Here is a 288,358-nt window from a genome sequence, read left to right on the forward strand (position 1 = left end):
CTTTAGAATGGAGTCACTGATAGTCATTGCATATTGGGATATTTCAAACGAAGAAACTGCTTACCAGGTTAGCAGTTTACTACTAAAAAGGCAGTTCTGCATTGTTAAATTTCTCCCACTGGTATGTAGAGCTTGATGCCAGCAAGAATGCCAAGTGGGGCCTTCATTCTGATTGGACCCCGTCCATGACATCTATTCAAGGAGAGGGTTAAGCGGGTGAAAGAGTCATTTAAACCCTGTCCACATTGGCAGGGGTCAGGCAGTTCTGTGTGCACTGCAGGGATCGTTTCACGCTGACATGCAGTGTACAACTCCCATGTGGCCTGTGTGTGCCCCAGGCTGCTGCCTGCAGGGTGCTCTAGCCCTGCTATGCAAGTTTCAAGTTTCTGACACCTGGCATCAAACTCACCTCTGAGTGTATCTCCCCTAACCAATTGACAATTGGAATAACCACAGTATTTGAAAAGTAGAAGCAAGAATTCTATGTTGTCCCTCAAATCTTCTTGTGTTCTGAGACAATGGGATGTTTTGGAAGGTCATGAGCTTTTTGAGTATGAAACACTCACGTATGAGAAGGGCTGTCTTTGCTTCAATTTTGGATGTAACTTATGAGTTGAGGCATGAAGAATGAGCAGGAGACCACTGAAGAGCCAGGGGAAGGGCTTCCCAGGCAAAGACAAGAAGAGCAAAGGGCCTTTGCTGACATAGGGCAGCCTCTGACTAGCAGAAAGCAGTCCCGTGAGGGAAGAGCAGAACAGAATGGGGTCAGGAGAGGGGCATGGGCCAGATCACGCAGCCTTGAAGGGCATTATAAAAAGGTTAAACTTATTTTTAGCTCTGTGCGACACTACTGAAGGGTTTTAAGAAGTAATATGATCTAATTTTTGTCTTTTAAAAAATTCATTTGTGGCTGCAATATGGTGACTAGGCTATAGAAGGTAAGTTGAGAAATAGAAAGGCCAGTTAACAGACTGTTGGAGAAGTCTGCTTGAAAGATAATGCTTGCAGAGGCATCGCAGAATACCTGGTACCAAGTAAGTGCTTAATAAATGGCAGCCATCTATATTAATAAAAGGGTAATATGCTAATTAGACCGGACATCTTTCGGACAAAACCACAGTGGCGGGGGCCAAGGCAGAGGTGGTTAGGGCGATCAGGCCAGCAGGGGAGAGTGGTTATGGATGATCAAGCAGGCAGGCAGAGTGGTTAGGGGCGATCAGGCAAGAAGGCAGGTGAGTGGTTAGGAACCAGTGGTCCTGGATTGTGAGAGGGCTGTCCAACTGCTAGTTTAGGCCCGATCCTGGGATTGGGCCTAAACCAGCAGTCAGGCATCCCTCAAGTGGTCTCAGATTAGAGGAGTGCAGGCTGGGTGGTCCCGGATTGTGAGAGGGCTGTCCCAGGATTGGGCCTAAACCAGCAGTCAGGCATCCCTCAAGTGGTCTCAGATTAGGGGAGTGCAGGCTGGGTGGAGGGACCCCCCCCCCATACACAAATTTCATGCACTGGGCCTCTAGTTACTATCATAACAATCCAAGGAAGATCCCTATCGTCCCTCTAAAATGTTCTTCTCGGGACATTGTTAGGGACCACAGCCACTGCCTTACCCAACTCGCTTGTTTTGGTCCTTACTTTCCCAAATAGCAGGAAGCATTTCTCTAACACTGGATTGTCCAGAACTGTAGTGTTTTGTTTTGTTTTCTGAAAAAGCATTTAGACAGTGCATTTCTGAATCTCATTATTTGATACTAACCATAGCATTTAAAATTGTCTGATATTAACAAAAATTGTAAAGTGTTTGGAGTTGGGAACCCTTTCACAATTAATGTGAACAATGAAGGGGATAGTTTCTCTTTTTTTTCCCCTGAAAAATTGTTATAAAATTGGCAGCATACCTTTCAATTAATGCATTCTTGAAATTATGAAAAAAGACTATTTTAAAATAATAAGTACATAATAAGAAGAACTAAAGCAAAACATAGTTCCCACACATTATTAATAAATGACACAGCCTTCCCAACAACAGTGAGCAATATTGAGCATGACTTATGCCTTTGCAGCAGGTAAATAACAGATACAAGTTGTGTGTTATAGAAATTCACAATATTGAAACAAATAACTCTAATGAAACTTTGCTAGCAGTATATAAATTTACTTTTCACATAATTTAGGAAGAAAGCTTCAGTTTTTTAAACTATGGTCTCAATAAAGACATCACAGAAGCAGAATATTGTTCAAATTTGGTAAGAGAATTAGCGTAACAGAATGTTGAAATAGTGTACTTAACCTCTGGTTTAGAAAGAGACTCTCACAAGGACTGTATCGCTGCCCAGATTTCTGTTAGTGTAAGGCTCATGAACAGGCACTTCATCTAAAGTGTTATAATATCCTTTAGGGATTAAAAGCTAAGCTAGGGGGTAGAGAAAATTAGATAGTACATTTTATTCTGTCTTAAGCAAAGAAGTAGAGTATGGGTATAATGAAGCTATAGGAAGGAACATAGGTGAACTTTGGCCCTGTTTTTAATAAAATCTAAATGGAAGAGGACTGTCAACACATAATGACTACAAAAAAATACCGAACAACTTTTATAAAGGAACAAGTGCATTATGTTTTGCCCATTAAATGTTCTAAATACTGACCTGTAAATCAGTCATTGGAAAAGGTGGACATTCTTACACTGACTTCCATGATACCAGACACAGGCTTTTCCCCATTCCTTTAGTTATACCTTCTGTCACTTTAGCTTAGTTTCTTTGCTGTCTAGTCGCTTTTAAACAATTAAGTGTATAAAACTCTTTCCCTTAAATACTTACCACAAATTCTTTTTAATACAAATAGGTACCACTCATTGAATTTTTTGAGTCACTTCTAACATTCAAAGTCACTCTTAAATTAGCTAGCTAATATATGTGCTATCTGGACGCAGGGAGCCTCCTTTAACAAAATTATTTAAAATGTATGTGGCAAATGAGAGCATTTCTTGCTCCACATAGTCAATGTTCTAGCCATAAGCAGAAATCACAAAAATTACCCCATTAGTGTCAAAGATTGAAAAATAATGTTACCTCTACATATTTGTAGGAAGTACTGAATGTTGTTCAGAAACCTTGTCTAACTGTAAACTCATTATTTTCACCTGAGAGATATTGCACATGATTGCTCCTTATTTCCCTCCCCAATTCTACAGTTTAATATAAATGATCAATTCATTACATGGTATATTTCATAAAACATATACACCTTTTACATTTTCCATTATGTCCATAATGTGTTTTGGAATTCACCATAGGGAGCAAAAATGAATGACCTTTTCTGCGATTCTCTTTATTCTAGGTTTGAATGTTTTCCTTTTACTTCCCCTAGACTCTAGGGCCTAGAGAAATTCAGGAAATATACATTAGAATGCTGATTCCTAGGATAATGACCTTCCTGCTTTAATTCCATCAATAAATCTGTGTTTTCCCTGTAAAACAGTGTGTTTTCTTAGAGAAGATAGATGGGCTCATTCCCTATGGAGAGCTAGGTAGGGCCATAGAGAATCTTTGACATGGTGCATGGCTGCTGGTTGAAATGCCAACAGGAGCTTTCCGGAGTGGAGAACAGAAAGTAAAAGGGAATAAGTGAATAGATGAAGTGAACAAAGTTACAAGCTATAGTAGAAACAGCTACTGCAGATAGAATAGAAAACTATATAGTTCAAGTACAACTTAGCTTTCTTTTCTTCCTCTTAACCTTACTGCACTCATTAAATCAATTAGAAAGACCAAGGCTTGTACTCATCTCCAAATCATATCCCAAATCCCACTCTTATTTTTATTTTTTTCTAGACGACCTGTGGGTAAATCACCATCTTCTCCTAGCTGGTCATCGTTTCTCCACTCTGGCCCTGAAATGGCCCCCACAAAACACTATCCCCAACCTCAAACACGGAAGCCAATTATCTTCACGTAGATAGATCTTTTTATTCCCCTGGCATTAAATCATTTTATGGCTACCAATGTAGTTAGAATAACATCTACATTCTTTACCAATGTTTCAATCCCAGTATAATCAGTGCCCATTTTCCTCTGTTTTCATCTCACACACTCCTTCCCTTGCCTCTTAAATTCCAGCCATGCCTGGCCTTTCTTCTCTTAAAAGCTTGTTCCTACCCCGGGTTTTTTCACTGGCTGTTTCTTCCCTTAGATCCTCTTCCTGATTTTTGCATCCTCTGAACACTCCTCCTTCAACTTCGTCCTATCATTGGAGTTTAACTTAATTTTCACCTTCCGGTAAAGAACTCACCTTATCCCCTGATCTTAAGTAGCCATCTTTTTCAATCCAGTATAATACCTTATTTTATTTATCTAATATTCATCAATAAAACATATTCTTCTTTACTACTCATTTTTTGTTTAATTATCACCTGACTCCCTTCTTCCATTAACTGTATTATAGGTTCCATGAGTGCAAGAACCTTGACCATTTTGCACACTGCTCTACCTCTAGGCCTAGAATAATGTATATAAAGTGTTCGTTCAACGACTATTTCCTGAATAAATGAAAAATGCATTCTAAATTCTGGTATCTACCCCATTAAATTAGTGTTGTCTGTGATCAGAATTTCCCTTAGTCAACTCCTTTGGAACTTCATTATTTCATCATTTCTGAATAGGAATGCTGGGTAGGCTTCCTAGAGTATTTATGATTTCAATTTGGTCATTGTTATTTGTATTAATTTATGGCAATTAGAATTTACTAAATATAAAAATATTGAACATATAATATGATAAAAAAACAACCTTGAGCTCATATGTAGCTTGGAAAAATCTAAACAAATTGAATAAATATTTAGTCCATGTTCTTGAGAATCATATTGATGTTGGCTAAATAACCCTCTTCTTTGTGAATTTCTCACTATAGCTTGTCTTAGTTCTATATATTTCTGTATATTTGTTATCTATTAATAAAACCTGAAATACTTTGTATTTTACTTATGTGCATTCTTAGTGTTATAACTAAATACTACCAAAATACGTTTCCTTTTATTTACTTCTCTTGTATAGATACTAGTAGCCCATTGCGCGGTACTGCACGCAGTAGGCCGCCCACTGCTTCTGCGGGAGCCGGCGGGAACCACAGTGCGCTGCTGGGAGCCACGTTACTTCCACAGGAGCCGTGCGGCTTCCACATTAGGTGGACGCAGCTGCAGGTGCCCACAGGAGCCGGGAGGGACCCGCGCCAATTCCGCGGGAGGCCGGAGGCAGGCCCGCCGTCTCCTCTCCGGGCCTTTGCTGGGCCACTGAGGCTGCAGGCTGGCCCCCCTGTCCCTGTCCCAGTCTGCTCCAGCTCTAGGGGGCCAGCCCAAGCCGGGGCACGGCGCCTCACCAGCCCCCCTGTCTCTGTCTCTGTCTCCGCTCCAGGCCTCACCTGCGCGCGCAACCTCCTCCTATCCAGTCATGACCCATTACAGCATCCCGGCCTAATTTGCATATTTCCTCTTTATATATATAGATTGCAGACTGGTTCATTTTGGATAAGAGTGCATGTTTGGAGTTCTTGTTTTAAAAACTTATTGGAGAACATTGGTTATTAACAATATGCATGTTGTTAGAAACATTGATGAGAGAGAAACATCTATCAGCTGCCTCCTGCACACCCCCTACTGGGGACGAGCCCGCAACCAAGGTACATGCCCTTGACTGGAATTGAACCTGGGACCCTTCAGTCCGAAGGCCGATGCTCTATCCACTGAGCCAAACCGGTTAGTGCTAATTTAACTATCTTATCATATAGTTTAAGAACCAAAAAACCAAAAAGAAAAAAATATATATTTGAGAAAAGTAATAGAATAGTACCCCAAAACTAAATCACTTGATGTCAATTCCCCAAACCCAGGAACTATTCAATGGCTTAGCATATAGTATATACTCAATAAATACTTGTTGAGTTATTGGGAAAGAAATATCTTCTTGCTTTTCTATGTTAAAAAAATCACAAGTGTATATCAGATAAAGAAATCCTTGAATGTTTATAATACTGCCTTATAACATTGACATTTATTTTAAAAATATTTCTGAGTTAAGCATGCCTGGGTTTTCTAATCCTGATCTGCCAATGTCACATCTTGAGCACGCCAAGACTCTGTAATTTTAGGTTAGGTCCCCTGTATTAGCACTTAACAATTCCCTTTTCAAGGGATCATAGGTGTGCTTGAGACTTGGCTGAACTAACCAAAAGGGTATATTTTATCCTTGAGTTCAGAGCTATAGCTGCTCTCTGCAGAACCTGGCATAGTTTGCATCCCTGCCTTTTTGAATCATGGTCAATGCCTTTGCTCATAAAGAACCACCCCCTTTCTGGTTGCTCAATGCCAGATTGTTCCTGCTGCTATTGTCTCTCAGCAGGCCAAAGCAATGGAGCATTCTTTAACACAGAGGGGTTTGTCGACATTGTCAGTCCTCCATATTTATGAAGCATTGCATTTGTGGGGATAAAACATAGCCAAGTCTATGCCGTTTCCAGACTGCCTTTTCCTTAGCTGTCATTTCTTTGGCTTCAAGTGGGTAATGCTTCCTTTCCAGGGAGCATATTTAGCTTCTTTCAGAGTAGCGTCTGGGAGTGATTTACATTCTCACACTAAAACAGACTTCTTATTTTAAGAGTATAAAAAAATCAGCATAATTACAAGAAAAAAAAAAGGAGAGAGAAGATGCTAAAATGTCCAGAAACATATTTGAGTCTTTCAAAACACAGTGGATTGACAGCTTTTAGACATTAACACATATATATGACATTTGCTATATTTGATATCAATTAAAAATGATACTTGCTTTAGTACATAAATATGTCATCAGTTCAGCTCTGCAAATGTTATAACATTTAGAAACATACATGGTTTGGCAAAACATGGAATTCAAGAACTACCTGCAGTGTGATAGAGGGACTGCACAAATTATAAGAAATATAATCCAAAAATGTAAATTCAGCAGCCTATAGCAGGAGCATTGCATATCTTAAAACTTTTACCCATTATTAATTTCGGACAGTATATTCTATATAACTAACTCTCGCAGAGAAAATCTGTATCTTAAGATAAAATTTCAACTGCTAAATTACAATAAAGCCATGTTCAAGGACAAAACACACAGTTGATAGTTTTCTGTTTGAGGTTAATCAGAAGTAAAAAAAAAGTAACATAACGCTAACAATCATAGCTTTATGAATCAAACTCTATTTGCATTGCTTAAAAATATTCCTTTTTATTTTAATAATAAAACACTATTAAGGAGGGATAATTAGCTCTTTATTAGGGATGCAGTGTTATTAATACTTAATGGACTATTTCTTTGGCTTCATAAGAAAATAAAGTATTGCAGGTTGACTTTGAAATAAGTCCAGTTATGTAGTAAGAGAAAACATGGAGTTTCTGTTATTTCAAAGAAAGAAATTCCAGTAATTCAAACAGTGTGTTTAAACTTTAAGTTAGAAATAAAATATGTTTTTAGAGTGAACTGCTTGTTATATAGGCAATACTCGGCTGTTGTTTTATTGTTCTAGAGCAATTTTTCTTTGAGGTGTTCTACTTTTCATTTTACAACATCAAGGTTGTTTTATTCACACACACATACACAAAGCTAAAAACATACAAATGATGTACGGCAATAAGAATGCAAACATTATAAGAGCATTAATCATGTAAACAGTTCAGCAAATATCCATACCGTCACAGTCCATTTGCTCCTTTTTGTTGTGTTTTATATCACTGTATTATGATGAACTGTGGTTTCACATAATTCGTCAGCAATTGGATTATAGCTGTATTGCAATTTGCTTAATTGGTATCAAAGCAAAAATTATGCTGTACTGGACAGGTTGTTAACAGAATGTAACAAAGGGAGAAAAATGTCATCTCCAGCAAATCTGAACATCACAATATAATGCTATTCCTATCAAGGCAAGTGGATTGGTTTTAAATGTCATGATGAATAATTAGGAACTGTGAGCATGATCTGTGATCATTCAGAGTGTATGCTATTAAAATACTGTACATTTCTGGCTAGGAACTTTGAATTTTTAAATCATATGTTAAGAAAAAATACTAAAGAAAAGAGGTAATATTGTGCCATCAAAAGTAGAAATTTAAGTTTTCCTGCCTTGGGAGCAAAAATGCAGTTGTGTTTTTTTTAAAAGACTGAAGCACTCAAAATGAATATACTTACTCATTCAGGATGAATAAGAGTTGCATTTTTCATTATTAGAATTCAAATTTCTATCCATTCTAAAATGTAAGTTGAAAAGCTAGTAGCTGACTTGGTCATATTCTAGTTGGAGTCTTGACCCCTTTATGCATCAAATAATTGTGAAAAGAATTCTTAACATCTATTTATTGGACAAAGTCAGAGACTTCCAAAAGTCTATTTTATTTACACACACACACACACACACACACACACACACACACATCTCTCTCTACTCATGTTCATGTAAACATAGAGCCCAAAGCCAACTTTCTAAAATCTACTTGAAAATGGAATATCAGACTTGAAAATAAAATAATAGATTTCTCATGCATAAATATAATTGTTTATAATAAGTTTTACTTGCTGGATTATATTTTCAAACCCTTATTTTAAAAGCTAATGCATTCCTTCATCATATACTGATAGCAGAGAAAGAAGATACAGCAATCAACTTAGTGACAACTGAAAATCAACTTGCATTTAAAAAAGAAAAGGTAATTTGTAAAACTATATTTCTCATGTAAAATCAATATAATTGTGAGGTGTATCATATGCCTCATTACATATGTTTTTACATACCCACTCTGCATTAGCATCTATCTGTGTACAAGTAGACAAATATAAGTATGTGGAAACAAGACTAACCATCCTTATTCCTTTCGATAAGCAATAGTTGAGTATTACTAACATGGTTCTATGCTATTCCATCTGACAAGTTCAAAGAGGACATCATAGATTCATTAAACACCATGGCCAAAAGGGAATTCTGAGTTCTTTTAGTATAAAATCATCATGCAGTTTAAAATGTCAATCAAAATATATTTAAATACATTATGGATGAATATTTTCATCAGGCAGTTCTTATGATAATGTGCATACACATTAAGACAGATATTAGTCATTCTCAATCTTCACTGCATATTGCAATCATCTGTGAATTTTTAACAAGTATCCATACCTGGGCTCCCTATCCCCAGAGAGTTTATTTAATTTGGTAAAGTCCGGTCATCAGTGTGTTCTAAACCTCACCATCAGTATATTTCTAAAGCACAGACTAATGTGCAGCCAGGGTTCAAAACCATTGACCCACATGAATCATATAAGAAGTCACTGTTAGAAGGAGATAACAAATGCAAATACAAAATGTCAGAAATAAGCAAAGTCTGTTTCCAAGTTAAAACAAATTGTTAATATTGCAAACCAGATTCATACATGTAAATTCATAGAAACAGTCTTTCCGGGTTTATTAAATAAATCATTATGCATACATATTTTTAAATTTTAAATTAAGGCTATTTTACATTTCCATGACATTGAAGTCGTTAAAAAGCACTTTACAAACATTAATTGTGCTTCACAATATTTCTATAAGCTACATATTATTATTTCGGTTTTACAAATGGGAAAACACAGGCATGAAGAGGCTAAACTAATTGCCCACAGTGATGCAAATAATGAATGTTACAGCTGGGAAAGTAAGGGGGGGTGTTGTAATACTTAATTTCCTCATCTAATAAAGTTTTCCATAGGGGTGGAGAAAGGATGAAACCCTACAAAACATGTTTTCAATTTAGTGCTTTTACTTTTAGAAGATACTCTGTTGTTATCTACAAACATTTCTTGTGTAGTTTCAATGGCTAGGGTGCCATGCCAGACACAGTGAAGGTCAAACAGCACAGGACCAAGAATCTGCATTTCAGGTACTGAATCAAGAACCTTCATTCTGTAAACATGCAGAAACTTCATTTCTTTAATATGACCTTTTCTCCTTTCTTTTCTTTTGATTCAAACTGGCCTCATCCAGCACCAGGATTCACCTACCTCCTTCTCCCTTGCACTTTCACCCCTTTCAGCCCCCAGGACAATGAGGTTCTGGTCAGCACCAATAATCACCTTAGGAACAAAGCCTTGGGTCTGTTTGACCACAGAGACAGAGTTTCAGTCAAACTAGAGATAACATTTAGGCCTCAGTTGTGTTTCAGCTCCAGACCCCAAAAAGCCAAACAACTCCACCAAGCATACCCTTTGGAAACAAGACAGAGAGAGGCCATGGCTGATATTAGGACTGCATGCAATGATCAACTACCCCCCACCCTAGTGCCAACCAATAAATGGAGACCATGACCCTATTCCTGACCCTAACACCTTAGTCCCTTAGAAGCCATTGGGGGGCCAGGTTTTAGAACACTGGTTCACCTGGGCTCCAGGTTTGTCACTGTTTCCTAAAAGTAAATTTTACTTTCTTTGCTGCAAACACCTGTTGCCATCTTATGGGGGTTTTACTGGTATATGCTCAGACAAATGAACTCCTCTAGTTTAGTAACAATTTCAAGACCAAGAGCCTCCTTTCTAAATATAGAACCAAGAAATTCCATCTGAGGTGAGCACCTATGAAGTAAATAACCATACAAACATCATTTATGCTAACAGCCAAATTTTTAGTGAAGAAAAAACTATATGTATTCAGAGGCAGTTTTTAGAAAAGTTTGAAATCAAAGTGGTATCTATAATCATAAAAGCATAATATGCTAATTAGACCAGACAGCCAAACGTCATTCTGGACGTCCTTCTGGACAAAGCCGCCATGGCGGGGGCCGAGACAGAGGTGGTTAGGGGCAATTAGGCAGAAAGGTGAGCAGTTAGGGGTGATCAGGCAGGCAGGCAGAGTGGTTAGGGGCGATCAGGCAGGCAGGCAAAGTGGTTAGGGGCGATCAGACAAGCAGGCAGGCAAGTGGTTAAGAGCCAGTGGTCCCAGATTGCAAGAGGGATGTCCGACTGCCAGTTTACGCTCGATCCCACAGGGATTCCCCTACCCCATGCACGAATTTCATGCACCAGGCCTCTAGTAAAGACATGCAATAATTCAAGGCAAAAGTACTAGTATGTACAAAATGTTTGTTAACAATGAGTTCCTCATTTCCTTTGATGTCAGTATCCTAGAAAGAGAGTGCAGATGATAAAGTTGGGAAATATTGTCAGGGCCAAGGGTGAAAAGACTTGAATAGCAGTCTAAGACAGGCAAAAGACAAAACTATTGATAATTTCTACTAGAGGGGTATCAAAGACAAAGTACTACATAGGAACATTATTCTAAAACATAATTTGTAGGAAAGATTCAAATGGGAGAAACTAGAGATGAAGAGACTAATTATTGGGTGAGGTGGAGAAAGGCCTGGTCATTGAAAGCAGGTGTGGGAATAGAAAAAAATCACATGAATTAGCAAGGTCTTGGGAGGAAATAAATCAAAACAAACAAACAAAAAAATTAAAAATACTTGGTAAATAACTGAGGATAAGAAGAAATGAATTTAAAAGGTGAAAAGATCTGTCACTATATGAATATTCTACATATCATCTATCTGGGTCTCAAATGCATTATGTGATATAAAACTATTTTACAAGTGGCAGCCCCTTCCATATTAGGATGGGTATAATTACTAGAAAGCTTGTTTATTTGGCCGAATTTTACCTAATGTGACTTTTCTCCATTGGTTCTAAGTTTATACTTACATCACCCTAGCTCAGAAACACAAATTATTATTTTTTTCTCTAAAGGGTCAGATAGTAAATATTTTAGGCCATGGAGGACATATGGTCCCTGTCACAATTACTCAGCTCTGCTGTTGTAAGACAAAAAGTTAGCCATCAACAATATACAACGTGAATGAATGTGGCTTCTTTCCAATAAAACTTTGTTTACACAAACAGATGGCAGTCCAGTTTTGGCCCAAGGGCCATAGCTTGCTGACCCCTGTTGTAGCTCATAACTATATTTAACATATTTTAAGGCACATTTTATCCTTCAAAGTTTTTGCAAAATCCTCTTCTCCACCCCAAACACAACCAGGTCCTTTTCCTATTTCTGATATGACAGGGTTTTGAATCACACTTCTATGATTTTCAGTAACACAGCCATATATTTGTTAGACTGTGGCACTCACAATTTAATAAATCTTTCTCAAAATGGTCAGACAAACAATAGAGCAGGGTTATTGACTCCTTTTTGTGTGTGTGTGGATACTGTAGTCTACTAATGAATTCTATGGCTGAATAAACTATTCATGACAGCTATATTTTTTTGTTGATTCATGCATCAGATTAAGACTCCTTTCTACACTTTGAGGAAATGGGCTACTGTTGAGGCTGCTACCCCTGCTGTCTAAGACTCTAACTTTGCTAATTGTGCACTGAAGGGGCAAGATTAATATGGGCTGATGTGTGCTTGAAATTCTAGAAAAGTAGATACAACCACTCATGAACTGGCTCCTTTCCTCCAAAAACTAGACCAAGCTATGCCTTCTCTGTTTCAGATTTTAGATAATTCCCAGTCTGGTGATTTCTTCATTGTTGTGAGCTGGAAAGGATCCATGGAGTAATGATCATGTAGCCTGAGCTCAGATTAATCCACACTGGACTGTATTTAAACTGGCCATAGGTAGAGGAGATATTTGCTGAGTCCGGAGTACTATCTCCATTCCCTGGAGATCATGAACTTCCTGGAGATTTAGCTCAATGATGTCTGTTATTGGATCTGCATTCTTTGATCCAAGAGCACAATTAAAAACTGGCAATGACCCTTTGGTATACATGCTTTTTAAAAAACTAGAGCTTCAGCGAAGACCATCTGAAAAACTGGTGTTGTTACTAACTACCTCCCGTCACTTTATCAAATCAACCTTTGTAACTGCCTTAATAGCACTGATTAGATGAAACTATCTTTCTTTCCTTCCTTTCTTCTTCACTCCCTCCTTCCCTCTCTTCCTCCCTCCCTTCTCTCTCTCTCTCTCTCTCTCTCTCTCTCTCTCTCTCTCTCTTCTGCCTCTCTCTATTTCTTGCTTCCTTCCTTTATATTCTTTATCAGTAGTGTGTAAGCTCCTAAAAGCAAAGACTTTTTTGATCTAGTAGCTACAATGTTCCAGGAACTGGTTGGTGCTACAGTCTCAGTAGTGAATAAGACACAGGCTTTGCCCTCAAGAATAAGACTCAGAGAAGGCAAGAAAATGATTAATAAAATTATAAAATATAATTATCCCTAACATGTTTGGTCCTAATATAATGCCCCTATGTTGCTTTTTTTTATAAGTAAATAAACTTAACTTTTTAAAAAAATAAATAAACTTAACTCTTCATGACTATTCTAGTTACCTAATGCTGTTACAAACATCCCAAAACTTGAATTGAAACAGCATGTATTTTGCTCCTGAATCTGTAATTTGGACAAGCCTCTGCCTCTGCTCCTTTGGTTGGACCTAGGTTGGGGCTGTTGGCCAAAATACCTCAATGTGGCCTCTATGTGGCCTCACTTGCCTTATGACACGTGACACAAAGACTGATTTCAAGGAGGAGTATCCTTAGAGAGAACTTAGCAAGAACTGTGGTACCTTTTCTAATCTAGCCTCTAAGTCATGCAGTTTCAATAGTGCCATCTTCCATTTATCAACAGAAAGTCATTAAGGCCAGCCACTACTTCAGGGGAGAGGTAGCAGTCTCCTTTTCATTTTTTTTTTTTAATGGGAAGAGTGTGGACATGTTTTAAAGCCACCATGGTCCTTACTCTGTGTGTCACAAGCTACTTACACTTCTTCAGCAAGAAAAATACCTCATCTCTTAATAAGGCCTCCCAAAAGGCCCTATAGCACTAGATTTAAGCTTGAGTTACCAGATGGCATCACCTATCTTAGGTCAAGGTGACTTGAGGCTCTTGTGGTGTAGTCACTTGATTACAGTTCTTCAAGTAGTTTCTCTTCATCTGGAGAGCCTGAACTAACTAAAAGTTATTTGACACCCTATACACCTAACAAACAATGGTGGAACAGGCATAGGATAATTACTATAGACACACCTGTTTGGGAAAAAAAATAGAATGGGAGGTATATGTGAGTCACTGGCCCATGGCAATGTCAAATTCCAACCAGGCACACATGTTGCTAGTCCTAATTTCTGGAAATAGTTCTCAAAATGTTTTAGTACTCTTGGCCCCACCCTTTGAGTCATCCTTTCTTTCACATGAAATCTGACTAGTGTTTGTAGCAGATTATTTTCTTTAGTCTTCTTACTGCCCATAATAGTTCCAGAGCCCAAAAGGCTCTTTTCATTTTATAATGTCTCTGCCTCTTTTAGTTCAAGCTGATACAATTTTTAAAAAAGAATTCTTAGATAAAGCCACCAAACCTTTCAAAAAATATCCTCAAGATTAGTCTGCTCTACTTTAGGTTCCCTGGAATGCTACTGTGGAGACAGTTCTCTCAGGATTCTTATAGGGCCTTTTGCCTGTTTGAAAGGGTCTATATGGTACCACTTTAAAACTTTCTGAGGTCTTAAGAAAGGTTTTTAGTTACATCCTTGGTTTTATCTTTAGACCATCTTTTTCTGAGAGTGCCCTAGATTTTACCTTTGCCTGGAAGCTGTTATTTAATTATAGCACCTTTTGCAATCAGGAGAGTCTAGGAATAAAAAACCATTTTATTTTTGAACACAGAGAGCCCAGTATCCTTTCTATTTAACTATCTTCCTTCCTTTCTTCCATCTTTCTCTCTTCCCTCACATTTTACTATGAAGCAACTTGAAGAATCTGGGTGGTACTTTAAGCATTTCTACCTGGAAATCTCCTCAGCTAGATCTTCCAATTCCTTGGGTAATATTTTCCACTTTTCACCTTTTGATTAGAGGAGTTTTAAATAAGCTATAGACATCTGTTAAAATCACCACAGTATGCAAGTGCATGACAAATTATGTTAAGGAAAGATTACTGAGTCAGGAGTCTAAACAGATTTTAACTCCAACCTTATCATTAATTAGTAATATCTTATTCATGTTAAAATTTAGAAAAGAGCTTGTAATAAGCAAAGGCATTTATGATTATATTCAGAAAAAATTAGGTATCTCTATCAGGCAAATAACTTTAATAAATGGGAAACAGAATGATGTGTAGTCTGACATACTTTTTATGTTGAAGCCATGATGACTTTTGCCAATATTCCTATTTTATAAAATATTCCCCAAACATCCAATTATGAGTATACCAGAGATTAATATAAAATTCCCTTTTAAAAAATTATGATCAATTGACCATTTCTGGTTTCCCAATAACTCTCCAGATTTCCAATGTCCCTCATATGATAGAGATAATAATCTTAATGTTCTCAACAGCTAAATTGGAACCTTCCATATATAGTAAGGTTAAAGTTATATAAAGTAGCTAAAACTTCAATGATCATGTCACCATCAATCCTGATCCTCAATTCTATTCAGAGAGATGAAATTATATCATTTTAGCACTAGAAAAACAAACATTGTGCTCATATGGACCAATAATATGTCAGTACCCAAAACACATAAACTATGAAGTAAGACAATAAAATCATGAAGACCTGTGAAACGAAAGGAGATTTTCAGGCATTAGCATTGGACAATGAAAAAATCATGAGAGAATTTCAAAATAGAAGTATTGAGGATAAAATAAGTGAGCAATATATGAGCATTAAATTATAGAAGTGACAATGTTGTGTTTGTTAAATATTTAATAGCTTTAAAGTAAATATAAAATCAGCTTTATATAATTTAAAATATTGTCAAAGATGAGCCTATGATAATGGTACCAATATAGTTGGTTTAAAAACAATGTAAGAATCTTAGGTTTCGTTGAAAATCCTTAAGGATTCTTTATGTCATGTATGGCCTGAACTGTGCCAAAAAGATAAAATACTTTAGAAGATTTTTCAGGATCTGCTAAAAGATGAGGAATTTTGCTAAAATACAAACTAAATTTAACCTGATAATCACTCCTGGTGAATCGATTAGAAAGGCTAACCAAATGCTATTAAAGCTGTTGGGTGTAGTGCACCAGCAATGAGAAAGACTAAGAGACTAAAGAACAGAAGATCCTTCTAAGAGAGCCAATCAAGGTCTTTAAGAGAAAAGGAAATGGATTCTGAATTTATGCTAATTGGCTAGAGTTTGGGGTATGATCTGCTGCTTGCTATTAGCAGTGTTAACAAAGATGAAGAGAGGTAAGAGTGACTATTTCACTTTTAAAGGATTTTTAAAAAGGATATTGTTTTTCTAAATTAAAACAAAGTATATGTGAACTACACAAAGTGACATTCTAAAAACAAAACAAAACACAACAGCATATATGGCTATTAGGATCAGAAAATAAAATCATTTTCATGACTATAGAGAAAAAGATTCATAAGCAAGTTAAGTCCAAAATTAATATTTTTGAAGTACTATTTTCTGTCCATTATTGATAGGGTATAATTTTTTCTAAAGGGATATTTGAACCAATTAGACATTATTAAACCAATATAAACCACTAATTTTGGTGTTCTTTATAATATCTAAGCATTAAAACATTTTTTAAATTAAGGAATGACATGTAGCTAGATACTGTAAAAAAAAGTGGTGAACATCATGCTGTATGTGACCACAATGTGTGTATAGTAATATTTTCTGTGTTAAAAATTTTAACACAATATGTAAAATTCATGGTTCATTTCTGAATTTCAGTTGCTATAACATCAGCTGATTGAAGTTGCTTCCAATTCGATTTAAGAAAAAATACTAAAAACTTACACGAAAGCTAGTGTAATTTGATGCTACCAATAATCAAGAACAAATTATATTAAATGTCTTATTATAACAACAAATAACTTGAATAGAATAAATATATACCAAATTATTAAGTTTATATATGTTTGTTATACTGTTAATTGTTGAACCTTCATACCCAGACAAGCACAATAATAATGAAATTCAGTCATTTTGGATATTTTGTCAACTGTCATTTATTTTGATATTTTTGCCAAGTTTCACTAATTCAAAAATTGTGGCTCTACACACATTTACATTTTGTTATTATGAAGGTATATTTGTCAAAATAGTAGGAAAAACATATTCTATTTAACAATACCTTAGTTTGATTTGCACATACACACACAGACACACACACACAGAGTATGTGAGCCTCCACTCTTCCCTCTGGCTTTGCAAATTTTCCAGGTAGGCCATTTTAATTTTTCCATTCTGGATTCTTTTTTGCAGCTCCAGACCTCTGTCATCTGTTCTTGACTGTTTCACATATACTTCAAACTTAACATATCAAATATAAAACTCTTTATATCCTCCCAGGTTGTTAGTGTACCCCTTAATCATATCTCAGTATAAAGCACATCTAGTCACCTGGTTATCAGTGTCATTGGGAGGTCAACATCAATACACCCAATCCTTCATTTATATGGATTCTACATTCAATATATATTTAAAAACTCTATTTCTGCTACCAATTCTTAATCCAAGCCATGATCTTATTTTGCCTGCGCCACTGGGTGGCCCTGCTGGGAGGAGACAGGGACGCCAGACTGCGCTGAGACCCAGTTCCAACTACACTGAAACCCAGTTCCAGGCGAGAATCTGGGAGTCCAGATTCATTAGGGGACTGGACTGTTTGGCAGTGGGCGAAACTCCAGGGCGCGTTTCTCTCAGAGGTGTTTGCAGGAATACAGAGGGACACAGACACAGGAGCCTCATAGGGCGGGGCTGACAGGAAGCCAAGGTTGTAGGCTCCACCCTGTAGCTCCGCCCCAGCCAAGCTGAGCAGAAGCTTTTTCCTGCTGAGTGCCTCAGGTAGTGGCTGACCCACACTACATTGGAGACCCTGAAACGAGGGCATCTAGTGGTTGGTGGGAGATGACACCAGATTTCAATCACTTGCATAAGGGAGGCATTCTAGAGGCAGACTCAGTGAGCGCCAAGGCATTGCTGCATCAAGACCCGGCCCACAAACATGTCTCCTGCACAGCAACTCTTCCTATATAGACAAAGAGGGTCCTCACGGCCAATTGGCCTGGAGGACAATTCCTCCCAGTGACACCAACAACAATCAAGACTTAACTGTACAAAGGAGGACCAAGATGGAGACATAGGGCGGCAGCCTGATCGTTGCCTACCACAACAATATTGAGACTACGACGGGAGAGCAGAGCAGACACCAGCCAGAAAGACCGGGGGGCTGGCTGAGCAGATGCTCTACAACTAGAATAAAAGAGAGGGGTACGCAGGATGATGCTGATGCCGGTGACCCAAAGTCCACACTTTAAGAACTATGGCTCAGGCGACACAATGGTGGCCTGGAACGTGCTCGGCGCAGTTCCCCCGGCGGTCTCCGGCTGAGGGGACGGCTCCACTCGCTGCCGAGCACGGACAGAAGAGCCCCTGGGAGACATGGGGAGGGAGACTCCGTGCTTGCTGACCTCCGAGTCCTTCAAGAATCTCAATGCCCCAAAGTGGCCAGGTGCGCACGCTCAGCGACTGGCCACCGTTGCAGACCCAAGGGCCGACGCAGCGACACCGGACCAGCCCACCGCCGGGCACCGGGCACACCAGAGCCTTGCCGAGCCCGCCGCCCAACGAGTTCTGCGGCAGCCGCCCTGGAGCTCTGAGAAAATGACCGAAGGAATTGCTGAGAGGGAATTGACCAACAGGAATTGGGATCAAGAAGACGAAACCCCGCTGAGACCCGAGTCCAGCCGAGCCTGCGAGCCTCTGGGCTCAGATGTGGTCACACGCCTCTGGGTCTAGGTGAGGCCTCACGCCCCTGGGTTTGGGTGAGGCCACGCGCCCCTGGGTCCAGGTGAAGCTGGATTCCGGGTTCGGGTGAGGCCATGTGCCCCTGGGTCCGGGCGAATCTGAACCCTGGGTCCGGGTGAGGCCGTGGGCCCCTGGATCCGGGTAAGGCTGGGTCCCGAGTACGGGTGAGGCCGTGAGCCCCTGGATCCGGGTGAGACCACGTGACCAGGGGTCTGAGAGAGGTAACGCGCCCCTGGGTCTGGGTGGCTTCGTGCACCTAGGTCCAGGTGAGGCCACGTGCCCCTGGGTCTGAGAGAGGCCACGCACCCCTAGGTCCGGGCGAGACCATGTGTCCCTGGATCCGGGTGGGGCCTCGTGCACCTAGGCCCGGGTGGGGCCGCGTGCCCCTGGGTCAGGGGGAGGCCAGGCGTCCCTGGGTCCGGGTGAGACCGTGAGTCCCTGGATCCGGGTGAGGCCTCGTGCACCTAGGCCCGGGTGAGCCCAAGTGGCCCTGGGTCTGGGAGAGGCCAAGCGTCCCTGGATCCGGGTGAGACCATGTGTCCCTGGATCCGGGTGAGGCCTCGTGCACCTAGGCCCGGGTGAGCCCAAGTGGCCCTGGGTCTGGGAGAGGCCAAGCGTCCCTGGATCCGGGTGAGACCATGTGTCCCTGGATCCGGGTGAGGCCTCGTGCACCTAGGCCCGGGTGAGCCCAAGTGGCCCTGGGTGTGGGAGAGGCCAAGCGTCCCTGGATCCGGGTGAGACCATGTGTCCCTGGATCCGGGTGAGGCCTCGTGCACCTAGGCCCGGGTGAGCCCAAGTGGCCCTGGGTCTGGGAGAGGCCAAGCGTCCCTGGGTCCGGGTGAGACCATGTGTCCCTGGATCCGGGTGAGGCCTCGTGCACCTAGGCCCGGGTGAGCCCAAGTGGCCCTGGGTGTGGGAGAGGCCAAGCGTCCCTGGATCCGGGTGAGACCATGTGTCCCTGGATCCGGGTGAGGCCTCGTGCACCTAGGCCCGGGTGAGCCCAAGTGGCCCTGGGTCTGGGAGAGGCCAAGCGTCCCTGGGTCCGGGTGAGACCATGTGTCCCTGGATCCGGGTGAGGCCTCGTGCACCTAGGCCCGGGTGAGCCCAAGTGGCCCTGGGTCTGGGAGAGGCCAAGCGTCCCTGGGTCCGGGTGCGACCATGTGTCCCTGGATCCGGATGAGGCCTTGTGCACCTAGGCCCGGGTGAGCCCAAGTGGCCCTGGGTCTGGGAGAGGCCAAGCGTCCCTGGGTCCGGGAGAGACCATGTGTCCCTGGATCCAGGTGAGGCCTTGTGCAACTAAGCCCGGGTGAGGCCACGTGCCCCTGGGTCTGGGAGAGGCCAAGCGTCCCTGGGTACGGGTGAAGCCAGATTCTGGGTCCGGGTGAGGCCGTGCGCCCCTGGATCCATCCGGGTGAGGCTGGGTCCCAGGCCCGGGTGAGACCACGCGCCCCTTGGGTATAGGTGAGGCCACGTGCCCCTAGTCCGGGTGACGCCGTGCCCCTGGGTTCGGCCGAGACCAAACCAGAGGGAGTCGGACCTCCATTACCACCATTTGTCCACATCCAGAGCTGAGGGGTCAGTGCTGACATGTACACATAAGGAACTACTGGACATTGAAATTGGGTCTCAAAAGAACTGTTGGTCCAGGGGGAAGCTCGCTACAGATTGATTCATTGCCTGTCAGCATAACTATTATTGCTCGTCTCACATTCATTTAAATTTTTGTAAATATTGATATGGGTAACATGCATAACAAAAGCTCAATATTTAAAACCAAAACATTTAAATGCCTACACTGGACTGTGTGTTCTCTAATAGTGACATCATTCGTTTTCCTCACCCCCGTATACCCACACTTAGCACAGTGTCTGGCATCAGGTATTTGTTGAATGAATAAGTGCACAGTTGATGACTTTGGGATGAGAGCCAGCTTGCTAGAAGTGAGCTAAGGAGTTGCTAAATAGGAAACATCAGCATGGGTAAAGAACTTCTTCCAGCGGTTCCTCGGCAAATCAAGAGATAAACAGGAAGGGTGTTAATGAAGGTGGGAAGGCCAAGGGATTATTTCAAGATGGGGGACTTGGACCTGTTTAATTTGCATGTCCTCATAATTATGTGTGCAAGATTGTGCTCTTTGTGAATTCTGTTTAGTTCATGTGTCACAATGGGTGTACGCTGTGTTTGAGATCCTTTGTCCTTTTCCAGATGCCTCCCCTTCTACACTTCTGATATAAGTTCATAACATGTGGGTTAAAGCATTTTGTAAGTCTGATTGCCTTTGGGATGTCTTCAAGGCACAGAATGTGCTTCTGGCTGCCTGTTTATCATGGCTACAAAGAAAAGATGTACAAGCTGAAATGTCAACCACCATTGTAAGATAGTCATAAATGAAAGAAAAAGTTTTGCCTCCAATTTGCAATGGGAAAGTAATAGCAATTACTTGTATCACTGCCCTAGAAAACACCAATGAGGAATGGAGCACCAGTGAGATGCAAATTCTGCCAAGTGACTATATGTAAAGCTGAAAAGGGAGTAATCTAGGTGAGCAGTTTCAAGGGTGCAGCACCATTCCCTCAAGAATAATCCTGTGTGTTTACACATGTGTTTTTCCCTAGGTATTTTTTATCTGAGTCTCTCTGTCTCTGTCTCTCTTTCTCTCTTTTAAACTCTGATTTATTTTATTTTTGCATATAAGTTCTTTGGGTAGAGTGAACTAAACTCTGATTTTGAACTGCCAGCTCCTATATTTTTATGTGGCGTTGCTGCTGCCTTAGTTCACTTTAAGGTCAGTCCTGCCTGGCCATTTAGAACACATGGGGCAACCTCTCTGATGGCACCCACTTGCCAGCTTAGAATTAGGAATGTTCCTTTTGAATCAGAGAAGAAAGAAAAAAGATTTAAAGATGAAAAGTACAATCCATGGTATAAATTTAGTAAGGACACTGAATGTAAGATAAATGATGCCCATAAAAAATGACTGTGTGGAAATTATTTAGTGTGATAAGGACTGCAATTTTCAGCCTGAAAAAAAATGTAGGCCCTTTTCATCGGTACAATTAACTTACTAAGAAGTTGTGGGCCAAATGGTGGCCCCTAGAAAGATATGTCCATGTTTAATCCCACCTGTGAATATTACTGTATATGACAAGAGTAAATATTACCTTATATAATGACACTAGAGGTCCAGTGCATGATTAAATCATGCACGTGTAGGCTGTCTGTCCACTGGTCGGGACCTGGTGTGGCCGGCAGCTCCGAAGTCCCTGGGCCCCTAGGGCGAGGCAGGGTGGGGGCGTGGTCCTCCAGCGGCCGGAGCCCAGGCCAGGGTCTTGCCTTCGCCTCCCGCCCAGGAAGGCTGGGGCCGCCGCTGCCTCCTCTGCCTTCTGGCTCCCTCATGAGCCCTCCCTCGGCCGGCCAGGCTGCGGAAACCCGCGTCCTCTGCGGACACCGCAGAGATCCTGCGGCCCAACTGCCACCAGACTCCTCCCCCGGGAGCCGAGCCTCCCGCCCGCCCGCGCTGCCTCATCAGCCAGGGCCTCCAAATGCCTTGCTGGCTGCCCCAGAGGCCCCTTCTGTGCCACAGCACAGCCACTGAGCTCGTGCCGCCACTGGCGACTGGAGCTCAGCGTCCTGCCGGCCCAATCACCACCCTGGCCACCCCGAGTCCCTCCCCCTGCGCCTCCCGCTGGCCCAATCATGGGCGTAGCGGAGTGATGGTAATTTACATATTACCTTTTTATTATGTAGGATGATTATGTGAGGAGGAGCTTATCCTGGATTATCCTATTGGGCTCAAAATGCAATTACATGCATTCTCATAAAGGGGGTTTTGAGACCGACACACAGGAGAAGAGACAAGCAGAAACAGCAATGTGACCACAGAGGCAGAGATTGGAGTGACTTAACTACAAGCCAAGGAATGCTGCAAGCCATGAAAAGCTGTAGAGGCAAGGAACAAATTCTCTCCCAGAGCCCTATGAGGGAACATTGCCCTGCTGACACCTTGATATTAGACTTCTGACATCCAAAACTGCCAGAGAATAGATTTCTTCTTTTTTAAGTCTCCCAATTTGTGATAATTTGTAATGGTAGCCATCAGAAAATAATACAGAATTTAAACATTAGAGTTAGGTCGCTTTTGTTTTCTTCAGGTTCAATTTATATATATATATAAATATAAGTATAAATATAAGTATAAATATAAATATAAATATAAATATAAATATAAATATAAATATAAATATAAATATAAATATAATGATACATGTAATGACTGCTGCTCTCTCATTAGGCTAATAGAAAATTAAATTGGAAAAAATGCATAACCCAAATTATTTTACACCTAAGAGTAAGGACTGAGCAGTGAATATGTGCTACATCTCTCTCCTCTAAACACACACATTTGTAGTATGAAACGCTGAAATTGGCAACTAGTGAGTGTTTCTAATGTTGAGGGAACTGTTGATTACACTCATGTAGACATTAAAACTCCTTTCAGAAACTAAATATCCCTTTGCAGCAGAAGGCACCAGCACTGTATGAATGTATAAGTAGAATGTGATCACAATCATTGTACTGTAAACATCTGTTTGCATTTCCCAGGATCTTGTCATGATTCCTACATTTTGCCTAATTTGTCACTACACCATCTGTTTGAAGATAGATTGATCACTGGTGGTTGTATTATTGGGTAAGTAGTGCTTATGTTTATTACCACGTGCATAACAATACCTTAAAATTCTATTTAATGTAAATTAATTTTTAGGTGACAGTGGATGTCCCAGAGGCCCTATTTGTTTACAAGCAGTGGGAACCATTGTAGAACAGGGACACAATTGTATAATCAGCTATTTATGAACATCTTAAGAAATGAGATTTCTGATTTGATCCTAAGCCTTTTTGGATATAAAAGACTTCATTTGATACCTTTGATGGAGCACACCACACAAGCCTTGCAACCTTTATATCTGGCAATGACAGAGTAAATAAGTTGCTGGCTGAGAAAGTATCCCTCTGAACCATGGCAAAACCCTGGGAAAACTCAAGGCTCAGGTTTTTCAAGTCCTGAGTTTGCTGATGAGTTACATTGTCAATAAGAACCAGTCTTGGACCTATAGAGTCCAGATATGATGGACAAAAATCATGAATGCTACCTCAATTTGAGCAATCTTTCAGCCTTTGGAAGTATATTTTCCCCCAAAAATTTTAAATATAACATTAAAAATAAAACATAATTTTATTCCTATGCTAAAATTTCAAGTTATTTTAATTCATTATGAAATTTTATTTAATGACCAAATTAGTTTTAATGAGACTAATACTCCTATGCTATTGTATAACTTGCTGTCACAATCTGCTTAAAGTCTTAAGAGTCTGTGCATCCTTTAATCCCATAGTCTAAAAGGCTGTATGTCTTCATGGATTTAATAAAAAATTTATCCTATCTAATAAAAGAGTAATATGCAAATTGACCATCACTCCAAGACACAAGATGGCCCCCATGTGGTTAAAGATGGCTGCCCCCATGTGGACACAAGATGGCCGCCACAAGGTGGCCTGCAGGGGAGGGCAGTTGTGGGCAGTTAGGGGTGACCAGGTCGGCAGAGAAGGGCAGTTGGGGGAGACCAGGCCTGCAGGGGAGGACAGTTGTGGGTGATCAGGCCAAGAGGGAGAGCAGTTAGGGGTGACTGGGCCAGCAGAGGAGGGCAGTTGGGAGAGACCAGGCCAGCAGGGGAGGGCAGTTGGGGGAGACCAGGTCTGCAGGGGAGCGCAGTTGTGGGCAATCAGGTCAGCAGAGGAGGGCAGTTGAAGGGGACCAGGCCTGCAGGGGAGGGCAGTTAAGGGTGACCAGGTCAGCAGGGGAGGGCAGTTAGGGGCAATCAGGCTGGCCGGGGAGCAGTTAGGCGTCGATCAGGCTGGCAAGGGAGTGGTTAGGGGTGATCAGGTTGGTAGGCAGAAGCGGTTAGAGGCAATCAGGCAGAGGCAGGCAAGGGGTTGGGAGGCAGCAGTCCTGGATTGTGAGAAGGATGTCCAACTGCCCGGTGGGATCGGGCCTAAATGTGTGGTCAGACATCCCTCAAGGGGTCCCAGATTGGAGAGGGTGCAGGCTGGGCTGAGGGACACCCCCCTCCCCATGCACAGATTTCATGCACCAGGCCTCTAGTTTAAAATAAATTAATTTTGAACAATATCTATTTCAGTATGTCAACATGACAACATTTGAAGCTTCTGCGACACATAATTTATTTAAGTAGAGATGTTGTTAAAACTGACACATATTAAAAATGAATCAAAGGTATACACACACATATTTGAACATTATACCAAATGATTATACTTAGCTATTGATTTGCTTAAGGTTACAATACCTTCTTGCAATCAGCATTAAATTCTACACCCCTAAATATTCCCCAGACTGTCAAGGGACATAAATACTTTTCAAATTCTATATAATAAAAGGCTAATATGCAAATAGACCGGTGGAGTGACCAGTCGCTGTGACACACACTGACCACCAGGGGGCAGACACTCAACACAGAAGCTGCCCCCTGATGATTAGTGTGCTCCCACAGGAGGAGCACTGCTCAGTCAGAAGCTGGGCTCACGGCTGGCGAGTGCAGTGGCAGTGGCGGGAGCCTCTCCTGTCTCTGCAGCAGCACTAAGGATGTCCAACTGATGTCTTAGGCCCGCTCCCCATGTGGAGTGTTCTAAGCCATCAGTTGGACAACTCCCAAGGACACCCCGACTGTGAGAGGGTGCAGGCTGGGCTGATGGGCCCCCCTCCAACTGCATGAATTTCATGCACTGGGCCTCTAGTCTATATATATATAAAACCTTAATATGCAAATAGACCAAATGGCAGAACAACCGAACAACCAAACAACCAGTTGCTTTGACGTGTGCTGACCACCAGAGGGCATGCACGGAACATGGTGGGCCTTGGCAGCAGGTGGCAGAGCATGGAACATGGTGGGCATCAGCTGTGGCAGGATGGTGGAGCAGGTGAGTGGGGGCGCTACACCAAGGCAGGGCACCGGTCCCTGTCATTGAGGTGACCCTCTGGTGGTTACTGAAAATTCTTTGCTCCCACGTGCCGCAGTCCCGCCCAGCGCTTGCACCTGCTGCCGGTGCCGGAGCTACCGTTTGCACCTGCTGCTGGTGCCTGGCACCAGTCCTGATCGCTCAGTGCTGTCAGCGGGTGCAAGCAGTGGCTGCCAGCCCTGATTGCCTCTGAGGGCTTCTCCACCTCCCGCTGCTCTGAGGGACAATCGGGGGCAGCAGCTGCCGCTGCTTGCACCCACTGACGGCACTGGGCCCGCTCACTTCCACTGCTGGTGCCAGCCACAATTGCTCTGTGCTGTCAGTGGATGAAAGTGGGGCCAGTGCCATCAGCGCATGAGAGCGGCAGCGGCGGGAGTGGAGCTGCCCACAGACAGAGGACCGGGGGCCATGGCGAGAGAGGCTGGGCAGGGGTGCAGAGGATGGGCCGAGACCTGCCCCTGTGCCCACCACAGCCTCGTGGCCCATAGTTTTTTTAAGGTGCACAAATTCGTGCACAGGGCCCCTAGTATAATTATAAAGCAAAAGAAATGGTTATGACTAAACATAGAACACATTCATTTAAAACACTGTTGAACTAAGTAATGGTAAGTGATTTTTTAGCTCATCACATAATTTATAACCAGGCCTTATTTCCTATTCTGCACTCTTTTTCATTAGTAACAATATCAAAATGATATTTTCCTTGAAAATGCTATGACTGAACTCTATGATTTTGAATGCCTTTCTCCACCACTACCCAACCATTGCCAACACAGCCCTATGGATTCAGTAAGGGTTTGTTCTGATGGCCAGTATTACAGTATTCTCATATTCCCATGACCTCCCAGAACTATGGCCAAACTCACCCCATCCAACTCTTCTCATTAACCCAGCCAAATATACCACTCTTCTTCTCTGCCCCAAAGAGGTGTGTGTGTGTGTGTGTGTGTGTGTGTGTGTGTGTTTAATCTCCAGGCCTAAAATTTAGCTAATCATGATATAAAGGCATTTTTGTTGGGAAAAGTGAAATTAGGCCTCTCAGAAATAATAAAAGAAAATCTGTTCACTCTCCCCAACCCCGCCCCATCCCAGAGTAAGAGAGTCTGACACAGACTTGGCTCTGTGTGAACACCTGGTGAGGCTAAATCTTCATGGGCCTTTTCTCACTAGGGATTAGGAGACAAGGATTAGATGTTTGAGATCATATTGCTATTCCTGGACTAAATCATTCTCATTTGATGGAGAGGACTATCAATTAATTCCTTTCTAGGTAAAGAAGAAGGCATGTATCTTAAAAGGAGAGGAAGGATGGCATGTCCAAGATTTTTGTAGAGGATACTAGTCCCTAAGAAAGAACCCATCAAGTCCATCACAGCATGGTGATACCCAGATGATACAAGTTGGGACAGAGAGGGATTTTTATTTTTATTTTTATTTTTTGCATCTAAAAGTCACAAGTAGTGACTTTAAAGCCACTTTATGAAGGAAAAAAAGAGAAATGTTTCTTAGGGATACTTCATGGATTCTCTGGGAAGAGACAAACCCTAAAGAATTAGTCTTCCAGGGCACCCTGGATATTGTCACTTGATGAGAGTCACTGTAATGTCAAATATGAGAGTAGGAGAAAAGTTTAGGAGTGAGGTGTCACTACAGTTAAGAGATTCAGGAGGCAGTATGTCCAGATATTCATCCCAGTGCCTAGAATAGTCTGCTGGATGGCTGTGGATAAGTCCTTTCTCTTATTGTTTCAGTATCCTCATTAGTAAGTCTGGGGTTGGGTGATAGTGTCAGATTTTACCTTCTACAGGGGTTATATAGGTTTGTTGAGATTATATATGTGCCAAATATTTAGCACAGTGCCTGACACATGTGAAGAACTCAATAATTGCTAAATAATAATTTTTATTTTAATTATTGTATTATATTTAATCCAGAAAAATAAGTTGGGAGATATTACAGGTTAGTGGTTGGATTAAGGCTCCTCAAGGTGTCACATGGAATTATTCTATCCCCCCAATAGTTGCCATAAACTTTGAAGTTAGACCAAGTTTTCTGTCAGTACTTTTGTTTATCTGGGACTCATTACTGAACTATTTTGAGAGTAAATTAACTCTTTTTTTAATAGGTATGTTGTGTAAGTACCAAACATATAGTAGGGACTCAATAGAGTTAAATTTCCTGTGTTCTTTCTCTCAAATTTGTACTTACACTAAAGAGAGAGAGAGAGAGAGAGAGAGAGAGAAAGTAACAGCAAGTGACAACAATAGACTCTAGAAAATAGAAAATGTGTGTGCTACATGCTAAATAGCTGCAACTTAGCCTCTGAGTAAATTGTAGGTCCTGGGGGATCAGCCTAGGCTACTTAGGGTTAATCACTGGTGCTTAAAGTTAATTGTTATCAATCCCTCTGTCAGAGGTTGTTCAGTTAGAGTTTTCCATACACTCAGTTCCAACAATAGCTCTAGGTCTGAGAGGATTTCTTATTACAGTCTTCCCCATAATCAATTATCTAAATACGTATATCCAACAGTAAACATGAACCTCATGTCACCACAGTTGCCATCTAGGTACATATAGTAGTTTTTCATTGAATTTATTGGGGTGACATTGGCCTGGGGTGGGGGGTAGCGATGGGCTGGAAGGGGTCAGTGGGGAAAAAAGGGGACATATGTAATACTTTCAGCAATAAAGATTTTTTCAAATTAAAAATATTAAATTATATAAGTTTTAGGTGTACAGTTCTATAATACATCAACTGTATATTATATTGTGTGTTTACCATCCCAAGTCAAGTCTCCTTCCATCACCATTTATCCTCCCTTAGCCTTCTTCTCCCTCCCCCCATCACCTTTTCCCTCTGGTAATCACCTTAATGTTGCCTGTGTCTATGATTTTTTTTTTTTTTTTTTGCTTAATCCCTTCACCTTTTTCACCCAGCCCCATAAGCCACCTCCCCTTTCACAGCTGTCTGTCTATTCTCTCTTTCAGTGTGTTTCTATTTTGTTATTAGTTTATTTTTTTCATAGATTCCACATAGGAGTGAAATCATACGGTACTTGCTGTCTCGAAGGGTAAGATTTTCTTTTTCTTCCTTTTTTTTTCCAGCTGAGTAGTATTCCATTGTGTAAATGCACCACCGCTTTTTTATCCACTCATCCACTGATGGCTATTGTAAATAACGCTGCAATGGAGTTTTTCAAATCTGAGAGTGCATCGAAGCCACTTGGAGAGCTTGTTAAACACAGATTGCTGGGCCTCCACCTCAAAGTTTCTGATTCCTCAAGTCCAGGGTGGAGCCAGAGAACATGCATTTCTCACAAGGGTCAGGGTGCTGCTGATGCTGCTGGTTCTAGAAAAGCAAACTAAGTGTTTACTCTTTGGGACATTTGTAGGGAAGAAAGGCTGATAAGCAAATTTATTCTGAGGGACTCTAACTTGACTACAATCAACACCCCCCCATCCTTGCCAAGCCTTTGCTGGCCCTGCACAGTCCTACCCACACAGCCCAGTCTCACCTATAGCCCTTTCAGCCCTTTCTCCCTTTTCCACACCACCTATGAGGATGCTTATTTACTCAGCAAAGAATATGGAGAATATGAAACCAAAATCATCTCCAAAGCAGAGAGATCTCCAGCTCATTGTCAGAAAGTTTTGTAAGGATGGAAAAATGTTCCACCCTTGTAGGTTCTGTTGAGGGGCCTTATAATTAAATTGGCATTAAGACAGATTAACAGGAGAAAACAAAACACATTTAATTACATTTGTACGAGAACCCTACAAAGACATGAGTCTCAAAGGCAGTCAGGCAATTCAGGCTAAAATACATACCATCCAGAGCTAAGAAGGAGGAGGTGGAGGCCTGGGGCTCCACAGGGAAGGAAGGTGCTTCACAGGAAGATAAGAAGAGCAAATGTTTGGCAGACAAATGTTCACCCTGCCATGCAGATGTCTTCCTGATATCCAGTTTTCTCTGCCAATAGCTCTCTTCCTGGTACAAGCCCCCATCTAAATTCTTTTAGGCAGTTAAGGGAAGGTAAAAAGCTCTCTGAGTTGGCTGGGTCTTGATGGGCTTTAGCTCAAAATAATGCATATGCCAAAGTGGCACATTTTGGAATGGTACCTTCTGCTCCCCTTCAGTTTTATGAGCCCTACCGCCTCTCCCAGCACAATTAAATGGTGACCACAGGGAATCTTCCCCTCTGGTCCTATAACTTTAATGGGGGATGCATTTATTCAGAGAGTGGGGAGTGACTGAAATGACTTTAAGTTTTCCTTAGCTCAGCTAAACTTTGGACAGGTTTCTTCCTGACTATAGGCTTTTAACCTCCCTTTTCTTAGAATATTTACTTTAGAAAATGTAAACTCTCTGCTCCTTTGAGATGTAAATCTCATATAAACCAAAAACGTTGTCCTCAAGTAAGTAGGAGCCACTGAAATGTAATTATTAAGAAAGATTGTTCCCCAATCCCTCAGCCATGATGGCAAGGTAGAAGCCTAACTTTGATAAGGGACAATTGGCAAACAGATGCCTAATTGAGGAGACAGAAGGAAGCTAGGTAGATAGGGCTGGGACCACAGGAAGGGAAAATAAAACCTAGGAACCCAGTTAGGCAGAGTTACTAAGGCACCCCAACTGGGCGGGGAAAGAAGGGCACTTGAGAGGCATGGATTTTAAAATGTATGGATATTGCTAAGACAGGCACCTTGCAAATAACCAATCACAAGATAGTAAGGCATAAAAACCAACCCCAAGAATGGTATTAAGGCAGAATTCTTTGAAAAGGCCAATTGGGAGCTAGCAAGACTGTGCTCACCCCCTAAATAAAAAGGCACGCACTTCCTCTCGCCCTCCCCCTTCTCCCTGGTGCACCATGGATTCCTGGCGTTCCTGTGGGAGCACATCCCTGGTGCCCACAGGGCTCATGGCTATGTGGGACTCTACACATGGAGTAACAGACTTTAATTCGCATAGACACTCTCAATAAACTTGGGTCCCATTAACCGTTTTTGTCTTCAACGTCATTCTTTTATTTCATGAAACAATGAACTTGGACTCAAGACCCAGGTTTTGGTTTCATAATCACACTGACCATGCTTCCTCCTAAAGACCCCCAGGTACTTCTTCCATTAGATCACCCCAGAGTTTAACACCTTCCACCTTTTGTTTCAGTGGAGTTGAGTTCAATTCCTTTCTACTACAGCAATAGCCTTGAATAAAGTCTTCCTTGCCTGTTAATTCCATTGGGGCAATTTTCCTTTGACAAAAAGAAGACTCTCACTGCTTGACTCTTATAAGCTCATCTCCTGAGGTGTTTAAGGTGCATGTTTCCTGCTCTCAATCCTCTACCACCTTCCTATCCGGTTGTTTCTAGACTTGCACTCAAGATCCTCATGTTTCTATCGCTGGTAGTGAACAAGGAGGCAGGTTCAATGGCACTTCATGACATTTGGGGACACAGCACTCATCTCCTGATGGCATAAGAAAAGCAAGGCATTTCCCATAAATATAATATACTTTCCTGGCATCTAGTGCTTGGCTCTTGTGACATAAAGACAAATAATGTATGGCCCCTGTGCTGGACTGTCAAACATAGTTCCCTGAGCAGCAGAGATGAATGCCATACCCAAATGCCATATCCAGGTACACTAGCTATGTGTAAGACAGGTAACTACTCAGATTTCTGTGATAAACAGCAGGCAAAGGGCACCCTGGGAATACCCTTAGGACACTAGCTCAATGCCATTTACCCAGAAAGGGAGAGTGACTGAAGATTAAGTAAGAGTCAGACTTCAATAACAGCCAGTCATTGATTCCACAAGGAGCTTTATACATTATTCCTTAATATTAAAGTGACCTTTTAATTTATTAAGCAATCCTGACACCTTTGAATGATAGGCATGCTATTAAACACACTGGGACAACATGTATAACCAGGACCATTTTTGGCAAACTTGGATTTCAGGTCAACCTGTGTAATACCAATCATGGAGATATTTGCAGTAATTGGAGATCAGAGGGCAAAAGTTTAGTTTCTATCTTCACCAGTGAACCTAACACACACACACACACACACACACACATACACACACACACACACGGCCATGAAGAATATAAAATCAGGTCTCATTTCAGAATCAAGCTGGCATCAGGAGGACACCTTTTATCTGTACCACTAGGAGACACACAGCCTCAATCCCTCATGGACTTTCTTCTCATTCAATTACAGCCCATATGACTTATGGTTCTTTTCTTTTCTTTTCCTTTTTTTTACTGCTGGAGGAGGAGTGGAGCCAAGGTAGGAAAAGCAGTCTAGTACCATAGAAAAATATGTAAAATATACTGTATAAAAGAATTAAAAGAAAACCTAACAGAATGGCCATCTCTTATTCCCAGGTTGTATTTGCTGGTAGCTTAGGTAGCATATCTGTATTACTTAAATGTAGTCTCTTTTTCCTGAACCTGTGTCAGTTACCAAAAAATTTTTTTTTCTTCTATTACTTCAGCCTAGAAGGACCCTAACCTGGAGGAGGAAAAAGGTGTTATGACCACCCCGTCTTTCCACTTTGGTCTGGAATCTCCCTTGACTCTCCAAAAGAGTCAAGTCATCATGGTCCCAGCTTCTTCTTCTCCCAGGGTATGCACAAATACCAGTTCATTAATTCTATCCTCACCCATGCTGAATTGTGAAAGTGACTGCTATTGTGCCCTTCCTTATTCAATACCATCTTGCCTCACACAGATCACTAGAAGTGGAGGACACTTCATCCATTTCCCCAGCTCTGATATTTGGCAAAAGGCTCTGAGGACCAGGACCTCTGTATAAAAGGTTGCTGTTCTTTCCTAAAAAGCTAATGGGATCCCCCTCAGTCAGTCATGGTTTCATAAGCCACAGAAGCTACTGAGCACAAGTGCTAATGTCACTAAACCGTGAAATGGTGCCTGAGTTTAGAGGTGAGCTGGAAGCAGCTCTCAATACTCGAAGCACCAAGCCAGGTAATCTCAAGGCCACAGAATTATAAACATGTGTTTAGTAGGCAAGCCAGCAGTTCAGAACAAATGCCGGAGGCCCAGATGTTCTGCGTAGTTAACTATATAGGGGCCTGTGTCCAAACCGTGCAGATGACCTGCTGCTTTTAAATGACCAGAGGTAGAGCAAAAAGCATTGTCTATTAAAATCATTGAGTACTTCCCACTTCTTTCCTTCAGTAGAAAGTCCACACCTTACCCCAGCACTCAAGTTCAGAGTGTCCTTACACCAAACTGTCTAGACTCTGGCCTTTCACATGCATTCAGTCAGTACTCTGGGAATGTTGATCTATTCATTCGTTTTGAAAATACTCTATATTTTTTTATTGCTCATGGTCTGCCTATATAAAGCCATAGTTGACTTCCACTGATCTGAAAGCTTGCAATAGCTAATGCACTATTCTATTTCAAAACCCCAAATCTGTTTGGGTTTGACATATAGACAGTGCTTGATAAAATTAACTAACTGAATTGAAGAATGTTATAGTTTCTTCCTGTGTATACTCGATATCTCCTTCCTGAGGCTTGAATGGGCAAGTCCATGCACACTTCTTTGATCAGGTCCTCTGTTATGGATTCCATCCCATAACACCATGATCACTGTTTCCATGGTTATCTGCTCTCCTGGACCTGGGAGATGTTGGATGGTAGGGACAGTGGTTACTCGGTAACCCAGGCACAAAGCACATTACTGATACTTAGAAGATGTTTCATCAATATTCACACACAATACTAATGAGTCCATATTGCCTTAAAAATGAAAATATAGCCCTAACTGGTTTGGCTCAGTGGATAGAGCGTCGCCCTGCAGACTAAAGGGTCCAAGGTCCGATTCTGGTCAAGGGCATGTATCTTGGTTGCGGGCACATCCCCAGTAGGGGGTGTGCAGGAGGCAGCTGATAGATGTTTCTCTCTCATCGATGTTTCTAACTCTCTATCCCTCTCCCTTCCTCTCTGTAAAAAATCAATAAAATATATTTTTAAATAAAAATATAAACTAAATATATAATACAAAATGGAAGGTACAAATATGTTTTAAAAATTCAAAATATAGCCCTAACTGGTTTGGCTCAGTGGACAGAGAGTCGGCCTGTGGACTGAGGGGTCCCAGGTTTAATTCCAGTCAAGGGCACATGCTGGGGTTGCAGGCTCGATCCCCAGTAGGGGTTGTGCAGGAGGCAGCTGGTCAATTATTCTCTCTCATCATTGATGTTTCCATCTCTCTTTCCCTCTTCCTTCCTCTCTGAAAAAAATAAAAATATATTTTTAAAAATTCAAAGTATAAACTTTAACCCTTTGCACTCGCTTGCTTTTTTCTCGATTCCTTTATTCTACTCTGGATTTAATTTTTTAAATACCCCAGATTTTACAAAGCACGGCAGTAGAAAAAAAAACTGGAGTTTCTTTTCATACAAACTTATTTATTTGGATTTTTTTATATTTTAAATTATTGATACATTCAATAATCGTCACACTCGACATCCGAGTGCAAAAGGTTAAAACTTTTAAATATAAAATATATAAAGAAAATATATATTAAAAATTAATATATATAAACAAAATTTATTAGAATAATAATATTCTAAATAAGAGAGTCATAAATTATAAAAGTATCATTTAGTTATTTTCAAATGATTACTCACTATAAAGAGAATTCTTCTTAGAAAATAAATTCTAGGATTTTATGGATTCTAAGAATGTCTATAGAAATAAAGAAACATAAATGTAGAGTCAAGGTAAAAATAAGCAATAATTTAACATAAAAATTTTGAGAGAACATCTGTTGTATTGAGAATTGTTAAATTAAGTAGATCCAGGTTCAAATTCTATCTCCAAAATGAATTAGCTCTATTTAGATACAATTTATGTGTATCCTCTGAACTTCACTATCTATTGCCTATAAAATATAATTAATACTATTTGCACTGATGGATTATTGTGAAAATAAGAAAATATAAGGAGTCTATAGAATATGATATACAGGTGCCCAACAAATTTTAGACCTTGTTCATATTTCTGATACTGAAACATATATGAAAACATATAAACATGACATTTTTAATAAAAAACATTAAATTATAGTGATGAACAGATAGAACTAACATTAACCACCCAATGCAGAAAATTACCATAGTTTAATTAAATAACAGTTTTTGTCCCTAAACTGGATTCTAAGTAGTTGGTTTCTAATAATAATTCACAGATTTATTCTGCTTTTAAAACAAAACATATAACTTCCTTCTCTTCATTTTTATCTTTTGGAGAATAATAATAATATCTACAAAAAAAAACTCTAAGTTTTAAATTTACCAACACATTATATATCACAGCAAAAGAGCAGTGTTTTAATTTCAACTATTACATAATTAAAAAGTCTTACCATGAGACTGGTAAGAAAAGCAGACCAAGAGCCCTAAATGTTTGGACATGTAGCTCTGTTATTTTGGGACAAGCTTTCTCAAAAGCCATTTCGTCCTCCTTGAAAACAATCTACATTGATTGCAGCTTTTTTTTTGCATCCCTGCCTTTCTGCTATGCATATCCACCCCAAAGAAGTGAATATTAGATGCAACATCTCATCAAGAAAAGGCTGCAAACGTATCACAGATAATTATCTTTCCTTTAGAGAGATGAATTCTGATCCTTCTTCTAGGTCACATGTAAATATGGCATTTGAGATTTTTATAAATAGAAGCGACGATTCCGAAACAATGCAAAAATAAAGCACAATACGGAGAAGCTGGTGGTGAGAAAGCAAAAGGGGATTATTATTGTGATTATTTAGTAAACTGAATTTAGACTGGGAGTGACACTCAAGATACATCCATTACCATATTTTCCATTAGCTACATGCCATCCTAAGCAACATTACACTGCTATTCCATTGCTAATTTTAGCTTGAATAATATGAATTATTTTATGTGCAATTTACTTATTTGATATGACAATTTAAAAGACAAGTCTGCCTCTGAACTGAGTGTGAAAAGTGGCATACAATATGCCTGTTACTGGCAAAAGCGAAGGTCTGCTTCAATCCTCCCTGTCACCTTGGTGGTAGCTGTAACAGTTATTGGTTTCCCAGCTTTTGCATTTTGTTTCTTGTTTAAATCAGTGCTGCTTTAAAAATATTTTTTTTCAATTTATTGTGCACATTTTTTAAACTAGTGCAAATCAGGGTTCCTGTTAAGAAAAATTGTTTTGAAAAATGCTAACATTACAAAATATAGTAAATACCAGCTATAATTGAGCTGCTTATCTTCTGGTAGATAATTTTAGTACTCTGGTGAATACTTTTTATTTCAGAGTCAAAAGAAATGTCCACTTTTTAGATAGGTATTAAAGTCTAAAACAATGAATTATTGAGATATCAATTTAAATATTTTGTGAGTAATTTGGGTAAAGATTATATTTATTAGAAGCATAACTTTGAAAAAGATATCACCATTTTTAATATGTGAACTGAAGCATAACTCAACAACCTTGAATATAGCCAAACGTCCTTAGTAAATATGAAAGGGGGTACATTTTGCAGGATCACATTTATCCTGTGATGTTATAAATATGGTCCTAATAATGTTGTCACTTTATTTTAAAATCTCAATTTTCAAAAGATTGTATAAAAAATGATTTTCCACATGAATTAACATTTAGGTTCAGCTTACAGAGGTGGCATATTCCTTTAACATCAGCTCAAAACCAAAATTATTTGTTTGGGGGAAGTTCACAAAGTCATAGGAGTTTATATTGAAAACCATATTCAATTATAGTCGGTTTTATAAACACATTAAAACAGCTGTTTGAAAAAATGTTGTTGAACTTTATGTCTTATAAAAGTCCCAAGATCTTAAGTTTTACCTTATATTTTATAACATTTAATTGCATTTCCCATTCTTTGAACCCCAAAGGTTGAAAGTCCTTTATTCAAGAAGAAAGCACTATGTATTAGAGATGCCCTGATACATAAACAAAGATCTTTAAAACAAACACTTAAGAACAAGCTGTTCAATGAAAATAAACTTGTCTTATAACTGAAAGTCTGTATACAGCTACATGAAATAGAACTTTAAATTACTTTATTTAAAACTTTTAAATAAAGGAAAAATGTTTTCAACATTCTCTCTAGATGTAACACAACTGAACATATTAAAAGAAAATGGGCATTTAAATATTAATAACAATTATGTTCATAGTCTAATTAGGAGAATATTAAGTACAGTAGGTAAATTCTAAAGATGTGTCTTGTATTTTCTATAGCCATTTTTTTTATTATCAGAATAGTGATACATATTGCCCATTGACTAAGACTAGATGCTATTTATAGAGCAAGGCTAGATTCTGAGCATATTCTCCTAGGGAGCTCACACTACATTTTAACACTTTTTAAATTATAAATAGTAAAAGCAGTGTCTACCGCATCTCTCCAAAGAGAAGGCCAGTGTGACATATTGATCAAACAAAGCCTAGTTTCTCACTTACCACAGCAAGGAGAACACCATCTTAATTGAGGCTCAGTGGTTGGTATCTTGGAAAAGGAGTTTAGGCTTATATTTTAAAGGTTTGGGACCATCTTGCCAATGGTTTAAGGCAAATCTTTCAATGTGGAGTTGTATTAGAGATACTGGTCAAATTCTTAATTGAATAGTTTAGGATTGGAAGACAGAGGGAAGCTAGGAGTGTATCTTGGTGAATAAATAGTTACCTGATAGGCAAGTGGTTTTGACCAGTTGAGTGATATATTGTCCTGAGAAGGGAGTTGGTTGAGCACTTCATTGGTTAGATAATATTTTTTTCTGAAATTATAGAAGAAAACATATATTGTTTTACAGCCTTGTCTTCCTTGTAAGAATTTTCTGGAGCAAAGTTTGAAATCTTGTATGTAAGCTTAGATCTGCAAGCTAAGTTCTGGGACCCCATGGTATCAATTCTCAGTACTGAATGATAAAGCAAAACAAACAAAGAAGAAACATGAAACCATTACTGGATTCACACACTAGAAGCAGAACAAGGGGGAAAAGAGATGCTCTCATCTATATTATAAAAGGCCTGTGGCCGTAACGCTGTAACGCCGTAATGACCAACGACTGGACTCACCAGGAGGTGCATTGATGGGTCCCATGGCAGCCATGGTGGGCGGGACTTCTGGGTTCCATGGTGGCTGCGGTGGGCAGGACTCTGGGTCTCACACAATTTCGCGCACTGGGCCTTTAGTGTAAATATAAAAATAACCTTTTTTTCTGAAGCTATAAAAGTATAATAAAGTCAGAACAGTAGCTAGGTAAGCACATTCAGACACAACCCCAGAAGCATTCCACCTGGAAAAAAGTATCATATGAACCACTTGAATAATCTTCATCAAATGTATACCTCACAGTATTTTTCCTTTCTGAATTCTTGAAGGGAGGCACTTTTATGATGAATAATGATATTTATATTGGGCATTATATATCTGGTACTCACCTTGTTAAACTTTATAGTAGATAAAAGTGAAATATACACCTATGAGCTCTTAAGTTATTTCCAAGTATTCAAATACATTCCAATGTTACATCTTAGCATTAGTGCAACTGTCAGGTCACCTGAGTCTGCATTGAAGAATCAGCTGAGTGTTAGGATAGGTTATTTTTAGAATCCATTTTCTGTACATAAGCAATATAGATTCATGAAGTAAAATGTCATTTGGCCTCCTAACACTGTGTTTCAAGTTATTTTCTTTAGAGTATTCTTTAAATTTCAGAAACATGTTGACTATATGAATATATTCTCTCCTTCTTTCTGTCCTTCCTTTCTCTTAGCTTTCTTCTTTTTTCTCTTCATTTCCTAATTTTCCTTCCTGCCCTTCCAGTTATGTCTCTAGTTCTCACTAGCCACTGTATGAGGGCTGTGGAGGGATAGGAAGATGAATATGAACTATGTATTTACAACTGTTTTTTAAATAATGTATCTAGAGATATTACATTTTATTAAATGTAGTACTGAATATAACACCTGTACTCATCAAATATTATACCTTTTAGGTGAATTTTTATGATATCTCTCCAATGGGACCACATACATTTACTTAGGAAATATTGCAAACAGTTTTTTCTATGATTTCTCCTATTTCAAGAGATCCTTGGAATTATTTTAAACCTATCTATCTATGTATGTAAATTATACTTCTTGTCATTATAAGGTTCTTTTTGATAAGTTATACTAACCTATATAATAAAATAATATAATATGCAAATAGACCTGTCACTATGATGGGTACTGACCACCAGGAGGCAGACACTCAATGCAGGAGCTGCCCCCTGGTGGTCAATGTGTTTCCACAGGGGGAGTGCCGCTCAGCCAGAAGCCGGGCTGATGGCTGGCAAGTGCAGGGGCACACCTCTGCAGTAGCGCTAAGGATGTCCAACTGCGGCTTTGGTCCATTCCCCATGGGGAGCGGGCCTAAGCCATCAGTCGGACATCCTCCAAGAGCTCCCGAACTGCAAAAGGGCACAGGCCAGGTTGAGGGACCACCTCTCCAGTGCACAAATGTCATTCACCGGGCCTCTAGTCAAATGATAAAGTAAAATTCTCCCCAAAACCTTCAGAAATAAGGGCAATCTAATATATAAATATGTACTTTACATCTCTTGAATAAAGTGGTAGCATTATGTTAGTGCTTTTCATTTGGGCTTTGTTTTATTTATGGGTAGAGATAAAAATTAATCAAAAATGAATACAAAAGGCATATAGAGAAGGGAAAGTTAAAATGTGCAACTGATTTGAGGCCATTTTCTAATCATGACTTTGTGTATCAGCTATTATTCATATGAAACATCTTAATTATTGGTCTACTTTTCTTGTTTATTTTAGTGCTATTACTACTGTTACCAAATTAGAGATTAGCTCTTGTCATCTAAACTGATGTTTGCTAGTGACTTGGGGGAGGAGGATTCTAATAGTTCACTAGATGCTAAATGCTAAATTCTGTATGATTCAAACAGAGTAAAAATCACACTTCATATATAAACAATAATTAAAATTTATTTACTAATGTATATTATTCTGGAAAATTCTATATACCTTCGTGAAGAGAAGAACTTCACTGTAATGAATTAATGTGTTTACATGTCATTTTTTTTTAATTTCAAAGATAAATGCATTAAAGACATTAAATTGTTCAAATAAATATCTCTATATCAGTATTACTATTTTTAAATGAGGAATTCTAGCCATTTACAATACAACCACCCAAACATTTTGATGTTTTATATATGTTAAGCATATATATATGGTGTCCCCCAAAAATGTATGTATACACACACTTTGAATAATTACAAAGGCAGTGCTTATTAAAACACATTTCATTTCAAAACTGAGCTATCAGCTGCTGTTAAAGTATGTATACATTTTTGGGACACCCTATATATATTTGTGTGTATGTGTGCTGTCTATGTGTTTATATAGATAAGATGTGTGGATTTAATTTTACAAATTAGGGTCAGGTACTTTTCCTCTTCCTTCCTTCCTTCTTTTCTTTTCTTTCTTTTCTTTCTTTCTTTCTTTCTTTCTTTCTTTCTTTCTTTCTTTCTTTCTTTCTTTCTTTCTTTCTTCTATTTCGTATTATTTTTAGCCCTGCTCTTGTCTGTCCATAATTTTGTTTTTCTTCATTTGCCCTGCTCTTTGTCTCTGCCCAAACCCTGCATCTACTTTAGGAAATTAGCTTTTAGTAAATAGGTAATTTAGTTATATAGCAAATTGCCTTCTCTCAAGTATGCTTTTTGGCAGACTTACTTTTTTTGTGTTCCTAAATTTGCTCATATCTCTGGTTCTTAGATAAGGCAATTGGTTTACTATCATCCTAGGATGATGCTTTGACAATCCATGTGGTGTCCTGATATATGGTACGTATCAACAGCACAGTGTCTGATGCAACCAAATGATATTGGAACATAAAATTGTTTAAAAGAGTATACTAAAAAAGTGCAAGGCACATTGGAGTTTTATGGTCATGTCAGCTTGGACAAATTGCAATCAGTTTTGGGTAAAAATAAAGCTAATAGCATATTCCCTTCCTTTCCACTTCACAGATGCCTGGAAATAAAAAATAAGTGCCTTGGAAAAATACACTTTATAAAACACAGGCTATCATTATGTTTTAAAATAAATAAAAATCATATTTTCAAAAATAGAGTAAATTTCTAAATATATATAATCATATTCAAACTTCAAACATCTGTGGTCTACCTATATAATCAAGGAAAGCAATCAGGAAATCAGGAAAATGAATATTCCTAGAGGTTCAAGGATATCACTCTCAAATATGCTACACTTACCAGTATGACATGAAATACAGGTCAAGATTAAAGAACCATGGGGAGACTTACATTTCTGTCAGATGGTCATGAATATTACAGAAATATAATAGTTTTGAAAGAAGTAAGAATTACTAGTATTGAATAAAGTTTCCATTTCACGTTCTTGAAATTCACACCATTTGGCTGTTTTTTAAAAGAAAAGTAGCATCACATTTTTATCTACAAGGCAATGAATTTAAATATAATAGTATAAAATTATGTTTGAAAACTCTAATGAATTTTAGCAGCTTACTAAAAGTATTCAATTTTGAAATAGAAAAACATATATAATGGGATTTGAAAACTGTTTACATGAGCAAGAAAAAAAATAAGTATCAAGTTAGCAGGCATTCACCACCTGAAGTGAAACATCTGTAGCTGTGGAATTTTAGGCATGTTGAGAATTGTCAGAAAAATATTCCAGGGTCGAAATGTTTGCTAGTATCCTCTTCACACCTTATAGGTGATAATCTTATCTATTTATATACATGTGATGGTTTGGTCAAAGGCCCCAGGTCTTATTTTGTTTTTACAAAGTACGGTCTACTTTTGTTGCAGCCAACAAAACCAATAAAAAATATTCTGATGGGGAGCTGTTCACCTTTGGTTGGAGAAAGACCAACATATTCCAGTATTCCAGAAGTATCACTCTTATCTTCTGTGACCAGGTTAGCTAACATTTCTCTTTGGGGTATTTTAGTTATGTCAGATGGAGCCAGAATTATCAATATTTCTATGATTTATATTCATTTACCTAATAGCCTGATTCTCAACTAGGTTCCATGATATAAATTCAGGATATACCAGACAATGAAATTATCATTAAATCAATGAACCCATAACCAGATGATCTGAGCAACGACACGAATACTTACTGGGTTCCTGCAATAATCCACATTATGTATGTATCTTAGCAACTAGGAATACATTAACAAAGACATCAGTCCCTGTGTTCCCATTGTTCCCAACTGGTAAACACTCTGTTCTATCAGCTAGATTTGTCTTCCTACCCTAGTGATTAGTGATCTGGCCACGAGTGGTGAGACCTCTGATCCTAACCTCTTCTAAGGTAGAAGCAGGCCTAAGGAAGAATCCCATTTGTTCTAACTTGCTCCTCTGGTTTTATAATTCCATCATAAGAATAAAGAGTCAAAAAAGAAACATTTTTCCTAAAAACCTAAAACAAAGAGAGTTTACACCGCCTCCTACCTCGACATTATTTTATGCTCCTAATGTTGGGAGCGGGGGTGGGAGGGAGTGTCTCCCAAACAAGAAGCAGCTTTATTCCCATCATGCCCCTTCATCTTCATAAGCTAGAAACCTGCAGAGGGAAAGCAGCTGACCATAAAAAAACACACAGTTTGTACACCCCATATTTGTATTATTGTTTTTGCATACTTTGTTTCTTCCACCAAACTCTGACCACTATCGTCAATGTCTCCAGTTTGCCCCTGGTGCACGTCAGGTCCCCGCAGAGGAGAGAGGAGAGCAGGAGAAGGGCAGGGGCTGCGAGACAGTGGCCAGGCACAGGAACCAGGAGCCCCCCCTCGGGCTAAAGGCCACTCCATGTGGACCACAGTATGTAGCATGCTCTGGAGGCAGCCTGAAAACCCACGTAGTCAGCTTAAGAAAAGACTACAGGAAAGTGATGAAAATAATTTCCTTAGGTTGTATTCTAGACAGCATATTATTCATGCTGTCGCTGGCACCAAATGATGAGTTAGACTGTCTGAATATTCTGTACAGAAGTGATAATAGCAAACTGAGTTATCCAACATTCCGAATGAAATGCAATAAGGCGTGTAATAGGCCAAATCAACTCCAAAGTTAAGCTTCAGAAAGAGCCCTCTGCTCTCAGTTGTGTGTTTGCATGGTGTAACCCTTTTTCCTATTCTGGAATAAGTCAAAGTGAGAGCAGCTATGACATTACTAATCACCTGTACCTCAGTGAGCTTCATCATGCAGACAATTTGTGTTGAATAATATGGTTTAAGGGAGGATTAAATAAATTAAAAAGGTGGCTAGCTGATGAATTAATTCATAATGATCACTGCTTTCTTAATTAATATTTGTTGAACAAAGAAATAATTATATTATTGAGATACTTTAAGTGTCAACTAAATGGTCTACAGCTATGGATCAATAGTCATTTAGATAAATAAATATAGTTTTTATGTTGAGATTCTCAGTTTTCTTTACTCTAAAACAAAATATAGCTAATATAAAAATTGATCAAGATATGCTCATTAATTTTAAGTAGTTGTCTACATTTTGGTTATTACATTAATTCAAATTCTAGTTGCTATGTTATAAAAAGCGTTTGTTATGCTTATGTATGTTTGTGTGTTTATGAAAACTACTAAACCCTCTTTAAAGCTAGAACTTCAATTCATTTTACACATAGACAGTATTCTGTGCTTTATAGTACTGTCAGCCTCAAAATTCTTAACAGTTATTCTTAGGAAACAAAATAACAGAAAAACCCAAAGCAAAGTGAAAAGCCATATTTTGTGGGCATCAACTTCTGATCATTTAAACTTGCTTTCATCGTTAATGGGAACACACTGACAGGATGGAGAAGATGGTTTTGTGTAGCTGCTTGGTGTAGCTGGTTATAAAAACTCAGGATCTTCAGAAGTCAGAAGAAAAGGAAAAATAAGGACAGAAAAGTTGATTATTAAATATATTTTTAAAACAATTTATTGATCCCAGCTGGCATGGCTCAGCAGTTGAGCATCGACCTTTGAACCAGGAGGTCAAGGTTCAATTTCTGGTCAGGTCACATGCCCTCTTGCTGGCTTGATCCCCAATGTGGGGCCTGTAGGAGGCAGCTGATCAATGATTCTCTCTCATCATTGATGTTTCTATCTCTCTCCCTCTACCTTCCTCTCTCTGAAATCAATAAAAATATCCTAAAAAAAACATTTTATTGAATTTATTGGGATGCCATCTACACTAATAAAAGAGAAACATGCAAATTGACCATACCTCTGCTACACCCACAAGCCATACCCACCAGCCAATCAGGAGTGAGTATGCAAATTAACCCAACCAAGATGGCTGCTGCCACCAAGCAAGCAGGAGGCTTGGGTTTCCCCAGCGATGGAGGAAGCCAAGCTTCCTGCCCACTCTGGCTGGCCCTGGCCTCTACTCAAGGCTACAAAGTTTCAATTATAGAAGATAAATAAATCCCAACAAAAATGGTGCAGCCACGGAGCTGGAGAGAGCAGGAGGCTTGAGTTGCTCCCAGCAATGGAGGAAGCCAAGCTTCCCACAGCCCTGGTCTGCCCTGGCCTCCGCTCAAGGCTACAAAGTTTCAACTATAGAAGATAAATAAATCCCAGATACCAGGGGCCGTGGCTGGCCTGCAACCCACCACAGCAGTGGTTCTCAACCTTTCTAATGCTGTGACCCTTTAATACAGTTCTTCATGTTGTGGTGACCCCCAACCATAAAATTATTTTCGTTGCTACTTCATAACTGTAATTTTGCTACTGTTAATGAATCATAATGTAAATATCTGTGTTTTCCGATGGTCTTAGGCTCTACAGCAACAGTTTTCAACCTGTGGCAGGGTTAGGGTATGTTGATCCGCTGCTGTAGAGCCTAAGACTATCGGAAAACACAGATATTTACATTACAATTCATTAAAAGTAGCAAAATTACAGTTATGAAGTAGCAATGAAAATAATTTTATGGTTGGGGGTCACCACAACATGAGGAACTGTACTAAAGGGTCGCGGCATTAGAAAGGTTGAGAACCACTGCACTATAGGCTCCTCTCCCAGGCTGCCCCACACCCCAAGGGAACCCCCACCCTGATCTGGGACATCCTTCAGGGCAAACCAGCCAGCTCCCACCCATGCACCAGGCCTCTATCCTATCTAATATAAGAGTAATATGCAAATTGACTGTCACTCCAACACACAAGATGGCTGCCCCCATGTGGACACAAGATGGCCACCACAAGATGGCCAGCAGGGGAGGGCATTTGGGAGGGACCAGGTCTGCAAGGGAGGGCAGTTGGAGGCAATCAAGCCTGCAGGGGAGGGCAGTTAGGGGCAATCAGGCTGGCAGGGGAGCAGTTAGGCATCAATCAGGCTGGCAGGGGAGTGGTTAGGGGGTGATTGGGCTGGCAGGCAGAAGCAGTTAGGGGCAATCAGGAAGGCAGGCAGGCGAGCAGTTGGGAGCCAGCAGTACTAGATTGTGAGAGGGATGTTCGACTTCCCATTTAGGCCCGATCCTACCGGGATCAGGCCTAAATGGGCAGTCGGACATCCCTCGAGGGGTCCCATATTGGAGAGGGTTCAGACTGGGCTGAGGGACACACACCCCATGCATGAATTTCGTGCACTGGGCCTCTAGTCTATATATATAAAAGCCCAGTGACCAGAATGGCAGAACAACCAGAACAACCAGAATGACTGGTGGCTATGGCATGCACTGAGGCTGGCCAACTGCCCACAGACCCTCCCCCTGGCCAGTCTGCCCCTCGATTGGCCCCCACACCCTAATAAGGAGTGGGGCTGACGGGGGCGGGGGGAATGTGTCCCCATCGGGTGGGCTGGCCGGACCCCACCCATGCACAAATTTGTGCACTGGGCCTCTAATTGGTTAATAAAATTATATATGTTTCAGGTATACAATTTTATAATACATCATCTGTATATTGTATTGTAAGTTCACCACCCAAAGTCAAGTCTCCTGTCACCTTTTATCCTCTTCTACTTCCCCCACATTTTTTTCCCTCTGGTAATTACCATATTGTTGTCTGTGTCTATGAGTCTTCTATGTTGTTTATTTTTGTTTTATGGCTTAATTCCTTCACCATTCCACCTAGCTCCCCCACATTTTTAACCTCTGACAGCTGTCAGTCTGTTCTCTGTATCTATAAGTCTGTATCTATTTGCTTATTAGTTCATTTTGTTCTTTAGATTCCACATGTGAGCAAAATCATACGGTACTTGTCTTTCTCTCAGAGGCTTCATTTAGCATAATACTCTCCAGGCCTATCCATACTGTTGCAAAAGGTGATATTTTCTTCTTTTTTTTAAAGGCGGAGTAGTAATCCAGTATGTAAATGTACCACAGCTTTTTTATCACCTCATCTACTGGTGGGCACTTGGGCTATTTCCAGATCTTGGCTACTGTAAATAATGCTTTGATGAAATAAGGGTGCATATATTCTTACAGATTAGTGTTTAGAATTTCTTAGGGTATGTTCCCTTGGTTTTATTTTCAATGAACATTTCACTGTTCTGCCTCTCCCTACCCCCATTTCCCTCTGGCAATCACCATACTGTTACTGTGTCCATGAGTCTTATAGGTTTTCCTTTGCTTATTCCCTTCACCTTTCTCACTCAACCCCACAACCCCTTCCCTCTGACAGCTGTCAATCCATGTCCATTAGTCTGTCTCAACTTTGTTAGTTTATTTTGTTCATTAGATTGTACACATGAGCAAAATCATATGGTACTTGTCTTTCTTAATGGCTATTCCATTTAGCATAATACTCTCCAGGTCCATCCATGCTGTTGCAAAAGGTGATATTTCCTTCTTTTTTAAAGGCTGAGTAGTAGTCCATTTTGTAAATATACCACAGCATCTGTATCCACTCATCTACTGATAGACACTTGGGCTGCATCAAAAATCAACAAGCAAGTGTTTCCAAGGATGTGGAGAATGGGACCCCTCATGTTCTGTTGGTGAGAATGCATATTGGTGCGACCACTATGAAAGCAGTATGGAATTACCTCAAAAAATTAAAAATGGAACTGCCTTATGGACCAGCAATTCCACTTCTGGGAATCCTATATGATAAAAGGGTAATATGCAAATTGACCCTAACAGCGGAATGAGCAGAACAACCTCTCGACCAGTCACTATGAGGCGCACTAACCACCTCTTTGTCCCCTTCCCCGGCTGGCAGGCTCTGATCGCCTGGTAGCAAACAGGGAACCAGGGGTGGGTGGTGGAGGGGGGGGCCATCTGCCAGCAGCTGGGGAAGATGGCCCTGATCGCAAGCCTAGGGACCATACCCACGCATGAATTTCGTGCTCCGGGTCTCTAGCATAGTCAAAGAAACCCAAGACACTAATTTGAAAGAATATATTCACCCCTATGTTTATTGCAACGTTATTTACAATAGCCAACATTTGGAAACTCAGCACTCTTTGGCTGAATTAAAACCCTCCTACTAGATCCTTCTTAACAAAGGCATACCTTCATCCCTCAACACCCTTATACTCTCACTGCAAGGCATCCACACTGCTAGGATTCCAGGTCTTTAAATGTACTATGAGACAATTGACAGGACTTATCCTGTACCTCCACTATGTTTAACAGTTTGTCATTTTAAAAACTCTAGATTTATACTCTGGTTAAATTGAAAGAACCTGATGTAGGTGTGCTGAGAAAACTCTTTTCTATAATTGGGCCACTTTGCTTAAACTCTACATGTAATTTACATATGAGCCTGTAGCCTCACTATGAAATTATTAAATTCAAAGAAGCACAGAGTATGAGTCAAAAAAATAAAAGTAATTCCATTGTTGCTTTCTTCTCCCAGAGGACACTTACAGGAGATTCAATTTATGACCACTAATTCTACCCAGTTTGTTCCTCCCATCACCAAAAACCTACAAGTGCAACACTTAATATTTCCTGGCTTCCGCACTATGTCAGTAAGCCTGGCCTCTCTGGGCTCTTTCTAGTTTCAATTTATCCCGATTCTTTAAAAATGCATGGCCCAGGATTTGATGGAGCAAGCAGTTAGGGCGTGACTAGGGACAAACTGACGACCCACGCATTACGGACTTTTCTCCACTGCACATTTATAGTTTAGCCTCTATTACATAAGCACCACAACATTTCAGCGGTGCAATCACAGTGATTCCCAGGAGAATTCATGAGGAAGCAGTCTAAAATTTCAATGGAGCAGAAGGGGAACTGATTGAAACTTCACCTTACTAAAAAAAATGTGAACCGCAAAATGGAAGAAGGAGTTGACAAATACAGAACAGTGGCGCCCAATTGAAAGGAGGTTATAAAGGCGATGCAATCTCTGAATGAGTTGAAGCCTGCCTTAATGCTAAGGGGAATAGCAAGCATTTCTATTATAAAATGTTTCCCCTTCTCTCAGCTTAAAAATATGCTTGCCTATTGCATTGTAGCAGATATGATAGATAGACTAACTCCATATCTGTTCCATCTTCCTCTCGTGGGTCTTCCTGTGCTGCAGGAGCTGGGAAGCTAAAATCCACATTTCCTCCATGCTGCTGCAGCTAAGTTTCAGGACGTGATTTAGCTTCAGCCAATCAGACACTTTCATGTGAAGCTTGAATGTGGAAGAGAGGACAAGTATACGTGTCATAGTATTATTTTTTAAAGCCTAATCTCGTTGTATTTTATGTTCCCAGTCCTAATTATATTTATTCCTTTGCTCTTATTCTTATTTATACTATTTTATGTGTGTATTTTGGAAGCCATCTTAAAAAACTTTCTAGAATGACCAATATGTTTTTAATCCATTTATAGATCTTTATTAGAAAATTGCAGTTCATGTCCTTTGCTCATTTATAATTCAGAACTTTGTTTATTTTTTAAAAGTATATTGTCATCATTTGGAGGATATTACCTATTCGTTTATTTATTGCATCTATCTCTCCAACTTATTTTTCAATTTTTAATAGTGTCTGTTTTTTAAACTAGTATTCAAAGGATTTATTGCTAGAGGAATAGGAGATGGCATATTGTTAAATGCCACAATGAAAACGCGTAAAGCAAAACTGCTCAACACTTAGTACGTTATTTAGAATAGTTCTTCACTGAAACATAGAATGAACACTGAAAAGGATAAATTGAAGCCTAAAAATAAGGAAGAAAGCTTGTAACAACACAGCTAGCTATTTTATTTTTATTTTTTGCCCTGATAGTACTTATTTTTTTTGTTTTGTTTTTTGTTTTTAATTTCTTTATTGATTAAGGTATCACATGTGTGTCCTTATTCCCCCCTTACCCCCCCCCCACTCATGCCCTCACCCCCTTGTCTGTGTCCATTGATTAGGCGTATATGCATGCATATAAGTCCTTTGGTTGATCTCTCCTCCTTACCCCCACCGTCCCCTACCTTCCCTGAAGTTTGACGTTCTGACGCAGCTAGCCATTTTAAATGAATACAATTTAAATTTACCAAAGGTTAGAAGTTTTAAATCAGGTATTAGGATGTTTTAAGGAATATAAAGAAAAAAGAGAAACAACAAAAATATAAAAATGAGAAAATACTACTCCCAGTTGAGAGAAGTTTGTGTGTGAAAACTATATGGTGAACTTGATATTATGTCCTGGAAAAATCCAAGCCTTGATAACTAAATAGATGATTTATAAATATTTAAGAAGAGTGATCTGTAAGAACCATGATGGTTCTAAATTAGCATATTTTCTTTTACACTCAGATAACAAACTAGCATTCAGGAAATTCCACCTTGTTGGGATTTAGCTGAGTATTTGGCAAGTCTCTCAAATATCACTGTTGTCACGAAAATAAATATGGATTTCTGGGAAAATGCATATCTGACTGAACAATATTTTGCATAGTACTTCAATCATTTAGGTGAGAGAAGTTTATTACACTGGTGTTCATCAAGCATTTTTGGTTGGAATATAAAAAATAATGTAGAAAACAAATTTGAGTATATATGTCTATATTTATTCACATATAAATTCTTTAAGTATTTCTATGCTAAAATTTTGTCGATTACAAAACCCACACAAAAGGTCAAATTTACAAGGATGAGATAAAGACTGACTGGGCAAATGACATTTGATTCATGAACATTAAAAAATTGCTCTAAGAAAATATTAATAACATTTTGAATGTTTTTTTAAAATGTCTTGCTATTAGTGATACTTCCATTTAATTATTAAGTAATATCCTAAGGCACAAAGTACATTTATTGCTGTTTATCCCCAACAGTTGAGTATATTTAAAATTACCTTCTTAAAAATTACAAAATTTGGGGGCTGACATTGCCAAGTATGCTTAGATTCTCATATGTGTAGTGTGCCTGATTATGAGGTTATACTGGAAAGTGAACATCTGTTCTGTCTGCCATTTTCTTCTTCTTTGCTTACGTTTGAAAAAATATTATTTTATTTTTGTGGTAATTATTTTATTTTTAAAATTGAATTTATTGGGTGACATTGGCTAATAAAATTATATAGGTTTCAGGTGTACAATTATATAATATATCATCTGTATATGGTATTGTGTGTTCACCACCCAAGTCAAGTTTCCTTCCATCATCAATTACCTCTCCTTTACCCTCTCAGACCACTCCCCACCCCACCCCCATTTCTCTCTGATAATCACCATACTGTTGTTTTCTGTCTATGAGTTTTTGTGGGTTTTTTTTGTTTAATCCTTTCACCTTTTTCACACTGCCTTTCTCCTCCCGCCCCCAATACCTGTCACTCTGTTCTCTATGAGTCTGTTTCTATTTTGTTAAAACATTTTTGTTTTCTTTCGCAGTTTCTTAACTGAAATATTTAAGCTACTTATACATTTAAACTAGAGGCCCGGTGCACGAATTCGTGCACCAGTGGGGTCCCTCGACCTGGCCTGTGAGATCAGGCCGAAACCGGCTCTCTGACATCTCCCAAGGTGTCCCAGATTGTAAGAAGGCACAGGCCAAGCCGAGGCACCCCACCTGTGCACGATCTGGGCCGGGGAAGGATGGGGGAGGTTGACCAGCCAGGGAGGGACTGAGGGAGGGCTCCAGGGCATGTTCGGCCCATCTCACTCAGTCCTGATCAGCCGGACCCCAGCAGCAAGCTAACCTACTGGTTAGAGTGTCTGCCCCCTGGTGGTCAGTGCATGTCATAGTGAGCGGTTGAGCAGCCTTAGCATATCATTAGCATATTATGCTTTGATTGATTGAATGGCCCACCAGTCGACCAGACACTTAGCATATTAGGCTTTTATTATATAAGATAACCAGGAAATTCACATAAAACACACAAAGGGCAACATGTAGTAATATGTAAAATATGAACAAACTCTTTAGTTTGTCATCATCAAGCCCTCTGTCTTACATCAAAATCTAGTTCGAATGTGAGTCAATTAATATTAGAAATGTTAGCAAAATTAATATAGTCTAATCATATAGATAAAAAATACATAAAAGTCATCTAATATTCTCCATCTCAATGGCTCAAATCATCTTGTGAAATCCCAGGGATGAGAACACCTCACTTTATAGACCATCATTTTTTATATTAATGACTTAGCTGAGACATATGAAACATGATAATTAAATTTTCAACTGACACAAAATAGGAGGGATAATTAACATGCTAGATGAGGTCTTAATTAAATCCAAGCACAATATCTCTCAAGAATGGGAATGAAAATGAAAATGGAAATGCAAGGGTACAAGTAGAATCTGCCAGTGATCGGTGGTTCAGTCTTCATGATGTTGAAAATGGTTAAAGAAAAGATACCGTAAATCTCAGAAAGGAATTTATTGGGGATGTAGGGTGACAGGTCAAATTGGTAACAATCTATAATGATGGACATTTTTACTGATGTTGAGATATTGAGGAAGTGGGTATTAAGGTAATGTGGACTAAGGGAGGTCTAGTTCATTTCACTATGAATAGGAGCTCTTCACAAAGTCTTTGTATATCTAAGCATATTTATGAAATGATTATTTTAGCCTTATAATGCAATCAAATTGCTTGACATAATCAGGTCTTACTCTTGTATATGAAGCTCCTTTCTCCAGATACAACTTTTCCTGATTCCTTCTAAAGACCTATATTGAAATAAAAAGAGCTGAGGCTATGTTTGCTGGGAAAAAAATGTAAGGAAATACAAAATAGTCATAAAATATATAAAATACTGTTGAACAGAAAAGGCATTATGCATAATTTAGAAGTGTCCAGAGGGTAGAACTAAAATCTATGAGTGGATATTATTTTTTAAGTAAATATGAGAGGGAAAAAAGGTTTTCATACATTTTTCAAGCTACACAAAAAAGTAGTGCTCTGTCCTATGAGGTAGAGATAAGTGTTTAAGCAGAAAAAAATGGTCACTCGATCATAAAGTTTATATAATAATTTACTTGGTAGTGTTTGGAAAGAATTTACTCATCTTTAAAATATTTTCCTCCTGTAAGATTCTGTGATTTTACAAATCATTTTACACTATAGAACAATGTTTAGACCTTGTTTGGCCTTCTGAAAGTTCTCATTAACTTTTACATGTTTATTAAACACACAATTTTTCAAATACATTAATAAAATATTTTACTTTATTACCATATACATTAATAAAATATTTTACTTAATACCATATACACAATTCAAAGCAAAATTTTTATTTTGCTGGTTCAAAAACTACATTTTGCTGGTTCTCCCTGCCACCTGAATCTATTTTATCCTTTTTTTTTTAGAAAGGAGAACAAAGTTGGAGTGATCACAATACCAGATTTTAAACTATACTACAAAACCACTGTAATCAAAGCAGTCTGGTACTGACACAAGAAAAGACATTTGGATCAATGGAACAGAACAGAGAACCCAGAAATCAACCCATGCCTTTATGGTCAATTAATATTTGACAAAGGAGGCAAGAGCATACAATGAAGTAAAAAGACAGTCTCTTCAATAATGGTGTTGGGAAATTGGACAGGTACATGCAAAAAATGAAATTAGACCACAAATTTACACCATACAAAAGAAAAAATTCAAAATCTATAAAAAACTTAATGTAAGTAGCAAAACCATAAAATTCCTATAAGAAAACATAGGCAGTAAAATATTAGACATCTCTCAGAGCAATATTCTTGTCAATATGTCTTCAACGTCAAGGGAAAAAAATTAACAAATGGGACTACATCAAACTAAAAATCTTCTGCACAGCAAAACAAACCATCAAAAAACAAAAAGGGGCCCTGACCGGTTTGGCTCAGTGGATAGAGTGTCGGTCTGCAGACTGAAGGGTCCCAGGTTCGATTCCAGTCAAGGGCATGTACCTTGGTTGCGGGCACATCTCCAGTAAGGGGTGTGCAAGAGGCAGCTGATCTATGTTTCTCTCTCATCGATATTTCTGGCTCTCTGTCCCTCCTCCTTCCTCTATATGAAAAAATCAATAAAGTATATTTAAAAAAAAGGGAACCCACTGTATGGGAGAACATATTCCCCAACAATTCATCTGATAAGAGTTTAATATCCAAAATTTAAAAAGAACTCATACAACTCAACACCAGAAAGACAATCTAATTTAAAAATGGGCAAAGGACCTGAATAGACACTTCTCCAAAGAGGACATACAGATGGCCAGTAGATGAATGAAAAAAAATCCTTAGTCACTAATCATCAGGGAGATGATTAAAACTATAATGAGGTATCACTTCACACCTGCCAGAAGAGTAGATACCATCAATAAATCAACAAATTACAAGTGCTGGTGAGGATATGGAGAAAAGAGAACCATAGTGTACTGTTGATGGGAATTGAGACTGGTGCAGCCATTACAGAAAACAGTATGGAGTTTCCTAAAAAAATTAAAATTGGAACTGTCTTTTGACCCAGTGTTCCCACTTCTGGGAATATATTCTAAGAATCATGAAACACCAATCAGAATGAATATATGCACCCCTGTCTTCATAGCAGCATTATTTATAATATTATTTACAATAACCAACATTTGGAAACAGCCCAAGTGCCCATCAGTAGATGAGAAGAGAAAAAGCTGTGGTACATTTACACCATGGAATACTACGAGGCTATAAAAAAGAAGGAACTCTTACCCTTGCAACAGCATGGATGAGCTTGGAGATTATTATGCTAAGCAGAATAAGATAGTCAGAGAAAGACAAATGCCATATGATCTCACTAATATGTGGAATATAATGAACAAAATAAACTGATGAACAAAATAGAACCAGAGGCATGGATATATGGAACAGACTGACAGCTGTCAGAGGGGAGGTAGGGGAGGTGGGGTCGGGGACTGGGTAAAGGAAGGTGAAGGGATTAGTTAAAGAACATATATGCATAGCCCAGGGACACAGACAATAATGTGGGGAGGGCCAAGAGAGGAGGGGTGGAGGTGTGGGCTGGGTTGGAGTGAGCAAAGGGAGAGGGAAATAGAAGACATCTACAATAGTGTCAACAATAAAATTAAAAAAAAAAAAGGTTTCTTTAAAACAAAACAAAAACAAACAAAAAATAAGCTTCTTTCAAAAAAATATCCTGAACAATAAAAGATCACATGACTATGTATAAACTTGCTATTTCAGTGAAAATCTATATAGTGTACATTAAATTTATAACTGTTAGAGAAGAGATTTAACATTTGTGTTTTTGTCAAACTTCTTTCCTTCTCAGAGTTAATCACTGGAGAATCTAAAGACTTTACCTTGCCCAAATTGTTCAGAATCTGCTTTCTTCCATTCATGAAATGACCTTTAAAAAGTAATTTATTAAGTGTATATAGTTCATTGCCCTCCAGTGAATTCTATTTTCTGCTAAATATAGGAGTGTAGCCTAATCCCTCAAGATATCATCATTAGAATAAACTAATAATGATAGCATTGAAAATATTAAAGCTTTTGGTATATTTCTTTAATTCACTCTGTAAACAGGACGCGAGCACTGTTCTCATGTTAAGGAGTTGCTCTGGGTGTTGTTTGCGCGGTTATTCACAGGTTTCTTTCTCCTACTGAAATAACTATATTGAATGTTAACCCAAAGCTTTGTTGTTTTGTCAATTTTTTTTAATTTGCAAGATTAAAACTCAGTAATTAAATTTGACGGATTCACGTTGGGAATTTTTAATTTAATCATAGTAACACCTTTTGTCTTTACTTTTTTTTCATGTCATGAAAAATAAAGTTTCATGATCAAATTCATTATTATATCATGGCAGTCGTTGATTTGCCAGTCCATAGTACTTTGCTATATAACTTGCTTTATTATTAATAAGTTTTATCTTAAATAAAAAATCTATTTGACTTTAATAATAAGTTGCTCATTCTTCGGGAAAATAAAGTAAACTTTGAAAGAAATCACCCAGTCGGTGTGGCTCAGTGGTTGAGTGTTGGCCCATCAAGGTTTGATTCCTGGTCAGTGTACATGCCTGTGTCGTGGGCTCGATCCCCAGTAGGGGGCATGCAGGAGGCAGCCGATCGATGATTCTCTCCCCCTTTCCCTCTCTCTGAAATCAATAAAAACATATTTTAAAAAAAGAGAAATAGGTACAGGAAATCGGACCAAAACAAAACAAAAAACAGCAACCTCCACCCTCTGCAAAAAAACAAAAAACTGACATCAGATTAAAATTTTAAAAACTTGAACCAAATTTCACAATAACACTTTAAGTTCTGATTGGTATTTTGGAAACTTTTTAAAATGGAAAAGATAAAGTGAAATTATATATTGTGTCTATAAAAAGTATGAATAAATGAAAGGTTAAAAATTGCAGCCAGTTCATGCAGTGCTTTTGCTAGAGACAGTAAGAATGACCTCTTTCCTCAAGGTGAGAGAAAAGAATGTCAAGAATTGAAGTGCTAGGCTATTACATATACAGGGGAATTGTTGCCTTTAAAGGTGCACTGACACTGGAAATTTTAGTAAGCCCTAATCAATCATATCTCTTGAAAGCTGCAATTATAATATGATATGAAAGCCATACTGTGTGGCATGAACTTTCCAAAAACTAGTACTGACAGCAGCTCTCTCTAAGGGCACTCATTTTATTCCCTTTTGCTGGAAAAAGAAGAGCAAGAATGTGAACTATTAAAAAAAATGATATTTTTACATATTAAATAATCTAAATGTGTATGAGCAGTATTTTACAAATAAGAATATTTGCAAACTGATTTGATGCACTTAAAAAAGACACAAGATAAATGCAAACAAACATTTACAGATCAAAAATTGTTAGGATGGCCCTTTCTTTTAAAGAAATCCACCTAGACTAATATTAGCCTTGAATGTATGTTAATAAGTGAAGTTTTAAGAATCAAGTAGAGTTCACTGATATAGGATCAATTTAAAGGTAATTGGTATTAGGATGGGTGTACAGGATGCTTTTTGCATTTTCTATTTCTCTTTTTTTGAAGGAAGATGATCGTACTGCTTACATAAAATTTGGAGAATGGCGGTGGTTGGGAGATGGTTACGTGACAGTCAACAACCAGCTGGAAAGGCAGGAAAACAGCATTTTAGCAGGCCATCCTTAGAAACAAGCAAGTGGCTCAGTAAAAGTATCCACAACTAGTAAACTTCAGAAACAGGAGATCCTTTTCCTTTGACAGTTGTATTAAGGGAACTAATGGCTTGTTTCCTGAATTCCACTCTTTTTTTTTCTCCACCCCCCCTTTGTTCTACCTGTTCACACACTTAAGTGGGCAGGAGGCAGGTGAAACATATATGCACGTTGGCAAAAGGGTTGTTTTGAGCTGAAGGCAATTGAGACACAGCCACCAAGGAGGGACTCTTTGTCTTCCCCTTTCTGGCTAACTATTGCATGCTAGAAGCATGGTGTCCATTTCCCTCTGTAAAGGTGTCCCCTTCTCCTATACCAGGAAGGAGAAAACAACTCTGGAGAGGACTCTTATTGCCTGTGAAATCCAAGGGCTAAGAGTCTCTCTAGCTCTAATATGTCCATGATTAATTCACTGAAAGGGTCCATGACTGATTCACTAAAATCAATCAACATTACTCAAATCGTGAAGGTTAGGAAGTGCGACTCCAGTTTTTTTGTATTGTGGGGCAACCAATCTACTGGGGCATCTTTTCTGCTTTTTCTTTTTTCTGAAACACAATTGTTGTCTCTCATTTACCAAATAAGAGTTTTCATTACACTCACCAAAACTCATTATTAAAGAGATAAATTCTTCACATTCCACAAAATGTAGTTGACTATTTTAAGTGAGACTCACAGATGGTCAACATGATTTTCAAAACATCTTATAGTGGCAAACCAAATGATTTTTCTCCAAATGCTGATGGGATTAAACTAAATTTTGTGCTAAATGAGAATTATAGAAACAAGCATTTTATTTCTAGAAATGTCTTCTACTTTTTAAAAAATCTGTAAGCAAGTGTCCAAGAGCTGTTGCTTATTTGGAGTAAATTATTGTAAAGATTTTTTTTTTCAAGTAGATACTAGGCAAAAACTACAAGGTCTTGCCTATTTTATGTGACTATATTTTTCCAACAATTATAAATGTTTTTATATAGATGTCTTCTTTGATTCTGGTAATAATAATACTAGAGCTTAGTTACTTTTTTTTTCTTTTATTAGTAAAAACTTACACAGTTACATAGGGATAGTTTGCCCTAGATATACTAAAATTTGACAAAATAGGATCCAAATGGGTTTTTCCTATTTGAACAGAGAAATCCTTACAACCAAAGAAACAGCAACATAATAGGGTTTCTTCAGCAAAGATCAACTCAGTTCACATAATCATACCAATATGTTACAAATTGAGTACTCTTCCTGCTCCAGTGAAACAAACCACAAAATATATAAAGGCCTCAACGCTGATGACATTTTGGTTTAAATTATTTTCTTTTGTAGACCATGTGTGTTCCTTCTCTTGACAGACTACAGATCCCATGAAGGCAATTATGTCTTTAGATTTGTCTTCTTTGGGGTCAGTGGTATAATTGTGAGTTTGCACAGTTAAGTTGGTAAATGGTATATTTATTTAATTGTTTACCACTTGAATTTGAGCCAGCTTTAGCAGAACAAAAGCCTGAGATGAGTGTTCAGTCAAATCCATCATAATTTATGGTTGGCTGGATTTGCTGCAGCCAAATCGTCTGGCAGAGCCCTGCCTGCCACAGTGACCCAGGAATGCCCAGCTCTTGGAATATGCCTCGGTCATACTACCCAGTCCTTACAAACAAAGCTTACCATTTCATGGACCTCTCATTTTCCCGCATGCACAACTGAATTATTCTAGTCACCATATTTTGTATAAATCAAAAATCCAGTACATGTAATGCTATTTCTGAATTAAGTAATACTTAGAGTATATACATGAATAAGGACTTCCTTTTAAAACAGCATTTCAGACTGTAGCAAGCATCATACAATGTTGATTTAGTTTTCTTTTTCTATTTGTTTTATTTTTTCTTCTTTGGTTGATTTATTCATAAAACTTGTTAGATTCTCCTTTCTTCCTCAGACTCTTTAAATATATTAACATCTATTGAGCTTCTGTTTGGGGCACAGATCCAAGGTAGGTGTTAAAAGTGCTATAATAATAAACCAACAGATGATTATGCTGTCATTGTGCCAAGGACAAAACTGTGTCAGAGCCTCAGTCCCTATTACATAGAAGGTGCTCACTAAATATCTTCTATTATCTATCTATCTATCTATCTATCTATCTATCTATCTATCTATCTATCTATCTATCTACTATCTATCTACTATCTATCATCATCTATCTATCTATCTATCATCTATCCATCTATCATCTATAGCACATAAATAAATCATTGCTGAATGAGTGAATTCCCTTAGTACAGATTAGCAGTTTACATGGCCATAAACAGAATAATTTTCTCTTGGGATATAGCTCAACTTTAAGAATAAATTAAGCACCATAAGCAGCTACAATGACAGTTAACAACAAGAGTACTTAAATTAGATTATTTTGATTGCTTGATAAAATTCAATTCTTTAAAATGAGTCAAAAGGGTTCACAAATAAAGAGGCAGGTGGAATCTTTAGGTTAATGTAAAATATCATTAAATTTTAAGAAGCTTTTGTTTGTTTTGTTTTTTTAGTCTGATTAGGATTTGAAAACAGGAGGTTTGGGGAGATGATTTTGCAGGTCCATGCAAATTTCAGGCCTATAAAAAATTGTATATTGTTTTTAATGGAGGATTTGGATTATTGCCTTGGGGTTTGTAGAAATTGTCTTATTAATGAAGTATAGTAATGACTGGTTTCCATTAAGAATTAAAAAAAAAAAACAACAACTATCAACACTTTTGAAAAACTGCCACCTTGGTCATTTGGCTAGCTCATTTGTGTATTCAGTTTATACAGAAACTTGCAGCCTTATTTTCTTAACTAATGAGAGCAAACATGTGCCAAAGAAACCTACATCAGTAGTGGAGGCCTACATCATTTTAGAAAAAGAAAATTGAACATAGTCAAATATTGTTCCTTTCCTGCCATTGCCTGTTTATTTTTTTGAACCTCATTCTGAAAGCATGTGAAAAGCATAAGCATGCCTGACTGGTGTAACTCAGTGGTTGAGCATTGACCTGTTAACCAGGAGGTCACGGTTCAATTCCTGATCAGGGCACATGCCTGGGTTGCAGGCTCAGTCTTCAGTGGGGGGTGTGCAGGAGGCAGCCAATCAATGATTCTCTCTCATCATTGATGTTTTTATCTCTGTCTTCCTCTTCTTCCCTCTCTGAAATCAATAGAAATATATTAAACAAACAGCAAGAAAAAAAGCATAAGCCCCTGGCAGTGACATTCTGGAAATGAGAATCCATTGGAAATGACAACCTAAGCAGGAAGTTGAAATGCTCATCTTTCCTCTATTAAATTGTTCTTTTTCCTTCTTGAAATGTATTAAATGTATTGTGCCACACAGCATCTCGCCCACAGTGAGCAGTCCTGAGATTCTGCATTCCTTACATATACTCTGTGGATATTTCTGGTTATGATTTCCTGCAGGGCACTCCCACTTCTGTCTTTTTCTCACCATCTGTAATCTAGGCCAGATCCTCTTTCAGCATAATAACTGGAATTTCATGAACCTTTTTCTCATAGACACAAATTACCTATAATCAACTTTAAATCTCAGCTAGAGCCATGCTCTCTACTTCTCACTTATAACTTTTTCCTAAAATGTTTATTGATGTATAACATATACATAAAGTACACTAATAAGAACTATGATCCTATCTAATAAAGAGGGGATATGCTAATTGACCATCACGCCCTCACAAAGATGGTGGCACCCACAGCCAATAAGGAGGGAATATGCTAATTGACTGCCACACCCTCAAAGATGGTGGCACCCACAGACACAAGATGGCGGCGCCCAGTCCCCTCAGCCCCCCAGCCGCTCAGGGCAGGCCCAAGGCTTGCCTGTGCCTCAGATGGCAGCTGCCAAGCCGACGCCCAAGGCACAGGCAAGCCTTGGATGGCAGCTGCCCAGCCGCCCAGGGCCAGCCCAAGGCACAGGTAATCAGGGCCAGGCCAAGGCTTGCGCTGCCGGCAGTGGCAGCAGCAGAGGTGTGATGGGGGTGTCGCCTTCCCCTGATTGCCGGGTTGCCACCCAGACTGTGAGAGGGGGCAGACTGGGCTGAGGGACCCCCCTCTCCAGTGCATGAATTTTCTTGCACTGGGCCTCTAGTTCTATATATTTTACAAAGTGAAAATATATTCATATATAGAAATAGAACATTAGTAGCTATTCTATTATCAGTCTCCCCACATTTAGCCATTCAGGTGCATTGGTATCCAGTTGTCCTGGTTTTAATTTATCTTCTCCTGATGGCTACTGAGACCATGGTCCTTTTCTTATGTTTAGTACCCCATTCCTCTAAGTATCTCTAACTCTCTTTCTTGCCTAGTTCTTCTTGAGTGGTCTAACTTAAGCCAACAATAAAAATTTTAAAGTCATTTTATATATTCTGTTCCTTTATTTTTGATTCATTTAATGATATTATTTGAGGAACAGAAGTTCTTAATTTAGTGATCTCTTTTTCTTTTCCTGTCTGGTTCATGCTTTTTGTTCTCTGTTAAGGAAAATTTTACATACTCAAAAATTTAAAGATAAACAATATATTCTTTTCTATTTTTTACATTACCAATAATGTCATCCAAATATAATGACTGTTTTATTCTTCGTTTTTTCACTGTCCTCCAGTACTACTAGTGGATATGCTTGCCTCAGAGTAAAATTTTTCAATATTTTACCATTAAGTGTGAAGTTTGCTAAGTCTTTGTTAAAACTTTTTATCATGTAAAGGAAGTCTCTTTAATTACTTGTATGCTAAGACTTTTTAAAAATAAATGGGTGTTAATTTTATCACATTAATACACATATATTAAAATAAACATGATTTTTCTCCTTTTTTAGTGAATGACATTGATTTATTTGTAAATCTTAATCCAATCTTGAATTCCTAAATTGAAGCCCACTGATTTTTTCCCAATGTGTTTTTTTTTTTTTAGAATAATTGGCTTATGAGAATTATAGAGCCACTTCCCTTATTCATTCAGAATTATCTTGATTATACCTAAATACAATTAACAACATAGTCAAGTCAAGTATGGGTTTGAGTTTTTATATGACTTGGCTTATTTTGGAAGGTCTTCTCTCCCAAGATGCTGTTCTGTAATTTTGTAAAGCAAACTTCCCCAACAATAGCTCCAGGAAAGTGACAAGTCCCAGAGGAGAAAGAAAAATAGCTGTGTTCAGACAACCTCTCAAACGATTCACATGGTAAAATGTGGCATTAAAATGGCAGAGAATGTGGGGACCGAAGGATGTCTTTTCTCATTAATAATTGTTTTAAAGAATATTGCTGTTTTAGAAAGTGAAATCTCTTCAAGTTTGCAATGACAGGGTCACCCTATGATTTCCTGTAGTAAGTGGTAGTAGGAAAACCTTCAAAAATTGGGAGATGCTTCATATGCAGGAGGTTTGGGGAAACAGGAATGCGAAGGTGAGATGAAAGGTTTTCTCCCTTCAGCCTGTCAGATCCCTGGGGCATATATATGTTCATCAGGGGCCTAGGATTTGCCCCCAGGAAGAGAAAAGGTCTGACCTGAGCTCAGAAAGAACCTGGGACTCCACCGTCCTCCAGATTTGGGATTTGTTCTCATAACACAGTGCTCCCCGAAGAAGCTGCACATTCAAAATGGAGGCTTACATAAATATCCCCTGAGAGTTTTGTAACAACTTTCTTCTGCCAAACTAGGTGTAAGCAAGATAATTCTGAATGTAATACATTTTGTTAATTGAGTAGGAAGGCAACTCTATCTAGGTATCGTATTATATATAATATAAATTTATTTTTATTTGTTAGTATCAACCTAGCATAGCATATACATGTAGATGCCTAATAAATGGATTGACATATTTTTGAGACTTTTGTTCTTACCATAATATGTTCTTATTTTATAGTCAATCTCTGTTTTTATGGGCTAATTCAGCAGGTTATGAAATCTTCAAAGCTATTTTTCTTTTATTTGTGATACCTACTACTTTAGGACTCTTGCTAGTGGGATCATCGCAGAAAGTAGAAAAAGTAAAACTTCAGACTAGGTATTTTGGTAAAGAAGTACAGTATCACCTTGCTGGGGCTTTATTAATTAAGGTATGACATTTATTGATTGATTGATTGTTGATTTCAGAGAGGAAGGGAGGAGAGATAGAAACATCAATGATGAGAGAGAATCATTGATGGGATCGAGTAGATCAAGCGGATCAAGCCCACAACCCCCAGGCATGGGCCCTTGACTGAAATTGAACCTGGGACCCTTCAGTCCACAGGCCAACACTCTATCCACTGAGCCAAACCAGTTAGGGCTGTAAGTAATTCTTTTAAATGCCATCTATGACTTTACTTTCTACCTGACTACTTCTAGGTAGTTTCCTGCAAGGAGATGTCACCTATTAAATGCATCTGCTCCCCCAGGAATCTCCCATTTTTCCTGACTGATGCTTTCAATATCTTCGCACCTTTGCTCTGAGGGCAGTCTCATATAACTAAATGACAACCAGGTGCCCTTTTTCAGAAATTATGCAAATATCTCCAAGTTCAAATTTCTGAATGAAAATTTATTCATGCCCTAAATTTATGTATCTTTATCAATCTTCTATCTACCTTCTATCCTTGTACCTGCACATGTACATATGTGGGTATATATCACCTACCCATCTACAATCTGTCATATCTCTTTTCTCTCCTTCCTAATTGTTAGGCAAGTTTAAAACTTATTTATTATCTGTCAAGTGGGTTATTCTTGTAGTTTTCCCAACTGTTTCTTTCTGCTTTTAGCCTGATCCATCTACAGTTCATCCTCCAAGCTGCTCCCAGAGTGACCTTTTTAAACATGCAAATCTTTTAAAATCCTGTGGTGACTCCCTGCAGCTTTCAGGACAATATTAAAATGCCTTTGCTTAACACAGAGTGTTATTTGTTATTTGGAAATTTCTTATTTTATGCTACTTATTAATTTTTGGAAGCTTATAAAAGTCCTCTCTTCTCCACTCTTACTTCATTAAATAATACCTACTTAATATCCCAAAACTCAATATAGGCTTTCCATGGTCACCTATTTGAATTTAGAAGTCTTTCCTCAATGTAGTTTATATAAAACTCAATTAGAGAAATTACCACACTTGGTTAAAAGGGTGTTTCTTTTTCTTACTCTCAAATTAAGCTTTGTTTATTTTGAGGGCATTCTTCAACATTTGTAGCCCAGAGAAATAGCTTAATACCTAGCATATAATTGATGACCAATACACTTGTGCTGTAATCATGGATAAACAAATTGATGTTTGAATCTTACATATTTTTAAATGCAAAAATAATCAACTTATAATTCAAAAATATTGATATAGACAGGAGAAAATACTTTCAATACCTAGAATACTAGCAACTACAGTCTTCCTTTGGTGTCCAGGGGGATTGGTTCTAGCCCCGCCCCATACCAAAACCTTCAGATACTCAATTCCCTTATATAAAATGTCTTAGTGTTTGCACATAAACTATACACTTTCCCCTGTATACTTTAAATCATCCCTAGATTACTTATAATGTCAAATACAATGTAAATGCTATGTAAATAATGTTACCCTGTATTGTTTAGGGAATAATGACAAGAAAAATTACATGTTCAATAAAGACACAATCATGGTAAGTCTAACTACATAGTAAATGTCAGCAACAACATAATACTTTCCTGTTTGTGGAATATTTTCCATCAGCAGTTGGTTGAATCCGTGGATGCAGAACCCACGGACATGGAGGGCTGACTGTATAAACTGTAAAGAGTTGAGAAATCAAAAGGAACTGTTTACCTAATGTGACCACAATATGATGAGTGATGAAGAAAGAATATTTTCTTTGAAATGCTATATTTAATTGTACAATAAAAATGCATAGGGTTATATAATTTAATGTAAGCTTTCTTATTTTAATAACAAATGCCAACTTTTTAAACAGGGATTTGGTAGAGTTGCTTTATACGGTTCCTTTAAATTTGCCTCTTCTGTTGAGTCTGTTAATTGATTCAATAAGTTTTGCAAATCAAAAAATGGCCAATGAGAAGTTGAGTTGTCAATTGCCTCTTAATTAGAGTGATTTGGAGAAGTCTGGAAGACGACCCTGAGGGCACTTGGAAGCACAGATTTTCTTCACTGCCTTGCTGCGGTTTTGTTAATGTGGCTTGTGGTTATTTAGATAATTAGGAAGAATAGTTCATATAAACAACAGGCTTTCTAAATAAAATGTTTCTTGTAATTCTAAAAGCAAGGATTTATTGTCTTTGTTTTTAAAATAAGAACTGTGTATGATAATTAACTTCTTGCTAATAGTGTCCTGAAATTCCGGTAGTAGGGATAAAAGAATCTTGTATTTAGTCAAACCCAGACAGAAAATAGGAAACCCTGATGTCTTGTTTTAAAATGATTTTCAGAGGATATACTTGTGTGTATATGTGTGTGTACATTCATATGTAAAGGATAGGAAGCATCTATATATTTAATGACAATATATGCAATATTGCCTTGTCTTTGTTTTGTTATAACCTGACTCTATAAGGCTTATTATTGAAAACAAGATTTGTTCTCTTGTTCTCCACTTAAGTGTATTTAATATGCATAGTAAACATCTACATAAAAATGCCATAATTGACTATATATAACTTTCCTTCTTCCCAGTTGGCCTGCTTTAAAATATCAGAAATTAAAGTATATTCATTTAACACCCCCCTCCCCCCAGAGGACATGCTAAAATGTATGTGTACATTTCTCATAGCAGCACTTGCTCTGCAAGTGGCTTCAAATTTAAATATGTCAAAGTTATAATTATAGGAAAATGAAAGCGAATTCAAGAATGGCTGTGAGAGTTCTATCCTTTTAAACTGCAAATTTCGCTCTTTTACATAGGCAGGCTTAATCTCAAAGATTTTCACAGTGTAGGAACTAATTAATTAGTTAATAATGCATGAAGCCAGTAGAGCATTATCAGTGCCGTATCCCAGATGGAAATCTAGAACAAATGAGGAAACTTACATTTAATTTGATCCTTTTAAACGTGGAAACTTTAGGCTTTCTTTGTTGTCTTATCACATTTCCATGATTTTGTCCTACATTTTGTGGTTGTCCCCAACCACAGAATTTTTAGATTCTTGGAGTGGAAAAGGGAGGAGACAACAATTTGACAACAACAAATAATTTAATGGGCTTGATAAAGCTGATTTTAAAAACATTTTTCACTGTGATAGCCCATTATCTTATATGGGCTGCTAGTGTCCAGTGGTTCAATTGCCTCCATTATAAAAGAATCCTAGTCATCTGAGGGAGGTGCTCTCATCCTCCGTCCTCCCCTTTCTGACTAAATGCTACAATGCCAAAAGCAGGAAACACACATACTAAAAAACCAAACTTCTGAACTCTTTGTCCTTCTAGGTCACACTTATTATTCCAAGTGTTATATAATTAAAAGCTAAATAACAATGTAATCTTAATCATCAAATACATTCCTTTCTTTTACATCTATTCTTGTTGAGCCATGATGCTAATTGGACAGATGAAATTTACTTAATGCTGTGAAGTGTTATCTCTGTTGTACCACTTGTGTTTTTGTGATCTCTTTTATAGACAGAGGGAGTGAAAAAATGTCTACAAATTAAACTCTGTGTTAGTTAATAGATTTCTTCTTTAAGTTTAGAGGGAAATTTCAAGTCTCTTCCACCCTGTGTCTTGTTTACCAGTGGCAAATAAGGAAACGTGTTACAATGGAAGTATCAACTCTATATTTAAGAAGTATTTTTTTTTCTCTGAAAGATCTAAAACGGAGAAAGCATAAACTTCCATTCTTAGGAATGGAAGGTGAATTTATAAATTCTTGAGTGTCTCACTCCAAATAATAGAAATATAAACATAATCATAGGTGTTCTTTCTTAAAGGTGCTCATGTCTTGTCCTATCAGGTGAGTGCTTAGAATTATGGACTCACAATTTGAAAACACTATTAAAATAATATAATTAAAGTACTTACTTATTACAATAAGAAAAGTAGCTAAATTCCTTCCCTAAATGAAGGAAACTAGTTCAGAGGAGGTATTGGCCCACTGGTTCTACAGGCCCATGCTTGGTTATGGGGGGTGGAGCAGATAATGACTGCTGGCAGAAGAGCCTCCATCTGAAAGTATGAGTTCCAAATATGGCGCCAAGGGAAATGTATACCCAAGGTATAATATCTTAAAATAAGGACAAGTATAAAGTGGGGCAATCCTCATTAAGGATTCAGGAAGTCAAAAGGAGAGAAAGAGAAGAGCACGCTAATGAAAAGCATTCTGAAAAATTATAGCGTTCTTACATTTTCCTTAACAAAAAAAGAAAAAAGAAGAGAGAGAGAGAGAGAGAGAGAATTGATGGGAAGGTCATGATGTTACTTATGGATCTGTAGAGCACAGGACAAACCCAAATTTCAGGTTGTTTTGTAATAACAGTCCAGAAAAGTCTTAGTTTTGCTTATAGTTTAATGGAATTGGTGAACAATTCACTCTAGGAGGTCACAGTTCAATTCCTGGTCAGAGCATATACCCAAGTTGTGAGCTTGATCCCCAGTGGGGATCCCCAGTGCAGGAGGCAGCCTATCAATGATTCTCTCTCATCATTGATGTTTCTCTCTCTCTCTCTCTCTCTCTCTCTCTCTCTCTCTCTCTCTCTCTCTCTCTCTCTCCCCCTTCTTCTCTGAAATCAGTAAAAATATTTTTTAAAAATACTATTTTAGGATAGCCATGCTTAGACTTTACCAGCTTGTTGTATAAAATTTTCTGTTTTTACTTAAGGCAAGTTGAGTAGGTGTTTTTTGTTTTTGTTTTTTGTTTTGTTACTTGTAACTAAAAAAGCCCTAATATGCCAGTATCATTATGATGAAGTTGATCAGAAACTCCCCAGAAAAAACTGCTTTCTGCCAAATAAACTGAATAAGTCTCTCAGGAGTAGTTCTAGAAGTTAAGATTACAATACTGCATATTTTTATGAAAATTATGAGAAGCACTGCTTGAGAATATAATTTCAACAGTGTGTAAGTTATACCTTGTTTTCCTTTGTATTCCAATTACCTTAGAATTGATCTAACATACAATTAACACTCAAATATTATTGAATAAAGTGTCTATAAAGTTCCATACGTTGGTTGGGCAATAGAAGTACAAAAGTGTAAAAACAAACAAACAAAACAAATTACTTTGAGGAGAACAGAAATCATATTTTGAATAATCCACATTTTGCTCTTGTCTTTAAAAAAAATGTTCTCAAGAATTAAAAAGTGTAATAGCACCTGAAATAAATTTGAGAAATCACCTATTGTCATTTTAATTTAAGCAATCTCCAAATACATTCATACACTGAGGACTCCTACCTGTCCTGCAATTTCAGGAGTCAGGTCCAGTCTGCCAAACTTGCAAATGGAAACTTTTAAAAAATGAAACACCTATTACTATCTCACAAGAGCATCCCATTAGAAAAGCTGCAGTGCAGCGTGATGAGAGCAATACAATGGGATTGGGTGAAATGACTGGGGTGAGGCTGTAAGAAAAGGATATCTGACATGGCTGTTGAGGCATTATGGAGAGTGTATCAAGAAGAGGAGGTATTTCAATATAGTAGAGACTGAAGGAAAAGTGTGTGCAAAGCCATGTACTTCTGCCAGCACTAAGTACAGAGAAGGGCAACGATTCTTGACACTCATTCTCAATATAGACTATCCCTGACAATGGTAATTGCTAACAATTCCTCTTTTTGTTATATGTTATTGTATTCAGTTCTTACATGTCTGTGAACACTTTGATCCTTCCTTTCTTCTCTCCTCCCTCCCTTCCTTCCTTCTCTCCTTCCTTCCTTCTCTCCTTCCTTCCTTTCTTCCTTCCTTCTTTCCTTCCTTCCTTCCTTCCTTCCTTCCTTCCTTCCTTCCTTCCTTCCTTCCTTCCTTCCTTCTTTATTAAGTATTATCAGCTCCACCACCAATAATAATAGTAATAATAATAACAGCAACAATGAAAGTAATACATGCCAGGAAGGTGTCTACAGGATTTGTGTGTTTAAATCCTTAACTTTCACAACAATCTTGCAAGATAGAAACTGTTATCCTCATTTCTTACCATAGTATTAATGAGATACTCAGTGCCTCACTGTACTGAGACAGAGAGATGTTACCTAGACACCCAAGATCACAAAATGGCAGAGCCAGAACCAACTCAGGACATCTGGCTTCAGCACCTGCAACTTTTAATGTTATTCTTTTCCACATGCAGCACTAGCCTGGGTATGTGCATATGTTGGTGGAGGTGGAGACAAGTTCCTTACCCTGGTCAACTTACAATCTGTGAAGACTATTGATCAAGACAAAACAAGCAAACAAAACACTAATCGCAAAATAGAACTCCACCTCTCCCACCCAGTACTGACATTTTTAAATCAATGAAGCAAGTTGAGCACAGGGAAGAGAGGTGATAGGTGATAACCGGCAAAACAAGATCAATTGTGTTTTACTTTGTGTGAAGAACAACTTTCATTTCTAACATCCAAATTTATGTTTATGAGTTTTGAAACACTTTACCTTAATGGGTTATGATAACTGATTCTCTGTGGTTAATGTGATGAAGATGTAAAAGTGGGACAAAGAAGTTGGGAAAAGAATTAAGAAGTAACCTCAGCAAGTGCTTACATTTTGCTTGGTAAAGTCCCTTCCCAATGCTTTCATCTTTGGTCCAGGGCGAGTAAGTTCAGGAGTGAAGCCCAGATGGCTAGAGTTGAATAACCGCTTAAATTGGTCTCCAGATACTTTCCAGCCTTCCAGACTATGGTACATAGTTTTGCCTACTTCCTCTCTCATCTTTTTTTCTTTAAGGTTCTGAAATAACTTTTCTCCTCCCATCCTCAACAAAACTCCCATCCTTTTAGACTGATTAATATATGTTACCCTCAAAAGTGAATATTTTTCTAGCTTCCAGTTCCGGTGCTTTGGGATCTAACGAAGTCTCCAGTGACTTGGTCATCTTTGCTGTTTCCCTTATTGGAGGGGATCCTTAACCCTCACCTCGACTCCTAATTATTCCAAGAGTTTGCTCCATCTATTTTCTTTGTTTCCAGGGACCAAAATCACGATAATGATTACTTAATCTCTTTTCCTTCTAAGCATTGCTGAGGATAACAAAAACTATTGTCAGTAAGTGGTCTAACTACTGCAGCATTAAAGCAAGACGATTGTGATGCACAAAACCTTGGGAATTACTGTTTGGAAGCTCCAAATTTGAGTCAAATCCACAATAATTTAAGTTTAATATTGAAAAACAAGTACTTAATGCTGTCCATGTATGGCCCACTTTTATAGTCAGATATAAAGTATAGTCAATAAAATAAAGATCTAAGACAATAACATCCACAATGCTTTAAGAAATATACAGGACCAAAGGCCTTCACCAAGAAAGTCGAATTCCTTGAGCAGAACCCCTCATTCACTTTCAAAAACCTATAAAACAGACTATGTGCCAGGCCTGAGAATACATGAAATATAATGTTTCTCTGTTTAATTGAGGCTATTCAATCAACTCTAAATTTGCCATCACATTCTCTGCCCCAGAGAGCACACCCTCAACATGTATAAAAGAAACCTAAACTTTAAAGAAGTCCAAAGGAAAAATGAATATGGCACTTACTTAAAAAGAAACTTACTAGTAAAGCCTACTTCTAGCTCGGCCAGTGTTGCTCAGTGGATTGTGCGCCATCCTATGCACCAAGAGGTCTCTGGCTCTACTCCTGGTCAGGGAACATGTCCAGTTGCAGTTGCAGGCTCCATACCCAGTAGGACACATGAAGGAGGCAGATGATTGATGTTTCTCTCTCTCTCTCTTCCTTCCTCTCTTTCTAAAATATCAATAAAAACATATTTTTAAAAAGCCTACTTCAAGAGAATAATTAATAACTTAGAAAGAAAATTTGCCCAATAAAAGATTACTCTTTCCTCCCAAAAAGCACTGGAAAATACCTCCTGACTTACATCAAATAGATTCACAAGGAATTAGAAGGAATTAAGAGTAGAGTACCCACGTAAGAAAAGCTTATATTGACTATTTCTTTATAACGCAATGAGCAATCTAAGATTAAAATTGGATTGATAGTATGGGAGTACTGAAATCTGATGATTGCTTTCATCTTTACTGAACAGTTTAATTTCTTCTAATATCAGTCATTCTCCAAATTTTGGTACTGGTACAAAAATGAACTTATTAAAAAGAAGTTTTAAGGGTTGTAGGAAATACACTTTTATTTCTTTTTTATATTTTTAAATTTTCATTTATTTTATTTTATTTTATTTATTTTATTTTATTTTATTTATTTTGGTTCTAAAGTAAAAATTCAGTTTATTCATCTGTTTATGACACAGTACACAAGAGGCAAAAGTGTTTCACATCATAGATTTCACTTCGAACTCTTGGAATGTTCAGTTCTTCGGCTAAAAGGAGAGACCAGACGGGAAATGCTTAGGCAGCTGAGATAAGGTGAGGCAGAAGCCATGCGGACGGCCTCCTCACAGGGACGGGCACAGGGCTGGGCCCTAGTCCCAAGCGGGTTTCCTAGAACTGTTAGCGGGAGGCATCGCAGCTCCACTCCTGGGGCCGCTGCGGGCTCAGTCTTCCCCGCCGCACACGTACAGCAGCGCCTTCTGGCGGTCACCCTCGGTGTCCTGCGGGATGGAATGGTACCGGGACTTACCCTACCTTCTCTTGAATGCAGGCCTGATCTTCAACGTGCCCACTTCACTGCGGGAGATCACCATTCTGATCGGGGCCTTGCCGCGTGTCCCCTTGCCCTCCATGGAGTCGTCCAGTCGCTCAGCAAAATATCGGGGCTTGTTCTGGACACAGCGGACCAGGTTCAGGAAAGCATGCTCCAGGTCTCCCCTGACCTCCTCCTTGATGCTCTGCAACATGCCATGAGGGCTGGCGCTCTTGTACTTGTCACATACTTTCTGGACGTGGGACACGCTGGCTCGGTCCTGATGCTGATCCACTTGGGGACGTCAGTTCCCGTCTCTTCCCTCCAGCGTCACAGCGATCCCGGGCGTCTGGGTCCGTCAGCTCCGAACCAGTGACAGAGCGGTCCTCCGCTCTTCTACCCTTGGCGAGGGCAACCGTCAGCTGCGGAAGTCGCCAGATGTGTCGGAAACCCTGTCCTTCTCCAGATGAGTCTTGCACTTTTCCTTGTGGACTCTGTTCGTTTCCTGCAGCTCCTGGCTGGCCCTGGGGCAGGGGACCTCCGGGAGAGCGCCCGGCCCCTTCAGGGAGGCCTGCAGCTCGGAAGCATCGTGCGAGCAGGCGTGTCCCAGAGGCCCGGCATCTCGGCCTCCAGGTGGCCGCACAGGGCTGACTCGGTGCTGATGCAAGTTCCTTGGCGGTGCTTCCCTGGTCGGCGAAGGCAGTGTCCTGCCTCTGGTCATTGCTGCGGAGGGTCAAAACGGTGACAACGGTGACCTCATCCACCCCTTTGGTCTTGATGGCCGTTTCAATGTTCAAAGCGTCCCGGTGGGCATCGAAGTCGGGGTGGGCTTTGACTGACCCACGCGCACTTACGGGTGGAGTGATCATCCTCCAAGCACAGAATTTCGTCAACAGCAGACATTTTGAAAGGAGCTGGGCCTGGTGCCGAGGGCTGTGCGTGTCCCCAGATGCCGAGCAGGAAATACTCTTTTGAAAACTGGGTGCCCTGGTCGCTGTGGCTCAGTTGGTTGGAGCATCGGCCTATACACCAAAAGGTGGTGGGTTCCATTCCCAGTCAGGGCACATGCCCAGGGTCAGCCCCTGGTCAGGGCATGGGTGGGAGGCAACCAATCAATGTTTCTTTCTCGTATTGATGTTTCTCTCTCTCTTTCCTTCCGTTTCTCTCTCTCTTTCTCCCCCTTCTTCTCTCTAAAGTCAATAATAATGTTTTAAAAACTGAGTAAGAACAAGTTCAATATTTATTCCCCAGGAAAATACACAGAATCCAACAATAAACTTTGGTTAATCTTCAGAATGATGTCAATAGAGTATGTAAACCAACTGAGTTTGGCACATCATACTGGACGCATTTTTTCATAGTATATATATTCAAGGCCACCTTGTATAATTAATACCCATTACTCAAAGGACAAAAAAAAAATATGTCCAACTGTGTAGGTGTTTAACTACTCTTCAGCATAAGACATTTTACAAAAATAGAGAATGAATATCCATGCACAGTCACTAAACCATTGAGTACTTTAGGTCAAGAAGTACATAAATAATTTATATTTTCCACTGAAGTACTTTGCAATGTTATCCAATTTACAGAGCACATACCATCACACATAAATGTTTGGAATTTCATTAAAATATAATACTGATATATCAGCCAGATTCTGAATTCTAGAAAATCTCTCCAATTTTGAACTATAAAAATAGGCATTAATATTATAAGGAAAGCTTTAATGATATATCTGCTCACCTGCTTCTCTTGGCCCATGAGTTTATACTGTTTACAGGGTCTTTCTACCAATAAGATAAAATGAAATAGAATCTCAAGGGATTTTTTTTCTCTAGAGCCTATTGTGGTTTAAATTTCATGTATAGCTCCTATGCACAGTGTGAGAAAAATGCATTTTGGAACAACAACAAAAAAAAAACACCTTAGAAATAATTCAATTCAAGGATGTCATTTTAAAGATGAATAAATTTCAGCACCGGACAACGCTCCAGCAGAAATTCTTAGAAACATTATGATCTTACTTTCTATGTGCCATTAATAAACGGGTTTGTAACGCATGAGATCTTGTCACTTGGTATCATAAAATTTACATCATCTTGGGATATTCTCTAAAAATTCTAGTTCCTCATAGATTAATATTCTGGCTCTAGTGACCACCTTGTTTTATGATATACTACGGGGATATGCTGTATTCCACTGTCCTTATGTTAATTAGGGCAAAACTGAAATTCTAAGAAAAAAAGTGTCAGGTAATAGATAGAATACGCCAAAGAGCCTCAGTCATATGTCTGGGAGACACTTGGTTTCTTACCAAAAACACAGTCTAGGACTCTAATTGTAGTTATTTTCTTTTGAGAAATGGATAGTAAATGACAAGATGATACCGAATCCTCATAACACAAAGTCATGAAATTTATTGATCCACCTCAAAACTGCTGCAGTTTCCATATATCAGGGCTTTCAAGTAGTAGTGCACTCTCTGTAGATCATGCACATTAAGGTTTTATTAAAAATTCAATGAAATATTTATATCTCAGTTACAAATCCCTGATGGGTAGATGAATGCAATCAAGACATAGTGACTTTCCAATGTGAGTTTATACATAGAACATTTTGTCATGGCAATGAATATCCTTCAGTGTTACAAAGAAAACAGTTGTTTAAGTGCCCTGCTTGTTACGTGGGAATGACTATTTGACCACTGTTTTAATTCTTCCCCTACTTCACCCCTGTCCTAGCCCCATTCCTATCTGAAGGCTAAAATTGATTTACAATAAAATTCCCATAGGGACTATTTCAAATCTCCCTGGGCAATTTTGAAAAAGTTTTAAATTTCCCCAGGTGATTCCGAAATAATTTTATAATAACGCATAATAAATTTTATGCAGATTTTAAAGCTATAATTCTTTCTATTAAAATTCCCAAGATAACATGTCTTACAGTAATTCCATTGTGTAAGTACAAAGGCAATTGTCAGTAATTCCAAATGATGTCGATTTTGGAGACAAAAATATCTGTCTGTCCTGAGTTCCACCGCAGGGCTGCCATCATGCTCTCCTCAAGGGGCAGCGTTCACAGACACCCAGGCCAGGGGGCTCTCCTGCTGAAAGTCACATCTGGATGGTTCCGTTATAAGTTTAAAATTATTTAAATGACTGCAGCTTTCTAGAAAGCATGTTCAGAATTTAAGAGTTGTTTGTGTTTGCCTTGAATACCAATAAAATATTAAATAAAACTGGTTTCCAAACCAATGATCTCTTTTATAATATAGTTTCATTTTTCAAGTGCATTGCAGTAAACATTTAAAAAATATTTTGCAAAACATTCACCATATTCCCATATTATTAACCTGCCTTCCTACTTTTATAAGGTCGAAACTTGGTAACTCTTAAAGAAGAACTAAGTGCCATATTAATTTTTTCTTCAGACTTCTTTAAAGTTTAGGTTTCTTTTACACATGATGAGGATGTCCTCTCTGGAGGTAGAGAATAACGAGGAGGGAGCTTATATCGTATAACTGTCATCAGTATGGATACGCATAGTAAGCACATTTGAAGTGGGGTGTGTTCAACATACTGGGAAAGAAAAATCAAATAAGATCATTGTTAAATCACAGTTTTTAAAAAAAGAAATAGAGGAAGAAATAGGGGATGATAAGGGCAAAATAGAAAAGAAATATTTTATTGAGACAGTAAAGCTCACCCCTCTCAATAGTTTTACCATCTTTTATGCTTTAAACTTGCAAAAATTGAAACCTGTTAGAAGCATGGCCAAATGTTGTGCATTAGCCTGTCTCCATGACAACAATGTCCTCATAGAACAGCTAAGGCCTGGCGTTGGTTTTTTTCAGGAGCCATGCTTACCCTCCATAAATGTTGATGTAACCGTCCTTCCTTGTACTTCTCCCATTTCCCCTTCAACCTGAATTATAAATTAAACTGATTTCATCTCAAGTCTCGCCTTTCCAAGCAGTCTCCTCACAGATTAATTCTAGACACAACAGACTACTAGCTGAGACCTTGAAATAAAATGAGAGCAATGAGTGAAATGTATAGGGATACTAGGTTTTGCATTTTTCTTTGTTTTTCTCTTTTTGTCTAAAAAACGTAATTCTCAAACTTGCTTTATCCTATGCCAGAATTGAACAAGTATTAAAATTTCTCTGAAACCACAAAATCACAACTTCTAGAATAACTCAGATGAGCGTTTCTTAAATCTGATTATTTTTGACGCATTTATTATTTTATGGTTGCATTGCTAGATATCTCTACTACTCTACTAATTATCTCAAGTCTAGCAGAACCTTTTAATCTAAAGAAATGCATAGTTGCTGTCTCATGGATGATTTTGTGGAGGTCAGTACAAGGAAAGTATATTTGCTGGAAGTATGCTTGATTGTCATTTGTTTGCTTAAAGGATAATGAAGCTTTAGAATATAAAAGCAATCCCTGCCTTCATTTCTCAGCATTCACTGCTGGCTAAAAATTGGTGGGAAACTTGGCTGTTAGGGCAGCCTGTATTTTCCTGGACAATTTCCAAAATTTAGATGACTTGTTATTAAAAGTAAAGTCAGCCTGGTTTTCACAGACATATAAGTTCTGATTATACACTTAGGACAGAAATTGTATGACCTTTCTGAATATCTTGGCTACAAATTAGGTACAAGCTAAATACAATAACTTTTTTTTTCTGAAAGTTTCCTTTATCTAACATGTATCATAAAATATATACATGTTTAAATGTAAATGAAGAAAAAAAGATAAACTCATGACAGTCAGTAGTATTAGCTAGGTAAAGGAAAATAGCTTTCCATAAATTAAAACATTTTTCTGTGTTCTATGTATTTTTTATGCCTTCACTATATATTTTCAAACTCCTTTAACATGATAATTCTAAAGCACAGTGACAGACTTTGCAAAGATGTGAAAAATACAATGCCTGGCCTCAAGTCTTCACATTTTGTTAAAAGGTAACATGGATTATATATTAAAAAAAAAATGTTGTAGGTTGCAATTTATACCACCCGCACAGTAAAAAACAAACAAAACAAAAACTATTATTCAAGGAGGGACAATGATGTTCAGCTAGGAGAGCTAGGGTCATCAAGGCGTGTTTTGTGACTGAGCCTTAAAGAACACAAAGACGTATAATAGGGAGAAATCTCAGTGGGTAGCATTCCAGGTGAAGAAAGGAGCAGGAACAAAGGCAAGAAAAAGAGCAAGAGATGCACATAAAATAGTGAGTAGTCAGTTCAAACTCCAAAGCCTGACCTATGACCTTGTTCAGGTTAGCTATTTGCTGTGTCCTATGTAACAAGTTACCCCAAACTCAGTAGCTTAACACACAAATCATTTCATTGTCTATGAAGGTTCTGTGGGTCAGGAATTGGGGAAGGCCTTAGCTTGCAGGGCAGGCTCCCCGGTTCCCATGAAGTTGCAGTCAGACAGTAGCTGGAGCGGGGAAGCTGTGGGGCCGAAGCAGCTGAGAGCCGACTGAGCATCTGCTTCTCCTTAGTGGCAGGGCCTCTCCATGTAGTCCCTCTGTGTGGGTTACAGTGGGCTTCCTCACAGTATGGTGGTCCCTGGGCAGTCAGATGGCTGACAGTGTGGCTGAAGGCTCCATGAGCAGTCATGCCAGGAGATTGGGTGGAAGTTGGTTCACCTTTTATAATGTAGTTTGGGAAATCCCACAGAAACCCTGCCACATTCCATTGCTTACAAGCAGATCACGAACCTTCCTAAATTGGAAGGGAGAGGAATAAGAGGCCCTTTTATGGTGGAGAAGTGGCAAGGCCTTAAAGACTATGTGACACAGGAAATAGGGTTATTGTCCTAGGAAAATACAAACTGCCACCAACATGATTCAAGACCCGATCCCAGCTAATCATTTCCAGGTTTAATTCTTTCCATTGCTTCCTGTACAGCCACGTATCTTCCGTTACAGGGAGCTGCTTGGAATTATAAGATATTACTATGCTTTTTGCATATCTCCCTGCCATGGAGACTGGTTTCTCTGCATGAATTGCCCTTTCCCCTTCTGTCTACCCAGCAACACCCTACCCAGCTTCACACCCGGGCTGTCCTACATGCAGCCTACCCTGACTCTTGCAGAAGGTCTGTGAGCTCCTCTATGGCCCAGAGGAATTAATTTTTTTTAACTTTTAAAATTTATTGTGGTATAATATAGATAAGATAAATTTTACTATTTTAAGCATTAAAATGTGTACAATTCAATGGCATTAAGTACATTCACATTATTTATTGTGCAACCATAACCACCGTCCAACTTCAGAACTTTTTCATCCCAAACAGAAACTTGGTATCCATTAAACAATAACCCCCTTCTGCCCACCCCATCACCACCGCCCCTGGTAGCCACTATTTTACTTCCCATCTTTATGAATTTGACTATTGTAGGTATTTCATAAGTGTAATCTGGCTTATTTCACTTAGCATAATGTTTTCAGGGTTCATCCATACTGCAGCATGTGACAATATTTTGTTCTTTTCAGGCTGAATAGTATTTCATTGGATGTATACACTGCATTTTATTTATCCATTTATGCATTGATGTACATTTGGGTTGTTTCCACCTTTTGCCTGTTGTGAATAATATTGCTATGAGCATTGGTGTACTCCAGAGATGTTCCACATTATTCCTCTGAGGAAATTTATCACACTGTGTTGTAAGCATTTTCTTACATGCCTGTTGAGCATTGTTTAAACCACCCCAAACACCTTATATATTAAGTTTACATACTTTGAATTATTAATTTCTACATCTCTGTAACCTACAACACAATAGGTGTTCCATAAATATTGTAGATTACACAGTAAATAATTGAGAGAGTGTATATAACATAAGACCCGTTTGTGAATTTCAATCATTTTTTGCCAAAGGCTTTCTTGCTTATTTTATCTAAATTTAAAATCTTCATTTTATAGAGAGATCAGAATGCATTAGATGGTATAATAAACACAGCTAAATGAAGGCCTGATTTTCAGGAGCTCATATTTTTACATTGAGGTTTTAATTTCTTGATATATTTTTTTGGGGGGAAAAGATCTTCACAGAAAGCAAGAGTAGATATTTTTCCTGATAGCTTTAAAATACTACGGCTTTCTGGAAATTAGATTATGATGCACTAAATTCTTAAGCTATGTGAATGTAATTTGTCTTTTTCCTCCATAAACATAGTAATTTGTATGCTTAACTAGGCCATTTATTACTCTTTAGGCTTTAAGCATAGGTACTTACTGAATTTAAAAGTTGTAGGATAATTGAATTCCAATATTAATACCTATACCTTATATAAAAATAAAGAGGCAAATATTAGGTTCTTAAAATCTGAGAGAAAATTATTGTGGTGTCTGTAAGATAATCTGTGTAACATAATAGGTCCCTAATTGATAACAACTGCAAAGCACTATTTTGTAGGGTTATTAGATTCATGGAGTCCAGAGCTCAACAAATTCAACATTTTATTCATATATAAAATACACACATAGTGAGAAAGGAAGGAAGTATATGCTTTCTAATGGATTTGCTGAATGGGAAGGAGAAAATATCTTCAAGTGAGGTTTCATGATATTATTTGTTCTTGGAGTTCCTGAGCTCTATTGATCAAAATATTCTGGTAATCCATTATATAGAAAATATAACAATTAAGAGTGGTGTCACATTAAAAACTTTCAGATCCTCACATTAGTTTTCAAAGCATTTCTATGTATGTTTATTTGTCTCCACACTTGAGTTCTCAGCCCCTAATAAACTGCTTGCCTGACAAATCAAAGACCTTTAATCAATGTATAAATTACATATATGAATGCACAAATCTCAAATATGGCTTTTAAAAATACACATTTTATTATTTACAGAAGTAAAAAACCCAAAAATTATTTAAATGTCCAACAATAAAGAGTGGACAAATAAATTATGGTACATGCATAAGCCAAAATATTATGAAATCATTAAAATTACATTCTTGAAAACTTTTAACAATGTACAAAATTGTTCAAAAGGTAATAATAACTGAAAAGTAAATATAGTAGTTCTAACTTTGTTTTAAAATACTATATACACATGCACATATATACATACAGAAATGCTTTAAATATATGTTGATATATAATATTTTCCATAGTTGTGTATATGTATAAACATATTTTCCATGTATATTTCAACATATTTTACCTGTATAATTACAAAATTAAAGTTTTATGTCTTGTAATAGCATTCCATGTAATCAGTTCTCAGATTTAAGAACAATGCATTGTTATCATTATTTTATCTCCCATTAGTAAAAGGAATAGCAATGTGTTTATGTCAGAAATATAAATCCTCTAAATGAGATATTTGTGCAAGAGCATCTTTTCAATGACATTCTTAAAGTGGACAGAGCCTGGAATAAAATTGTAGGTAGAATTTCCTCTTAATTACTTGAAAAAACTTAAATCACTTAAAAAGGGTATCAGTTTATGAGGGGGGGGGGGGACGGAAGCAATTTGCTATATTGAAAAGAAAATGACTTGAAATTTAAAAATAAACCAAAGTTACCTGATTTCCAGCAGACCATCAGCATAAAGTGCATCCGAATTACTGTTAAACATGTGTTTTTACAATGGAAGTTACGATGTTTCTTATTATAAGAGAATTTTCTGTCAGGCTTGAATCTTTTAAATATTCTATTTATGGGTTTCTCATTTAGGCTAATCATGAACCTAAAAAAAAATTACAACTCCTATTTTCTTATAGGAGAAATATACATAGAAACCCAGCATAATTTATGGAATGGAGCAGTGTAACAGTAAATATGAAATAAACCAATATTTTACATGACAAAACTGATGTGGGCCAAAGAAATCTTCTGGCAAGCCATATCTATAAATAAAAACAAATAAAATACAAATAATATGGCACTATGCTTTCATTGAATTGCAGACCACTCATTTTATTAGAAAATGTGGTCCTTGTGTTTGTGATAGTCTGATGGGCTACTATGCATGGATTGACTTGTGCCCCTGGAAACAATTATACATCTATGAAATCTAGGTTAAATTTATATTTACACTTGTAAACATAAATATAAAATTAAAAAGACAGACTGTAATTTTTCTAATTAAAAATGTGAATGATGAAAAATAAAACATCACTAATGCTTATAAATACCTTTGAAAAATTAGAATAGAGATAGCAATAGTAAACTTAAGAGTCAATACAGGGATCCACATTTGTTGTTTAAAAGTAATGCAACTATAGAATTACTAGTGGCCCAGTGCACAAAATCCGTGCACAGAGGGGGGGTTCCCTCAGCTCAGCCTGTACACTCTCCAAACGGGGACCCCTTGAGGGATGTTCGACTGCCAGTTTAGGCCCAATCCCTGTGGGATCACTGGCTCCTAACTGCTCACCTGTGCACAAAATCCGTGCACAGAGGGGGGGTTCCCTCAGCTCAGCCTGTACACTCTCCAAACGGGGACCCCTTGAGGGATGTTCGACTGACAGTTTAGGCCCAATCCCTGTGGGATCACTGGCTCCTAACTGCTCACCTGCCTGCCTGCCTGATCGCCCCTAACTGCTCTCCCTTGCCAGCCTAATCTTGCCCTCAACTGCCTCTGCCTGCCTGATCACCCCTAACTCTCCTCCCTTGCTGGTCTGATCTTGCCCTCAACTGCCCTCCCCTGCAGGCCTGATCTCATTCCCAACTGCCCTCCCCTGCCAGTCAATTTGGTTCTGATTGGTCGGTTTCTATGCCAGTCAGCATCTCTGAACCTATCTCCAGGCCTGATCAGAGAGGCAGGGCTGATTAGCAGCCCCTGTGGAGGCCTGGAGAAAAACAGAGGTGTGGCTGCTGGTGAAGCCTTGAGAGAAAGAGAGAGGCAATGACTGATCAACAGTTGCCACGGAGGCTGTGGATCAGACCCTGCCTCTCTCTCTAGGCCTCTCTCAGGGCCTGATCCGTAGCCCCCTTGGCAGTCAGTGCTGGGTTGCTGCGCCCTCACCTGCAGCAGTCAGTGCTGGGTTGCCATGGCTGGGTTACCACTGACTGTAACATTATTATTTCCAATAATGTTACAGTAATTTCTTCATTTCACCCATCCATTGATATAAAGACTTTTAATGCTTTTTAAATAAGAGATGCTTTTTAAAATAAAATGAAAACATAGACAATAATTATATTCTTTATATGTATACTTTCATTATACTGACAGGCATAAACTTTGGGGGATTTATCAAAAGACCACAAATAGATCTCTACATTTTGATGTATAAGATTATGAAGGTACTCAGTGTTTATCTTCATATTTTTCATAAACATCCATCAAAGAACTATTTTAATTTTATTTCACAAATACCTCCTGGATCATTAGAATCTACCCCCAAATTTAAGTCATTCTATAGAAAAGCTTACATACAGATCTTTGGATGATAATACACACCAACTGTTGAATGGGCTGGATGGACAATGGCAAATGAAATCAATACCAGCCAAAGTACAAAGTTCACAAAAAAACTTAAAAAGAGTAACACTGCTAAGCTAGTCGTCATCTAAGTTTTACCATTTTATATGAAAGGGGGGAGGCGGGGCAGGGCGGGGAGCAGGGATGTTGATGAACCAGGCTCCTCAGGCTTCTAGCTTTCCACAGCATCACCACCAACAATACTGAAATATGTCAAAGTCTGTGTGAAAAATGAAAACCAGTGACAATGAAAGCATTCAGCTTGAAAGATATATTACCTCTGCCCCATGTTACACTTCAGAAACAATACAAAACATGATTACTAGTCCCAGAGGAAGGAAGGACTCTTTACAAGTGATATTACCATTTCAAAATATCTTCGTATAAAAGAAGAGCTAAATAAAGACTCTGAAACATCAGAACTTCTGAGACAGAGGCTGGAATTTCTGTGAAGAGGTATATTCCTGGATAGAAGGATGGCAGATGAGAGTGGAAAGGAGTCACATTTTGCACTGCTGGGTCATGCTAAGTTGGGAAATTATCAAGGGGATAAAAAAAATTATGAATATAGCCCTAGCTGGTTTGGCTCAATGGATAGAGCATTGATCAGCCCTCAGACTGAACGGTATCAGGTTCGATTCCAGTCAAGGGCATCTACCTCAGTTGCAGGCTCAATGCCTGGGCCCCAGTCAGGGCATGTGTGGGAAGCAACCAATTGATGTGTCTCTCTCACATCCATGTTTCTCTCCCCCCGCCCTTCCCTCCCACTCTCTCTAAAAATCATTGAGTGGGGAGGGAAATATCCTTGGATGAGGATTAATAACAACAAAAGTTGTGAATATAAAGACCATAGATGTATTATTACTGTGAGTAGTGTGGGATTTATTAAGCATAAAATAGGAATCAAATGTTTGTATGTCACGGCCAGAGGAATCCGGTCCCCCAGAGGAAGTGCTCATTCAGAGCCCAAAGTGCTAAACGTCTGCATGTCAGTTGAAAATACACACAATTGACTTGGTGACTCATTTCTAAGACCTGTAGGAAGCTAAATGGGGAAAGGTAGTATTACATTTCAAGGGCCACTTTCCTTTACTTTTTTTCTCCAGACACCATGCATGCAGCATGAACTCACTTCTCTAAAAGTGAGCACTTTCTTATGACCTAAGGAAAAAAAGTTCAGCTTTTTAATGGACTGTTTTAGTGTGCTCAGGCTGCCCTAACAAAATACCACAGACTGAATGGCATTGTTTTATTTCCTCGGAGTTCTGGAGGCCCTCAGAATAAAGGGTCTCAGGTTTGATTCCAGTCAAGGGCACATACCTTGGTTGCAGGCTCTGTCTCCGGTGAGAGCTACGGGGCTGTTGGGATGCTACAGGCTGCTTTCTTGCTTTGTCCTCACATGACAGACGGGAAGGGAGGGAAGAAAGAGATTGCTTTCTAGTGTTTGTTCTAAGAACCCTAATGCTATCAGATCAAGGCTCACTCCTTAGGACCTCATTTAACCTAAATTACTTCCTGAAGACCCTGTGTCCAAATGCACTCACATTGGGGGGTTAAGACTTCGACACATGAATTTTGAATTTTTAAGCTTTATTAGGTTAGGTTATATAAGATTTTTGCTGCAAAAGTCTTACATAACCTAACCTAGTAAAGCTAAAATAAGATGATGAAAATCATCACTGCAAAATCATTTAAACTAATTTAATTGTTTCAAAAAAACGTTACTGCATTAGTTTTAGTTGAGTGATTTCTGCCCTTACTCTCTCCATTACTAGACATGAAAACTTTTCCAGTTTGAGTAGTCACTATGGGAAGATCATTCATGTACAGGCATGCACACATGTGTGTTTTAAACTAAATTTGATTGTTATCATCTTTTTGAAGTCTTAAAAATGACAATTTATTTTTATTTTTATGTATGTTACATCCTAAACAATTTTATTTTAAATATATACTGAAGAAAGAAAACCTGTGATATATTCCGTAGCTAAGATATTGGACTAAGCTTTGCTGAGAGTCCTCTAGTACCCACTTTCAGCAAGATGTCCAAACAATGACCCCACCCATGAAATATTTTATTGTGTCTTTTACTCATCCCAATAGGACTAAGAGAAATTATTTCTGTAAGAGCTCAGTAAATACACCTTAAATTATTTTCTAGAGTAGCACAACAGAGGGTGTGACTAGGATTATACAATAGCTTAGTAAGGAAATCACCATTTAAAAATTATTATTTTAAGAAAATTGGTGATATCAGGATGCGATATAACTACTTTTAAATTTTCAGAGAGGCACCATTTTTCCTTTAAAAATATATTTTGTGTACGTAATCCTTCTTATAATTTCCCCATTTCAACTGTAAAGATAACATGCATACAGCTAACTTTATTGTTTGCTGAAAAAATATTTCTACTAATTTACCCACTTGGCATAGGTTACAAGGAAATGCACATGATTTGATATGACTTTTTTTTCCTGTCATGCCAACAGGCAGGTTTTGACATAGAGGCACTTCCAAACATTTAGACAGTCTCAATGGCCCTCCTTCAGACATGCTAGTACCATGTGGCTGTCAGAAGAGTAATGTCTGTTGTCCATACCTTCTTCCTCAGGAGATGGGCCTTTTGACAGAAAACATGGTAGGACAACAACAGGAGGGATCATTCAAAGAAGGATGTCTCATTAATTCCATCACACAATTTTGTCTGTAGTCTACAAATTCAGCCATTAGACTTCTACTGAGCAGTGCTGACTTAATTGTATTCAAAACACAAGCTTTACATTTACTTTTTAAAACCCTTTGGCAGTATCTACTAAAGCTGAACCTGTACTAACCTATGACCCTGAAAACAAGTACTAGCATGTCCATCCATAGCAGCATAGTGCCCAATAGGCTCAAACTAGTAGCTTCCAAAATGTTCTTTGGCCCTGGCCAGGTAGCTCAGTGGGTTAGAGCCTCCTTCCAATATGCCAAGGTTGGGGGTTCGATCCCTAGTCAGGGCACATACAAGAACCAACCTATGAACACATGCATAAGTGGAACAACAAGTCAATGTTTCTCTCACTTCCTCTCTCTCTCTAAAATCAATTTTAAAAAAAATGTTCTTCATTTTTGCCCGTCAGCAATAGAATGGATAATTACACTGTGTCATATCCACAGAATAGAATACTGTAAAATGAGAATGAAGAATTACAAATACGATTTTAAAATAGGAAGAAATTTCACAGACAGAAAACAGAAGCCTGAACCAAAAGTTCAAACTGCATAATCCCATTTATGTGGCATTCAAAAAATGGCAAGACTAATCTATCGGGGTTAGAAGCCAGGAGAGTGGGATGAAGTTAGAGACAAAAAGGAACATTAGGGGGGATTCTGAGTGCTGATAATGCTTTGTGCTAAAGTTACCTTCAACTTGTGAAAATTCAGTGTGCTGCAGACATATGATTTGTGCACTTTTTTACATATGTGCTATATAATTCAATAAAATGTAAAATCAAAACAATTTAAATGTACAATCCCCTCAAGGGTGAGTATGAGTAAGGGTAGTTAAGGTAGTTTGAAATGATCAAAACTCAGTTTAAAGTGTGTGAACAGTGAAGTTTTTAAACATCTGGCTTATGTGTTTTTATAGATGCAAACTTTTAAGATCTGAAATTTTTAGAACCAGTGATTGGGCCTCCGATATAGATTTAGCATTACATAACTAAATCATGCCTTCTCGGTTGATCGTTTTATCTGTCAGTCTTTTATCTTTCCAAGAGTACTGCAGCAACTTTCTCCATGAAATGCCTAATTTTCTCTTCTTCTTGATTTCTGCCTTATGTTTATCCACCCTCCCACTTCTGTTTCTTTCATTATAGCTTTAGATTTCAGAAATTGATTTTCTTGATTTTGGCTTCTTTAAAATTACTCTAAAATAAACTCCTAGATAGAAAACAAAATATATAGCATATGGCACAAATTCAAAAAATCTAAACAAACATCAAAATCAATGCTCACCAGCTTACCCATTTGCACAATCTAGACAACAGATGCCCTCATCCATCTTCTTTTATCCACATTCTATCAAATTTATATCTCTAAACCTCAACACAATGCATAAACATTCTAAAAATGACGGTGATATATAAACAATCTTCAAATTAAATTAGGGCATTATAAACAGAAGGAGCCAGCGTTGTCTGTCAAGTAATTCAGGGTGAAAACTTTGGCTAAGATAAGCTCCATATGAAACAATTTCAGAGGAGCCCATCTGGCTTCTCTGAGGCTCAATGATCAAGGACTAAAGTAGTGGATATGGATGCAAGTCCTAGAACATGCCACTTGGAGAATTTTAGTTAATTCTTTTGTTATGGTGCAGTGAAAATTCATGGCAGTGCTCGATAGAGAATGAAAGAGTCATTCAATAGGCCTACAAGATATTTCCTGGATACATTTTGGATGAGTTTTCTGTTTCATAGACAATAGAAACTGGATTTAGGCCCGTCTTTAAGTCTGAATTATTTTCTCTTTCTTTACCTCTATATTCCTACAGCCCGGCATAGTGCATATAGCATAAAGTAGGCAACACAAGCATGCATAACTTGAAGAATGAATGGAGCCAAAGGGATTCAAAAGTGAATAATTCTCTCTGGGCCTAATGAACAGAACTGTGAATGGCCTATAAGAGTTAGAGACATGTGGGTGTGCATTAACAGATACTTAATGAGCACTTTAATTACCATGCTTTTGAGTCTGGCCTATATTACAATGCATTATTGTGAGGCTATAAATTATTTATATGGCTTAAACATATGCATCTGCTTTCATCCTCTCTCATTTTCCTAAGTATTAACTAGCATCTTGACAAAAAAAGAACAAAAAAACACAATTATGTGTATTTCCTCAAGATAAGGGAGAAAATATAACTCAAATGGAAAAATCAATTTGTTAAATCTATATTTTTCATGTTATAAAGTATTTTCACTTTGAGAATTACCAGGATTAATTGCCCTCATTTGTTCTCCATGTGGCAGTATCTGGGCCTTCAATAGATGTATTCCCCCTGCTCCCAATGAGAATGCAATAATTTCTTAAAGCTCCTTTTGGAAACATTCCCAGATGTAAGTAAATATGTTGAAAATAATAGAACAGAGAAAATAATGTTTTTCAAAGGGAAATTTCATAAAGGTAACTTTTAGATGGAAACTAATTTTTGTTGAATTAAAGAGGAATGTGTTACCAGGGACCTGTGAAATACCAGCACAATAGGAAGTAGTGAATGAGTACATGGCTCATCAAGACTGCAGCAGGAACTTCAAACAGTACTTTGAAGGTGGAAGTGGGTATAATTCCACAAAGTTCTTAAAAATAAACACACTTGGGTTCTTTGTATGTGCCTGAGCAGCATTACCCTTAGTAAAAACATAGGTGAACTGGGATCCATCAACTTATAGCCACAATTGAAAGAAAACCAATTTTGTTAATGGATACCGGTTCCCAGAAAGATTGCATGAGATTGTAATTAACTACTTAAGAAAGACAGGCAGGATGTTAGTAACTGTGGTGGGTTCAATTCTAAAGCTGTGACAGAAGCAATAAGCAGTCAACATAGCAAATGACTCTGATATTTTTTTTTTAAATTTGGGGGTAATGGTTTTCCTGATTGCGGAAAGTCAAAGAAAAACATGAAGATAAAGTCTACATTTGTTACAGCAAACTCTTTGTGTGTGAAGCATAGAAAAAAAAGGGGGGGGGTCAAAATGTATCCAGGAAATTTCTTTTATGCATACTTATTGGCTACTGCACTTCCTAGTGTTTGAATGTACTATGCTGAGACCAAAAAAGCAATCGCAGTTTGAGCCACTTAGCTTCAGTTTGTTCCACAGTCATGAATTAAACACTCCTAAATACCCAGTAATTGTGACAAGAGATGATGAATGAACCCGATTAGGAAAACAACTAAGAGTATATGGCCACTCAGAGTTTTCCAACCATGACAGGTATATGTGCACAAAAATGTATAAACCTAGTCAGTCCCTCATCCAACATCCATCTGTTGAGCACCCACTATATAAGGCACTATGGAAAGTTGCTAAAGTTATAATAAAAAGGTTGATTGACTCTGCACTCAGTGATCTCAGTATATAACACTACACGAGAGCCATAGAGCAGGAAATCAAATATATATTTGAATATCAAACAAAACTACGAGCCTTTTTAAAGAGAAAAAACACACACATTTGCATAGATTTTCCATATAATTCCACAGGTAATTTTGGGGGTTCACATGTCTCTAAAGCCTGCACATATACCCAGGGATTCATGCATCACAGATTTCGACTGCTGCCTGGATGGTCCCCTCAAAGCGAATTAAGGACTATGATTCCTCATTTCATAGCTGCATGACATACTGAAGAAAATGTGACTATCACGCTGTACTAGTTATATTGCTACATAAACCTTAACTATTGTATGTCACAGCTAAAAACACAAAAATTTTAATATGTCACATAGTTTCTAAGGGTCAAGAATCTTGGCGTGGCTGAGCTCAGTGGTTCTGGCACAGGAGCCCTCATGAGTTGCAGATCAGATGTTGGCTGGGGCTGCAGTACTCTTGTTGTTTGACTGGGTCAGAAATATCTTCTTCTGAGCTCACTCACAGGGCTGATGGAAAGAGGGTTCCGTTTCCAGCTGACTGGTGGCTGCCATCCTCAGTTCCTCATCACATGGACCCCTTTATAAGACTTCTCAGATATGGTGGCCATCTTCTCCCAAGATAAGCAAAACCAAAGTGAAGAGGAAGCCATGGTAACATTTGTGACCTAGCCTCAAAAATGAAATAATCTGTGTGTGTCTATTTGTCACCTACCACCAACCCTGATACAATGTGGTAGGAGATTTTACAATGATATGAATACCAGGAGGTGAGGATCATGGAGGGCCATGTTGGAAATTGGCTACCACAACATTCAAACTAGAATAATGAAAACAATAGTGAGGTGATCAAGGTACTTGAAGCATGGCCCAGTTTCTGAAATTAGTTAAGAGAAAGATATTGACCAAGTCAACTAACTTTCATATGTAAAATCTTGAATATTCTCAGATCTCTTCTTGCTTGAGTATTGTGGGATTAGATAAACTTTTCATTTTAATTTAGATGTCTAGTCATTATATAGTTATTAGGAAGACAATCCTAATATTCAGTCAAACCCAGTGTTGATCAATACATGTTCCAAATTTATGCACTCAGAAAGACACATTCATTTTACAATATTATGAAAATTAATAATTATTGATGATACTGTTAGCCACAAATATGTGTTTTTACTCTGAATTTTCTTATCTCATCTACCTGGTGATTATTAGTAAAACTGCAAAGAAAGAAATTGTCAACAATGTCTTTCAAAAAGTTTACTATTATTGAGGTGTTGTAGAATTTTGTTAGTAAAACATGGCATGTATTATGTCATCTTCAACCAACAGACAACTCTTAACACAAGCCCCACACAGTTTTCTGAAATCCATTTCATGTTGGGTATGTTGTCATCATGAAGCAATAGTTCATGAACAACTGCCTCAAGGACTTTTGAGGAGGATTGCAAGTTATTGAAGTGGAAAACCCTTTTAGGAGATCAAAATATATCCTAGTATCAACCCTGAGGTCCCTTGTTGCATAGTCAAGCATGGCTGCATAAAATAGATTGAATAAAACTGGAACCATCAGATTGTCCTGCTTCCCAGGATTAGTGATGGATGGCTCTGGCCAGATGCCATCAACACTAACTTGACCAGTTATTCCATCATGAAACTTTCAAGCTGTTGGTAAACTTCTCTGACAAACCAACTTATATTATAGCTGTCAGAACAGATTCTCTGCTGTTAGCAAAAGTTGTAGTAGATTAATAATTACAATGTTGACAGGTGAAAGGATGCAACATTCTTGTCCATGGTAAGATGGCACCACAGAAACTAAGAGACAGCCTTAAGAATCATAATGTCAGCTATTCTTGATTTTTCAAAAATCAGTAAAATATGCTTATCATTCAATGTAAGTCAACAAATATTTAATGAGGAGACTTTAGTAGATAAAATCAGCAGGATCTTTGCCCTCAGGTAGCTTCCCATTTAACCTATGAATGGAACTAGAATGTAAACATGTATAAGGTTGATAAATAGTAACTACCATAATTAGTTTTCCCTATCCTATATAATAAAAGCCTAATATGCAAATCAACAGAATGGCAGAACAACCAGGGGAATGACTGGTCGCTATGACACGCACTGACCATCAGGGGGCAGACACTCAATGCAGGAGCTGCCCCAGCCCGCAGGCCCCAGGCCAGCCAAGGTGGGTGCCAGTGGGGGCCCCCACCTGATTGCCCCCCGACCACCCCACAGATCGGGCCTGATCGCCAGCCAGGCCTAGGGACCCTACCCATGTACGATTTTCATGCATCTGGCCCGTAGTTCTTATAATAAAAGCCTCATAATTAAAATTTTGATAACCAGCTACAAGCTCATGCATTTATTCTCATCTCCTATTACTCCTTCTCTCCCTTTTCCTCCTCTTCCTCCATCTCCTTTCTCACTCCCACCCACCACTTCTTGCTCTTTTCTTCCTGGACCATATACCTTCTCTGCATTTCTGGAACCTGTCTCTGCCCTTCTCTACCTTGTTCTTGGCTTAGAAGACTGACCCTGAATAGACCAATAGACTTACCTGCCCTCTATTTTCCATATGGGTTTGGCCAACAGGAAGCCAAACCAGGAATGGAAAGCAGGAAATAGATTAAACTCAGGGCATTTTGAGCTCAGTTTCTTCCTTTATCCCTTTATGCCTAGCATGGTAACAGTCCCTGAGCAGAGTTAGACTATGCCTTTGGACACAGTTATTTAATGTCAGACTCCTCTTGCATTGTCCTCATTTGAATGCTCTGTTTTCTGCAGGGAAACAGAAAATTCCAGCTTCAGCTATGAAAAATCCTCACCACTTGGTCCTCTCTTCCCCTTGTATTAGCTTTACCTCTGGGTCTTTTGTCTTTTCTTTAGGGCAAACCGTATCAAATTTTGGAAATAAAAAAAAAAAGCAAACAAAAAACTAGCTCTGCAAGTAAGCATTTCCCTGCGACTCCTCATGTGACTCACTGGCTGGTGGTTCCTTGGAATTTTTGCTTGTACCTCTGTGTTTTGCTTTGGCGAGGACTGGCAGAAGGTACTGGCTTTGGCGTGCCAGCGAGAGGGAAGAGGCAGAGGTAAACACAGAGAAAACACGAGCAGTACTGGAGATGTAACTCTTCCATAAGAAACGAATTCCTATTACATTGGTAAAAATTTCTATGCTCACACCCGGGGCAGAGGAGAAGGGAAAGTGGAGGAACAGTAAGGGGACAGGTAAAATCTATGAATGTGGCAGGAGAGGGTAGCTCTTTTCCACAGTTGAAATTGAAAAATTAGGGTGTACTTACCTTTAATAAGACAATTAATCATTGGATTCACTTTGGGAGAAAACAAAAAAATAATTAAAATAATTATTTAAAACAATTTATAACTTTTCTGTTTTAATTTCCTTTTTGTAGAACATTACTGCATACAGTGGAGAACATTACATCATTAAAATGTTAAATGATAAATTTTTGTAAGAAGAAATATTTTTAATTTTATTAAAACTACACACACACACACACACACAAGATAATGCAATTGCATATAAGGCCATTTACTCATTGTGCAAATGTCATTAGTGGCCACAAAATAAAACTATATGTGCATTTTAAATGTATGTGGAATTTCACATCTACAATGGATCTCTTCGCAGACTCTGGAACAGTCAAAACCTTTTTGTATATGTTACAGGATTTCTCTGACCTAACCAGTAATCACATTCCATTATAAAAAAATAGAAACAGGCTCTTCCTATTAAAGATGCAGATGCGAATTGAACAAGCCAGGACTTTATTATAGATAAAAACTTGATGCCATCATTTCTGTTATCATTTTTATTAAAACAACAAATGCCTTTAATAAAACATTCAAGTAGTAGAGTGTATTGGATTCTACATGGCCACAAATATGTTACTGCTCTCTCATGAAGAAATGTAGTTTTACAGCTGAGTATGAGAATTTCTCAGTTCTAATGCACTTCCCTTTACTATTTTATGCACATTTTCCCTTCACTTTAAAAATACTGTACCAATATACAAAGAAAAATAGAAGAAAGTAAATGTTAACCAAATATCTTAAGGGCAAATTCCCCCAGCAAAGGTCAATGGCAGATATTGCCAATGAAGTTTAATAAAAGGGTTGACCACATGAAAAATAAAAAGAAAAGAAAAAATAGAATCAAATTCCCCATTCTTTAAATCTGGGCTGGTCTTGATGCTTGCTTTCTTCAAAAAAATACAGCAAAAGTGATTCTGGGTGAGTATCAAGCCTTGGCTTCAACAGGGCCTGCAACTTTCTTTTCCTTCTCTTTTCTTTCTTCTCTCCCCCCGCCCCCCCTTTTGGGAAAACTGCCACCTATGAACAAACTTAGAGAGAGATCACATGGAGACAGACGCTTAGTCATCTCAGCCATTTTAGCCTAGAGCCCAGACATAAGAGTGAGGTCATTCTGGACTAGCCAGTCCCTAACTAGCCCTCCAATTGTAAACAGAGGAGTGAACTTAGACATGACATAGCATAAAGCAAGCCATCCCAGCTGAATCTTGACAAAATTGCTAACCACAGAATTGTAAGCAAATAAGTGGTTTTTGTTTGAAGTCACCAAGCTTCAGGGTGCTTTGTTATACAGCAATAGACAGCTAATACAGATAGAGAAGCACAAGATAATAGTTAAAATTTTTCCTTACACAGATTCTCCCTACCTCATTTCCCAGAAATGATCACTGTTACCATTTTTTGTTGTTGCTGTTCATCCTTCCTGATATTTTATGTGCTTGGGTCACTAGGTAGAGAGAAGATGGGTGAATAGATAAGTAGTTAGATAGATAGTTACATGGATGATAGATGATTGATAGATAGATAGATGATAGATAGATAGATAGATAGATAGATAGATAGATAGATAGATAGATAGATGATAGATAGATAGGTTTCACAACTGTCATTCAATAAGATACTCTTCTTTTTTGCTTTAAATACCAATATATCTTAGACAATTTTTCATACCAATACACAAATGCATTCCTCAATCTTTTCAATAACTATGTAATATTAATATTACTATATAATACTTTATTAACACCTCCTTATTGATAGACAGTGAGGTGGTTTACATTTTTTCTCAATACAAAATATTACTGCAAATAATATTACCGCAGCCATTTTTTCTTTTATTTTAAACTTGTGCATATCTGAAGGGAAAGAGACTATAAGTATATTTTCTGGGTAGAAGATATTTACCTTTTAAACTTAAAATAGAAAGTTTAAAATTGTGATTCTAAAAATTAATACCCATTTTGTTTATTTTCTTCTGAAATTTGTGTGTTTTCTGCCTGTTGTTGACCAACTTGCATGGAGAAGCATATGCTTGCATCCTCGGTCTCTGTATTTCAAACCTCGTTGATAATTGGGAGATGACTTTCTAGGATACCTGAGCATGACCCCCACTTTGAGAAGCTTATATGTTCACTTTTTGTGTATTTGGAACAACCAGTGTACCTCAGGCGGATGATCCATTTAAAACTGCAGGTGGAGGGAATGTAATTCACCCAAGTACCCTGAAATCTGCTGATGGCCAGGGAGGAGTCCAGCGTTCTGCCAAGTCCATGCAACCTAAAGTCAATCAGCCTGCAGTCATGTTCACTGAGTTCTAATGAGATAATACATCATGGAAAATAACAAAAATGAATTAAAGGGTGTGGAAATGTGTAGGAATGTCTGAGTAAAATAAATAAACGAAGACTGAGTTTAATGAAGAACTATGAAGCTGGACATAAACAATAGTCTTAAACTTTTCTTGGGGGGAAAAGAACCGTATTCACATCTACACTAAAATATAGCATATAAAACAGAAAACATGGTAAACCTTCTGAGATTTAAACTGCAGGTGTGTGGGCTCCTGCTGCTTCCCTTCCAGATGTGCTATCCATCAAAGAGCTACCCTATTAACCTTGGTGGATAAGCTGGCTCTAGGAGACAGGGAGCAGGCACTTCCTTGGTTATCCAGGGATGCCTGGTATTCAAGCTAATGGGCCCTGTCAGTGGTCAGGTCTGAAAGGCTCCTCACCAGACAAACCACTCCTCACATAGTCCATGATTCACCAGGTCAGGAGCCTCAGAAGGCAGCTGCACAGGAGAGATGATTCTCTCCGTCTCGCTGCAGCTGCTCAACTCCTGTCCTGCTCCCACCCCATTCACTTCCCACAGCTGCAGAAGGGGTTCAACATAATTCTTACCCAGGTGGATTTGTGGGCTACCTGCAGCCAGGAAGCAATACCATTATCTAGTCAAATTTATATTACCGGGACAAAAATTTAATTCCAACTATAATGCCTTTACTTGTCTTTCAGTTGTTTGGCTATATTTTCCTGCCTCAGTACACGATCCAGGCTTGTGAGAAACTGTGGCTAACTCAGTCAGTGGTAAACTATGCACATCACCAAGATATACAGGCAAAACAGATAAGTAGCAAACAATGTTACCTCTCTGGTAAAAGTTTTGTTTAATTCCCATAACTATAAGTTGGATTTTCCTTGATTTGGAGAACACTAGAGTTATATCAACAAATGAAAATGAAAGTTAATCTGAAAACTGAAAGGCCAAAAAATACATATTACAGGCATGCCTTGTTTTATTGTGCTTCACTTTATTGTACTTCATAGATGTTGCATTTTTTACAAACTGAAGGCAATGCCCTGCACCAGCAAAAAGATTATGACTCACTTTATTGCAGTGGTCTGGAACTTGAACCTGCAATATCTTAAGGTATGCCTGTAACTTCATCTTCTTTTTGACATTGTTTCATTAGAGTCAAGGGAGTAGCTGAAATAGTTCATTCTTTTTCTTCAAAACAAACATCCTAAAATGTTTCAAGGAGTCAGATTTAAATGAAACACCAAATATGCTCATATTCATAGGTATGGGGAAATATAAGGGCCTAAGTATTTAAGTTTAGCCTAAATATCATTTTAGTGAAAAGGTTTCTTTAAAAATAATTTAAACAAAGATAAATGTAAGCAATATACTAAACAGTACACTAAGCATGTTTGTTATACCTTATTTGAAAAAACAACAATTCTATGAGTTCCATAATATTACCACCACGCTAATTTAAGGAGATTCTAGTAAAAAGGGATAAAGGAACATACTCAAGGTCGAAGAGCTAGTAAGTGACAGTGGCAGAACTTAATGTATGCAATTGATTAGTTTACAAATGGTGACTTGCTACAGACAAAAACCCAACACATATAATGTTTTATAGCAATTGCAATAAACTTCCAAGTTCTTATCTAGTTTTCTCTTCAAAACCTCTCGGGTAAAGTTCAGAGCTGTTATCTCTGCCATTATGCAAATGAAATGGATGAGTTTTGGAAGACTGGCTTTCTCAAGGTTATGTAGTTAATACATTGAGGTGTATTTGGCACCCAAATCTAGTTTTTTTGAGATGACTTTTTCTAACCAATCCAAGCACCATTTTGGGGGCATTTGATAGAAAGTAAATTAGAGCTAAAATGTTACCAAGGAGATAAAAAATCAAATCAGTGTAATCAATTGGCATGTGGTAAATTCTAATTCAAAATGGTGAATTAAGAACATTTATTATTAACAGGAAGTTTATTTTGTATGATTTTATTCCCAGCAACAAGAATATGGCCTAACACATAATAGATTCTTATATACTGGTTGAGGGAGTGAATGAATAAATTAATAAATCTACATATATAAAAGCATAAGCAAATGTTTGACCATTGGACCATTGGACTAGTCGCTATGATGTGCACTGACCACCAGGGGGCAGACGCTCAATGCAGGAGCTTCCCCCGGGTGGTCAGTGCACTCCCACAGCTGGAGCGCCACTCAGCTGACAGACAGGTGCCAGATGCCAGGCTCATGGCTGGCGAGTGCAGCTGTGGCGACACGAACCTCTCCCTCAGACACTTCCCCTGCATGCCCCCCGCCCCCCCACATCTGGACCAGGACTGGGATTAGGACTGGCATCGGGACTGACTGGGTGCGAGGCCGCGTCTGCTTCTCCCTCATGGGCACACTGGTATTGCCCTAGGACGGGCGCGTGGAGACCACGGTAGAGCAGCAGTGAGCCTACCTAGCAGCAGCAGGTGCAGCAGGGCCGGGATGAGCGGGAGCGGCGTGGTGCCCAGCCTGGCTCAGGCTCCTCCCCGGCCATCTGCCACTTTGCGCACTACCACATCCCTCAGGGCATGTTGGACTGCCGGTTTTGGCCCAATCCCTGCAGGCCACGCCGAGGGACCCCACCAGTGCACAAATCTTTTTATTGTTTGGATTCTTTTTATTGCTTTTATTTAAACCACAAAGAAATTATCTACCAATGAATTTAAACTTTAAATATGTAAAATTTAGTCTACTTTTGTTTGAAGTTAAGGAAAATATATTTTTGAAATAATTTAAAATTGATGTGTCCATATAGTATGACTTCTTGTGAGAAAGAAGTAGAATTACTCAGTACCAGATACATTAGCAGGTGTTAACAATTATACTGTCCTAACTTATCAGTAATAATTTTAAGAATTTTTTTTCAAAATTAATCAATATCTTTATTCTGACCAAATCTCAAATATACATATACTAGGGTCCTGGTGCACAAAATTCGTGCACTGGGGAGGGGTCCCTTAGCCCAGCCTGCCCCCTGTCACATACTGGGAGCCATCAGAGGATGTCCTATGGATGGCTTAAGCCCACTCTCCATTGGGAGCGGACCTAAGCCGCAGTCTGGCTTCCCTTTGCTTGAGGCGACCTGGCTGATCAGGGGAAGGCGCCCGCCCCATCACCCCTCTGCTGCAGCCACTGCCAGTCACCACAGCCGCCCAGGTATTTTCATCACCACAGACCCCAGTCCCTTCACCATGAAAAAATGACAACTTTCTTTAAGCATTTTTAAGATGTGTCTTTCATAGAATATGACATTTCTTGATTTTTCTTTTTATACTCACCTGAGGATATGTTTCCATTGATTTTTTCCCCCTTCCCTCTGATCCCAAGCTCAGCCCCTTCCCAAGCCAAAAGCCTCCACCCCAGGTTTAGGCTTGGGAAGGGGTCCCCCCCCACCACCTCCGATCTCAGGCTCTGCCCCTTCTTAAGCCTAAAGCCTCCACCCCAGGTTTAGGCTTGGGAAGGGGTTTCCCCCAGCACCTCCCACCCACACCTCCGATCACAGGCTCAGCCCCTACCCAAGCCAAAAGCCTCCGCCCCAGGTTTAGGCTTGGGAAGGGGTCCCCCCACCCCCGCACCTCTGATTGCAGGCTCTGCCCCTTCTTAAGCCTAAAGCCTCCGCCCCAGGCTTTAGGCTTGGGAAGGGGTTCCCCCCAGCACTTCCCCAAGCTTAAAGCCTCTACCCCAGGCTTTAGGCTTGGGAAGGGGTCCCACCCCCCTTCTCCAGCACCTCTGATCATAGGCTTGGCCCCTTCCTAAGCCTAAAGCCTCCGCCCCAGGTTTAGGCTTTGGAAGGGGTTTCCCACCCGCACCTCCGATCGCAGGCTCGGCCCCTTCCCAAACCTAAAGCCTCTGCCTGATGGCCAGCTGGGAGTGACCTGGGTGCCGAGGAGGTTCCCTAGACCCACGTATGTATGCAAATTAACCGCCATCTTGGTTGGGTTAATTTGCATACTCGCCCTGATTGCCTGGTGGGCGTGGCTTGGGCATAGCGAAGGTGCAGTCAATTTACATATTACTCTTTTATTAGGTAGGATATGTGTGTGTGTGTGTGTGTGTGTGTGTGTGTGTGTGTGTGTACACACACACTAGAGGCCCAATGCAGAAGATTCATGCACTCGGGGGGGGGGTGGTGGTCCTTCAGCCCAGCCTGCGCCCTCTCGCAGTCCGGGAGCCCTGTGATTGATCACCCCACAGAGGGAGGCCCCCGCCCACTGCTGCCATCCAGGTAGCCTGGGCCTCCATCTTTGGGGCGATTGCGGAGCCCCCCAGCCAGTGGCCTGGGCCTCCTTCTGCGGGGCAATCATGGGGCGATGGTGGGGCCCCCAGACCAATCGCATATCACCTGCCTTGGCGGTGGCAGTGAGTGCTGGGTCGCCTTGGCATCCATGACCCAGGAGGGACCAAGAGGTCAGCAGTTCAGCCCGCTCACCAGTCCCCACCCACCTGAACCTGCTGTGTGAGCAGCCTGGTGTTCGGTCATCTGTTCAGTCGTTTTGGATGTACAGACCCTGGCTCTTTATATATTAGGATATGTGTGTGTGTGTTTGTCTGTGTTGTGTGTTGTATACACACACACACACACACATACACACACACACACGAGGCCTGGTGCACGGAATTTGTGCACTCAGGGCGGGAGGGGTCCCTCAGCCTGGCCTGCACCCTCTCACAGTCCGGGAGCCCTTGGGGGATGTCCAACTGATGGCATAGGCCCACTCCCTTAAGCTGGCAGTCAGACATCCTTTTCATTGCTGCAGAGGCAGGAGAGGCTCCCTCCACCACTGTTGTACTCGCCAGCCATAAGCCCTGCTTCGGGCTGAGCAGTGCTCCCACTGTGGGAGTGCACTGACCACCAGGGGACAGCTCTTGCATTGAGCATCTGCCCCTGGTGGTCAGTGTGCTTCATAGCGACCAGTCGTTCAGTTGATTTGCATATTAGCCTTTTATTATATAGGATATATATGACAGCCTAGATTCTGTCTAATATAAAATGTAATAACTCTGCCCAAATGTTATACTTATAAAAACTCATATAGTAGTGCTCATATATTGACATGCTTAGAGTCACCGAATGGCTTGTTAAAACACAGATTAGGGGGCGCTATCAGCAGATCTGGGGCAGAGCCTGGGAATCTGAAATTCTAACCAGTTTCCATGAAATACTGCTACTGCCCATTTTAGGACTACACTTTGTGAATCACTGCTACAATAGAAAGCAGGACATTTCCTGTAAACAGCTTTTTTTTTTTTTTTTTTTTTTAATTAAGCATAAAAGATGCTGAATGGTTACAGCAGGCGTCCTCAAACTATGGCCCGCGGGCCACATGCGGGTGTTTTGCCATTTTGTTTTTTTACTTCAAAATAAGATATGTGCAGTGTGCATAGGAATTTGTTCATAGTTTTTTTAAACTATAGTCCGGCCCTCCAATGGTCTGAGGGACAGTGAACTGGCCCCCTGTTTAAAAAGTTTGAGGACCCCTGGGTTACAGGTTCATAGCTCTTCTTAACCACCATCCTTCCTTTCCACATTAAAGTCTACATTTGGTACACATGATTTGCCCACGTACCATAGGCCATTTGTTAGTAAGAATCAATAGATTTCTTAAGCATATACATTCCAGCACAGCTTTAGGGTTTTGGATTGAATGCAGAATAAATTCAGCTTATAATGCAGGATCCAATGATTATAACAACAGTTTAAGAAGTCAAAATGCTAAATCATTATGATTGGTTTTTCTGTCTAATTGAAAAAATATATATAAGTAAAAGCGAAATACTTTACCATTACCCAGAAAAGGTACATTAGGTATTCTAGTGCTGGTAAATCAGTTTAACAAAAGATATTAACTATTTCAATTTGACTTTATCCACAGAGGTATCATGTCTAAACATCAACTGCCACTGATAGCAACTGGATAGAAGTAATTAATATGATCTTGAACATTTTACTTCGTTTTTCAATGGCTTGCTTTTATTATGGTGGCAATGATTCCTCTATATACTTTAAAATCTGTGAGACATATGCTATGTGACTACTAAATATTTGGCTTGTCCAAGTCAAATATAGTCCAGATAGCCAGTGTATCAAATAACATCTAAATAAGCAGCAGACATTACAATAGCCTGGTTTACTAAACGAGCCTTTGGAATAGGGGAAAAAAGGTTATGTTTCACTCAGTTTCAAATATAACCTCTGTAAGTCTAAAATTTAAAGAGTTCTCTGTGGCTCATACCTTACTCCACTCTCTCTCCTATTCTATTCTCCATCATTGATTTGCATCACTGCAAACTCTTTGTACTGATTAATGCATCTTATATCCACCCTCCTTTTTTTATTAAAGCAATGACAACAAGAACTATTTGGGAACGTTATAAAGTTGTAACAAATCTATTTAGTGACTAATGACTCAAAACTCTTTCCCTTTAAGAAAATTTCAACAGTTGCAATTTCATCCATTTAATCCATTGGCAAATAAGGAATAAAATTCCTATCTACAAAGCAATATTTTGAGAATTATGAGGTTAACACATGTGAAGTCTATGTTGCTCTCCTAAAACTGATGCAAAATACCATAAGTCCTCACTAAATATCATCCATAGGTTCTCAGAAACTGCGATTTTAAGTGCAATGATATAACATAACCAATTTTACCACAGGCTAACCGATACAAACAAAAGAAGTATCTGGGCATATTTCTGGTCACATAGACATCACCAAACTGCTAAATAAAACCACCAGACACTTCTAATATGAAACATTGAAATAAATGTAAGCTATGCATAGAATAATGATGAATAAAACCACGTTAATTCTTCTCCAACCCACTTATTCCAGTTCAGGGACTGGGGGGGTGGGGAGCCTTTCAAGGCATCTCAGGGCTAAAGGCAAGGAACCAACTCTGGACAGGACAGCCTTCCACCACAGGATGCATTCACACACACACACACACACACACACACACACACACACACACACACACACTCAGACTGGGACAGTTTAGACATACCAATTCACCTAATGTGCACATCTTTGAGATATGGGAGGACACCAGAGTATCTGAAGAAAATTCACACAGACATCAGACATGAGGAGAATGTGCAAACACCATAAACACACTGATCCAGGCCAAGAATCTTTTTCTTAAACAAGGTAATAATGAAATGACTTATTCAAGGACCTGCTGTAGATTATTTCAATGCACTTTACCTAATTTAGTTTCTCAAGTGTGCATTTCCTACTTTTGTAAGTTTTTACTTTTGCACTATTGTGTTCTAATTATTTATATTTTCTTAATTTATCTTGTTCAAGTAATTTAGCATCTCAATCATTTGAGGTTTTCACTGATTTCTTTAATTTCATAACTCCCCTAATTTATTAATGAGCTTATTTTCTACCTCTTCTTTTTACTGATATGATTATAAAACCTTATCTTTTCTCCTCAATACAAGTTTGCTTTCCACATCTTATACTCCTTTTTTTGTTAATAACTTTCTGCATCCTATTACGTTTCCTGCAATCTTTATTCAGTAAAATATATTTTTTTTTCTTGGTTCATACCCCACTTCTTTTATGATAAATCTTAAAACTCTCTGCATGCACATAAGTCCTTAGGAAGGAGACATTTTAAACTAACTCAATTCTCATGATATTATTAATATCATAGTCTCATCTTCTATCTCAGGCTATTATTCTCTGACTATCATATATATCTATATATGTTTATATTCTTTAGTATACCATATTATTCATTTTGGGTTTGCTCATACATTCCTAGATACTTCATAACCTTATATGTTAAATATTTAAATAAAGTAATGAATTGGATCCCAATTATTTATTCGCATACTTTAGAAAAACAAGAGCCAACACTAAAAATATTAAAGACCATAGCTTGCAAGAATAAGTCAACTTCCTCACAGAGAGTAATTTAAACGCTAGCATATCATTTTGAAAATATAAATACTCTACGATTAGAAACAAACATAAGATACAAATTAAGTTTTTTGAGATCTTTCATCTTTAAATAACCTGGCATAGAAAGTACTGGACTTGACAAGCCATTAAGATATAAGGTCATACTTAAGTCACTTCTATGGGAGAAGTCTCAATCCACAGTGTTATAAACAAGGTTATAATGAAATGACTTATTGAGGGACCATCACATGTAGACCACAGGAATGTCACTCCCTACTCTTGAACAGAAAACACATGACCAAAGAATTCCCAAATCATAGGTTACCTAATTATCTATCATCTATCTATCTATCTATCTATCTATCTATCTATCTATCTATCTATCTATCTATCTATTATCTATCTATCTATCTATCTATCCATCTATCATCTATCTATCTATCATCTATCTATCTATCTATCTATTTATCTATCTATCATCTATCTATCTATCTATCTATCTATCATCTATCTATATATCTGTCTATCTATCTACCTATCATCTATGTAAACTAAAACAGTGAAATATTGAAAGAATACACATTGGTTTTCAATAGGTAAGGGTGTGTAATATACCTTCTGTGAAAGACAGTTCTCAGGACAAGCGTGAAATAAGCTTTAAAATACCTTGCAAGTGTGTCAGAGAAGAAAGTGAGAAATCTTCAGAAATACACTTTGGAAACTTATTAAGAAGCAGTAAGGGTGAGACACTAGAGTAGATTTTCATGAACTCCTGCTGCTGAAATTGCTGGAATTGTCTTAGTCCTAGAATTTTTATCTACTTCTGGTACCTCTAAGGCCACATACCAATATATTTTGCAAGCTAAGATTGCAATTAGCTTCTCATTTACCTGTACAATAAATTATCACCAATTTGAGCTACTTTGAGTGAGTTTCTTTTCCTTATAGCCAATGGTAGCCCAGCAAAAGTATTCATTCATAAGTACTTTTTTTTTTTATCACCTGGAGTGTGCAGTGGACTATGATTGACGATACGGAATATATATGTATATTCAAAAATAAGTTGTGCAGAATTTGTATCCTTAAGAAGCTTGCCATCTAATAGGGGAAGAAAGCTATATAAATATTCTGAACTTAATATTAAACAAATCATAAAACACCTGAAAAAGAATAGGTCAAAGGTCACAATAAAAGGTCTCTAATTTTTCCTGTGTTATATTCTGTTGTTTACACTTCATATACAGGGTGGTGCAAGAGTAGGTTTACAGTTGGGAATACCAAAGCAATTTACTGTTGGATTATTATTTATTAATTACTAGAGGCCTGGTGCATGAAATTCGTGCACGGGGTGACAGGGGGTATCCCTCAGCCCAGCCTGCACCCTCTCCAATATGGGACCCCTCCAGGGATGTCCAACTGCCCGGTGGGATTGGGCCTAAACGGGCAGTCAGACATACCTCTCACAATACAGGACTGCTGGCTCCCAACCACTCACCTGCCTGCCTGCCTGATTGCCCCTAACCGCTTCTGCCTGCCAGCCTAATCACCCCCTAACCACTCCCCTGCCAGCCTGATCGATGCCTAACTGCTCCCCTGCCAGCTCGATTGCCCGTAACTGCCCTCCCCAGCTGACCTGGTCGCCCCCAACTGCCCTCCCCTGCAGCCTGGTCACTTCTAACTGCCCTCCCTTGCAGACCTGGTCCCTCTCAACTGCCCTCCCTACTGGCCTGATTGCCTACAACTGCCCTCCCCTGCCAGCCATCTTGTGGTGGCCATCTTGTGTCTACATGGAGGCAGTCATCTTTGACCACAGGGGGTGGCCATCTTGTGTCTTGGAGTGACAGTCAATTTGCATATTACTCTTTTATTAGATAGGATTGTATTTTTCCATACAAACTATAAACTTACTTTTTGCCCCACCCTGAATGATATCTAAAAATAGTGCTTGATATTGAACACTAAACTGAGAATAGAAAAAGTTATCAAGAAGAAAAATTTGGTTTTCCTCTCATATTCAGTAGCTAAAAATAATAGGAAACTGACTAGTCTGATAGTGTGATTTTATCTTCCAGAAAATAAATATGATCACTGCCCCAATACAATTAATTACAAACATATTTAAGTTTTGCATCCTAAAAGTGTTACCTTTATGTATCCTACCTAATAAAAGGGTAATATGCAAATTGACTGCACCTTCACTATGCCTAAGCCATGCCCATCAGCCAATCAGGGCGAGTATACAAATAAACCCAACCAAGATGGCTACAGCCACAGAAAGCAAGGTTTCCCAGGCAACAGAGGAAGCCAGGCTTTCTGCCTGCCCTTGCTAGGCCTAAGCCTCCACTCAAGCTACAAAGTTTCAATTATAGAAGGTAAACAAATCTTAACAGAAATGGCAGCAGCCACGGAGCTGGAGAGAGCAGGCCAGGGTTGCCCCCGGCAATGGAGAAAGCAAAGCTTTTCGCACACCCTGGCCAAGCCCAGGCCTCCGCTTAAGGCTACAAAGTTTCAATTATAGAAGGTGTATTAACCCCAACAGAAATGGCTGCCAGCCACAGAGCAAGCAGGAGGCTTGGCTCCGCTCTAGGCTACAAAGTTTCAATTGTAGAAGGTAAATAAATTCTAGATACCAGGGCCTCCTCTTGGGTCGCCAGGGGGCGTGGCTGGCCTGCAAACCAACACAGGCCCCTTGCTCAGGCCGCCCCACACCCCAAGGGAACCCCCATCCTGATCCGGGATACCCTTCAGGGCAAACCAGCTGGCCCCCACCCCTGCACCAGGCCTCTATCCTATCTAATAAAAGAGTAATATGCAGATTGACCATTATTCCAACACACAATATGGATGTTCCCATGTGGTCAAAGATCCTGTCCCCATGTGAACACAAGATGGCCACCACAAGATGGCCAGCAGGGGAGGGCAGTTGGGAGGCACCAGGCCTGCAAGGGAGGGCAGTTGAGAGGGACCCAGGCCTGCAAGGGAGGGAAGTTGGAGGCGATCAACCCTGCAGGAGAGGGCAGTTAGGGGTGACCAGGCCGGCAGAGGAGGGAAGTTGGGGGAAAACAGGCTGGCAGGGGAGCAGTTAGGCATCAATCAGGCTGGCAGCGGAGTGGTTAGGGTGTGATCAGGCTGGCAGGCAGAAGCGGTTAGGGGCAATCAGGAAGGCAGGCAGGTGAACAGTTGGGAGCCAGCAGTCCTGTATTGTGAGAGGGATGTCTGACTGCCCATTTAAGCCTGATCCCACTGGGTTCGGGCTTAAACGGGCAGTCAGACATCCCTCGAGGGGTCCCAGATTGGAGAGGGTACAGGCTGGGCTGAGGGACACCCCCCCCCTCTCCATGCACGAATTTCGTGCAACGGGCCTCTAGTTATATCATATTTTACAAATTGTATCTCTTTAAAAAATCAGCTTTCACAAAAATCTGTTTCACAGAACTAGAAAAAAGACTTTTGTTAAACATGGCCGTTGTTCAGAGCTTGCTATCGTCTATCTGCGGGCACTGCAGGAATTATCCGAAGTCATCATAGTCATGAGTAATTATGAGTGAAGACCACTCTATTGCACTGACAAGACAAGGAGAAGCAGGTTAGGAGAACAGCAGATGGGATTCAGATTAAAATATTAGAATGACATTTCAACTCTAACTGAAATATGCTTTTTTGGGGGAAAAAATAAATCCCTTTCCCCAGAAATTTCTGAGGACAATGAAGACTACAGAATAATGCTTTACAGAAAAAGGGCTTAAGCTTTTCCATTTGAATGAGCTTCTGATTCTGATTTTAAATGTATATTTTTATAAAATCCACTCAGACACTTGAGCAAATAATGGCACCCTTTGCAGCAATAAGTTTAATGAGGATGCCTATAGATACATATTCACAGCTACTTATCCGCTTTTCAAAACAGCTTTACAAGTATTTCTTGAAAGTACAGTATTTGCTTTAGATGTTTACTAATCCATTCATGAAATAGTCATTGACTGCCAGTTATGTGTTATACACTGAGATGGATGCTGCAAAGATACAAAGGTAACCTGTCCTGTATTATAGGAAAGGTATCAACTAAACTTACTGCCCTGAGATACCGTCTTTATGCGTCACCTCTGCCAGTGGCCAAGGGACCAATTTTATTAAAGTAGCTTTAAAGTAGCTTGTCTTTTTCCCTCATTGTTGTTTTTAAATTACGGCGTTCAAACAAACAATCCTATATATGGAAACAAAAGAAAAAAACCCATATACTCTTTGCTGTACAAAATCCCAGTATGTTTCACAATGAGGACCCCCTACAAGCAAAACAAATTGACTCAAGCTAAGTTATAATATCGAATAACGCCTTTATTTTTATACAATCAACACTTCTTTAATTTTAGAGTCAAGCCATCGAAATGACTAATTAAAATATTATTAAATTGAGTATATAATGGAATGGTATATAGTTCTAAATGGGCTTTTAATAATCTTGAATTTTTGTTTTACTTTGCAATAAAAAGTGAAAGATGTGAATGCAATTAAGGGTACTCACGCACTGTACAGTGCAGGGAGTTGGGATTAGAGAGTTTATGAAAGCAATCTAGCTTTATATAAATAAAAACAATAGGGATGATGAGTTCTTTAAAAAGAATGAATCAGACAGATAATCACAATTTAGCATTCAGAAATGTGAGCCATAAAAAGAACCAAATGGATAAAATAGTCTTCCCACTGAGCATCATATTTTGTATTATCTTGTACAGAAGATGAAATTTACAGAAGAAACATTTTACCTTTAATGAACTCTAATTTTGATAATCGAGTTGCCAATTAACAGAGTAATTGCAAGGGTAGATTAATGTCACAATTCTCATTCAGCTATCTTACAGCCACTCTCTATGCATGTAGTAAATATTCAGAGCACATTTTTTTCTTTAGCATTTCCTCAACCCAGATTTTGCCTTCGTGTAATTGACAAATTTGGAGGGCACATTTTACTACAGGAGCCTGAGGACCTGATCCTATCATTAAAAGCACCCCAGGAAGAAAAATTCAAATGCAAATTTCAACTGACCTTTTCGGAAACAACTCCTATTATTTTGCATCAGTAGCCACTAGAGATTTGTCTGGCTATATATGGATTTCCACATCTGTCAGCTATAAGTGCACTTCATCTGTCTGCTAAATCAGAGAGCCAGAAATAGATGACAGTGATCAAGCCTTTGAGCTTCTCATAAATTAGCCACATCATGAGGTAAAGTTAGTTTCTCCACTGGCCTTTCATTCTAAAGGTTCATCCCTAAGAAACTTAGAGGGGAAAAAATACATCAGAAAGGCAAATGGAGTCTTACTTCTTACTTTCTGTATTTTTTTCTCCTTCTTGGAATAGAATGCTGACCAAACAGCCTGTTTGTGGGTAGGTCCTGCTGGGAGAATGGAGCATAACTAACTCTTGTTTGCAGCTACCTAAGTCCTGCTTCCAAAACACAACAGCAGCAAGAGAGTTATAATGAACTTCACCTTGGCCCAGGTTCCCCTACAGATCCCTGTCACGAGCCTCCTACTGTTTCCTGTCCTGTATACTGATTTAAGAAAATAAAACTTTACTCCCCCTTGGACTAGAGTCCAGGGAGATATGCACAGTAGCTGCTAGTGTGGAAAATGTATTGACTTATTCCCCTTATTCTCTTCCATCTCCACTCTTTATTAAATAGCCGATCTGATGAGATAGGGAAGTACAGCTACCTGAATAAGGGAGCACACTTCTGCTTAAAATTTGGCTTAAAAGTTTGACCATTACACTTCATAAAATATTTCCTAAACTAAGGTTAAAGAAAAGTATGACATCGCTGAGTCACTCTGCATCATCTAGGTATTATTTTCCACAGTGTGATAATGAGGAAAAAAAGAGGATATAGGGGAAAAAAATGGGTCAAGAAATGTCATACTGTAGAAAGTTCAAGAAAAAAAATATTTTTCACTTAGCCCTATAACTAGAGTCTTCTTCCCCCCTTTAGGGTGTATTATAAAAGATGGAGGCTGTATTATTAAACACAGGAGACAATAAAATAAGCTTAAAATCTGGATCCCTACCATTATGTTTATTGCTGCATAGCAACAGGAACCTGATCCCAGGGGTCAGAGTGTGTCTTATACTGCCTGACACTTAGAGTTGCTCAGTGTTGAATATTACTTGAACAGTTACAGAGTTCTTTAGCTAGAAGTCCCATATTTTATGTACAAGACTAAATAACTGCAGTACATAAAGAGTTTGATCTTTACTCTTTCAAAGATGTTAAACTTATTCTTAATGACCTTGTTTTTATGGTGGATTTAGGGAATTTCGAGGAGAAATATGGGTATGTAGCACAAAACCAGCTCTTTCGAATTCATTATATGGGTGTTAACATTGCACTTCTTGGCAAGCAAAGGAACTCTTGATGCATGCCAAATGCCATTTTCTAGCCAAACACTCTTAGTGTAATATCATCAACTCCTTCTACATTAAGGTTAATAATTAAGCAGGGCTTCCAAACTCATGCAAATGTATTTAATATGATTAATCAGAGCAAGTATATGAACTATCACTCAGTACCCACTGCCTTTATAATATCTACATCAATAATGTTTTTACCCTTTCTCTAACTATGAGACAATCTAGTATCTCCAGTGTTGTTAATAAAAATCTTCAAATGTCCACTTTTTAGGCTAGGTGGAATTTAACTTGGGTAAAATAGAAGAAGAAAGAGGAAAAGAAAATCCATTTGATGATACCACCAATTACTTTGTGAAATACATCTATTTTTAATTCTCAAGGGATGTTTTCATTAACATCCCCTTTTACTTCTCTAATATTTTCCCTCAGAAACAGACTTGTACATTCTGAGAAAATTCAAGATATATTCTTCAGATTCTCAGGAAAGTATGTCTTCACCCAAGAGTTATTATTTAAATCCTTTATGTCCTTAATTACTCAAGGAGAACTATTAGTATAATTTCTAACACTAAAGATTTACTTTGCTTGTTTTCAACTTTATGTTAATGGAATTGTATAGTAGGTATTCTTTTTTTAATCTATCTTCTTTGGGGAAACATTGTATAATCAGAAGTATACATGCTGCATAAAACTGTCATTCATTCACTTTCATAGCTGTTACTTATTCTCCTTATTGTTGTGTAAATGAACCACATGAATAATCAAAATTTATATTTTTATTCTACTATTGATGGATTTGTGAATTATCTCATTGCTTTTTGGCCATTGTTATTCATGTTGCTACAGATATCATTGTACTTACATCTAAGTGCATAGGTGAAAAGCTTTTTGTAGAATATATACTTTTAAATAAAACTGCTAAGTTGTACCACATGTATACAAACTTTAGTAGTTACTATCAAGCCTTTTAATAAGTAGATGTGCCAATTGAAATCTCCATAAGTTTTAGTGTATTGTTGTCCCCATTGCTCCCGTCCTTGTCAATACTTAATATTGTCAGTTCTTTGATTTGAGCCATTTATGTAGGTACATAATACTATCTCATTCAGTTTTAACAATTGCAGTTTCTTCACAACTAATTTAAGATTAATTCCCTTTCATATATTTATTTTGTCAAGTGCCTGTTTGTGCCTTGCATCATTTTCAATCTTTTACATATTGATCTTTGAAGTTTTTACATAATTTGTACACAACCCCTAAGTCACTTACACACTTTACAAATATCTTCTCTTGCTCCATCAGGTGCCTTTTTACTCTCTTAACATTTCATAAAGAGATATTCTTAATTTTTATTTAGTACAAGTGAACAATCATTTCCTTTAAGGTAGGTGCTTTTTGTGTTCTGTGGAAGCAATCTACATTTATCCCAAGGTCATAAAAATATTGCCCTGTATTTTCTTATAGGAATGTTATTGGTTAGCTTTTAAATTTAGATCTACAATACACTAGGAATTGATTTTCTATATGATGTAAGATAGAGGCCAAGTTTAATTTTATTCCACTATGGATATTCAATAGATCCTATATTATTTATTGGGAAAACTGTTCTTTTCTAATTGCTGTGTAATACAACCATTGCTATAAACCAAGTGGCCAAATACATGTGGGTTTATACTAGTATATAGGCTGTCTATTATGTTCCATTCATAAATTTCTTAATTTTGTATCAATATCATCTCTAATTATTATAACTTTATAATGTCTTGATATTTGGTTATGTAAATCTTTCCTCACCTCATCCTTCTGTCACAAGGGTCTTTTCTGTTCTTGGCTCATTTCTGTTTTTTTATTAATTTTATATTCAGAATGTCAAGTCACACACACACACGCACACACACTGCTAGCATTTCTATTGGAATTTCATTGAATCTATAAATCTATTTACAGAGAATTGAAATTATTTTTGATAGGGTCTTATAGACAGTGAACATGATATATCTTCCTATTAATTTGGGTCTTTTAATTTTTTTTAAATTTTATCATCCTCTTCAGAGAATGAACACACCACTTATCAGACTTACAAATGTTGGTATTATTAAAAATGGCAACATTTAAAATTTTATTTCCTTTATTATAGTGGAGTAAAATAAATATTGATGTATTTATCTTGAATCCAGGAATCTTCCTAAACTCACATATTAATTTAACCTATAAAATTAGTTGCAATTTGCTACTTACACACACACCATCAACAGATACTAAATATTTTTTTTTCCAAGTCACACACTTTTTTTCCTAATATAAGTGCACTGGGAGAACAGTGGTCCTCAACTGGGGGTAACTATCCCCACCCTACACCCAGGGGACACTGCTAATGTCTAAGGACAGTTTTTGGTGTCACAACTGGTTGAGGGCAGGGTGCTTTGGCCAAAGTACAGTACACACCCCCACACACAGCAAAGATGTATCTGCCTACAAATATTCATAAAATTGCAAAACACTGAGTGTGAACCTATATGTAATATTGAAATGAATTTGATAAAAAAGCAAAAGTCCTTGTTTTAGTACTATCTCAAAGGGAAAAAATTCAATATTTCATCATTAGATAGGACATTTGCATTGCTTATGTAGATAACATTTATAAGATTTTTTAAAAAATCACTTCTATTTCTAGTTTGCTAAGTTATCCTGAATGGATATCAATATTTATCAAATGCTTTTTGTACACATATTCTGATAATCATATGATTTTCCTTCTTTATACTATTAATGTAGTGAATTAAACTAATTTTTCAACTGTTGAACTAATCTTACATTCCTAGAATAATAATTCATCTCTGAGTACTGGACTTTGCCCCCTGCTTTTGGGAAGCTTTTAATAATAGATATTAAAATATAAAATACATAGTCAGTATAATTTCTATTTTTCTAAAATTAATTTTGGTCAACTGTATTGTCTTAGCAACTTAACCTTATAATCTATATTTGAAAATCTATATGTGAAAATTAAATTCACCATCATTGAGTTGTTTATAATAACTTTATGACCTCTCTAATGTACCTAAGATTTGTCAGAATTCCTTTTTCACTGCTTATAAAGATTATCTGTACTTTTAATTGTTTCAATCAGGAAACAAAATGAATGAATAAAGAAACATTAAAACAGAAAAATTTAACAAGTTGTTAAGGATAATAGAGAAATCTAGAAAAATCATTTATTTTAGAAGAGCTCTGTGCTAAATAGAAACAATTTAGACCTTTGAATCTCAATACATATTACATTATTTTAATTTAAATAGTAAAAATTCACCACACCAAAAAAAAAGGAAAAAGTATGCAACCTTATGCCATAATTCAAAAAGTATAAACAAAAGTAAGAAACCAAAATCTTAGTAGCTGAGGTTTAGTGGAGTGCTGCAGGTGTTTGGTGTAAGAGATGCACAAATGACAAGGCACAGGAAAATCCCAGCACACTTCTCTTTATTCCCCCTTCCCCCTCCCCTGGCCCCACAGAGCTACAGAAAGTGGATTTAAAGCTGTATCTGTCCCCAAACAATGCTTTAATGCTTTTCTGATGTGATGGATGTCAAAAAAATTCATAAATATTTCTATGACAAATAAAGCAATTAGCATATCTGCTCATTAATTAAAACAAGGAATTGCAAAAAACATGACACTGTAACTCTGTAAACATATAATATGGTACATACATATTTTATAAAGTATAATACAAATAAGCCTAGATAATCTGCATGCTAAAGGAGTCTAAGAAAAATATGAATTCAATGAAACAGGGAAATTACAAAGCAGCAAATTTTGATGAAAAGTTAGAATGAAACATTGTGATTATAAAATGAATTAGCCCATCCGGTGTGGCTCAGTGGTTGAGCATCAACCTATGAACCAGGAGGTCACTGTTTGATTCCTGATCAGGGAACATGCTTGTGTTGCAGTTTCAATCCCCAGTGTAGGGCATGCAGGAGGCAGCTGATCAATGATTCTCTCTCATCATTGATGTTTTTATCTCTCTCTTCCCCCACTTCCTCTCTGAAATCAATAAAAATATATTTTAAAAAATATTAAAACTAATTAATAATTGGGTACAGCAATTATTGATAAGGTACAGTTAAAACCAAATTATACACATAGGTAAAAGGCTTGAGATAATAACAATGAACATAGAAAAAATGTAATTATTTAAATAGTTACAGAGGATTGTTGACACGCATATTCATATGTATATTATTTATATAATATATATTAACATTTGCATATACTTACACACGTGTATGTATGAATAAGTGTGGAGAGACAGATAAAATGAAAAATCAACAGAAAACTTGACATGTTGAATAGAAAATATATTTAGAGGCATAATAGAGAAATGTGCCACATTAAAAATATAAAGAATAACTTGTTTTCAAACAGAAAAGAAACAAAACAATTAATAAGAATATTTATGTGTTTTTTTTAAATTTAAGAATAAGGAAAATTATTTAAAGATTTGGTAGAAAGAATAAAAGATCAGCTACAAGAAGAAAAAAATAGAGATTGCTTCAAACTTTGGCACAGCAATTTTCTATGCCAAAGAAAATTGAACAATGTCTCCGGTTCTGAGAAGACAATTTGATCCATGAGTATTATGCTTAGCAAAATTGTCATTCAAGGTATAAATCAACAGACAGACATTTTAAAGATGAAATAACTCAGGGAAATACCACCCAGGGGTCCCTATTGAGAAACCACTTGGCATGTAAGTCAGTTGAATCAAAATATATAACCCAAGAAAGAAGAAACCATGGTTTAAACCGAGTGTGAAACTTAGATCCATTTTAAATATAGAACTTAAATAAAACAGCAGGTGCTATGTTTGCAGAACAAAATCTAGATGTGATACATTTTGAAAAATCATATCTGGATTACAGAAGGAGAGAAAAAGAAAGTATCTAAGAACTAGAAATCAATTTCTATGAGCAAGAGGTCAATTAACATTACAAAGGATACATGCAGTGCAAAGAACAACAGAATGATCTTAACTCATTATGTTCTTGACTCATATTCTTTAATTTCATCTAAGATACATATTTTAGACAGTAGTATATTTTCTTGGTAAAACACAATCTAGGTTCTTTCAGTTTCACATCTGTGTTTTTTCTTCAAACAACAACAACAACAACCACCCAAATTAAGTGTAATGTGATATTTTTATTAAAATCTATATATAGCATGTACCCTTTTTTATAATATTAATTTGGTTTTCATGTCTTTCTGTCTATACTTCAACATGTAAGTCTGTAGAGATAAGTGGCTGAAAAGATGTTTGATACATATTAGGAAAGGTTATTATTTGTGGTAAGGTGGTAGTGTCTTACCACCTTAAGTAAGTAAGTAAGTGTCTTACTTTTTAATATTTTCTTTTATTGTCTAATTTTAAAAAATAAACATTTGACACTTCATAGAAATAACTAGAGGCCTGGTGCACAAAATTCGTGCACTGGGGGGGGTTGTCCCTCAGCCCGGCTTTTGCCCTCTCGCAGTCTGGGAGCCCTCAGAGGATGTCCAACTGCTGGCTTAGGCCCACTTGCTTGGGGAGCCGGCCTAAGCCAGCAGTTGGACAACCTTAGTGCTGCCACGGAGGCAAGAGAGGCTCCCACCACTGCTGCTGCACTCGCCAGCCATAAGCCCAACTCAGGGCTTCTGGGTGAGCAGCGCTCCCCCTGTGGGAGTGCTCTGACCACCAGGGGGAAGCTCCTGCTTTGAGCATCTGCCATTTGGTCGATTTGCATATTACCTTTTTATTATATAGGACTAGTGGCCTGGTGCACAAAATTTGTGCATGGGGGTAGGGGGTGTTCCTCAGCCCATCCTACACCCTCTCCAATCTTGGACTGGCAATCGGGGGATGTCCGACTGCTGGTTTAGGCCCGATGCCGTCCACAGGGATTGGGCCTAACCTGGCAGTCGGACATCCCTCTCACAATCCGGGAGCACTGGTTTCTAAATGCTTGCCTGCCTACCAGCCTGATTGCCCCCTAACTGCTCCACTGCTGGCCTGATCACCCCCAACTGCCCTCCCTCCCCTGCCAGCCTGGTCACCCACAACTGCCCTCCCCTGCTGGCAATCTTGCGGTGGCCATCTTGTGACCTCATGGGGGTAGCCATCTGTGACCACATGGGGGTGACCATCTTGTGACCACATGGGGGTGGCCATCTTGTGCGAGGGCATGAGTCAATTTGCATATTACCTCTTTATTATATAGGATTTCAATTGGCCCTCAAAGCTCAGTGAAGGCACTGGGACACGCTTAATCCATTTTACAGACCAGGAACTGAGGCCAATTCCAGCTGGCTGTGGAACTGGACTCAGCGCACAGGGAGCCCTCACAACTGCACTCTCCTCCTATCCTAAGGGTCAGCTGCGGGGCAAACAGAACAAACCTCCCGTGAGGCTTCCAAGCCTCATTCTCAAGCACCTCTTCATCATGGATGCTCCACATTCTTTCCTCTCCCCTGCCCTCGCCCCCATTCTTTACCTCCCCTACTAGGGAGCAGGTGGCAGCTTCGCACTCACCGTGCAGGTGTGCGACACCACGGGGTGGGGCTGGATGGGAACTGGGAGTGGGGTGGGCACAGGCTTGCCTTTGGGCCAAGGCGGGAGCAGGAGTCGTGGCCTCTCAAGTGTGCAGGCCACGGCGAGGCCTGGTTAATACTGGGAGCTTCGCTGAACCTCCGCAGTGGGGTACCCGGCAGTGTGACACCCCTCCACTGAGGTGGCGCCGCCCCTCAACCCCCACCTCAGGGCTGCAGGTCTGCACCCCTCTGCCAGGGCATCCTTCCATGCTGGCATTTCCCGCCAGGCCGACCTGTGTCTTGGGACCACTGTAGAACCTCGCTCTCTGTTTGCGAGGCAGATCCCCGTCCGCTGGCCCCAGGCCCCAGCCCGAGCCCCGTCCAGTGCACCCTGCCTCGGCACCACTCTGCACCCTTTGGGCCACCTGCCTCCTGGTAGGTCACTTCACCGAAGCTTCCTCTTCCTTCAGGTGCTCTCTTCAGAACCCCAGGAGCTTGCCTTCGGCGGCCCCGCCCCTCCATGGCTCCCTGCAGCCTGCGCCCCACTTGGATCTCCTTGGCCGCCCGCCTGTCAGGATGCTGGCAGTGAGCCCTGCTACAGGCAGCGCGGTCCTGGGGCAGGGGGCGAGGGTGTGGGGAGCAGTCCAGTAAAGTTTAGTAAACCCCAGGTCGGCATGGGGATTTGGCTGTGGGCCTCGGGGCGTCTGCCTGGGCGGGATAGAATCGCCCTTAGACCCGGAGTGCCGTCCTGCAGCCCCGCAGCCCCGCCCACCCTGTGAACGGTCATGATGTGATGGCATCCTGGACAAATCTGCATATTCCTCCATTATATATATATATATAGATAGATAGATAGATAGATAGAGAGAGAGAGAGAGAGATACCCTTGAGATAATATAAAAAGAAATATTTGGTTACAAAGAAAGAATAATATAAATTTGCTAGCAATATTAAGGAATATTTTTTAAACACAGAATTTTACTGTATGGCATACCATTTCATCAGATGGAAAAGTTTAATTGCATAAAGTGTTAACTTATAAAGAACCAAGATGGTGGCATAAGTAAACACCTGTACTCGCCCCCTCCCACAACCACATCAAAATTACAACTGAAATACAGAACAACCATCATTCAAAGTTGGCGAAATGGAAGTCCTGCAACTAGAGGAGTAAAGAAGAAAGCACATTGAGACTGGTAGGAGGGGTAGAGAACAGGAACGGGCTGGTCTGACACCCACAGGTGGTGCTTTTTTAATCAGGAGCCTCCCAGGAGGAGCAAGGGGTCCCAGCTCCATACCACACCCCCAGCCCAGGGTTCCAGAGCTGGGAAGAGAAGGCCCTGTAACTTCGAGCTGTAAAAACCCACGGGGATAAAAATGAAAGCATAGTTATAAAGACAATTTCTAGTTTGAAGTTCAACAAATCCCTTAGTATGACTTTTGTCCTTCGAAGGAAAAAGCCCTTTGCTGTCTGGGTTGCAGAGCCATACCTCTGCTTCAGGTCAAAACTGCTGTCCTTGCAGCTACATGCATTGTAAATTGCTAGCATCTTACCAAATGTTCCAAAAGGAACACTATACATTAACGTTGTTGTTCTAGGCTCTTAGCAACATGTTCCACGTTCCTGAACTAAGCATTTCATCTCATTTAGCTCATTCCAGCTTTTCTCTATTCTTATTCCCTAACTTCTATTCCATCAAACCAGTCGACAGTTCTGATGCCCCAGCTTGATTATCAGGGACTCCCATTCTCTCATTTCTAGATTGTCATCATCCACTACGTCCACCCATCCCATTTGCAGGATATTCTTCCTCTCAAGCAATAGCAAACCCAAGAGCAGCTCTGCACCTTGATTATGGTACAATCTCCTTAGACTCCATGTGTCCCTTAATCTAAAGTGGCTCCAGGAAAGGAAATGTTATCTCTTTCAAGACCACACTTTTTTGCCTGGCCTCAAGGTTCATTAGTAGAGCTAGGTCAGGGTATACATGCTACCTTTCTTGATGCTAAGTGACTTGTAGAAATAGCACACACCCTCTAGCTGTTTTGTAGGCAGCATTTCTTAGGGTCAAGTCACATTAAAATTTCAAATTCTTCCTTGTTAACATAAATTGAGGAAAAAAAAACAACGTATGGTTTTTAAAAAGGAGTAGTTGGAAAGCATCTTTTTCCTCATGTTAATACTATTTCCTGATTTTTTTTTGAATAATCCAGCATACAGGTCCCTTGAAAGAAAATGACTTGAGACTGAAGATAAATATGTTTTTATACTGATAGCCAGTCGCCAAGGACAGTGAAGAGAGTAGAAAGGTCTCTCCCCATCAATGATCCTAAATATATAGACTCTAGCCTGGAATTCCAATGAAATTCTTTACAGCTCATAGGAGGAGATCCTCATATAATAAAACTTTCCTAATGGGATCCCCATAAATGCAGAATTGAGACTCCACCTCTGTTCATCAGAGCACATGAATTTCTAGCTTTCTGGTAGTATTTTATTTTTATTTCCTCCAAACATAGTTTATAATGTTAACAACTTAAAAAATCTATTCCATGTAGACTGACTGTACCACCTGTTTTGCATAGGATGATGCCAATTTAAGATTCTGTGTCTGTGAAATTATGAATGGTGTCTTCTCAAAGGTTGCTTGACACATTGTATGGTCAGCTAACAATATATGATGACTAGTACAGTATGTTCCAAAGTAACTTGCAGAAATAGTGCTCCATGAACCAGATGCTTAAAAGTATAATATTTACCTATCTGAAGGCATACAATGTGTTTTTCTATTCAAAGAGCACTTTAAAAAAAAACAAAAAAACTCTCAGCAGAGGCCCTGGGTATGAATATTTAGATTCCATGATTAGATTCCTTTGAAAATGTCACATTGGTTATTACCACTGCACTGTGCAAATTGCATTCCTCTCCCTAGAGGTCACGAAACAAGAGGAACAATAGTTTATCATCCACTTCACAAATAGATGTAGTACCCAGCTAACAACCTCCTAGGGAATCTTCTCACGTACTTGGTGTGGAAAGGACTGACACATGTCAAACCTTGTCACCTCTCTTGTATTTGAGTACAAAGTGTAGCAAACTAAGTCTTTGGTTTTTCTGGGACCAAATAATACAATGCTGGATTAATGGAGAGACATTTAACTTCCAGTGTGCAAATCAAAACTCTATCTGTAGCAAATCCTACCACAATGGTATTCAAATCATATGTTAATGGCTTGAAACATCTGCAATACTGCAACTCATTCTAAAAACCCTGCTGGTTTGAAGCACTGATGGGAAACAGCATGTAAGCTCCAGGGAAAACTGCTCTGTGAAAAATAGAACCTCCCCCTCTTACCCACTCACTCTCTCCCCACTTCATGATGCCCATATTGTTCACAAAGTATTGTTAGAAAGGAAATTCCACCTCTTCCTAGAGTTTGCCAACCCATCAATAATCTAATTAGGACAGGCTACCCTCTAAAGCTATACTACTACTACTACTACTACTACTAATACTAATAATAATAATAATAATTCTAACATAAGAAAGAAATGTCTAGAATAACCCCAAGGATTAAACAAAAAACCTAATAATCTTTTTGTGATTGATTTATCACTGCACCAGTTATGATTTAAATCAAGTTCTTCTCTGATAGGAAATTTAATTATACCTACATAGGTTGGTATGGGAAGAGAAGTCACACTTAGATAAGTATAGAGAATTGTGAACACTATGAATAGCTTATTCTACATTTATATATTTTATATAAAAGAATGGCTTATTTATAAAACTGAAGATGAATTCTTAACTGAATTGTCTATAAAGAAAAGCTGACACGTTTATACATGTATAATCTAGCAATTAAGGCAATATAAAGATAAAGAACAAGAAAAGAAAAGAAAACCAAGATGGGCAATAAGACCATAAAAAACATCATCTGGACATTTTAAATAACGTCATGGTGCCAGGTCTACCCAAGCACTTCCAGGGAATTTAAAGAATCTGAATGAACTGCCTATGGAATGGGGATATGCCAGAGGACTGGTGTTGTGTCCTGGTTTTACAATGGCAGCAAAGGATCAGTTCTGGAAAGTTCCAAAGAGTACTTGATTAAAGCTTATGGCACAATTCTACATCAAACTATTTCACCTGTACAAAATTAGAAAAACAAAAGCATAAATATTAAGGATGGCCTGAAGTTCTCTCTTTCGTGATTTCTAAACTAACTGGAAGTCCCCAAAAATAAAATTAGGTTGCTGAGCAACTTTATGCTTTTATTTCTAAGGTGCCTGTTCAGTCCACACAGAGTTGAAACTACATTTCATTTCCCACATTACCTTCCTGTGATATGGGGCTGTTTCTGGGGAAGACGGTGGTGAAGAGGAGAGAGATGCAGTGCTATGTCACTCCCAGAACCATTCTATCTTATGTATGTGGTTTTTAACTTGTCTCTCCTACTGGCTGCATCTTTTGTAAAATAAAAGGAAGGCATTGCTTCTGTTACTGAATTTTTAAAAAAATCTCAGGGCCCTCCTCCCGGAGTGTCAATTTTCTCAGCGATTAATCACAACCTGGCTATTAGCTACCCAATAAATTCCTAATATATTTTCTTGTCATTATCTAAGACAAACTGTGTGCTTACCAGCAATCCAACTTGGCCCTTTGGGTAAAGATTTCCCATCTCCTCTGGGCACCAGAGGTTTTAAAGTACACGCTGCCGTGGCCAGGGTGGCTCACTTGGCTGAATGTTGTCTCATGCACCAAGAGGTCACCAGTTCGATTCCCAGTGAGGACACATGCCTGGGTTTCAGGCTCAATCTCTGGCAGAGGGTGAGCAGGAGGCAGTCAATCGATGTCTCTCTCTCTCTCTCCCTCAAATCAATAAAAACCTATTAAATAAATAAATAAACAATAAAGTACATGCTAATGGCCTCCTCGTTTGCCTCATCCTGAAATTCCAGCTTCTACCATGCTTTACAGGACTTGGAAAAAGTGCTCCCCGTGATGGTCTGGTGCTGGAATTTCCAGAAAAGTCTTCAAGTCTCCTCTTTTCTTATGTTGCCGGGTTCTATTGGTCCCTGTTTTTGAAGCAACTAAAGGTGAGGCTTTGACAATAATGTTGGTGAACTAAATCATTAATTCAAAAATGAAATAGTTTTAGTAAGAATCTTATCCCTTCTCCAATTTGTATAATGGTGCATATTGGTTTCACAAATTTTTTTTTCCCTAAGTAAAGTACACAGCTAATAAATACTAAAGCTGGAAATTCCGTTCTACAATTCCATGGTTTCAAATCCAAACATTTACATCACACTGCACCATCGCTCATTAATTTAAAAGTGATGGGACTGTTCTGATACAAACATACATGTAAAATTATACATTGTTACTCATTTAGTTGATAAAATATGCAATTGGTTCATAGTGTATTTAACTATATTCCTTCTTTTCTTCCCTTCATTTATATTTAGCTTATCAAATGCATGATAGGAAGTTTGACTTCTGATAAATAAGCATGAGTGAATTCTTTTATATTAAATATGCTCACTTATTACCTGCCCATAATATTTTGAGCCTATCTTGTTGAACAAAGAAAATAGAGTTGGGACAGTTCACAAAGGGAGAGCATGGGATGAAATGGTAGCTGGGGTGGGTGGAGGGAGGGAGGAACAGTTAATGACATCATAACCCTATTTTCCCCAAATTTGAAACTTCTTTTTGGGGCTCATTCTGATGAAGAAATAGTCATCCCATTCTGTTGATTTAGCCAATGAAAAATGAGAGGAAGTGGCATGTGACACTATCCTGCAAAAGCTTTAAGAACTACTGGTTAATCCACTATTCTACTCATCTATGTCCAAGATAAGGGATGCTCCATTACTCTGGGCTCTGGATTGAGGAGTTAAACTGACTCATGATGGACAAGTAGCATGAGTAAGAAATAAATGCTTATTGTGAAGCCACTGAGATTTGTGGTGTCATTTATTACCACAATCTGATTTAGCTAAGCTTATTATACAAAAAGGGATACCCAAAAGTGAAATACTGTTCTAATCAAATATCTAAATATCTATATATTTATATATATATATATTATACATATATCTATATCTATCTATATATAGAGATATATATGTTTTTGAGTGTCAGATAGTAGGTGGTGAAGAAATTATTAATGAAGGCTGGAAAGATGGTGACCTGCTTGCATGGGAAAACAATTAGTAAAACTATCATCTGCTGTATCTTAGAAAGCAGATGATGTATCTAATATATATTTTGGCTTTGGTTGTAGAAGTGGGAATACAGGATATTAATAGCTTGAGTGGGTTGCATTAGACAAGGCACTACAAAATGAAATGGGTTCAGGAAAGACTTGAAAAGATTGCAAACACATTTGGAAAACAATTGAGAAAGTCCTGACATTCCAGGAAATGTGGGGTAGAAGATTTAACTGGTTGCCATTTCCAAAATCTAAGATATAACCAAGAAGGACTTTGAAAAACTATGGCTGATAGTCTCCCTGAGAATAAGGAGAAAATCAAGGCATTTTTGTAACTTAAAAAAGTAAGGGAGGAAGGAAAGAAGGAAGGAAGGATGCATGAGCAGCTAGGTACCCAACAAATCCTTTGAATTAGTTAAAATGACTCAAGTAAGAAACTAAAAGTATAGCTATCCTAAAAAAAAAAAGTAATAGCCCTGGCCAGAAATCTCAGTGGTTAGAGTGTTGGCTGAACACTGAAACGTAACAGGTTTGATTCCTGGTCAAGGTCACATACCTGAGTTGCAGGTTTGGTCCTGGCCCCAGTCGAGGTGCATATAAGAGGCAACCAATCAATGTGTCTCTCTCACATTGATGTTCCTCTCTCTAGCTCTTACCTCTCTCTTCTTCCCCCTTCCTCCCTCCCTTCCACTTTCTCAAAAAATCAATAGAAATAATATCCTAGGGTGATGATTAACAACAACAACAAAAGATCAACTCAAATTGCTAGCAAAACAAATCGAGAGAGAGAAAGAGAAAGTTGTTGTATTTAAAATGTGGGGTTTGACTATTTATATGCAGAGCTAATTGTAACCAAATACGTAGATAAAAAGTTACCTCAAGTTCTTAAGAGAACCGCATGGTCTGAAGAACCACCAGACTAAAAGATACAGTAACTCATTATGCATTCTCCACCTTGTACTGGCTAGAAGCAGGCTGAGAAATCTGCTCAGCCCCCACGGAAGACATATTTTCGAATTTCCCTTCAGGTGTAACTACAATGGCAAATTAAAAAGAAAGCAGCTTCCAGTGAGCAAACCCCAGAGCCATGGGGACAACTGGTGGGGAGCTACTGCCAGTGGGATGAACCAAGCCTCGCCAAGAGGGCCTCCCTACCCTCTACTCCCTTCCTTTTCTCAGTTTGGAGTTGAGAACTCTGATACTCCCTCTAGAGGCCATCAAGCATGACTGCAAGTCCTGGTTTGCCTGGGATAAACTTGGTTTGCACCAAGTATGCAAGCATAATTATTAATAACATCCCCTTTCACTCTGAAAAGTGCCGGTTTAGATGACACATTATATAGTGTCCCTATTCTGAGTTGGAGTTACCCTGCTCAAACCTTTTCACCCCCAAGTTCAAAATAAAGAAATAAAATTTAATCCTAGTAGGACCTACAGTGCTGAAAAAAGCAGAACAATTACAGATTGTGTTTTTTTCTGCTGAGTTAGGATGGTTATTTAATCTGGCCTATTAAAAAATAAAACCTGTTAGACACAACTTCCTCAACTGCACAAAAAAAAGGGAAGGAAGTCAATATTGATAGTAAGTTGCAATGAGTGCTGAATTGCTCTCCATTTTTTGGACCGAAAGACCCTGAAGAGGTTCCATACAAGACAAAAAGATATATGGAAATGTCTCTGCCTTAGAGAGACTCCCGCTCTGGGTTCAACTGTGATGCCTCTTCCTTAGTGATCTTTATTACTAGAGCAAATGAAAATGTAATCGGAGGGGAGTGAAAAACTTGGAAAATCCCACACTGTTAGTAAATTAGGTCTTTTAAAAAAGGAACATCCTGCCAGGCTCAAATAAATCAATGGGACTCTAAGAAACAACCGTGAAAGGTAAGTGCACTTTCAGGGTTATGTCTTTGTTCTCTTTCTTTCTGAGCTACTTGACTCATGTGGTGAAGAAAATTTCTCTTGATATTTTTTTTCTTTCATGATCTACACGTTATTGAGCCTGATGGACTTAACTCACCAGAGCTTTAATTACAAAGCAATACAGTTGCTGCACAGAATGGCAACACCGAGCGACTGAACCAACTGGGCGGGAGATGTGGGTGGAAACCTGTATTCCCTTCATTTCATAAAGATGAGAAACTGACCAGATGCCCTAACAGCAGGGCTTCTTTGTGCTAAAAGGTGATTAAAACTTACAAACAAATGTAGTGACTTGAGATCTTATAGAACCAGAACAGTTAACATGGTCAAACAAAACAAAACAAAACAAAACAAAACACCAGTATGATAATATACATAGAAGCTGAATGAGTCACTCGTAGAATTTTCAAATATTTCTCTTCCTTCTCATTATTCCTCCAAGTAAATAATTAGTTGCCCTACTCTTCCCCTTGTTCAAATGAAATAATAGTTCACAATTAGAAAAAAATGTACCTGCCTACTTATGTGAGGAAAACAGGTTCCTGAGATTCAAACTGTTCACACCTGTGGAGGATGAACAACTTCCCCAGTTTGCCTAAGGATTGTCCTGATTTTCACACTGAAAGTCCGGTGTGTCTGGAATACTTGAGGGGTGGGGTATGTGTCTTTAACTCAGAACTTTATGAATAACGTGGCTAAATTAATTGGAGTGATTTAAAACAAAAAAAAATGAAATCAGAAACATAGAGTATATTGTGATACAATTAATTTAACCATAAATATATGCATAGGTATATCTAACAAAATTCGACTGTTAAATAAAGTTCTAATATCAATATCTTTTCCTTGTTACTCACTTAAAAAACTAGAACGAGCCACTATTGCTCAGAATGTTTTATTCATTTTTGTTCCGCGAGTATCCCTTTGCTTCCTTCCCAGTTCTGCTGCCTTCCCTCTGCGTCTCACACTCCTTTCATCCCACATGGCTTGTGCTTTTGTCTTTCTGTTTATGAGGCCCATTGGCTTCCTGCCTGTCTGTCTCCTCTCAAAATCTCCTATTCTGTGATTCTGATCATACTACAGGGAAGGGATCTATGTTTTATATTTTGAGAAGCAACTAACTTCCTGATTGGCATCCAAATTGAAAACTGATTTTCCCCGTTGGCCAGAATCACGGAAACCATTGTAAGTTCTATGGAACGTGTGTGATAGCGTTAAACAGACTTTTGGCGACAACCATTTTAGATGGATCTCTTCTTAATGGTTTCCACGCATTATCATGGGTGACACATGTGCTAGCCCTTAAATATATGTTGTTTAAAACAGCCATGTATACATACTGATTTCTTGTGTTTTCTTTTTAAATCAGCTTTTGCAATATATATTTGAGTGCTTATACACATTTTTAGTCAAATTTTGTAACTTTCAAATGCTTTCTGTAAAAGTAGCTTTGCCTGTTTCTCTGTTTAAAAAAAAAAAAGAAAAAAGACCATTTTATATACCAAAAGTCCCATGTTTTATTACTAATTGAGCATGCACGGCATTTGGCAGTGGGATGGGCGGGGAGAAGGGAGGTTGTGTTTGTTTTTTTTCCCTTTATCTTCAACTGGCTTCCTCTCCACCAGACACATCCCCTTCATTATCAGTACAAATTAATTATCTAGGTATTCTAGAATTTAGAGGAATTTAAAATTTTGTTTCATCATGGACAATTTTAAATAATGATTACATCTAACTCTTTTTGTTTGCTTATTTCTCATGATGAATATTTGTATCATATTACAAGATTTTAGCTGTGCTTGAAACTATATTTGCATAAGAAAAGTAACTTCCTGATAGTAGTTTAAGCTGGAAAATGGGATACATATAAAAATTTTAATAGTGAAATTTGGTACCAAGCATAAAAGTTTCAAAATAAATTCAATGTTCCATGTAGCTAATATAAACCATAAAAAATTTAAAAATAGCCAAAGAAACAACAACAACAAAACAGTAATAAGCTCTCTACTTAACTCTATATGTAGCATCTATATATATAAAAAGCCAGCGACCAGAATGCCAGGATGACCAGAATTACCAGTTGCTATGACACCCACTGAGGCCAGCCAACCAGCCAGATTGGGGGCGAGGCCAGCCCACCAACCTCCTTCGGCCCCACCCCCCTGGCCAGTTCTTCTCCCTGGCCAGCCCTGCCTCTGATTGCCCCCCACACCAGCCTGGCCCCATCAGCCCCCATCGGGGCCCAGCCGGCCAGACTCCACCTGTGCACAAATCCATACTCCGGGCCTCTAGTTATCATTATAAGAATACCAATATATCTAGAATGGGGAGTAGATTGAGTCTATTTTTCTGTGTAGTTTGGAAATATTTTACCAAATCTAAGAAATCTTTTTTTTAAAACAAACAAGCAAACAAAGTTTATTGCAAATGTCCTACTCACCAAATAAAGAACATCAACTTAGATCTGTATCAACCAATAATCTCTATGTCCTACCCACACACAGACCAACATGTTCAGGTATTGTATTCCTAAGGGGTTTATAGGATTGACTTGAAAAAAAGAAAAAAAAATAAGGTAAAAAGACAACAATAATCTTTTCCAGATTAAATTACCATATTGAAACCTTATGATTTATTTTGTTTATACCTGAAGATTTCTAAAACTCCTCAAGAGAATCGTCAGAGAACATAGAGTTGGTCTGCAAATTGATGGAGCTCACTTTGCCCGTCTAAAGGAGTTACAAGAACAGAGAAGATATCAATACAAAGCTGTAGCTAAGGAGAAAATGACCTGCAGGGCACTAATACTACTTTTTATTATGGCAACAATAACAACAAAAACCTGAGATCTACCCTCTTAACAAATTTTTAAGTGTACAGTACAGTATTTTAACTATCAGCATAATGCTATAGATCCCTAGAAATTTTTGTCTTGCATTACTGAAATGTATACCCATTCCACAGCATCTTGTTTTAACTACTAAGACTTCAGGAGGCCTGTTAAACCTTGCTACTCAAAATGCGGTCCTCAGACCAGCAGTTTCAGCAGCCCCTGAGACCTGACGAATTGGAATCAGACCTGCTGAACCGGAATCCCCTGGCCTGTGAACGCGATGCCCATTGGAAGGTACTTCATAGTTTAAAAACCATGGCTCTAAAACGCTGCTTTACTCTATGCCTCTCAGGCAAAAACCTTAGAGAGAGTAAACTCCTCTGCTGTGGAATAGTATGATGAAATGTGTGAAAACAATGTTAATTCTTTAAATGTGTGGTTTGGGGCTACTGTTCTCATTGATGAGTCATTCTGAAGACGAAACACAAATATTGCCTTTCAGAGAGGAATCTATTTTTTTGCTTTCAGGAGACCTCTGAATTGTTGCCTCCTAAAGAGCCTGCACGTTTGTGGAGATAATCCTGTTTCTATGGATTTACCTGCAGCGTCTGCAGCCAGTGTTCCAAAAGGTATCGGTACCATTCAGTATGGCCATGCAGTGCTGCTTCTTTATTTTCATTATTCTTTTTGTCGCTTTTTGCTCCGCTGCTGTATATACCGTATGTCCTGTAATACTAAACAATCCAGTGTGCAATTCTAAAAGCATCATTCACAACAAATAACTGCCTTGGTCCGATTTGAGAAAAATACCATAAATGTGCTCTTTTATTCCCTCAAAGAGCTACAAGATAGGAAACACCACTGAAAGTCGTTTTCTTCAGGAATCATTTATACACAGATTGAGGGAGCGATTTGGCAGAGACAACTAGTTAGAATACGAATGTCACCAGGCCATTCTCTGAAGTGAGGAGGTGGGAAGCATGACAAGACAAATGCATTCTCCTCTTAACTTTGCATCAAGCTTACGTGGTTTCTCAATTCTTCAGGCAGCACTTGGGTTTCTGACTGTAGACAAAACATCTATAACAAAGCTGGGTATGAAATCTGGAAAAAAAAATAACTTAGAACGAACTTTCTCCTCACTTATCTTTTTTATTCTTTCCTGAATCTATTTTTACTATTCTATCTTTTAAGTGACATTGGGCAATAAAATGACAAAATTCTAAAAACTTATAGTAATTATTAGTCTATCATATTCACCACAATTAAGCTTTATTACTAGGCATTTTGTTCTTTTTTAAATTAGAAAAGTAAAAGTTTCCCTAGAATCACTACTCAAAGAAGGACTCTTCATATATTAACCATATTTTCTGTGTAGTTTAGAAATATTTTGAATATTGAACATATAAATAAGTGATGGAGTCTCTCTCTGCCTCTGTTTAATAGGGGGGGGAGGGGGGCGGGAAAGTGGGTCACTTCTGAGGACTGACAGAGATGGAAAAGAACCAGGTCATGGATAATCCATTTGGACTTCTGAGAATGCGAATGCGATCGTGTATTACATTTCTCACTACCTGGGTAGGCTGAGCCTATAATAAGCCCAGCCCATTTCCTAATCCGTTTAGACAGCTAAATTGCTGGAAGCTTTGCCAGGTAGCCTCATGAACCTCATACTTCTAGCAATAGGGAATGACTTGTAGTGTTGAAAAAATCAGAAACTAGCAATAATTGCATCTGCCTAGGACAAGTTTCTCTCAATGTTAAAATAAACAGAAAAAGTAAAATGTAAGTGTCCTGGTAATCATAATAATTTAATAAGTAAAACAAATTGCACCTTTGATTCAAAATCACTAGAATTGTAATGGAGTTCAAACTGTTAGCATTTAGACATTTTATCTAATCTCTCTAAGTTACTGACATGTTCACGTTTTAAGTAAAGATAAATGCAACTCCATGGCAAAGACTTCTATAAAAATATTTAGAATTAGAGAAGGGACTTCTCTCCCATTTCAGGTGCAACTACTCCAGCTGCAACCATCATGCATAAACTTTTATCCCTTACAATGTTAAAAAAAAAAGGCTATATGCATGTAATATCTACATTAGGGGCCTTCTTGTGTTTTTCATAAAAGAATTAAACTTTGCAGAAAAGTGAAAGGAAAAGTTGTTCTCTTTTTTTTAAAAAAATCAAGGTATAGGTAAAACCTGTGGGGCTTCAACAGAACTTGAAAGACTACTTTTAAGTATTCTTGATCTAAATGATCTGAGGGGATTGTGAGAATTAATGAATAGTGGGTTGCAGACTAGGTCAACACAGAACTTCTCTACCCTATTACCCTGAAAAGTTTTTATTGCAGAAGCACATTCTTATCTCACTGTCTGATATTTGCATTTCAGTTGGATATTTGCATTTCAAATGGTCATTTAAATATAAGATAGTTTATGGAAATCTAATAAAATTACAGAAATACAGGCATTCATTTTTCAAAATATGCCAGAATTATTTCTATGAGGGAAATTAATTTAAAATTTGAAATGTAAGTTATGTAATTTCAGCACATATTGAGTCCCTGTTTTGTGTAAAACACAATATTAGGCACTAGAGGGAAGGTGATAAAGCTTAAGGTCATCGCTGTTCTTCATGTACACATCACCCAATCAGCACAAAAAAAGAGCAGGAGTTAGTTTCATTAAAATCACAATGAATTATAATAAACCTATAATACTAAGTGTATCTCAATCACTCACTGTGAAATAAAAAGAACCAGTAGTATCATGAGGCCACATATTTTGAACAAATAGGATGAAATTATGTAGTGCACACACAAAGACGCAATATTTTAGATGAGAAAAGGAAGCCAGTCCTGCCTCTTCAATTAGTCAGCAAATTTTCTTTGTGAAGGACCAAATTGCACATACTTTTGGCTTTGTGGGTCATTCAGTTTATGTTATAACTACTCAACATTATTTCGGGAGTGCAAAAGCCACCATAGACAATAGGTAAGTATTAATGAATGTAGCTGTGTTCCAACAGAACTGTGTTTCCATAGATAGGCAGTGGGGCTGGATTTGGCCCATTCGCAATAGCTAGCCAGTCCCCTCTACACAATGTTTAAATTACTTAAATCACCTCTTGAAAAGTAAATTCCTGCATGACAGTATTGTTGGTTGTAAGATTCCTATACCTGATAAACAAGCCACCTCAAAAACTAGAACTCTGCCATGTGTGCATTTTGTGCTGAGTTGAGCATTGAAATTACTCAGTGTGTATTGAACCAGGACCATTTAATGGCTTAATATGGGAAGATAAAACACTAGAGGATATATTTCATGTGACAATTTTATATAGCCTCAGGGGATAAACTAGATAAGTTGTAGCATTTTTCCCATTTCCATTTCCTATATTTTCTGTACTTTTATGATTTATTCAAGATGAATTAATGAAACAGTTTTTTTACTTAGATCTCATGTATTGAAGTTTAATGTGCTACAACCACTAGTTAGAATAAACTATTTCTTTAAAATGACAAAAAAAATTGGTTTTCTTAAAAGAGATGTATTATAAACACATACATACAAAAAAAATCGAACTAAAGGTACTATAACCCATTGCAAATACCAATAGGTTCCCTAAATTAAAAGATATATTTGGCATCTCTAATTTAATTCTGAGTTTACCACATTGAGTACATTTTTTTTTTCACTTCCAAGAAACTGTAAGATTAAAATGCTATAGCTTTTATCTAAAGATGAATAACCAGGAAGGGGGAAAAGAAAACTGTATGAAATACTTTCAATAAAGAACTCAATATATATCCTATAAGTATAGTAATAAAATTGTGTTTTGCATTGCAAATGATATCCTCTGTGTTTCTTACTACCTAGTTTTGAAATGCTGAAAAGGCAACTTTCTCCTCTGAATCTTTAACATCTGATTAGAAAAAAATCTAATTTTTAAGTTGACAACTGTAAAGGTTTAGTACACATAAATTTCACAAATAAATAATATAAGCCTGTGATTTATAAACAAATGAGATATATGTCTACTTAGTTTACTTCTTTTGATGCCTTATAATTTATAGACATAAACAAATTTATAAGAGAATTAAAGCCCTTCATTGAAAGATCCCAGAGCTTTTAAAATAACTTTAAACAAGAAATATTTTAAACTTATTCTTCTAAATAAGATATTGAACTTAACAAGTTTAGTAATGTGCATTAAAAAAACTAAGAAAATATTTAGATTCCATGCCTCTACAAATGTTCATGAGTGATCTAGCCTTTGCAATTCTATATTACAACACAGTCTTGAATATTGATCTATCTTACATTCTTGACATTCGAGGTCATATTGACTCACTTGAGATCATGCTAGGTTTCACATTGTCAGGCTCCTGGCGATTTTACATGATGAAAAAAACTAATAATATCTATCTCATAGACCTATTTCATACTTGCATTTACAAAACAATCATGCCCTGAGCTGATATAGATAAAGAATATAGGTAAAATGCAAATAAAAACAAAATCTTACTTAGAATTCTTATAAAGAACTATTTTTCTGGCTCTGGCCAGATGGCTTAGTTGGTTGGAGCATTGTCTCGTGCACCAAAAAGTTGAGGGTTCGATTCCCAGTCAGGTCACATAACTAGGTTTTGGGTTTGATCACAAGTCTGGGTGCATATGGGAAGCCACCGATTGAAGTTTCCCACATCCATGTTTCTCTCTCTCTCTCTCTCTCTCTCTCTCTCTCTCTCTCTCTCTCATTAATAATTTTACACTCAGGTGAAGATTAAAATAATAAAAAATAAGGAAAAAAGAATTATTTTTCCAGAAGGTGTTCTGGGATAGTCTCTAATTAGAGACAGTTTGCTACATGGCTCTTTTTTTATTGATTGAATTTTCCCTCAAATATCAGTCAACATCTTTTTTTATTAATTTAAATTCTGTAGTAGTGATAATTTCAAACTAGAAATAAACTAACTAGATTATTTTGTAAATAACCCTTATTAAAATGTGTATTTATTTCAAATGCATCTTTAGTATTGACATTAATCCTGAATAAAAAGAGTAGGATATTTTAAAGAGTTATAACATTTCTACATTTTTCTCATGATTTCCTTTTCCATGGCATATTTGCTTCTGAGTGTCCATGTGTTATGAAACCATCCAGTGGCCAAATGAGGTGAACATACGTAGAAAAATTGAATGTGTCATGTGCTGCTGTGAACAGTTTTAGATTGAATACTTTCAAATGGGTTCCGCAATGTCAAAATGCTCAGCTTGTGATGGATGTGTATTTACCAGGCAGAATTTTGTGACTTTTGGATTCTCCCCAGAACTACCACTTCATGAGGTAAAACGTAAAGTAAATTATAGAAATTTTACAGTTAATTATATTCAACAATGTTTAGAGTTTAAATCCAAATTCCACAGTTATCTTTGATTCTTAGACACATTTCTAATCGAGGATCTGTTTCTTCAGCTGAATGAATGGAGAAAGGAGCTGGATACATTTTGGCAATCTCTGCTACAGTCTTAAAATTTAGTGCTTTTAAAATTAAGTATTATCAATTCAGTTTCTGGTTATTTATTGCTTCACACAAGGCACATAGGCATGCTTCATTTTCAGGGTTTTATGATTTCATTTTCTTACCCATGACCTCCAAGTAAATCACAATGCACTTTTTATTAAGTAACTCCTAATAAAACTAATTATTCCTTAAGAAACCAATTATTCCCTATTGTATGGGGCCAGGCCATTAGTGAAATATCTTAAGGGAAAAAATTAATATAAGATACAGCAAGAATAGACACTGGCTTATGTAGGCATGTATTTTGAGATATGGCAAAAAACCTTTGCTTATCTAGATACTTGAATACTTAGTTTCAATTTAAATATGTTATAAATAGTTCCAGACTACAGATAATTTACTGGATAAAATAATCATTTAAATACGGACATATTATATGCAATATGAGGAAAACGATTATACATAGAATGATTCGTCCCTATTTTAAAAAATGAACTACTTCTACTCTTATCTAATAAACTTCAGCTCACAGAGTATTCTTGTAGAAGTCTGGTTTTAAACTTTTTCATTTACTTGTATCTCCATTAACATTACTTGCTAACTTACAAGAACACTCTGGCAGCTTATTTTGGTTAAACTTAAGAAAACTCCTCCTAGTTTACATATATATAACATATTTTTATTGACTTTTTAGGTAGAGAGGAAGGGAAAAGGACGTGCCCTAACTGGGAATCGAACCAGTGACTTCTTGGTTTCTGGGTGGACACTCAACCTCTGTACCACACTGAGCCACTCTTCCTAGTTTATAAGCATGCTTTTATTTTTATTATTATGTCCACAGCAATGGTTGGTATGCTTCTTGAAATGAATTGTTGAGAACAGATATATCACAATTCTATAAAACTCATTCAGAATGGAAAACTATCATTAAAGAAAAAATGCATATCACAAAGCCAGAGAAAATTAGTATCCAGAGCACAAGACCAATACAAATGTTTTATTTTCAACTAGGGGCTCAGTGCACGAATCCGTGCACCTTGAAAGGAACTGTGGGCCGCGAGGCTGCAGTGGGCACAGGAGTGGGTCTTGGCCCATCCTCCATGCCCCCACCCAACCCCACTCCCACTGCTGCTCCCACGCTGGCCCCACTTGCACCCACTGATGGCTCCGAGTGATTGGGGCCAGTGGCAGGCGCCGGCAGCAGGTGTGTCAGGTGGGACTGCGGCACAGGAGCAAAGAGTTTTCCATAACCACGAGAGGCTCGCCCTGATGACAGCAACCAGTGGCCCGCCTTGGTCTGGCGCCCTTGCTCACCTGCTCTACCATCCCACCACAGCTGACGCCCACGATGTTCCATGCTCTGTCACCTGCTGCTGCCGCCTGACATTTTCTGTGCGTGCCCCATGGTGGTCAGTGCACATCACAGTGACAGGTTGTTCGGTTGTTCTGCTGTTTGGTCTATTTGCATAATAGGATTTTACATATATAGATAGTTATTAAATTTGGTGTGTGTTTGTACACAGACAAGAAAGTAATTTGTTTTACAGTAGCAATGAGTAGCTTTAACTACAACTTTTAAATTATTTAAGAATTTTCCCAATTTTTTTTCAAACTGATAATTTTTTTTAAATTGGACTAAATGTGAATATGATTTAGCCAGTGGGAAATATACTTATAAGAATTAAAAGAAAGCATGTGTCATATCATTGTTTCAATAGTTACCAAGATTTCAAAATTACTTTCCATCATCTCATGTGAGTATCAGTAGCTTCATGATGTAGAGCACATATGCTATGGGGTATATTTCATATATTTTGCCAAATGTTTCTTTAGATGTAAATTATTATATTGTAAACCCAGTTCAAGGAATAGAATTTTCTTGAAATATAACATATAAAGTGTTCATCTTTTTACAATAATGTTGGGAATCATAAAATGCATTTATGAATGAATGATTAGAGAGAGGATAATCCCAATGACACTATAATTGGAAATGACTTCCACAGTCAAGCTGGCCTGCCATCCTCCTTGTGAGAGAGATGTCCTAAAGACGCATGCCAAGAGTGTGAGGGCAGCACGCTCCAAAGGAAAATTGGCAAGCATTTGATTCACTCATATTGGAACTAAAAGTGGCATCTGGAAATAACTTAGAAGTAAGTTAGCTGTGCTTTTGATATGAGAGATGCTTTAATTCAAACTGAGTTAAAGTTGAAACAATTTAAATGGACAGAGAGAATGCAGTCTTTTTGTTATTATACCACTTCCTATTGATGATGACATTGTGTTAGGATGTAAATTCAGAGTATAGAGGCAGTATTGTTTTAATAGAGAGTTTCCAATATGCTTACCATTTGTCACATGTAGCACATCTGCTACAGTCAAACTATGGCCAATTGATGCTCCCCACTTCATTAGGGACCAGGGCATAGGGAGGTGATGTGTGCATTGTCATAAATAGCAACAGCATCGAATTCCATGGCTTCTAATCACCAAATAGAAAATATTTTAAGGGTAACTCCTCACTCTACCTTGTCCCCATAACATTCAGAACTTGAGCAGATTACAGGTCCTGATAGACACCCATGGATTCGCTTATACTGTATGCAATTGCCACTTTATAAGTCAAATGCTAGCAATTTCTTGTAGCTCAAATTTGGGATGAATCATGTTAAATTCTAAATGGGATCCTCTTTTCAAGAATCACTACTCAGAGAGCGTACCTGAGAACAAGCAACACGAGGACAACACAGTCCAAGTTCTGAGACTGACCAGCCCTTGCTGAGGGCAGCCAAGCCGACGGACTAGCACTGCCCAGCTCACCACCCTCCTGGGCAGCACAGGAGGGTGACTGGGGAGAAGACTGAAGAGCAAAATCACATTCCCAGTCAATTCAGGGCTTTTTAAAAGAGAATATTCTCTTTCCTCACATCCCTGCTGTGTCAAGGAAAAGAGGTGCATCTCCTCCCCACAACAGAATCAGGCATAGAGCCCATTAACAAGGAATTGCTCATCAAATTAGGTGGTAATTATAGCAAATGTTATTTACCTTTTGTTACCTGACTAGATATATCATTAAGGTGCCCAAGTCGTTGCTGGAAGAGTGCGATGAACTAAATTGTGCCTCCCCCTTAATATATATGTTGATGCCTTTACCCATAACGTGATGGAATTTGGAGATGGGGTCTTTGGGAGGTGATTAAGTTTAGATGAGGTCATGAAGTTTAGATGGGGTTCATGTGATGGCATTAATGTTCTTATAAGAAGAGATATCAAAGACCCCCCCCAACTTCCTTATGAAAACACAGAGAAGGTGGCCTTCTGCACTCCAAGATGAGAGCTTCCAAGAGAACCTAAGCAAACCTAACCATGCTAGCAGCTGGATCTCAGACATCCAGCCTCCAGAACTGTGAGAACATATGTTTTTGTTGCTTAAGTCTATGGTCTTTGCTATGGCAGCCCAAGCAGACTGAGATGCAGACCTTTAAAACAGATGATGAAATGGGGGGGGGGGGCACAAAAATAGTTCCAGAACCACCACGTCCGTTCCCAAGTGTTATGGAAGATAGATCCAATGTTTGCCCATTGTACGTGAATTTGGGAATAATGGAAAGTGAGTAAGATTGGAAGCTACAGTCTTGCCTGGAATCATAGTCTTATGAGGCCCCAGGTATTATGCTCCCAGGTCAGTTTCAGTCAATACAGTAGCCAAAGGGCCACCAGTGGTAAAGAAAAACGCTTGTCAAAAGTATCTACTATGTGAATGCCACTCTGTCCAAGAACATTCCCATTACTCCAAAATGTCCTCTGTGCCCCTTTGCAGCCAATGCCCCTCACCCCACCACTCCCTGTCTTGGCAATCAATGATCTAGCTTCTGTCTCTACCGATTAGTATTGGTTGTTCTAGAAGTTCACATAATGGAGCCACACAGTATGTACTCAGCCTGATGTTGTTGCAATTCACCCATATTGTTGCCACGTATCAGGAATTCCATAATGTAAACAATAACATAAACAGAGCCACGTTAAAGTGGAGCCCGAGCTGCCATGCCAGAGGAATTGCCTGGCAGGTCTTATGCCTCCAAACTTTGAAATGGTGAAACAGGGCAAACTAATCTTTGAACTGGGTCTAAAGCAACCACATGCCTTGCAAAAGAACTGTTTGCAAAAGTCACAAGAAAGCAGGTATTATGACGACTGGACTGATGACTACTGGGCTGAAAATGGAAACCACTGTTTGGAATTGACATCACTCCGTTATGTGACCTGCACCAATACAAACGCCTTCCTTCTAGTCAGGTACTTATTCCCCTTTCCTTTCAAATGGATACGCATTGCCTTTGTCTCCTAATTGGAACATTATTTGGGCTTCTGCCTGAATCAATGATTCCCAGACAACTATTGTTATTGATCTCAAATAAATGCTTGTTTGCCTCTCGAAAAAGAATACATATTGGAAACAAAAGCAGTGATTCCAGATGATGCTAACACAGGGAAGAAGATATGGCTCAGGGTAAGAAAAACTCCACACTAAAACTGTTAAACACAAGTCTGGTAGAATTCAAATGTTAGATTGATGATCTTAAAGTAACAGGAATAAGTTTTATAAATAGAATTACTCTGTTTTAGTGAACAAACAAAAATGGAAAAGTTAGGGAGTCAGACTGTTATAGTCATTATCAATGAAGTCCGCTAAATGGAGTGAGAAGAGGTAACCACAAGCAGTTGGTGGGAATTATTGGGAAAACTGAAATTACTAATAGACTCACAATTTGAAGCTCTTTCTAAAGCATCTTTACTAATGTTCTGGAGTATAATTACACACTGATATTATGGGTATTTACGGAAGCATTCAATGTTTGTCATTCTTTTAATGTAAATAGCGCTCTGAATTACCATAAAATTGCTTCTCTGGAGATTTACGGCAGACAAATGAAAACATCTTTGTATTTTTGCAACAAAAGGTATCACTGAGTCAGTTTCTGTAACCAACAAGTATTAATTGAGTAATGACTCTGAGTTATTATTTCAAAGAAGAAATACCATGTAATCACTGACACCATAAATTCAAGGTGTAGTAGGAGAGGCCAGTACTCTTTCAAAGAATGAATTTTAGTAATTAAAGATTTATAATATACATTTCACTTCTTTTCTGATTAAATATATTTTTGTTGCCATCCTATTAATATTATACAAAAGAATGCACTGTTATTAAATTGTTTATGCAAGCATGGCAGTGATAACACATATATTCCAGAAGAGAAATTATATTCCAGTTAATTGATTATCTTAGAAAACCATGCTTTGCACACAAATAGCAAATTTTGATTTAACATCTCACTGCAAATAGTTCCTAAACGAAATTACAAGAATCATTAGGCACAGAACCCGTGATCAAGATCAAACTGACTCTCACTTCTATTTGCTCTATTTTTCTGTTTCATTACATAGTTTGTAAATAATTGATAACAAGTCAAAATTTTTGAGTGATAATTTGTGATATTTATTTATGAAGTTTATACACTTAAATTAGATCTAATAATTTCCTAAATGAATTCTATTGTCTGCACATAAAACTATTTTTATAAGTATCCCCAAATTTCCAAAGATTAGGCTGTTAGGATCACAAGCATTTGGTCAATATGTGTTACCAAATTCAGTTAACTTCATTAACACCTACCCAAACAACTGAGCAAGAGGTTATAGACGTTTTGTTTGTTTGTTTCTCAGCTCTTCTGTACCCGACAAACCTATCAAACCAGCATAGTTCACCAATACTCTCAAGCCATCCTTGTGCTTCCTCTCCTATTTCCCTTCACATTCCTATTTCATGGGTTACTGTCAACTGTGGGACCTTCTTTCTGCATCCAGTCTTTACCATCCTGTATAAAATGTAGTAGGCCAATTACCTATATTAAATACGCATAGAGTAAATCTGGTGTATTTATGTTGCTTATAAGAAAAAAGTCCATATCTTTATAATGACATCACAGGTTCTTTATGGTCATTGATAGTCTCATTCCCAGATTTGTATTAACCTCTTTATCTTATTATATTCTAACCACACTCACCCCTCGAATATGGCATAAACGGCTAGTCTGTATTGTTCTGGATTGAATAGGATGCATTGTGGTAACAAACAACACCTTAATCTCAGTGACTTAAAACAACAAAGGTTTATCTCATAACCATCACAAGTTGACTGAGGACTCTGCTTTATGTCCTTGTCATTCAGAGATGCAGGCTGACAGCACCTGCAGAAAACAGTGGGGAGAAGGGAGCATAGAACATATCTTACTGGCGCTTGTACGCTTCCATTCAGAAGTGATGCATGTAAGTTTTCTTTCATTCTACTGGCACAGCAAGTCTTATGATCACACCTGCTAAGGAAAGCCAAAGTTTGTGCAAAGTCACATCTTCATGACTCTGCTTAATCTAATATTTCCCCTAAATGTTACAGTTTTTTATATAATAAAATCCTTTTCATTCAATATGGGTGAGCCCCCTTCATACTTCTAATGGTATTATAATAATAGCATTGCTAATAATGACATCACCAAAAGCATCATTTTTTGAACACCTACTATGTGCCAAACATTGTGCTAAGCACTTCACAAATATTGTCGTATTCAATCCAGACAAAAGCCTTGCCATTAAGTATATGTCTTTTTTGCAGAGAAGCAAACTTTGGACCATGAAGGCTAAAGGGCTTAGCTGTATTTACGCATCTGATAAATGGACAACTCAAGATTTGAATCTTAGTCTGTCTGGCTACAGAGACTAATTGCTCACAACATTCTACCAATTTCTAATTTGTTTGTTTGTTTCTCATCCCTTCCGTGTCCTATAAATCTAACAAAAGGAGTGGAAGAGTCATTTAAATAAGTGGTTTGGTTCATATATATAGGAGAAAGGTTCTATGAAGCCTGGATTTATATTTATTGCAGAAATCTTGTTATACTTTGCTTGCCTTTAAACTATGGCTGAATCTATTGGCAAAGAAAGTAAAACCACTGCCTCTGGACTCCAGTTGGCCAGTCCTGAAAGTGCAAAGCAACAATGGTAATTCAAAAGATTCTGAAACCTCTATGGGGTGCCATTTTAGAGTTGCATGCACAATACAACTGTGCCTCTATGAGGCAAGTTGGCTGCGATATTTGAAATATATCTAGTTTCACTGTGTTTTAGCAGCCCATTTACATGTTATGAACTCTGACTACATTAATTATAGCTGCCACTTTCTATAAATAAATATTAGTAGCAAATAAAACTAGTATTCAATATTGTTTTGTACTTCTCCTGGTATGCCTCTCACTAAATGGGTTAGAGTCTTTGATAGTGATTTTACATTGAGCTTGGTTAGTGCCAGCATAATTGGCATGAAAGTAATGAAATTACATCATAATTTTAAGAGCAATATAGCTACCATATGCTTGCATTATAACTTGATTTTGTTTGAGATGACACATACCCTAGCCATTCTTAGAGTAATTTCAATTTATTTAGAAAAACTACATGCAATCCATTGGAATGATGCTCAGTGATTTTTTAATTGCTTAATTTAAAAAATATATATCCATGTTTACTTTCACAATTAATGATCATGAAAAGCAAAGTCCCTTAACTTTTTCCAGTGAAATTATAGATCAGCAAAGAGAAAATTCTTAGTGTTGAATACAGAGAACTAACCAAAATAGAAAACATTTATACTTTTTTCTTTTTTTTAAATATTTTTATTGATTTTTACAGGGAGGAAGGGAGAGGGATAGAGAGCTAGAAATGTCGATGAGAGAGAAACATCGACCAGCTGCCTCCTGCACATCCCCTACTCTATCCACTGAGCCAAACCGGTTTCGGCCATTTATACTTTTTTCTATGGTGGCCATTTGTATGATAATATAAATCAATTTTAAAGTCATAACAATTTAAAATATCAATAGAATCATCTGTCAGGCTCTATAGCAGCGGTTCTCAACCTGTGGGTCATGACCCACAGGTTGAAAACCGCTTGCAGAGTCGCCCAAGACCATTGGAAAACACAGATATTTACATTATGATTCATAACAGTAGCAAAATTACAGTTATGAAGTAGCAACGAAAATAATTTTATGGTTGGGGGTCACCACAACATGAGGAATTGTATTAAAGGGTTGTGGCATTAGAGAGGTTGAGAACCATGCTCTAATGGCTTCAAGAACCAGTTTGCTTTTGTTTTCTTTGAGGACAAGAGTCATATCCACATTATTTTTTACATAATGTACAACACATAGTCAATGATGGCTACATATCAGGTGCTGATATTTATTACCTTACATACTGATTACCACTGAGTTTAAGGCTAACTTACTAGACTAGGTAGAAATAAGTTGTCAAGTATCTTAATAACTTTCTGACTTCCATGTAAATGTTAAATCCCAACAGGTAGTTATGTTTTTTTCATTTACATAAGATATATACCCTCGCTTCTCCCCCTCTTATTCCCAAAATAGGAGACCTAGATGACCACTAACTTCTTCCCCTTCCTGAGATTTTATTATTCTAAAATTAGATGACTCATCTGAGAAAGCAAAACTGAGGACAAATCAGCTTGTATAGGCTAAGGTGATCCATATAGAAAAAATTCTAAGGCAGGTTACTGGAAAGTTTGCAAACCAAACAAAAAACATTAATAAATGTATACAATATATAAATATATATCTGAAATAAAAATAAAATTATATGTTGGCAAGATTGATTGTAATGAGCTAGATTTATGTTATGTGAGCATTGGCCTAGTTACTAAAAACTGAAAAAAAGAGTTTCGTGAAAACATTTAAACATGTGATTCAAGATTAAAAGTAAAACACATTTACTGTAAATCCACATTTGTGTTCTGTTAGATAGTTGAAATCCTTTAAATAAATGATTATTTTCCTATTCAAAACTGATTCAAACCCTTTTGAGGCCAATAGGAGGTGAAAGCAAACTGTATCTTTGTATGTTTGCATTATATACATGACTCCTAATGGCAAAGTTGGGATAATTAACATGGGAAATTTGTGTGTGCTCTAATCAATACTATTGCGTTAGATGTTAAGGAGAGTATATTTTAGTAGGGGTTCAGTTCACTTATCCTAATATATAAAAAGCCAGGGGCCGTCACAACTGAAACAACTGAACGGACGACCGAACAGACTGCTGGCAGGGGGTGCAATTAGGGGCAACAGGCGGCAGAGGGGGGCATTGGGGGTGACCAGGCCAATGGGGCGGGGGCAGTTGGGGGAAACCAGGCCAGTGGGTGGGGCAGTTGGGGGTGACCAGGCCATCAGGGGGGCAGTAGGGGGTGACCAGGCCAGCAGGGGGGTTGGGGGCGACCAGGCTGGCAGGGGGGGCAATAAGGGACAACAGGCGGCAGAGGGGGGCAGTTGGGGGTGACCAGGCTGACAGGAGGGGCAGTTGGGGGCAACCAGGCCAGTGGGTGAGGCAGTTGGAGGTGACCAAGCCATCAGGGGAGCAGTAGGGGGTGACCAGGTCAGCAGGGGGACAGTAGAGGGTGACCAGGCCAGCAGGGGAGGGCAGTGAGGGGTAACCAGGCTGGCAGGGGGGGCCGTTGGGGGCGACCAGGCTGTCAGGGGGTCAGTTGGGGGCAATCAGGCCTGCTGGCAGAGGCAATTAGGGGTGATCAGGCTGGCAGTCAGGTGAGCAGTTAGCAGTTAGGAGTCAGTGGTCCCAGATTGTGAAAGGGATGTCTGACTGCCAGTTTAGGCCCAATCCCAGGACATCCCCTAAGGGATCCCAGATTGGAGAGGGTGCAGGCTAGGCTAAGGGGACCCTCCCATGCATGAATTTTGTGCACCGGACCTCTAGTAGAATATAAAGGAAAAGTCAGGTAAAGTATTAAAATTTGAGTTACTTTAATCTAGAGAAAATTGTAAGAACATTTTTCTAGGAATCTTTGATGTGGTGGTGATAACTGGTAAGACCCTAGTTATAGCTTTTAAGGCCAGATGCTAAAGAAGGCATGCGCTTTGAAAATTTATATCTGCCAGCTGCTCTCAGTCTGCAACAGCTGGCTGAAGAACAAAACAGGGTATTTCTCTAAGGTCAGGAGTTTTAGGAAATCACTCCTTACCTGGCTGCCCTCATTCTATACCTGTACCATCAAAATGGCTGGTACAGACGCCCAGACAATAGAATGCCAATGAATAGAAAACCAATCTGTTCCTTTTCTTCTTAATAGACTAAACCAGAGGTCTGTTTTCTCCCTTTTATACTCTAGCCCTGACTGGGCTGTGTTTCTCTGTTCTTCCTCTCCTACCCCATTCTCTCTCTTCTGACTCTTTTTCTCATTTCCTACAAAGGAAAAGATTTATGTAAAGCTACCTATGTAAATTTTAAATATGTGGGGGAGAGTTAAAATCTTTTAAAGGAGTGTTTTTTTTTATGCAAAATTGATTCAAAGCCATCTGAGGTGAAAGCAACCACATCTTTGTGTGTTTGCATTCTGTGTGACTCCTACTGGCAATGTTGGGATAATTAACATGGGAAATTCACTGTAGTGCTTTTGTTATGTATACTAAATGCCTGGTGCACGGATTTGTGCACCGGTGGAGTCCCTCGTCCTGTCCTGTGGGGATTGGGCCGAAACCAGCTCTCCGACATCCCCTGAGGGGCCCCAGATTGCAAGAGGGTGCAGACCAGGCTGAGGGACCCCACTGGTGCATAATTGGGGCCGGGGAGGGACATGCTCCAGGGCGTGTCTGGCCCATCTTACCCAGTCCCAATTGGGGCTGATTAGGGCCACCCAGCCCAGGAGGGAATGTGGGAGGTTGGCTGGCCAGGGAGGGGCCATGGGAGGGCTCCAGAGCATGTCCAGCCCATCCCAATCGGCTGGACCCTAGCAGCAAGCTAACCAACCGGCTGGAGCGTCTGCCCCTGGTGGTCAGTGTGCATTATAGCGACTGGTCAAATGGTCATACACTTAGCATATTAGGCTTTTATTATATAGGATTGTTGATTTTAGAGAGAAAGGGGGAGAGAGATGGAAACATCAATGATGAGAGAATCGTTGATCTGATGCCTCCTGCATGTTCCTCACTGGGGATCCAGCCTGCAATCCAGGCATGTGCCCTGACCAGGAATTGAACCATGACCTCCCAGTTCATAGGTCTATGCAAAACCAACAAGCCATACCTGGAGTGTTTTTAGAGATGGACATCCAAAGTAGGAATTCTTGGTTGTTAATAAAAGTGCTTAAAAAACCCAAATTACTGAATAAAATAGTCTACACAGCATGCTATCAGAGGGCAATGTTACAGATAAAGTGTTATTAATATTTAAAGCCTCCTGCATTTTTATGTATTTGTTTTTTATTTAATTTTATTTTCCTATCACCATTTATTCCCCTATACATTTTTATAATAATATTTTTATATTACTCCAAGGAGGAAGAAACATACCAAATTATGAATGAGCAAGTCTCTAGGGAAGTTTGGTTAACAAGCTTCTGTTTCAGAGAAAAACAGATCTTGCATATGGACATGGGGTTACTTTCTTGGTGTCTTGATTGATCTTCCCCCAGTGATAGATATTAAAAAGACCCTCTGTTAATTAGACTGTAGGCTAGGAGTGAGACTAAGGTTTTGACTGATATATTCATGCATATATTATTTACATAGCTGATGAAAAGATCATTTATGGGGGAAATAATTGTATTCTACTGCAAATGAATTCTTAGGGAGGTGGGGGGAAGGACACAATGAACAGCCAGATTTTTTTAAATTAAATTTGAGGTTAAATTTAACATGTTTAATAAACACATAAAATATCTAGCTTTGCCCAGCCAGTGTGGCTCAGTAATTGAGCATTGACCTGTGAACCGGAGGTCACAGTTCGATTCCCGGCCAGGGCATCTGCCCGGGGTTGTGGGCTCAGTCCCCAGTGAGGGACAAGTGGGAGGCAGCCTCTCTCTATCTCCCTCTCTGAAATGAATAAAAATATTTTTTAATGAAAAAGAAAAAAGATCTAGCTTTTTCTGGTACCATCTCTCTTTTTTCATTTCTTTCTTTAAGGTGACAGGTCTGCTCTGGTTGAAGCATGGAAAAAACCTATTAAAAGGAGAATAGAATTGATTAGAATTGGTGGGAGATAGAGAATGATCTCAGTGGAAAATAAAGTGTTAGCCTTTCTTCCTTATGTAAATTTGAACCAAAGCATGCAGTTTTATTGAGTTTTTCGTTATCTTGCTATGTCCTTTTCTTTCTGATAAGGTGGTAATCATGAGAAAAATTATTATCAAAAGTGTTTATTGTATAACATGTACTTTCTAGACATTATTTCACTTAATGTACATAATAATCCTAAAAGATGAGCATGATTATGCCCATTAACAGGTGAAGAAGTTGAGGTTTAGAGAGTTTGAGTTATACCCAAATTCACACCTTGTCACAGTCACAAAGCTGGAGTCGAAGCCAGGTGTCCTAATCCCATGGCTGGAGTCCCTGCCTACTCTGTGCTGCTACCTCACAAAGCTAGGGTTTACTATTTCCTGGAGAGAAACAAAGGGAAGGAACTCTATGCCCTGACAGTAATAGAAACGCAAAGATTGAAACGTAAAGGTTTTAGTCTGTCCTCAGATGAATATCATTCAGGTTTCCCAAGATTTTCCACATAACATATTTAGGATTTGATTTTTAAATTTCCCTCAGGACTTGTAATGTCATTGGAAAGTTGTACATCTTAACTTAAAAGATGTTTAAGTCAAGGTTTTTATTTTTTTTAACCAAGTTTTCCATGTTAATGAACTAGTAAGAAGAAAGCATTTGGAATTTGTAGACCAGAGGACATACCATTATAATATAAAGCCTTTATAAACACACAGAGAACACTGAAGTATGAGAATAATTTTTAAAGATATATATGTTTCCTTGTCATGTGGGCACTTATTACCAGAATTTGTTGACCCAGATATTAAAAAGTGTTAGGTATTATCTTCAAATTCAAAGAGCCATAGGGGCTTCCCACAGAAGTTTGGGTTTGAATGGGTTCTGAAAGGAGGACAACTTGGTTGAAAGCAGATGGGAATCAGTTGCCACAAGTGCTAAGTGTGTTGTTTATGATCATTAGTAATGTCTGCAAGGCATGTTAAGAGGGTTTGTGTAGAAACAGCCATGTGGTGATAAACTGGAGTAGATATTAATGCATTCTGATATTAAATTATACTTGACAGTGTATCTGTAGAGTTGCATCTAATCCAACAATATAACATTCGCTAAGCAAAAGTATTTTAATGTCTTTTCTAGGCAAGTAAATGGCAGAGTAAATATACATGCTTCTCCAAAGGGAATTCAAGTATATTTTACTGCTGCTGAAAAATACTAAATAAAGAAAATCCAATTTGATATATCAATGTTCCAGCACTAACCAGTAGTGAAAACACAATTTTGAAATAAGAAATTCATCACTGTTTTCAGGAATATGAACTTGTACAATTTAAGACAGTCCAAATATCATGTCCTCTTTCACTTTTTTTTAAAAAGTTACTGCACTAAATTGATTAACTTAACAACTGCACATTTACCTATGGACAAAATATGTGGAAAAAAAGATGCTTTTGCCTCTAAGGACAAGAATTTAAGGTAGGGGCTAGGAAGAGACAGGGAAGGGCTGAAATGGGAGATATCTGTAATACTATCAACAATAAAATTATTTTTTTAAAAGAATTTCATTATTGGAGCATTTATTAGATATAAGATAAAAGAATAAGTATTTAACAGACATCATCTAATTAAAACCTCTCAACAGCCTTATAGAGGATGCTGTTTAGTTAGTATTTTACTGAAGACAATAGTTAACAGCCAGAAAGTTTCACCAGCTAATCTAATGCTACACAGCCAGGGAACTGCCGAGCCAGGAGTCAAGGCTCTGTCCTCACAGCTTCAAGAGAAATCAGTGCCCAAATCTAGATGCTACACTTACTTGTGCCATAAAATTTTGTTCACCCTGTCTAGCACTTGTTATGTAATACATATTTTATGATTAATAATATTCTAAGGTAAAATTTTAAATGATTCTATGATGCAAAAGTAAGTGCAGTAACCAAAACACAGTGGTCTCTTAATTTAGGAAATTCCCTTTAATATTTTACTATTATTTAACAAATGTTTGGTTGACAATAAGACAAGGATAGGAGCATGAGAAAAAACAGAAATATAGCTTTTTTCCATTTTACCTTTTAAAGTCATTAGTAACAGTGTAATATTTTCTTATATAAATATATGTGTATATGTATACATACAAACATTTTTGCCTGAGGTTAATAAATAACTAAACTATACATTTTAATAATTACTTTATAGTTGAAAAGCTGCATATTGGAAAGGAGCATTTTAAATCAATATTATCTTTCAATTTCTGAAATAATCAGCTTAACTTTAGTTTTTCTATTAAATCATTCAGGTTGCCTTGGGAAAGAGTAGGAAATGAACTTGCTACCTCTAGCTACTGATATTGCAAAATATGTAGCTGTCCTAGATAGGTAAGGACATTTTAAACTAGATAAATAATTTATTTCCTGGCAAGTGAATGAAACCCAATTTACCAAAAACAAACAAACCAAAAAATCCAAATCATGGGAGCAATCTATGTAATAAGATTGCTAATTTCCTTCCTTCCTTCCTTCCTTCCTTCCTTCCTTCCTTCCTTCCTTCCTTTCTTTCTTTCTTTCTTTCTTTCTTTCTTTCTTTCTTTCTTTCTCTTTGAATGAGTACAAAGTATCTTTATTATTTAAATATTAATTATCAGGAGCTCCACTAAAATATTGTGATATGGAAAAGCAAAAGTCACTGTATAATGAAAATATTCTCTAATATGCAGTTAAGTATATCTTCCCACGCTAATTTGTTTCTTTAATACCTTCGTATCTCGTTCCAATTTCATAGGAAATCAAATACAATCAGTTTGTGGTAAGTGCTGATCAAGAGACAACAGAAATAGAACTCACATGAATGTTTTATTGCAATTTCCCTCAGAGGCTATGTAGCATTGATGTCGGGACTATTAAGGTTTCAACTTAGCTATACCTTGTGGAGAACGCCATAAATGTTTTTCTCACCAATTTCTTACATAAAGCTGGACACTCAAGCTTAAGTCAGGAGGTTGATTTCTCCTACACGAAAACAGTATGATTCTTTTCACACCCCTGCTGGAGGCAATTCTGGCTGTATTTAATTCCTGAATGTATAGTTCTTTGAACTCCTATTCACAATCTCAGAGGGGAAAATTAATGTGCTTTGTGTCAAAATGCAGTATCTTTTCTTTCTTATTAAGACTTTATTTTTAGACCAGTTTTTTAGAGCACAGCAAAATTTACAGGAAGGCACAGATATTATACATAACCTTCCACCCTACACATGCATAGCCTCCCCCATTGTAAACATTCCCTATTAGTGTGGTATAGTTATTCCAATTGATAAAGCTATGTAGACACATCATAATCACCCAAAGACTATAGTTTACACTATTTTTCACTCCTGATGGGGTTGGAGAAATGCATAATGACATGCTTTCATCATTATGGTGTGATGAAACATTTTTCACTGCCCTAAAATCCTCTGTGCTCCACCTATTCACCCCTCCATCCTCTCCAATCTTTAGCAACCACCGTTCTCTTTACTCTACCTACAATTTTGCTTTCAATCAGTGTTATGTAGTCAGAATCATACAACATGTAGTGTTTTCTAACTGGCTTCTTTCACTTAGTAATATGCATTTAAGTTTTCTTCATGTCTTTTTACTGCTTGGTAGCTCGTTTCTTTTTAGTACTGCATACTATTCCATTATCTGGATGTACCAGAGATTATTTATGCATTCATCTACTGAAAGGCATCTTGATTGCTTCCAAGTTGTGTCAATTATGAATAAAGCTGATACAAACATCTGTGTCCAGGTTTTTAAGTGGATATATGTTTTCAACTCCTTCGGGTAAACACCAAGGAGTGTGACTGCTAGATCATACCATAGAGTATGTTTAGTTTTACAAAAAACTGACAAACGGCCTTCCAAAGTGACTGTACCATTTTGTGTTCCCACCAGCAATAAGTGAGAGTTTCTGTTACTGCACATCCTTTCCATTGTTTGGTATTGTCAGTGTTCCACATTTGGACCATTCTAATAAGTCGGTACTGGTATCTCATTGTTGCTTTAATTTGCATTTCCCACATATTACATGGAAAAAGGAACTTTGAAGATGTAATTAAATTGAGGATATTCATATCAGGAGGTTTTCATGGATTATCCATGTGGATCTGATGTAATTACTCACAAGGGTCCTCATAAGAGTCCGATAAGGGGATGTGTTGATAGAAGAAAAGAGATAGAGAGACTTAAATATGCTGCAATTGGCTTTGAAGATGGGGAAGTAGTCATGAGCCATGGCAAAACATATTCTTGCCTACAGCCTCCATAAGGAACACAGTCTTTCTAACACATTAATTTGAGTCCTTCTGGCCTTTAGGTACATAAAATAATAAATTTAATTTGTTACAGCTGCAACTGAATAAAACAACTGACATACTTGGTCATACAAGAAAACTACCTTGGGTGTAGATACACACCCACACACTGTTAGTCTAGGACTATTGTGTCACTGAATAATGCCATTTACCAATTATTTTGTAAGAAATAGCTAAGATAGTACTAGCTGTATATTCTCTGTACAGTGTTCGAATTGTGCAGAATATAATGAAAAACTCTTTTTTATTCCATCAACAAAGTGTTCTGTTCTATTTACTTTCAGCAAATCACTAGTTTGAAAAACCATCTAACAATAACAAAAGCTATCGTGTGTGTGTAATTCCTGAACAGCCCGCCACGTTTCTAGTTTTCAAGTGTGCATTGGACTCTGAGGCTCTTTCTACCCCTAAACATAGAAATGGATTATGGGACCAAATTAGGTCTCCTTTAAGGTGTTGTGCTCAACTGAACAGGTAATAAAAGCCAACTAAACAGTGTTTCTTGAATAATTTTGTGTTCAGTCACTCTGAACATGATACACGTTCTCTTATGTGTGTGTGCCTATATAAATGTGTGTGAATGTATGTGTGTGCATTTTATCAGACGATAATGTTTGTATTTCTTCTTGTTCTGTAGTAGTAGAGGATTTCTTGCTTTATGACTATATTTCACATTTACTTGATGCCTGACCAAAAATATGAGGCCTCTGTTCATGAGATACCAGAAAGAAAAACAACTGGTGTTCACCAGAATCTTGCTCACACAGCATCCAGCACAATGTAGTGATCTCAGTGTTTATTATAAATTTAATGAGGTTGTGTGATGATGGTGGTGATGGTGATACAATAAAGTTATTTCTCTTACTTTGTCCTATAGTGTCTATGAACAAAAAGTCAAAGCCTAAATGTGCATCTACAAGTGAAAAAAAAATCTCATGAATTCAAAAACGGATTGATTAAATCTGTTAATATTCAGCTAATATATATTCTAATCCACACTAAACCCATAAACACAAACGCCCGGGTTATTAAAGACACATGGCGCTAAACTGTGTGCATGATTACTCTCTGGTAATCTAGCTGCCCAAAGAGCTCTAAAATGAAATGTAACAAATGAGATTAGCATCCTCATCTGAGTGCTAAATATCTCATTGCAACCCACAGCAGCCAAGGAAACCTCAAGGTCTGCTACTGCTGGGAATTGAGAGGGGGCAGGCTAATTCCAAAGCATTTACAGTTTTAGTGCATCACTTCTCCCATACTAAGCACTTGTGCAACTGTCTCATTTTCTTCATTAAAATCCCAGTTCTGGTCACTCTAGTCTGTCTTCAGCAATAAGCAAGTAATTAATCAAACTCCAAGGAATAGTTAAAAGAATTCCCTTTACAAGCCTGTATCTGTCGTGTAATTTTAGACCTCTCGCCTGCCATTTTTCATAGGCCCTATGAACTCACATATGTGCAGGGACAGTCTAACCGCCGTCGTGAAGAAATGGGAACAGGTTTCTGAAAGGGTTCCAAGACGTGCTGCCCTCCCAGACCTCTTCCAGCTCTGTGGCTCTCCTTGAAATTCTGCCATGTTCCTCCTTATATTCTTTCTTCCTGTCCTTTTGAATACAGCACGATAAAACATCCTCTAAATGTCACAGCCTCTTCTGGGCCACAATATTCCGGAGCGAAAATTCTAAGGAAGGAAAGAATTGGGGCTGCTGTTGCAATTTTTTTTTGTTTGCATTTAAGTCAGTGTTACAATAAAGTGTTATCCAAATAACTTGAATACAAATCTATGAGCCATTAAAAGTAGTGAAAAAGATGAGGATAAAGCTTGTTTTCAAAGAGACCAAAATAAAGCACAACACAAATAAGAGAAGGCAGAGAGATAGCCAAACTTAAAAAAAAAAAATTGCATCTTGCCATTGTAATCTGAATTGACAATGTTTTAAACTGGCATATATGTGGGGGAGGTGGGGAGAGGAGAGGAGAGGAGAGGGGAGGAGAGGAGAGGAGAGGAGAGGAGAGGAGAGGAGAGGAGAGGAGAGGAGAGGAGAGGAGAGGAGAGGAGAGGAGAGGAGAGGAGAGGAGAGGAGAGGAGAGGAGAGGAGAGGAGAGGAGAGGAGAGAGAGTTTTAGTCTAAACACTGAAATGTGATTTGGTTGTTGAAAGTTACCTACAGATCTGCAGTCACAGGCCGTAAGAATGAATTAACCTATATGGCAGGAAGCAACCAGATGGCTCTGATCACATGAGCCCCCACCTCACACCCTGCTCACACATTTAGGTGCCTGCCAGTAGATCTTTAGTCTTCCTTTATTTCTTCATCTAGTTATCCTACCTAGTTATTTCATCAAACCTTTTATGTACAAAAAACGAAGCACATTTTATGCATCACTCCCTGAGAGCTAAAAAAATAAATAAACTTTTGCTACTAGTTCTGCGTTAAAATGACCACCAAGCATGTTTAGAGGAAAATACTTTTTTAAAAATTCAATTAAAAAATGTTTCCATCTTGGCCCTAACCGGTTTGGCTCAGTGGATAGAGCATCGGTCTGCGGACTGAAGGGACCCAGGTTTGATTCCAGTCAAGGGCATGTACCTTGGTTGCAGGCGCATCCCCTGTAGGGGGTGTGCAGGAGGCAGCTGATTAATGTTTCTCCCTCATCAATGTTTCTAACTCTCTGTCCCTCTCCCTTCCTCTCTGTAAAATAATCAATAAAATATATTTTAAAAAATGTTTCCATCTTGGAGAAAAGTACTTACTTCCTAACACAGGTGTATATGCATGTGTAATACATCAGTGCCTCTTTATTGGCAGGGCATATGTTCCAAAATCCTCAGTGGATGCCTGAAACCACAGGTGGTACCGAGCCCTATATATACTGTTTTTCCCCTACATACACCTACTTATAATAAAGTTTAATTTTAAATTAAGCACAGCAAGAAATTAACAATAAGAACTAATAATGAACTAGAACAATTATAACAAACCCTGTAATGACAGTGATGTGAATGTAATCTCTGTCTCAAAATATCTTATTGTATTGTTCACAGCCTTCTTCTTGTGAGGATGTGAGATGGTAAAATGATAACCCTATACGAGTGAGGGTAACTTGAATACAAGCACTGCAATACAACATAAGGGGTGAGGAGGTGCTATTGTATACAATTTACATATATTTGATACTTTTTAATGTTACATAAGAAATTAAATGCTAGGCCAGTTCTCAACCCACATCCCTCCTCATTATACTCCACAAGCATATGTTCCAGTATCAGAGGGAACACGTTGCCACTTCGAAAATGCATCTAATGTTTAAATTACCTAGTTTTCATAAAGCATGACCCCTACACACCACCTGGCTGCTTCTTTCGGTGCTTCAGCTGAAAAAGAAAAAGAAAAACCAGCGATTGATTCTCCAAGAGGACTTCCCAAGGAATTGTCAAGAGGGTCAGGGTGGCCCCCAGCACAGCTCAGGCTGGCCACCCTGTCTCCCCTGAGACTCAGTGGGTCCTGCTAACGAGGCTCCTGCACAAACTCCCTTCTTAGGCATGCCCATGTGTCCCCATGTCCCCACAGAGCCACTGAAGACAATGTCTGGCAGAACTAAAGAACCACTGGGCAAGAGCAGGTGCCGCGCCAGGGGCCAGTCCACTGGCCTGTCGGTGGGCTGCAGCCGCTCCCCGTTGCATGTTGGCAGTCTAAGTTGGGACAGTTGTTGAGAAAACCCCTCTGATGCTGCCAACAAATGGACAGTAGTGGGGCAGTGGTTAAAAGAGGTTCCTCCAAAACAGTTTACTAGCTTTACTTTAGAGCTGTTCAGTTTCCCTGTGTTTATCAGGGAAAATATTCTGTGGATATGACATAATGAAATTTGTTCTAGTCCTCCCGTATTCTTTTTTAAAAAATTTAAATATAATTTTTTTTGATTTCAGAGAGGAAGGGAGAGGGGGAGAGAGAGATAGAAACATCCATGATGAGAGAGAATCATTGATCAGCTGCCTCCTGCTTGCCCCCCACTGGGGATTGAGCCCGAAACCAGGGCATGTGCCCTTGACCAGAATCGAACCCGGGACACTTCAGTCCTCAGGCCAATACTCTATCCACTGAGCCAAGTCAACTAGGGCATAGTCCTCGAGTATTCTTTAAAAAAAAAAAAAAAGCTGCTTCAAGTCCTGATAAAAAGATGCATGGAACTCTTTTTTGTTTGCCAGCACAATCAGCCTAAAAATGAACATCTTCTCTATGAGGGTAATTCTCCAGGACAGCTGAAAGGCCATATGTATCCAACCATAAGACAAGCAATAGGAAAGCTGTTATTAATGTAAAGCGTCATTGTGCGATGGTATGGACATTCTGTACACATCTTTTCTGGGCAGGCTGTAATGGGAAAATACAAAGCTGAAATTTAATTAAACTTGTCTAAAAAACTCAAGTATGACTTCAATTCAGTAATTTATAGTTTCACCCCTTTGAAAATCAGATCTGCCTAAATATTCATAATGGCAGTCTTTCCCTTCATGTAAATCAAGGTTTCTCAACTCCAGCACTAAGGACATTTTGGGCTGGATAAATCCTGGTTGTCGGGGGTTGTCCTGTGCATTGCAGGATGTTTAGCAGCATGCCTGGTATCTAACGATTAGATGCCTGCATCACCACCACCCCTATAGAGACAGCCAAAAATGTCTCCAGACATTGCCTTATATCCCTTGGGGGCAAATTCACCCCAGTTAGGAACCACCGTGTTAAATGGACTACCACACCCATGCAACTTCGATCAATATTTGCCTTAACTTTTTCCATTTAAACACATTTCTTGGGCTCAAAATAAGAAATAAGGAAAGGAAGACTAATTTTAATTTAAACAGTGTTCGCTGCAAAAAAAAGCAAACAAACCAATTATAGAGAAATTTTAAGAAAATGCTAGAACCAAGCTGTTCTAAGGAATAAGACTACAGACTGCATTAAATGCTGAGCATTGAATCTCTTTTAAAGGAATGGTAGGGATTGTAAAAGAAAGAGAAATGACTTGGTATGTGGTCCAGGTCTGAATGGCTAGAGCAGACCTAGGGGAGGCGTTTCGGACTACTGAGTTCACCGCAGACCAGCCCCCTGGTTCTTCAACGGTGAGGCATCAGGTGCATATATTACAAAGCAGTAGTAAACCCATTGGACCCCACAATTATGTCAATTTTTAGTTACATCCATGTAGATTATGTGACTCATTTCATAAACATACACAGAGCATTATTAAGTGCTGATAATTATAATACATTCTAGGAATACCAACTTGAATACAAAATATTTCTGACCTTTAAAGACTTCACATTCTATTAGAGTAAGACCTTAGTTGAGGCTGTAAATCTCTACTATTGTAATTTTAAAAATATGGAATATTAAATTGATTGAAAAGAAATGAGGACTTAATCAAAGTTGTGGAAACTGGATTTAGTGATGATATTTACCTGGGAGATGAGTTTGGCCTCTGACGGAAGGAATAAACTTTGCTGATCACCTGTTTGCTATGTTGCAAACAGCAATTCATGCTGTTATTATAATATTGTGCAGTGACATGATTACCTTTGTTTTACAGAACAGAACATTGAGACACAGAAAAGTGAAGTAAGTTTACTTAAGGTCATTCAGAGTTTCAACCTTCATTTTTCTGATGTCAAACTTATGTGTGTGTTTTTTATTTAGAAGTAATTGCAAACATTCAGAAAGTGTCAGAAATAAAAAAGCTCATGGAACACTTATGTAGTTATAGAATAGTCACAGGGATGTAAAATATAGCATACAGAATCCTATATAATAAAAGGCTAATAAGCAAATCGACCAAACGGTGGAACAAGGGGTCCCTATGATGCACACTGACCACCAGGGGGCAGACACTCAATGCAGGAGCTGCCCCCTAGTGGTCAGTGCACTCTCACAGGGGGAACACTGCTCAGCCAGAAGCCAGGCTCATGGCGGTGGGGTGGGCCTAAGCCATCAGTCGGACATCCCCTAAGCCATCAGTCGGACATCTCCTGGACTGCAAGAGGACGCAGGCTGGGCTGAGTGACACCCCCCCCCCCAAGTGCACAAATTTCATGCACCAGGCCTCTAGTAGTCAATAATATTTTAATAACTCTATATGATGTCATATGGGTATGAGATTTATTGGTATAATCACTTAGTGAGTTAAACTATGTCTAATCACTAGGTTGTACACCCAAAACTAATATTATATTGTATATCAACTAATTTAAAAGTAAAAAATTATTTAAATTTTTAAAAAGAATACCCATTCTTTTTTTAGTATTAACAGTTTTACCTCATATTAACAGTTTTCCTCATTTGCTTTGCCATACTCTTTCTCTCTCTCCCTTTATATGTATAAAGAAAGTAATATTAATAATATACAACATATAATTTAAGAATTAATAAAATATAACACATTATATGTATTATATTAATATATTATATGTTACATACCATAAATTAATATATATCATGCATATAATACTTTTCCTGAACCATTTAATAGCATAGAGATAAACAACAGTATGGTGAATGTGGGGAGGGGGGTGTGGAGATGGAAAAAGGCATAGAGGGGATAAATGGTGATGGAAAAAATAAAATGAAAATAAAAAGAGGGTGAGTTTCAAACATAATGGCCATTTACGCTAAATTCCTCAGTATGTTATTTCTAACAATAAGGATATTCTCTTACATAACCACAATACAAATATCTCCTGCAGTAAATTTTAATATTAATACAATACTTTTATATAATTTCACAACCACATTCCAAATTTTTCAATTAACCCAATAATGTTCTTTTAGTAAAATTTCCCTCCAGTACAGAATCCAGTTTAGAATCAGACAGTGTATTTTTTCATCATTCCTATTGCTTCTCCTTTGATCTGGAAAAGTTCCACAATCTTCCTTTTTGTGTGTGTGTGACATTGGCATTTTTCAGAAATATCGCCTCCTTCCCTCTTCTTAGAATGTTTTTCATTTGAGCCTGGCCAATGTGGCTCAGTGGTTAAGTGTCAGACCTATGAACCCGGAGGTCACAGTTCAATTTCCAGTCAGGGCATATGTCCAGGGGCTTGATCCCCAGTAGGGGGCATGCAGTAGGCAGCTGAGCAATGATTCTCGCTCATCGTTGATGTTTCTATCTCTCTCTCCCTTTCCCTTCCTCTCTGAAATCAATAAAAATAAAATTTTAAAAAGAATGTTTTTCATTTGAGGTTTGTCTGAACTATCTTCACAATTAGGCTCATATTTATCACTGGCAGGAGTGCAGGGCATACGTGGGAGGCATATGATGCCCTTCCGCCTTTTATTGATGATGCTTATTTTGTATGAATTGTTCACATGTCATCCCATTTCTCCACAGTAGAGTTGCTGTTTTCCCTCTTACAGTTACTAAGCAGTCTCTGGGAAGACACCTCAGGACAATACAAACATCTTTCCCTTCAAAGGTCTCTCTAGAGTTAGCACACATCGATGCTTTCCTGAACCAACTCCAGCAATCCTCTGCATTTACCAGTTGGCCCTTGGCACTCTACAATAAGTAAAGCTGGCCTTTCTTTCTCATTTACTTGTCTATTTACTTTTGATTTAAAATTGGGAATGCTTATTTTTTAGAGATTACCCATAATTTATTGCCATCATTCATTATATAAATCCTATATAATAAAAGCCTAATATGCTAAGTGTCCAGTCATTTGGTCATCTGTTCAATCAATCAAAGCATAATATTCTAATGATATGCTAAGGTTGCTCAACTGCTTGCTATGATGTGCACTGACTACCAGGGAGCAGATGCTCCAACTGGTAGGTTAGCTTGCTGCTGGAGTCTGACCAATCGAGACTGAGTGAGATGGGCCGGACACACCCTGGAGCCCTTCTGTGGTCCCTCCCTGGCTGGCTAACCTCCTGCATCCCTCCCTAGCCCCAATCGCCCACCAGTGGGGTCCCTCAGCCTGGCCTGCACCCTCTCACAATCCCAGACCCCTTGGGGGATGTCGGAGAGCTGGTTTCTGCCCGATCCCGCAGGCCAAGCTGAGGGACCCCACTGGTGCACAAATTTGTGCATGGGGCCTCTAGTTCTGTATTTGACCAGGGGAAGATTTTTCAAGCTGGGCTAGTGTCTTTGTGACATGCTGCATCACTTTTTAAAACACATTTTAATTTTGGTATAACAAGATGTCCCTGCCTCATCTTGTACCTATCTTGCCCCAATTTTTAGAATTACTGTTTTCTTTCAGTAGGAGATGGATGATAGAGAGCAAGATGTGAGGCAGTAAGTATAGTCTCATTGCTGCTGGGTGTTGTTGCTTCTAGACCTAGAAGCTATTTAGAGCTATGCATATGTGTATATAACTATATATATACATATATATACACATATATGCTACATAACCCACCTATGTCACATAAACATCTACATTAGAAATATATGCACATATTTTAGAAATCATGAGCCTACACCAATACCTTCAATTATATTCCACCCACTCCCACAAGATTTTTATTGCCTTTCCCAGTCTTTATTTAAGTACCTCTTCTACTATAGTGAAAACTTTAACTCCCACAATATCAACGTATTTACTTATTTGCTTAATCCTATAATACTATAATAATCCTATCATATAATCCTATAATAGCTTCAGAGTTACTGTGTCCATAGCACCAGAAAAAAAGAAGTTCAGGATTTATTTGTAGTTTTCCCTATCAATATACCACTAAAGATTGAAATATATATAAAGATTGAAGTAGATATTTTTTTTTCCCTCCAGCGTGGTTAAGATTTATTTGTTTGCTTCCGGTATTTTTTAGTTCCAATTTTTTTTTTCAAAAAAACACTAGTATAAAATTACTTTATTACAAATAACCCTTTGCAATATAAAAAAGTACACTGTTTTATTTTAAAACCAGTGGTTCTCCGTTGTTTTAACAGTAAAATAAAATAACCTCTCATATTAAAATTATACTTTTGGGTTTAGAAATGAGAAGTGACTTTCATTCTTGTCATTAAATGTTTCAACTGCATGGATTAGGATGACATGCAATTGACTAAATATTCTATTAAATAGTGTCTTCTGAGGCCATTTCTCTCTGAATGGAAGTATTTGACACAAAGTGCACTTTTCAACCAGTACACATGGGGATCTGACCCAGGAATGTTGGCTGATAGGCTCAGGGTCTCATCAGCCCCACAGGTTCTCCAAATTATTATTAGTGTAAAGTTAATTAAACCAATGACATTATAAATCCAGCTGTTGTGATTTCTGGGTCTACCTAGGATGTCTTATAGTGTGGTATGTTATAAAAAGTTGCTTATTTGGCATTTGACAGCCTTGGATTTAATTTATTTTTATCTGTATGTCTTTAGGAAATATACATTTCCTAATCTATATAATTAGGATTGTAGTAAATAGAAGAGAAACATGTATATCTTTCTCTTATATTCTTACTAAATATTGATATTGAAATGAAAATCCTATATAATAAAAGGGTAATATGCAAATAGACTGAATGGCAGAACAATCGAACAACCAACCAAAGTGTAATATGCTAATAATATGCTAAGGCTGCTCAGCTGCTCATTATGACGTGCACTGACCACCAGGGGGCAGACAGTCAACTGGTCGACCAGTCGCTATGACGTGCACTGACCACCAGGGGGGTCCCTCAGCCTGGCCTGCACCCTCTCACAATCCGGGACCCCTTGGGGAATGTCGGAGAGCCTGTTTCAGCCCAATCCTGCAGACCACTCCCCTTGGAAGGGTGCCAGACGCAGGGCTCATGGCTGGCAAGCACTGCTGTGGCAGCACAAGCTTCTCCCAATCGGAATTGATTGGGTACGAGCCCGTGGCAGGCACAGTGGGGCCAGGATGAGCGGGAGCGGCAGGTAAGAGCTGCAGGCAGCGTTGGACTGCAGGTCAACCAGAGGGACCCCACCTATGCATGAATTCATGCACCGGGCCTCTAGTATTTTTATATGCAAGGTTACTTATTTGGTAGGAAGTTAAGAAAGGAATAGAGCACATTGTGAAGACATTCAGAGCTGTACTGTTGATAAGGACATTAAAATACAAGTGTCCCTGCTTTTCCTCTGCTCCCCAGCACTGTGGGCATAGAGCTTGAGCAACTTTCATCTCATTATTTGCTCTGGAGATGATCCCTGGCACCAGCCTGGGAGCCCCAGGCGGGTGGCAGTACCCAGGCTGGTGCCAGCACTGAAACACTCGTCTCGGGTTGTGTTCAGGGTTTCTTGAATGCTTAGACCAGGGTCGCGATTATTTTTTTCCAGGACTTAAAAATTCATGCTCTCATAATGCTCAGTGTGCACGCTCATCTTAGGATATCACAAAATAGGTGCACACTGTTATTTTATTAGCATAAGGAAAAACTCACTTGAAATTAATTTTGAAAAGAAAATAATTCTATATTTGCCATCCACAATGGACTAAAATTCACTAAAAACAATGTCTTAAAGTCTGTCTTTTTTTTCTTTTAATTTCAGTCTAACATACAAAACTACTTCCTGCTATGCTCTTTTCTTTCCATTCCTTTGAGACCTATTCAGTGGCACAAATAGAGAAGAGGTGGGGCCAAAACCGGTTTGGCTCAATGGATAGAGCGTCGGTCTGCGGACTGAAGGGTCCCAGGTTCGATTCCAGTCAAGGGCATGTACATTGGCTGCAGGCACATCCCTGGTAGGGGTGTGCAGGAGGCAGCTGGTCGATGATTCTCTCTCATCGATGTTTCTAGCTCTCTATCCCTCTCCCTTCCTCTCTGTAAAAAAATCAATAAAATATATTTTAAAAAAAAAGATTTTAAAAAAAGAGAAGAGGTGGGAAGAAAGGAGAAAATGTATTGCCATGCACAAGCCAAATCATATGATTTGTATTGACAGGATAACACTTAGTAAGTATATGTGGTTGCACCTTTGTATTTGTCGTCTCAATGGGTCAGGGGCCTAAGAACAATTCCTGCTTCGTTTCTATTATATTTCATTGCTCATTAACAACAAAAACAAACAAACAGACAAAAAACAATTACATTCTTATATTTTGTTCCTTATCACTTCCTTTTTTTTAATTATCACTTTGAAGAATTTTTAATTTTATATTTTATTACTTATTCAAGAACATGCAAGTAAAGCACTTTTTATAATGACTATAGCCTTCTTGAAATCCAGCTCTCCTTCAAAAGGAAGAAATACAGATTTATTTACATTATAAGCTTGATTTCTTGATCTCTTTTAAAGTCACAGAATATAATACATATGAATTAATAATGATTTTAATTATTATTTCATCTTCTATCTTCGAGAGAATGTAAGCAACGGGCAAGTTGGGAAAGTTGATCTATCCAATAGACATTTTTTGCTCTCTGATGTGTTAAAGAGAAAACCATAAGCCTAAAATGGCTGAAGTCCATGATACTAAACCTAGATTTGATACCTGATCTAATTGATGTTTTAACCTCACCAGAAACATTACCTTAACCAGTCTGGAATTTTATGGTCAACACCAATGAGGTAATCTGTCACTTGAGCCCTCTCCATCTACCCCACCACTCCATAGAAAGAAGATGCAATCTGCAGGATAAAAACCTTGCCATTTCCTTCCCTGAAAAAGGTGTTCTTTCTTTTCTTTTGTGAATAGCTCCCTTGCCCCACCCTTCTTCCTATAATACCTTCTATTTTGAACAACCCCTCAACACTCCCTTCTACTTGCTTAGATGGGATGCTGATCCATTTATGAATTTCTTAATAAAGCCTATTAGACCTTCAGAGTTACTTGGCTGAATTTTGTTCTTTATTAGATTCTATTTGCATTTCCCATTGGATAATTTAGCTCAGGTGACTTAATACAAAAAATAGTTTTATAGATTGTGACTGGACTTCCCATTCTCATTACTGAAAGCCACAGCAATCATGCCATTAGTAAAAGGGGGGGGGGGATTATATTTGAGAACATTAAATTTGTTTTGAAGACATAGTAAAGAGACTTGAGTGTATTGTTAAGTATTCTTTCTTCGATGTGTTGTAAGCGTAAATTGTTGACTTGTGGAGAGAAGAGATGCCACATTGCAGCTCATTCTTGTTGGATGAAGCACTACTGAAGTATCACTTTCTAACAATTAAGAAATTAGTACTAACAATTATGTGTCATTTCTTCTGTAGAGCTCACAGCATGATTAGTTTATGCCTAATTAAGGGCCTAAATCAGCAAGGCTGTCTGGCTGCAGCCTGAGGGGGAATTCCTGTAGGCTACTTTCTAAGCTTTCTCTACTTAAATTAGAAAGTAATTCAATTTTAATGGTCTGAAGGCCTCTTCAACTATTTCACAATTCTGATTTCAAACAAATCTTTGATTTCCCTCTCCAATCTTTCTTCCATGTTGTCCTTTTTAACTTGTTAAAAAAGGGAAAGCGAAAAGAAGAGAAAGACAACATAAAGTTGAAGAAATGGTCCAGTAAGTTTGTATAGTAGGCTATACTGAGGAGACAAAAGGAAGCTAGGTAGACAGGCATGGGACCATGGGGTGAGGAAGTACTAGTAGAACCAGGGAACCCAGCTATGCGGAATTACTAAGGCAACCCAGCTGGGTGGGGAAAGAAGGGCACATGTGGGAGACTTTATAATGTATAGATGTTGCTAAGACAGTGTACAGATAACTAATCACAAAGCAGTGAGGCACATAACTAATTGCAAGCATGTTATTAAGGCAGAATTCTTTGAAAGGACCAAATAGCGAGGCTATTTCTACCCCTAGACAAAAAAAGAGCCCTCTCTCTCTCTCTCTCTCTCTCTCTCTCTCTCTCTCTCTCTCTCTCTTAATGAGTTCCTGATGTTCCTCTGGTGGGGGTTGCGTTCCCCTGTGCCCACGTGGCTTATGGCCATGTGGGACTCCATACATGGACTAATGGACTTCAATTCGCTTGCATGCTGAACTACGCCTGCCTAGAACATGGGACGGAAGCTCTGGACACTGGCCTGCTTTTGGAACCCCAGCTGTACCTTTTCCAGGACTGGCTTCTCTCAATAAACTGCTTCCACTGTTTTTGTCCGCGAATCCATTCTTTGGTTTTGTGAGACAATGAACTTAGACTCAGATACCACATTTTGGTTTCAATACCATCCAGCTTTATGTAAGTACACTCTATGATGTTCACACCAGGACAAAATGGACGTTCTCTGAACATGTTTCTCAGAATACATACCTGTTGTTAGGAGGTGCATAACTGTAATTCCGAATTCCTCCGAAAATCTTTTAAAACTGGAATCTGCAACTGAGAACCAAAGCCACACCCTTTCACTCAATTATAAAAAAAAAAAAAGTAAATGTTTGTTTTTATACATTTAATGTGTTTTATTAATTCCTTAATTTGATAAAGGTTGTTTTTTTTTTTTTTTCCAAACACCTTATTTTAAAATAGCAACAGCCCAGCTGGTGTGGCTCCATGGTTGAGCATGGACCTATGAACCAGGAGGTCACGGTTCGATTGCCAGTCAGGGCACATGCCCAGGATTAGGGCTCGATTCCTAGTGTGGGGCAAGCAGGAGGCAGCCAATCAATGATTCTCTCTCATCACTGATGTTTCTATCTCTCTCTCCCTCTCCCTTCCTCTCTGAAATCAATAAAATTATATTTAAAAAGATAGCAATATAAGGAAATGATCGGACACAAGATTACCAGAAAAATAAAATTGATAAATGACATATATACACACACTATATATGTGTGCATGTATGAGTATGTATGTGTATATGCATATACACACATATAAATATGTATATACTACATATGTTTATATATACATACAGACTGTATACATGTATATAAGGCATTTGCACATACACATATGGAGTTTATTATGCTTTATATTCTACCATGCATTATATTATAATATTATCTCTATTTTACAGCTGAGGGAACTGGAAACTGAAGCATAGAGTGTTTATTAACTTTCATGCAGTCATACAGCTAGTAAAATGGCTAAGGCACAAAGTAAAGAAAACAGGACATACTAATATAAAATAAAGGTCAAAAGAGTACAAATAAAATTCCTAATTTAATATTGCCTTTATGATTAGTTACACCATTTCAGAACTAATTTAACTCTTAAGGAACTTCTTATTTAAAAAATGTAAAACAAATGGCTCTTACAGTTTATCAAAAATAAGAAAAAGGTTTCTAATGCAATTTTAATGTTTCTTTTGACATTTCTTTGCATGATAAATTTAGAAAATATGACCGAGAAACCAAGAAACCTCCAACTGGTGGAATATAAACAGAAATGCCTGTGCATTGGAAGCTACCTACAAGAAATTTTCCATGTTTAACTAAAACTAGTTTTATCTTCCTCCAATTTCCAGAGTGGAAATCAATGACTTCTAAAGAATAAAGACAAAAGAAAACTAGACGAGCAAACAAAAAAGAAACAAATTATATATATTTTTAAATTAGAAGGCAGACTTGGAAGAGGAAAAATGTCTTTTATACACCACATATTAATCCAAGAGACTTCCCTTCACTTGAAATTTATTTATTTGTTTTGCCAGAGTATACTTGGGTTAAATGCACTCCCCACCCCCGCCCGTGTGGGTAACTAAGCAAGAAAGCACTTTGTTTCTTTTTCTCTGAGAAAACAAAATGAACCAGGATAAGTTCTGAAGATGTGCTTATCTCTTCCAGCCCCACAACTTACCTTCTAACAGCTTTCCAACAACTATGGAAAGACAGGCTACTTTTGTTGGAGGCAGGTTAGAAACACAGCATTATTGTATCAACTGATTAATTGTTTTGATTCTGCTTAGTATTTCAAATATATTTATTATTGGGGGAGCGTTGTTAGAAATAGTTTTAAAGTTTTTTTAAAACTCGATGTGTTAAAGAATACAAATGTATCTGTACATATATATGCATAAATATTTTTATATAAGTATTTACATACACATATAGTTTTGTTTTGTCATGGACAATGCTTTGATCCCGAGACCCCTGGTGAGCCAAATAGTACACAGTACAAAACATACCCATATAAAACCATTACCAAATATTCAAATAATTAAAGTAAAAAGTCAGAATGGATCTAAGAAAATCAGGAATTTGACCTGAAACAACTTCTAGACTGTTGTATTTTATTTCTACCCCCTTGCAGAGGAGTTTTACCTGGAGAACATAAAGTCTGGATTAGTTTTTACAGACATCACCACCATACTTGCAGAAAATACAAGCAGCAAAAGCTTATTGCAACATATATTTTATCAGCTTCAAACTATTTCCTGCCAAGGAAGAAATAGGTTCTTCTTTCCAACTTCATATATGTAACAGATCAACATAATAGAATATTTGTTGATCTATTATCATTTAAAAAAATTGTTTGATAATGATACTCATAAAAATGCTGTTCTTGGTATTTATTTTAAAGGAGTTATAGGGCAATTTCCAGTTTATATTGATAACCATAAAATAAATGGATTCTTATATCTGAGAAACAGACTAAAAAATACTGTATATCAGCTTATTTCATACTTACAAGTTATACGGTTTGAAAATATTTCTACAAAGTTTTGCCATTTTTATATCTTCTTCAGAAAACATCCCATAATTTTAAACCAGTTCAACAAAGCTTATCTTTGTTCTCCACAAGGGTTGCATTTTTACACCCCTTTGTTTTCCCTTTCACAATACCTGTATTTCCATCAAGTTTCTTAATAAGAGGTAGAGGTGGGGGAAAACAATGGCTTATTTATTTTACCCAAAGCCTTTCACCTATTAAAAAGTCCCATGGAATTGACCCTGAGGATTAGGTTATGGCAAAATCCCAATGGACTTTTGTTTTTCCTTTCTAATCAAGAGTTTTGCAATACAAATGATTGTTAAAACTATTATATGCGTTTTAGCTGAAATATATACTTTGGGTCACCATACAAGAAAGAAAGAAAGAAAGAAAGAAAGAAAGAAAGAAAGAAAGAAAGAAAGAAAGAAAGAAAGAAAGAAAGAAAGAAAGAAAGAAAGAAAAGAAGGAAGGAAGGAAGGAAGGAAGGAAGGAAGGAAGGAAGGAAGGAAGGAAGGAAGGAAGAAAGAAAGAAAGAAACAAAGAAACAAAGAAAGAAAGAAAGAAAGAAAGAAAGAAAGAAAGAAAGAAAGAAGGAAAGGAAGGAAGGAAGGAAGGAAAGAAAGAAGGAAAGGAAGGAAGGAAGGAAGGAAGGAAGGAAAGAAGGAAGACTTATATTGAGAATATGGGATTAAAATGCATTGTAAATAACTACCTTGGTTGGCATTTTTAATGTTACTTTTGTCCTACCTTTTTGCAGTCTGATTCAGAAAGCAGTTTATAATAAGGCATTGACCATTGCAGACATCCAAATAGAAGGCCTTTTAATGACAAGTTTCTACTATACAGTAGTATTCAATATTCATTTGATTTAAGAGCATTATCCAGTGAATACAACTACTTTATAATGGCCAAATCAATGATTTATGTTGGACCAAAATATTCATCAATTAATAATAAAGAAGACTGTCTGCTCTTTCAGAAACAGAATCAACAACAAGTAAACTCACGCAGACACACACACAAAATAAACCATCAAAATCTGGTTCTTTTCATCTCTCTCTCTGACAGTGGGCAACTTCTAAGATATTAAAGAGAAATATTAATTCTTAATGAGGAGAATGCTGTGTTTGTTAAATATAAAAATAAAGGAAATAGTCCCAGGCCTGAACTACTTATTTGGTTATGCTATTGGACAAAAAAAAAAATGGTTGCCTCTTCCAATAGTATCCTAAGTAACATTATAGTTGTCCAAATAAATGGGTAATCACTTTTCTCAAGCTGCTTGTTAATAATTTATAGAAGAACAAATGTTAATAAAAACAGGATACAAAATTTTCCATAGTCACTGCCAATTGTTAGAATTTGAGAAAAATATTTGGGTGATTTTTTTATTTTTATTTTATGAACTATATATCTTTAGGAAAAATGACTTGGAAAACTTAGATGAATTTCCATAAAATACACAATAATATAATTTAATTAACTTCCAATAAATGACAACTTCTATAAAGTGAGTCATGACTGCTTTAAGGACCACATTGTAAGACCCGGTGCTATGCCACAGGTCTATAAGTGAGCATAAAAGTAACACAAGCATTTGCCTGTCTGACTTTGGCCCTGAGGGTAGAAGAAATTGAGTTTAATACAGGTAGAATTACCTTTATTTGAATCATAAATTGAAGCTCTGTGAGATCAGGAAGCTTATTATTATTTTTTTGCATGTATTGCTTGCCCAGTACCTAGCACAGTGTCTAGCACATAGTCAAGGGACTCAAAGGTCTATATGGTCGATTATAAGGCTTTGAATTAAAAATTGCACATCCCAGGACAAATTAGAAAGTGTAGGGTAAGAGTTCCAACATTGACATAAAGGAGGTTTGAGAGAGGAATTTCAGAGAGTCTCAGAGCTTCCCTAAATGCTTCCTAGTTCTGGAGCATAGCAGTTTGCCATGTGAAAATGATAGTAAAATTCAATGTCTCCTGTTTAGACATGGCTGGATATCAGTGTGTAGATAATGAAAATAAATGTTACCTTTTAAATCATGGAGTCATACAATAATTCCCAACAAATCATTGTGTCTTTTTTTCAGAAAGTCCTGGGGTATTATTAATAGTGTGAATAGTTCCATCCAAGGGAAAATATCGAACTTTGTGTCTTTGGGCAGTTTAGTTAACTTATCTGAACCTCATTGCCTCATCAGTAAAATGTACAAGTACAGAGCGTATGGGTAGTATTGTGAGAATTAATGCATTAATAAACTTAAAGCCACATTTGAGAACAATGACTACCATATATTAAGTGTTAGGTATTAGCTAGAGTTAGAGACATGAGACTAGAACTCTAGAGGTAGCTCAGTAGTGGGCAAATAGGTTTAAGATCCCAAGATTTAAAATCCAATGACAGTTGGTAAAGCCATGAAAATAGTAAGAAAAACAACACAATGAGAGAAGCACACAAGCCAAATCTAAACTATCAGATATATGTGCATTTATTAAGGAATAAGAAAGCTGTGTGGAGAAGTAAGAGTGTGGTAATGGATAGAATACTGACAATGAAGTTTGATGGAATCAGAATTCAAATTTTACCTCCTATTTTCTAGCATAACACTGGCCTGTTTTTTTATTATCTCCTATGCTCATTTTTCTTTAAGCCATAAACTGGGAATAATATCAAAATGTCAGACTTTCTGAAAAGATAAAAATTGCATTAATTAATTAAAGCATGTAATGCAAAAAATATTAGTTATTAATATATGGTAGTTATTATATTCAGTTAGTAGACAAAGAATGAGACAAAATAGACAAGAAGGAAGGAAGGAGTAAAGAGAGAAAGAGGGAGAAAAAAGAAAGAGAAAAGAGAGGGATAGAGAAGGAATAAAGAAAAGGCAGAATGAAAGAGGAAAAAACACAAACAAAAAAGAACAAAAAGCCCTGGCCGATTTGGCTCAGTGGATAGTCAGCCAGCAGACCAAAGGGTCCCGGATTCAATTCCGGACAAGGACATGTACCTCAACTGCAGGCTCAATCCCTGGGCGCATGTGGGAGGCAACTAATCAATGTGTCTCTCTCACATCAATGTTTCTGTGTGTCTCTCCTCCTCCCTTCCACTCTCTCTAAAAATCAATGGAAAAAATATCCTAAGAAGAAGAAGGAGAAGGAGGATAAGGAAGAGGAGGAGGAGGAGGGGGAGGGGGAAGAGGAGGAGAAGGGAGGAGGGAGGGGAAGGGGAAGGGGAAGAAAGGGCCCTGGGTGGGTGGCTTCACATCTCTCTCTCTCTCTCTCTCTCTCTCTCTCTCTCTCTCTCTCAAAAAAAAGCATATCATTGGGTGAAGATAAAAAAGAAAGGAAAGAGAGAAAAAAGCAAGAAGGAAATAAAAGTAAAGAAAAAAGGTATATTGCCAGAAATTTTTAATTTTGAGGAAAACATGGCAGAGTGTTTCAAAATGTGTTCAATATTCCTGGGGGGAAGTGAGGGGAAGGGCAGGGCAACAGAACCCTAAAGGTAATTTTACTACACTGACTCTTGTTTCCTCTGTTATTTTCATCATACCTCGAAAAAAAGTTTGCTATATGTTTATATAAACACACACATATCCATAAAGACAGGAAAGCAGCAAGTTTTTGTGACATTTACTGTTGTTTTGTTTTTTGTTGTTTGTTGATCAAAATGATGTTTTTCGTTACAAAAAAAGTAAAAGATAGCATGGAATATCATACCCCAGACATTTAACAATTATTTTCTACATAGCTTTCCATATTTTCTAAGCATATAGGTGCCTGTGTTTTTGTATGGCTTCATATTTTATGTACACTTTTTTTCATTTAGCAGTATAATGGCTGATTTTAAATGATTGGATAGGATGCACCAGGCTTTTAAACTAAGTCCTTATTGTTGAATAATTAGGTTGTTTTCCTTATTTTACTACTGAAAACAAAATTGCACTGAGAAGCCCAGTACATAAATCATGTCCAGAGAATGATTTTAGAAATAAAATATTTTTCAAAGCATTTTAAAAGTCCCTGTAAATCAAAGGCAGTCATTTAAATGGAATCAATTTAATGAGAAAAGTAAGGAAAATTAACATTAATCAAGTAATACATGTTAATATATAAAATACTACAAATGGGGGGGGTGGATTTTGAAGAGTACCAGTAAGTGGCACGCTTTATGCAGACAATGATCGAAGAGGGATGGATCTCACATTCTTCAGTAGAATCTCAGGACAGCAAGAAAACAGGCAACAAAAAGTTGTTGGTTAATTTTGTTTCTAATTGTTTTACCATATTCCGTCTGGGCGGAATCGGAGAAGAAAAAATGTAATTGGCTCCAGATGGTGATGTCTGCATCCCCCTTGCTTTACTCTGCTGTGAGGTCTGGCTTTGGAGCCAAGTGGAGAGAACTTGAATTGTGAAGGGTAGAAGGAGAAGAAATGTGACAGATGGGCAAACAAGAGGAGAATCCAGTAAGAGGGCAGGAAAGGAGGCTGTGAGAGGACATCTGAGTGGTGTGCACCTGCTTGGAGGTGGAAGAGCAGCGTTAAGGCTGTTAAGAGCGCCATTGCTGAAGTTCTGACAGGAGGCTCTCAAAAGATTAGGCCAGTTTCCTCCTCCCCTACAGACTTTGTTCCTTCTTAATTAGTGAGAAATATATTTGCCTATTTGAGAAGTCTTTTTAGAAAATTTGGAATTCCTTTGAGACATTAGCACTCTAATTTCCAGAAGGCAAAAATAGCTTCTTTGCTGGCTATTAAAAAATGTTGTTAAAAATTAAAACAAAATTAGTTTCAATGAATTTTATAAATTTTTCTAAATGTTATTTATACATAGTTTAATTCTAAGTGTTAAATAAAAGAGAAAATTGGAGTACAATAAACATATTTAATGTTTACTAGATATTCAATAGGAAAGCTCCAGATAGTGGCTGCTCTGGCAGCTTGGTCCCAGCACGATGACTAAGACAAGAAAGAATAGAGCCCCAGTCAACCCATCAGGACACACAGAAGGAATGAAAAAACAAAACAGAATAAAAACCTTTGTCATTGAAAGCTACTGTAGCAAAACCAAGATTAGCCCCGAATAATGCACACCCCGAGAGAAAAGCAAAGGGAAGAATCAAGAAATTCACATAAGATGAAGTATAAGTGAAATAAGAGATGAAATATACAGATAAAAGAGCTTTCTCCTCACCAGTCATAAAAATGTTAAAACAATAATTGTGTATGTGTGTGTATTATACATATACTATAAAATAAGAATCTACAGAAGGCTGATAAGGGTGACAAGCTAATGACATAACTTTTTGATAAATAATCAAGAGCCTTAAAGAAATAATCAGAATTGCCTTCAACTTTTTATACACAGTTCTTCATAATGCTATTTATTACCATGATGAATTAAAAAAATAATGCAAAAAGTCTTTGTTTTACCATACCCAAGAATAAGACAATGGTTAAATATATTTTTGTATGTTCCTATTGTGATTATTATGTAGACACTAGAGGCCTGTTGCATGAAAATTCATGCACTGGAGGGGGGGTCCCTTAGCCTGGCCTGACCCCTCTCATAGTTTAGGAGTCTTCAGGGGTGGGAGGCGACCTGGTGATCAGGGGAAGGAGATGCCTCATCACCCCTCTGCTGCTGCCACTGCCAGCAGCACAATCCTCAGCTGGCCCTGGTTACCTGAGCCTCAGGCGGCCCTGGGCGGCTGGGCAGCGGCCATCCGAAGCTTGCCTGCACCCCTTATCTGAGGCTTGCCTGCACCTCGGGGGACTGGGAGACTCCAGAAGCAGGCGTGAGGAGTGGCTAGGCCTGCCTGGGGGCGGGCCTGGCCTTACCGAATGCCTGCCGCCCTGGTGGGGCTGAGGGGACTGGGTGCTGCCATCTTGTGGCTGTGGCACTGCCATCTTTGAGGTCATGGCAGTCAATTAGCATATTCCCTCCTTATTGGCTGTGGGCGCCACCATCTTTGAGGGTGGGGCAGTCAATTAGCATATTCCCTCCTTATTAGATAGAATTAAAAGAATATGTTTGTAGTTGAGAAGGTAGAAATCTAGATTTTTATGTAAATCATACACATCTGTATAATTTCCCACACTTTGTTATGCAGACCAAATGTGTGTGTGTGTGTGTGTGTGTGTTTGTGTGTGTATGTGTGTGTTTGTGTGTGTGTGTGTGTGCACGCGTGCAAATATGTGGCTATGGTTTGTGACTTTAGGTGTTAGATGTCAAGACAAAACCGGGCAATGATAGATGGGAGAAGCAACTTTGGAAGAGGGCATCTACTGCAAATGTACTCAGCAAAATGCTATGCCCTGTGCCCTGGGACCCACCCTGTGCAAGGCCATACATCTTCAGTTATGTTAAAAAAATTCTTAAGGTAAGTTTTCTGCACATTCCATAAAAAAATTAATGTAAACATATGCTCCTTAGGTTTGGGATTTGGGGTTATGTTTTAGAAAGTACTGAATTTGAGTCAGAATTGGAGGTAATCTGAACAGCCAAGAAGTTAATGGAAATGATTTAGGGAGAAAAAATGGCAGGAAGTGAAAATTTCAAAATATTAGTAATATTTCTGGGTGGCATAATTTTGGGGAATTAAGTTGCTTCCTTATTCTCTATTATAGTTTCCAGATATTATATAGGATGTATTCTGTAGGCTGTACACCTACACTAGTTTATAATTAAAAAAATGAATGTAACTTTTTAAAGCAAGTTTTTAAAAATCATTTCTATTGAGAACTTCTTAGCACATTCTAAAAGTTTTTATTGTATATATTAACAATTATTTTAAACAACTACAAATAAGGACTCATGCGATAAATTTTTCTTTGAATTTAATATTAATGAAAAGCTAAAATTGTGTCCTAGCCGGTTTAGCTCTGTGGATAGAGCATCAGCCTGCAGACTGAAGGGTTCCAGGTTTGATTCCTGTCAAGGACACATGCCCAGCTTGTGGTCTGGATCCCCAGTAGTCAGCTGATAAATGATTCTCATCATTTGTGTATCTATCTCTATCTCCCTCTCTTTCTCTCTGAAATCAATATTTTTTTAAAGCTAAACTTGCTTAATGAATTAATTTTATCATGGTAAAGAAACATCATCGTGTGTCCCTCCTTTAAAATATTTTTATTTTGTTTGCTTTTTTTGTTAATCCTCACCCAAGGATATTTTTCCATTGATTTTTATAAAGAGTGGAAGGGAGGGGGGGGGGGAGACACAGAGAGAGAAACATCAATGTAAGAGAGACACATCGATTGGCTGCCTCCCACACCTGCCGGGGATGGAGTTTGCAACCAAGCTACGTGCCCTTGACCATAATCGAACCTGAGACCCTTCTTTCTATGGGCTGACACTCTATCCACTGAGTCAAACCATTTAGGGCAAAAATATTTTTATTTTGCTGCCAATAAACAAACAAACAACAACAAAAAACAACAACTCAGAGCTGCTTTATGCTTATTAGCAACAAATTTATTTTTCTTGGATTTCTGTTCATCTCTTATTTAAATTACATTTTAACATCATTTATTATTATTTTGGTGGTTTCGTTGTGCATTTATCATGTTGTAAGCTGCCTCCACTTATTTTGAAAGTGTCTACTCCTGTCATGCTCCTCTTTACATGTAACTGAGAATTCATCCCTAGGAATGGAACGCACCTCCATGCCTATGCATACATTGTTTTCTCTGACTAAAGACTACTTTCCTTTATGGCAGGACTGGTGAAATCCTTCTGATTCTATGAGGTTCAAACTCATTATTAGTTCCTCTGAGTCCAACAACAATTTGTCTATTACTTCCACAGAAGCTGTTATATTAAATCGTAATGACTTTATACTCTTTCAGGCTGTGTTTCTTGGTGACTGTAGTTACCTTTTTCATTTTCTCAGCATCGCTGCATACAGCCACAGGGTGGATGCTCAATAAATATTTAAATAAATAATGTTAAAATATGAGGCAAATATGTAAAACTAATGAGCTCAATCAATAACTCAAGCCATTGCATTCAACATGTATTTCAGGAATTTCTGTGCAATTTTTTTGAAATTGCAAATAGTTATCAAAACCATGTTGCTTTTTTAAAAAATCTGGTTTCTATTTATGCGGTTTGATAGCCATTTTCTGTCCCATTGATATTTGTCTATTTGCCAAATATTTAATAGAACCAACTTTGTGCCTAGTAGTGAGCTAGACCCAGGTAATCAACAGAAAATAACACAGGCATGATCAATGCCCTCATGAAGTTTCAATAGTGTAACAGAGGCAAATATTAAACAATTTAATACAAAATTTCTTTTTAAATTCATGGTTATGAAAAATACCAGCAGAAAATGTGGCATGCTCTAGGAGTTCCTAATGGAGGTTGACAAGGTTGCATTCTGCATAGCAAGTTGGAAATTAATTTATAAAGATAATGAAGGTTGAAGGGTGAGGAGGTAGGGGCCATGGGAAATCAGTGTGACACTCCATCTCTTTCAAAGTCTTGAAATAGAGTAGTGGCCAAGTGATAAATGATACATTTTTAATTCATCTGACTATAAAAACAAGTAAATCTAATACCTGAGCTGTATAGAAAGATTACTTTCACAGTAAAATTCCTCTCTAATGGACACCTAAACATTCTCACAAGGAGAATTTTTCCCTTTATTCTCTTCTATTTATATTTTTTTAATATATTTTATTGATTTTTTACAGAGAGGAAGTGAGAGGGATAGAGAGTTAGAAGCATCGATGAGAGAGAAACATCGATAAGCTGCCTCCTGCACACTCCCTACTGGGGATGTGCCCGCAACCAAGGTACATGCCCTTGACCAGAATCGAACCTGGGACCCTTCAGTACAAATGCCGACATTGTATCCACTGAGCCAAACTGGTTAGGGCTATTTTTCTTTTTATTGTATCTATATAGAAGATGGATGTATCTAAACCTATTGTGGTAATCATTTCACAATATATGTAAATCAAATCATCACATCAATTATTTCTCAATAAAAACAAAAATGTGCAGAAACACGTACACTGAGGGGCCAGATTATTATGATCTCTGAACGCATAATAATCTGGCCACTCAGTGTATTTGTATCTCAAATGGGTACCAAAAGTATTCAGACTTTTGCTGGAGATCAACAACCTATTTGTCCTGAGCTTTCTATCAGCCAGTGCGCAGGGGAAAACTGATCAGGTGCATGATTTATAGTATCTTTGATATCAAATAAATGAGGTACTCAAGAGAAGTACACTGAGTGGCCAGATTATTATGTGTTCAGAGATCATAATAATCTGGCCACTCAGTGTATATTTAAGGAATACAAGGCAAAATCATATAATGACACATGAGAAGAAAATAAGTTTTGATACAGCATGCAATTCATTTCTAATAGACAATCTATTATATTTGTATATAGTTTTGAATCAAAGCTCTTTAGCATAAATGATCTTTTTGTAGTTACATTAATCTTTCTTCTAAATACTTTTAAGTTCTTATAAACTCCTAGTAGAATATGATTTACATTAAATCAAGTTTGTCCCCACTGAGCTAGGAATATCTATATTTTACTGCATTACTGCCTGATTATTTTGGCACTTTCTATTTTGTCTCCAGTTCTAGAAACTGTACCTAACAGTGACTATCAACACTCCTTTACACAGAAGTGTCAACCACTAAAAATTTGCTGATTGATGTATTATTCTTGGTTATATTTTACTTCTGCTACCATCTTGATTTTATGCAATTCTTAGTATATTTTAAATCTTAAACTTATTTTGTCAGAAAATTAATTTTCTTTTCCACATCTTTCCACAAGCCTATATAGGCCATTGACTAGAAGTTTCAATAAACTTATTAATATGTCCCAGATTAGCCAGAATTAAAGCATATTGCTAACTACTTAGATCTAAGTGATTTTGCATATTATGCCCATTTTTAAATGCATTAATTATCCAGTAGACCATAACAACTTCTTCAAAGTCCCTTTGGTCTATCAATACATATGCTCATATTAGAACTAATTTTAACAACAGATTATTTATCCATGAGCCTAAAAGAGCTCAACTGCAGCTGTTACTCTCTAATTATGGCGTCCCATATTTTGGCATTTTTAAATAAAAAGGCCTTTGACCCAAAATACGGCAATGGCTTTTTTTGTAATTAAGAAAGGGAAATATTGACATAATTCTTCTATGAGTAGTGTGAAGGCTTACAATATGTTAACTAACAACAACAATAAGCAATCTGCTTTCTATTTCAGTGGGGTGAAAGACACTAGAGAAATAAAAGACTGATCCAATAGAAAATAATATTTCAGGAGGTAAATTTTTCCTGTAACTCTATCAGATTTAGTTGCAAAAAATATATAAATCTTAAGTTTTGTATATACATACACAATTCTTACTTAGAAGTTTATAAATGAACAAACAAATTTGAGGAATACTCATAACTTCATTAAAACTTATTTGGTGTTATGGAAAATTGAATTTGCACTATCAGTCAATCTATTTATTCTAAAATTTATGTTGCAATTAACACTAATTAAATATCTTGCATCCCAATCAAGGAATTTGTGATCCAATGCCTTCTGCGTGACTTGAGAATTTTTTAGTTGATTTGTTCACATCATCTCACAGCATTTATTATCTATACTGGAAGCCTGGTGCATGAAATTCGTGCACGGGGGGGGGGGGGGTTGTCCCTCAGTTCAACCTGAATCCTCTCCAATCTGGGACCCCTCTGGGGATGTCCCTCTCACAATCTGGGACTGCTGGCTCCCAACTGATTGCCTGCCTGCCAGCCTGATCACCCCCTAAACACTCCCCTGCCAGCCTGATCGACGCCTAACTGCTCCCCTGCCGACCTGGTTGCCCCTTGGTGCCCTCCCCTGCCAGCCTGATTGCCCCTAACAGCCTCTGCCTCGGCCCCCACCACTGTGGCTTTGTCCGGAAGGATGTCCGGATGGATATCCGAAAGATATCTGTTATAATTAGCATATTACCCTTTTATTAGTATAGATAACATATATGCCCCTAAAAAGTTATATTATGCCCTAACCGGTTTGGCTCATTGGATAGATCATCGGCCTGCAGACTGAAGGGTCCCAGGTTCAATTCCGGTGAAGGGCATGTACCTTGGTTGTGGGCACATCCCCAGTAGGGGGTGTGCAGGAGGAAGCTGATCGATGTTTCTCTCTCATCAATGTTTCTAACTCTCTATCTCTCTCCCTTTCTCTCTGAAAAAAAATCAATAATCACTAAAATATATTTTTAAAAGTTATATTATTTTACACGCTTTAAATTATACAGTACATATTCAACCTCTTTTACCCTGTTTGTTTGTGTTTTTTTTTCTAAATATATCTTATTGATTTTTTTCATGGAGAGGAAGAGAGAGGAATAGAGAGTTAAAAACATCAATGAGAGAGAAACATCAATCAGCTGCCTCCTGCACACCCCTACTGGGGATGTGCTTGCAACCAAGGTACATGCCCTTGACTGGAATCGAACCTGGGACCCTTCTGTCCGCAGGCTGATGCTCTATCCACTGAGCCAAACTGGTTAGCCACACCCCACACTTCTTCTTTTTTTTTTTTCTTTTTAGATTATCCACATTTGTAGATATGGCATTAATTCATTTTTCCATTGATTTTTAGAGAGAGTGGAAGGGAGAGTGATAGAGAGAGAAACATCAATGTAAGAAACATCTCTTCAATTGCCTTCCTTAGGAGCCCTGACCAGGGATCCAACTTGAAACCCAGGTATGTGCCAGGTATGTTCCCTGACCTGGAATCGAACCTGCAACCTTTCTGTGCACAGGACCACGCTCACACTCAACCAACCTATCCACTTCAGCCTGGCTGTTATACAATTTCTGGAATTTTATTTCAATTAATTCTCGCAAAATCTGTGTTTTCGGTAATATTCACATTTTGCTGATGAGAAAAAAAACAAAAAACCCCAACCTCTTCGTTTTGAGACATTATTCTTCCCTCATTGCTGCCTTTCCCTGCCAGCCCTAGAAAGGCTCTTGACAGCAGTTTCACTGGGTATCCACAGTCAGAAGCATTCTCCTCACCACTACCCTCTCCAAAGCCTCCTCTGCACTGGTACTGAGGCTGTCCTGGAGGGCACAGAGGCTAGGTAACAGAGACAATGACAGGATTTGGACCACTGGAGCCACTGTATCCGCCTCTCCTCTCTCAGCCTTTCTCCACCGTGCTGGAGAAGGCAGGGCCAGCAACTTCCAGCAGCACCGAGCTTCTGGGATAGGCCAAGGTTTGCCGTGCTCGCTCTTTAGACACCAGAGGTGCTACACACGATGGAACTGCTATTTTTAGATCCTTTTAAACACCCCAGCGCTGAGGTAAGACTTCGCTTCTTGATTCTGACTCTGCTTCTCGACTGTGGGACATGTACAAAATATCCTTAGGCATGCTTCGACTTTCCCTCCTGCCGGTGGCCTTAAATTCCGCACGTACACACCCCTTGCACCCAGCTGGTGTGGGCACCACGTCTGCAGGAGAGCATCGGTGGCCAGGACATTTCTCTGCCTTATCTTAGGCTCCTGCGTCTTTGGTTGAGTTGGCTGTTCTGCTTGCTTTGCTCCCCTGTCCCCTTACCCCAGTCAACTTTGGGCCTTGAAAATACCTTGGTTCTCAGGTTTAGCTCAGGTGGTGTTTGGGAGGGTCTCAGACTGCCTGTGTTTGACAGCAGTTCCGGAGACCGAGCAGGTCACGATGGCTTCGTGATTCCTAAATCCCTCCTCCCAGGTCCTTTTTCTAAAGGGAGTTAGGTTGCCCAGATGTGACACTCATTCGGTTTAGGATTCACCCATAAGGACATGACATATTTGCACAGACCAGCTTTTGCATGGAGGATACCTGCGAGGAGGGGAATCAGCGGTGAAAGGAACCAATGGCAGATTTGGAACCCCCAGACAGGGAACCTCGCTCACTCCCCGCATGTCTCCCCAGTGCACTCCCTGCATGTCTCCCTCAGCAGCCGGCCTGGGTGTGCAGGAGGCTTGGCTTCCTTCATCGCCCGGCTAAGCCTCCCGCCTGCTCCACCGGCTCCGTGGCTCCAGCCCACGCTTCCACCTTTGTAGCTATGGGCACCGCCATATTTGTGGCTATGGGTGCCACCATATTTGTCACGGAGTGATGGTTAATTTGCATATTACCCTTTTATTAGATAGTATATATAAAGAGCCAGGGTCTGTCACATCCAAAATGACCGAAGGCTCAACCAAACGCCAAGCTAGGGTCCTGGCCTGTGCTGCAGAAGTCAGGCCCGGGTCCCGGCTGCCCACGGCAGCAGTCAGGCCTGCGTCCGCGGCGGCCTGAGAAGTAGGCAGAGGACAGACCACTGAGGCTCTTATATACCATAGCAGAGAACTTAGATTTTATTCCACAGAAGGAGGAAAAGTGAAGAATGTCAAGCATGGGAGCATCCTGGTCTTTCTTTCATTTTAAGTGAACCATTCTGGTGGCTGTGGGAAGGATCAGTTTAGACAGCTGCAGTGTTTTGGGGCCCAAGAAAAAGAGAGACTGATGTTGGGAACTAGGACGAGACAGAGGCAGTGGATCAGAGACATATTTATGAGGAAACCTGATGGAACTATTTGGCTGATTACACAGGGATGAAAGCAAACAAAGCAAATGGTACTAGCCCAGGTTTTCCAGTTTGGGCAACTTCATTGAATGGGTGATTCTAATAATTGGGAGAAGGTATCGAGGAAAAGGAACAGTTTAAGGGAGCTTGCTTAGTTCAGCAATAGCCAAACAATTAGGACAGAAGACAGACTTAGTGCTCTTTCTTTGCTGCAATGTTTGTTTTTCTGCCTTCAGCCACCACCATGTAAGGCTAATGTGCCATCTTTTCTCCTAATCTAGGATATTATCTATCTACTACACATTCCTATCACCTAACTTAGCTCTCCTGCATGATCCCTTAAAAATACTTACCGAAGTCATTCAATGCTCTGTGAGTATGGGGACTTTCAAGATGTGGAAACATTATGAGCCTATATAGATTGATAAAGAGATATTGAGTGCTCAATTTTTAACAATAAAAATCAGATACCAAATGTGGTCATGCCAGAGGCATAATTTTAATGAGCCAATGTCTCTTTACTGAAGTGTCACACTTCAAAAGAGATCCTCTCAAATAATACTATGCATAACACTCATTTGGGTTTCCTGTTAACCCTTTGCACTCGCTTGCTTTTTTCTCGATTCCTTTATTCTACTCCAGATTTAATTTTTAAAATACCCCAGATTTTACAAAGCGTGGCAGTAGAATAAAAAACTGGAGTTTCTTTTCATACAAACTTATTTATTTGGATTTTTTTATATTTCAAATTATTGATACATTCAATAACCGTCACACTCGACATCCAAGTGAAAAAGGATAAAATGTAGGACCACACCTTGAAAAACACTCCTTCTAGAGCTCATTTTGGTGGATAAATCTCCCTCCAAGTAAAGCAATCCTATATAATAAAAGTGTAATATGCAAATCGACCGAACGGTAGAACAACTGGTCAGTGAGGGGCGAGGCCAGTGAGCAGGTGTTGCCAGGCCAACCAAGGCACATGCCAGTGGGCAGAGGGAGGGGATAGTGATGGGGTGGGGGGTCGGCAGTGACCAGCAGCAGCGGGGTGATGGGGGCTGGCGCCATCTCCTGATTGCCCACCTGGTCACCTTCCACAGAGGGAGGCCATTGGCAGCAGCAGCAGTGGGGCGATTCTGCCCAGCACCATCCCCAGATAGGCCTGCTGGGGTTGCCTCCCACAGAGGGAGGCCACCAGTGGCCGTGGCGCAATTGGGGGTGGGGCCGGCCACTTGTTGCCCACACCATCCCAATCGGCCCACCGGTCACCTCCCGCAGAGGGAGGCCAGACTGTGGCCTAGGCCTGCTCCCCGGGAGATAGGGGGAGCAGGCCTAAGCTGTCAGCTGGACATCCCCTGAGCGCCTCCAGACTGCAAGAGGGCACAGGCCGGCCTGAGGGACCCCCTGAGTGCACGAATTTTCTTGCACCGGGCCTCTAGTTAATAATATAATGATCAAAATGTTAACAGTCACTTAGTAGAGGAGAAGAGCATAAACCAGACTGTGTACTTATCTCAGTTTCAGTGTGTCATGGCATCATGTGGAAATTATTCAGTCATTCATCAACTGTCTCCATTACCACTCAAATAGCCCCCACACTTGTTAAACTCCTCCAGACTGCATTGTAGGTGGTTTTTCCAAGACACAAACACTATTCTGTCCCTTCCCTATTAAAACTCCATCATCTTCTAATATCCTCAGGACAAATTACAAAATGTTTACTTCTTGCCTTTTGCTTGCCTAATTTTTCTTTCTAAAATGTTCTCACTTCTCCCAATCTTTACCTATTAATATGTCAGTTCAAAGATCCCTTCCTGTGTATCCTGCAACTGGCACCTCCAGTTCCTGTTATTTGCCTATATCACAAGGCATCTTTTCTTCATTACACCTATCACATTTATTTTTTATTTTGATTTTACTCTCTACCTCCCTTACTGGATTCATGAAGGTAAGAATAGAGTCTGGCTTTGCTTAGGATTATATCCTGTTTCCTAGCAAAGTTTATAACTTATAGTTATTGCTCATCAACCCATTTGAAAGAGGATTGAACCAGGAATTGAAATCCATGTTTTCAATTTCTATCTGACTACTTAAGAGCAGTGTGAACTTGGATTAGTGTATGTGTGTCTTACCCTGAGATCACAGAAGGGACATTTCTATAGATGCTCAGCCTCATGGATAATTGTGCCTCATTATTCCTTGTACATTCCCCCACATTCATTGGCCAATCTAAAGGTCACAGGTTTTCTTACCATAATTAGAATAAAGGGCTTTACTCAAATAATAGTAGGCTGTAGTCATATGAAGTCCATCAAGCCTAGTTTGGAACCATGGCAAGGCAAATATACCAGGAAGCCAAAGTCATTGAGTAATGCAACCAAAATAAAGCATAGAGTTATCCTAGAAGAAATAAAGAAATAGAATAAGAGAAGTAGAGATAAGGGAGCATGTAGCTGGGGAGAGAAAGAGAGGGAAAGAGGAAGGGACATCCAGATGGACAGAGTGTGCAATAGTTACCTTGCAACTTTCTAATTACATGAGTCCTGCTCTATGCCCAGATACATTTTTCACTGATATTTTCTTGTGTCCTTGGAAAAACTCCCATTTTTGTCTGAATTAGACTGAATTTCTGTTCATTTTAACTAACTATTCCTGACTAAGATATTGAGTTTCTTAACTGACTCTCTACATTGTCTCACTGCTAAAAGGGATTAACAACAGGTCTGCTACCTATCTCATACTGTTACTGTTAGAATAAAATATAATAATGTATGTGAAAGCACATGCCTTTATATAATTTTAATTGATTTCTTCAGATAGCCATTCAATAAAAATTAATTATATGCCAACAATGGGTCAGATATTGAGCTTGTTCAGAGATTCAATGATGAGTAAGTCTGTATAATATCTGGGAAATTTATCATCTAATAAAAAGCACTACACACAATTATTTATTATTGTGATGTGAAACTATAAAAATTATTTTTATTTCTACTTTTTCTGTAGCTCCTAAAACTTCTTGTGTCAATTACTATCTAGTTAGTCAAGGACAAGATATGAATTACTTCATTAAAATCTCTTTTTCCACACTGTAAAGCTTATTGTCATTGCTATGTAGAATATTGTATGTAACTTAATGTAAATAAGTAGTTAATTACTCAAAAAGATCTAATAATTACTAATGCAGGGAGCTGGGTTTTTTTTTTTAACATAAAGCATATAGAGCAAATATCTTTACACAGAAACAATATAGACTTCACCCTTCAGAAAGGACTATAGTCACACTCATTGTCTGAATATTTTAATATAGCACAACTTTGAGATTCAATTCAGTGTTGCTAAAATTCTGCTACAAAGACCCTAGTATTCTGCAAGATTGTTATAATTATTATGTAAAAAACTTTTGAGGTAAATAAACAACTAAACTTCATTCTCTTCTCTTTCATTCCTATTTGTGTATGTGTGTGTATATATATATATATATATATATATATATATATCTTTATATCCTCAGAATATTATATCCCTGGGGGGAAAAAATTGGAAAATGTTAGTCTAGACGTCATCTTGTGTTTTTTCATTTGTTCTTACCACTATGGGGTGCCAGCAATCAGGAATGGTGGGGTAATCATTCTCCCAAACTTTTAAATCCCATACAAGGCACTGGGACAGATATGCTTGCAAACAAAACAGACATTGCTCTTGCCCTGTTCCTCAAAAGACAAGTAAATAGAGAGTAAATGAGAAATATAAATATACTAGAGGCCCAGTGCACGAAATTCGTGCGAGGGGTTCAGCCCTCAAAGCCCTGGTGGCTTCGTTCTGGAAGGTCATCTAGAAGGTTGTCCAGATGGTCATTCTGCTGTTCGGTCTAATTAGTATATTAGCTCTTTACTTTCTACCTCCCTTACTGGATAATAACAAAGTGTGATATTAAGAACTATAAACAGAAAAAATAGAGAGTACCATGTGAGAACCCTTTTCTGTGAGAAGGGACAAATAGGGAAGTGCTACATAGGAAGTAACACTTCAACTGAGATCTGAAAAATAAGGTTAAGCCAGCATCACAGATTGCATTCTCTGGAAAGCAGACTTTGAGATAGAGATTAGCCTCTAAAAAGTGAACATCTGTACAAGGGAAGGGAGGGTGCTGGATTAGCAGAGTGAGAAATTGGGTTTATATTGGCTCCGTGAATGCCTTTGCTGTCCCAACAGAAACCTCTGAAGCTGGAGTGGCTGTTTGGAGATTTCCACTATTGGGAGGGAAAGGGAAGATGGGTTAGGTGGTTAGGGAAAATGTTTATTGGATTTAGTGACATGAAGGTCATTTAGATGTTCAGAAAAGAAATGAAAAGTAGGACTGCCAGCTAGAGTGTTGAGGTCTATTTGAGGTTAGAGAGATTAGAGTTCATGAAATGATGTCTATATGTATTATTTTCTCTAGTAGTGTTAACTGTACTCATAGAAGTTAGATGTTGAAAAGATACAGCACTAGAATATTTTGCCAAGTATAATAGAGGAAAAGGGGGATAAGGATGTATTTTACATGGATTAATTATAAAGATAAACTATGGAATTTAAGAGTAATGAGGAGAGAATTAAAGGCAGGAGGAGCCTGAATAACAGAAAGGAAATAATGGTGTTAATTGATTAAAAGACTAAAAAATGATGTCTAAGAATTTAATAATCAGCACTTGAACTGAAGAGATAGGAACTTATGGTTAGAGAGCCAAATATTTAGAAAGATGATATTCCCTCTTGCTGAATATAAACCCAGTTTGTGCCTGCTGTTCCAACATATGATTGGTGAAATGATTAATAGCATATCCTTTCATTCTCAAAATTTTCCCAGTTTGAATAAGTTATGTGACTACTCTGAGAATATTTAAATACATGAATTTTAAGGTAGAGCATATTATGGGGTAGACAGTCTGTTGTATAGGTAGTTAGGCAGACATGAGCAGAGCAAGAACGATGTGCCAGGTACAGAAACTCACCAGGGCAGAAAGCCCTGGAGGCCTAGCAAAGGGCAAAACTGGGAAAACAAGAACCTTGCCCTCAAGGTAACCATTCCTTCCCTCGAATATCCCTGGTCATGTGGTTTGGACACCCTGACTTTTCCTGTTTAAAGATAACATCTAGGCCTCAGTTGTATTTCAGCTACAGGCCCAGAAAGCAGCAAAACCAGGCGTGTGATGCCCTGGCTGCCTCAGAACCAGCTACATTGACTAATGACCCACTGACTTGGCACCAACCAATCAGTGGATACCAAGACCCTGAAAAGCTGATTAATATTCTCTTGAGACCCTCCCCTGAGACCTCCCCTAAGTTCCCCTGCAAGAAAGAGACAAAGGACCCAGGGTGAGCTCTCCCCCAGGGGAGCATGCCCTTGCCATTTCCTTCCCCGTCTTCCCTCTAGAGATCCCACAAGACTTGCAATCTGGGGAGCAATGGGCAGCAACAGCTCATCCTGGTTAACTCCCTTTTCTCTGACTTCTCAGTGAGCCAAAGCAGCCCAGCCGAGGCTCCCCTATTGCTTCTTGTATGACCTCCTTGTTTCACTGACCTAAGTGTGTTTTTGCTACAGCCAATGAATTCTTACTTTGCTACACTTTGTCTCTTGGTTGAAATCTTGCCTTCAAAAAGACCAGAACTGAGGTCTCATCATCTCCCTGGTAACATCTGGTGCCACAACCCGGGTTTTTCTTACTGTGACTCCGATTGTTTCATCACCACCTTGGCTGGAAGGACATGACTGACTGTGTTCTCTTTCCTCCCTGCATCTTTTCCTCTGACCAGAGGGTTCTCTCTCTCTCTCTCTCTCTCTCTCTCTCTCTCTCTCTCTCTCTCTGGATTGGCTCACGGTGAGGGCATGGGACAGCATTTGAAAGCTGTTAGGGCACTTGCTGCTAGAAGACTCCTGTGACAGGTTGAGTGAGCAGGTCATGGACCAGGGAGTTTGCACTAGGCACCTTGCCGGCTTCCAGACAACATCCATGCACCCAGAAACACTGTAAATCACACAAGGTCCTTCCTGCCCTGAGGCTCTCCCATGTCAGGTTACTAGTTCCAACGGAGAAAGAGAGATCCTTGCCCTTTGTCTGGCAGATGCTCTTCCTTTCCCTTCCCTTTTTCTTCCTTCCTGTGTGTCTGGAGTTAAAATAAGGGCTGAGAAGAACCTAGGTTATAGATAAGGGTCAAGATAACTAAGGACAGGAAAGAAAGGGAGGGCTGCTTTTTAACTTGAGTTTTTCAACTGGAATTGCTTTCTGAGGACCATAAATGAGAGCTGCCTAAAATTATCTCACACCGTTAGTCCACCCATTTACCGGCTGCTACCTTATTTACATTAAGAACCTTTTAGCAAAACTCCATCTATAAAACCCCTTTACTCTGTTATCACCTCTGGAGGCACTAGCTCTGACTATTCTCCTTCGCACTGGTGGAACAGACTTGACTGCTCCCGGATTCCTAGGCATATCCCACCCCAACCAGGTCTGCTGAGACACCCATCACCCAGTAAGGTTTCACTTCCCCTCCTCTGAGATGATGGTGAGATTATGTGGCACCCTCTGTCTCTCATCCTGCTAGATGGCTGCGACATCAAACGCTAGCTAGCCCTTGAGTACTGGGATGCCAGGCTCCAGAATTGACCCCAGGACACTGGGATCTCTTAATTCCTAACCTCGTCTTCCGTTCAGAGGGGAATCAACAATCTGTACCTGACGAGATTCCCCTGGCCGGTACCCTGGCTACCCAGGCATCATTACCAAGACCTTAAGAAAAAGAAAAGACTGATTTTCCAAGTCTGGCCGCAATACAAGCTCCCTGGTGGGGAGATATGGCCTCAAAGCGGGAGCATAAATTATAACACCATTCTCCAGCTACATCTTTTCTGCCGTCAGCAGGGCAAATGGTCTGAAGTCACGTATGTCCAAGCCTTTATGGCCTTAAGGGAAGACCCAGACCTTTGTAAGACGTGCAGTTAGACCTGTTTTGCTGGCCCCAGAGAAATGGACAGAGGCTCCATATACCCAAGTCGTTATGGCTCTCAGGGATGACCCTAAGCTATGTGCTACCTGTAAACTACATCTCTTTGTAATTGCTACAGGGTCTGAAAGAAAAATATACCCCAAAAGCATTCCAAATATGGGTGAATGAATTTGTCCGTTGTTTGCCAACACTTGGGTGGCAACCCAATTCTTGAAATATTAAAAACTGTCCTTATTTATAAATGAAGTCTTTACAGGGCCAGAGGTATGGCTCCACAAACAATTCAAAGCCCACCAAATCTTATCTGGACCACCTTTTAAAATGCAAGTTTCTAAAAGGTCATCCTAATTAAAAGAAAAAACAAAACAAAACCTTAGCCATCTAAGCAAATCAAACTGACTTATTTTGACTGGTAAGCATTAATTGCTAAACAAGTCTTAAGTTCACCTACTTTTGGCCTTTTATTACAAAAAAGCTAGAAAATATATTTGGAACTGTTAATGCTTGCCTTATACTTTGTTAGGTATGTCTCTTAAAGGTAGGATGTGTTTGCCAGTAAAAGAACCTATATTTCTAGAAGCCATAAAATGTATTTGCCAATCCAGACAATGTTAACCATTTCTCCAGCCTTCTTAAAAGTTGTCAAAAGCAAATGAAAAAGATCGTGTGCCTTCTCCACAAAAATTAGTATTATTTATCAAAAATTGTCATCTCTGATGTATTTGCAAATATGTTACGTCTTTGGAAAGGTTCATGAAAAGGACTCAGCTTACTCTAAATTACAGGTTTCTAAGCAGGTCATCATGATGTTGCTAATTTTAAAATCTTTTGCTTTCCAGATATAATGAAACTTGTTTTTTTTCCCTAGAGCAATTTGGCAAATTATACCCTCGTGAGCAATATTGAAGCATTTATATTTTCCTTCCTACTTGATCCCTTCAGAATTTGGCACTCTTAATGAGTATTATTTTTAAGGCTATTCATTTCTTTGCATGAATTCAATAAGACCCATTTCAATTGTGGTTTTATTAACCAAGACTTTGACTGGAATATCATGTCTGAGAGAGAAGTGCCTGGACTTTGGGTGTTACCAGAAAACCTTAAGTAATTAAGATTGACTCCCAAAACTGATTGAAGCTAATCAAAAGCCACATGCAAGAAATGTCCTGGAGCCCTGACCGGTTTGGCTCAGTGGATAGAGAGAGCGTTGGCCTGTGGACTGAAGGGTCCCAGGTTCGATTCCGGTCAAGAGCATGTACCTTGGTTGTGGGCACATCCCCAGTGTGCAAGAGGCAGCTGATCGATGTTTCTAACTCTCTATCCATCTCCCTTCCTCTCTGTAAAAAAATAAATAAAATACATTTTTAAAAAAGGAATGTCCTGGAACCTTGCTTGGTCAGTGGTTCATGGAAGTCTTTCCAGATAAGGCTGCTTTCCTGAAAGATGCCAAGCTGATGAATATTCTATTGAGACCCTCCCCCTGAGACCTCGCCTAAGATTTCCACCTTCAAGAGAAAGATATATATGCTCAGGAGACACAGTGCATTCTCTCTCTCCCAGGGAACATGCCCACGTCATTCCCTGCCCCCTCCCCCCCCGCCACGCTTCTTCCCTTTAGTGGGCCCAGAAGACTTTGCAACCAGAAGGGCAATGGGCAGCAGCAGCTCATCCCAGGATAACCCCCTGAACCTGTCTCCAAGGCCCCCTTTTCTCTGACTTAGTGACCCAAAACAGCCCAGCCTAGGCTCTTGTGTTACTTCTTCAATGCCCTTCCTTGTTTCACTGTCCCAACTATATTTTTACTGCAGCCAGTAAATTCTTACTTACTTCGCTACACTTTGTCTCATGATTAAAGTTTTTCTTTCAAGAAGACAGAAAATAAGGTCTCATTATCTCCTTGGTAACAAGTATCATATGAGGTATATTGGAAATGCTTGCTTTCCTAAGATATCCCATATCATATGTAGATAGCCACTAAATAGTATTTACATTTTATAGAGAACTAGTGGCCCGGTGCACAAATTCGCACACATTGAAAGGAAATCAGGAGCCCGTGCCTGTGTGTTTCCACATCCCCATGAACTACGGGGAAGTCGAGTGGGGAGTCTGTCCTCCTCCCCACAGCTTCCTGAAAAAATATTTCCAAATGCCCCTTCTGCAGCCAGGGTCGTGCCTTGCCGGCTTGGGGGTCCATGGTGGACACCTTAGGCTGTGCTGGAGGCTTTCCACCACTCAGACTCAGATAAGAGATGGTCCGAGGTGAACAATACAAAGTTGGGGATCTTGGAGGGCAGGGGTGCTCTCTCACCCATGCCCCCAGCCTTCAGATCCATCTCTCTGACTTTTACCCTGATTTTCAGTCACCACCTTGTGGCCACTTTTATATTGCTGCCTTCCTCTGTAGCTCCGGGGCAATCAGTAAGGGATGAGAATTGGTCTTGATGCCCGAAGCAGAGTTCCAGGAGCCTGGCTGCAATATCAGGCTCGTCCTGGTTACTCCCAGTGTCTGCGCTTCATCTGTTCCCTGGAGATTATACCTGTAGGCTTATGGGGTATATGCCCTGTGGAAAGTTCTGGCTGAGCTGTGGGCATCCTCAGGGTGGGGGACCAGCACCGCTAAGGGGTCTGTCCTTGGGAGCCCCTGTCCGTGGGCCTGCCTGCCTGCAGAACCTTCCAGGGGTCCATGGGGAACATGGGAGCCTGGATGCCAGCCAGGCCCAGGAAGGCCAGGCCCAGGAAGGGCCCGATGGGTTCTGTCATGAACATGTGTGGGAGACCTGCTCCTCGGATTGGGATTTTCTCACTTTTTCTGGGACTCTCTCCAGAGGTGGGGACCAGTCCGGCTTGGAAGCGGCAGCTGGGGGTGGTAGGAAGGAAGGAGGGAGAGGCCGATCGCGGTCCTGGGTAAGGCACATTCTTAGTATTTCAGTTCTGCATCAAAAGAAACACAGCAATAGCTAAGGTGTGGAATGTGGCCCTGATGCCCAAGGGGGAGTTCCAAGGGGCTGGTGTCGGTATTGAAGTTGTCTGGTCACGTGTAAACATTCCATGCTGCATTTGTTCACAGTAGATTGTACCTGCAAAGTTTAGGGGGTGATTTTTCCATGCAACTCTCAACCCAAGTATGGGGCTGCCTGAACCAAACAGGTCAGGCCAGCACCTGCTGGTGCCCCTCCACCCACCGGAGCTGACTAGTGCTCTGCAGGGATCCAGGAGCGGGTATTCGGTGCCAGAATGCTAACCTTTCCAGGAGATGGGGCCGGGCCCGGGTGGTAGGTGGAAGTTGCAAAGGGCTCGCCCGCGGACCCGCATGGGTGTTGGTCATTGGGCTGGACTTCACCAGCGCTCGCTTTCGGGATGGGGGCTGGCTCAGGCAGTATGTGCATGAAGCGCCTCTGTGGGTGCTTCCCGAGTGTCTGCATCCAGAGACCCAGAGGGCAATAGGTAAGGGGTGTGGTGTAGCCACAGGATCCGAAGAGAGAGTTCCAGGCCACGGCAGCAGCTGATCCATGGTCATTCTGGCTACACCCCCACCACCTGGGCATCAGAACAGCAGTCTGTTCGCTGGAGATTGTGCCTGCTAGAGACAGGAGTGGCTCGCACACTGCAGCTTTGCCCACCAGCTGTGAACCCAGCTTCTAGCTGAGCAGCGCTCCCATTGTGGGAGCACACTGACAACTAGGGGGCAGGTCCTGTGTTGAGCATCTTCCCCCTGGTGGTCAGGGTGTGTCATAGTGACTGGTCATTTTGGTCGTTCTGCCATAATGGTCGCTGGGCTTTTATATATATATATAGACTACAGGCCAAATGCATGAAATTCATGAAAGAGTAGGCCTTCCTTCCCCTGGCTGCCGGCACCAGCTTTCCTATGGCACCTGGCACCCGGGCTTCCCTCTGGCCGCCAGTAGGCACCCAGGACCTGGACTTTCCTCACAGCCCCAGCTTCGTCCAGAAGGTTGTCCAGAAGGACGCCAGTCTAATTAGCATATTACTCTTTTATTATTACCGATAGTGTAAGTTCATACTATTGTATTAAGTCTTGCCATTGCACACTCACAGCATCCTATCTAATAAAAGAGTAATATGCAAATTGATTGTCACTCCAACACAGAAGATGGCTGCCCGCATGTGGTCAAAGATGGCTGCCCCCATGTGGACACAAGATGGCTGCCACAAGATGGCCAGCAGGGGCGGGCAGTTAGGAGGGACCAAGCCAGCAGGGGAGGGCAGATAGGGGTGACCAGGCCAGCAGAGGAGGGAAGTTGGGAGCAATAGGGCGTGCAGGGAAGGGCAGTTAGGGGGGACCCAGGCCTGTAGGGGAGAGCAGTTGAGGGGGACCAGGCCTACAGTGGAGGGCAGTTGGGAGGGACCAGGCCTGTAGAAGAGGGAAGTTGGGGGTGACCAGGCCTGCAGGAAAGGGAAGTTGGGGGTGACCAGGCCTGCAGGGGAGGGCAGTTGGGGGGGACCCAGGCCTGCAGGAGAGAGCAGTTGGGGGGACCAGGCCTGCAGGGGAGGGAAGTTGAGGGGGGGGGAACCAGACCAGCAGGGGAGGGCAGTTAGGGGTGACCGGGTCAGCAGGGGAGGGCAGTTGTGGGGGACTAGGCCAGCAGGGGAAGGCAGTTAGGGGCAATCAGGCTGGCAGGGGAGCGGTTAGAGGGTGATCAGGCTTGCAGGCAGAAGCAGTTAGCGGCAATCAGGAAGGCAGGCAGGTGAGCAGTTGGGAGCCAGCAGTCCTGGATTGTGAGAGGGATGTCCGACTTCCCTCGAGGGGTCCCAGATTGGAGAGGGTGCAGGCTGGGCTGAGGGACACACACCCCTGCATGAATTTTGTACACTGGGCCTCTACTTTTTTATAAAATGTAAATATTTAGTGAAATGATGAGGCATTTAGTAAATCACAGGTTAATGCTAATTGATTTGCCATTTAACTATCTTTCTTTATGTCAGTAGAGACCTAGGGAAGTTGGAAGCCACTGAAATTAAATTAAAAAAAAAAAAAAGAGTTGATAATTTGTAATGAAATGAACCAAGAAGATATAGCATGGACCCATGAAGGTTGTAAGGACTGTATTGAATATAGACTTCAGTGAATTCATACTGCCCTTTTGAGTCCTTTTGGATGCTGAATCCATATAGGGCCAATTTATGAGCCTCATTCCAAACATGGTCCTAATTTCCTTACTCTTGTCTGACCTCTGAGGGGTTAAGAAGCCCCATCCTGATATCTGACCTTTTATCGTCTTTCAAAGCATGTGGGTTTATTTACCTCTTTAGAGTTTGCCAAAAGAAAAGAAACCACTACCCCCACTCCTTGCCCTAAAATAAGAGATTAGAAAGGATACCTTGTAGCAGAGATAAAATATGTGATTAACTGCAGGCTAAGTGATACCAGAAGCTGTCCTATTGGCCATTTGGCCTCCATAAAGGTCAGTCATCATTTTCTGCCACAGCTGTCCTGGTCCTGCCACCACTCCATGACATTTCTGGGAAGGGCAGTCAGTGGACTTAGCAGACTGGTCACGTGCCGATCTAGTTCCTGATTTTGGTAAGTCCCACTAGGGCCTCTTTGGGGCCTCACAGATCAAAATTATTTTGCCTTTCCTCTTATATTCTTACCACTGTCATTTGCTTTTCTAGGTATGAACACAGTCATTCTTCAAATAAGTAGTATGGGAGAATTGGAGCAAAAAGACCATTATTTTCTGGATTTTAGTAATACAAGGTGTCTCTGCTCACTTTCTCCCAGCCAAGCAGTGGCTTCTCAAGTAAGCATGAATATAAGGGGGTGCTAGGAAGCTTTAACTGCACAACTTATCCAAGGAACACAAGGTCCAGGAGAACAATAAAGCATTGTTCCCATAATCTCTTCAGAGTAAAACTAGGGCATTCCTCTGTTTACAAAGGCAGAGTTATTTGGAAAAGGTCAGGAGGATGTAGCGTAATGAGTGATTGGGGAAAAAAAGAAGTTAGAGTGTAAGTTTGATAAAGTATTTTAAAAAAGCCTCTTGGACTGCTTCAGTGTGTGCTTCACCAACTCTCCTCATCTAGAAGAAAGGGTGTATCAAGGACTTCCCTTTTTAAAGCGGATGTTAAGGACACAGGGATAGACATCTGTTTGCCCAACGTACTTAAAGGCATTTCTTTCACATGAGTTATAGTTTTGGTTTGAATGTTCTAAAATATGCCATATTAATCCCTTCTCTTTACTGGGATATATATCTATATACATTTACACAAATTGAAGATTTGTGGCAACCCTGTGCTCAACAAGTCTGTTGACAACATTTTGCTAACAGCGTTTGCTCACTCCATGTCTCTGCCACATTTTTTTGGTAAATCTCACAATATTTCGAACTTTTAAAATTGTTGTTATATTTGTTTTGGTGATCTGTGATCAGTGATATTTGATGTTATTATTGTAATTGTTTCCCACCCATGAATCATGCCTTGTAAGATGGCAAACTTAAACAACAATGGTATGTGTTCTGACTGCTCCACTGACTGTTCGTTCCCTAGTCTCTCTCCTTCTTCTCTGTCTCCCTCCCTCTCCTTGGGCCTCCCTATTCCCTGAGACACGGCAGTTTAGGAATTAGGCCTATTAATAATTCTACAATGACCTCTGCATGTTCAAGTGAAAGTGAGAGTCATCAATGTGGCAAACTTCCTTTTTGTCTTATTTGAAGATATTACTACAGCCACCCCCAAACTTCAGCAACTGCCACCAGCAACAAGGCAAAACCCCCCACCAGCAAAAAGATTATGACTCATGAAGGCTCAGATGATGTTAGCGTTTTTCACAATAAAGTATTTTTTAATTAAGCAATATACAGTGTTTGTGTTTGTTTTGCTTTGCTTATTTAGACACAATGCTATTGCACACTTAAATTGCAGTATAGTGTAAATATATCTTTTATATGTACTGGGAAACCAAAAAAATTTGTGTGAATCATTTTCTTGTGATATTTGGAAACCAAAAAATTCATGATATTCATTTTATTGTGACAGTCTGGAACCAAACCCACCATATCTCTGAGGTATTCCTGCATTTAAAACTACTTATGGGAATCATGGTGACTCACTTTTCTTGTTTGCTATATTTATTTTTTCACATAAAAATATTGTTCACTTGTTATATGAGTCACAGTAGACTACATTATGCTGCATAACTGAAATCAGCATAAATTAACACACAAGAGCTTATGTGTACTGCTATATACCCAAAGCGCCCAGGATAGCTCCCAAGTGATGACTCAGGAATCCATTACCTCCACCTCTGGCTCTATGATTTCAGCATGTGGCTTTCAGGTCACCGTCGCAGGAGGAAAGACTGAGTATGGAACTCACGTGTTCTTCTTAAATGCCTTGACTCATAAATGATACATTATTTATGTACATGGAAAAGATCACAAAAACTCCACCTAAATGTTGAGCAGCATATATATGGCATTTGGTAAGTAGTAAATGCCTCTATTTTACTTAAGCATGATATTTCTCTCTCCTTTGCTCCCCAATATTAACCATATTTTTAAAATTATAATTCCATGTTGGGCTTCTTATCATTTAAAGGAGAAAGGATAATAGGTAGTAAACATACTCATTCTATTTAAAGAAGTCAATCACTACAACTAATAATTAGTAATGAAAAAATTGAGAAAAATCTTTTCTATGTGATTCTGTTATATGAGATACTGGTGGCCCAGTGCACAAAATTCGTGCATGGGGGGCTGGGGGTTCTCTCAGTCCAGCCTGCACCCTCTCCAATCAGGGACCCCTTGGGGGATGTCCGACTGCCAGTTTAGGCCTGATCCCAGGGACATCCTTCTCACAATCCAGGACTGCTGGCTCCTAACTGCTCACCTGCCTATCTGCCTGATCACCCCTAACTGCCTCTGCCTGCCTGTCTGATTGCCCCTAACCTCTCTGCCTGCTTGCCTGATCACCTTTTACTGTCTCTGCCTGCCTGCCAGATCACCTCTAACTGCCCTCCTCACCGGCCTGATCTCACCCCCAACTGTCTCTTCCTGCCTGATCATCCCTAATGGCCCTCCCCTGCTGACCTGCTCTCGCCCTCAACTGCCCTCCCCTGCTGGCCTGATCTCACCCCAATGGCCCTCCCCTGCCAGCCTGATCTCTCCCCCAACTGCCCTCCCCTGCCAGCCTGATCGCCCCTAATGGCCTCTGCCTCAGCCCCCACCACCATGGCTTTGTCCAGAAGGAAGTCGGACGTCTGGAAGATGGCCAGTTGACCCAATATAATTAGCATATTACCCTTTTAGTAGTATAGATAGAGTATATAGAATAGGATTGCTTAAATTGGGGTTGGGGGCGCTTTTTCAGCAGAAGGAGATGCTCTTGGCAAACAAAAATACATAATCCCTATATCTGGACTGATAGCCAGCCATATGTACTATACTGCCAAACCAGTCATTAAAAATTTGAACTGCTTTCTTACACCTTACACCAAACAGCTGTTGCCCTTAGAAACCCTCCTCAGCCCCCACCTTAGGTTCTGCCTTTGCACTTCACCCAGATTTGGTTCTGATTGGTTGGTTTCTACACCAGTCAGCATCAAAAGCTCTGCCTCCTAGGCAGTCATTGGCTCCTCACACTTCACCCAGATTTGGTTCTGATTGGTTGGTTTCTGTGCCAGTCAGCGTTTCTGGGCCTATCAATGGGCCTGATCAGAGAGGCAGGGCTGATCAGCAGCCTCAGTGGAGGCCAGAGAGAAAGAGAAGCATGGCTGCTGGCCAGGCCCAGAGCGAAAGAGAGAGGCAAGTTCTGATCAACAGCTGCCACGGAGACCCTGCCTCTCTCCCCAGGCCTCTCTCCGGGCCTGATCCGCAGCCCCCTTGGCAGTCAGTGCTGGGTCCAGGCTCCCACAGCCGAGGCAGTCAGTGGTGGGTTCCCACAGCAACCTAGCACTGACTTCTGGTTGGTCGAGCCTCCGGTCATTGTGGATATTATGGACCCTAGGTTTTTATACATTAGGATAATATGTGCTTTTAAATAATAGAGCTAAAGGATGACAACAAAGAGCATGTAGAAATTTTTTTGAAGATTGAGGTTTAGGAGGATAGCCCCCAGAGAATACATCTCCATTGTTCTCTTGAAAAACAAACAAACCTCCAAGCCAAATTTGTCCAGCTATACAATTATGAAATCTGAGCAACTCCCTTTTACCCATCATTCTTGAAGTTTCAGCACTCACATAAATGATAGCTTGGCTCCCCAGTTCCTTGCCATCTCATTGACAATCACTCTTTGCTCTAAACCACATTATTAACACACCTCCATGGTCTCATTCAGTGGATTTGTTGTATAGTAGTTAGGTAGACATGAGCAGAGCAAGGACAATGGGCCAAGTACAAAAATCACCAGGGCAGAAAGCCCTGGGTGCCTAGCAATGGGAAAAACTAAGAAAACAAGAACCTTATCTCCAGGGTGACCTTTCCTTCCCTAGCATAGCCTCAGTCATGCAGTTTGGACACTCTGACTCTTCCTCCCTCAAGATAACATCTAGGCCTCAGTTGTATTTCAGCTTGAGTCCCAGAAAAGCAATAAAACCAGACAAGTGACACCTTGGCTGCTTCAGGACCAGCTATATTGATTAATGACCCCCTGCTTTGGCACTGACCAATCAGTGGAGACCACTCCCTGGAAAGCTGATGAATATTCTCTGGAGACCCTCCCCTGAGAGCCCACCTGCAAAAGAGAGATAAATAGGCTCAGGATAAAGGACACAGTGCACACTCTTCCTCAGGAGAGCAGGCCCATGCCATTCCCTTCCCCCTTCTTCCCCTTAAGGGACCCAGGAGACTTTCAACCAGGGAAGCAATGAGTGGCAGCAGCTCATCTCAGGCTAGTCCCCTAAAGCTGTCTCTAAGTCCCTTTTTCTCTGACTTCTCAGTGAGCGAAAGCAGCCCAGCCTAAGCTCTTGTGTTATTTCTTCTATGCCCTACCTTGTTTCACTGTCTTACCTGAGTATTTGTTTGCTGTGGTCAATAAATTCTGACTTACTTTGCTACACTTTGTCTCTTGATTGAAATCTTGCCTTCAAGAAGATAAGAAGGGAGGTTTCATGATTTCCCTGGTAACAATACTGGATAGCTGATCACATACTATTATAGGAATAATGACAGAGATCTAGGTTGTATCTGCTGACTTTATAAATAAATTTGTTATAAAGGGAAATTAAAAAAATTAAAAGAAAACTCACTGATAATGATGGAAGAAATGTTTTTATATCTACACTAGAGGCCCAATGCAGGAAGATTCGTGCAAGAATGGGCCTTCCTTCCCCTGGCTGCCGGTAACGCCTTCGCTCTAGCCTGGAGCGACCTTTCTGCCTTCCCACCCTGCCCAGAGGCCCGGAGCAGCTGGGGTGGTGTGGAACGCCTGTGTCCTCACCATGGCCGCTCAGCGCCTGAGTATGCAAATTAACCCTCCATCTTTGTTGGGTTAATTTGCATAATCACTCCTGATTGGCTGGTGGGCTTTGCGAAGGTACTGTCAATTTGTATCTTACTCTTTTATTAGTGTAGATAACAGTACTACAGGATTAAGACAACTTAAAATTATTTCTAAGAAGCCATATCTTGAAGTGATTCTTTTTGCTGACCCTAGGGGTGTGAGAAATCTATAGAATTCTAAGAGGTTGAAATGCAGTTTAGGAAAATAGCTTAATTGTTATGATACTGAAGTAGCTCTATACTCATAAAAGGCCAAAGCAGTTGCTATATTGTTGTCCATCTCTCTGCATGCTTAAGCTTTACATATTTCTACCTGAAGGCAAAACTTATTAAATGTTTAGCATGTTATCCTCAAGCTCCTTAATCTTTAATCTCACCTAGATCATCTTTAGCCCAGTTTTGTAGTTGTAAGGATTCTGGAGATAGAACTAAAGATTATAAGGTGGAAAAAGAAATTATACCTAAAAGAAAAACCTCATAAGAATTGAAACTCTGCAATTAAAAAATAAAGAAGGTAGCAACTGTAGACTACCAAGAAAAGGTAATGAGATTAAATTGTTAGCATGTTTAGTGGTAAAATAGCCTTGTGAATAAAGGCATGGACTATGGTAGCAGAATTGCATTTCTTGGCTTCTTTTACGTGTGACATTGCTCATTTTATGTAACCTCCCTGAGATGAAGTTTTTATTTTTGATAGATAAGGATAAATAAGACTCACCTCAAAATGTTTCTGGGAATTTTTAATGACACCTGGTTTCTACTGGTGATAAGTAATATAGGCAATGAATATAAGGACTCCCCTGGACCATACACTGCACACAGTGAAATATGTGTCACAATGGATCAGAACAGATAAAATTTTTAAAACGTATCTCTGATTCAAAATCAAAATGTTTTGTGTTCTTTGTGAGATGACAAACCTAAATCAAAATTAACTGTATACACTTAGCATAGACATTTAGCTTAAATTATGAATGTTGAATTGTATTATTAAAAAGAATCATTTTTAAGAGTATAAAGCATTTAGTGGTATCCATAATACATTATAAACTGAATTTTTCATGCAAACTATTAGTGTGCATATGACGAGCAAATGCATTTTTAAGAAAGAATGAAACATATGAAGTTTAATATTTAATATGAGCCCCAGTCTCCCAACAAATTTGGTTATGGAACAAATAAGAGGGATCTCAGCTTGCTTGTGTCATGCTGGTTTTGCCTGATTTTGTTCTATTTTCTTTATAATAATCTTAGAAAACTTTGTTTTGTATAACCATTTCTTTTTTTTTTTTTTTTCAAGGAGATTTTCGTGTATAATTATTTTACACAGTTATGTCTTTGTGAACAGATCTTTTGCAGACTAGTCAAGACAATTGTCTTTGATTTATTCTAGAAAAGAGACTGGGAATGTATAAACTGTCTCAGACTGCACTCTAAGCTTTCCTCTGACTTAAAAAAAAAAAAAATCACATCCATGAGATAGAATTCATGGAATCTTAACCTTCATGGAGCAAGAAGAAATAGCACTGAGATTTTTATTTATTGGGGGGAGGGACACTGAATATTTATGCTTTTATCAAAAGAGTCTATACACTCTCTGCAGTAACATATGCAAATAAAAACTTTCTTTTAATTGAGAAAATAACATCACAGATAGTGCAAGAAGTCTCAGCTGTAACCATAGCACGTTAATTTCATTGGCAATAAAATTCAAAAGCCAGCATGGTTTAGGGATTCAGTATTCCCGGCTTTGGAGACAAACCTGGGTTTGAATCCTGGTTCTTCAATCATAACATTTGTGACTACAGACAATTTATTTAACCTTTTGAAGCCTCATGTGTCTTATTTGGGAGGTAAAAAAAAAAAGTGTATACATGAAGAACTGCAATAATTAGTGATATGATGAAAGCTTAAGATGCTGTCCTGAACATGATAAGAACTCAATAAACATGAACTAATAGTCACACAATGTGCGTGTGGTGGGAAAGGAAACGGGGGTGGGGGGAGAGAAGTAGGGGGGACCCAAAATATCCCATTAAATTCTTTGCTTTTAGTCTTACTTTGAAAAACTGAACTAGGTAATCAACTTCTTTAAAATACCTCTTTTCCATATATTGGAAAGAAAGCTATTAAATGAAATATAATCAGAGGAATCCATTCAACTTTTCTTGTAGCTAATAATTTTGCCATTTTTAAAAAACCAATTGCTAAGTAATATTCTTCTCTTTTTCTTAGATATATTTCTAAACTTGGCATTGATCCACTTCATAGATTTGACAGAGAAAAAAAAGCACTTATTAATGTCAAACCTAAGAAACAGATTTTCTACCTTAGCTTTGTTACTGAATGTACCTGCAAGATTGTGACATACATAATGTTGAAGGTTTAGGGGCCCCGAAAGTAATCCTCCTATTCTTCACCTGGGCTCAAAGCAAAGAAAATAAGGAAGATGAGTAAAAAAAAATCCTCTGTTGCTAGTAAAGCTGAGATTAGAGAATGTGACATACATGCAACATCATTGAGCCTGCTAATGCTGAACATCTGTTAGACTTGCTTCCCCAGTCCGCCCTGGTCCCTGAACCTCCCTGGTCCCTGAACCTCCCCACCCCTTCACTGCCTGCTCTGTGGGAGGCTCAGTGTGTGGTAGCTTAGCAAGTACTCTGTGGGTAGCTCATTCCCAAAGAAAAGGAAGAGAGGAAGAACCTGGCCACTTTTTCTCTTTATCAGTTACATCTAGTAGGTTTCTCCTCCTCCCCAGGGAAGGGTGGAGGCAGACCAGGAGTGTTATGCTAATACAGGCTTCTAATAAGGATCTGTTAGGAAGGGGAATTTAATGAATCGCTCACTAGGATTCTGCTATATAACCCACTGTTTAGGCCAGTGATGGCGAACCTATGACACACGTGTCAGCACTGACACGTGTAGCCATTTCTTTTTTTTTTTTTTTTGTCTAACTTTTATTTTTTTTAATTTCTTTATTGAGTAAGGTGTCACATATTTGTCCTCATCCCCCCATTCCCATCCCCCACCCCACCTCCCTGTTGTCCTTAACCATTGGTCAGGCTTGTATGCATGCACACAAGTCCTTTGGTTGATCTCTCCGCCCGACCCCCACCCTCCCCTACCCTCCCTCCGAGGCCCGACAGTCCGATCGATGCCTCCCTGTTTCTGGGTCTGTTCTTCTTCATCAGTCTATGTTGTTCATCATTTCCCCTAGATAAGTGAGATCATGTGTTACTAGAAATATACTTATAAGAACCGAATGTGAGACAAGCAATGATAGTTATGCTGACAGGCAAATGAATCAGTCTGTAGTAAGTTTCTTTCTGGACCAACAGTTCTTTTGAGACCCAATTTCAATGTCCACCGTTCCTTATGTGTACATGTCGGCACTGACTTTTCAGCTCTGGGTGGTGGACAAATGGTGGTAATGCAGGTCCGACTCTCTCTGGTTTGGTCTCGCCCAGACCCAGGGGCGTGGCCTCACCCGGACCCGGGACCCAGCCTCACCCGGATCCAGGGGCGCATGGCCTCACCCGGACCCAGGACCCAGCCTCACCCGGACCTGGGATACACATAGCCATTTCTGATGACACGCGACCGCTGAGGCGGCCACATGCCGAGGATGAAACATTTGCTGCTCCTGAGGATGAAACATTTGCGAAATAATGTTTTTTCCTCAAAGTGACACACTACCCGAGTTATGCTCAGTTTTTTGGTGAAGTTTGACACACCAAGCTCAAAAGGTTGCCCATCACTGGTTTAGGCTGTAGTCTCATTTATCCTATTTCCTAGGGAGGGCTTATTGCACTGGGGGATCTAGTGGAGACCAACGGGCTATCAGACAGGCTTACTGGTACCTTCCTAGGTCTATGCCAACCACTACTTTTCTGGGTGTTCTCTTAAGGAACAAATAGTAGAAAACAAAGATTTTGCCTCCAAAGAGCTTCAAATAGTTTTAAACACTACATTAAAATCAATGGCAAGCTCTGTTCCTAAGACTAAAATACATTCTTCTATTTCTTATCCTAAAGTATGCCTTTTCACATTTTCCATTATATTTCTTCAGAGAGTCTGCAATATGAAACATAATATCGTAGATATATTCCAATAATTACATGAATAAGCACATTCTAATAATATAATGTCAGAAACAGAAAGAAACTCCACATTTGAATAAAATACTTCTCTCTCACTTTCTAAGAGCAACCAAGTTTAAAATTCACTTGTAAGACTTAAGTTTAAAGACCAAAGGGAACTAAAATACAAAATCAAATACTTTTTTTCTTATGAGCTGAAAGTACAAGGTATTATACATCTTTGTGGTTTAAAATTAATAAATTCAGGCTCTGGCCGGGTAGCTCCGTTAGAGCGTCATCCGGATACACCAAGGTTGCAAGTTCGATCTCCAGTCAGGACACATACAAGAAGCAACCAATGAATGCATAAATAAGTGGAACAACAAATTGATGTATCTCTCTCTTTCTCCCCTTTCTCTCTCTCTCTAAAAATCAATGAGTAAAAAAATATTTTTAATTAATAAATTCTGTACCACCTATCAATGCATAAAGATCTATATAGAAAGGGGCTCTTTCTACACTAGATCTTCTCTTCATTTATTGGGGCTGCTGAAGCATATTTGGGTCTGCAGAGGTTCCTGAAGAGCTTGAGCACATATGTTAGGAGGACAGCATTCAAAACGTCTAGGATCAAGCCACAGAAAGCCATGATAAAGTCCTCATCATGGAATTAGCTATCTTGCTGTGACCAGTGTTGATCAAGTTTCCTGAGTCCCACAGTACTCTGCCTACCTCTTGCAGGTAAGTGGGGGGAAAGGAGCAGGGAGGTAAGACACCATGTGTGTTCCACTAATGGATGTCCCTCTTCGTGGAAGAAATGATCAGAACCAGGAAAGAATCATTTCCTTACCTTTCCTGATAATGTATACGTTTTTTTTAAATAGACTTAACAGAATCACTTTAGTTGCAAATTGCCCAATAGAGTGTATTTACATACTCAAACACTTCATTCAGAAGTAAAATTAGTTAATAAGCATTATTATCATTAAAAATAAATTTATATTAAAATTCAGTACCAGAGTTGTGAGTTTAAAAACTCAGTTAATTTTACTGAAATAAACAACCATTTTTAAAAATTTAAGTCATTAATTTAAGAGTTTTATTGACTTACTTTTATTTTAACTTGCATATTTGAACTTAATTATAGATTTTTCTTTTACAAATGCAATTAATGTTTAAATCCTGTAACAGTCTTACAATGGACATAATCCTACCAGTGATAAATTAGTAAAAATCCTAAAGGCTAATCCTACAGTGGAAGCTTTTATAGATGGCTAAAATTAAAAAATGATAGAAAGCATATCATTTTAAATTATTTTATTATATTTATAAATTTATGTTTTAATTGCAGTTTACATTCATTTTGCATTAGTTACAGTTGTATACCATTGTAGTTAAACAATCATACTTTATAAAGTGTTTCCCCGGATATTTCCAGTACTCACCTGGTACCATACATAGTTATTACAGAATTTTAACTATATTCACTATGCTGTACTTTATATCCCCACGACTATTTTGTAACTACCAATCTGTATAAATTATTTTAAATTACAAATCATGTGCGAGTCATAAAGAAATCCACGTTCTGCCATGACAGTCCTAAAACATTCCTATTGACCAAATATGACACATGTTTCCCTCATTCTTTGAAATTTCCGTGACTTGGGTAGACGTTTGGTTGCTGTGTTTACCTTTTACCCAGTGCTGGTCTTGCTTCTCTTACTTCTTTGAAGCTGAACTTTAAGGGTCCTTGAGACTTTGGCTTGGGTACCTATTAATGATTTAAGCACATCTAATTTTTCTCCTTCAGCCAATGTGCCGCTTAAAAAAAAAAAAATCAAAACCACTTTATCCCACAACCCAAAAATGTTGTGGAGGAGGTAGCTTACCATGCTGAAGGGTGTGTTATTGTGGTTATCATCATCATTACTTACACTCACTAGGGCTTTTCATCTTCAAAGTGCTGTGCATGCACCAGAAAACCCCTCCTCCTCACCTCCTGTCCACCTTTCCTCTCAAAGGACCGTGATGGATCTCTGCCTTCCATGACCTTTGGATTTTTATAAAGCGCCGTCATTGATGACGACTACCCTTTCGAGGTCAGTCTTATCTGGTGGTAAGAAGGAACATGTGCCTTGAGGGTCAGAATTAATAAGAAATAAAATGCCTTCCAAGTGGAATTCAAGAACTCCTTTGAAACGCATCTTGCTTTGCTCACCTCTCTCGCCATCCGCCCCCACTTCACGTCTTTAAAGGAATGCAAACACGCCACGCGGCCCCAGCACGTGGGCTTGTACACAAAGATAAGTGCGCTGCCAAGCCTGGGCCCACACTTCTCACTGCCCGGCGCTAACTGAAAAGGCAGTGACTGTTTTTTTTAAGACTAGAAAGGGAAGAATCCCACCAAACATTCAACAGGGTGTAGAATAGGTTAATACCAGAAATATAGAATTAGTGAGGATGAGGTGTTTAAAAGAAATGAGGCATACACTCAATCTGCTGTAGGACTGTCTGCTGTTCTTCATCAATGTCTTCCTCTGGCGGATGATTCATGAAGGAGAATTAATTACCAGCGGCCCCGAAGGGGAGATCAGCCTTGAGCACATATACTCTCATCAACTAACTAGCTGATCATGTAGAAGCCCAAAAACAGGCGTGGATATTAAAAAAAATATGCTGAGGAGGCATTCCTGAAATACAAGCAAATTTCCTTTTTGTCACAATTACAGGTTCTCACCTGTTAGGCACTAAAGCAGGGATAACAGCCTTGTCAGCAAGGTACAGCCTCCTCCTTCCAGAGGACAATTGAGAGGACGATGAGAAAGGGAAGGCATGCCAGTTTTTGTAGTTGGGATGCTTTCACACAAGTGCTGACTCCAGAGTTAGCCTGAAAAGGTTCTGCTATTTGCAGGGGTGCCTGGGTCTTGTTAATATTTGGAACCATAACTCTGATTGCAAGGGGCTGAAGGGAAGGACATTCCCAAGGTGCCATAGGAAGTTATCAGTTTTTGCATCTTCTTTGCCTTCTCCCCTTCATTCTGAGAGGATCACCCTGTAGCAATGAAAGAATGTGTTTCTTCTTTTTGAAAAAGAGGGATGGGCCTCTGTTGTTGTTGCTTTTTTAAACTGTTTTAGTCTGGGATAGGTTGGTAAGGGTTGTAAAGTGTTTGCCTTGGGCAAACACACACACACACACACACACACACACACACACACACACAATCATTGTTTGTAAAACTCTTCAGCTATGAATTAATGTTTAGCAAATGTCAGTCCTAACAAAAGTTAACCTTTGATAAAGTATTACAGTGCTTCAAAGAACACTCACAATTATAGATTTTGTATGCTTTGTTTTGTTTCCAGTGTCCTTAAAAAAAAAAAAAATTTTTTCCATCCCAGAGAAAGTATTCAGCCTTTGTTAAAGTCACTTTGATAAAAACCTATTGTGAGTTAATCAGTTCCACATTTCTAATTGTTTTCTCAAAGATGCTAAGGATTATTAATTTGGTGAAAGTTGTAAATGTTTGGCACTGGAGTTTCTGGGGAATACTTTGGTAAGATTTGTTGGAACCATGTGTTATAAACTATGCTCTACACTCTGCATTGGTAGACTAATAGGACCCAATGTTTTTAAGCCTAATTGCTCTGTAGGGATCAAAGACATGTTACTTACTCATCTTACACTAGGTTTTGGGATCAGAAGGAAAGTAGCTTGATTCCCCAAAAAGTTGTTATGAGGCAAAATGGAGTGTAATAACCCATTTTTGAGCCAGGAAAAATGGGGAACATAGATTCCTAGTAATTCTTATACAATAGCTGATATAGAAAATATGTGATCAGTAGGGGAATAAATGATTGTAACACATAGTTAACTTGGCAATTATGATCAGTGGGTTTACAAGGACACATAGGAAAGTATTTTTTAAAAGATACTTTTCAAATCACATGTATTAGCTGAGTTTTAGGTTAACCTTCCCAAACTTAATCCTTAAAGGGAAAAAAAAAAAAAAAAAGGAAGGGGGGGTCATCTGGATTAGAGTTTTACACAGAACTAGACTTCTAAAATCACTCATTTACTCATTTGCTTGTATAAAAAAAAAAAAGAGTAAAAAAACACCTAATTAAAAATAAAAGATGTGTAAACCATTCTTGAGCTATTAAGAGAAGTGGAATAATTTGTTTCCTAAAGCTTAACAAATGAAATAATAGAATTTCTTAATAGCTAAGAAATATATAGATAGTTTGTACCTACTATCTCCATATCCTATATAATAAAAGCCTAATATGCAAATCCACTGACCGGTGGAACGAACCGTCGCTATGACACACACTGACCACCAGGGGGCAGAAGCTCAACCCAGAAGGCTGGCTCATGGCTGGCCAGGGCAGTGGCAGTGGCGGGAGCCTCTCCCACTTCCGCAGCAGCACTAAGGAGCAGTGAGCAGGCAGGCTATAAGGAGCGAGGGGTCCCGGACATCCCCCAAGGGGTCCCAGACTGCGAGAGGGTTGCAAGCTGGGCTGAGGATGACCCAGCTTCCAACCCCCCACCTTCCAACCAGTGCATGAATTTCATAAAGACTGTAGTATTTAATAAAGACTCCCAAAACTTTCTGCTGAATCCTCTCAAATAACTCCTCCCACTCCTTCAATACATGTCCTCTTGGAGTCATAATTTTCAATCTTAAAATGAGAAATTCACATGGAGTATTTAGTTTAAGAATTTCTACATTAAAATAACAGCTGACATTTATCGAGGGGTTGATAACTTGTGACGCTGACTTAAGAACTTCATGTTCATAATTTCCGTCTAAACTCAGGTCTAAGAAGTAGAGTTATAATTATCCTCACATTACAGCTGAGGAAACCAAGTCACAGAAGGTTTTACTGAATTGCTCAATATTTGGCAAGATGGCTGACTTTAGAGTTCTTGCTCTGTAACCCATGACTGTAATCGCCAGTTTTATAAAATCAGAGGCACCATTTCTTTTATTTGTGTTAATTATGAATCACATGTGGGTCTAATTGCACAGAAATTGTATTTCCTTTCACTTAGACCTTCCTCCTTGACTCTAACTTTACAGTTATGAAGCATCATTTAATATCTTGATACCCTCATGGAATACAAAATATTTTCTCTCTCAAATCATACAGTGTATGTGAAAATTATATTGATAATCACTATAAAAATGACTCCTTTCAAAAGAGTCACTGAATAATATAATATATAGATGATGTATTGTAGAACTATATACCTGAAACTTATGTAATTTTATTAACCAATGTCACCCCAATAAATTCAATTTTAAAATCAAGTCTCTGATATTACAGATAACAAATTTTTAAAGGCCTTTTTTTTAACAAGTAAGAGTTTGTTCCTATATTTTCATTCAAAAATGCAACTTTCATGATCCTTTCTCTGTCCACTGAATTTATTTGCTAGCTCCCCATTATCAAAAGCAGTCATTGTCTACTTTATAATAATATAGAACTGGACTGAGCTGACCTATAGACCACTTAACCGAAATAATCACTTAGGAAATAATATTAACAGAATTTCAGTGAAAAAAAAGCTTACCATACTAAAACAAATGTTTGTCTACTACACACATCTACACATAAATGTACTGGCAATCATAGCCTAATTTAAAAGTAAAGCAGGCTCCAACGGACTATTACCATATCTTTAACAGGGTTTTAAGTTTTTTATTTATATTTGAAATAAGACCCATTTCTGTTAAAAATTTAGAATCTCAATTAATTCCAACTGGCAATGTGACCCCGTTTCATTAGACTGCCTTGGTTGTGTTCCACTATCCTGTGAGTAATTCTCTTCAGTAATTTTCCATTTCTGTTCATGCCCCTGATATATTTAGTGTATCAACTTAACATCTGTTAAACTGTAAATATTCAAAATGGGCTTTCCTTTTTACTTTTTAGACTAGCATCAGGTAGGCTTGAAAGTTTAATAAAATGCTTGATATGATGATTAGGAGAATGATAAAAATGACAATGATAATCTAAGTTTGAGGTTATAAATCTCTGAGCTTCTTTTACGAAACTAAAACAGTAAATGCAGAACAGAATGTAAAAAGCACAAAACAAAGCAAAAAAGCCCAAACATACTCAACACTGTCACTTTTGCCTTTCCAACTTAGTAATTATTCATTTTTGAAGTAATCTGATTATAGATGTAGTCCTCTATCTCCTCTCCCCTAGTTATGTTTTTGTTTGTTTGTTTGTTTTTAACTTAAAATCACTGACTTTCCATGGCTTACAATGGAGGACATATTTTGCAAGCCTCCTTCAGATAGGAAGCACTCCACCACCAGGGTATGACCACTGAAACTACCCCTATCCAAGTCTCAAGATCCCTAAAACAATACCTACCCAGCATCCCCAGCGTTTCCAATAGGCAGCAAGTATTTGGAAAGCACTATTGATTTTAAATGGCTCTGGCGCTTAGAATTTTTCTTCTTAAGATCCTTGGCATTTTTCTTTTCAAAGGGCTTCAATGTGGGGACCTGGTAAAGAAGGATTAATATAGTTTAACAAAGTGAAAAACTAATTGAATCATTAACTCACTATTCAGATTCAAATATCTTCATTCCAAACTGAATTCACTATTTACACTTCTGCTTTGCTCCTAGGCCTGACTCTTTTCTTCCCCCTTATTGGTAAAACTTCTTAGTCTTCATTCTAACCCTGAAGAGGTCATGTGAAAACGCACATCAAGCCTGTCAGAGGAAGTCAGGACTGCCCGAGTGAAGGCTCAGGAGGATTTTGCTCTAGAAGTTTGAAAGCTAACATTTCAGTTTCTTTGAATATTTTAGAAACCTATTAATTCACTTCAGTTGACACAAAAACATAACCGGGCATCACTTCTTTTAAAAATTAGTATTGGAAAGTTTTGAGTTGCTTTGTATGCCGTATTGAACCATCTTATTCTTACTTAAAACAGAATTTGAATTCAAAGCTACAATTCGATTTCTCTGAAATTTTGCATTTGACAGTAGCTTTTTCACATAATAACACTTCTGCACATTTACTATCACTTTTCTTTTTAAACTGAGGAGAATAATTTAATATGTGTATACAGTGTGGGCAGGCAATCATCTCAGACCTAGAGAAATCTGGGTTGGGTTTGCAGGAGGCTGTTTAACAAGTGACCACTAATGTGACCTTCCCAGTAGTCACATTCTGTATTTCCCCTCTCAATTTTTATTGGACCATTGGCAGATTTTAATCTTAGATACTAAAGCAGTGATCATAACATCTTAGGTGGTGTGTTCAATATGTTATACAAAATCATTACATTCCTGTTAGTTTGATCTATTGCAGGCTCAATGATTTCTTCTAGACAGACACATGCTGGCTTATACTGATAACGCAATACAACATTTAGTTGACTAGAAATAATTTATTAACTAAAAGAACAATTCATGGACTTTTACAAATAAGCAGTTTTCTCCTGGAGCACACTAGTAGATTCAAGTCCATTTTAGTTCATTCATCTTCACAATAATAGTCATAAAACAAACATTATGAGCAATTACTCAGATTTGTTTTAATCCCCTAAATGGAAATAGTTGGTCCTGAACCTAGATTTAAAACAAAACTCACTCTCAGTAATGTTTAATCATTTGAAGAAAAAGAAAAATCACTGCTTTCTTAAACAAGATCCTGGCAGGTAAAAATTAAGTCCTAATTAAATGCAATTCCATCTGTGGAAGCACCTAATGCAGGGCCTTGCATATGGTAGGTGCTCATTTGGTGATAATTATAGTTATTAGCAGCATTGGAACTAGACCAAAGGCTCCAGGACTCCCCGTGCCTTTCCCCCATATCCTATTTCCCCCTGAAACCTCCCGCACCTCATCCTATGAAATTTATCATCCGCGCTAATCACACTCAAACTGCAGTTTCCAAGAGCAGGAGAGCGATAAACAAATCAGGAAGGCTTGTGTGCGGCATTATCATAGTCTAGACTTCCCTGAAAAGGCCCTGCTTTCAAATTATTTAGCATTTCAACCACAAATAGTCATTATTTTTCTATTTTACTGACATTGCCAGAGGCCAAATTTATACCCAAATATCAGCACCAAAATAACAATATAAAAAGTTAAAATATTTTGTATTTAATGAAGAAAAGCTCCAAACGAGCCTACTCAGATTTTGATAATGATTCATCATCAAAGATAATGAAATACATTGCCTTTTTTGCATAATGGAGCAAAGGACAATTAGTCTAGACCTTCAGTGGTTCCCTTCTAGACACACCTCGAATTCAGTGAGAAGAGAGAATAGAGACAAGGATCACATGAAAAAAAAAAAAAAACAAGGATAAATGGGAGCTTTCTTTGACGTTTTTAAAATAACACAGAATCAGTTTTTCTTTTTTTCTTTTTTTTTAATAACTCCTTTTTTGTAGTTTGGTAGTCTTCACTAAGCAAAAACAAACCAAAGAAACTTCACACAGGAGCAAACCCTCCAGGCAGGCTCCGCTGCTTCCCCGCACTGCCGTGGGCTGCTCCCTGGTGCTGAATTCAAGACCAGGAGGCCAGGACAGAAAGTGGCCCCCAGAAAGGGCTCCGGTTCTTTGTAAAGTTTTATAATTTTCTTCTCTCCAGAATTGAGATGATTCCTTCCAAGGGTGGGCATCTGAGGCCTATGCTTCGTACTGATGCTACAGGAAGACAATGAAACCAACTGCTCCCTGCACTTCCTCAGGTTTGGTTGCCTCCTTTAAACGAAAGGAGAACACAATCTGGATTTACCTCATTCCCTCCCTCCTTGCCCAGGCAGATGTCTTAAGCACTCTATTTTAAAGATTCAAAGACCATAATATTACTAATAACTCCACATACTTGTTTGCATTTCCCATGTTACCTATAAACGTCAAAAGCAATGACTTGCAGCCCCCTTTAATCTCATGACAGCTTTATTATCATTGGTTGGCTGAACTTCAAGAAAAGTTATGACAGTGGCGAAGTTCTGCAAACTGCAGCACATATTTCGGTAATTAGGTAAAGGAGGGAGAGCTGCATTTAGAATGCACAGCTGAAATTATTTGCTAAACATTTAAGATGCTGAGGTATATCACATTCCTCCCAGGACAGCTTTTGAAGGGTGATTTACAAAGCATTTCTTTTACCACCCCTTCCCCGCTTTTATTTTTCCAAGTTAGGCTGTTCAAGCAGCAGCTCTTATTTGAAAAGGGATATTCTTGTTATAGGTTGCGGGAATGGCACCAGGTGTTAGATCCATGGGGTCACACAGGACCCTGGGTTCAGCAACCTTGGTACTTGAGTTCTGGCTAGGAAAGAATTCAGAGCTAAGACTCAAATTATATGAGAACATCTATCTATCTATCTATCTATCTATCTATCTATCTATCTATCTATCATCTATAAAAACCTAAGCGCCCATTACAATCAGATTACTAGATGACCAGATGACCGGCTGGTAGCTATGATGCACACTGACCTCCAGGAGGCAGATGCCCAACATAGGAACTGCCCCCTGGTAATCAGTGCGCTCCCACAGCAAACCTCCCATGGCCAGCCAAACTCCCATGGTCGCTCCCCCCGAGCCAGCCGACCCCAATTGGGACTGGGTGAGACGGCCCTGATCAGCCCCGATCACTAGCCAGGCCAAGGGACCCCACCCATGCACAAATCTGTGCACCGGGCCTCCAGTCTATACTAATAATAGAGAAATATGCAAATTGTCCAGGATGCCGTCATAGTAACAGTAACAACCAAACAGCAGGCTGCTTGGGGTGACCAGGCCAGTAGGGGGTTTAGTGAGGGACAACCAAATGACTGAACAGCAGGCTGCGTGGGGCGACCAGGCTGGCAGGGGGGTGCAGTTGGGGGTGACCAGGCCAGCAGGGGGGTAGTTGGGGGTGACCAGGCCAATAGAGGACAGTTGGGGGCGACCAGGATGACAGTGGGGCAGTAATGGGAGACCAAGCCAGCAGGGGGGGACAGTTAAGGGCAACCAGGCTGGCAAAGGGGGGGCAGTTGGGAGTGACCAGGCTGGTGGGGGGGTGGGCAGTAAGGGGCAACCAGGTCGGTAGGGGGGGAAGTTGGGGGTGACCAGGCTGGCAGGGGGGGGCAGTTAGGGGCCACCAAGCAGGCAGGCAGGTGAGCAGTTAGGAGCCAGTGGTCCCAGATTGTGAGAGGGATCAGGCCAAAACCAGCAGTTGGACATCCCCCAAGGGGTCCTGGATTAGAGAGGGTGCAGGCTAGGCTGAGGGGACCCCCCACCCATGCATGAATTTCATGCACTGGGCCTCTAGTTTATTTATAAAACCACATAATGGTAATGTGTCTGAGGAAAGGGGGAGGGATAAGGCAAAGGGAAAGGGAAAGGTGTGGGCATGGTACCAGGAGGAGGGCACCTTGGGTCCTCTGCCCTAAGGCTTTTAAAGGTGGAGATTTTAGGGGAGGTCCAAGGGGAAGATCTTAATAGAATATTCAGCAGCTTTCTAGGTGTGTCCTTATAGGGTCAGAGTTTCCACTGATTGATTGGTCAGTGACAGTGAAACCAAAATGTGGTGTTTGAGTCCGAGTTCATTGTCTCACAAAAAACCTGAGAATGGATTAGTGGACAAAATAAGGGTTAGCAGAAGCAAAGTTTATTGAGAGAAGCCAGTCCTAGAAAAGGTGCAGCTGGGGTTCCAAAAGCAGGCCAGTGTCCAGAGCTTCCGTTCCATGTTCTAGGTGGGTGTCATTCAGTATCCAAGCTAATTCAAGTTCATTAGTTCATGTGTGGAGTCCCACATGGCCATAAGCCACGTGAGCACAGGGGAACGCATCCCCCCACAGGAGCCAGTGCTAGAGAGACAGAGAGAGAGAGAGACAGCACCCACTTTTTTGTCTAGGGGCAGACACATGCCTTGCTAGCTCCTGATTGGTCCTTTCAAAGAATTCTGCCTTAGTAACATTCTTGGGATTGGCTATACAACTCACTGTCTTGTGATTGGTTATCTGCAAGCTGCCTGTTTTAGCAACATCAATACATTTTATAGGTCATGTCTCCCACTGTGCCCCTCTTTCCTGGCTCAGCTGGATTGCCTTAGTCATTTCACCTAGCTGGGTTTAGTTCTAGATCCTCTAGTGTGTTTCAGTGGTGCCGTCAGCAAGTTGTATTCTTCCCACATCTGCAAGGCTCCAATTCCCCGCTCTTCTCCCTCTCCCAAGGTCCTGTCCCTGACTGCCTAATTTCCTTCTGTCTCCTCACCATGTCAGAGGGTCATTATCCAATGCAGCTGGTCCTGAGGTCTGCCATGGGGTCACTTGTCTGGTTTTGCTGCTTTAATGGGCCTGGAACTGAAATGCAATTGAGGCCTAGATGTTATCTCTAGGGAGGAAAGTTCAGGGGGTCTAAACCAAAGGACCAGTGATATGCTAGGGGAGAGAAGGTCAACATGGGGGAAAGTTCCCACCCTACAATTGCCCATTGCTAGGCACCCGGGGCTTTCCACCCTGGTGACCTTCTATACCTGGCTCATTGTCCTTGCTTTGCTCATGTCTTTTTAACTGCCTACCACAGAATTATCCTGATTGGCTTAGGCTAGTGATTTTCAACTGGTGTTCTGCAAGAATTTTTAAAACATACCTGATTATTAGTCAGAGGCACTGACCTCTTTTCCCTTAGATTGTCAAATAAAAAATGAGAACAGCCAACACAACTATAGTGTCAGGTATTAATACCCTGTTTTGAACCATAAATATATAGGTCTTATAATAAAGTTATATTTTGTTGGTCATATTGTATAAGAAAGTTGTGTCTGATTATTTAATTCTTGGTACCAGAAATTCTTATATACAAGTATAGGCACCTAATTTTTTAAAAATCACTTTGGAACAAATGGTAGGTATTTACTATTACTATTATTATTATTTTTTGTAAATTGATTAAAATTATTCCCATTTTTGTCTGATTAGCAAAAATATAATTTTTTTGCTGTGCTACAGAATTTTAGTAATTAGTTTATGTGTCCCATGGGATGAAAAAGGTTGAAAATCGCTGGCTTAGGCTAATTAACATTCTACTTTTGAAATTGGGGAGGGGACTATGAAACAGACAGCTGCCCAATATCTGTACAAAATCATAGTGCTTAGCAAGAAACAACGTAATGATAAGTCTGAGTGTTTTCCAACACCAAACAATTCTCCAGTTCTCAGCAGACACCAACTGGGTGTCTTACAAATATAACTCAATTCTGACACAATGGATCTTGAAGATAGCATCAGATACCACAAGTCCCACAAGATTGCCCCCACTTCAGTCACCAAACACAAATGCAGACTATCATTTGTACTTTTGACTGACTGGCTATAAATTGGGTTTCTAAGACTTCCTCATCAGGTTCCATACTTTGCTAGAATGGCACACAAAGCTTATGGACCATTTACTGTGTTTACCAGTTCATTATAAAAAATACTAGAGGCCTGATGCATGAAGATTCATGCAAGAATGAGCCTTCCTTTCCCTGGCTGCCGGCACCGCCTTCGCTCCGGCCCAGAGTCACCTTTCCACCTTCCCAAGCTGCCCAGAGGCCCGGACCAACTGGGGCGCTGCAGAATGCCTGCATCGGTCATCATGGCTGCTTCCCACTCCCTGCCTCCAGCCGCTTGGTACCTGCTTATGCAAATTAACCCACCATCTTTGTTGGGTTAATTTGCATACTCATGCCTGATTGGCTGGTGGGCATCAGGAAGGTACAGTCAATTTGCATCTTTCTCTTTTATTAGTGTAGATTATAAAGGATACAAAAAAAAAAAAAAGCGCCAGATGAAGAGGTAGGTAAGGCAAGGTCTGGAATGGTCACCCAAGCACAAGAGCTTCGGTCCCTGTGTAACTGAGGTGCATTAGGCATAGGTATGTGGTTGCAATTACTAACCAGGAAGCTCATCAAATCTCATTGTTCAAGAGTTTTCTAGAGCTTAATCTCCACCCCACCCTTACCCCCCAAACCCCTTCCCTTTCTCAGATATTGTATTGATGAGTGGGGATGAAAGTTCCAACTCTCTAACCATGTGGTCTTTTTGACAAATGGGCACATTCAGTGGCTACTTAGGTGCTCCACCCTAAGTCACCTTATTAGCATAAACTCAAGTTGCTCAAAAGAGGCCTCTTATGAATAATAAAAGATATACCTATCACTAAGGAAATTCCAAGGGTTTCTGGAGCTGTGTGACAGAAACTGGGGACAAAGACCAATAATATTGCTTATTATACCACAATAAGACACAATGACTAGAGAACACACAACCAACAATTTCTATTTTATCTACTTCACTAAAGCTGCTTTGTTTGAATGAGTGTCTTCCTACTAAATTGAAATCCCTGGGTTTCAGTTCAGTGTTGGGTTTGTACTTTTTCACATCCCTTGCATTTAGCATTTTGAAATGGGGAAATTGGACTGGAACGCCTGGCACTCCTCTGGGCAGGATGGTTCCTGGGCTCTTGTCCAGTGGAGTCCAAGAATGAAACCACGGAGGAAAGGTGGTAGCGCAAAGGTGGAAATTGATTGAGAAACAAGCACAGACTCCCAAGTGGGGAGGGGGAAGAGTCCCACTGAGTCCTTTTTTCCCCACGGTTTGTAAAGGCTGCAGTTATTTTGTGCCTCAATACCCCCTTTGATTTGGTCACTATAGCAACTCCTGAGCTCAAGTCTCCTGTGAAGTACTGAAGTTCCCTCCTTCTTCTCCCTTATTGTTCTCCTATTCCCTCTGGGCTATTCTTCCTCCATCTATTTTGTAAATGTGTACCTTTTGCAGCTCCCAAATTCCCTTACCTTATGGAAATATACCTTCTGCTACTCCCAGCTCCTTTATCTTATGGAAATGTTCCTTTGTCTTATGGAAATATAACCTTTGCAGCTCTGTAGCCCTATGCTTTTCCATGGATCCCTTAATTCCCCAAATTTCCTAGACCTGCCTATTTCACCCCTAAAAACTCTTATTTTACCCCCTAAACACTCCTTTCAATTTGAAGTATGGTAGGCAGAGCAAAGACAATGGGCCAGGTACAGAAGGTTACCAGGGCATAAAGCTATTATTGTGTTGGCTGGTCTTATTTTTTATTTGACAATGTAAGAGAAAAGAGGTCAGTGCCTCTGACTAGTAATCAGGTATTGTGTGTTTTAAAATTTCTTGTAGCACACCAGTTGAAAATCGCTGGCCTAAGCCAATCAAGATAATTCTGTGGTAGGCAACTAGATGTAAGCAGAGCAAGGACAATGGACCGAGTTCAGAAGGTCACCAGGGTAGAAAGCCCCAGGTGCCTAGCAATGGACAATTGTAGGGTGGGAACTTGCCCCCATGTTGACCTTCCCTCCCCTAGCATATCACTGATCCTTCAGTTTAGACCCCCTGAACTTTCCTCACTTGAGATTACATCTAGGCCTCAGTTGTATTTCAGCTCTAGGCCCAGAAAAGCAGCAAAACCAGACTCCTTGGCTGACCTCAAGATCAGCTGCATTGGATAATAACCCCCCTGCCCTGGCACTGACCAAACAGTCAGTGGAGGCCCCCATCCTGAAAGGACACACCTGGGAAGCTGCTGAATATTCTATTAAGATCTTCCCCTGGAACCTCCCCTAAAATCTCCACCCTTAAAACCTTTCGGATGGAGGACCCAGTGCCCTCTCCCTCCCAGAGGCATGTCCACACCTGCCCCTTTCCCTTCCCGCCAAGCACATTGCCACTACCTTCCTCATTCCAGAGCTCCAAGAGTCCTTCCTTGACCTCTACAACTTATTTCCTAAGCCCATTTTCCTAAGCACATTTCTCTTTCTTTTTTTTAAAAAAAAATATTTTTATTGATTTCAGAGTGGAAGGGAGAGGGAGAGAGAGAGAGAGAGAGAGAGAGAGAGAAACATCAAAGATGAGAGAAAAACATTGATCGGCTGCCTCCGGTATGCCCCCACTGGGGATTGAACCCACAATCTAGGCATGTGTCCTGACTGGGAATCAAACCGTGACCTCCTGGTTCATAGGTTGATGCTCAACCACTGAGCCACGTGGGCCAGGCAGTACATTTCTTCCACAAATTACTTCTACCTATGTGATTATATAAATAAATGTTCTCTTATAGGTTGAGTCTTGGTTCTGAATTCTTTCCTAGCCAGAACTCAAGTACTGAGGTTGCTGAACCCAAGTCTTGTCCAAACCCACCAGTCTAACACCTGCTGCTTGCCATTGTCTAACAAAGCTCAACTTAAAGAAATATTAGTGTGAGAACATTTAAAAGATATACAGTATAGTGCATTTATTTCATTTTATTTAATCCTCCCCTGAGGATATTGTTTCCATTGATTTTTAGAGAGTGTGGAAAGGAGGGAGGAGGGGGAAAGAGAGACACATGAATTGGTTGCCTCCAGTTCATATCTCTACAGGGGCTGGAGAACCTGCAACAGAAGTGTATGCCTTTGAGTAGGCATCAAACCTGAGATTATTTGGTCTGAGGGCCGGTGCTCTAACCACTGAGCAAATCAGCCAGGGCCATTTATTGTTTTAGATAGTAAATAACATACTCCTGAAGTAAGCCAGGCCATTAGGTAGCATTCTAGCCTACACATAAAATGGGATTTACTGAATGGAGTCTTGGTAGAAAGGCATGGGACTGAAGTATGATCTATGAAGTTCTTAGTGTTGCTTACTTGGTGGTAAATGACCCTGTTTGTTGCATATTTGTATGAAGTGTCATTATAAGTATTGAAGGGGTTCAGAACAGGCCTGTGCTACTTTGGCATGTGGATGATTTTGCGCTGAAGGCAATCAAGACACCTGCAGGCTCACAAGAAACTTTCACCCCCTGATAAAGAATTTAAATTGGTTCTTGCCCCTAATAAGAGTTATCACCTATCAATAAGGAAGAGAAAACTTATAATTACTGAATTTCTGCTCTTCTTATCTTTCTGGGAAATTACCCTCTTCTCTTCCAAGCCTCAAGACACCTTGCATCATTCCTTGGCTCAGGATGTCTTGTGTACCTCATTTGCATGCATGTATATATGCAATTAAATCTGGTTATATTCTCTTATTAATTTGTCTCATGTCAGTTAATTATTAGACCAGACGAAGAAACTTAGAAGTGTTATAGGCAGTTAGACAGACATGAGCAGAGCAAGGATGATGGACCAGATACAGAAGGTCACCAGCACAGAAAGCCCTGGATACCTAGCAAGGGACAAAACTGGAAATAAGAACCTCTGTCCCAGGGTAACCTTTCCTCCTCTATCATATTGCTCCTCACGGGATTTGGTTTTCATATCACTAGTCATTTGGTTTAGACACCCCTGACCTTAATAAGATAACATCTCCCTAAAGATAACACCTAGGTCTCAGTTGTATTTTAGCTCCAGGCCCCCAAACCAGCCAACTGACACCTTGGCTGCCTCAGGACCAGTGCATTGACTAAAGACCCCCTACCCTGGCTCTAATCAATCAGTGGAGACCATAACCCTGAAAGAGCACACCTGGAAAGCTGATGTATATTCTATTGAGACCCTCCCCTGAGACCTCTCCTAAGATTTCCACCTGCAAGAGAGAGATAAATATGTTCAGGATGAAGGACCCAGGGCAAGCTTCCCTCAGGGGAGCACACCCGTGTCATTCCCTTTCCACTTCTTCCCTCTAAGGGACCCCACAAACTTGCAACCAGGGCAGCAATAGGCAGCAGCAGCTTGTCCCAGGCTAACTCCCTGAACCTGTCTCCAAGGCCCCCTTTTCTCTGACTTCTCAGTGAGCCAAAGCAGCCCAGCCTAGGCTCTTGTGTTACTTTGTCTATGTCCTTCCTTGTTTCACTGTCCTAACTATATTTTTGCTGCAGCCAATAAATTTTTACTTACTTTGCTACACTTTGTTTCTTGAATGAGATTTTTTCCTTCAAGAAGACAAGAACCTCGGTCTTGTCATCTCACTGGTAGCAGAAGGGTAGAGTAAAATTTCTTCCCCCTGAAACCACTCTGAACCAGCACTGCACTCTTACAACACATCTATTCTTCTGAAGGGACAGGTGTGAAACAGCACCCAGACCAGCTGTGGAATTGGCATCGTCGCTAACATAGGTTGCTTTGGTAAAACAGAAGGACACAAACAGAGTTGTACTGGAGTCCAGAGAAGTCTTTTGTTTATTTGTTTTTTTCTTTCTGTATTAGTGCTGGAGCCAGGGACTAGCAGGCACATAATTGCAGTTGGCATTTGCCAAGATACCCCTGGCAAAAGGGCTGCGATGGAGCATCTTCCCCTTCCTTCCAGAAGCAGCCATGTTGGCTGCCTCTTTTATCCACTCCTGTGGCAAAGAGATCAGTCATCTGTCAGTCTGGCACTTTTCACAAGCACAAAATCCACCTGAAAAGCAGAGTTGAGGAGGATCCTCATTAGAAAGTGATGGTGTGTAACAGTCATCTGGGGAGATGAGACTGCTAGAAGTACAGGACGTAGCACAATGTGGAAAATTGAAGTGGCATGGTTGTTGAAAATGTTCATTATAAATGCTTAAATGACTTATGATACATTAAAATGAAATATAAGACCAAGGTTTGTATATGAGCCAAGTTGCAAAAAATAAAATAAACACTTTATCCTAACACCATACCATCCAGTCTGTGGTTGTCTTTACAGCTGATACATCTTAATGAAATGATGGCTGAAATGGAATCTTCCTGAGAACAGCATATTTTGAGTATGAAAGTAGCATCATTTACTACATATTGCCCAGTTGAGTATCACAGGCAAAGAAATATTAACCTTAATATTTTTAATATTGACATAATGTCAGAGAGCCCTGAATTACAGGAAAAACTTCACATATATCTGCTCAAAACCCAGGGAATTGACACCTATTATCTTTTTTTTTTTTTTTTTTTTTTACCTGTGAAATTCGAATACTACCTCAAATGACAAAGATAAAAAATGACTATTTAAATAATCTCTAATAGGTATTTATAGGTGATCTAAATTCATTCTGATATTTCTGTGCAATGCATTACATGTTTTTAACAGGCGATCAAGGTCAATGTAAAATAGTATGTTTTACATAGGGAAAAGTACAGGGTAATAGTTTCAATATCAGCTTTGAGAGTGAGTCAATCTCAGTTAAAATCTCACTTTCATTATTTACTTTCTGTGGAACTTTAAATGAGTACCATTTCTGTGCCCTGGTTTCCTCATCTGCAGAATGTGGTCAAAAATAATTATAACACCTATTAGAGATTTTTATAAAGCTAAAGAATTTAATTAGTGTTAAATCCTAGAACAAGGTTTGAGACATAACAGGTGTCTAATAAATATTAGCAAATGTTATCTTCACCAGGCTCAGTCTCTCTCTCATCTTCCATTCCCTATTGCTTAAATACTTAGTCATCCTGTATCACCATCAACATCTATAAGAAAGAAAGGTTGAGAAAGATTATCTTCTCCTAAAATTTAAATCAATGTATTACCTCTCTTGGTGATATTTAACACTTAACCCCCCCCAAAAAAATTGTGCAATTAAAAGTTTGCTGTCTGTCATAGATCACGGCAACAGTTCTGAATGAGTTTGAAGGTATTTCAGTTCCAAAGAGTTATTTCATATTGAACTAATAGTCCTACTTTCCTAATTCCACCTGCATCCAGGGCCTGTCTTTTTAAAACACTCACAGGAATGTAAAGCAGATATCAAAATATTAAAAATAAGAATTTTTATGTGTTTCTCAAAGAGAAACTTTTAAAATGTTTCACAATAGATTTTTAATTAGTGCTTTATTTAAATTTTCAAATCATTTTTATTCCATATAGAGGTTTCATATAAATTCTATCTCCCTTTTTTCTCCAACTTTCTAAGAGATTTGGAGAAAATAGAAACCAAAAAGTTAGTTCCCTGAAAAATCACAAAAAGTAACGACTTTCTTCCAAAATACAATTAACCTACTTAAAAACCCAGTAAATAAAATAACAGGAGATAGGATTAGTGAACTCTAAAATAAGTCAGTGAAAAATATCAGGCTTACTTAAGAGAGCAGAAATGAAGGAAAATATGCAATAAAAAAGAGGAAGAGACATATGGGTCTCAATGATATGTTCCAATAAGAAGTATGATTGGAGTCCTGGAAGAGGAAGAGAAAGACAACAGGCAGTAATCATATTTGAATAGTCACTGGCTGAGAATTTTCCAAAACTGTCAAAAGATATCAGACCTCAGAGTCAAGAAGCCGTACAGCCCCGACTAGGATAAATATAGTGAAAATCACATTAAGTACATCATAGTGAGATTTTGGAAAAACAAAGACCAAAGGATAATCTTAAAAGCATGGGGTTCAGGGTTGCAGGGCAAGAGCTAATAGACCACTCACTCGCTAGAAGAAGAAAAGGATATAACTTGGCAAATTGTGAGGCTGGATGAAATTAGGCATCAAAAGACTTCTGTGAAGCTCATAACTCAACATCCTGGGAAAGGCTGCTGCAGATTAACATACGACACGTGCAACCCTCAAACTAACCCATGTAGGGAAATGGTCAGTTAGTTGTAATGAATGAAAATAATTGCATGGTGCGCATGATGGTTCTCTGTTAACTATGGGGATAATATCTACCAGAATATAAGAGCAATAATAAATAGAATTAAAGAAACAATTTTTAAAACTTTTCATTAGGCTTTAAAATGGCCATAATTTTGGCATATGTTACCAATGAATAATGTTGGGAACTTATTTTTGAGAGTTGTAGGTGTAGAAAAGCTTTTGAAATGATATGACCTTCCTTCCTGTTTAAAGAAGGATCAGAGACTGGTTAGGTCAGCCTTATAAAAAAACACACACATTATAACCTGAGTCCTTTACAAACTGCAAAATTTTTACCAAATTTACTTCTCCCATTCTTAATTGTTCACATCCTCTTCCAACAATAAATATGTGTGCCTATTTGCTGTGGTAAAGCTATAAGTAGAAACAAAACAGACCAAAGCAGAAAAATTTTTCCAAATATCATAGAGAAACACCAATGTGCATGCTACCAGATATGTATATGCCTAGCACTGTACACTGACACACTGTAAATATATAACTTCCATCACTGCCTCATGTGCTCCATCCTGAGGTGAATTTACTATTCTAGTGGTCTGGACTCTTCTGATTTAATGATATTCAATACCTCTCCTTCAGCCATTTATTCATTTCTCCACATTTATCTTGCAGATATTTATTGAACACCCACTGTCTGATAGGGTGCCTAAATGGAGGAAACAAGGTAATTAAGTAAAACACATGGATTGTTAGATATTGATTAATGCTATGGAGAGAAATGAGGTAAGAAAGAGGTCAGAAATTGATGGAATGATGCAACTGTAGATAGGGTAGCGAAGGGAAATATAGTTAGGAAGGTAAAGTTAAAGACTTGATAGAGGGGGCCAGGGATGGGAGCCGGGAGACCAGTGAAGAGACTATTGCAATAACCCAGGCATAGGACAATGGCACCCTAGCTTGGAGGGACACTGGTGCACATGGTGAGAGATTATTGGATTCTGGCTATAGTTCACCCATGGAGCCAATATATTTTTTTATTTTTATTTTTTGATTGTCAAATGATCTTTAGTTAAAATATTTTCCCTTGTAGTTCTTTTTTAAAAGATATGTTTTTCTTGTTTTTTTTTTTTTTTTTTGAGAGAGGAAGGGGAAGGGATAGAGAGAGAAACATCAATGAGAAAGAACTCAATTGGCTGCCTCCTGCACTCCCCCTACTGGAGATCAAGCCTGCAACCTGGACATGTGCCCCAACTGGGAATCAAACCAGTGATGTCTTGGTTCATGGGTGAAGCTCAACCACTGAGCTACACTGGCCAGGCTTCTTTGTAGTTCTTAATAGCTGGGCATTCCATTGCACCATCATTGATGTCATGAGGGTGGAGTCATCACCATTGCAGCTCACAGACTGGGAAGTCCCTAGGATCTCTTTAATGGTTCCAGAGAGTTCTCTAGCTGAAGATCTGTGCCACAGCTGTTGGGCAATGCTGACAATCTCATCAAAAGTGATATTTCCATCATGCTTAATGTTTTTTATTTTTATTTTTTGGTCAGGTTGTCTTTTCTTTTCTTTTCTTTTCTTTTCTTTTCTTTTCTTTTCTTTTCTTTTCTTTTCTTTTCTTTTTCTTTCTTTCCTTCTCCTTCTTCTCCTTCTCCTTCTCCTTCTCCTTCTTCCTCTTCCTCTCCCTCTCCCTCCTTCTCCTCCTTCTCCTTCTCCTTCTGCTCCTCCTCCTCCTCCTCCTCCTCATCCTCCTCCTCCTCCTCGTCCTCCTCCTCCTCCTCCTCCACCTCCTCCTCCTCCTCCTCTTCCTTCTCTTCCTCCTCTTCCTTCTCCTTCTCCTTCTCCTTCTCCTTCTTCTTCTTCTTCTTCTTTCTGTCTTTTGGTGGTTCTTTGAGTGCTTTGATGATCAGGGCAGAGGCAGAAGTACTACCTCAATTTGGACCTGTCGGTTTGAATTCTCAGTCTCACTGTAATCCTCAGATCCTTCTCATCACTGGTTGCTTTAGAAATGTCATGATTTTTGGAGATAGACCCAGGGGACTGATCTTGGGGTCAAACTTTCTCACTCATGCACCTCAGGTATACAACTTTGATTTCGTTGGAATCGAACTTCAGCAGTGTGGTAGAGGCAGCCGGTGTCAGATTAACTCAGATTTGGGTGACCAAAGAAAGTTGCACCCAAGCCTCCTCTAAGCCAAAAGCCAAAAAAGCCAAAGAGCGAAAATATTTTGATGTAGGATCAGCTACAAGGAAAGAAAGAAGCTAAGGATGACCATAAACTCTTTGTTCTAAATCAGCAATTTTCAACCAGTGTGCCGCGGCACACTGGTGTGCCACAAGAATTTTTAAAACATGCAGTACCTGACTATTTAGTCAGGGACACTGATGTCTTTTCCCTTAGATTGTCTAATTAAAAAATGACAAGAGCCAACACAATAGCCATCCAGTGTGAAAGAAACAAAATTATACCTATTATTTTGTGTGTGAGGTAGGCAAAATTTTAGGAATTTTAGTATTTAAGTTTATATGTGTCATGAGATAAAAAAGGTTGAAAAATGCTGGTCTAATTAGCTGGAGAAAATGTAGGAGTATCTACTAAAATGGTCATCATGGGAATGGGAGATTTGGAAGATCTATATTGGACAGGTTAGGTTTAGATATTAAATATCTAAATGGCACATATTATTCTGCATGTACTAGGGCAAAAACTAGTTCAGAAGGAAAAGTGATTTGTAAGTAAATATTCTTTGTAAGTCTTCACAACTAATTATTTACTAGTCCTATATAATAAAGAAGTAATATGCAAATTGACCATCACACCCTCACACAAGATGGCCACCCCCATGTGGTCACAAGATGGCCACCACAAGATGGCCTGCAGAGGAGGGAAATTGTGGGCAATCAAGCCAGCAAGGGAGGACAGTTGGGGGTGACCAGGCCTGCAGGGGAGGGCAGTTGGGGGTGACCAGGCCTGCAGGAGAGGGCAGTTCGGGGCGACTGAGCCAGCAGGGGAGGGCAGTTAGGCACAATCAGGCCAGCAAGGGAACAGTTAGGCATTTATCAGGCTGGCAGGGGAGTGGTTAGGGGGTGATCAGGCTGGCAGGCAGAAGCAGTTAGGGGCAATCAGGCAGGCTGGCAGGCGAGCAGTTGGGAGCCAGCAATCCCAGATTGTGAGAGGGATCCCAGATTGGAGAGGGTGCAGGCTGGGCTGAGGGACCCTCCCCCCCCCCCCCCCCCCGCCCACCCGCTCAGTGCACAAATTTCATGCACTGGGCTTCTAGTAGATTTATAATGTGTTATTGGGAGACAACTTCTTGGATTTGGCTGTTCAACATAATTTTCTCCACTTTCTCATGATGTGAAACTGCTTTTTTGCACCACAAACAAGGTACATGTGATCCAACCTTGATTAGTTACGAATCTTATTCTCTGTGACAATATGATATGCTCCAATCAAATTGCTTCCTGCTACTGATATATTGGTACTGATACACTGAGGTAAGAGAAATACTCCTTCTCTAAGTTTCCAAATTTGGGATTATGTAAATCTGAGGTTGCCAATTACTATCTTTTCTGACTGTAGGCCATTCTATGGTAGAAGACCATGAGGACAACCCCTAGCCAGAAGGACTACTGAGAGGAGGAGGGCGTCTTTGATGTCCTGAACCAGCCTCCACTAAAACAAACTTCACCTAGGACTTCACAGTTACTTTAGTCAGTGAATACTATCTTTTCTCTTCCCCTTTCCCTCCACTTCCCTCTTCACTTCCTTCTCCTTATCCCTTTTTGATTAGAACTATCTTGAATTGGCTTCTCTCATACAGAATCAATACAAATAGAATTTTTTCAAGAACAAAAGAGTCTTTAGAGATTCATCATACATGTGAAAGCAGAGGCATATCAGGCTAATGGCATTTCTTTTGCTGCTTTTTTTGCAGAATTTCTTTGAGAAACAACAACTAAGATCGTGCATTATAAAAATGGGCATTGTTTTTGAAATTAAAATTTGATAATAATTAATTCAGATTCTTCTTAAAGCCAATTTTCACCCATCTAGATCAGTGGAAAACAAAACTACTAAATAGAAAGTGATGTCCTCTCAAAAATTCCTAATCTGCATTTAAGTCAACTACTTCTATTCACTATCCTAATTTTTTGTAGAAAGTCCAAGCCATGTGTGAGTTAGATGTTCATAATTTTACCAAACGTCTAGGGTCATTCTTTTTTCTTTTGGAAAAGAACAAATATAAAATCAAAGTGACTATAGAAGCCAGACATGCCCAGGGTTCGCTGAACCCATCAATTCTATAATTTGCCTTGAATGGTTAAGAATTTATTGTAGTAACATTCAAGAGCCTAGAAAACATTCCAAGACAAACTGAGTTAAAATTAAATCAGCAATAGATTCTTGGCTGAACTCTGAATTGCTATTATTATTTTAAATCTCCAGTGAGCTCCAGTTTATAATTATGTATTATTTACTGTATCAGCTGGTTTACAGCTTACCTTCTAAATTCAACCATTAAGCACATAGCTGAAATTCTTTTTATATCCGTGTTGGTTATTTTATAAATGTAACAATGGCTTTGAGGTTGGTCCAAAAAGCTGCAAATTTTTGTTTCATGCTCTTCATAAACTACCAAAAGAAATGCATTTATTTCTATCAGTAAATTCAGCATTCAAAATTTTAAAAAGTCAAACATAGAGTAAGAAATTTTCTTTTACAGTGTCATCTCTTTTGTTGGTGGAAATAAAAACATCACATTTTTTAGTTCTAAAAATAAACTTGCCTCACCTCCCGAAAGAACTGTTGCCAGATGATGGTAAATTAAATGTAAAAAGTTTTAGATAATATCTGGCAGAGAAAATATGACTCTAAAGGAGGGTGATTGCTTCCCAGGGTTCCTCCCAACAATCAGAATGTAGATCATTCACAGTGCTTCTATTAAAGATGCTTAACACATATATGAAAAAACAAGACACCTTTTTATCTTAGGATTTCATGACTCAGAGGCATCAGCATTTTCTTCTAATTTAGTTTATTTAATTCTTGAGTGGATCTGTAAGTCTAATGATTAAAATACCAAAAAGAAAATGAGAGGAGACCTCAGATAGTGTGAGCTGTAATCTAAACAAGAAGCGAGGCCCTGTGCATTATCCTCATGTGAATGGAGATTCCTTGGATAATGCCTATAGATCGGATAGGAAAAAAGGCTTTGCACACAGCCACCCATTGTTCAGTCTTTGTTAGAACCCAAATAAGTAGAGACTCGCTTTTCAGGGCCACTCTGTGAGGACTGAAGAGAGGAATGCCATTGGCTCCCAACAGCGTTTGATGTCTTCATTTTCCAGGACTCCTCTGGGAGAGACCTGGTAGTCTCCACAGAGAAAAGGCAATTCCTGAACCAAGTCACTCCCCTGGTAATGAGCCCTGGGCCACTTCTGTTATGATAATGTGCTTTCATTATTAGGGTAGAGCTAATAGAGCTGTGATGACATCACAGGTTCTCTGATGAAAAAAGGAAAAAAAAATGGAAGGAGAAGAGGGAAAAAAGTCCCTAGAGGTCACAAAATTCCCCGAGGGTCAGGACTAATATTGGCAAAAGTGCAGCAGACAGATAGGTGACATATTGCATTAGGGCAAGCATGAAGAAATCACTAAAACTTTTAAGCCATTATCTTCCGCTTCAATCCACCTGGCCCATCCTCCAGAAGGGTAGGAAGCAAGGAATAAACAGATGACCATAATTAAACAGTACGAGTTTACTGAGTTGGCTACTTGTCAGGGTTTAGCAGTTTCCTTAGACGTAGGATTTTGGCAGGCTTTAGCCTTCATATGACTGTTGGTATATATTCAAATATTTTTAGTTTTAGAAATATGATCATATTGTAATTTAAAATATATTCTAAGGATGCACTTCTAAAAGCCCCAAGACTGCCAAACAGCTCCCTAGATTTTACAGCTCTGTAGATTTCCACTACTCAGCAAAAATTACTGGTCTTAGAAAAAGCCAAGTTCATTGTCTTGTAAAATACTGCGGGTATTTATATCACAGCGTGATAAATCTCAGAGAGAAAAGAAAGCGGGTATGAGATTTTTAGATCTATTACACCATTTAACTCGAAGAATGTTTATATGACCCACTGCACAAAGTTTAAATACATGAGGCAGTTTTGATTGTTAACTCCTTGAACTTGCTGGCGGAGCAAAGTGAGACAGGACATTTCTAAACAGTGCGTGTGCTCTGGTGTTGTTATCAGCTACAAGGCCCTTTCTGTCTTGTCAGCTAGTTCAGACATCTGCTCAGTTCCAGAAAACCTGCACACAAGCGTGGTATTTTTTATTTGTTTGGAGTTGAGGAGTATTAGTTGAATATAAGTTAGGTCTATTACTCAAAGTTACATAAGACAGGAGAATTTTAGTGATAAAGTCAGTTCTCCAGGAAAAAAAAAAAATGTTTGCTTAACCCACTGAGTCTGTTTCCTAGCTATATTTTCATCTAAAAGAGTATATGTTGCATTGTATACTTATAGTAATTTGAACAATAAATAAAAGAAAATGTTCCATCCTAATTTACCACATAATATAACTACTATATTATTTCAGATTATTTTTCCAGATTTTTATATAAAAGCTTGTACATAGTAAATGAAATGTTCCACTATCATTTTCCTTTAATATGTTATTTTTAAAAATTTATCTTTACTGTTGAAAGTATTACAGATTTCTCCTTTTGTTTACCCATTGACCCTCTCCACCCTGCACCCCCCACTCCAGGCCTTCGAAATATATATTGCTTTCTTCTGTTAGCAGTTTTAAATTGCTGCATCATATGAAGATAAGAAAATTCACTTACTTGTTATCCTATTGATTATTTAAATTGCAAAGTATTTCTTAGGGCCCAGTTGTGAAGTTAATCCTATGCTTGCTTCTGTTTTTAGGTGTTTTTTTTTTCCCAATTTACATAACCCAAGAAAGTTTCTCTTCATTTTATTGAAAAACAAAAAAGCTAACTTATATACTAGTATTTGGACAAATTGCTGTATTTTTTATTAACCTTTAAAAATGTGTAGATGATAAAATAAACCCAAGATACATGTTAGTATTCCAATGCAATGATTGTGGTACAATTTTGTCCTGGGGCCCACAAATACACCCAGAGTACCTTCATTCTAACATCTTGATTCCTGCCAGGCACAGGAATTAACTCTGTGTGAGAGGAAGGGAGCAGGATTATAACCAGGGTCTTCCTCCCAGGCTTAGAAAGAGGAGACTAATCATACTGTATTTCCAGGGAAAACTTGCAAATATAAAGTCTCTACATTTAGATTGTATACATAGGTAGACTTTTAAGAATATAAGGACAAGTTAACATTTATCTTTTGGCCTCTCTCAAACCATCTTCTTTCAGTCTTCCTCCTTCATTATCTTCACTGGCCACTTTCCAGTTGTTGAGTCCTTGGCCCATCTATTAATATTCTTGGGGAATTGAAGGCTTGGCAGAGGTGAGTTCTGACTCTAGGTCTTAATCCTATTGCTGCCAAGCCTGCCTCAAACTCCCTCTCCACTGAGAGGGGTCTAAATTGAACCTCATTTTGCTCCTGATATTGCTCAGAAGTGGTTAGCCACTAAGAACCTTGACAGTAGGGCCAGGATAGAGCTGGGATGCTATACTGGGGACTGACAGCAAAGTCACATCTTCATCTATCAGAATATAGTCATGGAAACATAATAGACCCCAGACTTTATACAGATTTATTTAAATACTAGAGGCCCAGTGCACGAAATTCGTGCACTCGTGGGGGTCCCTCAGCCTGGCCTGTGCCCTCTTGCAGTCCGGGAGCCCTCGGGGGATGTGGGGAGCAGGCCAAAGCTGACAGTCAGACATCCTTAGAGCTGCTGTGGAGCAGGAGAGGCTCCCACCACCGTTGCTGCGCTCACCAGCTGTGAGCCCAGCTCAGGGCTTCTGGCTGAGTGGCACTCCCCCTGTGGAAGCGCACGGACCACCAGGGGGCAGCTCCTGCATTGAGTGTTTGCCCCCTGGTGGTCAGTGTGCATCATAGCAACTGGTTGTTCCACCATTTGGTCGATTTGCATATATGCCTTTTATTATATAGAATTATTTGGTATATATTTATACCATATATATATATATACACATAAATATTAATATAAATATCTATAAAATATATATGTATATACTAGTATATTTAGTATAAATATGTACCATACAATGCTTGGACATGTATGTGTATGTTTCTGTGTTTATTTTTTATTTCAAAACAAATTAAACTGGGAGTCCTTTTTTATTTTATTTTGTTTGTTTATTTATTGCTAAAAATGGCAACCCTAATCTGGATTACTGTAAATTCTCTGAAATAACAAATGTTATATTGAGTTTTCTTTGAGGAACATGCTAGCTTTCTGTTGGTAAGAACGAGCCACATTTTTTGTTGTGTTTTTTCCCCCCTTAAACTTTTATCTATTTCATTTGCAGTGACAGGAGTTATATGAAAGATCAGAAGCATAGTTCAACTCTTTAATTTCATTTCACTAATTATTCTTTTACCACTAAAGAATAATTTTCAGCCAATAACAATATCAAAACAGAAAAATAAAACACCTCTATAATCTAATTATTGTTTTGTACCTGGTAAAATTAAATTTATTTTATAATTTCTATTTGTCATCTGACTAAATACCTGCAATGGGGAGTAACCAATAAAAACGTTTGTCTAACAGGCTCCCCTTAATTCAGCCTAGACTTTCTAGTAAATGGTGGCCAGGCATAAGCTCTGTCCACCCCCTGCTCCTGTTCTCTTAAGTTGGTGTCTCAAGAGTGTCTGCTGACATTCAACATGAACATAAATGGAGCTAAAAGAATGTCCCCACTGGATAGATTCTTCTGTTTTTCTGGTGGGTCTGGGGAAGAGGAGGTGGGGAAGCTGCTGGTGTACTTGCTTCCCCACATCACCTCAACTTTTTTTTTTTTTCCCCCTGCTCAATGCAGGACCAGAGCTGCAACTACAAGGGCTAGAAATGGATGATTCCTAAGAAATTACAACTGTGTTTTAATCCTCATGTCAGAATTGCTACAGGCCTGATGAGGCAAGATGCGCCTTCACCCCTTCTGGAGAAATTGGGGCCAATAGTAATGCAGCTATATTGCCCAGTGGTAACGAGAGACCACTAGTGCTGTACCTGTGTGATGTCATCCGGTGCTAATGCACGTGCGCTGAGGGGGAAGCATTTCCTAGACTAGCACTGCTGCTAGCAATCTAGACAGCAACCTGGCTAAAGGGATTGCCCCCTTCAAAGCTAGAAGAGATTGAATATAAATGGGGAAAAAGAGAAAATAATAGGTAAGAGTAAAGTAATGAATAAATGAGTTATATAATAAGGAACGTTCAATATTATATTATTACCTCAAAAGAAGCTCAGAGCAAGAGAGATGATATTGTCTCTTTGCTTAATTATATTCCATGCCTGAAAGGATGAACCTGTCTGCTTGCCTAGACCACTTCTGTTTTTGGACCCTGACAAGATCTACAAACCTCGGTTGACTCACTCGGGGAGCATTTTTCATGTGGTATGATGATGATTGATCATATCACATATCATAATAATCATGAATGATTATTAATGATTGCGTGGATTCTAGTAATGTGCCTGTATCTTTGAGTTATGGATCATTTTTTTATAAAGGATCCATGGCCAGAGACCAGGGGGTGGGCTATGAGATAATATAAAATATATATTGGTCTCTGCCTCTGGTTCCTGGCACAGAGCTCCTAAAACCCTGGTAATTTCCTAAGTGATAGGAAACTAGGAAAATCTCTTGTTCTTATATTGGTCTTTGATCTCTGTTCCTGACACGGAGCTCCTGAAACCCTAGATGGTATCAGAATTGAGTTTGTGCTGTAGGGCACCTAGCTGGTACCACAGGAAATTGCTTGGTGTGGAGAAAAAAACCTCCAAATATTTGGCAAGCAGAAGTGAAGTGTTTTGTGTGAACAGTAAAGAGACTCACAGGGAAGAAACACACAGGGGGGAAGAACTGCAGACAGTGGGGTTTTTATTTTTATTTTCAGATGCCATGTCCAGAATAGGAGTTCAACACATATTTGTTGAACTGAACAGAATGTACTTAGGACCAGATAGACGGTGCTTGCATCATCACCTCTCCTGCTCTAACAGAAGACTGGGGGCACAAAGCACGCAGCCTCCTCTCTAGCTTTCCAATCATTTTTCTTCATAAGAACAAAGTAATCTCTAATTAAAGTGAAGTTTATTTATATTCATGCAGAAAGGATATGCAATCCCTCCTCCCTCCAAAAAAGACTAGTTCTGTATGATTGCAGTAGCACCTAATCAGTTACAATTTGTATGGTTTCCTTTTTTTTTTTTTTCCAGAAAGCTAACTACATTTTACATTATCAGCATGGTACATATAAAAATATGTGTTAATTCGAATTCACTGAGTAATACCAAGTGTTATAAGTATTATGGAGCAGGTTCACCAGGTGGGAGTGTTTGATTTTTTTTTTTTTTCCTCTTGCAAAGTTAAAAAAAAAACACACAAAACATTTTGGAAAGTTAAGAGCTAGTGATAAGCTTAATTAAAGTGAAACAGGAAAAAATGTATTTCAAAGAGTTATTTTAAGACACCTAAATTTCAGTAAGTCATTATACCAAATAATTATGGGCACTGCAGGAATTTTCAAACTCTGTAATGTTCCCTTAGTATCTTCCTTCTTTTCTCCCCGCTTTGTCTATTCCAGGATTAAAGTCCTTTTTGTTGGATTTACTTTCTCTCCCACTTTGAGTTTTTTGATCAAACACGTCTAATCAGGATTCTGCCTCCTAAAATAATATGTGAGGCAGACATCCCTAATTGTCCCCAGTGTTCATTTATCTTTTCTCCCTTTTGGCAGCAGCATCTCCTGGACACATGTCTGTGCCAGTTGAAACTACATTTCTCAGTCACCTTTACAGTGAGATGTGGCCATGTGACTAAGTTCTTCACAGTGAGATGTGTGTGGAAGTGATGGGTGCAATGAATTATCTGGACTTTATCTTCTTCTCTTCGTATGTGGCTGCAACCCAGCTTGGGTCACGTTAAAAAAGTGACACCTTAGAAAAAGTTGAATCAGTAAAATAAGAAACCCGGATCCTTGATTGATCACAGGGAACATGGTATCCTACTGAGTGGAACCAGTCATCTTTAGATTTAAGTGTGAGGGGAGTTACTTTAAATCATATTTGAGACACTGAATTTTTAGATCCCTTAAAGCAGCTTAGCCTCTGATCTATCTGATACAACTTATCAGAATTCATAGTCCTAACATTAGCAATATAAACGGATGACTTTTGATTTTCTAACTGTTAACTGACTCTTCTGGTCTAAGTCCTGGTCCCAAGATTTTGTTTGCACTATGCAAGCCCCAGTCATCTACTCAAGCTGTAGGCTTTACAAACACATCCAAGGCAATTCTCAAAGTATTAGATAGATGGTAGATGATAGATAGATAGATAGATAGATAGATAGATAGATAGATAGATGATAGATATGATTAGGTTATTCATTTGAAATGAAGGTAATGTATCCCTTTCTGTTACTAATTAAATATCTACCAGGTATATCTGTCTATCGTCTCTCTAAGTAGTCTTGGTTTCTTGTGGTGGAGAATGGTTTAGATACCAAGATATGAGTGGTGACTATGTTCATTGTTACTGCAGAGACATTGCTGCCAGGGTCTTTGAGCAGACAGAGCAAACAACTCTCTCTCTCTCTCTCTCTCTCTCTCTCTCTCTCTCTCTCTCTCTCTCTCTCCAACACATGTATATCTAGTATTTCTACTTCATCTATCTACCTATGCCATGCATAAATGCTGACACCTCCAATTCCAAGCCAACATCAGAGAGTTTATTCTAGCTTCCCACTTTCCATATGTATATCTCTCACCTCTGACAGTGAGAAACCCAGCTCCCATTATTCTCAACATATTTACTTGTTTCCTTAATATTAAATACACTGAAAATAGTTTCAAAACTGCTAACCCTTCTCACTGAAAAATCAAACCTACTGACTAGAGTTCAATATTTGTTTGTAATTCTTTCTGTCTTTAGCCTTAGCATACAGAGTTAAAATATCTTTTAACATTACTTGGATTAATTTTGAATCTTTTTCTTCTCCTTCAATGTGACTGTATTAGTAATTTTAAATGAAGTTAATTTATTCCTTTCTGTTACTACTTAATATTAGTCTTTTCCACTTTTGTTGTTTTATTGTTGTTGGTGGTAGTTAGTATGTAAAACATTAATATAGTCTAGGAGCCAGCATACTAAAAGGTGTACTTAGAGAAGTATTACTCCATCCCTCACTCCCACTCATTTTTACCCCCGATTCCCTTCCACTGTATTTTTACCCCTCGTTCTTTCTACCAAATTTTAAACCACCCTCTATATGTAGCCAGTATCTAGCGTTTTTGTTTTATTATTCCTGTGTCTTTAAAAAATTATATATGTATATATATTTCACCCTATCCTTTGTTATGTAAAATTTGCTTATTATATATACTTTTAAAAATATTTTGCTATTTTTTACTTAATATACACTGGTAACTATAATATATATGTTCATAGATATTTTCCTCATTTGTTTTACAGTTACATAGAACTATGATAGCTTATTCAATCACTCTTTTGTACATGGATATTTAGGTTTTCCGCCAAATTTTACAATTCTAAATAATGCTACAATAAATTGTCTGCATATATTTTTGAATTGTTGGATATGAAACTTCAGGACAAATTTTTAGAACTTGGTTTGCTGGGTTAAAACACAAATGCACATGTTATATGATGCACATTGCCGAATTTCTCTCCATGGAGGTGTCCCGATTTCCTTTCCACTAGCAGCCTAAGAGAGCGCCTATTTTCCCACAGTCCAGCCACAAGAATGTGCTGTTAAGTTTTTCATATTTTGTCAATCTGATCGGGGAGAAATGTATCAGAGGGTGGTTGTATTTTCATAAACTTAAAGACTATTTTATATATATATATATATATATATATATATATATATATATTTTTTTTTTTTTTAAATATATTTTATTGATTTTTCACAGAGAGGAAGAGAGAGGGACAGAGAGCCAGAAACATCGATGAGAGAGAAACATCGACCAGCTGCCTCCTGCACACCCCCCACTGGGGATGTGCCCGCAACCAAGGTACATGCCCTTGACCGGAATCGAACCCGGGACCCTTGAGTCCGCAGGCCGACGCTCTATCCACTGAGCCAAACCGGTCTCGGCAAGACTATTTTATATACTTTTTGTTATTTTTTCATATTTCTATCTATTTTATATTGTATTTATTTTATTTTGTTCTCAAGTTTAAAAAGTTTTATACAACATTCATATTATCCCAATATTTGCATGTGTGATATAAATATTTTCTGTCTGTTATTTGTCTTCTAGTTTGCTTTTGCTTATTTATTGTGGGTTTTGTTTTGATTTGTTTTTACAATGCAGAAGTAGGTATTTTGTAGTTATATATATCAATCTTTTATTGTATTTGTATTTTTAGTTATACTTAGAAATGCTTTCTTTGTACTTGTGTTATAAAAGCCTTCAACCTTTTTATTAATACTTAGATAGTTTAATTTTTTTATGTTTAAATATCTGAACCATTTCCAGCTTATTTATTTTTATTTACTTATTTTTGGTATGTTGAAAGGTTTTCATCTAATTTAATATTTTTTTTCCCCAAAAGCTATTCAGTTGTCTCAGTACCATTTATCCAACAGCCTGTTTTTCCCTTCAGTGATTTTTAGAGGGCACCTTAATCATTGCAAACTTTCAATCACCTCAAAATTTCTCTATGTGCTTGGCTCTATTTTTGTACTTTTTTTTTTATTCCACTAAACTGTCTCTCCACTTACCTATCACTAGGGACATTATTTCAACTGTGGAGACTTTGAAGTATGTTCTAGTATCTATTAGAACCAGTCTGCTCGCATAGTTTTCCTTTTCTACTGTTGTCCTAGCCACCCTTGGATATTTATCTTTCATATTAACTGTAGTATCAACTAGGCCACTTCCATAAGAATCTAGTTTTCTTTTTTTTTAATTAAAGTAGTGTTAAATTTATAAATTAACTTAAGGGGATGTGACATCATTATGATGCTGAGTAATCCAGTGCCAAACAAGGGTTGTCTTTCAAGTTAGCTTTTAAAATTTATTTATTTATTTGTCAAATTTATAGAGAGAGAGGAAAGGAAAGAGAGAGAGAAATATCACTTTTGTTGTTCCACTTATTTATGCATTCATTAGTTGATTCTTGTGTGTGCCCTGATCAGGGATTGCATCTGCAACCTTGGTGTATTAGAATGACAGTCTAACCAACTGAGCTAGTCCGCAGGGCCTCAAGTTAACTTTTGAATCTTTCAAGAGTGTAGTAATTTTTCTCTCATAATGTCTCCAAAAATTGCCTGTTCCTTTAATTTTGCCTTCATCAGAAATGTCTTATCAAAACTAACTTTTTGAATCCCAAGGGATTAAGTCTGTTCCATATAGTCCGAGCTCTGATTTGCCAGGACTCTTTTTTAGTATTTCCACACTTGAGGTTGACTTTTTTGTTGTTGTTTGTTTGTTTGTTTTTGTTAATCCTCACCTGAGGATATTTTTTCCTTGATTTTTAGAGTGGAAGGGAGGGGGAGAGAGAGAGAAACATCCATATGAGAGAGTTGCCTCCCACACATGGGGTCGGGGATCAAGCCTGCAACTGAGGTACATATGTGCCCTTGACTGGAATCAAACATGGGACCCTTCAGTCTGCAGGCTGACATCCACTGAGTCAAACTGGCTAGGGCAGTTGACTTTCTTTGGAAGTGATTTTATCCAATGTATCCTCTCTCCCACACAACTTTCTCATATCACTGTAGCAATCTGTAATGGTTTACAGCAGGAGTTCAAGAATTTTCTCTACTGAATTTTCCTTCAACTTTAGTAACTTAAAGTTTTTAAGTTTTATTTATTTATTTTTTTGCCTTCTGATTATACTGAAGGCATTTCTGTGATTGTATTTGTTCTATTGTTCTTTATAGTTTATCAGTAAGATATGTGGAAGATTTAGATTTTGACTACTGACATACCTTATCTACTCACAAGAAAAATCACTTTTAGATTCCAAGTTACACAGGACTACATACAGCATTTTCAAAAGGATGTACGTTACAAAATCTTCCCATCATTAAATAATTCAATCCAGCTTAAATTTGTTCCTACAGACCAATTTAGAATCTTCTTTTCATCAGTCAATGGTTTGTAACATAATGTGTTTCCTCTCTCTCAGAAGGGAAGGCGATTCTGGTAATCAACATTTGTTCAATTTTGACTTTAAATGAGTTAACCCCAAGTTTCCAGTGTAAATATTTATGTCTATTCTCCAAATCCATGTTTTTAATTTGCATTCTATGGAGTCTTAGTGGTTCTGTGAAGAGCAAAGACTGGGTATATGGGCAGGATACAACATTGCTTTATCAAAACAGGTCAACTTTTAATGCATCTTTACTTTGAGTTTGTTATGAGTTATCTTAAGACTATATGGTCCAAAGCCAAAAAGTACAAACAAAAAGAGAAAATGAAAAAAATATATATACTTCTAAATGAATTTATTTCTTTTTTGAGGGTCCTTCTAAACATGCATTGCCTTATGTTTATATGCATTTTCTTAGTAAACCAACTCCAATATCACTTGGAAGTAGTTCAGTAGAAATAGAACATATGGGCAAAGATTATATCTAATTAGAATGTCACTTTTCTGCCTCTACTTATTACAATTAAATGCTATTATTAGAGTTATATATTTCTGAAAAAAGATACAACTCTAAAACTTAGTAACTTAAACCAACAAAGGCAAACAAACATAAGCAGGGCAAGAGTTAAAAATCACATTGGTAATTGGGCCCTGGTCGGGGTACATGTGGGAGGCAATCAATTGATGTGTCTCTGTGTCTCTCTCACATTGATGTTTCTCTCTCTGTCTCTTCCTCTCCCTTCCACTCTCTCTCTCTAAGAAAAAAAAAAATCAATGGAAAAATATCCTTGGGTGAGGATTAACAATAACAAAAAACTACATTGGTAAGTGGATATGTATGACATATTCCACCATTTAGAATATATTCATTTGTAACTTTGAGGTTTCATTTATGTAGCTGTGTAAACTAGTCAGTGATAATTAGTTTAGATCAGTGGTTCTCAAACTTTCTAATGCCGCGACCCTTTAATACAGTTCCTCATGTTGTGGTGACCCCCAACCATAAAATTATTTTCGTTGCTACTTCATAACTGTAATTTTGCTACTGTTAATGAATTGTAATGTAAATATCTGTATTTTCCGATGGTCTTAGGCTCTACAGCAGCGGTTCTCAACCTGTGGGTCACAGAGGAACTGTATTAAAGGGTCACTGCATTAGAAAGGTTGAGAACCACTGGTTTAGATGCTTTAACTAAGTACCAATGACTACAACCCAGAATCTTGTGAATAGTACATACCATTATCTGAACATTTTTCTTAGAGGAGAAAAACTTCAAAACAAGTCTGAAGACTTTAGTTAGATTTGGTAATCTGTACACACACACACACACACACACACACACACACACACACATACACACACATAATTTCTCTATCATTTTAACTTTATTCATCTTAAACCTTATTTCTCTTAAGTTTGGTGAGAGTTTTTCTTCTTCCTTTCTAAACTAATTTGATCTTCAAAGCATCCCTGAGAGCTTTATCCTATGCTTTTACTCTGACTAGACTCCCTGACCACCTCAATTGATCATGAAAGAAGTAATTTTCCTTTTGTGTCAGCAAGATCCTGCTTCTCTCCAACATTTCTCTATGTACCATTTCCCCTGTTAGCTCAATTCTATTTCTTTGTAGAAATCATTTAAAAAGGAAGAAGAAGAAGAAAAAGAAAACACACAAAGAAGGAATGAAAATTATTACTAATCCATATTAATTGTCCTCTTAGAATGCCTCAGATGCATTCACCAAACTAATTTTTTCTATATTACTTCATATTGCGTTACATCACTGCAGGCCAGTAATGATAAAAAACAAACACACAAACAAAAAATATACACAAGAAATTGCATAACTACAATTAAAAGGGCAAATAGGTTAGTTCCATACTATTATAAGAAGATAGGCAATTCTTACATAATACTTTATGCTAAGCACAGACCTATCAGGTTATTTTATCAGTTTAATTCTCAAAACACCTCTCTGAGGCAGGTTCATTTACTATCCACCTTTACAGATGAGGAAACTGAAGTGCAGAAAGGTTAAGTAACTTGGCCAAGGTCATACAAGAGCTAAGAGCTGAATCTGTGTCTAGGGAGATATTATTATTAGGAAAGAAAGTTAAGTGAGAACTAGCATTTGTTTAATGATATCATATCAAAGTGCTGAGTACTTTACACATATTTTCTGATTTACAACTCACAACTATATTCTAGAAGTATTAAATGACCAATTTTTGAGATGAAGAAACAAATTCATAAACTTTTTAAAAATTTTACTAACTACAACAACTATTAAAATGCAGACCCATGTTTAAAACTTGGGTCTATTTTATTCACAAATTTATTTATACTGAACCTGGTAATATTGATGTTTTTTGACAGGGCATTAAAATGAGCTGTACCCAGCATACCAAATATGAATGAGTGTATTGGGTGGAGGAACCTTAAAGACACAGAGACTATTATGTTGTTATACAGAGGTGCAGACCAGCAGATAATACACCATAAACAGTATACTTTGTGTGCTTTTCCTGGTAGGTGGTGTACTTACTAGACGGTTTTGAGTAAGGAGTAGCCTGAAGAAGCATGGCATTTTTTAGGAAGACAAGTGTAGAGGACTGATGAGAAAGATGTGGTACTGAGAATGCTAAAGATGGCATAGCTTCCAGGATTGAAGGCTAATTAGATGTAGAGTGTAAAAGAAAATAAATCTAGTTTGAGGCTCAGTTTTCTGAGTGGGTTTCTGGGTAGAGGAGCAAGTTTGGGGCAAACGATGATGAGTTAAGTCTTATGTATATATTATTATGAAGCACACATGGAACATAGAGATATCCACAAATAATTGGTTATATAGATATGGTCTGGAGATTAAAATTTTGGAATTATTAGAAGAGACAAGATAGTTGAAGTTATGGAACTAGATGAGTATGCTCAGAAAAGGTGTGCAAAATAGAATGATCCTCTGGGTTAAATGCAGCAAAGTAGTCATAATAAAGTCAAAGAGATAGAAGGCAGATTTTAGTAGGTTTATGTTGCCCAGACAATTAGGAAATGGACATTTGGAGGAGATTGATTAGACCATAGATAGAGATTAAAAACCAAGATAAGGATCAGAATTTTGTTGTCATTGTTGGTTTCTTTTCTTTTCTTTCCTTTTTTTTTTTTTTTTTGTGGTCACGGTTCTTGTTTGGCTTAATGTTGCCATTTGTGGTTAAGAAAAACTGAAATTATTTATGATGCAGCAAGTAGTAAATACAGAGTGAAATGATGAAAATTAGAACAACAGGAGATAACTAATGAAACAGAGAAAACTATTGGGAGACTGAGTCAAATGCAGATTGAGGTATTACATTTTAAAGGAAAATTAAAGATTTCTTCATCTGAAACTGGAAGAGAATGAAGGAACAAAATGGATTTTAAAGAAATAATAGTTATGGAAGTAAAAAATTGATTTAGTTCAAATCACCCTTAGTTTTCTTGAAAGAATTAGAGGTAAATTTATCTTCTGAGAGGAGCTAGAGAATGAATTATTATGTAATAGAACATTAACTATCCTATATAATAAAAGCTTAATATGCTAAGTGTCCAGTCATCTGGTCATCCGTTCAACCAATCAAATTATAATATGCTAATGATATGCCAAGGCCACTCAACCACTTGCTATGATGTGCACTAACCACCAGGGGGCAGACAGTTGACCGGTCAACCAGTCGCTATGATGTGCACTGACCACCAGAGGCAGACCCTCCAACCAGTAAGTTAGCTTGCTGCTGGGGTCTGGCTGATTGGGACTGAGCGAGATGGACTGGACATGCCCTGGAGTCCTCCTGCAATCCCTCCCTGCTGGCCAACCTCCAGCACCCCTCACTGGGCCTTTAGTATTCAGTATAAGCAGCAAGAATAAGGAAGCCACAGCCCCATGGCACAGGTACTCTATCAAAGGGTAATGCAGCTTCCAGCAATGTGTCCCTTTTCATTGAAGGATTAGAAGATCTCTTGAAATCAGAGGTACTCCAAATTTTCCTTATCATCTGACAACTAGTTTTATTTTGTAGTGCAGGGAATTTAGAATACTTTAAGACAGAAACTGAAAATAATTTTTGGTCAATGAATTATATGTTGTAAAGCTCTCTATATATGATTTGGGCCACCTCTTTAAGGGGTAACTTCATATTAGAATCCTAGCTAATTTTAAGAAATTAGACATGACCCTCTCATACACAATTCACATTTCTCTCAGAATTTTTACTCTTTTTTGATAAACTCTAGTACCTACTATTAAAATTCGAGGTCTAAGACAGTTTATTATATATATACTAGAGGCCCAATGCATGAAATTCATGCAAGAGTAGGCCTTCCTTCCCCCAGCTGCTGGCACCAGCTTCCCTCTGGCACCTGGGAACTGGGCTTCCCTTGCAGCCCCAGCTTCATCCAGAAGGTTGTCTAGAAAGATGTCTGGTCTAATTAGCATACTATGCTTTTATTATTATAGATTTTTTTCCCCTGTAAAATGTGTTCTAGAATGAGATTCACTTGAAAACTGAGATAGAAATTTGAAATGGTTCTGAGTTATTAACAAATAATGAGCAGCATCTATGATTCATTAAATGAATTTTTCCACCAAACATAATTGTGACATTTGTGTAAGTCTTTCTTTGACTTCGTAATTAGTAAAATAGTCTCATCACCTTTGGTGCTTCAAAATCCCTGAGTGGTTCTCTATAATGTACTTAAGAGATGGCTATATGACACAGTTATTACTGGGCAGACTTGACTCAGCCAGTGTGGGATCAGGTTAGATAAATTATTTCTTGAAAGACTAGATTTTAAACTTAAATTTCTAGGACCTTTCTGATTTCCATCAGAGCAGCAAATGTGTATGCTTGTATCAGAGCAGCAAATGTGTATGCTTGTATTAGTTAGTGAGAGTGGTGATCTCTACATCATCAATATGTAATGGAATTGTATTTAGCTATGATTTATTTAGTTTGCTAGACAATTTGAGGCAAATATTAAAATTTATTGTCATTTCTACTAATTTGACCATTGTTTTATTTATATGACTGGTTACTTTGACCTTGCATATATGCAAAATCTCCCTAGTGAGTCCAAGATAATTTATGATGACATTATACTTTTCATATATCAAACCAAATTTTCTTTAACTAGCTATTTCACACCTAGTGAAAACAATAGACATTATTTACTCATTAAAATTCAATATTGTACCACATAAAATCTCCACATCCCTTAACTTTAAAATAATCATAGCTATTGTATACAAACAAATAAGCATACATATATGTATATTACTATTATAAATGTTTTTGTAATGACTTTTCTTAGTAACTAAACCACATAGAGGCCAAGAATAATTTTTTTCTGGTATTATTTGGACACTGTACACAAAGATGGCATCTATAAGAGTGGAGACAAATTGGTTTTATGCTCTTTCAGAGTATATTCTGGAATAAAAAATGACGGGGTCAAACTTGGTCACTGGTGGTATATATTTTAAAGCCTGATTATCATATGGCTAGTGATAGAAGCATTTTTTAGCATTGGAATAGATTTATTTATATATATGACATATTTTATATTCTTTGCTCCCATCTGCTACAGATTTCATTACACCATTTTTACAAATTCTATCCATTACTTTAGTCATAAAAGCTCAATCTCTTCAAAACATATACTGAGAAAGACAGACAATTTAACAATGGGCATCTTGTTTTCATTGTTTAGGGTTACTTTAAAGCAAATCATTTCCTTGTCAGCCCTTTTGCTTAGCACCTAAGTCATATCTGCAAATAGCTTCCATGGTCATCATTTGTTTTCATGTCCACTTGAAGAAAAATGTGGAACATTTTCCACTTGCATATAGGGAGACTCTCAAAGTAGAAAGCAGAAGTTTTTCTGTTATCAGACTGTCTGACTCCTATCTGCCCCCTTATAAAAGACCTTTTAAGTAAGCCTATTTTTGTCTGTAATCAAACCCTCAAAAAGTGGCCCTTCAGTAATGTACATGCACTTCCTTCCTGTGTTAGAATTCTCTTCCTAAAGCCAAGAGTCTTCCGTTGACTAAAAGTCAACAACCTTCTGTAAACTGTAACTCCCACTCTGCTGTTTTGGATTGATGGTAATCTCTCTGCATATGTATTCAAGTACACAGTGATGTGATTGCCAATGTTTCAAATGCCAGCGGAAATGCAATCCATTGCTACAAGGAAGCACTTACGAACCCACAAAGAATAAATGGCTGCCACCGGGAATAAGCGCTTATTATATCAAAGGTTTGGCAAACATGCCTGCTTAGAGGACTTAGTCTAATGAATTTCATCAGCACTTACCAGATGTGATATCTAGAAATTTGCCAGGTGTTTGCACAAATATATATTGCCTGAGAAACCTTAGGAATAAAGGAGATCTAATTTTCAAATTCATTAAAATTGTATTTTGGTAAGTAAGACTGGTTTGAAAAAAAATCTAAAAACATTGATTTGCCAAGACCGGTTTGGCTCAGTGGAGAGAGCGTCGGCCTGCGGACTCAAGGGTCCCAGGTTCGATTCCGGTCAAGGGCATGTGCCTTGGTTGTGGGCACATCCCCAGTAGGGGGTGTGCAAGAGGCAGCTGATCGATGTTTCTCTCTCATCGATGTTTCTAACTCTCTATCCCTCTCTCTTCCTCTCTGTAAAAAATCAATAAAATATATAAAAAAATAAAAACATTGATTCATGCTCACCAGTGTACATTTTTGCCAAATCATTGATATTTTAACAGAGATCACAATTCATTTGTAAGATACTTTATACTGGAAGTTTTCAGTATGCTTATAGCACAACAGTATAAAATATAAAATAAAGAAAAAGACATCTGAAGGATCATATCCATGAACTATTTGCTAACAAACATTGTTTGTTTTGTGTTTTTTTTTTATCCTAGAAGTTTTGGTTTAACTTTTTGATTGTCTTTTGAGCTTCTCTTTTTAAGAAAGGTCAGAAGCTGCTTAGATGAATATGCTCTTTCTGAGTTCAAATACTAAATTGGTTTCTTGGATGCAGTCTAACAATATATCCAATAATTAGAAGAGGAAAGGGAAAGTAGACAGTCCTTTCAGGTGTTAACACCAGAGAAATTTCATCACCCAACAAAGAAAAGGCTGTCTAAAAAAGACTTAAGTTGAATTACCTGTTGCCAACAGTTCAAAGAAATCAAAGTAGGATTAGCATTAATGACAAAACAAACATGTTGCATTGTCTTAAGCATAAATGAGGTACAGAATATCTGTACTCACTGAAGATCAAAGGATAATTTTCAATGAAAGTAGAGCATACTTTCCAAAAACACATGAGAAACCTAAAAGGAAACAGAGTCCAAATTTCATTTTTTTTCTCATGTGATTCTTTAATAAAGACGGATTGAAATACTTTTTTGAAGGTGTCATATTTATGTGTTGAAATGTATAATCTTATTATTACAGACTTTGCAACAGTAAAGTATCCTTTTTAGTGTATGTTCTGACTTGTTAGTATTTGAATAGAGACATTGTAGGAAGAAATATTTAAACTATCAGAGTAAAGTTATAGGAAAACAATTAGGCCTTCAGACACTGTTGTAGCTTGAATTTTACCCCCTCTCCAAACTGGGTGGCTAGAGATAAGGGTATTTCTCAGAATACCCTCATCCTAAGAAAGCCAAGACAGAAATATCTTTAAGAAGATGCCTTTGGCCTATACCACATGGAGAAGGTTTGGTTATGGAGTAGGTTGCTTGATCTTGAGACCTTATATTTTACAACCTCTTTTCATCTTATAATATCACCACATTCTCACCTGTCAGTGAAAATGCACTTTCCAAGATGTGCCATGGTCTCTCAACCCAAGGGACATCAAACCAGTTTGTTTTCACTACTTGGCAAGCACCATTTCTTCTTCCCTACTTCTCTTTTGCTTTTCTTCACACTTATTTCATTATTTATTCTCTTATTACAGAGACGTTCTTGACCTTAAGATACCTTCCTCAGATTGGGTCAGATGCTTCTCTATCTTTTAACCTACTTACTAAATAATATTGCCATTATATGCTTGCCTAAATTCTCAAACTTGTTTGGTGTTATAGGTAGGGTAAAATTTTGCTGAATGTCATCAGATAATACTTTCCTGGAAGTTTCCAATCCCAGTTCAAAAGGGGATTATTTTCACCTAACCACCCCGATTAACTAATGGGCCCTTTAGAATCACCAAGAAGTAGAGGCTGGGAATATTCACGTATTGAATATGTTGGTTCCTTTCAAGACCCCTATTGATGTGAACAGTCCACAAATGACACTCACCCTCCCATAAGGTGATAACAGGCATGGTGAGAAGCAATCCAATGTTTGACTTTAATTTTACTTTGTCTTATTGTCCTATGATTCCTTCCAATGTTTTAATGTATATGTTAATAGAGATAGAGGTAAAGACTGAAGCTCAGAAGGAAGTCGTGTTTTCTTGTGAGAAAAACTAATATCAAAATTACCCAAGTTTTACTTAAAAAAAAACCCCTTCAGTATCCTTATGTATATAATAACCCAAATGGAAAGAGAATTTTGCAAAACAAATTAAAAATGATTTTCCTAAATGCAATGCTGTGTTATTAAATATACTAGAGGCCCGGTGCATGGATTTGTGCACCGGTGGGATTCCTTGACCTGGCCTGTGGGGATCAGGCTGAAACCGGCTCTCTGACATCCCCCAAGGGGTCCTGGATTGAAAGAGGGCAGTTCTCGGGTGATGCACCCCAAATCGGGCTCCCTCCTCTCTGGTTCCAGGTGCATCACCCGAGAACCTCAACTGCTAAGTCACCGCAGCTCAGCAGCTCCTGTGTTGAGTGTCTGCCCCCTAGTGGTCAGTGCATATCATAGCTATCAGCAGGTCGGCTGGTCGCCTGGTTGCTTAGGTTTTTATATATATAGACTAGAGGCCCAGTGCACAAAATTTGTGCATGGGGGGAGATCCCCTCAGCCCAGCCGGCACCCTTTCCAATACGGAACCCTTCGGGGAATGTCCGACATCCCTCTCACAATCCTGGGCCACTGGCTCCTAATCGCTCACCTGCCTGCTTGCCTGGTCACCCCTAACTGCCCCCCCCTTGCTGGCCTGATCACCCCTCACAGCCCCCCTTGCTGACCTGATCACTCCTCATTGCCTCTGTGTGCTGGCCTGATCGTCCCTAACTGCCCCCTCCCTGCAGGCCTGGTCGCCCTCAACTGACCCCTTCTGCTGGCCTGGTCACTCCTAACTGCCCCCCAGCTTGCCTGGTTGCCCCACGCAGCCTGCTGTTTAGTCATTTGGTTGTCCCTCACTAACCCCCCTACTGGCTTGGTCACTTCACACAGCCTGCTTGTTCAGTCGTTTGGTCATCCCTCACTAACCCCCCTGCCAGCCTGGTCTTAGGCAGCCATCTTGTGAGGGTGTAAGGGTTAATTTGCATATTACCTTTTTGTTATATAGGATAGCCAACCTGAAAATGTTTTGTACAATATTTTCTCTAATTCTTCATTCAAAAGAGCACCATGGATGTTGGAGAGTGAGCGAGTTAATGAAGATGAGCATGAGATAAAACAGGACCTGTGGAACATGGTAAGCAGTTTTAATTATACTCAAGATACAATGGAAAGCTACTGAAGGTCTCTAAGTAGAGGAAGATACAATCTTATCTGAATCATAAATTGAATACAGTAGTTGCTCCAAAAGGCATGAGGTGAAATGGAGGGAACAGTTATGAGGTTATTACAGTACAGGAGAAACCTGTGGCTAGGATGAGTGAAATAGCAGTAAATATAGATGGAATAGTAGATGAATTTAAGATCTCTATTTGATTAATTAGAATAATTAATCTGGGTGATTAAGGAAGAAAAATATCAAGGTTTCTAGCTTGAAAAACTAAATAAATATGGATGCTGTTTTCTGATAAGGGGTAGATTGAGTAGAAACAAATTTGGGAGAAACAAATTATTGATCACATTATCTACTGGACATGTTATATTTGGAATGTCCATGAGAAATCTAAATGAAGGTGTCAGGTAAGACTTGACATGTCTGGCTTGCACTGGAGATATACAGGAGAAACACCAACTCTTTCTAAATACCACCTAAGGCCATGAGAATGGGGTAATATCACAAAGAGATAGAGAATAAAAATCCTAGAACCAAATATTAAGGTTCTTAAAAACATTTGCAAGATCCATATAATGTTTCCCCACTTAATCTTTGCTAGCACAGTCATCTCACACCTACCTTATTTCAAGCCACTATCACCTTCTATCTATTTTCACTCTTGCCTCCTATAGTTTATTTTATAATATAGGAGCAAGATGATCCTGGGGGAAATTAAATTAGATGTACTCTAAATTCTCCTCAAATCAAAAAACAAGATATTTATATCGACCAGTGAGAACCTACCTGATCTGGCCCAAAATTAGATCTTGGACTTAATCTCCTTCCACTGCCCCCTTCATCCAGATAGCCATAGTGCTCACCTTACCATTGTTAATATCCACCAGATGTCCTCCTGCCTTAGTGTCTTTGAGCTTATAGTCCTGCCTGGAACATTGCTCTCCTATACATGTGTGTGCCTCAACTTTTTGCCTCCTTCTAGTTTCCCCTTAAATATTGCCTCGGTGATTTCTACAAAACCCAAGGCTCATCTTTATAAGCATGTGACATATTTAGTTGTGCAGGACCCCAATTTTTAAAAAATATCTTTTTATTGATTTTAGAGAGGAGGGGAGAGGGAAAGAGATATGGAAACATTAATGATGAGATAGAATCATTAATCAGCTGTCTCCTGCACACCCCACATGGGGGATCAAGCCCGCAACCCAGGCATATGTCCTGACTGGGAATCGAACCATGACCTCTTAGCTCATAGGTCAATGCTCAACCACTGACCTTGCTGGTTGAGCCAGAATCCCAATCTTAAAAGGCCTCTTGCTTGGTTTAATGCATTGCTGCTGCTGTCTTAACATATTTAATAATATGTAAACAAGGTGTCTTGAATTTTCGTTTTGCATTAGGCCCCAGAAATTATGTAGCCAGTTCTGGAGCCATAGAATAATCCTCTCTATCTTCCCTACCATGATTTATTTTTCTCCACAGTACTAGTATATATCAACTTTTAATCTATTGTATTTTATTATTTGATTATTGTCTCCTTCTATCAAAACTTCATAAGAGCAGAATATCAAAAATGTTGTTCATTGTTCTGACTCCAGTGCCTCTATGACTGGCATACTCTAGATGCCCAATAAGGATCTTTGAATAAAAGAATAAATAAATGATTGACTGAGCTCTGATGTCAGGAGTTAAGATAGAGAAGAAAGAACAAGGCAAGGAGACTGTAATGGAGTAGTTAGAAGTGGGAGACACAGCAAGAGTGTTTCCAACAGAAATGTAGAGAATAGGGTCCCAAAAGGAAGTATAGTCAAATGTGGTGAAAACTACTGAGGGACTAACTTGCCAACGAGGCCAACATGGTATTTGCTGCTGATCTTGAAAAGAACGATCTACATAAGCATAGTGGTGGGGATCAAAGACAAATGGGAATAAATGGGAAAGAACAAATGGAAGAAAATAATTGTTTTTTAATGAATTAGAAAAATCTCTACAGTGTTGACTTATTTATCATGTACATTCCATGTATCTACCTATCCAAATAGAGAATATAATTGTAGTTATGACCTCCACAAAATTCATTTTTACCCTACACCTATAAAACTCCAATTAATACAGTACTCTTCCTAGACTTTACTTCAATTTCCATTAATTTTAAACATCTCTGGGGGAAGAGATTAAAAAGTATAAACATTTTCTCTCTACTTAGGAGCTTTCAACATGAAAATATGACAAACATCACATCAGTAAAAAACCTGAATTCAAATAACATATCAAGGCAACATAAAAGAAATATCACAAATGTTATACACAATAAATGATTTGTAACCAACCATAATTACAGTTAAGTTTGCAGAGGAGAAAAGACTGTGGTGGTTTATCAAAAATTTCAAATAAAGGTAGATTTTAAAAGTAATCCAAAATAATAAATACTATATTTGTAGACGGAAAATGTTAAAAAAAATTTCCACAATTTTGGAGGAATTGGGATTAGGAAAAATTAGGAGACCCAGAAAGCGTAAAATTTATGGAGGGAGCCAGGTTTTGAATTAAATCAGTTTGGAATGCAGAGTTTAGGGAGATGAGAAATTTAATAGATGGGCAACTTAGATGTGACTGTTGGAATAATATGGTGTAATAAAAATAGTATTTGCTTTGGAGTCAGAGAGATGTATGTTTTTGTCCTGTTGCTGCTCCTGTTAACTGAGTAATTTCAGACTGTGTGGAAACTCAGTATCTTCGAACTAGAACACATAAAATACGGCATAATGTTATTTAATTTATAGGTTTTACGTAAGGATTAAATTCACTAAATTAAGTAACTTAATGCACCTGATATATAATTGGTTTCCAATACATAGTGGTTAATTCTCACACACATCCAATATAATGTTACAGATATTTAAATGTTTAAGATTTGCTATTTATTATCTAGGTAGAGGGGAATAATTAAAGATTTCTAAATAGGCAGGCAACCAGTTCAAAAGTGGACATTTTTAAAGATTAATCTGCTTTTATTGTGCAGGAAATGAGAAAAGAGACTGGCTAGAAGCCTGATGGGAAGCTAGACATAGATTAATAAAGATTATTTTACTCTGAACTCATATCTTAGTTCTATTCCATATATTAATGGTACTCTAATCTTTACATATGCCTAAAATATTAGTTCCAGAAAGTATTTTCCTTCTTTAATACTTAATAATGATTGAAAGGGCAGCTCTTACATGTACACGTGATGAATTTTTACCAAATGTACAGTCCTGATAATTTTTACCAAATGCACAGTACACACAACCTAGATCTAGACAGAACATTTATCAGCCACACAGATATCTTCTTAGTGCTTTCCCTCAGCATTAGCCTTCACTTTATATACATAAAATCATATAGCATTCATTCTTTTGTGCACAGTTTTGTTTTTACTTTATAGCTGTAAGATTCACCCAATTAATGCATGTAGTAGTAGTGATACCATTGTAATGAGCTAGTTATTAATAATAGGAAAGGAGGAGAAGAGAGGCCAGACATTGGCAGCTTCACCAGGAAGCTGCAACTTTACACTCCCCAGTGAACCAACGGCCCATTCCCTACAGATTACTGGGGAAGAGACTGGACAAAGGAGAAGATGGGCACATGTGCACTGAGTCAGGGTGCCGTAGGGGAGGTACCTCTCAATCAAACCTGGGAACAGAGATCATTGGCTAGAAGGGGCAAGGCCAATGCAAGCCAGAAAAAGTTTGAGAATATAGACAAAGGAATTCTCACTCTCTTGGTTTTCTCTGGTTCCTTTGGCTTTGCTACTGTCCGTGTTTTCTCTATAGCCATGTGGCCATGCAGGTCCCACACACAATGGACTGGTGGACTGCAGCTGGAAACACAATTAAGCTAGCCTGATGCTGGACTGGACACTGCTCCAGCATGGAGTGAAAACTCTGGGCAATGGCTTTAATCCTAGCTCTACTGAAGTCATAGCTATGCTTATTCCATGACAGGCCAGAGGGAAATGGGGCCTCGGAAACTCAGAAATGTAATCCCATAGAAATGAAGCTTTGTATAGTAGCTCATCCTCCTGTACAAGTCTCAGAAAATTCTTTTTCTCATGACATCATAAGAAGCCCACTCTCACCAGCAACCAGTGGGGATGAAGAGAGTTCCCCACCAATAACAGAAGTTCATTTTTTTCCTTGCTGTATACTATCCCATTGTATGACTATATCACAACCCATTTTATAAATGAGGAATAGGTGCTTCCAATTTTTGGCCATTATAAATAATGTTGCTGTAAACATTCTTGCACATCTTATTTGGTGTACAAATGTAAACATTTCTATTGGAGATATATATATATATATATATATATATATATATAAATTGAATTACTTGAATCATATATAGTATGTGTTAAAGAGTATCTGCTAAATCAATCCAGATAGTTTACAGATAAAGCTCCTAGAAGATAAGAAAGGAACATACTTTTATAGCCTTATGGGAAGCAAATATTTTCTTAATTTTTAAATATAAACTACTAACTACAAAGGAAAAGATGGAAAAATTGATCTTCACTAAAATTAAGAATTTCAATTTATCAAAAGTCACCTTTAAGGGAGTTTTCAAAAAGCAAGACATAATGAGTGAACATGCTTTGAATTAACTTATCTAACAAAAGACTCGTATCCAGAATATCTAAAGAACTCATTAACACATTAAAAAAACCAGACAATCCAATTAAAAAAAATAGGCCAAAAGAGAAATAAATCAGTCTCCTCATAATAGGAGCCATCTAAATGGCTGAGAAACATATGAAAAGACATTCACTTTATTAGTCATCGGAAAAATTAAAGTTGAATCCATAATAAAATATGACTACTAACACACCAAAATATCTAGAAAAAGGTTGACAGTATCCTGCATTGGTAAGGATATAGAGTAACTGTGACTCACTCACATGCACTGCTGATAGAAGCGTAAGTTGATACAACTATTTCATTCATTTTTTTAAAATATGTGGGTCATGCAAAGCATATCTTCGTGCTGAATCTAGCTGAGACTGCTGTTTTTGAATCTCCGAGAATGCCTTCTTGTAACAGATATGGACCCGGAGGCACAAAGAAGTTAACTGAAGTTTAATTCAAGGTCAAATAGCTAGAACGCATGTCTCCTGCCTGCTCAATCGGTGTTTTTTCTGCCACACAGTGTGGCTTTCTCTAATGACCAGACAGGAAATGAAGAGTAAAGTATAATGCTTTGAAATTTAACATATTTCTCATTGTGCAAGTAAAATCCACTTCATGCCATCTTAAATGAATAAAAGGAATTTAAATAAAATGTATTTCAATTCTGCTAAGGAAGTTTTAGGATTAAAATAATAACAATAGTAAGCCTAGAACCACCTATTAAAGATTAGAATTTAGAAGGTTCAAACACAAAAGCCTTTCATAAAAAGATATCTGAGTATTAGTCACCATTGTTTTCATACATTTGAAAGAACTTAATAACCCACTTAATTATTTTTTTTTCTGGAGTACAAATGAACTGTTCCAAAAAGATCAATTAAATAATAGGAGTGAGAGGCATCTTTTTATTATAGGGGTTTCTGGAGAATTTGCGGCATTAAAGTTAATTCCCTTGCCATTATTGAGGAAATAGTATGGTTGTGTTGGAGTTTCAAAATTTCTACTGATGTAGGAACAGAATTTCTTGGCAGGTTAAACAATAGACTCTTTGGAAACACTGAAGTAGTCTTAAAAAAAAAAAAGATGATCTTTAAAATTGGTCCATCTTTAACTAGAAAGAGAATTTTTTCCTCTCACTGCAAGAAAGCTTCTAATTTCACATTTAGTGAGATAAGTTATTATTTTCTCTTACATATAAATTTTATCTATAAAAACTTAAGTAAAGTGGTTATATTTTTAAATAGCAGCCAAATGTCTCTTCCATCTATTGTGTTAAATTTCTATGTGCTTTTAATTAAATAAATAATCTAAAGCTAGTAAATCAGAGAGACCATCTAAAAGGCTTTCAAATGTCCAATGAGCTTCTCTAAGTTTCTCAGAGAATGTTTAAGTATTGCAATGATACTGACAATTTTCAGCTCACTGATGAAATTCTACCAATCACGTAATAAATACAAATCATGTACAATTTGCTGGAGCAATCATTTTGAAAAAAGAAAAAAACAAATGACCATCGAGTACTCTTCCTGTGGGACAATAACAGAGCATACACTTTCCCACAAAGATTAGTCCACATATAAAATGATCCACTGTGCTTTTCCCAATTTGACAAAACCAAATGTGTTAGCTGTATAAAGGGCAAGGAGCCAAAACATCAGAGAGAGCTAAAAGAAGAAGGAAATGAATTTTCGTAGCACATTGTGTAAAACTTTGTAGAAAACTTTTATTCACTGCTATTAATCCTTCACTTTGATGAGAAATGTGTTCAATCATTATTCCTTTTTAAGAAAATGTTCCCAGCTTTTAAATACACTAATTGTAAGACTTTTTTTAGACTTTAAATATCTGCTTTAAAGTGCTTAGAACAACTAGTTACATTCATTTGAATCTATCTATTTGCCAAAGAATCGAAGAAAAGAGAAACTGACCTGACAGAGTTAGATTAAATAATTTATTTCCTCAGAATATCTAACAGACAAACACAGGCTAGATATTTAGGTGTTTTGTTTTTGTGGTTTTTTGTTTGTTTGTTTGTTTGTTTTTTGCCATTGTTTTCAACATGCTAATGTTCTATAATATCATTTACATGGTTTCAGATATCTATAATTGATCAACTAAAAGAAGCAATGCAATTTCACTGTGACCTAAGAATTTGATCCTCTTATTTTCATCCTTTTCTATTCCTCCCTTCACCCTCAAGAACACACAAATATACAGCTAGAAACAGATAAAGTCATATATTCAAGACAGGACTCAGCATATTATCAGTTCATTTCCTAAATGAACAGATACGTGTCCTTGAGTCAATGGTTTTTTACGAACTCATCCAGGCTTATAAACTGGTTTTCAGACAAAGCTTGGTGAGAAAAACTAAGCAAACTGAAAATAATCTTGTCATTCTCTTTGCTTGTTTTATTTTTAAACTGTAAAAGTATTTCAAGACTTAATTCATATCCATAACAATAGAAATATAAAGTTTTAACTGAGAATGACTTATTTAGGAAAGCCGTACCAAAGAATGGAGAGGAGAAAAAAATAAGTTGACTCACACATAAAACTTTCCCTAATTTTTTGAGTTAACCCTTAGAATTGGGGTTAAAGCCAAGCCAATTTATTGTGGATTTCACTTCAAAATTTCCCCTCGAATTTATAGACTGTGAAAGTAAAAAGATCCTGAAACATATAATTTAGGTCTTAAAGTAGTAATCTGGGATTCTCTTAGCCTATTTGAAAGGGAAAAAAAATTAAGGGAATGCTGATACAATGCTCTCACTCAACCCCTGGGAAGTTCTGCAATAAGCTTGATCAGACTCTCAGAAGAAGAAACCTGGATTACTGCTCACCTCCTGAAGACCTACTAGGCTTCTACCATAAAAGCAGGGGAGATTCCTTACAACCAACCTTTTCCCAGTGAATCACTCCCCATTCTGGTCTTTTACATCAATTACTGATAAGCTGTCCATTCCCCTCAAGGTGATAAAGAGCAGCCCTGTGTTTTATTTATCCTTATGTTCTTTAGAGAGCTTCTGGCACTTGGGGAGAGAGGGACACACAGGACCCCATAGGTATTTGGGGTAATGTGATTGGGAGATATACTTTTACTAATATAATAATCTATAATAATAAAAGGGTAATATGCTAATTAGACTGGACGTCTTCCGGACGTCTTTCTTGACGAAGCCTGGGCAGGAGGGAAATCAGCCCGGGTCCCGGGTGCCTGCAGGTGGCCGGAAGGAAGCAGCCCAGGCCCCGGGTGCCGGAGGGAAGCTGGTGCCGGCAGGGGGGTGGGGGGGCTGGGGGGATGAGGAAGGCCTACTCTTGCACGAATTTTTGTGCATTGGGCCTCTAGTAATAATATAATAATATAACATATAATAATGCTAGGTGATTGCTACATTAAAACATATTTCAGTTACTCTCACCTTATACTAATAACAGTAGTAAATCTGACCCTCCCTCTCACCGTTTTTTCAAGTCCTGAGTGTGAGAGGAAACATGAGGCAGTAAAAATAGCTAGAGCTATTTTAGTGCCTGTTCTGCCATGATCCAACTCTGGGCCCTTAAGCCCATCTACTGACATCTCAAAAGGTGTTTGCTCATAAAGGACAGATAATATTTCATAGGACGATATGAATCCCACAAGAGTATGTAGTTGTTAATGAGTAGTAAGGCATTAAAACTATACAAAATTGCTGAATACTAAATTGCAGCTGGGTGGTCTTGGGCAAATCATTTGACCCTCTGTATTCTCATTTTCTTATTCATAAAATATGAACTGGTTGATCTCTAAGATACTTTTAAATACCAGCTCTAAATTTGTACTTATGTATGTTTTCTAATTTGATTAAATATAAAATTTAAGCCCTAACCGGTTTGGCTCAGTGGATAGAGCGTCGGCGTGCGGACTCAAGAGTCCCAGGTTCGATTCTGGTCAAGGACATGTAACTTGGTTGCGGGCACATACCCAGTAGGGAGTGTGCAGGAGGCAGCTGATCGATGCTTCTCTCTCATCGATGTTTCTAACTCTCTATCTCTCTCTCTTCCTCTCTGTAAAAAAATCAATAAAATATATTTAAAAAAAATAAATAAAATAAATAAAATTTAAGGCCCGGCCAGTATGACTTAGTGGGTGAGCGCTGACCTATGAACCAGGAGGTGGTGGCTCAGTTCCCAGTCAGGGCACATGTCCAGGTTGCTGGCTCGATCCCTAGTGTAGGGCAATGAGGGAGGTGGCCTATCGATGAATCTCTCATCATTGATGTTTCTATCTCTCTTCCTCTCCATTCCTCTCTGAAATCAATAAACAATATTTAAAAAAATGAAATTGAAGTACAGAGAAAAGAGCATATGGTTGGTCATCACCAGGGGTGACATGACTCAGGTCCCATGAATGAAAGTGGAGGTTTAGGCAGATTGGAAAAATAAGAGAGATTCCTGAGAGCCTGCCCAGACGCCAGTCTGGGCTGACATTAAGCAAGGATTAAGAGACATTTTACTTTTGGATCTAGCCACTCACTTCATCCCATTCTTTCAATATGCAATGCATTTGCCTTGATCCCTTTGGCAAAACGTTTTTGTCTTTGTCTACTCAAGAATAATGTTTTCCACACCAGCTGGAAAACCATGGGTCTTTACATGAAATCCAAATTGCTTTTCAAGATATATTCTTCTACTTCTCCAAGACAACAGAGCCCCTCATAGTTTCCTTCTCAAGTCATTTTCTCACATCTTCAGACAGTTCTTTTTCATAAACATTCCTCATTCATATATACCATGAATCCTTTCTCATATATCTCCAAAGAACAGGACAATATATGCTATTATAGAATAGCCAGCAATTCCACATTTAATGTTTTATTAGTTGAAAGTCAATGTGTTATCCATTGATAAGTAAAAGTTGATAAAAAGAGGATACAACAAACACAGAGAGAGATGCTGTTATCCTTCATTCTTTCAACACAAAGTCAGACCTGAATAGATAACCATAGTATAAATCATCTAGTACAGGAAAGAAGACAAAAAACAATAGGAAAAGAGGAGTAGAAAATTACTTTAAAAATTAGGCTAATTAAAAAAAAATATGTAGGTCCATACTATATTATGCTATATATTATTGCTGACCTACTAAATAATTGTTTGTGATGTCTGGGAATGATCTAAGTGCCTTTGGACTAGAAAAAGAAGAATATGAAATACTGAAAATTATAAAAGAAAATTAGAAACCTAACTGACCAGTTCTGTTGTACAAAGTATTGCTCCTCCTCTCAGTCATGAAGTTTGTTTGATGATAAATCAGATCTTACAACGAAATCATTTGTAATCATGTCTTTCACAATATTTTGCTGCTTCATGTACCGTCAAACAAATTTTGAGAGAGTGGGAGCATCCATTGCCTATTTGTACAAGCATCTTGTAAGGTGCTGTCATTGCCAGTAGCATGCAGGACTCACCAACAATGACATTGGCCGGGAGGGAATTTCCTTCACAGTGAGCTCATTCCCAAAGAGAAAGAGCAAACACATAGAATCTTACCCATTAAACTGGGCCAGGACATCAGAAGTTAGTGCAGAAGGAAGAATAACCACAGCCACTGTCAGCTTCATCTGTGCTCTGAAAACCTTGATTTTCAATAGTCAACATAGAACATTCAAACTGATACTGCCTGCTTGGCCCCACAGATTTCTTGTTAAAAGATATCAAGTGAACCAGCTTGGCTTTAAGGTTAAGAGCAGGTAGTCCGGGTCAGCATACTCTTAGGTGCAGCCAGCCTGATGATCTCCTGGAACTTTTCCAATGACTCAATTATTAGAACATACATAAGGTGTCCTGGAGAATTTGAATCTTTCTGCTTCCATCATGGTTCTTCAATATGGAGTGTTGTAGGAGTTTTAATTTGAAATTGTCTACCATTATTTCTACTAAGTGAGTCATAGTTTTTATTGTTCATTAGGGACCATAAGTATACAAAACAAGACATCCATTTTTAATGAAAGATAATGTTTTGAAAGGTAATAATGGGTCCAGAAAATGTAAATGTATTGAATGAATTTTTAAAAATAAAATTTTACATTTTTTTCCATTTGAAATATCTCCATTTTTTCTCCAAAGGTTAGCATGTTAGTCAGGTAAGATGAAAGAATGTGAAGGTGATGACAAAATGAAGTAACTTTTCTAGGAGGTGGAACAAAGCCACCTAAAACAGGATTTATCTTGGGGAGGAAATTCTCAACAACTGCACTCCTGCATTTATGTTTACTATATACATATGTAAATTGTAATGAAAGCATGCATATTCATTATCCATTTACTTCCCCAGGATGGTGTCATTAATATTAAAGCTAGCTAAATGGCATTATGGAATCTTCAAGTCATTTAGATATATTTCTGTAAACTTAAAGCAGAGCTGTCTTGCACATTAGACATCATATAAAGAATCAAAGGATTTGCTGCATAGTCCCAAAAGATTTTTCTGGATGCCGCCTAAATGTTCCTTACAGAACAAAATTGCAGACCTACATTTAAAATTAATAGTTAATATAAATAGCATTTCTTTTTAAAAAAACATATTTTAATGACTTTTAGAGAGAGAGGAAAGGGAGGGAGAGAGAGAGAGAGAGAGAGAGAGAGAGAGAGAGAGAGAGAGAGAGAAAAGAGAGAGAGAGAAACATCAATTGGCTGGCTCCTGCATGCACCTGGACCAGGGATAGAACCCGAAACATGATTATGTGCCCTGACCAGGAGTTGAACCTGTGACCTTTTGGTGCATGGGATGACACTCAACCAACTGAGCCACACCAGCCAGTGCAAAAGAGTATTTCTTTTTGTTAAGATTCATTCTCTTCTCAATTCCCTCCATGTTAGTGATTGCATTCTTGTTTGCACAGTATGAACATAATCTCACAAGTTATTGAATAAACAGTAAACAGTAGCTAATCAGCAATTTTCTTTTTTGAACTGAAGGGCTAAATATAGATTTTCAAGGTGTACAATATGTTTCCTTGATACATTTATATATTACAAAATGTTTACCACTTGAATATAATTATTTTATCATATAACCATATGCTTTAAGAATAGGCAAACAAAATTAATCCCATAAAAGAGAAAAGATCAAAGTAGGTGAAGAGTATGCCAATAGTTTTAAAATATTCTAATTTAAGATTAAAAATTTAAGAAATATACAAAATTTAGATTTAGGTTAGTGGATAACATCTATATTTACATACAAATGCAAGGATTTAAATCACATTATATTAGAAAAGGTCTATGATCAGTGATTTCAACTAAGAGTAAAAATTAAAAGTTATCTATTTCTTTGAGATTTAAAGGCACTCAGATTCTGCATCTTTTAATTGGCGTTGGTGATTTTTTTAAGGTCGAGTTTTCTGTTTAAACGTCTGTGTCCTCTAAAATCCAAGAGCTGTGCACAATAATAGATGCCATGCTAGATAAAGGAAATCAATTGCTGTGGTCTGCTTTAGGAAATGTAATGATTACTGACTGGCCTCATCCCTATGCCAGCCAGTAGTGTGAGTCAAACATAAGATAACCAGACATACTTCTTTTCAACACTTGTTTCTTTTCTCCTAATTAAATATCTTCTTTGAAAAGGATGCAGAAATTTCACTCCCTCTGAAATGACTGTTCTATTTCAAAATGAAAAACTTTTGAGAGAAAAATATAACTCCAAAGAACAATGCAAGTAATAATAAAAATTAAAATTTATAAAGACATAGGGGTAATATAAGGAGAAATTCTCCCCAAAATTTGTCACATTTACTGTGTGCTAACAAATTAAACCTAAAAGATATATGGTTTGGTAAAACCCAAAAGTCTATCCTAATAATGAAGACTATAATCTCCAAATCTTATTACCTAGCATTATTAAAGGTATTTAATAATGAAAAGTTCTTTACAATTGTCAAAGAACTCCCATTAGATTTTTTAAAAATCTGAATATTACAGAGCCATATGTTTACACAGACATCATTATATATAAAGCTGAGTACAGGGACTACATAGTTATAAAAATATAAAATTATACCTGCTTTTGACGATGTCTATATAAATAAGAACAATAATTTAAAAATAAATAATGTATTTCTCTATTTAAAAAGCCTTGTTTTTTAAATGTGACATTGAGCAAGTATCTCATGTCTTAACAAACATAAAAATATTTTACATCTTTATTTTGTAACTTTCAAGCATCTCCCAAATTTTACATGAATCTCCTTACTGCCAAACTATGTTTTTCAATTTTTCAGTTAAGAGGCCGAATGAAAACTACAAATAAACAGCAATTCAATCCAATTGACGTACTCAAGTGGATCTCTGGGAATCATATTGTCTGTAATATTTACATTAGTCAGCTGTTCAAAAGGTCTTAATTTTCTTATCTTCATTTTTAATTTTATAATTTTACAGTTTGAGAGAAATTTAAACTAAAATAAATTGAGAATAACCTTTTTGTTTTCTCTCCGCAGTGTTCATTTGGCATTTACTGTGATCTCTGCAGGCTCTGACCAGGTGAATGCTTTTGCTCTGGCCTTGGGGATCCTTTCTACTTGTAGATAGTTCAGGGCTCAGACTCCTTCAGGCACTACTTTGATGATCAGGACAACCTAAACATGTAGAACAGATAAGTAACAGAACTTGTTGATCAAAATGGGAATTGAAAACACTGAGATTTTTCAGAGACCTTATAAAGGATAAAAAATTAGGCTTGCCGGGTGAGGGCATGTGCTGGGGTTTAGAGGCGGCCAGGAGATGTCAATGGGGGAAAAGGAGACATATGTAATACATTAAACAATAAAGAACTTAAATTTTTAAAAAAAATTAGGCTTGCTTGAAAAGTCTTAAAATTAGAAATAGTGTAAAACTTAATAGATCTGAATACTGAAGAAATGTTTTTCCATATATATTTAGTGGATTATCTATCACCTAGATTATTGGAAATATGTCGATCCACATACATAAATCCCAAAGTTAAAGTCCTCAAAATCAGGTTCTATTTGTACACCAGTGTATCTCACAAGTGCTTTACATGTAATTATAGAGGGCAAAGATATCTTCTACAGGAGAAGATATAATGACTACACTATCTACGTTGCAAAGAGACAACAGAAAGTCTATTGATAGCTAATAAAGAATAAATGTAATATATAAAACTGTACTAGTTAGCTAGCTCACCAACAACATCCCATTCTGTAACCTTCTCCTCCATTAGCCACACTCAATAAACTTGTTTCTACATTTCTACAAAAGAAACTCTACACATACACGTGAAAGCTTTTAGGTACTTCCTTCCTTTTGAGGGAAGTAAAGAGAGTAAGTTTGTTCAAATAATGTTAGCTAGCTCTAAACACTAATAGGCAACTTCCACAAACAGAAAATTATTATTAATACATACTGTCTGTCATTCTTATGTGTCTATTGTCTATATTAAATAAAGACAAAGCTTATGTAAAGTTTTATAATAAAGCTGATTACAGGGTCAACTTGTTGTCTATTTTTAACAGAATTTAGAGACTTTCACACCTTGTTTTCTTAATAGTTAAAGTTTTCAGAGTCTATTACATTATTAGCTTTCCCATTAGATGGCCAAGTTTTATTAATTTACATCAAACTCTAGCTAGCTAGAATATCATATATTCTAGTGCTTAACTTTATGCACAGCCCCTTTGCTATTAAGTAGCCAGAATCTGAAATAGAACATTCATACTTTGGGGATAAACAACTTACCCATTAACATGGAATTTCTGAGATTTCCTATGAGATGATTCCACATGAATTAATCTCCCTGACTTTGTCTCTTAGAATTATATTTCACTAATCATGAATCTAAGTTGGCACTTTATTAGCATAAATAATACAAGCACTTAAACAAATGGTTAAAGGATGAATGAGTTCTATGTCTAAAGGATCAAATAATTTTTTAAAAATCACATTATCTTCCAATCATTGCGGTTCATTTGTCTCAACACAATTATCACACTACATGTATACAGTCAGGTAGTTAAATAGCCAAAAATCAAAGCTGCAGATAAGGTACATTTTATAGATTATTTGTTCATAATTAAAACATACAAGCAGCTTTTAGCTATATTACGACGCAAGAAAATATTGAGCGCCATTATTAAAAGTGTTTCCAAGCTAGATATTTAATATTGCCCATAACCACATAGCTGATTTTATTTCTATTATAAATGAACACTCAACATGTTTTCAATAAGTTAGCATTTGGGATTTTCTGGGCACATAGCATTGTACTTACCACACTACCTCTGCAGCCAACCTCATATTTGAAATATTAATCTCTCATAAGAGTGGTTTATTCCTGCTGTTGAGGTCATTTTTTATTTATTCTTTTTAATAACCTCATGAATAGTTCCACTTGGCCTTTGCTTAATATCTTTCTAACCTGGCTTTGGACTTTCTTCTCTAATGTACTAATGGAATAACCATCTTGTTTTTTTATTCTCTGTGTCCAAACAATGAAAACCACAGAGAATGTTGCAAGTTAGAAGATAAAAATTTTGAGAGGCCTAAGAAGAGTCATACATTTGCAAACATGCAAATTACACATTTGGAAACATGCAAGGCTTCAGTCAGCACACATATGTTTGAACCATTTGATCAGATGAGAATTTTGCTTTAAGAATTTGAAAATCAATGGAAAAGAAAACTTTGATTACACAGATTTCCTTTGCTGGTACTTTTAGTCATGCATCCCTCTTGCCCTGGAATTGCTGAAGTCTTAAACACAAGATACTATGTCACATTTTCATTGCCTTTTCTGATCTCTGTTGAAATTACATATGGATTAATAACTGTACATCTGTTCATTTAACAGTGCAGTGAGTTTGTGATCAATGGACCTATACAAAGCTGAAATTATCAGTAAGTCTGAGTGAAGTTAACCATGTACCAAATTACAGAAAATGTCTTTTTTACAAATCATCTATTTCTTTGTGTTTCAACAATGCTTATTTACTACAAAATTGAGATTGTTTGAAAATACATGTAATAGGAAAAGCAAAACTGCCTGTTCACAAGATCACTTTTAACCTTTAATTATCAAGATGGGAAATGCAGGCTTGTTAACAAAACTGTCTTGTAAATGGTATATTTTTAGGAAATAGTCCAAATCTTCTTCAGCTGCTATATATTATCTTCAAATATTCTTCATAATAAATTAAAGCTTATGAAATATCAAGAGGAAGAATATCAGTGGGGTCATCTGGAAAAATTTGGGCACAACTACTCTAAAAAAAATTAAAAAGCTGTCAATCATTCTTTCCCAACTTAGTTTAAATTCCAAGTTTAAAATACAGGAAGTTTTTTGTTGTTAGTTTTTTTTTTTTTGCTTGTTTGTTTTAATCAGTACTTATTCTAATATGAACTTCAATAAACTCATTTATAGAGGGTTCTCCTATTACGTTTACTCTCCTTTAATAAACCCATTAATTTGTTAATTTTGAACCAAAGATTTTGCTAACTTTCTTTACCTATAGATTCTTTTACCACATTTTTTGCAAACAAAGTATAAAATATTTCTAATTAATTCACAAAAAATGAATAAAATTACATGTATATGTTTTGGAATATAGGTGTGTTTTGGTCAAAATGAACATAACTCAATGCCATGTTCCTTCTATATTACTGGGTGTTTTCATATATTCTAAAGATTTTTATTGCTATCTTTAAACTAATGTTAGTCACAGTTTATCTCTAATTTTGACCCTATCTCTGGACTAAAAGCTCATATATATCCAACAGCCTCCTGGTTATCCTAACACCCAACGCTGTATGCATCAGCTTTGCACACCTAAAGTAGTTCCTGCCCCATCAGATCTAAAATCCACAAATTAGTCCTGGCTGGTGTGTTCAATGGTTAGAGCATCAGCCTGCACACAGAATAGTTAGTTTGATTCTTGGTCAAGGGCATGCACCTGGGTTGCAGGTTTGATCCCCATCCCCTCAGGCGCCTGTGGGAGGCAACCAATCAATATGTCTCTCTCACATCAATGTTTCTCTCTCCCCCGCCACTTTTCTCTCTCTGGAAAGCGATGAGGAAAATATCCTCAGGTGAGAATTAACAAAAAAAAAAAAAAATAAAATCCACAAATTAGACACTTAGAAATCAACTCTACTTGTTCTTTTTCTCTTTTAAAAAGCCAATCAGCCCTACCCGGTTTGGCTCAGTAGATAGAGTGTCGCCTGTGAACCAAAGGGCATGTCGATTCCAGTCAAGGGCATGTACCTTGGTTGCAAGCCCCTCCCCTGCCTGGACCCTGGTCAGGGCTCATGTAGGAGGCAACCAATCAATGTGTTTCCTCACGTCGATGTTTCTCTCTCTGACTTTCCCTCTCTCTTCCACTTTCCCTAAAAATCAATGAAAAAATATCCTCGGGTGAGGATTAACAAAAATAAAATAAAATAAAATAAAATAAAATAAAATAAAATAAAATAAAATAAAATAAAATAAAATAAAATAAAATAAATATAAAATAAAATAAAATCCAATTATTCCTTATATTGTGTCATATTATCTCTTAATTATATTTATAATTTATTTTTTGTGTTTGTAATAATTGTTATTATTGTTATTCTGTATAGTTCTCCTTATACAAGTAATTTCATGTCTCCATGCACTTGTTGGAGGCAATTCCTCTGACTAAAATGCCATCCCCAACTTTCTCCAACTGATTGTTAAAGAACATGGACTTGAAGTCAAAGCTAATTCCAACTCTGTCACTGATTTAAGATGTCAATGAACAAAATGTCACTTGAAATTTTGTTCATTCTGTTTTAGCCTAGTAGGCACATTTGTTAAATGGTCATTTTAAAATGAAATAGCTACTATATACTTTATGAAGTTTGTGTAAGGATCAAATTAGATAGTATTAATAGTGCACAGCAAGGTAAGCAACATATAGTAAGCAATCAGAAAGTTTATTTCATTAATATTATGGGCACAACTTAACTATTATCTCCTCCATGAATGCTCAGTATCTGTTACTGCTACTCTATGGGATCCCATATGAATTTATGTCAGTTTCTTAAATCACTATTATAATTTATTGAAATATTTTCTTCACTTGCTACTACTGTACTATAAGTTCCTCTGAGCAGAGATTCCTTTTTAATCACCTATGCATGCATTTCACTTAACTTCTGGTACAAAGTGAGTATTAACAAATATTTGTTGAACATGATTGCATAGCCACAAAGTAATCAAGATCCTGAGCAATCTTATTAATATATCAAAGATGAGTAAATGAATGATTGAATGAATGAATGAACATTTATCAAGTATCTTTGTGATAGGTACTATGCTAGATACATACCAAAGAAAATACAGTACTCTAGTGAGATAATCATTATCATCTTCAATTTACAAGTGAGATAATTAAGATTCAGAGTTTGTATGCCCAGATCATATTGCCTGTAAGAGTTATAAATCAAATTGCAATTTCAGCTCCAAATTGAAATATCATTTATGAAAAATATAGCTATATATTAAAATAAAATTATTGGTAAAATTGGTAACTTCTGCTTTTCTCTGAATCAGAATTTTTAAACCTAAAGTCTGAGGATAGCCTCTGAAGGGTCCATAAATCTTCTATAAGACCACATGTAATTGTGTGTATGTGTAATTTGCTGGTAATAGCATCCGTGGCTTTTAGTATAGTCTCAAAATAGATCATGTTCTGAAAAAGGTTATGAAGCAATGCTCTAGATGATAGTTTTCCATTACTCAAAATATTTTATTAAACCAGTACACTTTCTTATTATTAATTGCCTGTATGTAAAACCAGTGTCCAATTCTAAGAGTATATGAGTAATACAACTTAATTTTATATTTCATAAGTACAATGAAACTAAGTATTTCGACACCAATTTTGAAAGTTATATTAAGTCATAAATGTTACTTGGCCCACTAAGTAATCATAACTTTCAAAGTAAATCTTATTCCACTTAAGTAATTTTCAAGAATCACCAGTTTACATAAAAAATATATGCTAATTACATAGCATATTATTTATAAAGACATGTCCTAAAGATATTTATTTGAAAATGCTTTGTTAGTTAGTGGTTATTATATATATTGATAAACTTTATCATTATCTATTTCAAAACATATTTGAATCGAGAAGGTTGAACTAGACTCAAAAGTCCCTTTGATATGGTAATATTCTTTAACTTCTGATTCACATGGATAATTCATACTTCTTATTTAAAAAAAAAACTATTACTCAAATAAATCACAAATATGCTCCTAAAAATATATGAAAATAATAACATATGCTTTTTCAAGAAAATAATCCCATCCGGGGCTGAGATGCCACATGCCCATTTATCTGACCATCTTCTCACCTTTACCAGTTACTTACATAGCTCTTCCTTCCAATGTCTGAGACATCAGCAATAACACTGCTCATTAATGTCTTTTATCTTTTATCAGTATTTCCTTGCCTTGGATTAGTCACTGGGATAGGCAGTGTGTTTCATGACCCTACCCATTTCCAATCTCATTCTAACTTGTCATGTTATAGGTGCTAAAGAGCTTAAAAACTAAACTTTTCAGATTCCCTTGCAGATTAGGGCCTGGGAACTCATCCAGTTCTCCCAAAGAAAACTCACACAGAAGACCTAGAAGCAGAGAGAAGCCTGGGAGCTTGTGTAGCTCAAAAATAGGTCGCATCTTCTGGCAAGTAAGGTGACAAAATCATTTGGTTCTTCTGGGGTTGTTGTGGTGGAGTGTTTTGGTCTCCACTTTGCAGAATCATACGTGTCCTGTGGCAGGAGGTGAAGGCAGTGAGTGACAGTTATTATATTAGCTACAAAGAAGTCTGTTTTCTGTAACTAATAGATAGAAATGTGTCCCTGATAATATTAGGTAGTGGTCAGGGAAACATTAGACTATTATTTTTAATGCAGGCTTTAGCTTGAATTTTGTTTGCAGTTTTAGGCCTTCACTTGCTTTTCAACAGATCCTACACTTCCTCCCATGGTTACCACAACTTAATATTTCTTTTGTTCATACAACTAATCCTTTAAAGGATATTGAGTTCTCAAATTTCCTCCATGATTTTTTACCTTCAGAGTATCCTTTCTTGCCTGACTTTATATACATTTTTTTAAAGCTTGGGAGTGGCAATTGTTTAATAATAATATTATACCTAAAGTAACTATGGTTACATAACACTTGTTAAAATTACATTCATATGCCCAGCCAATGTGGCTCAGTGGTTGAGCGTTAACCCCTAAATCAAGAGGTCAACGGTTCAATTCCCAGTTGGGGCACATGCCTGCGTTGTGGGCTCTATCCTCAGTAAGGGGCATGCTGGAGGCAGCTGATCTGTTTCACTCTTACTGATATTTTTAACTCCTTACCCCTATCCCTTCCTCTCTCTCTAAAAATCAATAAAAACATATTTTTAAAAGATTACATTTATATGACACTATTCACATCTAAAGAAATCATATGTGTCTAAAAGAATAACAAATTATATACTTTTAAAGTGATCTAGGGGGACATAAAAGCCCAGATAAGGTCACACACTCCTAAATTAGCAAGCCAAATACAAATTGGGATTTTCCTGAAACCATTTCCCAAGCAAACACATTAGCTTTCTCTTTCCTACTGTGACTTCCTATGGCTTTATTCAATGTACACAATTTTAGGTTTTGCTTTCTCAATCACATTAAAAATAAACTATATCTGAAGTTTTTATCATTGGAAACACTCCTGTGGTTACAGATCACTCTCTCTGATGGAACTCCACTGGGATCCATGGAGGACTTACTAGACAAGCCCACCTTCTGGTTATTTTATTAAGAATTTAGGAGCAAATTGGATATTGAAAATCATTGACCTATGAAAACAAAGCTCAGAACATTTTAGTTAGAAAATGAAAATTGATAGCATTATAAAATGTGAAGTAAGAAGGAAAACTAAAAGGACAATTAGGAGTGAAGAGGGGTTTAAATGTCATACAAGATGCTGAACTAGTCATAGCCTTTCTACAAATTAAGCTAAAGAGAATTCCCTCTTTATTAGGCATGTCTCCTTTTAACCCTTTTTGTTACGGAGATAAAGGACACCCAACATCCCATGTACTTCGCTATGTTTCTCAGCCTCCTTACCGTTAGGAAAGTCCCATGACTAATTATGTCTATAAATGAGCAGAAATGATTTGTGTGCCTTTCAAGCAAAGACAGTGCTCAGAGTCCTCTAAAGTCCCCCAGTTTCTCTTTTTTCTCCTGCTGGATCAACCAATCAACCTTTTGTTCAGGTAGCAGAGCAGAGGATTGAAGGGTCAGGATCACTAGATCACTGGGGAGGACAGCTACCCTGTAGATCTCAATGAACTCACAACAGTAAGTCATAAATTCTTGTTGTTTTAAATCAGTGTGATTTAAAGATTGTATCTTACCACAGAAAAACCTTTCCTATCCTGAAAATTATACCTATGCATATAATATACATAATAGAGATAGACAAACAAGAGTATATGAAATACTTTCATTTTTGTTCCTTCAAAATTGAGATGGTAGTATAAATACTAATTTACAATTTGCTTTCACAAGCAACAGTATCTTTTGGTTATCTATGCCAAAGAGAATTTAATATCTTTAGTATTAATAAAGTGTGTAATGAGCAACTGGTGCTCAGAACAAATATTTACTTTAATAATGGATGAATATTTATAACTATCCTATAAAATCCATTCAATCAAATGATAATCTGTGATAATATTGATGATCAAGGACTATTTTATAGTTTCTATAATTAATTGTACTAAAATAAACATTATAGCTCACAATACATTTAAAGTTAATTTAAAAAGATTTGTTTTCATTATTTAAGATCACCATTAAAAATGTTATTCTTCCTAGGATACTTGTTTTAGACAGAAAAAAGCAAAACTTTCAAATTTTTTTTCTGTTTATGGCAGGTGCTGGTTAGGGAGAATTTTCCCCCAGGTCATCTAATAGATACTGGCATCTGTGTATACTAGGGTGAGAAATGAGAAGATGTCAGGACACAGAGTCCCAAATACAAGAAAACCCTACCTGTTCCCGAATTTAACAATCTAATCCCATATATCAAGATTAAGTTGCCATTGGTTCCTATTTCAGTTAATATGACCATCAGGAGAGCACCAATGACTATTTTTATTCCTAAATCTTGGGCTGTCAATATGATGAGAATCTAGAGATTGGGTTCAATGAAACGTGAATGGATTTTGCTTAATTCTGTGAGAATGTTTGATAGGTTTATCTGCGAGTAACTGTTAGCTTTATGGTTAATTGGGTTCAGCCAATAACTTGTTTTTCTTTCCACACAAGTGGTTCTTTCAGTAAAAGTGAGGAAATTCACAAAGTCACCTAACCAACCAGTTTGGTTAAGTGGCAGCCTTTATACTTGTCATTCAAGTGACTTCAACAAACATTATTGTAGTTGCTAGTATGGACTTGACCTTGAAAAAATAAGTAGCGTGAGGATTATCTGGTATATTGTTCAATAAACTCGGTATCATCGAGCCACCCAGACTTTAAAAGCAGTAGGATGTTATAGTGTTGTTTTCATATCCTGTTTTTAGTATGATCAAACGTTTCACAGACCCCACTCAGAGAGTTCTTTTTCTTGTGCGCATTACATCCCAAGTATGATTGCTTCATTCCAGACGACTGTATTTTATAGCTCTTGTCTGTTCCATACGTTTGGATGGGTTACAGTTCTGCCAACACAAAACATTTACTTTCTGTACGCTCATACAAAAGAAATGTTGGTTAGCTCTGCCAAGTCCTACACTCTCTAAAAACTTCCTAAAGAGAAGTCTTATTCAAAGAGATAAAGGAAATATGGCACATAAAAAACAAACCGTTTAGCTTGTAGGAAAGAAAAGTGAATGAGAACCTAAAGCATAAACCAGCTATTTTTATTAAAACAAAGTGATTTTTTCACTGAGCTCATCTGAGGAAATTCACAGGCCCCGCTAGAACCATCAATGAACTCAACTGACAGCAGTTTCAGTCTATTTCCCAATCAGGACTTAGAGCCTTTTTTGGGAGAAAGGGCACACTTTCTTTGAGGCTTTTATAATCATTCCAAGTCTATAAAGTTCTACCAGGCAAATTTACCAAGAGAACTATGGCATTGTATTTTATTTACTGTAATATACCCAGCATAGAATTTACTTGCTATTTTTAATAATGTAATTAGTTGTCAGAGTTACAGTGTAAAAAGGTGTGAGTTTCAAGCAGAAGTGAGTCAATACCTTCACTATTCAAATTATTGTTCAGGATCCAACAACAATGGCTTCACCTGAGAGCTTGTTAGAAAAGCAGAATCTCAGGTCTGGCCCGAGACCTACCAAATCATACTCTGCATTACACCAAGACTCCAGGTTATTTACAAATCACATGGAAGTCCAGGAAGCACCCGACTGGACTGAACAACTTCATGTTGATTTCTCCATACTGGACCTTCCTTTGTGTGCGTGGTTCAGGGGCTTAGGTTCTTAGAGAAGACTCCTCCTAAGTGCATTTATTAACTCAATTAAGACACAAACACTTACTCTGTGCCAGAGACTCTCCTCAATACAGACAAAAATCCTTGCTTTAGCACAGCCATAGAACTTAAATCCTAGTGTCTTTAAGCAAATAAAGCATATGATTTCCACAGATAATTTTGATGTATCATCCTTGTTAATTCTTTGGTGAAGCAAGATAATTTAAACAGATAGTAGGGCCTTGCATCCAATAATTACTTATTGATGGTGTACATGTTACATTAAATCTTTGCTCTTTACTTTTTCAGAATGGGTGAAATGGTGGTATTACCTTAATAACTATGAGTAAATCAGTAATTTATTTAGAGTAATCTTTTCACTGGATAGCTATTTCCAGGGTAATCCCTGGAGAAGAAACATAAAAACATTTAATCAGTCACAGAGCACTAAATAAGAAATTAATGGCAAAATTATACTTCATAGAGAAAATGATTAGTTCTAGGGCAAAACATGTAGTTATATAAACTGTGAGTTAACTTATTTGTCACCTTTAAATGTTGGTCTTACATTTCTAAAAGCAGGTCCCATTACACAGTTAAGCCGATAAGGAAAACTAGAACAAGCCAGTGATGCCATTTATTAACCTTAACTACACGGTACACAGGATTATGATGGCATTGTTAATATTTCAATTAGTATTTAAGTATTTGGTAATGAGCTCATTCACTCATAATTCTTAGTGTCAAAATTCAGGAAGAATAAAAATAACATAAGCTAGAAGAAGGATAAACTGTTCTCCATCATTTTATATATTTTACATGTATGCACACATGCATACCCATGTACATGCTATCCTGAGTGAGATATTGATGATTATGTTGGCAATAAATACAAGAATAAAAATGTTTAAAATTATGCATTCCAGATGTAAAATTAGGACACATGTGAATAAAAGCTTCCAGAAGAGCCTTCTTTCCCCCACATTTGCTAAGTATGCACATGGTTGTTGTTTTTATTTCTGCTGTGGAATTTCCAGGAATCCTACTTTGTTTCAGAAACTCTAACATATTTGCAATTTCAACAAACATGCATTGAGCATCTACTATAAACCCATGACAAACTCTCTAAGAACAGGTGGATAAAGTCTCATGCAATTAGTTAAGTGCTGCCCTAGACTGGGTTATGGGCTACTTTTGCAAAAACTGGTGACAGTGGCATGAAGAAGATCATGGTTGAATTTGGTGGCACACAAATATAGGTTTGATGGTGAGTATAAAAGAGTTTCCACAAATTTAGGAAAATACTGATTTTTCTGTAGCCATGGTGACAAGTAGCCACTAACTAAGCATCTGCGGATGATGTCCACCCAGTTGCATTTGTGAATGTTGGTCAGTGCCTGTACTCCATATTTCTCCGGAACCCATACGGAATCAGTCCTCTGCTCTGCTCAGAGAGACTGGGCGTGGGCAACATAGCGTTCCTGCAGTAAACTTAGCTCTGTGCTTTTGATTGCAGGTACTGCATGATGGTCTTATCACTCTGACAGTGGACAGCATACCTGGTTAGAAGAGAAAGGAATCCCTGACTGCCCAGTTTCTTTCTATCAGAAGATCCTGTAATGCCCTCTTACTGAACTATGAATTCTTCTCAAAGCGTTTGATCTGCAGCATTAAGCATCACCTGGGAGCTTGTTAGAAATGCAGGTTCTTCAGCAGTCTCCAGGCTTATTGGACTAAAAATCTCCTTAACAAGCTCTGCCAGTGATTTCCATACTTGCTAAAGTTTGACAAGCACCGATAGGAGGCATATAACTTACAAGTGATTGAGCCAAAATTCAAATCTTAGCTACTTGACCTTGGTAATTTATATAACTACTAGTGGCCTGGTGCACAAAATTCATGCACAGGGTGGGGGTGTCCCTCAGCCCAGCCTGCACCCTCTCCAATTTGGGAACCCTCGGGGATGTCTGACTGCTGGCAGTCGGACATCCCTCTTGCAATCCGGGACCGCTGGCTCCTAACTGCTCACCTGCCTGCCTGCCTGATTACCCCTAACCACTCTGTCTGCCGGCCTGATCAACCCCTACTGGCCCTGCTTCTGGCCTGATCACCCCTAACTTCCCACCCCTGCCAGACTGATTGCCTCAAACTGCCCCCCTGCTGGCCTATTCCCCCCAAGTACCCCCCTTCTGGCCTGCTTGTCCCCACCAACCCCCCTTCTGGCCTGATCACCCCTAACTTCCCACCCCTGCCAGACTGATTGCCCCCAACTGCCCCCCTGTCAGCCTGATTGCCCCCAACTGAACCCCCCTGCCGGCCTGCTCACCCCCAACTACACCCCCATCGGCCTACTCAGCCCCAACTGCCTCCCTCTGCCAGCCTGATTGCCCCTAACCACCTCTGCCTTGGCCCTGTCACCATGGCTTTGTCCGGAAGGATGTCCAGAAGATCTCTGGAAGGTCTTCTGGTCTAATTAGCATATTACTCTTTTATTAGTATAGATAGAGGCCTGGTGCACGGTTGGGGGCTGGCTAGTCTGCCCTGAAGGGGGTCCTGAAACAGGGTGGGGGTCCCCTTTGGGGGGTGTGGCTGGCCTGGGTGAGGAGCTGAGGGCCATTTACAGGCCGGCCACGCCCCCATCAGGGTGGGGGGTCCTTACTGGGGGGCGTGGCTGGCCTGGGCGAGGAGCTGAGGGCCGTTTGGGGCAAGTTTGCAGGCCGGCCAGGACCCAGGCTTTGTCCAGAAGGACGTCCAGAAGGTCTCTGGAAGGTTTCCCGGTCTAATTAACATATTACTCTTTTATTAGTATAGATAATCTACATAACTGTTCTTTGGATTCCTAAATAATTAGGGATAACATAGTACTTAACTTCTAAGGTTATTGTAAAGATTAAATGACATAATGATTTTAAAGTGTTTAACCTGGCATGTCATAAATGCTGCATGATTGCTAACTATTTCATTATATTTATTATTGTTATCAGTTATAAAAACCATCCATGTGTAATTTCATAAATTTACTGATAACTATATTGAGGTACATGCAAGTTATTTGCAAAAACAGATTGCATTTAGTATAGCTACTTACTCTGATCATCTATTTTTGCTGACTTGATAAAGTTTCTATACATTTGCAAATTAATTCAGAGCTTCTATTCTAATTCTATTCCCTATGTAATTTCCGTCCCTCACTTTTTTCTCTTAATCAAACTATACGACTTTACTGTTAGTTGTTCCAAGGCATATTCATTCCTTCCCACTATAGTCCTTTAATTTTATTTGCTTCTCTTCCCTAATCCTCATAGGACAAAACCCTTGGAATACATTTAGTTATCTCCCTCTCCTCTTATCCTTTCCCCAACCCCCCTCCTCACTATACCATTACAACATCTTCAACCTCTTTTCTCACTCACAGCCATGGGGACCCCACCATCTAGGTTTTCCTGGAATAATTTAGTGCTTATTGGAATTGCTTTTGCCTTAAGTCCCTTCGGTTTCAAAACTCCTCATAGCCTAATCTCCAGAATTCACACATTTTAAGTTTCATTGCTCACCACTGTTTCCTCTTTCTACATCCTGTGGTCTCTCTTTATGTATTTTGCTTGTCTTTGTTTATTGTCTTTCCTCGAGTGTTTTCCTTGGATAGCACACGTGCATGGCAAACTGTCAGAGTTTTTACATTAACAAGAAAATGACTGAGTACGGGATTCTTTACATGCTGTCTTATTCTCCATAGAGTAGTAAATGATCTCCTTTTGCCTACTAGCTTCCAATATCAAATAGAAAGGCTTATGCTAGTGTGATTATTTTTCCTTTGTTGGTACCTTGTTCCCTTAAATTGGAAACACACATTATTATTCGTTATCTTTGGAGTTCACACCTTTCACAAGGATTTACTTGGTTGTGTATCTCTTCTTGTAAAATCAGCCTGGAATTTTGTCTGGCTTTTTAATTTCTGGACTCAAATCTTTCTTCAGTTCAGGAAAATTTACTTCTAAGATTTGTTTAGCAGTTACCTCTCTCCCAGCCACTCCTTTTTCCTCCTTTTAAATCACCTTTGACTGGTCTTTTTCCTAAAGCTTTTCTCCCAGTATATTTTTTCCTTTGTGATTCCTCATTATCTTTCTTTTGTGGTTTAAAAAAGTTCCTGTACTTAAATAATACAGTCTCCACAGTATTCTCCCTTTTAACACATTTAATTTGTTAGTTCCAAAATGAGGGACTTGGTTTGTGTGTTTGTGTGTTGGTTGCATTTGTATATCTTTCAATTTCTTCTTTCTTTAGTTCTTTTTTCTTTTATTTTAGTTGCCCATTTCCCCATATGTCACTGGGCATGTATTCTGAATTTCAAGCTGATCCTCTTCTCTCTGGCTGCTATGGCCCCTTAAATAAGCAGTTATTTTCTCAAGCAGCTCACTGGACTCAGTTCTGGTGGCTGGAATTTATTTAGAGCAGGACTTCTCCGGAGGATAAAAGGCCAAAGGGTTATCTCTCTCGCTCTTTTTTTAAACCTCCTCAAGTCTTTAATGGCAGGCTATCAACCTCTTCCTGAGACATAAGAGTGGCCCCTCTTTTTTCTGTTTTCTCTGCATTCTCACAGAGGCAGAATTAGAGGAGCCTCCGCTAAAACCCTAGTTCTGGCCTTTCGAGGGTCAAGTTGACCAAGGTCACGTAAACGGAGTGATCATACACTTTCTTTGGTGACGGAGTCCACACATTCCCAAACACTGAGCTCTTCCCAGGAGCCACCACTCACCCCACCCGTCCGTTCCTCTGGGCTTTAATGCTGTTTTTCAGCTGAGTAGCCCACAGGAGAGGAACCTATACCGAGCCAGGCATGTGTCCACCCTTTGTCACTTACAATTCTCAGTAGCTACCAGGCGCAGAAGAGACAAATAGCTTGCAATTAAGAGAAAGAGGAAAGGGGATCTTTAAGTTGCTTCTCTGTGGTTGTTGTTTAATTTGGGGAGATATGAGCAAGGAAAAAAATACCATGTAAAAAAGCCAACGATGTATTAAATATATAAATAAACTAAGGTGTTGAGTTCATATGAACATGGCACTTAGATGAGGCAGAATAAGAATAGTGGCCATTGTTAATTGCTTACTCAAGAAGCACCATTTTCCCTCTCCTTCTTTGAGCCAAAGCCCCTTTTTCTCGGATGATCACCCTCTGAGATGCTTGATGTAGAGCACCTCTCCTCCTTCCAGAGTGAGCTAGTCGAGGTGGTATCAATTCTTTGTCAGCATCTGGTTGTGGCTTGCAAATGTGACTGCAGTCCTGAGGGAGGAAATCTCTTTGGTGGCTTCAAGAAAAGGTTTCATCCTTAATAAAATAGATGCCCCTTGAGACATGTCCCTCATTCATTAGAGATCCTTGCATTTCCTGCCACTACTTCCTGAATGTAGCAATTTTGGTTGCATTCTTCTTTTGTGAACTATCAAACTCTTCTTTATTATTTGAACACTTTTTATGGGTCTTCTGATATTTGCTGCTAAAAATGATCTCTATATTGTAAAAATAAATATGTATTGTAAAAAAGAACTTTGGGGTCAGATTTAAATTGGAAACTGCAACTTATTTAATTACATTAAGTCTCCTCTTTCACCAGTGGTTCACCTACTTCACTGGCTTGTGATAAATATTACACTTGACAGTTTTAGTCCTCATAGATGCCTGCACATATTAGGTTCTACCCATGGCTGTCCCACAGAGAGGAGAAAATCAACTCCGCACCCCAAATTTTGTTCAGATATTAAAACAGTTTATACCATGCATGCACTAAGAATGAAGTCTTCTGGGGAAGAAAGGATGGCTCCCAAGCATGTTTGAAAATGATGTGTGAGGGATAGGAGGGGCAACTGACTTGGGGATTCATAGTGTGTAGTGTCTGGGCTGAGGGTTTCCAGGCAACAAACAGGGAGTTTGGTAGTGTGGACTTCCCACTGGCACAAGATAGGGAGTGTGAGAAACTTCGCATGGATTTTCCAATAAGTGGGGCAAAAAAAGGAAAAGAGAGGGGTGGGTTTTGAAAGCTATCAGAGGCCAAACATCACAGATGCTCAGAATCCATTACAGATGCTCCTTTAATGTCCCCTTTTCCGCCCTTTGTTATTTTCAGTGACACGTCATGAAACAATGATTAGGGATTCCTTTTAGAGAGGTAGAGAAAAATGGGATCTTGATAGGAAAAATAATCTCTATCCCCATTAGTTTAAATATGCTTTTTTTTTCCAGGAACATAAAACACATGAACTCAATTACATATCTTCAAATACTGATGTTAGGATCCTATCAGATCTCACTTTAGAATAGATCAATGTGTGAATCACCAAATAGACAGTAGACAGATGAATAAATAAAGAAATGGCTGAGTGAATGCCTTCCTGTTGGTCTGACGTGGCTTCTATGTTTAATTTCTAGCAGTCTGAACATTTTGTTAGGCAGATGCTGAAAGGGAACTTCTTTCTTATGATGTGCTTTTGCTTGAGATCTGTTTAGTCTTTCTCCATATTGACAGTTAACCAAAATCTTTTGCAAATTTAAAACCAAAGCAAACAGCATGCCTGTAGGTTTATTCCATTACATTCCAGTACTTGTAAGCACACAGCTAACACTCTGCTGCAGAGACCATGTGCTTGCTGCCTGAGTTCTCACAGAGGCAAGGAGAGGAGGCTCTGTTTTGCACATTCCTCTCCATTTGCTTTAAAGATCAAAAAGAAGCATGCAGCAACCTTGTACGTTAATGGCACAAAGATGAGTGATTATGAGCTTTTGGCTTTCTATTGCCTTCGAGACTGAGCACTTAAGGTATTGGAGGTTTAAAATATTGGTGACTCAGTCAGCAAGGGATGAGTGCTCATGATAACCATCTCTCTCAAAATTGACTAGGTATGATGTGCAAAGAGTTTGCTGTCTGCTTCTTTCCAAGCTATCACACAGCCTTGTCAGTGCAATTTTTTATATGTTCTCCTTTTTCTCTATCTCAAAAATATTTCATCTTTTCAGTTCACTGCCACAAGCTTTTGAAATAAAAAAGAAGCAAGTGGAACAAGCTCATTTGACTCACTAAACTCTTGACCTCTGGCAGGCCTTCGCTGCCAATACCATCCTCCCCTCCTGACCATGCCTTGACTTCCCTACTTCATAAACAGCTCTAAATACCTGCTTACCAGTCATGAATAACACACAGGCCCACTATATTGCAAGTTACACAACAAGCCCCAGTCTGTTTATTTCATTAGGGATGAGCAAACATTAGTTTGCTTTCTAAACTAATCTGTAGTCATACAATAAATAAGTTACCAATACTCCATAATTAGTTTGGTAGTCTGTGGTCCAAACTTTGTTGAGGTGATAGTGAATTATGGGACTGGACTATTGGGCTAGAGATTTGCTCTTAGCAGTGACAAGAAGAGGCAAAGCTCAGATTTTTGAGAATGAATAATTTAAGCTGTTCACTATGAGACAGACTCTATAGATAGAGAGCAGGCTGACAGCCGTAGAGGGGAGGGGATGGAGACTGGGGGGAGACTGAGCAAAAAAAAAAAAAGAGAGAAAAATCTCATGGGACATGAGCAACAGTGTGGTAATTGCTGGTGGGAAGTGGGAGACAGTATGGGGGATAAATGGTGATAAACGGAGACTTGACTTGGGGTGGTGAATACACGATACAGTGTACAGATGATGTGTTGTAGAATTGTGCACCTGAAATCTATATAATTTTTGTTAGCCAGTATCATCCCAATAAATTCAATAAAAAAGGGGGGGGGGCTAAATTTGCTCTTCACCATGTGACTTCTCCCCTCCCTCACACATTAATTAGAAGTAGAAACTAGGAAAAGGAGAACAAGTTCCATATTGGCCACAAATTCATTTCTTGTGTGAGTAGGTTTAAGTTTCTGACAGACTCTGGACCTCAATTTCTTTCATTATAGAATCAGGTGTCAGATTTCCAAGTCCCTTTCAGCTCAGACCTTCAGTAAAGGTGGCTGCATCTCCCTGCCCCATTCCTTCCAGTGGATCTCTAGGGTTTTGGTGTCTTTTTTTTTTTTTTCCTTTCCTTCATCCGAGGCTGTTCTTTAATGTGATATCTCTCACAAATAAGTGTGGGAGAGATTAGAAAAGGGAACCAGAGTCTCCAGAGAAACAGCCCTGTCTCCATACCAATGGACCAAATACTAACGTGAGATACCAAGGAAGGTCTTAGCCTTCGATTTTTCTCTTTTGAAAAACAGGAGGGGGAAAAAAAAGAAACACAAGTACTTTCACCTTTGCTCTACAGTATTCTAATATTTTTCACATATTTAGAGAGGCTGGTAGGGTTTATAAAAGGTTTGGACTTCTTTCCTCTGAAAAAAAAAAACAACTCTAATAAAATCCTAAGGTCAATATATATATATATTTTTTTTCCTCAGCAGGCTTTAATAAAATAGAGTCAACACCTCAAATGAATACATGTGCATAAACCAGGGAACAAATAGCAAGTTTACAAAGCTATCTGGTGATTTCCATGTTTTGCTCACTTGTTTGCTTACCTCAAACCACAACATGTGGCCATTTGGTTTTATTTGACTTTATGATTATTGCAACTCTACAGACCTGGATACAAACCCTTATGACAAAAATCCCCCCTCTCTGGGGCCAATGCCAACATTTTTGCTACCATTCCTCTTGGTCTAAATATAGTTTTATAGGTCTCTACTCTAATAGTTACATATTTTTGCATAACACAAAACAATACTACTTTGAATTGCCAAAGTTACCTATAATTACCCATAAACAAGTCTACAGTGGCTTTCCAACTACCTGGCTCTGTAGTCACTTGACCTATCAGAAAAAATCAACATTTATGCTTTTTATTGCCATCTCTGTCAAACTCCTCTTGTAAACATGCATCATTCTTGAGCCTAAGCCCTCAGAGTGTCTTGTGGAGACCACCTCTGAGCAGCTGTCAACTGATATTCTGCTATGATCTCTGTATTTCGGTCAATCAACAAAAATATACTGATAGCTTATGTCTAAGAGAAAAGCACTAGTCTCAGCACTAGGAAGATATAAAATAATAAAAAGATGTATCTCTACTTTTAAGGAAATCTGAATCCATTTGGAAAAACAAAATTCACATATATAGAACACCTAAGGACTGATATCAGATAATTCATAGCCAAGCCCTAAATTGTATAGTTCCAATAATAAATATGCTAAGAATTTTGAAAAGAGATCAACAAAGAGCCTTTTATAATCCGTTCACTAATCCTAAGGGACCCAAGCTTGAGGTAGAGAAAAATTGCAATGTAAGTAGTTGTGTGTATTATTTAATGGTCAATTCCTGTCTGACTTACTTATCTAGGTCATGTAAATTCTATGCTTTCCCTTATTGACCAATTTCTCCTCTTTTTTTCTCTCCTCTTCCTCTTCCTCTCCTCTCTCTCTCTCTCTCTCTCTCTCTTTCTCAGCTGACAGAAATTTGTCTAGGGACATTTCAGTGACTTTTGCTAGGTGGGGTCATAAGGATAACACTTCTTTTCAAAAATTATTTTAAAAATTTAGATGCTTAAATTCTCTCATATTAAGATCCAAATTTTTCCTTCCTTTACTAGCTGTTTTACTATCACATAGAGGATACATTTTATAGTAAAACCGTTTGAGGCATCATTGCTGTGAGGTCAATTTGCAAAATATTAACTAAGTAGGGTGATTTAAAAGTGGGATAGGAAGGCAGAGGGAAGGCATTGGGGGACAGAATGGTTTAGACAAGAAGAAAATGTGTTCCCTAAAAGAAGATCTTCTCCAGTGGCAGAATAAGAAAGTTTATGCCAAAAAAGGGTGGGCCTCTGTTAGGGAAAAGAGAAGAGACAGAGAAGAGAAAAGATGGTGATTGAGAGTACAAGGTGGTACATGAAAGCTATCTTTTAAAACCAGAGTAATAAAAATTAAGAATAGTCTTCTAAGTTGTACAAATGGGACTTTATCACTCCTTCAGGCTGAATTGATTTGATCATATTTGTTCTCCATTCTTATGAAAAAATAATTATTACCACCAGCAAGAAGGCAGAGTATTCTGATGTCATATTTTTATTTTGTATTTTTCATTGGTTTTTATACTCAGTAAAGGAAATTCTACCCACCAGGACTCTGACACATGAGCAAATGAACTGTGCTTTGTAATGTTTGAGAAGAGTCAAACAGATTGACATGAACATGTACACACACACACACACATACACACATTTCTTAATGCTTCTTTTTTTAAAAAAAATTTTTTTTGTACATTGGAGCCAAATAAGGCAGCCACTGTTGTTATTTTTAAAATCAAAGTAATACCAACTTTCCATTTACAACATGATTTACGTGTGCCATAAAATGAAGAAGGTTCTAGCTCTTTTCCTTGAAAACTTCATTCCGGGTATAGAGAAGCAAACTATTTGGCAGCTCTACTTAACTATGTTTATGTACGTATTTTCATACAGAACAATGGGTTATATTACCATAGACCTATAAAAACTACCAGTAAAAAAAAGTCCATAGCAAAGTCTGTTGGTTCCTGGGGAATTTAAAATTAATATACAAAAACATGGTTAAGTGGGAGAGAAATAAGCCGAGTACAGTTAACCTTTGAACACTGGAGGGTTAAGGGTGCTGACCTCTGCAAAGTAAAAAAAAAAAAAAAAATCTATGTATTACTTAGAATCCCCCAAAATCTTACCTAATAATAGACAAATATGTAAATTGACCGTACCTTCGCTATGCCCACAGCCAATCAGAGTGAGTGAGTATGCAAATTAACCCACCAAAGATGGTGGTTAATTTGCATACAAAGGCAGGGCGGGCAGCACCATGGCCTGCTTCCGGGGGTACGGGTCCATCAGGGGCGGAGGAGGTCATGCAAGCAGCGCCAGACACCGCCCACAAGGTACCAGTCCATTGGCCAGGGAGGCGGTGGGGTGGGCAGCACCAGACAGCACAGGAGGGGTCCGGGTCCAGGAGGGGCAGCGGCCTACCTAGCTGCTTCCAGGAGGGGCAGCGGCCTGCCTAGCCGCTCCCCGGGGTCCCTGGGAACAGCGCCACCCTGGGGAGGCGAGGCCAGACCTGCCTAGCCACTCCCGGGGGTCCCTGGGAGCATCGCGGGGGTCCCTGGGAACATTGCAGGCATGGGGTTGCTGAGACACAGACTGGGCCTCTGGCCACAGATTCATAGCTTCGCGGAGATCGATGGCAGGGATCTGCCTCATCTGCAGAGAGCCAGAGGTTCTGCAGTGGCCCCAAGACACGGGTGGGCCCAGCCAGGGATCAAGGGGCATGAAAGGACTCCTGGGCAGAAGGGCAAGGACCCTCACCCCTGAGGCGGGGGTTGAGGGGTGGTGCCACCTCAGTGGAGGGGTGCTGCACTGCAGGGTACTGGACTGACTGATGTGATTCAGAGAAGCTCCCAGTGCTAACGGGCTTCGCTCAGGCAGCCTTCACGCTTCAGAGGCGTGACTCCTGCTCCTGCCTTGACTCAAAAGCAAGCCTGGGGTGCCCTGCCCCATGACAGAACATCCTAGGCAGTGAGTGTGAAGCCTTCCACCTTCTCCGGAGAAGCGGGGACAGTAAAGAATGGGGGGCAGGGGACGGGGAGAGGAAAGAATGTGGAGCATCCGCAAAGAAGAGGTGCTCGAGAAAGAGGCTCGGAAGCCTGACTGGAAGGTTTGTTCTGTTTGCCGGGCGACTGCCCCTTAGGAAGCGCAAAGAGCATGGCTCTGAGGGCTTCTTGTGTGCTGAGTCAAGTTCCACAGCCAACTGGAATTGGCCTCAGTTTCCTGGTCTGTAAAATGGATGAAGCATGTCCCAGTGCCTTCACTGAGCTTTGATGGCCAATTGAGATACTATATAAAGAAAATGAGGGAAGAAGTGAGAAAGATAAGGAAGGATGAGCAACACAAAAGAAAGACTGAAAGGAACCTGTAAACCCATTGTCACTTAAATAGGGAATATAGTCAATAGTATTGTAATGATGGTATGATGCCAGGTGGGTACTAGAAATATCGGGGAACACTTTGTAAAGTATATGATTGTCTAACCACTATTCTGTAACTAATATAAAACCTGAAACAAATACAAAATAATGTTGAATGTAAAGAAATGAAAATTGGAGTGAAATTTTTATAAATTTCAAAGTTTAAATAAAAGCTGTAAAGGAAGGAAGGGGAGAATAAAAATAGTGTTTTTCATTTTACCACTTCATTAAAAAGATAGTTGTCTTTATATGGTGCTTTTATACGTTTATACTTTTCTAAGTCATTATCTCATTTTAATTTCCAGGCAACTTAAAGACAAGATAATTATTCTGTCCACTATTCAAAGAAAGGAAATCTTGGTGTCTGGTCCTAATGATTCAATCGTCAAGCCCTTATTGTACAGCAGGGTTAGTAAAATTTTCTGTGCAGGTTCATATCTATACTAATAAAAGCCTTGGGGGTGATCAGTCCAGCAGGGGAGGGTATTTGGGGGCAATCAGGTCCACAGAGGAGCAGTTAGGTGTCAATCAGGCCAGAAAGGGAGCAGTTAGGGGGCAATCAGGCAGTCAGGTGAGCAGTTAGGAGCCAGCAGTCCCAGATTGTGAGAGGGATGTCCAACTGCAGGTTTAGGCCCAGTTCCACAAGGATCTGGCCTAAACCTTCAGTTGGACATCCCCCGAGGGGTCCCATATTGGAGAGGGTGCAGGCTGGGCTGAGGGACACCCTCCCCAGTGCACAAATTTCGTGCACCGGGCCTCTAGTTTAACTAATAATAACCTACTGTTGACCAGAAACCTTTTGATAGCATAAATAGTAGATTTAAACATTTTATACGTTATAAGCATTATATACAGTATTTTTTTACAATAAAGTAAGCTAGAGAAAAGAAAATATTATTAAGAAAGCCATAAGGAAGATAAAATACATTTATGGTATTTATTGGGAAAAAAAAAATCCACTCCTAAGTGGACCTGCACAGTTCAAACCCGTGTTGTTCCAGGGTCAAGTGTAAAACAAAAACAACTATTTCAAAAGAATATGCCTACTGATAATTATAGAAAAATGAAGTATACTAGTTGGCTAGTGACTTAATATTTATCTTCAAGTTGTATTCTAATAAGTTAAATATCACCTAAAATTCAAATTTCAAGTAGTTTCTAGAATAGCATAGATTTATTCATTGACATTAAAAATAAAAGAAAGTTTGCTAAGTTCACATTTAGAATACTTTGCAGAAACCAGTTCTTTAAGAGAAGTAGCTTTCATGTATGAAGGAATATGAGCATTTCATTTTCAACTTCAAATACAGACACTTACCTTACATTTCTATAGAAGAATCAAGAGCCATTTGAAAAGCCACCTACATAAGTGCTTTACACTGAAATACATTCAGAGGAAAAAGAATTACGGAAGTTATAAAGTCAGACATTTTTCTTTTCCATCATTTGTGCCATTGGTAATAGCTTAAGGAGAAAGCCTTTAACTGGGATTAAAAATATCAAATGCTCTATTAGGTGACATTAAGTGTAATGGAAACTCAAGGTTGAATTAATTTTGTAGCTTTCCTATCATTCCAAAGATTACTATCTCAATAACTGGCATCAATACTCAACACAAGAAGACTTGAATAATTGGTGATCAATCATGACAATTGGGTGACTTCATCCTTTCCAAGCCTTAAAACCTTATTTACGAAAAGTAAATAGAAAAATATAACTACAGCTAGGTATAAGTTTAATTTGACTGTTTGAAAGTACGGTCTAACCTTGCATTTCAAATTGTCATTATACCATGCTAATAAGCACATGAGAACTTTATGTGCTTGGTAGTTACTCATTTAGGAATGTTTCATATCACTGAAAGTAATACATCTAACTACTAGTCAAACAACCTCATAAAATTCTCAGAGATAAGATTTCATAAAACTTGGACAGCAGTAGAGATGAAAAAAATGTCATCTTAATGAAATTCCATGACAGGCATCATATTTCTATGTGAAATAGCTTCACATCGAAGACATTTTACATCTAAGAATCTAAATTAGGATGAGTGTGACTTGGAGCAGAAGCCCACCACTGAGAGTGGTTTTAACAAATTCTCTTCTCAAGACCAGCCCTCTATGAAAATAAAAATATTTACACATCTATTTAGTCAGTGACAAACAGAGAAGAAACCATCTGGCCATTTGAATCAGTGTAAATTGCCCAACCACTCTTGTGAAAAGAGGAAGCTAGTCAAATTAAATGCGTATTTTGTTTTGCAGCTAAACAATTGCCCTAAACTGTAATCATAAAATCCACATTTGCAGTATCAAATAAACAAAAGCAAATCAGTCAAGAAAACTTGTTTTTGTGTAGTAATTGGCAAGAGGATTAGCTTTTCAGTGGATCCGATTTCCTAAACCTCCTTGTTCCTGATAACAGCCTCAGAGGTGAGGTGACACACCAAAAAGCATAAATTATCTAAAGCTGGAGATAAGCAGAGGCCATTTGGGGGTTCTGAGTGCAATATAAATAGATGCAAAACAGTAGGAGAAACAGCCCATCCAAAACCTCAGAAGGATTAGCTGTGTGAGCTCTGACTCCTTTGCCATTGTTAGCTGTGATTTATCATCAGACAGTAACAGAGACTTAGCCTTATCTGTGATAATTCAATGGCTTAATGGCAGTACCTTTATCTGGAGGTCATAATTAAGCCTGTTTGATCAGGCTAAGAACAAGCACCTAGGCTGTGCTTTAGCCCTAACTATTGCTTTTGGTGTCGGGGGTATAACATGATAAGAACATCATTGGAAACGACATTAGTAATTTTGTTCAGGTGCCGTGGCAAGTTATTACTTATCTGTAAAACAGAATCCCCCAAAATGAAGAATGATGTATTCCAAATTTAGAAACTTCTGTGTAGAGTTTAGGAAGCAGCTTTGGTCTCTGGTGCTTGGATCTAAAACCAATTTGAAGATAAAACAAAAATAAAGAAATACTGTAACATTATCTTCAACTAATAAAAGCAAATGCTTATTGAAAGGAAAAAAAGGAACATTTATTGCAGCCTACAATTGAAACATCTTAACAAACTCCAATATGTCTTCCAAAGTAATAGAAATTATAGCCATGAATTCAAATAGACATAATAAAACCTCATTAAACCTGAAATTACTGGATGGAAGTTTCACTTGGTTTTAAGAAATATCTGAGATATTAAATAATTTTAAATAAATTATATTTTATTACTTCATAGTACTTAGCATAATTTGAACTAGCTGTTTTATATTTCTAAAAAGAAATTATGTCAGCTCTAAATTTAATAAGATATCTTGAATTTAGCCATTTGCTAGCAAATCACGAGTATGTTAAAACTCATAGAAAAAGTTTATACTTTAATTTTGTTTAAAAAGTACTTATGGTTATTTTATGTACACAATGTTGTTTTCTCTTAAAATATGTACAGGTAAATTTTATACAGGTTAGTTATAATTATTTACTAATTCTGAATTAAGACCTCATAAATCTAAGATGTCTTTCAGCATTTGATTTTAGGTTTAGATCACTTCTGAGTGTTTTATGAAATTAAATAAAACTCCTTCATAAAATACTTTCTCATAAAACTTGGTTGATTTGATGGATCCTTCATTCACCTCTCTTTATATGTAATATGAAATTTCTTTTAAAAGTTCTCTTCTATGAATGTTTAACAAGTTCGGACGGACTGATATACCCATAGAAAAGCCAGACCCTTTGGGTTCAAGTCCCAGTTCTGTCACAGGCTGTGTGACCTTGGGCAAATTATTTAATCTCTCTAAGCTTCAATTTTCTCCTCTGTTAAAAGAATAGTAGCACCCTACGGTGGTGGTATGAGACTCCAATAAGACAACTCATGTGAAGTATTTTGCACAATGCTCTCCACACCATAATTCATACCGGATGCTAGCTCTCTGATTAGTCCTCCTCTACCATCTTCTCATCTTCACCTAGCCAAGAACTTGAGGTTACTTTCTTTAAAAATGAGAATACTAGGAAATTTAAGAAAGCTAGATGCTAAGAATGATAACATAGATGAGGAAGTCAATACAATAGTCAAAAGTAGCTAATCACCTCAACTTTACTGTCTCTTCTACTGATTACTAATCTGTTTCAAAAGCTTGAGTATTTTTCTTTTCATAGTCTCAGACACCTTAATTTCTTACTCCTTCCTGTAATTATATTTATAACCTCCTGGAGTAAATTAGCAGAATGAAACATATGTATAGTGTATTATTATATATACATTAATGTACATGCATATTTGTGGATCAAGTATAGCCTGCTTCTTTTTACTAAATATAAAAAGGATGTTCAGAAACAAAATTCTTAAAGGCCTAAAGAAAAGAAAGTGAAAGGGAGATTCAGGTTTGACTGTTACCAGTTCCAAGTAACACATTTTTATGGGTCATTTTAAGGTCGTCTATTCCATCTACCATTCCAATAGCCTGAATTTTTTTCTCTATAAACCCTACCAAGCTGTTGGCACCATGTGCTTGAACACTTCCGCTGATTTGTAGCTTTCTATCTCGTAAAGCAGAGACCTTCTCTCTTTGGGTACTATTGCTAAAAGTTTTCTCTAATGTTTTCTGCAACTTCCATTTGTAAGTACTACTTGTTCTTCCACTAGATTCATATTAAGCAATCTAATCTTCTATCTATTACCCCTTTGAACATTTGAAATCATATCGCACATCTCACGTGATATTTCTTTATAGGAGGCTAAATCATAGGCATGACTTTGAAAGTCCATAACAAATACATCAGAATTCGGGGTGGGGGGTGGGGCGTTGGGGAGCAATGTTTGAGAATCAAACATTAGTCTTGTCAACACATGAATAATGTCAGACTTTATAATGTTTCTTAATCTGATAGGTGAAAATGGTATTCCACTGGTGCTTTTAAAATCTATTACCTCTAATTATTGCTGAGGTTGACCACAGTTTTACATGCTTATCGGCATTCTAAAGTTATCTTCTGTGATTGCCTCTTCCTATCATTTGACCATATTTCTCATGGGTTGCTTTCTCTTATTTATTTATTAGAAATCTTATACTTTATTGATATTGAGTCATCTTATCTATATTACTTACCTTTAGATTTATACTTTATATGGGGCATTTTGTTTGTATTGTGAAATAAATGCAGATTTTTTTTTTATTGCTTATATTCTTCTGGTTCACTTAAAAAAGCTTTCCCTACTTCCAAAGCAAATTCACTGCTTTGTGATGTCAAGTTGGCCAGTTTACGAACATAATGTAACTCTCCATTTATTCAGGCTTTATATTGTCTTTTTTTCCCCCTTAAAATATGTTTACTTTATTCTTAGAATAAGTTTATTTTCTTTCCATTTTATATGAGTTTTGTTTCTCTTAGCTTTATTTCATGGAGGCCCAAAAGAAATCATTTTAAGCCCCAGGGCCTGAGTCCAGAATCCTTTAAAAGTTTTCAGCTTCCCCAGAATGTAAGTTTCTTAGAAGTATGGGGAAAGGTTTCAGAAACAAACAAAAAATAAAGCTATAAGCTATGTACTGCTGCAACTGCTCCTGTAGGAGTGGATAAAGGACTGACTGCATACTTTTTAACTTAAACAGACTCATGGCAATTCTCTGCCAGCCCATGGGGCACATGGAGACTCACACTGAGGAGTCATGTTCAGGAGGGTCTGTAGAAGTTAACAGAGAATGCTTTCCCCAAGTTGGCTGCCTAGCTCCATTTTATTATTTTTTAAATTTATCTTTACTGTTGAAAGTATTATAGATGTCCTCTTTTTTCCCCATTGACCCACTCCTGCCACCCCCTCAACAAATAACTTATATGCATAATTCATGGACATAAACAATATGTTGACTTTTAATAGAATTTTGATAGATTAACTTTCACATATTTACTGTACATTTTCTACTCTATTATTTTTGGTTATTGCTGGTATACAAAGATACTGTGGACTTTGGGCTACCTTTTTTAATCCAAATATTTTACAGAGTCTTTCATTGGTTTTAATAGCTTTTCTGTTTGTTCACTATGGTTTCTAGTTAAATTACCAAATTATCTGGAAATAATGATAATACATATTATCTTCTCTATTTCACACAACTTATCATACTAGCTTTGCCAGAACCTTCCATAATACTTTGTACAACAGGGGACATATCAAGAATCCATGTCTTCTTCTAAACCTTAGAGATAATATTTCTAAAATCCTTTGTCCATTTGCTTTGGGTTTTGGGGAGACAACTTTTATCAGGTTAGAGACTTTCTTGTCTGTTACTGCTTTCTATAAGCCTTTATCATGAATAAGTGCTGAAAAATTTTCAAATTATTTTACTGCATGTATAAAAATGTATGCAATTTCTTTTTTATTAATATGGTATAAAATATTGAGAAATACTCTGCTACCTAACTATCCTTACATTTTCAAGATAAGAGCTACTCAATTATAATTTATTCTGTTCTTTTTGATCAACTAAAAATAATTTAGAATTTTTGAATCTATATTAATTTGAAGTTTGGCTATAATTTTGCTTTCTTAGATAATTTAGTATCAAAGTTATATTTACATAATTAAATGAGTTAGACGCTTTGCCCAATTTAATATATAAATTTAATTTGCTGAAACATGTTAAAAAAGAGAAATAGAATCTGTTCATTGACCTTTTAATAGTATTTACCTGTAATATGCTCTAGGCCTAGAAGTACTTGAAGAGAATGACTTTTTAATTACATCCAAATGTCTGTAATGGTTATCAATCTATTCATATTTATCATATTTCTTACACTAATTTGGGCATTTAATTATTTCACCTAAATTTACCCATATTTTCAAGTTTATTGACATGTAATTACACATAACATTCTTTATGATTTTTATATATCTATTTTACCTAAGGTTATTTCTCCTTTTTATTTAATATTTGGTCTATAAAATCTAGTTTATGAGGTGCTTAGCATATTAACTCAGCTTCGTGGGGCAGTCCATGGAATTTTTAATGTCTTTTTCATGATATTAACCTCTTTGGTGAGGCTGATGATTTTTGGTTATGGTCTAATATTCTACAACAGTGTTATCCTATCCTGGCCTTTGGCCAGCACATATATGGCATATTAAAACGCACACCCATTTTCTAGGATACTGGAGTTTCTTTGCTTTGAAAGCTAGTTCTCAGGAACTCTGCTAAAAGTGACTTTATCAGGTTTCTCAGAAACCCCTGGAATACCAGGCAAGGACTTGACCTGCTATGAAAGTGTCCATCGTTCCTCTGCCATGGCCTTATGTACTGCTTGCCAAATGTTCTTAGCTTGGAGCCTGTAGTTGTAGACATGGGCAATTCCATCTCCTCTCCCTCTTTTATTGCTTCAGTGGTTAGGATAAGTTGAGGATGAAAGTCCTTGTATTCAGTCAGGGAAAATTTAAGAACAGAATGGAACTTTACCTAGACCTTGTCAAAATTGTTAGAAATCAATAAATTTATATAATCTCATATAAGTCTGTGGCCTCTGGACCAAAATGTCTAACTTCAGTAAAAATATAGGTGCCTTATTACCTTTTTTTTCCTTAATCAGCTTTCTGGTAAGTGTTTTGGACATTTTTTTCAGAAAATTCTTTTGTTTATTTGGTATGTTCAAGGTCTCATTTAAATTGATAAACCATTCATTGTTACTAAATTATTATCTATTTTATGAGCCCATACACTAAGATTGTGCTGCTCAGGTTATGTTTCATTAAGTGGGACACATTTACATATTTGCCTTTGAGCAAGCACCCCTACAGTGCTTACTAACTTTCAAACTTCTCTATGGCAGGAATTTTCCTTTCAGAACTGTACATATATTTCACAAAGATTATCATCTCGACTAGTGGCCGGTGCACGAAATTCATGCACAGGGGAGGGGGTGTCCCTCAGCCTAGCCTGCAACCTCTCCAATCTGGGACCCCTCGGGGGATGTCCGACTGCCAGTTTAGGCCCGATCCCACAGGGGCATCCCTCTCACAATCTGGGACCATTGGCTCCTAACCGCTCACCTGCCTGCCTGCCTGATTGCTCCTAACCACTCTGCCTGCCGGCCTTCTCACCCCCAGCTGCCCCCCCCCCTTGCTGGCCTGATTGCCCCCAACTGACCCCACTGCTGACATGTTTATCCCAACTGCCCCCCACTGCCAGCCTGATTGCCCCCAACTGCCCTCCCCTCCTGGCCTGATCACCCCTAACCTTCTATGCCTTGGCCCTGCCACCATGGCTTTGTCCGGAAGGTCTCCAGGTCTAATTAGCATATACCCTTTTATTAGTATAGATTATAGTATTAGCCTATCCCAACTACTTAGCTCTAATGAAAGCCTCAGAGTGTGTGTCCAGAGTTCATATTCCACAGAACTCTAGCAACATTATCATGTAGCATTCCAGAGTTCAAATATTTTTTTAAAAAAAGAAATTTTGAATCTGGGCTATGGGCCTCACCATACATCCCACAGATTTTCTGGATATGCTTTAGGAATAACAGAAAATTTAATATTGTAGGAAAAGTCTAACGAGTCTCTCTTCAGCCATATCATCACTGTATATGATGAAGTGTTTTAAAGCATCTTGTTCACTTTCATGTTTTTATCTGTACTCATTATAATCATTGTATTTCCAAAGTCCATAATTAGTTCTAACAATCTACAGTTATCAATATACCATGAGTCTTAGAAAATCACAGCGGGTGTCGAGGGTTGATAATTGGGCATTAGCAAAAATATGTGTCAAAGATTCTTAGCAAACCCCAAGCAGTTCCCACAATGAAGGGGTAGATTCACAGTCCACAGCACCAGAATGTATGCTCTGTGAGGTCAAAGACTTTTGCGTTTTTCCTTCAGCTCTGACCCCAGTCCATAACACTGTGCCTAGAACAAAGCAGACACTCAGTAAATATTTGTTGAGTGAATAAAACATCACTTTATTTTTTTAACCCCATCTAAATTCTAATCCCAAGTGAGATAGCTGAAATTTAACCTCAGTCATGCTTAGCACTTTTCTGTCATTGGATTTGTGTTAAGGGGTTGGAATCTACTGAAATCCTAGGATTAAAAATCTATGCTGAGCCAAGGCATGGGTCTTTTTGCTGAACTAATGTAAGAACAATTTTTAAACATGTTCACAATTCAACTAAAGATGAATATTTGTCAAGTTCAAAACTAGGTGTCTCTCTCTTCTCTCTACTTTTGAGTTCATGGGAAGCATGTTGCAGATTAAGAATATTGGTGGGGCCTGGCTGGTGTGGCTCAGTGGTTGAGCATCAACCCATAACCAAGAGGCCACCAGTTTGATTCCTGGTCAGAACACATGCCGGGGTTGTGGGCACAATCCCCAGTAAGGGGCATGCAGGAGGCAGCCGATCAATGATGTTCTTCTCTCATCGATGCTTTTAATCTCTCTCTTTCTCTCTCTCTAAAAATCAATAAACATATATATATATATATTTAAAAGAATATTGCTGGGGCCTGGATGGGATGTTGAAATTGAAAAAGTCTTGTTCCCATCCCCACTGAATGGGACAGAGTGGCACTCACCTTACAGAGTAGCCTGGATGCCGATCCAATTACTGAACTAGAAATGGGCTTACCACACAGATGGTCACATATCATTTTCTAAAATACTTGTCTATTTCTTTGTATAGCCAGGACAAAGACTCTGTGTGGTAGTTAACTGTTTCTTGAAGTTGAAGGGTACAGTCCTGACCCAGTGAAAGTCAAAGAAGGTGATTTATGACAGCTCTTTTTCTTTGTGGCAACATTTAGAGAGAAATAAGAACAAAGTGCTCTGACACCTCTGAGAGAGTAAAACACTTGCAATTTACAAAATAAGTGCTTCAAGTGACCTATGACCAAACTGACAGCCTCTTTGAAAGCAGATATAAGTTGCCATGATACAGAGAAAAGTTACCACTTGTTCAGAAGGATACAGGTGTCTGTAGCAGGAAGAGATGACATTTTTGACACCGGCAACATCAAAGGCATTGCCCTAAGAAAAGACCAATTAACTCTCTGAGACATATCTAAATTCAAGTAGAATGATTGATTGGCATCAGAACCTTTTTTTTTTTTTTTTTTTTACCCCCAGCAGTCTCTAAAATTTTATGGGTCAAAAAATGGAAAAGGTAAAGGTTGGAATATGTGATTGAGGTTGCTGAGGACACTGAGCTTAAGGATGGTCTCTCCAATGATTTCCTTAAGGTGCATGCTTGAAATTTTTTCACTGATGATGATTTAATTCAAGTTGGTAATAGGCAAATCCACTTTATGTATAATGATTTGGTCACTAAGTGAACAAAAGAAGTGCTGTTTGAAGAGGAAGGAGGAGAAAGGGAAGCAGGAAGAAGTGGAGAGAGAGGAAGAGAAGGAGGAACAGAAAGGAAAAAGAAGAGGAACAGGAGGTGAAGGCAGACAATATCGTGATCACAATCAACATTACAGCCTGAATCCCTTTGGTAATGTCAAAAGTAGAAGATGACCTTTTACTCCATTTGGGGGCACCAATCTAGACAAATTAATAAAGATGATAATAA

General features: G+C 38.4%; 1 pseudogene; it reads right to left on the bottom strand.

Annotated features, from left to right (window-relative positions):
• Nucleotides 1–71,131: 71,131 nt before the first annotated feature.
• On the bottom strand, nucleotides 71,132–72,138 carry LOC103284540 (annexin A2-like; annotated as a pseudogene).
• Nucleotides 72,139–288,358: the final 216,220 nt, after the last annotated feature.

Source organism: Eptesicus fuscus, chromosome 10, assembly GCF_027574615.1.
Source record: "Eptesicus fuscus isolate TK198812 chromosome 10, DD_ASM_mEF_20220401, whole genome shotgun sequence".
NCBI classification, from domain to species: Eukaryota; Metazoa; Chordata; class Mammalia; order Chiroptera; family Vespertilionidae; genus Eptesicus; species Eptesicus fuscus.